Here is a 288358-nt window from a genome sequence, read left to right as displayed (position 1 = left end):
TGTTTAAGAAATAGAGCTTAAAGGAAAATCATTCTGGTTTCCTCTCCGACAAGGGAAGCATTGCATTGGACACCTCTATGGTGCCTGTCTGTCATCCCCAGTGACACCATCTCAGCATCTTACCCAAGTGTGTGCACTCTTACCCACCCGGTAAGGACCCCCTGGGAAGGCCTCTGCTTCCCTGGGCATCTTTGCTACAAAGAGGTTTGGGTTTCAGGACAGATGTCTCCCTTCCCCAGCCATGCATACGCCTCGCACTCTCAGTAAAGGCTGTGAGCTCTACCTGTGGACGCTCCTCACATCGTGGGTTCCACACACCTGCCGGCTGCCTGCTGAGCTCCACTCCAGGATCCATGGTTTATTAAAGAGCTGAGACTCTGGAGATGAAAGCTGTGGGGGAGGCAGGACAGCGTTTGGGTTGAGAAGTCCATGTCTTGGCTCTTCCCTATCTTGTCAGAGTTGGTGGGGGGATGCCTGGGCACCCCAGATTTAATCCTTAGGGATAATGGCAGAAAACAGAGTCATGTACATCATTCTTTTAAGAACTTTTAAAGGTCTCTTGGAAAAGTGCCTTTCGAGTTGCCTCTGTCACCATTTGATGTCAAGACCTCCATGTGGACATGGGTGGAGGAGCGTTTGCTTCCTACACATTTCCCATTTCTCCCTGTGTTTAGAGGGCTGTTTCACTGCTTTCCAAAGCACAAGTTGGCAAGAGCTGGAAGAACAAGCTGACACGACTCAGCTGCCATATCGAACAGCTCATCACCTGCAGGGACAGCAGAGTGGGCACTGTGCTGCCGTCCATCATTCCAAATGCAGGGAAGTGAATTCAGCCCTCAGGTGGCCTGTGCCCCAAGAAGTCTGTCTTCTCCCTTTTATACGCAGCACAGGTTTGGCACCTGCATTTCTTCCCACCACAGGAACTACAGGTAACCAATGCTCTCTGCCATGTTTCTCATGGTTATTTAACTGTTGAATCAAAAATGGGCAGGAGGTTCCACACCAGATGGCCATGAGGTATAGGTCCCTGCCTCCTGCACCTGCTGGTGCATGTGGTGCTTATATTCTAGAACCTGGAGGGCACTTCCTGCCATTTCCTCTGCCTCTTCTGTCCTGAATCCAGTACTCTCTGTCCTTCTTCCACTTCCACAAACTAACCCAGTTCTCTGTTGTCAGTTCAGGGTCCTGGTGACCAGGGACACTGGGACATTGTCTTAGTTTTGCTATAACAAATACCTTGACTGGGTTCAGTTTTGGAGGCTGCAGTCCAAGATTTGGGTGGCTTCATCCATTTGGTTTTTGGTGAGGGCATCACAATGGTCAGAGTGAGAGATCAGGAGGCAACAGAGCAGGGGCAGGGGTGTGACTTGCTTTTTCTTTTTAAAACAAACGGCTCTATCAGGAACCAACAAGGGTGTCAGGAGAGCTACACTGATCTCTCCAGAGGGCAGAGCTCCCGTGACAGTTATCTCCCAGTAGGCTCCACCTCTTGAAGGTTGTACCACTCAACACCACTGCCCTAGAGACCAAGCTTGCCACACAGAGGCCTTTGGGGGACCCACTCAAGCCATATTCAAGCTATACCATGTATGAGGGGCAGGGCCTTGGGACCCAGTTACAGGGTCAAGTTCCAGTTTGGATGTTGACAATCTATGAATACTTGAACCTTCCTGAAATTCAGTATCTTTGTCTATAAAATGGGCTAATAATACCAGCCTCCAACACGGACAGGTGTTCATTGAAGGAGTCATTCAGAAGGTGCCTGGCCTACGGAACGCACTTGTGGCATTTGTGAAAATGTGCCACCCATGATTGATGATGACCCTGTCCACGGGTCTGTGGGTCACTGGTGGACTTGCTTGGACATCACACCGGCCTCAGCTGCTCCCAGGCCATGACTGAACATGACAGAGGAACAGAGACAGCCCATTCTGGGGGCACGAGGCATTCCTACGACAGACAGCTTTGGCTCGGAGACTGTCCCTGGCCTTGGCTGGAACTTTCTCAGAACCCTGCTGTCGTGCGAGCCTCTGCCCATCCAGGGTTCTCCTCTTCTTCCCTCCTCCACAGGGTCAGGCCTGCACCGTGGTCTGATGGGTCTCCCCCCTCCCCTGGCTCCTTCAAGAGTGTGTCCCCCAAGAAACTTCTGAAGTGTCTGATCCCATCACACTGTTTCTGGAACACCCAAACTACAGGGCACAGGGCACGTTTCTGTTCCCCCTCCTTTTCGTTAAGTATATTGTTCTCAGGCCATTTTAAAGCATCGCATGTAGAAGTCTTTGAAGGGCATGATAATATACGTTATCTATTTATCTGTAATTTTTTCCAACTTGGTGAAAATTCCTAAAAGTATGAATCCTGGGATTCCATCAAGCATCAGAGTTTTGGGGGAGCTGCCTCTGCTGCAGATAGAGGCCTAGGGTCTGCCCCTGTTGAACAGGGCGAGGCATTCCAGAATGTCTTCCCCAGTGTGGAGATTAGAGCAGTGTGTGGCCATCTCTATAACTGCTGTGCTGCCCAAAGCCAGTGTCTTTCTCCACAGGGAGGGGCAGGAGGGCAGGAGGACCTTCACAGGACCTGCGAACTTCTATGTGCAGGAATAGATGTGCCTCTTGGTCTCTTTTGGGGCAGTACTTGTTCCGATTTTTGTTAAATATTTATTTTTAGTTGTAGATGGATACAATATCTTTAATTTTTTACTTATTTTTATGTGGTGCTGAGGATCAAACCCAGAACCTTGCACATGCGAGGTGAGCGCTCTAACGCTGAGCCATAACCCCAGCCCCCAGTTCTATCTGATTTTTAAAGAAATCTTAGCTTCCTAGTGCCTATAGTGGTGAGAGACCCTCTAATATTTACTCCTTTGGCTACAAATCACCCTGGGTCCAGGAAAGTTCAGAGTCCTAAGACCATACAAATATGGAGCAATAGAACATGGAGAGGGATTAGAGATCGTTACATTGATTGATATCATCTGATAGGAGAAGAATGAGGCCTCGAGTACATTAGGAGGGAACTCACTCTTGACCTCCTTTCTTCCATCCCCCCATCCATCCATCCTCCACTGGTCCATTCATCCTCTCATCCATCTTAAAGTCTATCCATGCATCCCCCACCCACCCACATACCAGAGGTAGGTCCTGAGAACATAAAAACAGATAAGATGTGGTCTCTTCCTGTGGAGGATCTCTAAGTCCAGCACTCCCTGGATTTGATTCCTTTAAAGGGTCCAGTTCAACCTCGTCCCTGGAATATCCCAACAGGCCCGTCTTGCAGAGGTGCCTTCAGATTGCACCAGCAATGCTCTGGCTGTGGCCTGCGGGAATGAAGAGTAGGCTCGGCAGCGTGTGGCTGTCCCTTGCTTCCCACGGGAGGGCACCTGGGCCTCAGAGGGCTGGTGCTCTTGGGCTTGGCAGGATCTTCCAGCAGATAGCATCCACTTAAACTCCTGCTTCTCTCTGCTTTCCTCCCTTTTCACACCCCCCACATTGTCCTGGTAACCCAACTCTTGCCATCCTGTTCCCTTCAAGTACATGAGCTTTGGGGCCATCCCGAGATGGATTTCTTCTGTGGTCCTGCTTTTCCTGTTGCCTTTCATGTCAGAGATGCTTTCTCTCTCCAAGTGGACTCATGACCTTCTGTTAACACAGCTTGGATAGACTCTTGGAAAGACTCTGACCTCTGGTGTAGGTGGCTCGGCAGAGGGGGAAAGATGGCAGGCACCGAGCCATTACCAAATCTGCGCTGTTTACCTCCTGGCCAGGACCCAGGATGTTCATTCAAAGAAGCAATTTTTCAATAGGCCTCTGATGCCCCTGTCAGGTCTAAAGAAGGGCAAGAGACAAAGCCAACAGGGAAGAATCTGAAAGTCCTCATGAGTTAGTAGGTACATTTTCAGCCCCCTTATCGTGACGGTGCAGAGACAGGGGTGCAGAGTCACAGGTCATCAGGCTACCAACTAAACAATTCTGGACCAACCATAAAAATCTCCAAATGTAAGGGCCTTTACCTGCTTAGTGGAGATTAGTAAAATATCTGTGGTGCCTTGCGATGGGCCTGTACCCAGGAAGACAACGCCGCAGAGATGCTTGCTAACTCGCACTCTCTGGGTACCACTAGTAAAGGGAACATTTAGCTCAACTGAGCATGTTCCCGTGTCACCACCAGCACCACCCTCTCATACACCAGGAATACTCAGAACAGCCGGCACAATGATTATGATGATCTTTGAGGAAAGACTTGCGGTTAAAAGCAGGGGCTCTTCATCCTTCAGAAGACTCTCTGCACAAACACCCCCACACAACTGAACACACCTCTGTCTCCAACAGTGCTCCAAGGACCTGGTTACGAAGCTCCGTCTTAGAGGACAGCAAGGGAGCAGCCCATGGAGGTGTTGCCAGAGGACCTGTGTGGAATTTGGCTTCTGAGTCAAGCTGGTCTCCCTAGGTCTGCCTGCATCCAAGAAATAGGGCCAAGACGTATGAAGATGTTGGGGTCACCTCTGACTTGTGTCACTAGAAGTTCCTGTCTATGACTGAAAGGTGAAAATGGCATGGGGCCTGTAAGCTGTGGTAGCACCATATTTTGCTTGTTTGCCCTTTCCTTCCTTCCTTCCTTCCTTCCTTCCTTCCTTCCTTCCTTCCTTCCTTCCTTCCTTCCTTTCTCTCTCTCTCTCTCTCTCTCTCTCTCTCGGAATGGAGAAGAGAGATCGAGGAGAGACGCTTCACTGACTGCACTCCAGCCCTAGTTGTGCATGTGAGAACAATGATTTGGGAAAACATGGCTCGTGGCTTGGGTGGATCCTCTTCAGCCTCGATTCTCTTTCTTCTTCACTCTCGATGTAGGCAGCCTCCTGGGTTCCCAGCTGTGAGGCACCTGGCTCTTTCCCCAGAATCTATGAATCTGAATGGGCATCCCTATGCCTCAGTTCATGGAGAGAGGGTGAGGGTCGCAGACTGCAACTTTGGATCACAGAAGAGGAGCGTGCAGCCAGCTGTTCCTCCTGGTATCTCTCCCTGTCCTCTGCCATTCTCTCAGGGCCAGATGGTCTGGGAGAGGATGTGTGGGATGCATCCCCCTTTCCCTGTCTGGTAAGTGCCCTCCCCTGTCTGGGGCTCATTGTCTTTCAGGGAGGAGCCAATGCTGTTCCCTGCATACTATTTATCGTGTGTTCTTAGGACCATTCTGAGCATTCCAAGTATCTTAGTCTGTTTTCTATTGCTATAATAGAATAACCAAGACTGGGTACTTTATAAAGAAAAGAGGTTTATTTAACTCACAGATCTGGAAACTGGAAGTCCAAGATCTGGTGCTGCATCTGCTAGGCTTCTGGTGAGAACTCTGTCTCTCTGTGCACGGTGGGGAAAATAAAGGGCAAGCATTTGCAAAGAGAAGAAAGACTGAACTTGCATTATAGGAATCCATTCTCAGCAGAGAAGCACTGATCCTTGCATGAGGGTTCTGCCCTGTGACCCAAACACCTCTTACCAGGCACCACCTGCCAACCCTGTCCCATTGGGGAATCAAGCCTCAATGTGAGTTTTGGTGGGGAGAAACCACATTTAAACACACCACATTTCCTGCAGCTGAGAGCTTGGCCCCAGGATGAGCAGATGCTGACATGACGCCCATGCTAGACCACCCACCAGTGCTGCTCACCCTCCAAATGATGAGATGTGCGACCACCAGACATCTGAAACAGGCCTGTGCCAAGCAGGACCCTGGCTTTTCCCAATATTCTTGTGCTAGAAGCCCCTCTCCAGCAGTGGGCATGTCCCCGCCTGCGCCCATAGACCACAGGGGATGGCACTAACTTGGGGGTGCACTGGGAGTCAGGCAGAGCAGCAGGCTGTGGTCCCGAGCCAGGCTGAGAGTCCTGACTCACACTCTCCAGAGCCCAGAGATGAACTCAGCTTCCCTCTCCCCAAACAGGTTTCCCATCAGCCCCTGCGCTGGCCCTCCAAAGAGACGGTGGCTGCTGCTGGCCATCATGAAGACACGGTGCTGCAGGATCTTGGAAAGTCACTGCTTCCCCTGGAGTTTCAGTTTCCTGATTTGCAAAGTGACATTTCTATTAATACTGTCCTCGCAGGATCGTTACAAGGACTGCCGTAAGGCCCTCTCCGTGAAAGTGACTAAGGGCTTTACCCACTCGTTATTTTTAGGACCATGGACACTGGCCAGGGCGGCTCCAGAGGAAGGGTGGATTTCAGGGCCCAGTGAGGCCGGGGTCCCCGCTCTCAGGACGGAGGTGGCCAGCACTTCCCTGTGGATGCTTCCTAGAGGATAATCTCTCGCCCACTCTCCCCATGTCTGGGCCTGGGCAAAGCCCTGGGGACAGACACTTGTGGGCATTTGTGTGCACCAAGCATGGTTTTAAACAAGTTCCACATGCTTCTCATCTGACCTTCTTACCACTGTGGGAGGTGGTAGGAGGCAAATGCTTGTCTTATGGAGGAAGAAACCAGAGGAGAACTTTCCCAGGAATGCAGCTAGCAGATGTTCAGGTGCACTCTGAATCCAGCTCTCGAGCTGTCAGTCCACATCTGTGGGCTGCAGGGCCTGGCTCACAGGCTGGTGCCCAGATAGAGCACTGGGGCTGAGTCCACTCGGATTGTCACTCTGCCTCCCGCTGCAACCCTGAGGCTTCCTGGAGGGACAAAGTAACGACTCCCACTCCCTCCCCATCAGCCCCTGGCAGCCTGCACACACCAGCACAGGGATCTTCCCCAAGGGTTCATGGCCCAAACTTGGGAGGACCAGGCAACCCTGAGATAGATAAGCCACCGGTAGAATTAGTTTGTAAGGACTTCAGTGACGAATTATCACAGACTCAACATAACAACCTTATATTCCTGTGTTCTGGAGGCCCAGCCTGAGGTCAAGGTGTCAGCCGGGTTTGTTCTTAGGACTGCTGTGAGGGAGAACCTTCCAGGGCTCTCACTGCAGTGGGAGAAGCCAAGGGAAGTGGAGAGCAGAGGCGGAGACAGGGGAATCCTAGGCAGGCATTCTGCTCTTCACTGTTTCTCCACCACCTCCTCCGGGTGGATGCCGATGGCCTGTCCCGGACTTTGTAAAGAGGAAGCCTGGAAATCGGCCCAAAGGTTCATGGCTGGGGAGCAGCAAAGAGGAGATTCGAGCTCAGGTCCCCACGTCGCTCTGTCCATCACACGGACTCTTCTGGTTTCCTCCCTTGAGTCTGATAGGGGTGAGCTCTGTGCTGCAGGCTCAGAATCCACCCTGAGCCCCAGATGCCCGGGAGGTGGGGCCCTGGAAACCTCTCCACCCTTGCCTGCTCGGCACCAGCACACTCCAGTCGTGTGGGCTGGGGGTGGCCCTCCTGGTCCACCCTCTGGGGCCGTTGGCTCTGCCTGCACTGATCTTCTAAGGCCCCGCCATGTGTCCCATCCTCCCTGTGAACCCTGAGCCAAGTCTGAAGAGCAGCCCCCGCGTGGGGCCACAGGCAAGGTACCCCACTCCCCACGTCATCGGCAATGGAGCCTCCTGTGCCTCGTGCCCAGGGGTGGTCCTTGGAAATAAGTCCCCCTCCAGGGCAGCATGCTGGCTTCAGTCGGACAGGGTCAGTGTCTGAGGGGGACGTGGAACCCCCCTGGATCTGGGCCATCGGTGGTTCCAGATCCTAATTCTTCCCACCCTGGGACTGCGGCTGGAGGGGCACCTGGGGAGCCAGGTGAGGCGCCCCCTGCTCCGGGGCTGGTCTTCTTCTACTCCTGCCTTGGGGCAACGGTGTCTCCTTTCCTCTTGGATCTGGCCTCAAGGGGGGGCCTCTTCTTTCAGGGGTGGGAAGCAGATAGGTTCCCATCCTCCAGGCTAGAGAGCCCTCTGTGCACTAAAGCTTTTCTCAGAAGCACTCTAGTCCTGGCCTTGCCGTCATGCCTGGGTGTGATTGGGGTGACACGGGGGTGCTCCTGGGGATCCCTGCAGGCCACACCACAAGCTGGCCGGCTGAGGGGAATTTGCAGCTCTTTGGCTCCTGACGGGCCCCTTCCCATGCTCTGTTTATGGTTCTTAATTGTTCTGAGGAACTTAGTGTCAGCCGCAGCTGTGTTTGTCCAAGTTTCTCTTCTCCCGTAGCCAAATCTAATCTCTTTTTCTGGGCCTTATCTCCTTTCAAGAAAACTAAAAATTAGCAAGCACAGGTCAGCACTCTCCCCCAAAGACACTATTTAAAAGCTTCCTGGATTCCTCTGCTTTCTCTCTCTCTAGCATGGTAAAGTGGGGTCCTGCTTCCCTTCCATTTGTTAAGCAGCCTCCGTGAGCCCTGGCTCTCAGGCTGACCGTTCCCATGGACTGTCCTTGCAAACGTCCAGTGAGAAACATTTGAATGATTCCCATTTTACAGATTGTCTCTTACAGGCACAGAGACGAGGCGTCACATAGGTAGTGAATTTTAGAAATGGGAATTGAACCCAGGAGCGATACCGAGGACAGCCAGCGTCCCACACAGTGGCTCGTTACCTGGGACGCCTGTGGACATACGAATGCAGGTAAGAAGGTAGGCAGAGGGATGACGTGGAGGTGGACAGATGATTGCTCGATAAGTATAACAGGAAGATTGTTCCAGTCAGCTTTTGCACCCCTGTGATCCAAATGCCTAACAAGATCAACTGGTCAGGAGAGCAGGGAGAATTTATTTGGGGCTCATGGTTTCAGAGGTCTCCGTCCACCAATGGCTGACTCCATTGCTCTGGGTCCAAGATTAGGCAGCATGTCATGTGGGAAGGGCTCAGAGAGGAAGGCTGCTCAGCTCATGGCAGGGTCAGGAAGGAGAGAGAGACAGACAGACAGACACTGGCTGACTGTGGACTACAGGGAAGGTGCACCTTCCAGGTCACACCCAGTGGCCCACCCCCTTCAGCCGTGCCCCACCTGCCGACAGTTACCACCCAGTCAGTCCATTCAAACTAGGATGGACTGATGAGGTTACAGCCCTCACAATCCAATCATTTCACCTCTGAACATCCCTGCATTAACACAGGAGCTTGGGATGACCTCATATCCAAATCATAACATAGATGAAAGATTAATAGTTTTTTGGTTTTTTTTTTTTTTGGTACCAGGGATTGAACTCAGAGGCATTCGATCACTGAGCCATGTTCCCCAGCCCTATTTTTTGTTTTATTAAACACAGGGTCTCACTGAGTTGTTTAGGGCCTCGCTTTTGCTGAGGCTGGCTTTGAACTCATGATCTTCCTGCCTCTGCCTCCTGAGCTGCTGGGATTACAGGTGTGTGCCACTACACCTAGCTGATTGATATATTTTTTGATAGATGATATAGATAGATATGAGAAAGGTGATAGATATATGATACATGATACCGATGATTGGCTGCTGATTAGATAGAGATAGATAATCTCAGTGTGTAAGAGGCTGATAACTCCAATAGGAGACAAGCATTATTTGTTCTTATTCCATGTGTTTTTCTAAGTCATTCTTTTAAAATTTCACCCAATATGGAATGGTCTTATGGTGGCTATTTTCTAGGGGAGGAAATAAATGATCAGAAAAATAAATTTTTTCATGTAAGCAAGTCCAGACATAGGTGACACCACTGAGACCCACCCCTAAGTCATGCTGCCTGTTGACTGGTCCACGAGAGTCCCTTGTGTTGGGGGCTAGTGTGGAATGTGGCAGCACAGGCCTCTCCCTTGGAGATGAACATGAGGCAGGGTGACAGGAGCAGATTGCCAGATGCTACCTGAAGTCTCTGGGACACTGGTCCTCGGAAATAAGTCCCCATTCCAGGGCAGCATGCTGGCTTCAGCCAGACCGGGTCAGTGTGTGAGGGGGACGTGGAACCTGGGCCATCGGTGGTGGTTCCAGATCCTTATTCTTCCCACCCTGGGACTGCAGCTGGTGGCAGGTGAGGTGAGTAGCCCCCTGGTCTGGGAGGCGGGTCTCCTAGCCCCTCCTGGTGACAACAGTTTCTCCCTTGCTGGTATCACCTCAATCTGGCCTCGGGAGGGGCATCTTCTTTCTCTTGGTATGACATGCCCCCTGGGCACAGCCCGTGCTCCTTCATCAAACCCAAGTCCTCCTACACAGTGCCTTGCCCTTTGAGCCCTTCCTGGCTGATCTGTGCAAGGTGCCTTCTTTCCCGCCCCTCAGCGACAGTGTCCTCTGCAGAGCTGGACCAGGGGGAATGTTCCGTGGGCTGAACCAACACCTCCTGGAGGCAGTCCCGGGCGCTGTGTCCTGCCTGTGGCGTAGACACGACCGCTGTGCAGAGTGTGGGACACACTGCCTCACCTCTGGTTCTCCCTGCAGCACCCTGGCAGAGAACCTGAGGACTTTCAGCAGGACCACGCCCTGCTGCCCAGGGACAGCCAGGGCCACTTCTTAGCAGCTGTGCGCCCCCACCACCATCTCCAAAGGATATTTCCAATCATCGTGGCTCTCATCATGCCAGATCTATTGAATGCAAAAGGGAAGAGACAGACACCTAGGCTCAAACCTGCCCTGCTACTTACAGCAGAAGCATCGGCAAGTCACCTGGCCTCATCCTGCCTCGGTTTCCTCAGTAGTAAAATGAGGACGGTAACAGCAATTAAGCCATCAAGCCATTGTGCAGTTAATGAGTTTCTATTTAAAAGGTGCTTGGGCAGCGCCTGGGTTGGTTGTGTCAACGTCCCCCAGGGTGGAGGGGACCCATCTGTGCTGCCTTGTGACAACGTCCCTGCCATGGCAGTTGCTGCTGCTCAGTCAGGTTTGTCTTGGCTTGATTTGTTTCCACTTTCAATTGAAAATTAAATTTGGATAGACTTCAGCCGGACTTGGTCTGCTCTCTGGACCTTGGCCAGTGAGCTCTGAGTAACTGCAGACAGGGTGGGGTCGCCGGGATTTGGTTATTGGATTTTTTTCCCCCTGTGGTTTTGGACAGCCTCCCCCATGACGGGCAGCTGCAAGGTCTTAAGACTGGACTTTCCGGGAGAGCGCTCAGGTCACTCTGGGTGTCAGCTGGAAAAAGCTGCTCTTGGAGCAAGGTCATTGTCCCGTAGCAGAAGCTGCCTTCTTTTGACCAGGAGCCCCTCATCTGATCCATGTCTGGGCCGAACCCAGCTCCAAGGGCTCTTGTTCCACTCTCCGGGCAACTGTTGTCGCTGCTCCCCTGTGTTAGGCTTGACCATCAGCTTTGGATCAACCTGTTTCCCTAACCACAGCGCATTCCCCAGCCACTGGCTCACCCACCTGGGCTCTGGGGGTCAGAGGTGGGAGCTCCAACCAGCCATGTCCCTACTTCGATCCACATTTCCCAACGACCACCAACTGTCTCTTCTGCAGGCTCAGGTGAAGTTAGCTGGGCTGGTGCACCCCATTCTTGGTGCCCAGGGTGGAGAGTTCCTTTCAAATACGTCCTTGGGAGCCACAGCAGATGCCATCTCAGCCTGTTCTCCATGACTCCAGGCTTGGCCAGGTTGAAATTTCTGTAAATCTAAAAATCAAAGAAGAGAGTCCGTATATCTTGGGGCGTACACTCTGTGTGTGTGTGTGTATATGTGTGTGTGTTTCCTTTTATTTATTTATTTTAAAAAATCGTGTCTAGGGCAAGAAGTCCCTGGACATGCCACCCTACAGCAATAAATCATGATGACATGGAGGCCAGACAGCCTTCAAAGCAGAGGCCAGACTGCTCACAGATGAATCTAACTAACTGACCCTTTAGTGGACCGAGATGCCGGCAGCCCCCTGAGGTGACTGGGTTATGACCAGTGGTGCTTACTCTCAGTCTTTGCAGTGATTTAGGAATGACACCCTTTACGGAGTGCTTTCTGAGGCTTTGTACCATGCTGGGACATTGGTGTCAGATGCAAAAGGAGTCAATAACGGCAAAAAGTTGCCAGACAATTTATCCCATTGGCACCGAGCCTAGAATTATAATCAGATCGTGACTTCCTCAAAGCCTCCTTGCTTTGGAGTTTTCAAATCAAAAATAAATATCGAGGGCAATTACCTTCCTTTGGCCTTCGGAGGTATGAAGGGGAGTTTTCATCCATTAATTCAGGAGCCTCTCATTTCATTCGGAAGGTATTAGCCCATGGAACTTGTTAACTCAGTACCAACACAGGCCGTCTAGGTTCTGACTGAGAAGAGAGAGGCGTTATTATGCTCTGGGTTAATATTTTCCCCTCTTTAAGAAGCCCTGGGCATGCCAGACACTCCTTCTCAGACAAAACGGCTGTTTTCTTCCCTTTACTGGACGCATTGTTGATGCCGGTCCATCCTCTTGCTGTACTCAGCACACCCTCCAGGGGGCAGCAAATCCCAAGCCCTGCGCGGTGTCTGGGACTCCAGGGCCCCTTGCCCAGCAGGTCTGGAACTGGGTCTCTGTCTGGGAGGGAGTGATTTGGGGCCACTGGCTGCTTTCCCCAGGCTTGCAACGAAAGCGCATCTCTTGGAGGAAAAGAGTCTCATTTTCCAAGAGCTGTGAACACGACCAGACCTATTAGTTACTTAATTACAGTGTTGTGTGAGTGGAAAGCTCTCGGGCTTCCAGTCTGGAAAGCTCTGTATCTGGGCCCTTGGGTGAGCATGTTCTCAAGTTCAGGTTCACTCTGGTGACCTTCTTCCGTAAGCACACCCCTACACACATACACACACGGCCACCCCGTGAGCCAAGGGAATGTCTCCTAGGTGGATCCTCTTGGCAAACAACTCCTGATCTCAAGCCCTATGGACCTGGAGTCCTGGCAGTTGGCTCTGTCACTCTCTCCCATGGAACTCTCACAAGGTCCCACCGTGGCGTGGCACTGCCCTGCTGGAGAATGCAGAGGGTGCTGGTTTCTTCAAGGCTTTTTGCTTGAGGGAGCCAAGCTAGCCAGCTGCCCTGGTGGCTCTGTGGTTGAGGTTTTGGTCACATGACTGAGCAGGACCTCCAAGCACCAGGGTGATTCTGCCTGAGGTGGGGCAGGATCTATGGCTGATCTTTACTATCCTTGAGAATGAGGGTGAGGAGACCTGGGGATGGGGACGAGGGAGTTACCTGCACAAACCTCAAAGACACAGGTAATAATGGAAACACATAGACACAGATGGATGCTTTAGTTTACAAAGAACGTCCACATCCTGCATGAGCTCACTTCAGCCTCCAAAAGAGCCTGTGAAGGACAGAGTGTGGGGAAGGAGTGGGTAGGAAAGACATAAACAGGAAGAGGAGGAGGAGAGGGGCTGGGAATGAGGAACAGGAGGGGCACGAGGCCCTCCTGGAAACCCAGCTGCTTTAACTTTCAGCTCCATCTTGATAGGACTGGGAGGCTGAGGGGGTTAAATAAGCAAAGCCCTAAAGCCCAAGGCCCGCAAAAGGGGTCTCACCTAAGATCTGAACCTTCCTTTCATTTGAATTAAAATTTAACCCCTGTAGGTGGAGGTGCTGTACATGCTGTGCTGCTGAGTGAGATCATGCTTGGAGACTCCCGTGCATCTAGACCAGAGAGCCAAAAGAATCAGTGAAGAAACTGAAAATCCTAGACTCATTGTGAAAGGCTTTGAGGGAAAAGGTGATAGATATATGATACATGATAAATAAATGGTGGATGATTGGCAGCTGATTAGATAGGGAGAGAGAGAATGCAAGACCGGGATCTACAGCTGGGATGTTTTCCTGGCCCACACCTGGGGCTCGTGTTCCGCCACAGTGGCCCTGGCCTTGTTGGTAGCCATGGCCTAACAGGACTCTGATGAGCCTTGAGAGCTGCACAACTCCCTCAGCTGGTCATTAGGACCTCAAGGGTAAGGCCTCACTTACCCCACTTGGAAGTCCCCAGACACCCAGTGCCGGGCTCTGCCTAAGGTTGTCTTTCACCGACACTTGCTGAGAGAACAACGTGCAGGGGAAGTGCTTTGGTTTGGACCTGGGATGTCCCCCAGCCCCATGTGTCCAGAGGTGGGGCTTTTGGTGAGGATTGGATCATGAGGGCTCTGACCTCATTAGTGGATTCATCCGTGGGTAGGTAGGTCAAGGAACCTGGTTGGAAGAAGTAGGTAACTGAGGGTGCACCCTGAAGGGGTTTATCTTCACCCTGACCCTTTCCCCTCTCTAACCCCCATTCCCATCTCTGCTTCCTGGGGCCACCCCGAGCCCATCAGCTTTCTTCCGCCATGCCCTTCCGCCATGATGTTCTGCTTATCTCAGGCCTAAAGCAATGGAGACGGCCGACCGTGGACTGAAGTCTCTGCAATCATGACCCGAAACAGACCTTTCTCTTTGAAGTTGTTCGTATCAGGTATTTCAGCCACAGTAACGACTAACACAGGAAGTAGGAGGAGGAGGGAAGAAAGTCCAAATTCATCAAAAAGGTCCGGAAGCTGTGAGGTTCTTTTGGTTGCCAACCACAGAAATGGATTCTGGTGTAATGAGAAATGGGAAGTGTAATGAGAACCTGGAGGAGCTCAGAAGTGACACTGGAGAGCTAAGCTGCCTCTTTGGTGCCTACCTGGCCTCAGTTCCCACTGTCCAATCTCAAACTTTGTGAGCCTTGACTTTGGTTAGCTCAGTGGGGTGTGGCGAGAGGAGTAGAGTGCGTGCGTAGCTGATTGCTGTTGGAGAGATTGTGGGGAACCACTGTCCTCTTCACATTGTCTACCTCTTGAGGCACATTTCCCACATTACCCTGCCCAACCAAACCATCACCACCCTTCCAGGAGGCCACTGATATTTTCACATTGAATGCTGAATTCAGCAGGAAAGAGCTCTGCTTTTTGGAATTTTCTTCATTTTAATATTTTTCCTGCAAGAATAATATATTTTCCTTTAAGGACTAGCAGATATTCTATTTAGAGAAAATGTATAATATTCAGAAAAACACCAAGAACAAAATTAAAATCACCTGTGTGCTTTGGGTATGGTTTAAGTGTATTCCCAGAAAGCTCATGGGCAAGAAGCTTGGTTCCCAGTATGGCAAGGTTGACAGGTGATGGGACCACGGGTGGCCTCCAATGGATGGTAAGTTAGACTACAGGTGGGGACATTGACCCTGGAAGGATTTAATGTAGTTCTCACAGGAAATCAGTTAGTTCCCTTGAGGGAAAAAAAAAAAAAAACTGTTATAGTCAGTGGCAGGCCTGGTCCTTGAATCTCTCTGGCTTCCTGTTGTTCAGTGGAATCATGATGAGCACACAAACCTCCTTCAGACAGGAGTCTGAATGATCACCACATTATGATGCTATCTATCATGAGGACGTCACCAAAGGCTGACAGATGGGGCACCCCAATCTTGGACTTGCAGCCTCCAAAACCCATGAGTTAAACAAATCTCTTTTCTTTATACATTCTTTATACATTGCTTAGCTTCACCTATTTCATTATAGCAACCGAAAACGGACAAAGACATCACCCACATGGTGATGTTTGGTTGATGTCCCTCAATTTTCATCACTTTCTATATGGATATACTTATAAAAACATCTACAAAATATGGTTGTAATAACACATTTTTGGTGCCCTTTCTCCTCATTTTCTGTGTTTCCTATTCTGTTAAATATTTGCTTCTATCATTTTTAATGGGTACCTTATACATTTGGTCTTACAATGTGGCCAAATTTATTTAATGAGTACTCCATTGTTGGACACATAGGTGCTTCAAATGTTTTTTTTTTTTGCTGTTGTAAGTGATAAACACCATTGAAAAAGTACCTTTGTGCATCTGTTGGATTGTTTTCTTAGGATCAATTTCTACAAGTGAAAATGCTGGGTTAAACACAGGCATGTTTAAGGATTTTTTAAAAATATATTTTTTGTAGTTGCAGATGAACAACATGCCTTTATTTTATTTTTATGTGGTGCTGAGGATCAAATCCAGTGCCTCATGAGTGCAAGGCAAGCACTCTGCCACTGAGCTACAGCCCCAGCCCTGTGTTTAAGGATTTTAGATAAGAGGGATCAAATGTTCTTCTGAAATAGTGTACTCAGTGTCCTCCCATCTGTGCCAAATAAGCTAGGAAGTTCAGTAGTGTATATTAACAAACTATCTTCCTATATTTATGGAAAAATTGCATTTCATTGCTATTGCAAATTTTAAGGAATTTTTAAAACTTAACTTTTTTGTTGAAGTGTAACCTATAAAATGAGCTCATCCTTTTAAGTATACAACTTGATGAGTTTTTGAGTATAAAGATGTCTACACCAACCAGGTCAAAATATACATTCCCATCTCTCCAGAAGGTTCTCTGGGCCCTTCCCAGCTGATTCCCCACCAAAGGCAACTACGATTCTACCCTTTCCCACCTTGGAGCAGCTTGGCCCGTTCTTGACTTTCATACAGATGGGAACGGGCATATCTGCTCTTTTGTTCTGGCTTCTTTCACTGAACACGCTGTGTAGACATTCACCCATGCTGGTGTGTGCCTGTGGTTTTCTTGTTCTCTTTCCCATGCATCTTCCTTTGTATGAATAAACCACATTTTATCCATTCTTCTGTGGAAGGATATTTGATTTTTTCCAGTTTGGCGTCATCATGAAAGTTCTTGTAATGCCTTTTGGTGGACACGAGCACTCCTATGCATGGTGCCCAGGAGTCTAAGTGTTGGGTCACATAGTATATTTAGCGTTGGCGGATACTTCCAAATATCTTTCTAAGTGGTTGTATCAATTTACGCTCCTAGCAGATGAGCTTGAGCATTCTAGTTTCTTCATATCCTTGCCAACACAGTATTTTTAGTCCTTTAACTTCAGATACTCTGGGGTTATTTTGCTTGCATCTTAAAAAATTATAGGTGAAGTTGGTAATTTGGGTTCCGTGTATATTAGCCATTTGGATTTTTTTCTGTTTTGAAGAACTTGCTCAAGAGAGACCCTCTCCATTATCCTTCCTTTGTACTGTGGTGATTATATTTCTTTATTGATTTTAAGAGTTATTGGCATATTATTATAATTCTTGGTTATATATATTTCTATACATATGTTTTTCTTTAGATAAAACAATGTTGACCACCAACAAATATCGAAGCTTGCCTATTCCACCAAGGATTTCATAAATAACCCCAGCAGTCCTTATATGTTACAGAAGAAATGACGAATAGACGCCAAGGCTTGTCTAATCATTGGGGTGGGATTCACACCATGGTGTTTGGGCACCAGAGCTAAACTTTCAGCCACTGCCGTCTATCATCTAGTGACTGTTGGGCCAGAGCCCTCATTTTCAAGGATTCTGGTGTGAATTGTGGAGTCTTCTTCTGCAATTATCCTTGGAATGATAATTTCATTCAATTATGCGGTTGACTTCTGTCTGAAGGAGGTTTGTGCGCTCATCATGATTCAGTGAGAGGACGGAGGATTACCAAGACTTCTGATGTCATGGACAATGAGGAGTAGAGACCCCCTTGGTGGCCGTCTCCCAGTCCTCCGCTGGATCTGTGACCCTGCTCCACCCAGCCTAGAGCTGTGTCCCCCTGCTGGCAGCCTCAGAACCTTCTGGACTGTTCTGTCTCCTGCCCATGTCTGGGGTCTGGGGGAGCTTCTCCAGGTCATCCCTGTAAGGGCTGAGCTAAGCTGGCCTCGGAGACAAGGCTTCAGCTAACCCTTTCATACTGTCTTCCTGTCATGCTGAAAATCTCTGTATTCTCACTTTCGAGACGTGATCCTGGAACCAATAGTAATAGCTAATGCTTCTCTGTTCCTTCCAAACATGTCACTCATAACACATCCAAGTGGCCATTGAACCTTTTGAACCACATTAGGATGAGAGTTTCACTGGGCCTCCCAGTTTACAGATCCGGACACCAAGGCACAGAGAGCAAGGTCCCATAGCAGGCGGGCGGGCTCTGGACTGTTCCAGTCACCGTACCAGGCTACCTCTCTATGAGGAGAGAAGAAGAAGACAGCCTCGGCCACTGTGACCACACAGCTGTGGCTAAGGTCCAAAGTGATCAGAGTTTTCTGGGGCTTTGTGTCCTTCCATCTTTCTTCCTTTCCTCCCTTGGTCTCTCTGTCTTTCCTTCCATCCTTTCTACCCTTTTTGTGGACGAGAGGGGAGGAGGTGCTGTGAACAGGTGGACCCTTTTTTCCTTTCCAGTGCTCACACTTTCCGTGGAATAAATCGGGATTCTCATTGGGGAGAGTTTGCTGGGGCTTCAGGAACAAATGGCTGCAAATTGGTTATCTTCAAAGAGCGAAAATGTATGGGCTCACCATCCTGGAGGCCAGAAATCCAAAATCAAGGCGTTGGCAGGGCTGGGCTCTTCCAAGGGCTCTGATGGACAGTCTGTTCCATGCCTCTCCCAGCCTGTGCTGGCAGCTGGAGACCTTTGATGTTCCTTGGTTTAGGGATGTGTCACCCTAATCTCTGTCGTCTTTTCACCCCACCTCTCTCTGGTCTCAAATCTCCCTCTCCTTTCTCTTGTAAGAATGATAGTCCTTGGGTTTAGAGGCTCCGCCATCCAGTATGATTCCATCCCATAATCCTTAACTTAATCACATCTGCAAGATCCTGTGTCCAAATAGGGTCACATTTATAGGTCAGAGAAACACAGAACAATGGGGATTTGGGGAATATCATTTTTTTTTTTTTTGGTAAAATGCACACATGCATTGCTTTACAGAAGGTTCTTTAAGTAAATTTGCAGAAACCCCACCTAGACCTCACTTTCATATCCTCATAGTCACAAAGTATGTTGTTTCCCTAAATGGAAGCCTATCAACACAAGGAAGTGCTGGTTTCCATCACACCATACACAGCATGTTACATGTGTGCACTGGCACACGTGTGTACTCACACCCATATGCACACCCCCCTGCCTTCAGATTGCAGGGTTGGCACTTGTGACTGGGCGTGGGGCTTGTTCCAGGCTGGGGAATCTCTTTGGAGGGGAGAAGCCTAGCCTCTGATTTTACAGACCCCTTTGTGGCTGACCTTCCTTTCTGTGGGGCTGGTGGCCACTCATCCTGTCCCCACTGTCACCATCTGGATCTGAGGCTTCCATTTCCCTCAACTGCCCTAATGCTCTCTCCCCCAGGCCACTCCCTGCCAGACCCTCTTCTCTGAACCAATCCCCTACATCACTTCTAGGCTCATCTTAAAGTCTCCACATCAACGTGTCTTTCCTCAAAAACTCACCGTAAAGAAGCACCGTCTATGATGTGACCCACCATATACACAAGTAGAGGCAAACATGTATTTGCAGGTGTCTGAACACATGTGTGCACATGTTCATGTGGATGTATACTCACACATGCGTCCACACGCTCAGACAACACAAGTAAGATTCGGGGAATAATGTTTACTCTGCCTACGTGACCTGCCTTCTGATCCCGTCCATTCCATTCCATTTTCTTTGATTCCACTTCATTGAAGTCAGTGCTGGAGATTCCTGACCACCTTCGTCTCATGAGCTTTCCTGGAGGCCAGAAGAATATATGCCAATGAGGAGTAGATGTGCTCAGCTTTGGCTCAGAGGGAGGCTGACATCCTCAGCCTGGGTCTCAGTGTTCTTGACACCTCCTGCCCCATCCTTTCCATCTGCTGCTTGCCTCCACCATCCATCCGGGTTTCTTTCAGATGGTACTGCCCAACTCTGTGGTTCCTGGGGCCCAGGACCCTGTGTGCTCTTCTCCATCTCGCCCTGCTGGGCCTTGGGGGCCAGTCCACCCTGTGCCTCCTCCGGAAGCATCTCTGAGGCCCACCTTCCTTGTTCCAGCTCCGCATACCTAGAACAAAGATCAGGGTGGGCTCTGCCTTCATAATGCCTTATTGAGGAATCACTCACAGGCCTAGAATTGTTTCCCAGTTCAAGTCACCAGGGGAATGCCTGACCTGGAGAAGGGCATTCTCTGAAGGACACTTAGCACTTGAAAAAGTTATTTGTGGCCCCCCAAGCCCAACCCCTGCTGCTCTGCGGCCCGCGTCCTTGCGCTTCCAACGGTGTGAGAATGAGTGTGTATCTGTAGCAAGTTGGAGCCAGAAACCACTTCTGCTGAGGTCGATAAAGCTGAGCTTGAGAAGGTATTTTGAATTTTGTGCTTTAAATACATATGGTGGAGTTTTGTGAACTTGCCGAACACTCTGCCCTCTATTCAGAATATTATTTTTTATCAGAAAATATATCACATTACACACAAGTTTGAAATTAATGACCCACCATCCACTTTGAGGACCTGCCTGTCTCTTGGTTGACCATCTTCTGTGCTGCCCGTCTCATCAGCTCTCTGCCTGGATGGTCCTACCTCCCACCGTGTTGGTGTCCCTGTTTGCTACAGGGCGTGGCATGGCGCCCTGTGTGAGGTGAGGGCTCCATGTCCTGTGTTGGGGACACCTTGCCCTTCCGTCTGCCAGGGACCAGCACCCTCAGCCCTGTCTTCATCTTGGCTTTTTCCGGGGGGGGGTCCCTGTCTGTTGTTTGGAAAATCTTAAAGGATACTTGTCAGGAAAGAAAGGAGAGCCAAGAGAAGTGAAGGATTAAAGTCAGAGATGAAGGGAGAAAGACGAGGAAGAGCCACAGGGAGAGAAGGTAAGGGCAGGGGAGGAAGTGAGTGCAGGAACAATGAGAAGAGGAGAAAGTGGAAAAGAAAAGGAAATCAAAGAAAAGGGGAGAAAACTGTTTCTATCTGTCTCACCAGAAGCTGTTTCCCATCAGAGAAGAGCCGTCAAGCCAGACTGGTAAGGAAGATTCAGGATCCCAGCCCAGAGAGAGGACGGGCATCCCAGGCAGGAGACTGCAGTGGTTCAGGGTGTGGACCGTCACAGGGGTCACCAGGGGTCACCAGGGCTGGGGGCCAACGCTGGGCACTGTCCTGAGCTGATCAGCCCTGCGAGAGCCTAGGAAGTGGCGGATGTAAGAACTTTCTAGTCATTTATCCATATATACTGCCTCCCAAATCCATAAAAACCCCAATCTCTCCCCTTTCTTACAGGAAGGGCCTCCAGAAGTGTAAGTCTTTGGCTCAGAGAAGACTGAGGCTTGAGGTTTTTATAGCCTGAGTATATGTTAGCATCATCCGAAGCTTCTAGAAATCTTGTTGGCCAGATCACAGCTCGGATCAGGTAAACAGGAATCCTTGGGGGTTCCTCCAGGTTACTCTTGTATGCGGCCAAGGTCAAGGGCTGCTGCCTTTGTGGTCCATAGGGAACAGACCCCTGGACCTGGGGAAAATGAGTGGTGTGGGGGGATCTGAAGCCTACATGACCAAGGAATACAGCTTTGGGCCTTGTGTGGTGTCGCAGGCACTGATTAAGGCTGTTACAATGTTTGGGATAAATCAAGATGTCTTGGGGAATATTTCTGGCAACGGCCTTGCCCCTATCAACACTGGTAAGCAGGACAGTCTCATCCCTCTGCTCCCCACAAGCTGGTGGACACCCTCATACTCTGCTGCACCCAGCGGGGTGAAGTCCTCAAGCCAAGTTGACCACTGCCAAGTGGCTCGACCTCCCCACACCTGCATCGGCTTCATGTCCCCCTGGGTTACAGGGTCACACTTGTCTGGCTCCTGTAGTTATTGGGAGAAAAGACGATGAGAGTCCTTTGCCAGAGAATAGGGCTCTGTGTGCCCTGAGGTCTGCTGGATGAACCAATGTGTGTGTGGAATCTGCTGAGGGTCGCTGTCCCCACCACGCCGTCCTCTGCCCAGCAGCGGGAAGGGGAAATGACCGAGTCCAGGGGCTGTTCTTCCTTTTAACGTAATTGTTGCAAGAAGCCCAGCTGAAAGAGTCTACTCTGCTTGTATAAATAAGCAGGAACTCATAGCCATGAGCCAAGTGGAAAGTTTTCTGAGTAAAAATTTGTAGGGTCAGGGAATTTTTAAAGAACTATAATTTCTCGAAAATTGCTGAGAGTAAATTTCAAGCGTCTCACCACAAAAAATGATGGGTTAAGTGGGGTGATGGGTATGTTAATTAGCTTGGTTTAATCATTCCGCATTGTACACATATATCGAACTATCTTGTGTACCTCATAAATCTATGCAGTCAGGATTGGTCAACTAAAAATAATGTTCATTAAAAAGAATTATAATTTCTCACATACCAGCCACTGATTGGTCACAACAATATAGTCATTAATTTGGAGTCTACTCATTTGGAATTTATATTTGTCTCATAGTAATTTATTTGTTCAACTAATTCTTTTTTAAAAAATAGTGTTTGAAATGATCCTAAGATGGAAAAAGTACTGTGCCCAAAATTTGGAAGCCTGGAGTCAAATCCCAGATTCACAAACAACCACTACGTGAAGCTGAAAGAAGCCACAGCCTCTGCCCTTCTCTTACGTAAAAGTGGAGTATTGGTCTCCAATTTGTTAAGAACAGGAAGGGCACAGAGGGCGCTGTGAACCAGGCAATGCCTCCTGGTGAGCCCGGAGTCTGTGCAGCCTCTCGTTGTTCATTTGTAGCTTTTAAACCCAAGAGACTTGAGATTCTTCCCTGTGGCTTCGATTCTGGGCTTAGCAATTGTTTATGAATGTTTATCACTAGATTGTATAAAATAGGGAATTTTTAGGCTTCACCTTTCCTCATCACTTAGACACCTAGAGCTATAGAAAAGCCCAAGGGCTGTGTTTTAAAAATATGTCTAGTCATCAAAATCACCAAGAGGGAACACACACACACACACACAGAGAGGTATATGTATGTGTATATATCAGTATGTACACACTTACACATGTGTATACACATATAACTTTATGAGCACACAATATATGAACATACATTTGTAGGTGGTCTATATACATTTATGTAAATACATATATAATATTTGTGTATAGGTATGTATAGATACATAACATGCACATGTATACAAATTTATAGACATATATGAGCATGTGATAAATACAATATACAGGAACACCATGTGTATACATAGTATGTATGTGTGCATGCATATGCACATTCACATGTACAGTGATATATACCTTGCATACTATGCATGTGAATGGGTGAGCTGTGCATACCTCCTGATTCAGTAGGTTCTGGGTCTGCTTTTAAAGCTCCACATGTGATTCTGATTATCAGCATTTTTGAAGATGAACCTCCCTTGCCTTTCACTCATGAAGAAACAGACGCCCAGAGACCGGTGGCTGCCTGAGGTCATGCAGTTGGTCAGAGGAGAAGTTGAAAATGAAGCCCAGCTCTGCCGATTGCAGCTCAGGGCAGATTATAATAAACCATCCCATCCTGTGGGTACCAGCCCACGTACAACTGAATTCTAAAGGTCTGTCTTATGGGTTTTTAGCTAGTCCAGCTAGTTTCCTCTGCCACTGTCCCATGTCCCTTCTTGAGGCGTCAGGTAGAGCAATTGCTGCTGCAGAAGACCTTGAATCCTACTCAGGTGGCTGTGGGGCCCTGGGGCACCTCCCCCGCACCCTCCGGTGCCTGGCTCCAGGGCCTGCTCTAGCTTCCCGAAGGTGGGTACATGCACCATCCTAGGAGGGGTCTTTCTCCCTGATTGTGAGCTTTCTGAGGAAGCTCCACGTTGACACTCTGAGTGCACTGGGAAGGCAAGGGAGGGTTCAGCAGAGAAATAACAATCAAATATTCCCTTTCCCAACATCTGTCTGTGGCTGCTGGTGGAGGATGAAGGCAGGGAGATCTCAGGGGGCTGTTTCATAGCCTGGCAATCTCCTGCCTCAGTATCCACGGTTAATGGCAAAGGTCTACAGATTGTGGCCCATGGGCCAAATGTGGCCTGTGGCTGGCATTTGCATAGCCCAGGATGTGAGAAGGGTGAGCCTCTCCATTGATCTGAAGATGGAGAACACTAGCTCTGAAATGCAATGTTACCTTTCCCTGAAACAAGAATTCCATTCTTATTGATAACCTGCATTTATAAAAGTACACAATCACTCACATAATGATTATATTTTAATTTTCATCAATAGGAATGCAAGCAAATATGCCTTTTCTTTTGTTATAGAAGTAACTGCATAGTATCCTGAATTCTGTTTCTTGACCTACAACTCCTAAAATATTTACTATATATAGATAGGTCTTTAGAGAAAAATGTTTTGACCCTATGGTGTTGGCACCTAGGTGAAGAAAGGATGAGCACGGCATGTTTTGGAGGCAAAGCCAATAGGACCCTAATGTTTAATGGTGGCAGATCATAACTGTGAAGCAGACGGTGGGTGTGACATGGAGCAACCTGGTCCCTAAGATCCTTGATGACACTGTGAGGGGTCGGTGATACAACAGCCTCCAATGCTACCATCAAGACCCAAAAGAGGTTCTTCTCGGGTGCCTCTCTGGGTCCCAGTCTCCTATGTGCCAGCAGCCTGTTGACCAGGGCACACAGTGCCCCATATGGATGATCTGGTCACTTCTCCCTACAGTTGACGGACAGCTCTACTCATTGATCAATTATTGTCAGATTTCCAGCCCCCTCCCCACTCCCACATGACCAGCAGGCTGGCTCATGGCTGGCATCAAAAGTGAACGGCTTAAAAATTTAATCAGGTTCTGGTAACAGGTAAGGACTGGTCTCCAGCTCGGGGAAAAACACAACAAATATTTTGGACTAAGCCATGTGTGCCCTGTCTTGCTGGAGCTTGCAGGCCTTTCGGAGGCTCCCAGACGGCTCTTAATTAATTGCTGGAGCCAAGTGGGGCAATCTTGGGAACGCTGTTTCTTTTTCTAATCTGATCCAGCTGTGCACAGGGGCGGGTGAGGAGCTGGACTTGGATTTGGGGAATGGACAGGCAGGCAGGCCAGGGCATGGGAGGAGCACTGTGGCTAAGGCCTGATGGTGGGGACAATACTTGGGCCGGTCAACATGTTGCTAAAGCCATTTGTCAGATCCCTCCTTCTAGGCAGAGAAAAACATTTCCCTGGCTGGGAAAGAAGAACCCTGGAATCAAATACTAGTTCTGCCACTAACTAGCCCTGCCCGAGACCTCGGACCAATTAAAACCCTTTGAATATCACTGTCCCATTGATAAAATGGACACAATAATACTACCTGGAAGATTGTTGTGGGAATCAGATGAGATGAAGACAATGCTGTGTAACATGGACTCTGGTCCTATCCAGAAGGCCACTGGCCAGTTGGGCATGTGGGTAGCTGGAGGGTTGATCCTAGGGCAGAGCCAGGATCAGAAGCAGGAGGTCTCTTGCTTATTCAACCACAGGTCTGAGTGGGTGCAAGCAGACCCCTCCAGAAACTCAGACCCCTCCTGGCAACCAACCACAGCCACATCTTTCTCCTTCTCCTCTCTCTCCTATGTCACCTTTCAATCTCAGGTGCACAGTGTTGTATTAATCACAATCTCCGGATCATGCCATGCTATCATTATGGTGCCCTTTTATTTATTAGTTATTTCTAATAACTATTAAAGCAATTATTTTATGAGCTGTCTTGTCAAAGATGGACAAAGGCAGGCATTGTAGTGCCAAGGACAGACTTTGATCGATGATAACTACTACAATAGTGAAAAGATGCCGGTGAGAACCATGAGAACCTGGGTTTGTGTAAAGGTGACTGCGCGTTTAAGAAAGAAGGAGAGAGTTGGGCGTGGAACAAGGGGGGCTTCCGTAGAATCTGGAAAATGAAAAGATGCAAAGGGTTAGTCAGAAATTTCAGTAGAAATGCAATTAGGCCAGCTGCATCTGCTTGCTGGCAATTACTGAAATCAGGCTTCGATCCTCCCACAGAGACTGGGAGACAGGGCCCTATCTTCAGGTGTTGGCTGGAACAGACAATAAATTTTTTTGGCAGCCTTGAGCTTCCTCGGGCAGGCATTTTGAGGGGAGCAGGGTCATCCTAGGGAAGTGGCCTTGAGCTGCTAGAAACTATGTTAGTGTTTGTTTAAGGCTCTGTAGTCCAAGGCTGAGGGCTACTGGAGAAGAGGTGTCGAGGGGCCTGGCTGAAGTTTGGTCAGGGAGTCAGGTCCCTCCGAGGCCTCCATCATCAGCCCGTCTGTTGGTTTCTTGTCCTGACTGTGAGGCCAACAGACAGGTGCTGGTGCTCTCTGAGCCTCCTGAGGCCTGTCTCAGGCTGTCCCCTCTCACCTACTACTTTCTTAATTTAGCTGCTTTGTGGGTGGGGTATGGGAACTGGGGGAGCAAATCTGTGTGGCTTCCTGGGCTTGGGTGGGAGGGGGGAACAGGCATTGGTGTGCTGTCAAACACCCCAAACTGGCTCTGATGGGGAGAGCTGAGGTGTGCAGGGAGCCCCGAGTCTGTGGTCAAGCTCACACCATTTCAGAAACTCCCACCACTGTCAATTTAGCGGCCAATGGCCAGTATGAGTGGATTCCAAGCTCTCCACTGGAAGGAAGCCCTCCTCAAGCTCCCACAACCTTCTTCCCTTCAGTTTTGACCCCCTAGGTTGGGTAGACCTTGCCCAGTCTCTGAGGGAGGGTTAACTTGCTACAGTGTGTGTTCTTTCCTACCCAATCTGCTTGATCTGGGCTTGGTAGTCTTTGGGAGTTACCTTCAAATATGTGCCCCTTACCAATTGAAAATCTTGACCTTGGACTTGGTCCATTTTGCATGGCTATAGAAAATTGGTCTCACAGTTCTGGTGGTTGGAAAGTGCAGGCAGCATGGTGCCAGCATCTGGTGAGGTCACCGCCTGCATTGCCCACGTGGCTGAGAAGAGGAAAAAGAAAGGAAGGGCCTTTCTCTTCCCATGCAGAAGGGCCAAGCACATGGGGTAACACTAGCTCTCATGAACTACACGAATCCCTTCCGAGGGCAGGGCTCCCATGGCCTAACCACCTCCCACTAGACCCTTCTTCAAGGTTCTGCCACTTTGACATCACCACCCCAGGGACCAAACCTCCAGCACATGAAGGTCTGCAGAGTATACCACATCTAGCTATAGGGGTCCTGATGCAAGACCTGGAAGCTCACCTTGGAACCCAAGAGCTCTGAGCTTGACCCTGACCCGTATAGTCTACACCTACCGCCCCCATTAGTTAGTGTTCATCATCATCATCATAGGACAAGGGAAGAGAACTGTGGGAAGAATAGGGCAGTGTGGGGAGAGAGTGCCTCCATCAGATAGGCAATTTTAATCTTCTGAAACCTCGGTGTTTTCCTGGATGGCATATCATTGATACACAATAAAGATTTGTGTAGTTAATACCTATATAAAAACGTAATTTTGCTATTCTAAGGAGCAATATTCATGAAATTTACCATTGGCATAAGATATAGAAAGAATAAAGCAAATATGAGGTGTCCCCCAAAAGCTCATATGTGAGGCAGTGCAAGAGAGCTTAGATGTGAAATGATTAGGAGAGTTTTAACCCAATCAGTGAATTAATCCTCTGCTAGGGATTAACTGAGTGGTAAGTGTAGGCAGGTAGAGGGTGGCTGGAGGAGGTGGGTCCCTGGGGTGTGCCTTGGGGGTTTATTTATTGTCCTTGTTGAACTCAGTGTCTTTCTGCTTCCTAGTGTGGTATCTTGAGCTTCTTCCCTCCGTCACACTCTTTGCCATGATGTTCAGCCTCACCTCAAGCCCTGAGCAATGGAGCCAGCCTTCTACAGACTGAGATCTCTGAAGCCGTGAGCCCTCAAATAAACTCTCCTCCTCTAAAATTGTTCTTGTCAGTTCTTTTAGTCACAGCAGTGAAAAAGCTAACTAAAACAGTTATAAAAGACAAGTAGCCAAATTATGGTCCAGACAATGAGGTTTTTTTTAAGATTTTTTTTTAATATTTATTTTTAGTTCTTGGCAGACACAACATCTTTTTTTGTATGTGGTGCTGAGGGTCGAACCCAGGCCGCATGCATACCAGGCGAGCGCGCTACCACGTGAGCCACATCCCCAGCCCAGACAATGAGTTTTGATTGCTGTCTTTCAGGACGGAGGTGTACCATGATCACAGACTGCTTTTTAGAGAAGATGGGATTTGTTCTGAGCCAGGAAGGTGCTGCTTCCAATAACAACTAACTGGAAACACGTAATCCAGCCTTGAAACCATGTCTCACAGAACCCCGGAGGAATGTTTCCTACCTGGTTCAGAGATGTATATATAGCGTCACCAGGAAGTAGACCTAAGCCTTTAGCTCCCCCAAGTGATCTAAGGCTTGAATTTGAGAACAGACATGCTGAATTCATCAATGAGTAGTGACATGGGCCTTGTGCCATGTGTGAGGACAGGCCACTGCTTGCTGAGAGCTACCGGTCTGATCTGGGAGACCCTGACATATTCAACCAACAGATGCATGAACAACCCTGGGGAATGCAGTCTGCCCTCTACCCATCTCAGCATGGACCAGAGTCTTAGGGAGGGAAAATATGGGAAGAGATCATTATGCAAAGCCTTCCAGGATGCACCCCATCAGTATCCCAAGTCTACACAGCCAGAACTCAACCCACCACCTTCCTCCTCCCGGATGCTCTCTGCCATATGTGTTCCGTATGGAGGCCTGATGGCACTATCTTCCTGCTTGTTGCAAGCTGGAGAACTTAGCAGTTGCCTTCTGCATGGTGTGCAGTAAGTATGAATCCACATCCTGTCTCCCTTATTGTTCTACTCACTCATTAATCCATTCAATAAATGAGAGCTTACTCTTTTCCCAGGGGGACAGGATAGTCTATGAACCAAGAACATGGGGTCTGGAGAAAGATTACTTGGGTTGGAAACCTGCTGTCACTTGTTAGCTGTGTGACCATGAAGAAGCTGCTTATCATCTCAAAGGCTCAGGTGCTATGTTTTTAATCTGAGAATAATAATATACGTCTCATATTGTAAACATTAAATGAGATAATCAATGTAGAGTGCTTCACAAAGGGCCAGGCCCTATGTTAGCACTTAGGTTTGCTATTCATTATTATGATTGTTAGTAGCCACTGTTGGTGTTATCGCTACTATAATTTGGCAGGACGATCGCTAAATGTAATCCTGCCTCTGCAACAGTGTTTTGTTGCTTTTTTCTGGGGGTGTATGTATCCTTTACCAAAAGGAAGTGGATCCCTTTAATAAAATCATCCACACAAGAAGCCGGCAGGTAGATTTGAACTTGTAGATCTGCACGTAGAGGCAGCTATCTGAATCCTTCCCAGTGCAAAGAATGGAACCTCAATTCCTTACTTCAAGTGACTTTGTGATCCTGGGCCAACCCAATCAGTGGTTGCATTGATTCCAGTGCTTTTGTGCCTCAGCAGGTGCCCCCAGCCTCATCCAACAGCTAGGTGTAAAAATATGAGGCCAGGTGCCTTTTGGAAATATTCACCTCTTGCCAAAGGGACAGGATGCAGGCTAGCTTGTGCCTGTGTAGTGACTATGAACAAGCCAGGTCACCTGCAGATGCCTCTTCACTAGGCAAGCTCAGGTGTCCCTCTGGGCCTTATTCCTTGATTATCTGAAGGGCTCTTGGGTTGACCTCCATGGGGCAGATGTCTCACCCCATCAATGAGGTTTGTGGTGGAGGGATAGAAGCAACACAACCAAGCGCCAGTTGTTCCCAGGCATTATGCTAAGCATTTATATATGTCATCTACTCTCTTCCTCATAATAACCCCACGAGAGGAACATCATTAGTCCCATTTGTAGACTAGGAAAGTGCTATTTAGTGCAATGAAGTACTATATTCCAGTTTATACTTAATTGATGGCAACATCTGGACTCCCCTCCCCAATTTTATCTTACTGCAAAGTCTGTGTTCCCTCTCTCATTCTGCACTGGATCAACTGGTGTTAAAGAGCAATGGAGAGAAATGGAATCTCTAGTGCTGTTAGTCAAATTTTGACACTCTGACAAAATACCTGAGAAAGTCAACTTAAAGGAGGAGATAACTTTGGCTCACGGTTTCAGTTCATGGTTGGTTGGCTCTATTGTTTTGGGCCTGTGGTGAGGCTGAGCATCATGGTAGAAGGATGTAGTGCAACAAAGAGCTCATCATCTCACGGCACCTGGTGAAACGGGAGTTTTGAGATAAAGCTCTATTCACTGCTTCTGCAGACATGTGGGGTTTGCACAAGCTGCAGGCCTCTACAGCCAAGAAGAATTGCAGCCCTTATTGGCAGACTGTGCCCTCCAGAGTTGCAACAGACCCCACCAGCTCAGCTTCAGTTTCTTCTTTCGGGGTTCTTATCTTGTGAGTTCAAATAATGAAATCCACAGACCAAGATGAGTGACAGTAGAATTTATTGAAGAACAGGAGGAGAACCCTGACAGTGCAAGAGGGGACTGCTGGAGTGTGCTAGTCTAGGGGTTTACATAGCACTTGGTTCACTGAGGTCCTCTGATGTGGAGTGTGCTTCTGCAGTGGGCATCTCCACCGTGTGCAGTCTGCGCAGCTGCCTGGGGGTGACAGGTCAGAGCTCCTTGGCTCACCTAGGTGATGGCTCACTACACCTCAGGCCTGCTGCACCTATGTGGTGGGTTCCAACCCACTTGGGCTGCTGCCCCAGCACTCCAGAGCTCTGCTGCCCCTTCTGGGCAGGAACCAGTAGGCCCGCTGCATGGCTTGGCAGCAAGGGAGCTATGTAACTGAGAAGGGGGCAGGGAGGGAGAGAGGAAGGAAAGGGCCAGGAACAAGATATAGACCCCAAAGTCATGCTTGCTGGGGCCCACTTCCTTCAAATAGGTCTCATCTTCTGTACTTTCCACCACCTCCCAATAGTCCATTTAAATTATGATTCCATCAATGGATTAATCCATTGTTGAGGTTAGAGCCCTCATGATTCACCAGTTCTCCAAAGCTCCACCTCTGGACATTGCTGTATTGGAGACCAAGCCTAAAACATATTCCAGATCCTAACCATAACAATAACTCACATCCATCAATTTCACAAGGTGATTTAAAAAGCTTTAGTAAATTGTAATCTAAGGCAAACAGAGAATCAATGGTTCCATAATCCTGGATTGTTTTATTAGTTGACTTGATATTTTGATAGTAACCAACTATCAGGCAATGAGTCACTAACTTTTTAGAATATCAGTTTTCTCACATGTGCAAAGTGGACAATATTAATAGCTACCTGCACACTCCCCGACTACTTCTGATGACTGAAGTTAAGCACCAGGAAGCTCATGCATAATTTGAACTATGAAAGGATGTTCAATTTTGATCTGGTGTATGTTATAGTTTGGCTATAAAGTATCCCTCCAAAAGCTCGTGTGTTAGTTAATGCAGGAATGTTCAGAGCTGGAATTATTAGATTATGACAGCTGGAATCTAATTGGTGGATTCAGGCATTTGATGGATGAACAATTTGAATGCTTTGCTGGGTGGTAACTGGAGGCAGGTGGAGTGTGGCTAGAGGAAGTAGGTCACTACTTCCTGGGCCACCCCCACCATGAGCTGAGCACCTCTCCTCTACCACGCCCTTCTGCCACAGTGTTCTGCCTCATGGCTGGCCCAGAGTGATGGGACTGGCTCACTATGGAATGCATCTCTGAAACAGTAAGCCCAAATAAACTTTTCCTTCTCTAAGTTGTTCTTCTCAGGTATTTTGGTCCCAGTGATTTAAAAAACAAAACAAAACAAAAACACCTGACTAACACAGTATAATTTGGACTATTAGATCTAGGATATCTAAATATCAGCTTTTTTAGTTCCAATGTTCAAATTCATTTTATTTGTTTTTTGCATTGAAGTATACAGAGGTATACAAAAATACACACATCATAACTGTTGATTTAGCCTGAAAAATTATTATAAAATGAACACACTCTTGTATCACTTTGACCTGTGTCAGAGATAGGACATCATCAGTACCTGTTAAGGATTTTCTAGAGAATCAGAACCAATGGAATGTATATGTAACTATAAAAAGGGCCTATGTAATGAGAGGCTGGTACCCCACAGTGACTGTGTACAGTCTAAGAAGCCGGATACCAGTAACAGCTCAATCCCAGAAACTGGAGCCTCAAAACAAGAGGGACCAACAATGTGGCCCAAGTCCAAGTCCAAGGTCTGGAAGCTCTCTGGAGAGTTCATGTTGCTGGCATTGAGTTCATGTTCTCAGGCTGAGAAGTGGGGTCTGGGCTACATGCAGTGGTAGCAGCAGAAAGCACACCTGCTCAAGAGGGGTCAAGATGGCCCACAGGCGGGCTTCCGCTTTCTTCTGTTTTCTGTTCTGTGTGGACTTCCAGCCTATTGAAGGGTGCAGGTCTTGTCCCCTCAGTTCCCTGATCAGATGCCAGTCATCTCTGGAAACACCCTAACAGACACACTCAGAAGTGTGCGCTACGATTTTCTAGGTGTCTCTCAATCCAGTCAAGTTGACAGTCAAGAATGAACATCACAGAACCCAGAGGCCTTTCTTATGACCTCTTCCAATCACTGCCTGCTTGTTCCTTTCTAACCCTGACCCCCACCTCTATGACCACGGGTCTGTTTTGCCATTATTGAACTTTGTTTAGATGGAATCAGACAATACATATTCTTTCGTATTTAGCTTCTTAAATGCAAAAGATAACATTTGCATTTTTAAAAGGATAATATTGTGAGCTAGATCTTTCGGCTAAAACAGTTGTATTATCATTATTATTATTATTATTATTATTATTATTATTATTATTATTTTGGTACCAGGAATTGAACTCTGGGACACTCAACCACTGAACCACATCCCCAGCCCTACTTTTGTATTTTATTTAGACACAGGGTCTCACTGAGTTGCTTATTGCCTCACTTTGCTGAGGCTGGCTTTGAACTTGCGATCCTCCTGTCTCAGCCTCCTGAGTCGCTGGGATGACAGGCATGCGCCACTATACCCAGCTTTTTATTAATTTTTATTATGATACAGTATCCTGTCGTACAAATAACACCACATCTTATCCAAAGCTATTACATTGATTGTTGAGTGGAAAACCAATTTGAATTCTTTTTTTTTTTTCCCTTGAGTCAGTTTTATTTCAATAATGACTCTATTCTCATATCAATAAACCTACCAATAATAATTCTTCTTCTTACGGAAGAATCAGCTTTTAGATAATAAAAACATAAAATATGCCTACATAATTTTTGTCCATTTTACATTATTTAAATTTTTAAATTATTTCATATTAAATGCCATCCACTAATATGTTTTTTAAATGTTCTAAGTAATGGGTCAAAAACTAGCAAATAGTTCTTTTTTTTTTTTTTTGTAAACTGACTTATTCTTTTATTTTTTTTTAATTTTTTATTGTTGGCTGTTCAAAACATTACATAGTTCTTGATATATCATATTTCACACTTTGATTCAAGTGGGTTATGAGCTCCCATTTTTACCCCATATACAGATTGCAGAATTACATCAGTTACACATCCATTGATTTACATATTGCCATACTAGTGTCTGTTGTGTTCTGCTGCCTTTCCTATCCTCTACTATCCCCCCTCCCCTCCCCTCCCCTCCCCTCTTCTCTCTCTGCCCCCTCTACTGACATTCATTTGTCCCCCTTGTATTATTTTTCCCTTTCCCCTCACTTCCTCTTGTATGTACTTTTGTATAACTCTGAGGGACCTTCCATTTCCATGCAATTTCCCTTCTCTCTCCCTTTCCCTCCCACCTCTCATCCCTGTTTAATGTTAATCTTCTTCTCATGCTCTTCAATCCTACTCTGTTCTTAGTTACTCTCCTTATATCAAAGAAGACATTTGGCATTTGTTTTTTAGGGATTGGCTAGCTTCACTTAGCATAATCTGCTCTAGTGCCATCCATTTCCCTGTAAATTCTATGATTTTGTCATTTTTTAATGCAGAGTAATACTCCATTAACAAATCCAGCTTTACCTGATATACAATCCTTTTTATATTGCAAAATTCAATTTGACAATATTTGTTTAAAGTTTTTGCTTATGTGATTGTATGGGAGAAATTTGTAGTTTTTCTTTTTTGTGATGTTTCACATTTCTTTTGGGTATCAATGCTATGATTACATCATAAAATGAAGCAGAAAATATTTTTCTTCTATATGCTTAAGCAGGCTGTCAAATTGATGTTAATTCCTTGAATGATCTGAAGAATTCAATAGGATATGTGGGATCAAAATTTTCTTTGTGCAAGGGTTTTAAATCATGGAGCCAATTATTTTAATGATACAAGAAGCAACTTAGAGTTTCTATTTCTTCTTCTGTCAGTTTTGGTAGGTTATGTTTTTGTATTAGTTTATTCATTTCATATAAATATCTCATTAAATGGCATAAAGTTGCTTATAAAACATTTTATCGATTTAAGGTCTATAAGGTTTCATCATAGTGGTGTTTTTTTCTTGATCAATTTTTTCCTGAGGTTTATGAATTTGAAAAATTTTGTGAAGAACAAATTTTGGATAATTAAAATTATGTTCATTGCATATTTACTTTCCATTTCATTCTCTTCTTACCAGTATTATTTCCTTTTATTTATTTTCTTTGGGTTATAAGCCCCCCCCCCCCTCCACAACACCACGTTAACTACATTCTGCAGTTTTGATGTGTTTTTCAAATTACATTTATAAATATATAACATAATTATTTTATTTTTCTTTATATTCTATCCATCTATTATGTATCTAAATTTTATTATATTTGTTTATAGCCAATATATATTTCTATAAAAAATTTTCTCAGACTATCAGTTTTTTACAAGTGTATTGCCTAATTTCCAAACATTTTGAAGTTTTATAATTATCTTTAAGTTATTGATTTCCAGCTTAATACCACTAAGATTAGAAAAAAGACTTGGTTTGATTTCAATCCTATGAAATATGTTGAGACTTGTTTTGTAAATCCACAAATGGTCAATTTGTGATAATTGTTCCATGACACTTCAAAAGGATGTGCATTCTACAGTTGCTGGATGCAGTGATCTATCAGGGCCAAGTAGGTAGAGCTTATTATTTATATGTTTCAAATATTTCATGTCCTTACTATGATTGTGAATCTGCTATTTATTTTTCCTTATTTTCTACCAAATTGGTTTTCTATATTTTATACTTGTTATTAATGACAGGCATATCAGCTTAGAATTATTATATTTTCTTGGTACATTAGCCCTTTTATTAAAAAAATGTCATGCTCAGAAAATGTCCCTCTTTATCTAGTAATGCTTCTTGCCTTCAAGAATGCTTTAATATTAATATGTCTATGTACAATTTCTTTTGGTTAGTGTTTGCATAGTGGAATCTATTTCCATTATTCTTTTATTTGAAATCTTCCTGTATACTCATATTTAAAGTATGTTTCTTATGAGCAGAATATTTTTATCCAGTGTCTTAGTCTTTGTATTTTAATTGGAGTATTTAGTCTTTATATTTAATTACACTAATATAGTATTTTTGGGGTTGGGGGGGTGCCAGGGATTGAACTCAGGGGCACTCAACCACTAAGCCATATCCTCAGCCCTATTTTGTATTTTATTTAGAGACATGGAAGTCTACTATTTTGTCTATTTGCTATTGGTACTAACTTCCATGAGTTTTTTCTCTCATTTTATCATAGTACTAAATTATGTTTATAGATTCTTTTATACTTTATTTTTTAAGAGGTGGAGCTTAATTCCCCCTTTCTTGAGTGTGGTCTGGACTTAGTGACTTGCTTCTGTCAAATAAAATAAAGCAGAAATGTCAGCAAGTGATTTTCAAAGACCAGTTCATAAAAGCCATGAGTCTGCCATATCTTGTGGACACCCAAGCAACCCTATGGAGAGACATACACAGTGAGACTGATGCCTTCCGCCAAAAGCCTTATGAGTGACTCATCTTGAAAGTAGGTACTTCATCCCAATCTGGTCTCCATTTGATTGCATCCATGGCTGGTATGTTGATGGCAGTCGTATGAAATATTCTTAATTAGAGCCACTTAGGTAAGCTGCTTCTAAATTCCCAGTCCCAGAGATGGGGAAGCATTAAATGTCTTATTTCAAGCTGCTAAGTTTTGGGGTAACATTACAAATCAATAAATAAGTAATACACATTCATGGCCTTATTGGGGAATTATTTCCTCTTATTCCTTTATTGTGTTAAATATTGGTTTTAAATTTTCTTCTTTTTTTTAGTAGTTACTCTAGATGTGTAATCTAGATATGTATCTTTGATATTAAAATTTAATTAAACTAGTATTTTAATCACTCATGGACAATGCATAGTTTGCTTTAATGTCATTTACTTCTTCCTGCAGTTAGAATTATTTTATAATATATTTTAATTCTCTCTAAATATTTTAAACCTCACACAAGATTTTTTTGTGTTTCCTAACCAAGTGTTTTACTATTTCTCTTGATCTTTTTTGCTTCCTGCTTTGTATGTTTCCACATGGAATAATTTTCCTTCTACCTAAAGAACTCTTTCTATAATCATTTTGATTTGAATTTCTACTTGTGACAAATGATGTTTTTGTATGGATAAAACCATCTTTATTCTGATTTCTCTTAAAAAATATTTTTTTTTCACTGAGTTAAGAGTGTAATTAATATAAAGACTAAATACTCCAATTAAATAACAAAGACTAAGACACTGGATAAAAAGTTAAGTGTTTTCAGTTATTTTCTTTTTGAAGATACAACTCCGCTATTTTGTAGCTTCTACTTCATCTGTTTAGAAAACATTTTTCAGCCTATGGCTTCTCCATTGAAGGTAATCTATTTTTCCTATTCTTTGGCTGATTTTGAGAGTTTTTTCCCTTCGTTTTCATTTTCAACACAGTTTTACTATCTCATATTAGGTGTAGTATTCTTAGTATTTATCCTGATTGATGTTTTTAGCATTTCTTAATTTTGTTCTCTTCCATTAGTTTTGGTAATTCCTTGGTTCTTATCTCTTAGAATATTTTATTCCTATTTTCTCTTTCTTCTCCTGAAATTTTTGTTATTATATATAGTACCTCTTTCACCACGAACCTTACTTACATCATTACATATCTTATATCATTTCTATATATATATACCATTTAAAAAATTGTTTCAGTCTATTTCTTTCTGACTTATTTTCCAGTTCACGAATTCTCCTTTTAGCTCTCTCTCATTTACTCAAATGCACTTATTAAGTTCTTAATTTCAGTTTAAGTATTTTTTAGGTGCAGAATGTTCCACTTTTCTCTTTTTGTGGGTTCAAGTTTTCTGGTAAATCTCAAGATAGCCATCTAAATTCCTAGATTTGTTAATCACATATATTTTGAAGTCTATGTCTGATAACTCCTGTGAGACTGTTCCTTTTAACTATGATTTAATTGGATTTCTCTTCTTTGTTATGTCTCCTGTTGTGCTGTGTAATTTTCAAGTGAATGCCAAGAATTTTGTATTAAAAAAATTATTAAAATAATTTAAGGCTCTGAATGTTTTGTAAGGCAACAGGATTTAGAATAATTTATACCACAATCCATGAAATATTGAGGTCATTTCTGGTTTTATGAGGCTGTACACCCAAGAATATCTGCTTGCGCATCTTGAGTTCTTTACCAATACTTCTCTTCCTTAAAGAGTCCTTAATTTCCAATTTTTCCCTTTATCTGTTAAGATTAACAAAAATTTCTTAGCTTCTTAGTATCTTTGAGAAACAGAAAATGCCTCAAAAACAAAAAAAGAAATCAAGGATATATGTTAGACTTATTTCAGCTCTCCCAACTTTCCCACTCCCTTCTCTTCCCAGGATATTTAATGTACACACACACACACACACACACACACACACTCACACACGGTTTTAAAAAGTGTTCTTGGTATGTATGTTTATCCTTAACACTATTCCATCATTGCTGGGGGTGGAAATCCTTCAAAAATCCGGTTTTACATACCACATGCACAACTCTACCCAACTTGAGGATAGGCTGCTTGATATACTTCTGATAGCCAGGTCTGTGAAAACCTTTATCATGCGATTTAAATAAATGCACTTGTTGAACTAAACATTTCTGACAATTTGAACTAAATGTTTCTGAGAACTGATTCTTTATTATCCCATTGTACTCTTATTGTCCTGCAGGCCCCTCAATTCATGTGAGAAATATATAAGCGATCCCAAATTTCAGATTTGAACTCAATGGCAAATTTAAAGATGTTATCCAAAAACCAGCAGGTAGGGATGTGTATGTAGGGATCATGGCCATTAAGTTGCTTATCAGTGCAACGTATTTCCCATGCTGTACCTAACTAGAGCCATTCTTTATACTTTAAGTTCTGGCAGCACCCAGAAATAGTGTTCTGTGAGCTCTTTCCTGTGCCCTGACTTTGGATGTTTTCTTTTGTCAATGAGAGCAACCAATTTTGAATCAGAGTTATGTGGCATCTTTGGAATAACAAATATTCTGGCTCAGACTTGTACTTTTAAAATTCAGCTCCATTAAAAGGGAGGTTCTAAGCCTTTTAATGTGTTGGAAACTGGGTTGAATCCTCCATTAAAGGCAATGCTTTACACAGACTGTAGGACTCAGTACGAAGACAGAGATGAGGAGAGACTAATAGGCCATTCTGAAAGAACTACCCGTTAAATGGTAAGTACAGTATGTTTTAAAGTGACAAACCCAAGAGCTGAAAATGACTCTTTGATCTTTAAAAGGCCCATAAACAGGGGCACTGTACTTGCAGACCTATATTTATGTATTCAAGAATTGGGAGGAAATCCAAGCAGAGTCTCAGGATTGCCGGAGTTTGCAGTTTAGACAAAAAGAGGCCAGGGAGGAGGGCAATTACATGAACCTTTTACAGCATGAAGCAAGCGTTCTTTTCTCCTTGTTAACCAATGAACTAGAATCTTGGAAAGGGCTTGTTTCTTTATGTGGGTCTTGAACCAATCATTACACAGATGTAAGATATTTGTGAAGAAAGAGACAATTGAAACCAAAAGAAAGAATGTTTTGTTTCTGAATTAGATTTGTGGTTGATGCCATCCTCTTTTACTTTGATGAAGGGCCTCGAACTATCTCCTACCCTTCAGTGCCACCCACATGCACATATCCCTCTTCTTTGGTATTGAAATCATTAGCCACATCTGGAGAGCTAATCTATGGCCAGCATACCGTGGAACAACCAGAGAGGGCTCATAAATAGCTTCAGGGACACTGTGAGTGCTTTGAGGGTGGCTGCTGTTAAGAGACATTCAAAGAAAGTCAAATAACTATATGACTTATATAGTACATGGGTGTTTCTCTTCTTACCCAAATGGCCCAGCCCTTAAGAAGAAATAAACTCTACTTTGCACATTAGAACCATAGTCACTGGAATGACTATGCAGCCATTTACTCTTTTACCTGGTTCCCATGGTGATCATACATATGTACTGGTTATGTGACAGGTTGGCTTATGAGATGCCAAGGAAACTGTGAACAGAGGAAACTCAGTTCACTCAAAATTGAATTTTGATCCCATTAACACTCTACCTGAGTCAAGTCCTCTGAATTATGATAAAATAAATATAAAGAGGCCCAAGGAAGTCCTTTACCCCTTTCCACCACATGAGGATACAGTGTGAAGTCGGCCACCCGCAGCCTGGAATAGGGCCCTCACCAGAACCTGACCTTGCTGACATCCTGACCACCCAGCCCCCAGAAGTGTGAGAAACAAGTGTATGTTGTATATAAGGCCCTCAGTCTATAGTATTTTGTTACAGTAGCACAAGTGGTCTAAAATAACACCCAAACATTTATTTCTATTCACATATGTATGTATGTATGTATGTATACATGTATGTATTTTTGATACTGAGGATTGGACCCAGGGATGCTTTACCACTGAGCTACATCCGCAGTCTTTTTTATTTTTAAGATAGGGTCTTGCTAAGTTGCTTAGGGTCTTGCTAAATTGCTGAGGCTCACTTCTAACTTGTGATCCTCCTGCTTCAGTCTCCTGAGGTTCTGGGAGACTGAAGAAGTGCATCATCATGCTGGGCAACACCCACATTTAAAAAAAAATCATTATCCAAAAAACACAGCAAATTCGATGACTGCCTGTCGAAGATTTTTTAAAAAGTAAAAAATGCCTACAGACATACTGAGTAGTTAAAAGCACAAGACGGCAGATGAGTTGGGGACAAGGGAGAGAATGTAAAAAGCTTTAAACTTGGGTATCATTTTAAGGGAACCTGGTTACTAGGCAAATGGATCCCAGACAGAGTGGGTTCAAGCACAGCAAGGTGGGCACATTTGGGTTTTCACAGCTCTCAGGGAGGAGGTGAGGGAGGGCTTGCAGTGGAGACGTGTCATGGCAGATTGTGGGGCTACCTTTCCATCTCCTCCCAATTCCCCATTGCTCTACCATCCTGCAAGGCCCTTAGGAAACTGGAAGGCATTGGAAAGCAAGAGGAAAAAGAGCACCTTTTTTCCTGGCCAAAACTCCTGTCAGAGATGCTCGTGGACACCGTTGGGTGTGTCAGTACCGGGTTGTTCTGTAGTGACAGACATTGGGCCAGGCTCCTTCTAACGCCACCCTCCCTCTGTGGGGTGTGGTGTTCTTGTTTTAACCACTCCCACCTCATTTCAGGGCACTGGACTGAGGAAGAGAGGAAAGACTAGGTGAAGTAGGCACACCAATTCTCTTTTAAGGAGGTTTCTGGAAGCTCCCACACCCCACCTCTATTTAGATAACATTGGCCAGAAATTCGTCATTGGGAACACCAAGCAGCAAGGGGGTCGGGAGGGGTGGTCTTTCTTCCATGAAGTCATGTGCCCAAGGAAAGCTATTCCTATGAAAAACAGATTGGGATAAATAATGAGCCATTTTTGTCTAACGTTCATTGTTAGAAGGAAGGTCCAGGTGTTTTGGCTACACAGATCCTGCTGTCTTGCAGGGTTTAACCTAAAGGCCATTCTAATTGACAATCAAAATCAAGGCACACTCAGTGAAATTCTGCCTCCATTTTTGAGAAGCAGCTCTTGTAGAGTGAAGGTGAAGCCACCCCTCAGGCTACCACTGTGCATGAGCAGGAGGGACAAAGGAAGAGAAAATGCCTCACCTGTCAACACGGACAATGAGGAGAACCTAGAGAGGAGAGTTCAAGAGGAACCCTGACCTTGCAAAGGGTCAGCTCTCCATCACCAACTCCTTGTCAGAAGATGGAATACTACTTTCTGACTAAACCTACATGTTTAATCCTACAGTGCTCTCAAACAGCATTCCTACTAGGGGTGGACCAACTTTTTTCAGCTACCATAATTTCCACATGGGTGGATTCTCCTTAGTTGGATCTGGAAGAAATATCAAAGAGTATTTAGTCAGCCTCTCCTTCTCCTGCCTCAACATCAGCCTGGGGTCCCTAGGCAAACTCATCCCTCCCCAGATTTCCCTCTCTGGAAATGGCCAATGCATTCTTCAGGTTGCTTGGACCAAAGACCTTTCTCACACACCATGTACAATCCATCAGCAAACCCTCTTGACCCAAAATTCAAAATTGACTCAGAATCAACCACGTCTTACCTCCTCTACTACCATTACGTCTCACCTGGAGTGCTCAGTGGTGAGGGTGAATGGGAACTGGAATCCAGCCCTGCTCCACTTACGGAGCTGGGTGCTTTTCCAGGGGCTGCATCAACCTGGAAGAAGGGGCACCTTTATCAGTTTTACCAAGACGCCCCATAGACTAGCAACTTCCCAGTAAGTTAGCCCATGGCATTCCTCTGCTGAAAACCCTCTTTCTCAGCAGAAAAGTCAAATGCCACAATGGTGTCTCTATGACCTGGCCATACTACTGCTGTGATTGAGTCTCCTTCCACCCTGACCACACTAGTCTCCAAGCAAGATCCTACCTTGGGTCCTTTGCACTTGCTCTTTTCTCTGCCTAAAAGGACTCACCTCCACACCACACAAGATATGAGGTATGGGATCCAGAGACACATCCAGAGTGGATCTCTGGATCCCATAACTCATATCTTGTGTGGTGCATTTACCTCCCTTCCATAACCATTTACACTTCTGTTGTAGGTTGAATCATGTCTCCCAATATTTATGTTCAAGTCATAACTCCTGGTACCTGTGAATATGACCTTATTTGGAAATAGTCTTTGCAGAGAATCAAGTTAAGATAAGGTCACACTGGGTAGGCTAATCCAATGACTGGTGTCATAAACATAGGGGAGAATGTAGGAGGAGGAGTTTGGAGTGATGCATCAATCAAGACAAGTGTCTCAGTACATTTGTGCAAGCATCTGAGACGGAGTAATTTATAAATAACAGAAAACTTGTTTTTCCACAATTATAGGGGATGGGAGTCCAAAATCAAGGTTCTGGCAGGTTTGGAGTCTGGTGAGAGCTCTCTGTTTCCAAGATGGTGACTTATTGCTGAGCCCTTTAGAAGGAAGAGATGCTGTGTCTGCAGGTGGAAGAAGATACAAGGGGTTAAAGAGGACCTGGCTAGTTCCTCCTAGTTCCATTCTTGAGGGCTCAATCCTTATGACTTAATTACTTCCTCAAAGCCCCACCTTTTAATACTATCACATTGTATTAAATACTATGAATTTCTACTTATTAATTTTGGAGAATACATTCAGATCATAGTAGCAAGGAGCACAAAGGGTTACAGAAGTCAGCAAGGATTTGAAAGCCTGGAACTAATTCTTTCTCAGAGTCTCCAAAACAATCAACTAACTGACACCTTGATTTTAGGCTCTGGCTTTCGTACCTGTGAGAAAACAAATGTCTGCTGTTTGAGGCCATCTAGATTGTTGTTCTTTGGTGTAGCAGTCCCCATGCACCATGTCCTCTATTACTTATCACTTTGTTTCTCTGTCTGCTCATCAGGTGGGAAAGGATTTTGTCTGTGTTGTTCACTGCCATGTCACCCAAGGCTGGCATGGTGCTTGGGCAGAGTAGACACCACAAATACTTCCTGGAAAAAGGAAGGAAAGTTTATTCAGCTGGGCCTGGTGTGTGGGACTCTCGGCACTGACTGTAGTCATTTTCTGCTGCATCCTCTGCCTCTCCCATCTACAGTGGGGGGCTGACCCATCGGTGGCAGAGGAATGGCACTTGCATGGCACAGGTGCACCTCACTGAGATGTCTGAACCTGGTATCTTTCTAGGCTGCTGATGGGTCAGTGCCTAGGGATCCTAACAAGTCCCTTCCACCAGAGATGTGCTTCTTTCCTCTGGAATCAGAACTTAGGGAGAGTGAGAATTGTTGTAGGCCATGGTCTAGGTCTTTATCACTTTGGAATTACCAATCATGGTCAGAAAGCCAGCACTCAACACATAGTTGTGGCCTGAATTAATAAATAAGAACAGCTTTCAGTTTCAGAGCGCTCATAAGGTAGCAAGCAATGTTCAAAGAACCTAATGTGCTTCCATGCATACCAACTTCACAACAAGCCTATTTTACAGATTTGCAAAATGAGACTCAAAGATCGTTTTTATAATTCACTCTCAGAACCCTAGGGAACCTGTGGTAGGGCTACAGTCTGGTAGGACTCCTCCTCTTTCTGATTTGCACAGGACAGTAAGACTTCATTATGAAGACTGACAATGGAGACTCAGAGGGAGTCCTCAGTGGCTGGTCAACTGCATTTGTATTAGATGAAAAAATTATGAACAATTCTGGAACAATTCTCCTTTTTCTTTCCAATGCATTGTATAGGGTTCCCCCTCCCACCGCCTTAGGAAATGTATTCTAAGAATTATACTTTGCTAGTTAACATGTTATTTCATTTGCATTCACTCAGAGAAAGGTGCTAGGTGAGGAAGGCAAGCCAAACAGGATTAAACTCCCATGAATCACCAGGTGGATAACGTACCTTGGATGCTCGAGGGGGGAGTGTTGAGATCATGTCTCTTCCTATAGGACTTGTCCTTGGGAAATGAACGTGGTGACAAACACAAAACTTGAATACTTGTATCAGCTCTGTGGCTCATGGTTGACCCCTTCTATGCAGGGGGACAATGCAAAGGCAGGAAAGAGAGCCACGAAAGGAAGCAGTTGACTACCCCTGCAAACCTGAGCTTCGGGCAGTTGCTGCTATCTTTGGGATCTTTGGCTTATAGAAGCCGCACCTAGATCTCTGCCTTCATCTGCACATGGTATTCTCCCTGGGTGCATGATTTTGAGTAAAAATTCCTCTTTTTTTTTTTTTATAAGAATATTGGTCATATTGGATTAGGGATCTACCCTAATCCATTATGATCTCAACTAATTATATCTGTAACAACCTTATTCCCATTTTAGCACATTCTGAGGTACTAGGTGTTAGAACTTCAAAATTATGACTTTTGTGGGCACACGACATAACCCACTACAGTAACTTTGCCACTTTCTCCCTTTTGGCCCATGATGACCTTATGTGGGAACACTTCCGAGTGTCTACTGTTGAGGGCACAGTGCTGTCTTGGGTTGTGGTTACGAGATAGTAGCCTGTGGCTGGGAGACAAGGATGGGCCATGGCTTAGAGCAAAATCTGTGGGCTTTTACAGGGATCTGAGCCCAGAATTTTATTCAATGCCATTTTAATCCAATGCATTCAATGACTCATATGACCTTGGCCTTCCCAGCCTTGTGCTCCAAGCAGCTGACCTCCTGGTGTGTGTGGGTATGTGCTCACATGTGTACATTGAGTGCATGTGTGTGTGCACATAGTGTTGGAGACAGAAATAGCTCTAAGAATGGTCCCTTTATTACCCTCCTGATACAATTATTCTTACCTTTTTGGATCTGGTGTTTCTTAATTTGCATATTTTCACTTTTTTGCTTGGTGAGGGTACTGGGGATTGACCCCAGGGGTACTTTACCACTAAGCCACATCCCCAGCCCTGTTTTTTTTTTTTTTTTTTTTTTAAGGCAGAGTCCCACTAAGTTGCTGAGGGCTGTGCTAAGTTGTTGAGGCTGGCTTTGAACTTGCAACCTTCCTGCTTTAGCCTCCTGAGAGCCACTGGGATTACAGGTGTGCGCCACAACATCCGGCCTGCATTTCTTCCTCTTGACATGACCGTCCTGTCTTTTGAAAATAAATGCCAATTATTCATCGAAGTCTTCCTTGATGTTTCCAGGCTGTTTCATTAGTACCTTTTTGGATTTTTTCATGCAATGCTACAACTCTACATGCTGTACTTTAATGGTGTGTTTGTCTGAGGTCTAATTTGTGGGTCTTATGCAGAATGAGCATGCAGGACTCCTTACTTTAAACATTATTAATGATTTCAAGATGGCTGCAGAATAACAATAAACCAAGTGGGGCTCTCCTAAAAGCACTGGCTGTGAAGTTGGCCTCTCTGCCCACCTGGCTCATGGATTATGAGCGTCCTTAGTACCAGTAACTCAGCAATGTTGGATAAACAAATGAATCAGGGGATAGGATTGTGGCTCAGTGGTAGAGTGCTTGCCTAGCTTGTGTGAGGCACTGGGTTCGATTCTCAGCATCACATATAAACAAATAAATAAATAAATAAAGATCCATCAATAACTAATAAAAATATTTAAAAAATTAAAAAATAAATGAATCAATCAATGAACGAATATAAGGGTAAACTTAAAAATTATGAAAGGCAGTCCTCTTTATGCCTGCAACTTTAACGCCTGCAGAACCCCTCCCAATCACTGAGGTGAGAGAAAAAAAACGGCTGTGTGCAGTTATTTTTAAGAACAGATAATTTTACTTTGTATTCGTGTAAGTCTTCTCATCTTCAAAACACTTGCAAAACATTAATTAATCCTTACAACAGCATCAGTGAAATTGAAACTAGAAGGAGAATTTGAGGCATCCAAAGTTTAATTACCAATGTTAAAATTTGGCACACAACTAACACTCCTCCCACTGGGGCAGCCAACACATTCCATACCATCTCCCTCCTGCTGAAGAGCTGAACTCTATGCTACCAGTCAGGAAGGCTGCAAGCTACCGTGAGAAACCCCAAGGGCTGGGGAGAGGGAATTATGCACCTGAGACAGAGTTGCCTTTATTGGCTTCTGAGTTTCCTTAAGAATCTGGGATCTGTAGTCACAGACACAGGGTGGGCTCATTTTGAACAAAGATGTGGAGACTTCTATGAAGTCATAAGACAAGGCTTAGCCAATTATCCTAAACAGAAAGAAAAAATAAATGTGATATATACTTCATATATATATAAAGTAAAGTGAAGAAAAGCTTGGCTTTGTACAAAGACAGCCAGCCTAGTGGGCCCACAATGAAGGCAACATGGGACTTCTAGAACCACAAGCATTTTGAACTTTTCGACTCTGTAGGCTGGAGGGATGGGACTGGGCTCCTGCTCTCAGTAGAGGGAGAAGCCTGTCCCACCTAGGGTCTGTACTATTGTTCTCCTACCTCCTGAAAGGAGATGAGCTTAACTTCCCATTTCTTAAGAGTGGACCATATGCACAGTGACTTTCAGAAAGGACAGAATGAAGGAGGCTGTTAAGCATAAATTTGCAGAGAAGACTGACAGACACTACCTCAGGCAGGTGATCAAGGTCAACATCACCGTGCAAATGTTATTTTCTTCTTCAGGCATAGATTTCTCCTCTGGAGTACTTTGAGTCTTCAAAAGGTACAATATTTCTCTGACCTTAAAGTTCAGTTTAAAAAACTGCTACTGACAGTGGAAACCAACATTCCCTGACTAGTTTCTGTTTTCTTCTCCCAGTGCAGGGCTACATTGTATAGAATCTGATCCTCCCACCCATTTCCTACCTCTGCTCCTTGGCCGTGGAGTCCTAGGTCACTTGCTTTGGTTCCTGATAATTTTGGGGGTCACCTTGTGGACCATTTAAGACCACTTGCAAGTCCATGAGACGGCAGTGACAGAGCAGAAGAAGCTCTAGGCAGAAGTTCTTGGGAGGAAGGTGACTTGTGTCACACCAAGTCTTGAGACTGCAACACTTTGTGCAGGGGTGGTGGTGAGGGAAGAATTTCTTAAAAAAAAAAAAAAAAAAAATCCCAACTACTACCCGGACCTGACTTGTGTATTTATAGAAATGAAGGCAGATGTGTGTGACTGGTCTCAGGTTGGACACACACCTTTTATTCTAAAAATGCATTAAAACATACTTTCGAGCTCCTTCATGCCCAAAGAATCAAGCCCAGGTGTCTAGGCCTTCTCTGGGTCATCATGCCTCAGAAGCCAGGGCATGCTGGAAGGACTGAAGGGTGAGGGCTTAGACTTGGGCTTGAGGTCATTTGTGGAAAATATTTTCATAGTGAGTTGTAATGGGCTTCACTTGACATTCTAGGCATCCATCTCAGAGAAAGACAAAACCAATTTAATAAGGTGTGCGTACTTGTCAAATTGTTTATTTGCCATTCACACTAGTTATAATATTGGATTTACAGAGGAAACTGTGGTACAAAGAAAGTAAGGCTCCAATGGCTCCTGGCAGCAGCAGTCCAGCTGCCCTGCACAGGCTGGGCATGACAGGCCCTCCCAGAAGAGGGGCAGCTGCCCACCCTGACTGTACAGTGGACTGTGCACATGGAGTACCTGCTCTCCCGTGCTACTTAGAAACAGCTTGCAGAGGGGCTTCTGGGGTATTCTTTTGTATCTTATCTGATTGAAAACCTGAGCTTGACAGTTCCCCTTCAGGAAGTGTTCAGAATGTCAGTACCAGGGAGAAAGAAGCCCATGCACCAGTTTTCAGGGTGCCTGTGACCAGATCTAATAATTGATGCACAGTCACTAGGTAGGGGCTGAAGTAGAACTACATTCTCCATTGTTTTTCCAATAGATGTATTATACTGTCATTTCAATTTGGAAGTTTATTTTTCCATTAATTTTTATACATCCAGAATAACACAAATAACCAACAGTTCTTTTTGTTTTTGCACATTCATTTCCCCTAGAACAAAAAGTGAACTTTAAAAAAAAATCGGAACCATGCTATTAGCTGTTTACAAAAGTGAATAAGAAGTAGCTTGTTTTTAAGTCTAAAATAAACAAAATAGAAAGAAGCATTTTTCCTAGTATTTAGCAAACATAAGAAAAAGTCCTTAGAAACACACAAAAAAATTGAAAAAAGTTATTACAGGCATTAACAATATTTTATAAAGAAGCTTAAAATCTATTTACATACATAAATACAATTAACTTTGTTGAACCCTTCTGGAAGGGGGAAAGAAAAAACAAGCCAAATGATCAGCATCATCAATACTGACCTGGCTTAAGGGAGGGAAGAAATTCCCAACAAACCAACCAACCAACAAACAAAAAACCTCAAACAAATGTATACTCTAGGGTAAACCAAAAGGTATTTTGTTCAGATGTTTAAAAAAAAGTTTCTGTCTGAGATTATTGTCAAACCAATCTTTTTTCATGTATAAAAGACCCCAAACATGTCATTCCCCTAAAAAAGAAGAAGAAAAAACAAACAAAAACAAAACAAAAAACCGTCAAAACCAGGACGGAATGTCCCAAGGAAACAGGAATCTGCAATCCTAAATTGCAGGACATTTGAGTGAAACCATTCATTTCCTTTCTAATCAGAGAATTTCTGTTTATCTGCCCAGAAACCTTAGGCAGCAGAAAGGCTCTGTACTCCCTGATTGTAATTTGCCGAGGAAGTTTTCTCTTGCTGCATTTGGACAGCAAGCAGATCCAAAATGGTTGGCAATGTCTCTGTTCTGTTGGAAGAAACCCATGAGCAGGAGAAAGGCTGACTCACCCTGTTCTTTATGCAAAGGGAGAAGAACTGGACCTCCTGTGTTCTGGACATTTGGTATGGGGTGGGTGTGGGCTACTTCCCCAGAGAATGGGAGGATGAAGGAGGAAGAAGGTGGGGCTTGGAGGGGAGAGGAAAAGGGACACATTGAGGGGCAGAGGAAAAGAAGTACAATGTCAGATAGTAAGAAAAGCAGAAAGAACTGAAGTCTGTGTCCATATAGGAATCATATGTAAGGACATGAATAAGCAGTAGAAACAGTGTGTTCAGTCTTTCTTCTCCTGGACCAATGTTCCCAGATACATACAGTAATTACATGGTTGGCTTAAGGGTCTTGCTAATATCTTAATTTACCTGAAGGTAATGAATGCAATTCCTCAGGGTCAAAAATTTGTTTGGATGAGACCTATCTCCAAAAGAACTAATGTGGTGTTTTTTGTGTTTTTTTTTTCCTGAAATGATTAAATACTATATATGCTGGTAAGGGTCTGTGAAGCTCTGAATGGCCAAATAAATGAGTCTACAACAAAGTGATAAATCCTCTCCATACATGGCTTTGAGAGTAAAGGTTCCATGAGAGATTATCTGATTCCCCTCTTAGGGGGTAATAGGCTGGTTTTGAGTTGGAATATCTTCAGGTATCAGAATTAAAGTGAAAAATATAATTTTTTTCCTTCATCTTTCCCCAACATTTTCTTAGGTCATGTATGGAAACATGGGCTAAAAAGAACATTTAAATTCTACTTGGGGGAAATAGGCTAATGGTCCTTTTCAGAAATTAGTTTTTAATTTTTCTAACATTGGTGATAATTAAGCTGCAAAAAAAGTGTGATATGGAATAATTTACTGAAACTTAATTGTGGCGGGAGTATTATCTAAAATGAAAATGAATATTTCTGAGTTTCTCCAAGACCTGCTATAGCTCTTCTAGATAAGAACAACCTGACATCACAAGCTGCTTTACTCTTTAACTCTTACCAAAGTGCTACTGCATCTGTGTAAAACAAATAATCAATATATATATATATAACTCAACAAGTTGTTTTAAATAAGTCCAGCTGTTTTGCTGCCTGCAGCCAAAGATCTAATTTGAATGCTTAAATTTATAAAATAAAAATCAAACACTGTTCTGAAGTCCTGCTTTCAAACACTCTTCAGAGTTGACCTGAAATTGTTTCAACTAATTAAGAGGTACATTAAATAACACCAGATCATTTTGAGCACACATGTCAAAACAGCAGTTCGTATTTATGAGTTGTACAACAACTGCATTCTGACCAAGTCCTCCAATAAAAATAGTGCTATAAAATTTACAGTGACATTGTATACATTTGAATTGTAGCCATGGGCAGCAGTGACATGAACTTTCCTGTCATGCTGGTGCACAGATAGAAGTGCACACACCCCATAGGGCAGGGTCTCAGCCTGGTGGAAGCAACACAAAACTTGGTGAGTGAGCAACCAGAGATGGGGGTCCTGCACAGGTGGTATGAGGCTCTCCCACATGATTCCACTGAGGCAGGCAGAGGGAAATTGACTTCTTCAGGCCTGGTTTTGGGCCCACCCTCTGAAAATTTAGCTGGAGACCTGTGGTCCTAAAAGAACCCAGTCCTATCTCTTCTGCTCCCATCTTTGGGGGATAGCCATAGTCCTATTCTGCTTCAATGAATGGGTACTATATTAAAGAGAAATATTTTCTTGTTATCCCAGAATTGAGCAGTTAAGGAAATGATAAATTCAATCATTTATGTGTTTCCAAAGTAATACTGCTCCTTCACACAGCTTAGTTTGGATGTGTTGTTACAAAACATGACTGAAATTCTCAGAAGGCCATGGAGTGAGTATACCCCTAGGCAGAAAAAAAATCCTCTTCATAGGTGGAATCATTAGCACCTATGGGGCCAGATTTAACCTGTTTGAAGAGGGAGCCAGATATGAGACCCTGTATTGAGCCTAGAAGAAAAATCCCATACTTCTGATCTTTGGAGTGACCCTCAGTGTCTAAAATCCTATTTAAAACATTGCTGCATTAGCTACCAACTTGTTTGATTAACATGAAAGGGAGTTTAATGTAAACAATATTTCTAGATAACCAAGCAATCACATTACCCATCCTTTTTTTCCAGCCTTCTTCAATGTAATACATTTAACTTTGGCTACTATAAAAAAAATGTAGTACTTGATATCTTTCTTCTTAATATAAGTACACTTAAATAGTTTAAAAAAAGTATCAACACATAAGTCAATGTCTGAACATCAAGATACATAAATATCTAGGGATTCCTTGTGGGAATACAGTAGTTAAAAAATGACCCAAAGCTGTAGCTGTCTCTCAAAACAAACAAACAAAATCTACCCAAAAGTCCAAAAGAAAAGTTAAATAAAACTTACAGAAAAGGGAATCATATTTCTTTCAATTGTCAAAGCAAGAAAGAAGCAAGCTCAAATTTATATATATGTTTGTAAAAATAAAAACCACCCAAATGCAAATTTGCATTTTGCAATTTATAAGGTGCGGAAAAGAAAAATTAGAAATAAGAATTGAGAGGCCAAACAGGGTGAATTGCGTCCTCCCTGCCCCCCGGGAACCAAAATTCCACACTCTTTGGAATAAACAACTTGGTTAAAAAGTTAAGTCAAGGGTATAAAATCTTTCTTTTATTCACAGCATTGCTAAATCAGAAGCATTCACAGTTTCCCTCCGGGAACTTCCTGTTTGCCTCGCCACGTGCCCACGTGGCAGCGAGCGGACGCGTGGCTCGGAGGCCGAGCAGGCCTGTCACCCTCAGTAGGGCCGCCACACTGCCTCCTCCAGGCGCGCGGCCGGGGCCATGTTGGTGGGCGAGTTGCTGTGGCTGCCCTCGGCCTCCACCACGTCGCTCTGGTTCGGGAGGCTGGGGTTGAGCAGCGCGGAGCCCGTGGAGGCGTTGGTGCAGGGCGGCAGGATGCGCGGTGGCGAGCGCTCGCCGCCCACCATGGAGAACTGGTAGGAGCCGGCCGAGGTGCCGTAGTACAGGTGGTAGGACGGCGAGCTGGCCTGGAACGGGCCGCCTTGCGCCTGCGACGAGCCGGGGTAGGGCGGCGGCAGGTACGTGTGGTAGCGGGTGGCCGAGCCCATGGCCGACATGCCGATGCCGATGCCCGACGTGACAGGCGTCGGGGAGTAGGTGAAGGCGCCTGGGTAGTGCATGCGAGGGTCTGAGATGGAGGGAAGCGCGGGGAACTGGCGCGGGTCACCGAAAGCCGTCAAGTCGGGCGCCGCTGCAGGGGCGGAGGAGAAAAATGCCATGAGTGTGGTGTTGAGGCCACGCCCCTTCCGCCAGACTGCTCCTGCCCAGGAAATGGGCGACCACCCAGAATGCCTTGTCCCAGGAAGTGAGGGGACTGCCCAGAATGCTGCGGTCCAGGAAGGTGCGGGTTTTGTCCAGAATGCTAATCACCCAGGGAGGTGGGTATGAAAACTAATAGTGAGACAGACAGTAATATAGGCCACTAGGTAATATGGCATATGTTATAGGGATGATATTGTAAAATAAATATTTGTATTACATAGACACATAGATGTACTACAGTGTAATATGTACCATTTAGATAGAAGAGTGATTTGATCCTAAGGGGGCAAACTGCAGCCTGTCAGCCAAATGTGACGGGGCCAAAGCTTAAGATTTTTTTTTTTTTTAAACATTCTGGGAGTTATGAATTCTTCTTCTTCTTCTTCTTTTTAATGGTAGGGAATAAAAAGTCCAAAGAAGAATAGTATTTTCTGATGTGAAAATTATAAGGAATTAAAAATCCATTGTCCACTCATAAAGTAGAACATAGCCTCACTCTCTCATATATATTGCCTATGGCTGCTTTTGAGCTACCACTTTTGAGCAAAGTTGAGTGATTGTGACAGCAACTGTAGGCCCCATAAATCCTTAAATATTTATTCTCTGGTTCTTTACTAAAAAAAAAAAATCTACTCTCTATATATGTTAATCGATATTAATGCCAATTAATATATTGATAATATGAATGTTAATGTATCAACATTAATATAACAATATACAATGACATAACACTATATATAATGTAACAGATACACTTGATATATTACTAGTAATTGAATATAACAGTATTAATATATACTGCTACATTATACATAATACTTAGGTTGAATCATAGAAAACTCTGCCATTTTTGAAAGCCTGTTCTGAAATTGCTAAAATTTCTCATTATCCACATAATGCATGCCATAGTAATGACTAAAGAGAATGTTGGTAAATACCATTAGCACTTCTCTCTCACGACCTCTGTCTTCAGACTGGTTCCAAATTTGTAGAAACAATACAGCCTTGATTTCACTTGATATTCTCTAATATGTGCTCCATAGCTTGTTGAACCAAATCACTGAATGTAGAACCTTGATTTATCTATTCTATTTTTGCACATGTTGAAATTTTACAAGGAATGGCAAATCTTTGTTTATAAAATTCATTTCATAAGATTGTGAATTTTCTGTCTCACAAATTCTTTGGCTGTGGTTGTTCACTGTATCCCTCTGCATTTTTCTAACCCATAGGTTGCCATTGGGAATTTCAAGAGGTTATGAGTACTAGGAAGAGTTTCCTATGTCCTGCAGATCAGAGTTTATCAGAAGTAGCACTATTAATTTTTTCAGTTAGACTATTGGTAGGGGGGGTTGGGGAGCGTCTTGTGCACTATAGGATGTTTGGCAGCATCTGTGGCCTTTTCCTGCTAGATGCCAGGAGTGCCCCCCTCTCCATTTTGACAACCCATTGCAAAAGTTATCTGAGAGCTGGGGTGAGGGTCCCAGTCAACCCTGTCTGAGAACCTTTGCACATACAGGATGCACCCTGGGGTAGTTTTTATTCCTCAGAATTATTCATTAAATGAGCAGACCAGGACTATAGTCATTACATCAGCAAATCCAAAGACAGCAAGAAAAGAGCAGAAGCAAGAATTAAATGTTCACAATTTTAAGTTATCAAATCAACATATAAAATAATTCTAAGCTCAGATGGCATGCAGCCTGTGTCCTTTTGAGTTCAGACTGATAGAGATCCTTGATGGAGCCAAAAGCTTGCTCTGAAAGGAAAGCTACCTGAGCGGATTAATCTGTTTTTGGAAGGCATCGGCTGTTGATCAACTTCCTCATATTTCAAGTCTATTATTCCAGCAGGGAGAGCTAGTGTTCTCTCTCTCCCTTTCTCTCTCCTCCCATTCTGACCCAGTCCCCCAATAATCTTTTATTGCACTAACACATTTTTAAAAAACGAACTCCTGTGTACATTTAGGGTGAATGTGATGAGGGGATCTACTCCTCATCAGAAAGGTAATTAAAGTTTATAGGAACAGCCAAAGTCTACAGCAAATCCCTCCACTAATGAGGAAACCAGGAGTCTGACTTTCAAACAAACACTCCTGTTAATCTTTTCAAAGCGAGTCAGACATGTGGGCAGGGAAAACGTTGTAAACTGACAGTAGTTCTGGGGCTGCCCTTCCTTGGCCACTCTCTAGCTCATTCTCAAGCCAGGCCACACCTCATTCCACAGGGTTCATCCCTGCCTGCTTGCGGGGCCATCTGTGAGCAAGCCCTGTGTCACTTGTTTTTGCTTACACAGAGAGCTGTGACACATTTGAGAGTTAACAGGAAGCTTGACTCCATTTTTCCAGTTAGATTTATATAGTCTAGGGAGAAGCCGAGGTAGGAGGAAAAGCATTAGGCAAATACAATCAATTTGTTGTCATCTGATGCAATGCTCTGGACACAAATAAATGACTCTGCCCATTATTCCTCTTGCTTCATCTGCCCTGAGACAAAAAGGTGAATCTACTGGAAAAATGAATGAAAGGTCACCCTGTTTCATAGCAGTGTCTGGATATGCTCTGCCAGTCTGTTCCAACTACTACATGGTAATGTGGTGATGGTACCAAGTTACTGGAATCCTGAGTGAGTCCCTGATTTGTCATGGCTGTAAGTACTGGAATGATGTTACAGTCTCAGCTGTTGGAAAAATAATTCTTTCACTGTGGGCAGAATATCTGAAAGATCCTGAAACACTGCCTGCGATGATTCTTCTATCTATACAGTAGCAATGTCATTTCCCAAAAGACCATCCATTTGGTCAAATTATCATTTTTACACACATTTTGATAATAAAACAACTTAAGTCCTCTAGATATGTTCAAGCTCAAGTGTTCTGTTCAAATGCTTGTTTTCATTTTTGTGTCTGTTCTAACAGCCCTTATTACGACCCATCAGTCATGAACAAGTCACCTACTGGGTCATAGCTTATCTGTCCTTTTGGCAGGCCTGGTGCCCCCTTATTCAGTAGCAGTATGGGCAGAGATGGTCATAGGGAGTTTTTTAAGAATAGGAAATCTGGAATTAGGAGATTCAGGTATTTTAGTTGGAAATGTTTCCCCATCCATCGGGCTAAATATTTGCCATGACAGATCAAGTCTCTACTCTGCAGCTTGACACGGATGAAAGCAGCCCCACTCCAGGGCCCCTCCCACTGCCCCCAAAGGATTAAACAACCTGAGCAGATAATGGCTGCCTTAAAAGGATCTTTTGCATGACTCAGATTAATGCATGCTGTCTGTCGCCCAGGTTGGCAGCTAAACATTAATTTTTTTTTTTTAAAAAAGAAGAAAAGAAAAGTAAACCTCCAGATGACAACTCTTTTCAGACAAGGTGTGGAGTCTGTCTGCAAAGGACAGGGAGAGAGACAGACAGTGTCCATGTCCCCAGTGCAGAAGGAAGCCCAGGTGGGGCTGGGGGCTGGGAGAGGGGCAACACACAAAGCTGTCAGGTGAGATTAAAAGGTAAAGCAGCCACAGAGCAGTGTCAAGTTCTCAAAGCTGTCGGTCTGGGCAGCCACTTTCTTTTATGTACCCCAGCCCCCTCCTGCCCCCAGGTTTATGACAACACTTTTTAGTTCTGTGCTCCAGGCTTGATTTCTCAGAGGGAGTTCTGCCAAGTTGAAGAGTGTCTCCCATGCTGTTCTCTGCCACTGGTGAAAGCTTGCCTGGAATTCTCCAGTCCTCCCTCCAGGACGGCAGAGCATCATTCCGGAGTGCTGGAATGGGATGTGGTTTTTATCCATGTCCTAATCCCATGCCACAAAGCATCTGTCCTTACTCCTCGGGTGATGGAATCCGTGTTATTTAGAAGCATAGTATGATTATAGATTTGGGAATACGCATGGTATATATTCTTTTTTAAAAAGCCACCCTTACTTCTGAACACTGGGCAGCTGGAGGAGCTGACCTTGAGGATTCTTGGACTATAGGTACAGATCTTGGGTGGTAATCAAGTCAGAAGATTCATATAATAAATTCTAAGGGACAGACCAGCAGCAAGGATATTTCTAAGGGAAGCAGTGATTGTTTCAGATGTAGACTATAATCAGTGGGCACAGCAGTTCTGCTGAGAAGAACCAGTAAAAGCTGACAGGGGCCTTTGGAATCAAGTTCTGTTCCCAAGAGATAGGTTTTTAGAAAAAAGCTGAACAGATGGCACTCAACTCCTTCGACCAGCAGTGAAAATATTGGCATTAATGGCCCAAAAGAATGTGAAAACAATACCTAGGTTGGCTTTCCTGCTTTACTGTAGCATCAAGGAACATCTGAAGGCAGTGGTTCTCAGATGGGGGCAGTTTTGCTGCCCTGTGGACATTTGGCAATGTTTGGAGACATTTTTGAGTGTCACGCTTAGGGGAGGTTCCCTAACATTTCATTCTAGGTGCCACTGGCACCTAGAATCCAAGGGTGCTGCTAAATATTCTACAGCACATAGCACCCAGCACCCCTCCCCTGCCCCAACAAAGAATTATTTGACCCAAATGTCAATAGTGCTGTTATTGAGTAGCTCTGAGAAGATATTTATATGAAGCACTAAGAAGCAGTTAAGGCATCTGGTGAGATTTCAAGTAATCACACTTGTTTGGAAAACAGAAGTTCACAACATTCAAAATGGCAGACGTGACTCCTTTGCTTGACCCTGTAATCTGCTATAATCTGATCCCAAGAGCTAAAAAGCAAAACCCATCACCCTCCCCTGGTTCCAACACACATGCGAGTGTGTTTGCAGGCCTCATAATGCTTAAGTTCTCTGAAATATTTCCACAGTTTGGTCCAGCTCCAATTTCAAAGCCCCAAATAGTAAGTTTCTTCTTTTGCTTTCAACAAAGGAATTTTTCTCTGTAACTCTGATTTCCCTGCCCACAAGCAAAGGTGGGTGCCAAGCCTAAAGGGCTTGTAAGTTAAATGACTAATATTTAATGAGCTCATATTAACAACAGTTATGCTAACCATGACACCTGAGCTTTTCACTGTGCCCCTTTAACCTTGGTCTGAATAGCTCTTACTCGAGAATACCTCATTTGGGGTACATTTGCTTCCTATCCTGCATGTGCCCCATCGTGTCATTCATGGGACCTATGAAAACTCACCACCACCAGATAGACCAGTTCCATCAGCCCACAATCCAGTTGGAATAATGAGTTCTGAAAGATGGCCACTTTAGCTTTACAGGTTAACCCTTTAGCTACCATTCTTTCCCGACAAACATGAACAACCCCCAGTGCCCAAGGAATCAAATTCTCCAAGCCACTTCTGTCTCCATATTCATAGTCTCTGTCTTTCAGTATCAAGAAAAATCACTGCATACTTGTCAGGTATGGTGGCACCCATCTGTAATCCCAGCAGCTCGGGAGGCTGAGGCAGGAGGATGGCAAGTTCAAAGCCAGCCTCAGCAACTTAGCAAGTCCCAACACAACTTAGTGAGAACCTTGTCTCAATCAATCAATTGAGGGTGTGGTTCAATCCCTGGTCCAAAAAAAAAAAGAAAGAATCTATGCATGGGCAAGGGATTTAGAGCAGAGATAGGCAACTCTGTCATTATGTCATGTTTTAGTCAATTAATAATGGTCTGCCAACCCCCTTTATGCCACCTCCTCTAGCCTCCCAAACCTTCCACCACAGCTGTGCTGTAAATATTTTCAGAAGACTTACTTGAGAGTCGACTGGAAAGTTCTGCAGAGAGGCTTGTCATGCCACTGGCACGTCCAGGTGATATAGGCGTTGCTGGGTGTACAGAAGGAGAGGCGATCGACCCCAGGTATTGGTAGGACTGATCGTAGGACCATGGTGGGGACGGCTGGATCTGCCTTGTATCTGTAGGGAATCAGGGAGGCAGGTTAGAGTTGTGTGGGGTGGGATTTAAAAATAAAATTACTTTATAAGAAACGAGCAACCTTTGTTTAAATATATTATAATTCATGCAGTTTGTTCACCAGTGTTCAGTATGCCTACTTGACTCCAAGAATCTGCCCATTATATGCTTTTTCCCTTAGAAGATGCTGAGGTACAGATACTGAAATATATTTGATTTTTGTCAGACAACTCTTCCTTCCAAAGGTTTTATTTAATCACACTAATAATGACAAGGGAGTCGATTATGCTTTTGAGTGTTCTGTTCAAACTGTTGGAGTACTGGACCTACAATACCTGCTGACTTCAGGTATGGGCCACTCGGTGGCCCTTTCAAGCTTCACCAATAATTAGTTACCATTATTGGAAACATTTTACATTAAACTCAGGTGATCACCTGTCTATCGGTATTCAGTAAGCAAAAGGGATGTGGAGTTTGGCAACTTTTTGTACCTTTGACAAAAATATTCCATGGGCTTGTGTTTTCCATGTAGGTGGATAATCTTCCAAGAACGACAGAGAAGATCTGGCTGAGGAACTGGCAGTGGCTCTAATGACCTGTTCACAAACCCAGCAGTGGCATTGGCTCTGTCAACCCAGGCAGCCTTCTGCTTTTCCAGACTTGAAGTTTGCAACATTTGAAGGGCAGATTTTTTTAGTAAGTATTTTATAGATTGCCATTATAATAAGAGACTTGAGACAGAGAAGGGACAATAGTCTGACTTCAAAAGATTTAGACAAAATGGATTTTGTCAGTTTCACTGTAGCACACAGAAGACTCTTAGTTTTCCAAAGCATCACATTGTTTGCAGAAGAAAAGGTGAGGGGGTGGGGCCTCTGTGCTTAGGCAAAATATGCAAGGAAATTTAAGTCAGATGCTGTTCCCTACTACAGGACAATTTTACATTTCTTTAGGGTTAAACATTTATTTTCTCTTTGTGTCCCATCTTTATTGTGGACAAAAATAACAGAAACTACATGACTCCCAAAGGTCTCTCCATAGTTAAAGCCTCATGACCTTGGGAGTTGCAATCCAGGAAGATCAGGCTTCTTTAGGAAAACACCAGGTTTAAGTTTTGTGAACCCTGTGTTATAACGAAATGAGTTATTCCTGCTCGTTATGAAATATGTGGGTCTGCTCCTCCAGAGACTGCATTTCCAGCAAAGTTTATCTCTTTTTATGTTTATCTCTTTGAAGTTGCCACAGTGGACAACAGAATCAGACATTTGGAGACCCAAGTCTTCCTCCCCACTCTTTCCCTGATAGCCTTCCTCCCTCCCTCGTACTGATCCATTTCTCTCTTTTTTCCCCCCTCAAAAACATCTTAAGTTTTAAGTTTCAAAAACCTGGTAGTTTCTGGGCAAATATTTTTTAACTTGGAATCTTTCAAATCTAATAGTAAAGAGAGGTCTTCATTTTCCCCCAAAATTTGAGAGAACTTGAAGAGATGGAAGGAGTAAGAGAGCTGGTCCATATTAAACTCAGTGGAAAATAAATGTTGAACTGCAGTTGAAGCTCCTATTAATCTCATAGCTGGCAGTTTCTGTAGTTGAAGGCAAACAGATATAGTAGACTATTCAATATTTTCATGTTACTTGATGTATTTTGCTCCAAGTGGGAAAAAAAATCACATACTCAGATGTTTTCTATAAGATGCATTATGTTCTAGATACACACATTTACTAAGTGAATATATAGTACTCAAATATTCTGATCACTTAAAAAGCAAACAAAAGAGGTTTTATAATTGTCATAAAGCCCTCTGGGGTGTGAATTGCGGTATCGTAATTCACGCCTTGTTGTGTAGACAGCCTAGTACCCCAAACCCATGTCTAAAACCACACTAAGCATAAAGCATTATGCCATGATTCATGCTCTGTCATGTTTTACTGTAGTGAAAAAGTTGTGCTAGGCTTTTCTAAACTCATAATTAAACCATGCAAACGTTGCATAATATTTCACAGCCTTTTAAAAATATGCTTTGGTAAAATGATCTTTATGATTAAAGTCCAAGTTCTGTGATTTCTTTTTTTAAACACAGGGTTACAGATTCAATATAATCTTACTTTACACCATAACTTGGCTTTCCAGGTTTCACAGTAGGGGACAACACACAAAACCTGAAGCCACCCTCCCATCTGCTTCCATTCCTGTGATCACTGTGAATTGTGTGCTTGGGTTCATTGCCAGTGGTGGGCCAGAAGGTGGTGATGGTGAGCCTTTCCTTGCAGTTTTGGATGTTTTCTTCTTCTACAAGTGTTCTTAATGAAAAAGAACAAAATGGGTGTGACAATAAGGAGCTTCCTGCATATAATTTACCAAAGTTACCATCTTTGCTCCGATGGGGCCCACATGAACAGGCAAGCATAGAAATGGCGGTGTCGTGGGCTGCCTGGAGCACTGGACTGACAGGCAGAAGTGGGCTTTGGGCCTGTCTGTGTGGTGAGCAATTAGGTGATCTTGGATTACTCATTTATGCTTTCTTATTCTTATCTCCCAAAGGATGTGATCTCTAAATCCCTTCTGATAGTAACAGAGCAGGATTCTTAAATACTGGGTATTTCTGGGCTTAACTTGTATGCAACTTGGGCTTGTTTGTTAAACAAAGCCAGGAAGAATCAGGTGGGGAATATGGGTTAAGGAATGGTCCTTGTAATCATAACTATATATATTTGGGGAAGAGAAAATAGGGAGGGATAAGATGGAAGTTATCTAGAAAAGGCCATATGTTGAGGAAGAGAAGCACCAACAGTCATTCTCCAAAGCACAGGGCTACTTGTTCTTCAAGGGTTTCCTCCAAAAAGTCAATTCATCAAAAATCACACAAGTTCATTAAACATATACTATGTGGCAGGCATATGCTAATTTAGCTGACAATAGTGGTAAAACTAATATAGTTCTTGCCCTACCACAACTTATGTCAGTGAAGATCTGAGGACTCTGTGGTGTTTGGAAACTTTTCTGTTGCATTAGTCATCATATTGAGAGTTGCTTCATCCATCCATCCATAGGTTTGGAAAGTTTTTCACTTGCTCATTCATTCATATTTCCACAAACATTTTTGCTTTACTAGGGCCACTGTGTTGGAGACTCACTAATGAATGGGTTGTAGTCCTTGCCTCTAGGATTTACGACCATTGGGGGAATCTAAGGGCTGTATCAAGGCTAACTGCTCTAAGTTAATTGTCTAATTTGGACTTGCAAACAGCTATTCCCAAGGTAGAGGTAAGAAGTCCAATGGTATTTGTTAGGTGCTTATGTTCTGCTTGTGAGTGGAAAAGTCAAGGGAAAGTACAGAACTTAACTCTCAGATTCAGTCTGAATTCTGCCTTCACCATAAACCGTATGACTTTAAGCAAGTCATATTTTTTTTCTGCTCCATAGTTTTCTGACTTCAAATGTTGACAGTGAGGAATAAGTAAGATAAGCCATACATAAATCAAGTACCACAGTTTCTGACCATAGTTAATGCTCAATAAGTCTGAGTAATTATTATGATTATATTACTGAAAAGAAAAAGAAGCCTATACCAAGAGACATCTGATGTTTATTGGTAAGGCAACACACACATGCTGCAGGATGAGGCTCAGGTGACATTGCTTTATTCTGTGCTAAGGAGCTGGGCTCAGGAGATGAAATGGTGAAGGAATAAGGAAACTAGAAATTTGGCATGAGAGTGGAGATGGCAAGAATTCAGTATTTTAAACTCATGTTTTCATTTTTTAAAATGTACTGGATTTGATTTGAAAATTTTAAGTTGAAGTCTTTCTGCACTGAGGTGTTTCAAGAATAGATAATGTTTTGATGCAGATTACATTTTATAATGGGACTGCTTTTATTTATTTTTTATACAGTGATATTAAAATGTCTCGAGTCAATAATGACCCTATCAAATAATTAATGTCAAAATGTCCTGCTTCTCCAGTTTGAGCTCCAAATGTGAAGAGTCAGGATTGTCCTTCTTGTCTGTACAACAGAAAAAAGCTGAACAAACTGAATACCCATGACTTCTCTGGGATCTACTAGGGAAGTGGAGTTGCAGGGCAGGCTGCACCTCAAATCTTGAGAGGCAGGAAAATACAGAGAATCCCAGTGAGGGCTGCTTACCAAGAGCAGAAGCTGCTGGACATGTAAACTGATGGGGACAATTGTGACAAAACTGCCGGAAGCTGAAAATAGGGGAAGAAACTCCTGGGAGCTGTAGTCTTATCTGGGAATGGCATTTTTTGTTTTTTTGTTTTCCACTCATGAACTCTGCTATGTTCTCATGGAATCAATATAATAGTGGGCTACAGCTTAAGGAGCTTCAAGGCAGAGGCTATTTAAGGAGGAGGTTGTAGGGAAGCCCAATGATGATAAGGGAGACAAAAGCAAGGACAGTGGAGAGATTTGAATCCTTTGGCAGCTATAGCAGCAGTAAACATTAAAAACAGCTCAATTCCTGCCTAAACAAACATCAGAACTCACTCTAAAGGCCTCTTTGCTGAAGTTCCTACTGCCTGATAATTCATGTTCAACTTTCAAAAAAATTTCAAGAGAAAACACACAAAAAAGTCTGAGAACCAGACTCAGATATGACACAAATTTTAGAATTTCCAGCAGGAAAATCAGCTATAATTAATAAGATGTTAAGGCTCTAATGGAAAAAGAAGATAACATACCAGAACAGATGGGCAGGAGATGGAAATTCTAAGAAAGACTCAAAAAGAGATGTTGGAAATGAAAAACACTAACAGAAACGAGGTACACCTTTTAGGGCTCATCAGTATCAGGGCTTGATTGAGGAAAGAATCAGTCAACTTGAAGATGTGTGATAGAAACTTCCCAGACTAAAAGATAAGGAGAAAAATGGAAGGGAAAATCCAGAACATGGAAGAACTGTGGGGTAATGTTAAAAGGCATGACATGTACACCTGGAATGCCAGAAGGAGAAAAAAGAGAAAACACAGTAGGAGAAATATTTTTAAGTATTAATGGCTGAGAAATTTCCAAAATTAACGAAAGATCCAGGAAGCTCAGAAAACTCCAAACAAGTCAAACACCAAACCTACAACAATGCAGAAAGCAGAGAAGAGAGAATCTTTAAAGAAGCCGGGGCAGGGCAGGGGAATGACACTCGCCTAGGGAGGAACAAGGGTAAGAACTGCGCAGATTTCCCCCCAGAAACCATGCAAAGAGAGAGCCGAGTAAAATAACATGTTGAAAGATAAAGGCCACCAACCTAGAGTGCTGTGCCCAGCAAAATCATCTTTCTAATGTGAAAAAAATAAAGACATCCTCTGACACACAAAAATTGAAGTCATTCATTGCTGCAAGACACAAGAAATGTTAAAAGAAGTACCAAAAACTAGGCCAAAAAACTTAGATCTGCATGAAGAAAGGAAGAGCATCAGAGAAGGAATAAAATTAAGGTGAAATAAAATCTTATTTTTCTTATTGTTGTTTAGTTGAAAGATGACCCTGTTTAAAGTGACAACAGTTACACTACATTGGCAGTTGGAGCATGGGGATAAATGAATGAAAGTAATGCCAGACACGAAAGATGTGATAGAGTATGATTCGATGGTGAGCTTAGATTAATCATTCATGTGTTTTTCAAACTCTAGGGCAACCACTAAGGACGTTTTTTTAAAAAAAGTATATTTCATGATCACAGAGGAGATAAAATAGAATCATATAAATGTTTTTAAAACCAGAGAAGATAGAAAAGAGAGGGAAAGAAGAACCAGGTACAACAAATTTAAAAGTTATAAATATGGCAGGTATTTATTCAATTATGATAGTAACTAGTTTAAGTACGAATAGTCTAAACACCAGTTTAAAGACAGATTGTCAGACTGGGTTAAAAGTAAGAACCAACTATTCGTTGCCTCTAAGGGACTCACTTTAAATGTGGACTTGGGTAGGTTAAAAGTAAAGGGAAGGATAAAGATACACCATGCTAACACTAATCAAAAGAAATCCAGTGCAGCTATGTTAGTCATACACAAAACTGGCTGAAGGAGAAAAAGGGATGTTTTTAGTGATAAAGAAAATTACATGATGATAACGGGGTGACCTCTCTAAGAAGAAATATTCCTTAACATGTGGGCCAAGAAACCTGAGGCAAAAACTGGTAGGACTAGAGGAGAACTACAAATTGTTATAGTCAGAGGAGTCAGCACCCCTTTGAGTCTTTGATACATCAAGCGGGCAGAAAATGAGGACACTGTTGACCTGAAGAGCACTACCAACCAACTTGATCATCATGGACTGCTCAACAAGCAGCAGCAGAATATAATTTTAAGCTCACGTGTAAAATTAACCAAGACAGAGGCCCCCAAACACACCTTAAACTTAAAAGTACTGCAGTGTTACAAGGTATTTTCTTAGGCCACATGAATTTAAACTAAAAACAAACAAACAAAAAACCAGCTGGAAAATCCCCCCAGTTTTGGAGATTAAACAACATACTTCTACATTACACAAAGCCAAATAAGAAGTCTTAGGAGAAATTAAAAAGTGTTTTGAACTAAATAAAAATAAACATTACAGTTTGTGGAATGCAGCAAAAGCAATGCTTGGAGGGAAATTTGTAGCACTGAATGTACATATTAAAAAAGAAAGCTCCAGAATCAGTAATCAAAGCTTCCACTTTAAAAAAACTAAAGAAAAAAAAAAGAGCAATATAAACCTAAAGCAAGTAGAAGAAAAGTATTAAGAGAAAAATTAGTGAAAACAAATGTTTATTCTTTTAAAAGTTTAAAATGTCATGCCTCGTTCTGATGTTCTCCTCTGACCACAGAAGAGGACAGATAAGAGACATCTATCTATTGGTCTGACCACCTACTTCCAGGGTCTTTTCGATACCCACCCCCCAAGCTTGAGTTTCCAATAGAACCCGGTGAGCTGTGACACCTTCCCTCTGCCCGGGTGGGAAGTCGATGGGGCTCTGTTGCTCAGGTGATGAAGTTAAAAGAGCCCTTTGCCTGGCTGAATGGAAGTATCTCTAAGAGGCCAGCTCTTTCAGTCACCTCTCAGAGCCATTTATAAATAAATAGTAGTTTTGCATGCGATGGGGCTTGATCATCTATTTCTAAAAAACCAAAACTGCTTAGTGGACACGTAAGCCCTTGTGGCCACTCTGGTTTTTTCCTTAGAGGATTTTTCCCCCTCTTGCAGTTTGGAAGAAGGCAGGGAAGTTCCCAGGGTGCCCTCCAAGTGCACCTCAGTCATGGGTAGCTGGTGTAATGCCCTCTTGGATGCCTCAGAACACACAACAGGATGTGACTCAGGACTCAGAGATGTGAGTCAGTTTCCAGGGTGATGTGTCAGGGCGAGCCCCGGTGGAGGCTTGCATCTCCTCATCTGGGACCCTTGGGAAGAAAGATCTGGGCTCCCCTACAAGCAAAAGTTGCCCCCAGAGGCTTTGCAGCTACCAGCAGAATTGTGATAGCTTTCAGGCCCAGGGGCTGGGTAATTCTCTGCGATAAAAGGGGCTTTTTCCTGAAAGGTCTACTGTCTTTGAGAGGCAGCATTTCCTCTGGCTTCTGTGCAAGGAGTAAAACTGCAACACAGCACAAGAACTAACAGTAGTGTCATCTCCAGGTTCCCCCAGGTAGCAGACACTGGATTAGCACCTTGTCACTGTATCAGTGCAGACCCGTGATAACATGAGTCAGTTCCCATCAGCTCTGGATCCTGGAAAAAAGGGAGGTTGTGAAAGAGCTCTGGGGTTTGCCAACCGTTTGTCTCTGGCTGGCTGCAGACATCTTGGTTAGTCATGTGTAGCTCAGATGCATTCATTGTTCCAGCGATTACTTTGAAGGGAAGCATCCAGACCAAGCCGGGACAGAGACCTGCCCGGGTATGCAGTGTTTCAAAGGCCTTCAGGGTTTGGAGGGATCCCTCCTCTCTGCCAAGCAGCGGGCCTGGGAGGTGGCAGGCTGCCTGGGAGAGAGAGGAAGGGAACTGTGTGGCTGTGTGGGCACCACGCACTGCTTCCGGGACCTACATTCCTCACTGGGCCTGGAGAGGCTTCGTGGCTTTGTGGTCAGGGCCCTGTGAATCTGGAACGTTTGTTCCTAACATCAGGGCCACTCCCAACTCTGGTGGCTCACCCCGGAGTCCTTTTCCTCTCAAACCTCTGTTTCCTCATCTTTAAAAATGGGGGTAACCAGACTCACCTGCCTCACAGGTGTGAGAGTTAATTAATGTTTGTGGTGCAGCTTTGAGATCCACAGATGAAAGGCTCTCTATAAATGCAAAGTGCTATTCCTCATTAGAGTTGCCAGACAGTTCCCAGGGGAAACAGTTCAACCCTCACCACGAGGCCGCTCCCTCAGCCAGATCAGTCTGAGACGTGTCTGGAAAAGGGCTCTGTATTTAGGCAGAGTCCTCTCTGAGGAAGGGTTCAGGGATAAGTCACTGGCTTCAGGAAGAGACGGGTGTTTTTATAACTCGTCTCATTCTCTTTTGGCATTGTTTCCCTGAGGCAGAGGGAGAATGACCTTCGGTGCACTCGCTGGAGGGACCATGGCTCTGAGTACATGGAAGGCAGCTTCTGGTCTCCTCTGTGTCCTCACCTGCAGACAGATTATTTCCCTGTACTTTGTTAACTAAGTGTCCCTTGCAGACCTCTCATCCATAAGGATTTTCTGTACCCGCTTTCTGCTCCTGGGCCCTCCAAGTATACTTTCTAGACCTGAAGGAACCCTACAGGATACATTTCTGTGACACCGGAATAATATGTGGTGTATCTGAATTTTTCTATGAGGACCCTATACTTTCCTCTACTCTTCCAAATTCCGAAATATGGAGGGTAAAAATGGCTTTTCCCTCCATCCATAGGTCCTTCTTAAGAACTTTTGCCTTCTTTTTTCCTTCTTTGAAATGGATGAGCCAGAAATATTGTGTGAAGGGCTGGGAAGTCCCGGCAGCCTCTGGCCCTCAGAATAGATTGAGGACCCCTGTTCACAGAAGACAAGTTACTGATGCCTAAAGTGGATGCGACAAGCAAGAGAGGCATGACATCTCCCAGGACTGCCTGTGACTAAAGAAACATGCTGTTCTGAAGGGACATTGCACATACGAGGGTGGCACATACCGTAGAGGGGTGAAGGCTTTGCTCGGATGGTCTAGGATGGGAGATGTCAGAACCAACCTGCAGTTCAGGATGGTGTGGAAGGCCGCATATTCTGGCCAGTCCTTGCTGTGTTCTGATGAGGAGATTCCTGGCGTCCCCAGAGGGGCACCTGCAATCTCTCCTAAATAGATGGAGAAAGTGCTGTCCCTTGGGCAGACCATATTAAGCAATGCAACCAAGATTTTGTCCAGGATTTTGTAATGCTTTGGGTTTGCAGCAGACATGAAAAGAAGAGTTGTTGTCTTTGAAACTGCAGAGGCTAAGCCCCCCACCCCCTGAGTTGTCAATGTTGGAGAACATGATGCTCTTGAGCCCAGCTCACAGTGAGATCTGGGTCCCTGCAGGTATCTGTCATGCCATTTGGCAGCTTGGCTTCCACTGGGGGTCACCCCTCCATCTCTGCAGGCCCAGGTATCTGTGCTGAGTGTTGCCTCTGAGCCAAGAGCACCTTTGGTGGGGGAGACAGAGGGACACCCTGCCCACCAACTCAGCCATGGTGACCTCTGTGTGCCTCCCCTAGCAGCACTTTAACTTTGGTGCTTTTGTGATTTTGTCAAATGTCAGGGGTTTTTGAAAAATTCTAGAGTCACATGAAGGCCATAAAGCTTTCCTAAAGACTCTGTCATCTTCTGCTCCTGTGACCCAGGTCTTAATGCATCCATATTGGATTTTATACCAGAGACTCTGGTTTTAAGCAGCAAACTCTGAAGCACGACATCGTAATAAAATCAGAAGAAAAACCCATTTCATGGCGAAAGGGAAGAGAATGCTGGACAATACCAGCAAGAGAGAGGGCGAGGGAACAAGCTACTCCAGCTGTGCTTTGGTTTATGTGGACCCCAGACACTTCCAGGATTTGGGAGCCTCATCTCTGAGCTTCCCCTCCATGGCCAAAGAACTTGAGCAAGGATACAGCAAACTGCTTTGCAGGCTGAGAGATCAGAGTGGAGACCCAGTTTGACCTCTCACTGTGTGCTGAGGCAAGTGGCTCATTCTTTGTGGACTCAGTTTCCCCACCTATAAAGAAGGGTGATTGCATCAGCCCTATCGAGAAGGTGATGCAATCACCTTCATCAAAAGCCTCATCATTGTCAGTGCAGTTCCTTGTCCCTGGGAGGCAGGACACAGTCCTTTCTCCCTTGGCTAACAATGTCTGAAGAGCACGGCTCAGCCCACTGTCCAGCAGACTCCCTGTCCATGCCAGACGATTCTTCATGTGACAGAGGGGAGACGGGCTCCATCTCCTGGTGTCACCAGGAATGAGGCTTTCTTAGCCAGCCAGAGTTCCAAGGGGCAAAGCATGATTGCCCAGCTGATGAGTCTGCTGCGCTGCAGGGTAGCGCCTACACTGCTAGAACTTAATGGAAGCCCTTCCTCTTGCGGAGCAAAAGCGGCCACTTTGTAGAAGGTGACCACATCACAGACACATGGCAGGGTCGCACAGTCTCTGCCAGGAGAGGAATCTGAGAGTTGAGTCGTCAGTCAAGGATTCATTGTTCTTTGTCTTTTGAGGTGTGACTCACATCCAGTGGCAACCGATCTTTCTTTAAGAGCTTCCATTCCACACTCCCAACTCAGAAGAATTCTGACAAAGGAAAATAGAGTAACCCCAGCTCAAGCTGAAGCGCCTAGTCCCTTTGATAAATGCTTGTGGGTGAAACCAACTCATCATCTGCTTCCATGTTCTTTTCCTGTTCTGTGCATGCGACACAACTGTATGACTACTATTCTTGTCACACTTGTCTCCTCCTTGTTTTACTCTTGCACACATCAGACCCGAGCTTCTAGAATAATTTTCTTGCTGTAAGAGCCAGGAGGCCAGAACCTTGGGGAGTTGCCCCGTGGGGGTGTCTAGCTCTGTATTCTGTACGTTCTGTAGCTCCGCCAGGCTCCTGCACACAAATCTCTCCCCCTTTTAGAGAAGTCTCAGAAATGACCCATCTAGTGTCTGCCTGAAGAGAGGAGAGAGCACTGTGTGACTGCTGGCCATGCCGTTGCCTCCAATCTTTAGAAAACCTGGGGGAAACACTTTGGATGTTTGGAGAAAAGATTCTGTTTGTCTCTTTTAAAAAAATGACACTGCCATTCCAGTTGTCCTTTTTTATCTCTCCTTCTTCTGTACTAAAAATAATGAAAACCCAGGAAGTACATTCTCTTCACGTAAGAAGGGGCCTGGTCCCCAACTGGAGACTATGCCATTCATATATCTGCTATCTGCTCTGTTGGTGACCTCAGAGAGAGAGCAGGATGTGCAACCCTGAGCTCAGCATCCACCTTTATTTCTAAGACATGATGCCCTGTGGCCCCACCAATTCCAGCTATTTTCTTTCTATAGACAAATCTTTGAAGGAATAGTGTCTATTACGTTTCTTAAACACAAGGCTTCTCCATATGCAAAAGTCCCCTAAGAAAGAGCTCCTCTACGTGTCTCTTTATTTTTCTAAAAATTGCTGATCACTCAGATATTTGCCATCAAGAACAGAGTGAGGAAAAGGGGCCAAACTATTCTCTCATCTGGTTGCTCATTTCTGTGCAGGTTTTGAATTCTTGAGAATAATTGGACTTCTTAGGCTCTCAAGCTCAGGGGAATCACCGTCAAATCCTTCTGCAGTACTAAGCAACTCCTTCTTCGAAGTTCTGCCGCTGCGATCCTGTCCCCTACCTTCATTGTGCTCTACACCAGGGGCATTTGTTCACTCAAGTTTGCAGCCATTTTGCACACCCCAAAGCACTGACCTTGATGTGAACTAATTGGGATTGCAATAGATTAACAACACAGGTTCCAAGGTGGAGTTTGCAGCATAAAGGAGACCTTTGAAGATAAGAGCCATTCGTGCTTTCATAAGCTCATCCCTGATGCTCTGAACAAAGGACATAAACTAATAAAGTCAGATTCATCTGGGGGCAATCTACACTCGCAGAGGAATATCACCCCATACTGATTCAGAAAGGCAAACGGAAATCTGCTGAAATTCTTTTAAACTCCAACACAGATCTCAATTTAAAAAATGACATACACACACAGGAAAACTTCTGGTAATAAGCAGACCTCTGATGATCTAAAGATCCACAGCTTCATTTATTGACTTAGAGAAAGTAAATGGCATTTCAAATACAACCTTCATACTTTAATAGATGAGGTCACCCTGAGAAAGATGATACCGCCCGGCAGTGGGAAACTTCTCTCTAGAGAGCTGCTTTGATTTACAAGGTCAAGGAAGTCTTTCTCATAGAAGCCATAGGTTTTTAGTGACATGGACTAAAATGGAAGGATTTAAAAAGAAATTAAACATAGAGATGGAGATAGCCAACAATTACAAGGCTGTTGGTCAACAAAAGGGATGACCTATGGAGAACCGAGATGCGAGGGACCTAAAGAAGTCAAAATTGATTTATAGACACCCAAACAACTCACATTCGTTTTAGGTATTGAGATCCTGTGTGTGTTGACTAAATCGTTGTGAATTTCCCAGATGGGTCTAAATCAGCAGCTGTCACATGGGTGATTTCTCCTCCAGGGGATTCTCAGCTGTATCTGGAGACATTTTTACTTGTCTCAGAGTCTGGGGAGTGCTAGTGGCATTCAGCAGGTGGAGGGAGGCTGCTCGACATCCTGTAGTGCACAGGATGGGCCCAACAAGAGTGAGTAATCTAGTCCTGATCCTGCCTCAGTGTGTCACATGTCCAATGACAAAAAGCCAGAAGATGTGACTTACAGAGATGTTCCTCAGACAGACAGAATGCAGCATTATGCCCTGGGGGGGAATACACATGGGCCTGAGGAGCGTGGGGAGGTGAGTTGTGTTACATGAGAACCTTCTGGAGCTCCTGTGGGAATGCAGTCTCCAACCACCCAGGGACAACTGCATCCCCACACCAAGATTTGGGACAACTGCTTTCTCTCAGTCTTATTACTGGCACACAGACTTGGAGCTGGCATGTCAAGCCCTGAGTGAGCCGCAGGTGTAAATGACCAACAAGATCACTCCTGAGCTGACCGTCAGCTTTGCCACCTGGAAGGGGACAGGCCAGCACTTGCCTCCCCTGAGCTTCCCGGGCATGAGTCACATGTAACTAGATAATGATGCAAATCGCTGTCAACATTTCTGAGGTTTTATTCCAGCATCTCATGGAATGATAGAGCAGAAATCAGCCTCAGAGACTTTCCATGCCAACCTCATTTCAGAGAAAGCTGAAGTGCAAAGGGAAGGGCTCCCTCTACCCTCATGGCAGGTCAGTGACGAGGCAGGGACAGAGCTTTCCATTCTTTGTAGAAAAGATGTTAGAAACCATTCCTGCCTCCCATCCAGGACTATACACTGGCAAACATAAAAATAAAAACAGGAAAGACTGACTTAAACCTCAAACAAACAAACAGATGGGAGCAGCTGCCCAGCATGCTGCCGTCACAGGTGCTGGGGACGGTACTTTCGCCTGCTTAGTGGTCGGTGGGATTCTGAGCTTTGTGGGGCTGACTCAGAATTCCCTCTCCCCTTTATTTCTCCTCTGCACCCTGAAACCAAGTCCCTACAACCCCAGACAACCCCAGATGGCAAATAAGAGTTGGTGTCTGCCACTGTGAGTTCATGAATAACCCAAAGTCAAACTTAGGGAGAGAAGGGACCCTTTACCCACTCTGTGCTTTGGGGCTGGGGGCGGGCGGGGAGGCAGGCTTCCAGAGGCAAGGGCACTGCAACAGGATCACACTGTCACCCTGCTTGTGCTTTTTCCTCTAATGGCCTAAAACTGCCAAGTGGCTGCAAGTACTGATTTTAAACCCTTTTATGGAAAGTGCCATACCCTTTTCTGCTCACATCACTTAAAATAATGAGTTAGCTGCACTTGTATTAGTCTGTCTTTCAAGTGGATTAAATTCATGGGCTCGCTCCCCTCCAGTCTCGCAAGCCTTGGCCTGGCTGTCTGAACCTCCAGATTAGACTGATGAGCACATGCCAGACAGCAATGAAACGCAATTACCTAGGCAAACTTTTGAAGGATTTGAGCCCTGGGGCGCAGGCTGTTTATGAAAGACTAAAAGCACCGTTTGTACTGAGCAGGACCAGTTGCCCTGGCCGTTTGGAGTTCTGGATCCCGCCTGCCACTGGACTCCAGGCAGGATTTCTAGGGGCTGATAACATCAGACTTCTGTCCGCACCTCAGCACCTCAGGGTCTTTGCTCTGTTTTTCAACAAGAAAATACAAGTACCAACAAAAGCCTATTATAACATCTCTCTTTGTATTCACTGACTCTCTCTGTCATTGGTTTCTTTTATTTTAGTTTTGTATTGTGTACCACCCCCAAAAAATGCAGCCAGAAATCATCCTCTAGCTGATTGTCTCTGAGCTGCTTTGGAAATGAACAACCTTTCCAAAAAACAGGAACTTCCTGTCTTCTTAAAAAAAAAAAAAAATTAACAAACCAGTTTTAAAAGCACATCCAAAGTATTCTCCCCATGATTTGAACAAAAGAGACTTCTGAGGACTGGAGGGAAGAGGAGGAGCTAAAGGAACCAGAAAGGGAAGACTCACAGGGGAGTGACAAGGTCCCCTGCAGGTCCCCATGTTTACTATTAATTTATTTTTTTCAGACAGGGAACAAACACACATGTGTTGGGGTGGTTCTTTGCCCACCCATCAGATGTGGTCATATGAATGAAGAAGGACGTGGCGGTGGGAGGAGGTGGGGAAGGTTCACTGGCTGCTTGGACTGGTGTGAAGCAGGGGTGAAGCTATCAGGTTGTGAGGGTGGGCCCTGCAGCCCCCAGGCCAGGCAATGGGTCAGTCTGTGATGGGGCTTCCCCTGCGGGGAAGAAGGTGGGAAGGAGAGCAAGAGAGGAGCACACTTGGAAGCATGGGTCTGCAGAGTGCTGGGAATGGACCGGTGGTCTCAGAGGAGGAGGCAGCACAAGAATGCCTGGACATCAGGAAGCAGGAAGCAGGCTGGGGCACTGGAGGTAGCAGTGAGGTGCGGGGCTGGGATACCGAGGAAGCTGTGAATAAATAAGAGTCTTACTTTGGGGTCTAGATCTCCAATTAAGTGTGTAAACAGGTATTTGCAAGATTGCCTGGGGGAGGCTGAGCTGTCTGAGGAGGAAGGAAGACACAAGGAAAGTGGGTGAGAGCAGAGCATTTGGCCTGGGGCAGGGGATGGCAGAGGGAAGGGTGTTGCTGCTTAGTTAACAGAGGCTGTGGGAAGTCACTGGGTCAGGACATCTAGAGGCACAGAGACTTGCCATTTTCCTCCGAGTCGCAGAAGCAAGGGAAAGGGCCCCGAAAGGGCCTGCCTTCAAGTTGGTGCTTTGGGAGAAAGGGAATCAATGAGGGGACAAAATTTTGAAATTGGGCTTAAAACCTACAAATAGTTTTGAACTGCTGTCCTGAGACCAGGGAAAAATCCTTCCCCAAAGACTTCTGCCGGCCCCACCTGGAGATCTGAGCTAGCACCCTGGAGGTCCAGGGCAGTAGGAGAGAGACTTCCAGCCCACCTGGGGCTCTCCTGACTTACTGACCTCAGAGCCCTGATGGCTCTGGGGACGAGAGAGATGTGCTGCCTCCACACCAGTGGGTTGGCTTGGACTATCTTGCAGCACAAAGGGAAATACCACCCATGATAGCTCGGGAAGCAGCCCTCAAACGCATGACCTCTCTGGTGACAGCAGAGGGCCACGGATGGGAAGATGTCAAAGTGAGAGGGACTGCCAAGTGGGTCCTGGAACTGGGAGAGGAGCCAGTCTGTACCACCATGGGGACAGAGATGTCATGAAGGACACAGGGCAGATGAGGTACATTGAAGAATGGCAGTGTTTTGGGGGTGGGGCTGGAGGTGATGACAGGGTACAATACTAGCATGGATTAAAGCTTGTGGACAGGATCAGCAGCTCACAACCACCTCAGTGCCCCAGGCTCCTCCCTGCTCAACGGCTCCTCATTGCAGAGTATGGATGGGTGGAGGAATGGAGAAGCTCACAGCCCAGAACATGGCAGGGAGGCGTGGCTAGAGGAACTCCATAGGTAGCATCTCTGACTTCTCGATCAGGCCCTCCCTGGCCATCAGGTGGCTTGAAAAGGCAACATCTGCTTGCTTCCTATGCTATGTCTCTCTAAAGGTGACAAGCTCAAACTCAGTGGTCCCAACTAGGAGCGCAGGGCAAGGGAGGCTGTGTGACAAGGTCCTTGGACTCCCTGCAGGTCAAAGTGTGAGGCCACAGGGTCTTCACACATATTGTCACTCAGTGCCACAAAGAGGGGACTCACACCAGGTCAGAGGGCAGCCTGAAGTCCCCAGAATTCCCATGTCTCATGGCTGTTCACACTGTATCACTTTGCTGTTTCTGAAAAGCTGTCCTTTTGTCCCTCTGGGGATGTTGGCTAATATCCATATTGAGACAGAAGGTGGGTGAGTTTAGTGAGTTATGCTGTGAGGGGCAGACTGGCCAAAGTTCATCTCTAATGGCTCCTGGGTCTCCCATGAAGTGACAGCATGCACATTTTCTTTGTTGTGTCTCCCAGGCTGAAGTTCAGAGTCTGATGTGGTCAGTGCATAAATAATTTTCACAAATAATAAATTGTTTGTGGGTAAGAAGGATGGGCCGCCTGTTTCTTGTTGGAAGAAAAGCAGAATAGAGTGACCACGGGCACCTCAGTGCTCAATGGGGAGGTCAGTGCCTCCCTGACTGTGAAGGGCTCTGGGAGTCTATGGAGCAACTCCCGCCCCTGGGGCCATTGAAGCTATGTGGGGTGAACCCCTGTGCTCCTGTGCAGGCTCCCCACTGAGGGTCTCACTGCCAAAGGCAGGTTCATAACTTTGGAAAACTCTTTTCTTGACCTTATCCTATGAGCCACCACACTGTGTGGTTCTATGAAAAATGAGTCATTTCAGAGTAGCTTTGGTTGAATAAGGATCGTTCAAAGGCACTGGCCTTAGGGGTGCCAACCTGGAAGGATTCCTGCCCAGGAGCTGCCTGTTGGGGTCTCAGAAGGGCAGGGTTTGCACGGGGTCTGCAGACACAAGTGCTGGTGGCTAGCTCTGTTCTCTGTGGATCACGTGGGACAGAAGGCTGAACTGGGACGGAACCATTTGCTATTTCATTGGTGAAAAATATTGAGCTGGGGAAAAAGTTCCCCTCTGCTTTCTGCTCCAGTCACTGCAACGTTAGCAAAGGAAGAGGAAAAGAAGAAGATAAAACGTTGCAGGACACGCTGGTCAGAGGCGAAAGGCTCAAGGTTCAGTGCTGGCAGGGCTGGGGTCTGCACCTGGCTTCTCCACTGTGCTGCTCAACCCCCACAGTGACTGGGAATTTATTCTACAACAGGCCTCGAGTTCCTTGTTTTGAAGAAGGAAATTCTCCTTCATAAGAGGACTACTGTTGGTATTGTTTGTTTGTTTTTTAATTTCCAAAAATAAGGAAAAGTTTATAAAACCTGGGGAGGCACTGTAGAGGGGGCAGGGGACCCCAGCATTTCCAAGCCTCCTCCTGGCCTCTCCCAGTCCCCCTGCTCCAAGGTGCCCCTCCTCCTGATTCTGAATGTGAAAATAAGCAGGCTGAGCCGCCTCAACTGGAGATGTGTCTAACAAGGCTCTCATTGTCTCAGACAGGTGTGAGATTGGACTTGATTCGGGGCCAACACCTCCAGTACCAGAGCCAGCTCTGTGAGCTAAAAACATGCACCAACCCTCCAGTAATACCACTGCAGCCAGCCAGAGACTCAACAATTTAAGGCTTAGCACACACAACATAAATCAGAGAAGGATGGACCAGCCGACCGGCAGCTTCTTGGGCAGGTGCCTGCAGACTGTCTGCAGATCAGACTCTGCCTGTTTGGGTTATTTGAGCCTTTTTTTTTTTTTTTTTTTTTTTTGGTAATATAAAGATGAGAAACTGGGTGGAGCAGTGTGCAGAGGCTCACTGGGGTTTGCCCTATCTTGTTCCAACAGCCCCTCTTTTGCCTAAGTGCTGTTTTGAAGGGACTGCTCAGGACGGTTCACATTGCTACCTCCAAACACCAGGAACGTGTTCAAGCTGGGGAGGATGGGAGACGACAGCTGAGCACTAGAATAAGCACGCTGTCCATGTGACATGATGCATGTCCTTTAACCTTTCTGGGTTCCCATTGCTCATCTATTTAGGGAGGGGGCTGACCATCCCATGATGGTTGAGCTTTCTATGATTCATTCATCTCCAATGGTCACAAGTTCAAAGTCACCATAAGAACTGCCCAAATCAGGAGAAATTGCTGTTGAGAGAAAAGTCTCAATACCCAGACTGCTGTGCTTCTGAGGGGGATCCGTCTCTGAGCAAGAAAAGCCCATTTCCCAGCATCACCCGTCACCACTCTCCTCTTGTCTTCGTTAGAAACCTGTGGTTTTTCAGACCACTGAGGCAAGCCCAGGGCCTGAGGCCCCTGAGAGTGTGGGCGTGACACGTCAGGAACCACGAGCCATGGGACGTGAAGTGGAGAGGACAGGTCCCTTTGGCTAATGAGCACCAGTCCTCCAGTCCGTTTAGGAGGCAGGATGACAGAGCCACTGGGTCTCCATGAAGGAAAGGAATCCAGAAGCCACTCCATCAATGCAGGGACCTCTCCAGCACCTCCTAGAGAAGGGCATTTGGTCGCTGATAATTCCTGTGACATTGCAGGGTGGCTCTGGCCCTGCTATTCACGACCCTGACCCTGAATTCGCGGACAAGAACATGGCTGTCACAGAGAGCCTTTATCTGGCCTTAGCTTTCTCACTCTGTGCTGTGAACTCTTTCGTGAGTAAATGGCATGAAGCTGGCATGATGTCCTGAACTGGGACAAGGGGACTGTCACTCAGGCACCAACCTTCTACCCCTCCCAGCCTCGCCTGCCAGAGCCGCCTGGCATTCCCACAGCTGTGCTCCCGGGCTCTGCTCACACTCACACACCTGTTTGCTGTCCTTCTTCTGGCCCGACAGCCCAAGCCACAGCCACACGCAGGCTTAAAGGGCCCGGCTTGTGGGCGGAATCAGCGGAGGGAGGTATTTACTTAAAATCACACAGGAAGGTGAAACTTGGTTCAAAGAATCCTTTTGTAGATGGTTCATTAAAAATGCCAAAGAGGCTGGCCGTTCACACTCTTGAATGTGTCCGATTCATGCAAGTCACGGAATGAGTGAGGGTTCATCTCAGACCGCTGCCCACGTGGGCCCCGTGGCAGGAAGTAACCTGTCAACTCCATGACAGCTGTTGCTCTCCCCTCATGCCAGGGAGCAGGGCTGAGAAGGACGGAGGGTGGCTTTGAGAAGAAGAGTCTGTCCCTGCTTGTTTTAAAAATCCCTAATCCATGGGCTGGGGTTGTGGCTCAGTGGGAGAGCGCTTGCTTAGCATGTGTGAAGCACTGGGTTCAATTCTCAGCACCACATAAAAATAAATAAATAAAGGTATTGTGTCCATTTACAACTAAAAAAATAATAATAATCCCCAATCCCACAAGCATTAAATTCAACATTTAAAAAAATGGAGATGGCTGGGCATGGAGGTACATGCCTGTAATCCCAGAGATTTGGGAGGCTGAGGCAGGAGGATTGCTAGTTGAAAGTCAGGCTCAGCCACTTAGTGAGGCCCTAAGCAACTTAGCAAAAGCCTGTGTCAAAAAAAAAAAAAAATCAAAGGGCTGGGGATGTGGCTCAGTGGTTAAGAGCCCCTGATTCAATTCCAAGTACCAAAAATAAATAAAATGGAAAGACAAAAGTGTAGGGTACCTAATCCAACCAGAGGGACCTATCATCTCATTGAGGAAAAGTATATTTCTAGAAAAAGGCAGAGTGAGGCTGAGCATGGTTAGATGTCCACATGAAAGATCCATGCTGCAAACAGACTTAAACTGCCACTGGGAAGTGTGCACGGGCCAGGAGCCGGAAGGCTGGAATTTCAGGAACACCATCACCAGGCGTTCACCAAAACTCTCCAGGTCTCTTGGGTAAAATAAAGAGCTTTGAGCAAAGAAGGCAAAGTTCCCTTTCACCTTCGCAGTTTAAATTCCCATTTGGTCCTGTGGAACCATGGTTATAGGTCCCTCCTGCCCCCTGTGAGTTTTCCCACAGAAACAAAATTCAACTGAAAACACCACTAAAACCAGTACTCCCCTTATTCCCCAGGGCTGCAGTCACTGCTGGGGAACAGGGAGACTTGAATGGCGATTGCCACAGAGTAGCCGAGGAACATAAGACTGGACAGAGGCACGGCACCCTGGTGACCCACCAGCACCACCAGTGACGACAGTGAGCAACGAGAGCTCAACAGAATAACACGACTCTGTTCTTCAAGTGTACAGTCTCCACGAATACCTAACAGAAGGATATCTCAATCTATCAGGTGACGCTTCCCACCCGCGAGGCCTCGAGTACTCTGCGCCTGTTGACCACTTAACCCTCACAGCTGTCTCGTGAGTTAGGTACTATTAGTAACCATGCCCAGGGTACAGGTGGGAACACAGGCACAGAGGACGTCAGTGCTTCTTGCCAGGTCACACAACCAGGATGTGGACAACGTGGGACTTGATTCCAAAACCCATATCCATTATTCTCCACACATATTCAAGGGTTAGTATTATGGATCCATGTTCAGTTTTCCTTATAAAGTGGGAGGTCCCAAGTGTAATTCTAGTCCCTTCTGATGATAAGACGAAAAGAATAGCTCTATCCTGGTTGGTGGGATGGATGGACAGACAATTGGCATTCTGCCTTGACATCTCCAGGCTGCTGCGTCCTCCTTGGATGGCCAGGGAGAAAGTTCAAAAATGAGAGAAATTCCTTACAGACCCACTCATATATCCTCCCTCCCCCCAAGGCGTGAAAGAATCAAATGAGGAAATCGGGAAGAGATTCTGGAATAGGAATAACAAGATTTCCTTTCCCTTCCACCTGAATTGGCCATCCGTAATTTTACACAAATTCAATTTTAAAGTCATGCTTTGTAATTTGTGGAAAATTACATTAAATTAAACAGATCCATGTCTGGGCAATGACTTCTCTTATTTAGCCAACATATGGTGGCTCAGAGCCTCTTGAAGCTTGATCCACAGGAAAAATATTAACCCTACCCCCAAAGTAGCCTTTACTCAGAGGCAGAAGAGTGAGAGGCTCTGGGGCATCCCCTCTGGTTTCCCTGTGAGTGTTAAGGGAGGTCCATTAATTCTCAGGTACTGCAAAATCTAGAATCCCAGATCATTAGAGTTTCAGGCTACCTGGTGCATCACTTACATGAGCAACAAGGGCCTGGCACTTGGTGGTCAAGGAAACAATGCCGGACATGTACAGAGAAGGGAGCACAGGCAAACCTTCTCCCCACCATAACATGCCCCTGTGGGTGGCTGGACGGACTCCACAATCCATTCTATTGATGTGAGCTATTATTGTTTTATTATTGCCCTTGGTCCTTGTTATAATGTTGCTGCCTCAACTGCTCCAATAACAACCCAGATGCAGACACAATCACAAACATGTTACAGTTTCAAAAGGTGGAGGGGGGGATGTGTGGGTCTCCCCTCCAAGCACTTCTGCATTCATCCTTAGGATACCAGCCTTGTTGGGCAACCAACAGAAGTGCATCCTAAAACTGAGGTAATTATGGTTGTTCCACATAGCAAGCAATTTACAACAAAGTACAGATGAAGATTAACAGACCTTGAGACAAGAGATCTAAATAAACCACTTAGCGGGCAGAAAGGCCAAGTCAAGCCCTTGAGCTTGTGCTGACTTTTACAGATATTTTAATAACTTTATCATTATATAATTTGCCATCTGATATGTTCAGAGAGATGCACTAATGGAGTGAGAGTGGCCACAACAGTGCGGTCATCCCCTGAGACTTCATAAAACAACCACGTTCGTTCCCCTCGTATAACTGGCAACGCCAAGAAATGCATCCCTAGTCACATTATGTCTTCCTCCCTTTTTATCTCAAGATGTTCCTTTAAAACTACAGAAGCAGCCCTTCTAATGAGGGATCTGCACATTGGATGTGCTCTGGGTCTTGGGTCTGGCCTTGGAATGACTCAGGTTGAACACTTACAGATGCAGGGTAAAGAGGACTCCTTCCTAAGCAGAAACCAGTGGCTTCCAGAGCTAGGGGAACTTTGGGTGAGGTGCTGACACTCGAGGTGGAACTGACCCACAGACCTTCCCTGATGACCCTCTGCTCCTATGATACCAGTGGAGTCACTCCCAAACCCCAGAGCTGAAAGACCCAAGTGCATCCTCGTTGTACTCCCAGAAGAACCTGGCTGGTCACTACAGTGGCCCAAGCCTTGTTAAACAGAACTGATTATATTGATTTATGGAGCCTCAATTCAGTGACCCAATTCAGACTGCATGGAAGAACCAAGATGGTGGGGTGACACAGGCACCATTCCAGTTCCTACGGTGTTTCCAAGCTCAGGTCTCATGCCACCCAGGAGCTGTAGGTGACATGAGATGCAGATTCCTTCTGTCCAGTCCATGCTGATTCCCTCTGGGAGGAAATGCAGGGAGTTTCATCTCTAAGAAGAGGAACTGCAGTTCCATGGGGGCGGGGAGTTAAGTGGGATGATAAGCTCTGGAGATCAGAATTGGAAGATGACTTTCCAAATCCTGCAACTCTATTTGGAAAGTTCTAAACCCTAAACATGACATGAAGGTGGTATGAAATAATGATAATGATGGTGCCTGGAACTGTGGCAGTTCAGCCTCCATCTGGAGAAGGCTCTCCTGTCCCTGGCTCATCTAGGCACTTAATGACATGGCCCATGCTTTCTCTTGAAAATGCTTATATATTTTTAAACAGAAAATGTTTTTTTCATGCTACTCAGGAGAGCTGGGATGGGCTAAAACTAAACCTCAAGACTTTTCATAAACAGAAATCAACTGGGTACGAAGTGGTACACTCCTTATTTTCTCCCCCGTCAATTCTCAGGAGTGCACAGAGAGGCAACACACACACACCACTGACCAACGTTTGTTTTGGGGGTGAGCTCTATACATCTTTTAAAATTACTATTTTGTCTTATTTACTGTGGATGGTAACTGAATCTCTAACATCGAAATGTATAATGTTCTGCCAGAAAGAGATTATAGAAGAAAAGTCTATGGAAAGAAACTAGGTTTGTCAGGGAAGATTTTATTTGCAGGCCTTTTGCAATCCTGTATCTTCAATCTCCATAACAACTGGCTGTTCAACTGCACAGGAGGCAGATGTTTCATAATGAAAAGAAAAAAGAAAAAAGTAGGGCTGAGGCTTTGAAAGGGAAATGTGAATATATGGTTCACATAGGCACAGAAGCCACTGTTGGTGTGGAGGCAGGGAAACCCTTTGCCTCACTCCATGTCCCCTGAAAGTCAGGCTGGGGCGCTCTGAGGGAAATAAGGAAAGACAGAAGCAGTTGTAGTCCCCCAGCACAATTTAAATCCTAAATGCTGGATTTGAAAGAGTCTGAAAATGACAAATAATAATGCAAACGAGTAAAACCAACTCAGTTTGCAGAACTAGGTCTGTCAGAGCCATTTTTCATAGCTGACAGACTGTTTGTTCTTCTTTTGGCACAAACTTTTGCTAAACTTCGATATGACTTCATGGCTACCATCAAAATTTCTTTGATAAATATCCCAGTTTGAAAGACTGTCGTCAGGTGATTTGTAAATTTGGGATAATGAGATATACAAAGTAAACCACTATTCCTTTGAAACAGATGTCTGGCAATGATGCTTTGCAATAAAGCCATTTGTTAAAAAGGCAGCTTGTTTCAAAACAACAGTGTTATGTCCAGCTTTGTCCAGGAGGTCATATTCTTGAGCCCATCCCAGCTGGCTGGCTTTGGTCTTCCTGTCCTTCTCTGGTCCTCTGCTTATTGATATTTATACTGCCATGGCTTTGGGGGACTAGAGTGAGAGGCACCCAGGTTGCCTGTCTTCCTGTCTTGCATTACTTCCGAGATCAGGGAAAATCTCCCTTTCTCTACCACTATTGGGGTCTGTGTTTCCATTTGTATAGGTGTTCCAGAAAATACTGAGAAATCTTACCTTATCTAGGAAAAAAGAGAAAAGAAATCCCATGTTCTCCTGGCTGGGAAATGAAGGTGCACAGCACTAACCCCCAAATGGTGGACGGAGATGCTAGTAGTGGTAGGACGTGAACCGGGTGTGTAGGCACAAGTCCTCGTGTTCCCATTCACCTGTCCTCCTATCTGTTATGGGGGATGGACATGCACAAGCTATATGTGGACAAACCTGAATGCCACTGGCCAATGACCTGATGACCTTGGTATGTGAGTTGAATGGTGCCCCGTAAAAAGAGGTGCATGTTCTGACCTTCAGAACTGTGAATGGGATCTTATTTGGAAAAAGTTTTTTTTAAATATTTTTTTAGTTGTTGATGGACCTTTATTTTATTTGCTTATTTCTATGTGGTCCTGGGAACTGAACCCAGTGCCTCACCTATATGAGGCAAGCGCTCTACCGCTGAGCTACAAGTCCAGCCCCTGGATATAATTACATAAAAGACCTTGAGGCCACCAAGGACTGGGTGGGCGGGGCCTAAATCCAATGACATGTGTCCTTATAAGAAACAGAGGAATAGATGAGATAGAGGAGAATGCCGAATAAAGAGGGAAGAAGAGACTGGAGGGACACAGTCATAAACCAAGGGATTCTGGAGCCACCAAAGCCGGAGAAGAGGCAGGAAGATCCTCCCCTACAGCCTGCAGAGGGAGCTTCATCCTGCCAACACCTTGATGGTGGACTTCTGGCTCCAATTGTGAGAGAACATATTCCTATGGTTTTAGCCCCGAAATTGTGGCACTTCATCATAGCAGTATCAGAAAACCAAAAAGCTTGGTATTGTTTGTCAATGCCAATTGTGACGTGGCCCTTCCTGAGTGTTAACTCTGGGCTGGCTCTAACATCCACTGCCTTATGGTTCACTGTCACTATACCAACTGCAAGGATAGCTATATAATTCCCACGTGTCAGATGGGAAACTGAGGCTTTAAGGGGTTAAGTATCTTGCCAAAAGTCCTGTAGCACATGTTGTGGAGGCCAGATTGGGAAGACCAGTTTAGGGGGATTGCCTCTTGGATCTTCCTTCTTAGCCTATGCTCTGCTATCTTCTAACCATATTGTTAGCATCAATATCATATAAGTGCACCGACTTATAGCTTTGTTAAAACAAAGCTTCTTCCCCCCAAAATCTTTTAATGCACTGTGTGCACCGGCCTCTAGGTTCACAAGCATCAAGGAAACTTTTGGAACCTATGCAGCCAATAAGAATAATTTATCATTAAGATCAAGTCCTAAAGTGAAATCTTTTCCCCTTCTAATTAGAAAAGATGCCCACAAGGTACCAACATGCTCCTGAGAAAGTGGCTTGACCATTCTGAATGATACCCATGGAAACATTTGGTCTGCAAAGGAAGCCTGCTAAAATGTGGGTTTTGATTCCTAGGGTGCTGGGAAGTCACAGATTGGCAAGCCCCTGTGAAAGGCTGGCTTATTAACTACTTAGCTATAAGTACCTAGCTGTAAATATGTCGCAGCACTGGAATGTCTGTTCGGAGACTGCTGGGTTGGTCCCTGTGCCTATCTATAATGGCAGAAGGTAGCACATCAGAGAAGGCACAAAAGGTCTGGCCACTCTAAGCTTCATGAAGCAACCCCAAGGAGTGACTAGCCAGCAAGGATGTCAGCCACCTGGCACAGGTGGGTCAGGACGCAGGGCCAGCCGGCTCCTTCTCCTCCACTCCTCTCTCCAGTTGTCCATGGCCACAGTGCAGTTCCTTACTTTTACCTTCCCACACTTTCCTTAAACTTCTGGTTTGTGTTGCACCCGCCAAGAATATAGAATAGGAACCGCGTTCCAGTGCCTGCCTTGAGGAGCTTCTCATTCCACTAACCTGCCTGCTGGTGAGGGGGCAGGGGGTGGCTGCCCCTCACGCCCAAAGGGGTTCTTTGTTCAGTACTCATCCCTCTAGGTTTCCCTTCCTCTCTCCTTCCCTCTCTTCCTTTCCTTTTTCATTTTTTCTCTCTCTTTCCTCCCTCCCTCCTGCTGGCCTCCTGCAGCCCCCTTCCTCCCTTCCTCTTGTTTATGGGAACACCATACTCAGGCTGGCTTTTCAGGTACGATTCTGGTGCTATGATCTTTAGGTTCTCAAACACTACATCTAGGTAAGAGGGGTTTTTCTTTTTTTTCTTTTTTTAATGAAATCTTGCATTTTCACGTTACAACAGGTCTTACAAGTTGGTTTCTAGCACTGAATTTTACTGTATGATCATGAAATGATCATTATAGATTTCCATATGAGAGTCTCTGGTTGCATCTAATTTGATTGTAGTATATAATTCCAAGGTAAACAAAGTCCCCCTCACTTTGTTTTCAAACTTCTAGAATTGCTAGAAAAGAAAAAAAGGGGGGGATGGGAAGGAGGGAAGGAGAGGGGGGTGGGTAATGCTCTGCAGCTGGTGTGTCCTCCATGTCTGGAAGGGGGTCTTCATGTCATTTTCTGGAGCTTTCTGGGCAAGAAGCCCCCAGGCCCCTTATCTCCTCCTCTGGCATTGTTCCCTGGAGGCAGGGGTTACCTCTGCTCCCTACAGGAGGGTGGAAAAGTCTGCCCACACGGAGAGAATCAGACTGACACGAGGAACCCAGCACAACTGAGGAGCAAGGCCGATTCAGTACCTCAAAGAATTTCACACACGGTGGCAAGAGAAGACAATCTACTTAAAGTAACATTAACTTTGGGGGAAGATAAACATCAATACTAAAAACCAGGAGATGATCTGTGAAGACAGAGCCCTCTTGGCCATATGGAACTCTCCAGTGGAGGTACCCACTCTCCTCAGGCTGATCAGATGTTTCCTGGTTTGGTTCCATTGGACCCTACAAGAAAGGCTCACCCCTAGGAAGGCAGTTGCCCCATCAAAGGAAACACAGAGTAGCTGGGGAGCCCTCTTCCTGCCCACGCATCCCCATTCATGCATGCTCAGAGATTCATTATTCTGAGTTGTCTTTTCTCCCCATCTTATAAACAAATGTATACAGCTGGGCACGGTAGCACACACCTGTAATGCCAGCAGGTGGGGAGGCTGAGACGAGGATTGAAAGTTCAAAGTCAGGCTCAGCAACTTAGCAAGACCCTGTCTCAAAATTAAAAAAAAAATAAAAGAACTGATAATGTGCCTCAGTGATTAAGCACCCTTGGGTTCAATCCCCAACCCCTAATTTTTTTTTTTAAAAAAAGTACAAATGTACCAAAAGGGGACAGTTTAGAAAGGCACCAATCAGAGAGCCCAGAGTCATCATTAAGATCAACACTGAGTCATAACAGAATGCATTCAGTCAGGACAGCTCCGTGAGCGGCTAGCCAACACCTCTCCCATGTCTCTCCTTTTCAACACTGGTCAGACCTGTCTGCCCTTGATCCAAGAGTACAACTTGGGAGCGACTTCCAGCCCACCTGCGCTAGCTTCATGAACTGCCAGGAAGGTCTGTGTTTGAGTCCAGTCCAAGCCAGGGAGCTTGGAGACAGTGGGCACGTTCGGCTTCTCTATTAACCGTGTGAGACGGCCGTGAGCATAGAACATGGGAGACAAAAGGTCTGACCCGTGCCACGTCACAAGTAGGCCAAGGAAAGCCAGCAAGATGCTCAGAGTAACCAGTGGGCGCAGTGACAGCAACACCGGCCTCTTAGTTCAGCTGAGTTTGACAATTTTCTACAGCAGCTAATGTCCCTGTATCCTCATCTCCCCAGGAAGGAGGAAGCTACACCACCTTCAATGCGGTTCCCCAGATTTGGTCAATCAGAGTTAAATTCTTAAAATTACTCACTTGGGTTGCCCCAAGCCATCTCCAACTGGGAGGTGAGACCAAACAGCTCTCTAGAATCTAACCCTGTCCCCTGGGTTAAAAGGAATATGTGAATTCTGAATCACAACCATGGAAGTTCATGCTCGCATCTCGACTTGCATAACCATGAAGCCATGCAAAAGGCTTTCTCTTCAATTTTAAGACCTGGCAAAATAGGAAGTTGAAATTAACCTCAGCCCTTTTATAGTTAAAACCTCAACAAATAAATAGTGGTTTGGTGGCATGGTAACCTGCCCCCCTCTCCATCTGCACCCTGCTTCTGATCATTCCAGATGTCTATTTTGAGTGATTCTGAAGCCCATCTGATTCTAGATAAATAGAGGTGCTATTCTGTATCAGTGACTTCCTGCTGACAGAGGGGCTGGCTTAAGCCTCCCCCCCAGCCTCTCTATGAACCTTGGTGATCCCCAAGTCCCCAGGTACAGACATGGCTCTCTGTAAAGCTGAAAAACATTCACACAGCACCACAGAAGGGCTGCCCTGCCCACTTCTGGGATATTTTTCTTAAAACTACTGCTGCCATTTCAAAGAGTGATTTCTTAAAGTATCGTCTTAATATGGACACTCTAGGCTAATCCTGGAAATCAGCCTTTTTCTCTTGTTGAGAACAAAGTGAAAAAAGACTGGTGAAAGAGACTTGCATATCATCCCTGTTAATTTTTTTTTTTTTTTTTTTTGGTACTGGGGATTGAATCCAGGGCCTTGTGCATGCAAGGCAAGCACTCTACCAACCGACTTATTCTCCCAGCCCATCCCTGCTAACTTCTAATTTCCAGAAAAAAAGCTTAAGGGGCTACTCAGAATGCAACTGCATAACAGCATTTTCTTACAGGAAATATGGGGGGGGAAGGAAGCGGGAGACAGAGGAGGGGAGGAGAGAGAGATTGAGAGAGTGTAAGGGAGAAAGAGAGAGGAAAAGTAGTTTTAAAGAAAATATCTTGCTCACTCATTTCTAAGATGCTGTTCCTTCCATTTTACAAGTGAAGTATTTATTGCATATCAGATTCATATTTTGGAGAGAAAGAACACCAGCAATATAGTTAACACATTCTTTAGAGTAGCAACCAAGCCCCTAGGGTACTCTAAAAGCAAGTTATGATTGCTTAGATGTTGCAGAAGTAAAAAGTTTTTAAAAGGAACAAAAGGGGTGATACTTGGCGCTAAGCACACAGTACTCCAAAGAGCTACAGGATGCCTATGGAAGGCCAGGCCTCTGGCCCAGAGCCCAAGAGCGGCCGCCTGCAGAGGACAAAGAACCCAACCTGCCAACTTCCCATCCCCCTCTTTTTTCCTTTTTTCTTGGCAAAGAGTCATATCTGATGAAAAGAGAAATCAGATTACATTTGCTCCTCACCAAAACTGTCCAAAATAAAGCAGACCCAAGGTGAAATTTTCAATTTGCCCCACTATGGTTGAATTCTCTTAAAAATGCTTAATATTTTTCATTCAGAAGTCTGTCCTACAGTCAGCAAATCCCTTTATCAACATGGTAGTTCAAATGGTCACAGAAACGAAGAACGTTTAACACAGTTTTAACCCTTTGATCTTACACACAAATTGAAAGATGACTTACATTAATTTAAATGATCCTAAACAAGATAAAATAATCTCCTGGATATTTTCAAGATAAAAAAATCTTCAATTTTTCATTGAAATAAAACTTGCCCCAAGTCCATCACTCTAACATATATACCAGCTGCTCTCATTTGCCACACATTCATGCACTGTGGAATCTTTTAAAATCAGTGTGCATATTTTGAATAACTATATATGATTATTAAGCATAAGGAGACTAATGATTTCATGGGACTGCTTCCTAAATACACTTACAATGAGATCGCAGATGAGAAAGAGCCTCCAGACCTCAAGCTTTAGGTTTCTATTTGTATACAAAAGGGCTACCTACAGATAGGTCACTCAGTACCATGTGCACAGTTCATCTTATGGGGAGATTTCTTTGGGAACTTTCCACTCAAATAAAAGCACCTCCCTCCGGAGCCTCACTGTGAGAATGAATGGCCTGGGCTTTCCATAATGCTCAGTAGAAGATGTGGGCACGCCTTGCAAGAGCCCTGCGTGTGTTAGCCCTAAAAGAAAGCAGTTGGCCTAATAAAGACATGCTGCCTGCGCCCCTCACAACACAACCCACATGCAGAAAATGCCTGGGGAAGCTAACGTCTCCAAGGAACTGCTGTGTACCCTGCTGGCTACCTGCCCTTCTCCAGATGTGTTGTTTATCTTTTCCTTTGAGTTGAACAAAGCTGCTTCTTTGAGAAGGGAATCTTACTGTGACCATATTAAATACAGCTGTGTCTGCATGGCACAGAGAAAATGACTGCATTTCAGATATTTGAAATGGTACCATGGAGCAAGCTATCATTGACATCAGTGGTTCTCCGATGTAAGCACTGTGTTCTCTAATTTGGCACAGTGGGTTTTATGCAATTATTGCATTTTATAGTAGTTTTGCGATTGCTCACTGGCCCCTTGGGGTGGGGGGACTTGTGTTCTTTATTGCTTTGCAAATATTATGCTTGATATAATGGCACCCATACATTTCTACTACTTCTTAATATTTTTAAAAATAACATATATTAGATACAAACCCATAAATACTTTACATGCATCAAGAACTTGAAATATCCCCACCTCACCTTGCTAGACATGCATGTGTATGTGGGTGGTTGTGTGTGATGTATCTTCAAGCCTAAAGAGTAGGTAAGAAAATAGCACAACCAAAGCTCTTTAAAAAATTCCAGATTGCATATATGTGTACACACTCAGACACACTCACACACACACAGAGTTGGTCCTCTGTATCTGTCAGTTCTGTATCTAAGGATTCAATCAACCACAGATTTTAAATATTTTCTTAAAAACTGCATCTACACTGAACATGTAGAGAGTTTTTTCTTGTCATAATCCCCCCAAAATACTATTACAACTAGTTATTTAGCATTTACATTAGCTACTACAAGTAGTCTAGAGGTAGCTTAAAGTATATGGGAAAATATGTGTAGGTGATATGCAAATATTAAGCCACTTTATATAAGGGACTTGAACACCCATGGATTTCGGCATCTGCATTGGGTCCTGGACCCTATCGCCCATAGATACTGAGAGACACTGTGTGCCCATGTGTGTGTATCTCCTTATCTCCTCTGCAGCCTAAGCAGCACGGCTTCTCAATCTGCACATCCCGCGGCAATGCAGACCTGACTCAGTGGGCGGAGTGGCCAGGGACTGCATTTCTAACCAGCTCCCAGGTGCTGCTGCTGGCTCAAGGGGCTCCCTTTAAGCATCCAGAACAAGCCACCCTGGTCTGGGTGGGTGGGGGAGACGCGCCCCACCTGGTACTTACCCTGCATCTGGCTCTGAGGCTGAGGGTTAAAGGCAGTGGAGTGGTTCAAGGAGGCCCGAGGGTTGGGCGTGGGGGCTGGGTGGTGCGGGCTGACCCTCATGGCCGTGCGCCGCAGCTGCTCCAGTTCACTGAGCCGCTCGGAAAAGGACAAGCTCCCAGGCTTGGTCTGATCATCTAGTTTCTGACGATGTCCTATTGTGGGGAGCGGGTGGGAGACAGAGAGGGAGATGGGGAAGGAGGGAGGGAAGAGATAAGAAAATGTATCGTGGAATTTCTAAAACGGGGGCTTTTCTCGTCTTTCCCCTCCCTCTTCCCTCACCCCCAACGTGGACTTGCTGGACATCTGCCCAGTGGGAATTTGGCTGCTTGTGGGAATTTGGGGCCACTGTCCCTATTGCAGACCAGGACCTCTTTCATCATACTGGCCACTAGTGCTCCTTCAGTCTGGGCCTGGTCCTCACCCCCCCCCACCCCCCACTCAGCTCCTACCTCAGCTGGGCAGGATGAACGCAGGAGGACACAGGAAGTGGCCATGGCAGTGGCAGTCGGGCAGGAAGCTGGGTTACCTGTTGGCACTCTGCCATGGCTGTGGGCTAACTGTGGTGGCCAGGAAAGGTGCCCTCCCGCGGCACCAGGTTGCCCCTCCCTACTGCAAACCCAAGTACCCTCAGGCCTAAGCAGCAGCCGAGCTGGCCCTGGAGGCCCCCAGCATGCCCCTTCCAACAGGAAACGGGGTGTGGCCACGAACCACTGCCCTGGAGGTCAGATTTCCTGTCATAGGTGCGCCTCCAGGGGCCATCCCTCGGCCCCCCCTCCCTCTCCAGGCAGGCGCCTCGGGGTTATTCTTTCTTCCCCGAAGCCCACTCCCTGGGTTCACTCCTATGAGGGGGTCGACAGGAAGGTGTGACCTGGTCCTCGTCCAGTACTCCTGCCAGCCCAGGACCTCTGGAGCGCAGAGCGAGCAGCCAGCGAACTTGGGGAGCTTCCCCAGGCTGGTTCAGGGATCTAAAGTGGGAGGGTGGGCCTTCGGTGTCTCTGTGGACAGTCGGTGTCACTGTCACCAGGAACAGCCAGCAGAGGGGCTCACATGGGGTGTACCAGGAGGACTGGGCCTCCAGTTTTCTCTCTTAAATTCCCAACAAAATGTCATTAAAGGAGAGATGGCAGAGCTGAGGTTCCCATGTAGGGATGCGGCCCCACTGGGCCTTGGCAATTCATTCCTCTTTCAAAGAAGATGCCCTCTGACCCCCTCCTCACCCTTGAGGTTTGTTTGGATAAAGAGTCCTTGATCGATTTCACAAAAAAATCCCAGCATCAAAACAGCCAGCTTGCTGCCCCCAGAAAGCGCTCCTTCCATACCCTGTCCTAACCCTAAAGTAGAAAGAGAATCCTTGACTGCACGCCCCCCAGCCCCGGGTAGGGGTGCCACCTGGAGCAGCACATTTTCTCCTAGTTCCCCATCACTACAATATAAAATTAAATTGTATAACTCATGTTATGGTTCCCAATCTCCGCGGCCTGCCGGTTCTTCCTGCTTCGGGGCCCCTTGGCACGGTTGACACTGTCTCAAATTCCGCACCAGAAAAAAGGCCCACTATATTGCAGTGATTTTATCATTAACAAGACCTGTTTGGCTCCAAAAGGAGGAAAAATACTTAAGCATAATATTTGTGTAGTTCAAATGCAACGCTCCCTCTTTTCATGTGTCACCCAGGCAAATCTGGACTCTGATTCAGTGCTCCAGCCCACAACACTCGAGTCAAACGCAAACACCCTGAGTCACGCAGGCTCGGCCGGCTCACATGTGAGAGGCCTCTTACAGGCTGAGTATTTTAAGCACCAGGTCTGTGGACAAAAGGGGCCAGGTCCCGGAGCAACCGCCATCATCCCTTTCCCTCAGAAGTACAAAAACGTCCTTTTCTAGAACATTCTATTTCCATCACGGTGTAATTCAGTGTCCCTGAATGGAGTCCTCCTGGTTCCTTCCTCCTCTTAGGACTGACCCTCACTTCCTGATCACACTGAAAAATCTGAAGGTTTCCTTGCGGAAAAACCCACAATTCCAACTCAAAAACCTTTAAAAGCATAATTTAGCCCTTTAAATGCCTCCTGAAGTTTGATGCCTGGTATTAGGAGTCAAGGAAAGAAAATGGCAGGAAGCATGATTCTGGAGTGTTCTACGGCCTCAGAAAGAATGCTGGTTGGCAAGGGCTTCCAGCAGGCTCTGTCTACATTTCAACCTCACATGCCTTGGGCACCCAGTGGCATTTTTGAAGAACACTGTGTGAAGGACAGTGGGTGACCCAGGGAATGATGAGTACAGGACAGTCCCGAACGCACGGCTTCGAGTGCGGTGGCCTCTTCGGCCAACCTTTGAAGAAACCTATCAGTGTGTCTGCCTTAGCAAACCTGGGGACAGGTGCCACCGAGAAACTAAACAGGAATAAGTCATTTCAAGTGGCCACTGTGGCCCGACGCTACAGGAGGTTGGGATTTTTATTAGTCCCCTCTTATTACCCTACGCTCTAAAAAATGTTTTAACATGTGAACCATTTCTGTACCAGCTGACACCTGCCAAAACTGTAGTCATTTGCAGAGATTAACTGATGGCCGCCTGCTTTAGCAGGAATGTTCAGGCATAGCTCTCAGAGAAAACAATTCTGCACTCTAAGCTATTCCCTAAGCCCTGAGAGTCTTGGGGCTGAGTTTAATGCCAGAGGATTGGGGAAGAGTTCATTCCACACTCTCCCCACGTGTGTTCTGGGAGCAGGGAGGAGCAGTGCTGCCTCTGGGGGGAACTTGACCCCCAAGCTCACAATAGCATTAGAGAGAGGCAGCTGAGGGCACAGGGAAAAGTACACATCATTATGTCCAAGGTGTGGTCCAGATGCGCTCAGGAGCTAGAGCCCAGGAACACCTAATTCTTCTTTTCTGAAACCCCCAGGCATTGTGTGCCAAATAAGCAATATTTTGCATGAAATATAGGAGCTTCCGATATAAACTTTCAGACTGGGGAAAATGGATGCTTTATGTCTTCAGTTTCCTGTACTTGTGTGCTATTAAAACGTCAATTTGCCCCCTGAATTTTAAATAGAGGAGTATGGAAAATGTCCACTATGAAATTCACTTTTCTGCTTCCTTAGTGAGGGCGGGACTTTGGAGGGCAACAGGGAATTCAACACAGGACCAACCCCCTGGGAGAATTACGATACAGCCCTAAACATATGCACGTTGGCAACCTGGCTTTTGGAGCGTGTTGAAAGTCAGGCTGCTGACTTGAAACCGTGGCTACCCCAAGACTTCACGCTGGGACATCTCACTAACTCTTAAACAGAGTTGAAAAGTACCCTGAATTATTTCATTATCATTTTTACATTTGTGAAAAAAAGTATTGATTGGAATTTCATTATATATGCAGAGTCACAAAAAGAATGAAAAAGTATAATAAAAATGAGTGAACGCCATTTGCTAAATTTTACTTCATTACAAACACATTCCTGTAGTTTCCTGGGATGGCTGCTCATGAGGGTATCGCTAAATGTTATAATATTTTATGACAGATAATGAGACCAGCTTTCATTTTTCTCGTAGACTGAGAAGGCATGCGTGTCTCATTGATAACTGAAGTGGATTTTTCAACACACCATTGTGATCTGTGGTGGTAAGTGAAATGTAGTAGATTATCTTCTATCAGAAAAAAACAATATGGCTAAATTGCTAACTTTTCTTGGCAAAAGTTAGGCAAAAGTGTATAAGGCATTTTCCAGGAATCAATAAACTTGTTTGTCCATGTTTCTGACGTGGGCTTACTACTTTTCTTGACAGCAGAAAAACTAGGAAGGTGTGTACACAAATCACCAGCATGATGAGCAGTTGGGAAAAATCTATGTGAAATGATAACACTAAAGAGATCTCTGTGTGCTCACGAGTGTGTGTACAAAGTTGCAGGTCTCCTGAAAGAACAGATGGACTTCATACTCTTCATTTTAAAAGGACACTTACATTTCAATAGATGTTTGCCGATGAACCTGACTCTAGATTTAAAAACATGGAATTTTTCCTTTATCACTGCAGTTATATGACTGGGGAGAAGAAACTGATCCATGTAGAGACAGCTCACCTTGCCTGTGCAACAGTTTAAACTCTAGGCTTCAGGGCCATTGGGGTTTTCAAGTGACAGTACTGAATCTGAATGTAATCCCTCACTCTTGCAAGTGAGATGTTACCCTGCCTGACAGCAAACCCAGCCTTCTTCCAGCTTGTGTAATTTGGGAAACTTTGTCCAATACTATATATCATTTACATATTACACATACAATATATAATGCAACAAAACGCATGTAGTGATATATAATATGTTTATTACAATATCCTATATATTACATATCCTATTATATATTACATATGTATGTTTATTACCCAATGTTCTATAAATGTAGACAGCCTCACTTCTCATATAGTGAAGCTAACAGAACAGCACAATGTGGTTGTATGGCAAAACAGGAAAAAGGCCAAGAAATCTATCACATTTTTATACGCGGGAAACAAAGTTCAGAGAGGTTATGCCATTTAATCCACCTCACACAGCCAGTTAGAGGAAGAGCACAGGCCTAAAAGACATGTCGCTCAATACCCTCAACATACACACTCACACTTGATGCTCCTAGAAACAGAAGTTTCTGTGGATCCAAAGTGAATCGAGATGAGCAGCACACAATGCTACTTAGATCTAGATGGCAGGGGTCTGGGCCCTTCAACTTCTGCCCTCCCCATCTGTATGATCTCACTTGCCAGCTTGGTTTGCAGGTATAATTAGGAGAGCCAGAGCTGGGGTTCACGGTGGCAGTGTGTCAGCATGCTTGAAGCAGGCGCTGCAATACCTGGAGATGCCAGCTTGGCAGGTCTGGAGTATTCGGGGGCCTGAGAATCAGCATTTCTAGTAAGATCCCAGGTGCTGCTGCTGCTGCTGCTGCCAAGCAGGGCACCTAGAAGCATGAGCTAGAGGGAGGGGCGGCTCCAACTGCGAGAGCTTCCCCAGTGCCTGTCTCTGACCTGCTTCTAATTGGCTGTGTGCTGGGAAATAAAAGGCCAATAGCATTCATCTCTCAGGATCCTCAGGGGAATGGTCCCAGGACCCTGGTGGCTACCAAAATCCACAGACACTCAAGTCTCTTATTAAATGGCCACATATTTGCACATATGTACGCATCCTCCTGTGTACTTTAAGCTATCTCTGGACTATTTATAAAACCGAATATAATGTCAATGTCATATAAATAGTTGTTACATTGATTAGGGAATAATGACAACAAAAAGCCTTTACCTGTTCAGTACAGGTGCAATATTTGTTAATATTTTCAATTTGTGGTTGGTTGTTGAATCAGCAGATGCCGAAGCCACAAACACAGAGGGTTGGCTGTAGACCTCCACTGTGTTTAGACTAAGTGTCCCTGGGCACTGAGTGATGGCCTCATTTGGTGATAACTATTTGGTAAGGCTTTCCAATTTATTTTTTTTTAATTTTGATGTATGCACAGCAGCTTAAAGGGCCCATACTCTTCCCTTCTGGGTGGATGGTATGTAACTAACTGTCCTCTCCCAGTATAACTAGACAGATTCTTCTAGAGCCCAGATCTGACAATCAGGTGATCTGTAAGGTGAGCCTAGGTTCTCGAATAGGAAGTTACCTCTGCCTCACCATCTGAGGGAGAACTTTAGGGAACGGCAGCAAGAGGTCACATGGAAACTTATACCATTCTAGAAATGTGGCATTAAGACCTGGAGCACTCTGAGGATCAGGATGTCAACACAGGTGCCATAATCCTTCTCCCATCCGGAGAAAAGACACGGCCCCAGGAGACATCACTGCCAGTCTGGCACACACGCCCTCTGCTCTGAGTCTGCATTTCCTCCAAACTTTGCTGTGGACGAGAGGAGTCTCCTCGTCACGAAGACTCCTTATCTGGAAGCCTGGAATTAAAGGACTAAGATGGATTACTCCAAGGGGCTCTAAAAGCATCCATAGCAATTACTTCTGCTGTGATTATCTACTCAACCGGTTCTCACTGAAGGCTCCAAGCACCCTCTTTCTTGAACAACTTAAGGTGACCTTGCCTATGACTTTCCAAAGCTCCTTTTTGTCTCTTGCAGGTAGATACCTGGCCTTTGGGGGCCAGTCCCCAGCATGGCTGTTGAGATGGTTCTCAGGGCTCCATCTCAGTCCCCACCAGGTGCTCCTATCTGGATTCCACTGGCAGGCCCTACCTTTCTGAGTGCTGGTGACTGGCAGCTTGGCACAGGGTGACCTAGGGACTTGTCCTCCCTCCCGAGCTGCTCTATCAGTGGCTTCTTGTACAGTGGCTGTTAGTGACGAGGAAACCCGTCTTCTTGGGTCCACTGCTCCCTCCCCTCAAGCCTCCATAGAGCCTTTCCTGCCTCCCTACTGAGCAGGACATGGTGTTCTCCTTTGCCTCTGCCCCCCCTGCCCCTTTGTGGCCCCAGAGCTGAGTCCAGAGGGAAGGAGGTGGTAAACTCAACCTAAAGGAACTTGCCAGGGGCTGCAGCTGGGAAGAAAGAAAGCCACTCAGCTGAATCACACCCCAGCTCCCTCTTCCCTGCTCCTCGTAGGGTTAGAAAATAATGATGCTCTGGGGTCCCGAGGCCCTCACCTCCCATCAGTGGCGGGAGAACGTAAGTCCCCCTTCAGCTGCACTTTCTGTGCAGGGCTCCTGTCCTCCTTTCTCAGACTCGTCCTACCTTCCAGAGGTGGCTAAGTCACACCAAGTCAGTGGGGAGAAGTCTGCCAGGATGCCACCTCTTCTTAGGTACCAAACATTTTCTGCTTACTTGAGGGGCCCAGAGACACACGTCTTACTCCAGGAGAATCAGCACAGGGGATGGCGGTGCCTCTGTCTGCCAGGAGCTTTTGCCCCTTGCTGGGGGCATCATAAGTAAGTGCACAGAGTCCACCTGTGCATGGTGCCCCCTGTTCCTGGGCCCAGACACTCTTCCTTCAGATGCCTGTGGCCTTGTGCCCCTCCTTCAGGCACTTTCCTAAAGGCCATCTTTTCAAGGGACCCCTGGACACCCTAAGTGGCCATGTCCCCCCATCCAGCCCTTTGGCTTTGGCTCTCTCTGAGTGCTTAGTGTCACTCATGGTGCTTGTGCCCCCCCAGACCACAAGAGACCAAAAGACAGGGATAGAGACATTCCTAGTGCCAAAGAAAACTTGGCACATAGTAGGCTCACTAAATGCTGACTGACGGCCTAACACAACAAATGGGTGCTCAGATCCTTCATGACTGGTATAGCCAATTGTCTCCACTGACACATTACACATAGCACACTACTCCATCACGTACACACACATACACAATCACATGCTTATATCACACACATACAAACCACACACATACACACACACCATACACATATGCGAATACACGATAAACACACATGCACATACAGGGCCCATACACACACATACACACATGATGTGTATACATGGACTCCTCCCACACACACACCATCTACTTCTATCACACACATAATAAAATACGTATCGCACACATGCACACATTACACACATCTAAATATCACATCCAGATACATGCACACAGAAATACACATACACACAGCATATGCACGTACACAACATATACTTATTTTACACACACACAAAGCACCCCACGATCGCCTCCATGACATGGGCTGATACAAAAGCTCAAGTGAAGTGCAACAGGACAGACGGAGGAGCCACCGTAAACGGGAGGCAGAGGCAGCCAAGTCCAAAGAAAGATGAAGAACCAGCGGCTTCAGGGGAAAGGTCGCACAGGGCCGGATCCCGCCTACCTCTCTGGGTCCCGCCTCCAAGACTCAGGGAAGAAAACAGAACCCACACTTAGCTCTTGACTTCAAGGCTCAGAGTGACAGGCTGTGGCGTCTGCCGCCACTCATAGGACTCTGGAGGCCTGGGCCTACAGAAGCAGAATCAGCCTCTGCAGGCTCCCCTGCCCTTGGTCACCGCCTCCTTCTGTCTGTCTGGGACTAAGGAGGGAAGAGCAGCTTAGGGTGGAGCACTGCTCCACCACAGGTAGCCCTCTGTAGGTTGGAGAGGCAAGTTCCCCACAGCCCCAACCACAGGTTCATCAGCCCTCCCTCAAGACATTGTCTCAAGGACCCCTGCCACGTGTCATCAAAAAGTAACCCGAGTGGGGGCTGCCAGTGAGCTTGCTGTTTATCAGATAGCCCCCATCCTAGGGAGATGAAGGGGGACAGCCCCAGAGGGCAGTCTGAGATGCAGGGCAGGGGAGGGCTTAGCGGGTGAGCAGGGACTCCTGCAAGGTGCCTGGAGTTCCCGCCAGCTGTGGAGTTCAGGCCTTCAGCAGGCCAAGCCAAGCCCCAGTGGACAGGAGGCCTTGGGAGGAAACAAGCCCCCAGGCCTGCCAACTCCCCGTGCGTCAGAGTGTTTCCTGGCCGCCATTCTCTACCCAGACCTTCTCCCCTCCTGCAGGGTCTTGTCCCCCTCCTGTGTGAATAGCAGGGTGCTGAGCAGGTTTGGAAAGGACCTTTCAGGGCTGAGCAGTGCCCCAGTAAGTGTGGCCGAATGAATGAAGGAGTGAATGGAGGACGGCCCTTCTGTGGCCTAGGCTTGTGGCCTAGGTTGCTCCAGGACGTGCTGGGTGCAGGGTGCACTCTCTGTGCTTATAAAAAGGGGCCAGGAAAGTCCCTCCTATTCCTCAGAGCTCTGCCCACGCGGCCCCAGGGCCTTTCCCAGCAGCAGGGGAGGGCACCTGATTCTCCCTCTCCCTCCTGTCATAAATGCCAACTGAAGTTCTAGACTGGCCGAAAGAAGAGCCTGGCCGAGGGCCTTGCAGGGACGGCCGACAGGCCCTGGCTGGCACCGGGGCCTGACTAGCCAGAAAGCCAGAGTTACGAGTTGTTTTTATAGACTATTAGCCCTGCCTCCCACGTCCAGAGGAAGGGCTTTCAGGCTGTTTGGGGGATGACAGTTCCACTCAGGCCTCAGGCAGCCTTTTTTCCACGGCTGTCTGCGGAGGCCTGGGGGAGGGCGACAGAAAAGGCCACGGGAATCTCAGCTACCACTCCCCTGACAGGCCAGTGGCTACATGCCTGGACTCCACAGCAGGGTGAGGAGAACGGTCCCACCGTCTGCCAGTGATGCTGGGAGGGAAAGTTCTGTCTTCCAAGACACAAGTGCCCCTATTCTCCCTGGTAACCACATCTGAGTCACTTATGGAACTGAAGGGGGAGAAGACCTGGTGACTTCCCTAGCAAAACTCAGCGATTGATTCTCCCTTCAAATCCTTTTCACATCTGAAAGCTGCAGACCTTGCCCCTGGCCCATTGTTACCCTGGGACTCGGCCCAAGGAGGCTGGCCTTGGGGGACCAGACTCCCCACGCCCTCTGCTACCTCAGCAGTAGGGAACCCTTTGCCTTTTGACAAATGTTTTGAACTTTCCTGTCAGCTCCCTGCACAGTCACTCTTCTGTGTGACCACGCTGGTGTGTCAACACAGAATCAGCTCTGGAGAGCTCTATAAAGGGCCGCAGACCTCACTGTCTTTTCCCAGCCTGAGGGGGCCCCGCCCCACTCTCTTCCATCTCTTCCCCACCCCCAATTTTTTATTTTCATTTTTTTTAAAAGCCACTTCTGCTTCCTTCATTTTTTTTGCAGCTGCAGCGAGAGATATAGTAAAGCTACTGTATAGGATTTTGAAAGGAGGGCCGCTGAGAGCTTTCCAAGCTCCATACAAGCCGGTTATTCTCTGGCTTGTTTTCTTTGGCTTCGGGTTAGCAGCACAGAATGAGTCAAACAGTATTAACTTTCAATAGGGAAGTGGTGTGGTCAACCAGAGCTGTTTGCGGCTAGATTGTGAAGATAGGTAGGGCAGGTAATGAAGAACAGCCCATAATACTGCTCAGAGAAGGAGGGAGGCAGCCTCGTCAGAAACACTCAAACAATTAAGTCAACAGAACTCACACCATCTTTTCAGTTGGCTGAGGAATTCACACTACGGTCTGTGGCTGGGACAATTGAACACTTTGTAGGTTTAAGGATGTCTTTTTTTTTTCTTTTTTCCTTTTAATGTTGCCAAAGTCATGGGAAATCTAGTTAGGAAGATTTCCCCTACGTTGGCATGTCACTCTTCCTGGACCTTTGTTCATCTCTTCCTCAGCTTGGGGTGTACACTGATGGACTCTCCCTCCCTCCCAACACCTGCCCCAGCCCCAGTCATCATCTCACTCTCCCAATGTGGTGCTCTGATCACAGTGGGTCACAGCTCTCCTTCTGGAAGGTAGAAGATGATGCTTTGAAGGCAATTGCTCTCACAGACATCAAAACATACTTTTAGGAAATGAAAAGAACCTTGAAAATCGCTAAATCCCTCTTCCTCTCCTGCAGATGAGGAAACGGAGTTTCTGCGAGGAGATGGGACCCGCTGAGCTTCCTGGAGGAGGCGGGGCCAGAATCCAGGACTGGGCTCTCTTGGGCAGCTCCCTTGCCAGGGCTCAGGATTCCTTTTAGAGCTCAACTCCAAGAACAACCCAACCCTTAAGACTCAAATTTCTGTAGTTCCCAGTTCATTCTCCCTGCACGAGGTACCTATTTATTTTGAGACTGGCTGAGTTACCCAAGGAATAGAATGGGTCTCTCTGATCCTATGGGTGACTAGCATGTCAGCAAATGAACAGGACAGCAATCTGGCCCGTGGAGCTTTGGAAGAGTCTCACCTCCAAGCAGTTGCAGTTTTTAAAACTGGCACCAAGTCTCAGGGGTGTAGCATTTCACCACCCTGAAAGCTAACCCAGATATCTCCAGAAAGCACCATGTATAAAGAGCCATGGGGGAACTCAAGGGTTAAGGCCCAAGGAGCCAGCAAGTTGCCATGTGGTCTACCCCATTTCCCTTCTGTTCCCAAGTGGCTGTTCCACTCTATTTGAGTGTTTCATAGAAAGTACATGGAATAATAGAGTTGTAAAAAATCATATTTGGTCTTGTCAAAGAACATACATTCAGATAAAACTCAACTCTCAATTGTTGGTCAAGGTTTCTTCCTCCGTTTCTCACATTTTTAAAGAGTATATAGATGTAGGCAGGCCAAGGAAATTAAAAGATATTCTAATGAAAAAAGGTAAAATTTCTGAAAACTATGGATTCATAGTGATGGGCGATCTATATTTCCCTATTTTTTCTCTATAATTTTCTTCTCATCAGTCCTGAAAGATACAAGATGATATCTATCTTCGAGAAACTAATAATTATCATATTTAAGATCCCTAAAATTTCTGTGTAAAACATGCAGAATGGTAATAGTAGCTTTGTATTACTATTTTCTAGTACATTGCTATTACCTAGCTGAAAGATTATTTAAACCACACTTTGACATAATCTATCTCAATTTCTGCAAAACAATCTATGCAGTGGGCAGAGTTCATATCATTGTTTTATCTTATAGACACACACACACATACACACACACACACACACACACACACACGCACACACACACTCCAGAAGCTTAATTGAGGGATAACAGGAATCAGTTAGATGCTAGGACCTTGGCAGCAACATGGGTGCTTACTGTTCAGTTAAGAAATGCAGTTGGGCCAGGTGATGCATGCCTATAATCCAAATGACCCGGGAGGCTGACCTGGGCAACTTAGTGAGACCCTGTCTCAATTAAAATATAAAGAACTGAGGGTATGGCTCAGTCGTAGAGCATCCCTGGGTTCAATCCCCCATACAGGGGGGAAAAAAAAGGAGCTACAATTTGATTAAACTTTTCATGTTTGGAAAAAGATCATGTCTCCTTCTCTGAAGCAGAACAATAGGTTACCCCAGTTGTGCTTCAATAACAAGGAATGAATTTGTTAAAGTAGGTCCAGTTTTCAGTATTTGGAGTTTCCAATAGGTAGAGTGAAAGGAAAGAGAGAGGGGGGGAGAGAGAGGAGAGAGAGAGAGAGAGAGAGAAAACCCTTATTATACTATGTCCCAAGGGCCCAATTTGTGGGGATTCTTTTTCTCTTTTAAATAACTTGGCAATGGCAAAACTTTGACCCCTACTTGGGCAGGATTCCACTGGATTCCCTGGTAAGGGCTGTGGGACCAGGGAAAAGGAGCTGCCTATGTCCCTGGCATGTGCTTGAATGATGACAATTAATATTTAAGGGGCACGTCTGTGCCTAGCACATGTCCTTATAGGTATTACTTCATCTTCATTCAATCTGCACGAGAATCCCCAGATAGGAATCCCATCTTCCTGGGTTCACATTTGCAGAGCTGACTTGGGGAGGTCGGTCTGGTTATGATGGAGAGGTGGTCCTCAGCTGCTGCAGGTCCAGGTGGCCCCTCAGTTTCTTAGTTAGTCCTCACATTCCCTCAGGGCAGATATCAGGAAGCCCATTCTACAGATGAAGAAACTGAGATGTGCAGCCCGTAAGCAGCAGGGATCAGACCTGAGAGCTAGGTTGTCAGGTTCTGATCTCCTCTCTCTGAAGCTCCATGGGGTTCCCCTCTGAGGTGCTGAGCTAGGCCTGCAAGTCAGGTCAGGCAAGAGTGAAAGATGTTGCTCCTTAGTTCTTAAAAAGGAGTGAATTAGAAATACCATAAAACCACTCAAAGGTAAGAGAAAATAAGATGCCAGGAACAAATCCAAAAAGGGCCATAAATTTATACAGTACTTAAGAACTGACTGACTTCAAATGTTTACTTTTTATCTCAAATGACCAGAAGATGACTTATAAGCCATGGTGAACAAAAACAAAAGCAAAAATCAGGAAAGCACATAAAATATCCAATGTTTGCCAGTTCAGTATAGGAAAGTACGCGGAAAGATTTCAATAACAGCAAGAGCTTTAGTCAATACTTGCTTTAATGGAACCTGAGTGTACGTAAGTCATGGAAGCACCAAATTAATGCATTGCCATTAACTGGCTTTATAGGGGTCTAGGGAGTTGCAGATTAATTCCACTGTGTTGCTTTAAAAAAGGCAAACAGAAAAGAATAATGCTTCGGGTACTGAAGTCCTTTCCCTTCTTTTTTTCCCCTCTCCCCCCACCCCTTCTATCTTGGCTTTTACCTTTGGAAGTAAATCTGGAATATTTGCTATAGACTGGAGTGAACATTCCCAGTGATGCCGCATAGCTGATGTGTAGAACTTGATCAAAATCATACTATGAAAAAGGCATTTCCTGTCCCACTAGATGTGTGTTGCCGTGTGACTGACAAGCCAGCTTAGCACACACGAGCAGGTGACACCTGATGATTCCCTTCCCTGATGCAACATTTCAAACTTTCACAGCCAAAAGCAAACCTCCTGAAAGAATGGTTTTTGTTTGTTTGGTACTATTTATTTGAACCCAGGGGCACTTAACCACTGGTTTACAACCCCAGCCCTTTTTGAGACAGGGTCTCACTAAGTTGCTTTTGGGCCTCTCTAAGCTGCTGAGACTGGCTTTAAACTTGAAATCCTCCTGCCCTCAGCCTCCCAAGTCACTGGGATTATAGGTGTGCACCACTGAGTCCCGCCAAAGAATTTTTTTTATAGGAAACACATAGAAAGAACAGGGGAACTCAAAAATTGCAAATTAGCTCAGATGAACTTAAACACAGATAAGGATGTAGGTTCACCTTATTTAAGTAAAGCTTCTGGAGTGTGTGTGTGTGTGTGTGTGTGTGTGCGCGTGCACACGCGCATGGACAGTAATGGTAGAGCTCTAAAGAGACCCAGTGGATCAACTCCTTACTAAGGTCTTTCATAGCTAGCTGGCTTATAAGAAAAAAGACAAGCCTTGGGGAAAACTTTAAAATATTTTCAAAATGGAAAATGCAAAGTGTCTAGGGGATGAACCAAATTCAAAAATCCATCCAAAAGCAGAGAAGCAGACACATATGCTATGAAGCTGTGACTGCCAATCACAATCCATCAGCAAGCTGTGGGTCCACCCACCTCTACACAGTAAAGGAGCCTGCCCACCCCTGGAGGGATGGGACCCAGAGGTCACAGGCAGCAGACACAGCTGCTGTGCATGAAAGGAAGGGGCTGCAGCATGTGCATTGCTTTAGGAACCCAAAGGGTGGCTAACCGTGTTTCTATGCCTGCACAGCTTAGCCGTGTGTGGCTGGAGGTCTCAGGCACGGTGGGAAGACGCGCTGCACTGGCCTAGCACAGTTGCCCCTCCGTGTCTGTGAGTGCGGCATCTGTGGATTCAACCAATTTGGATTGAAAATATTTGGGGGGCGGGGAATCACATCTGTATTGAACATGTGCAGACTTTTTTTCCTTCTCATTATTCCCTAAGCAATACAGCATCACATCTATTTAGATAGCACTGACATTGTTAAGGCGCTATAATAATCTGGATATAAATGGAGCAGACCAGGAGAGTGTAAGAAGGTTCTTACACTTTACACTCTAGTATGTGTTATATGCACATACTAGGCCATTTATATAAGGAACTCCAGCATCCTCGGATTTCGGCATCTGGATGGGTTCTGGAATCCATCCTGAGGTCACCAGGGGAGGACCTCCCTAAGAACCCTGCCTTTGCATGCAGCAGTGAGGAAGGAAGGCTTCTCCAGCAGGATCATATGCATATGGAAAAGGATTCACATGTTTGATTTCAAATACCCACTTTTGATGCTACTCAGACATGATTTTTCCCCTGAATTCTTCACAAAGTGCCACATCTGGGGGCAAGTCTATTTTACCCATTAGGGACTTAGAAATAGTACCCAGAGAGTTTCAAGGGCCCATATATACACAAGAAAAGAAATCTTACTGGGTCTAAATACAAAACAAAAAATAAAACAAAAAAAAATAAGATTTATAAATGTTTAATTAAATGTTAAAAAATACAACATTGTAGCAACTTCACACATTTTTAAATCTAGGATTCATAGATCTTTTTTTGTTTAGAGTTTTCTCATTTCCAAAAGGATTCTAAGACTAAACATAAACAACAGCTGACCTCTTCTGAACACTTATGGTGTGCCAGATAGGGCTGTAGGCAGCCCACAGAGGCTGTGGCCTTGAGCTTCTCAGCCTCAAGACATTATGGCCACTGTCACTGTTGTACAAAGGCTCGGTTGGACCAGATCTCACCCGGAGCTGGCCCCCCAGAGTCAGCAAGTGAGAACACGGGAATCTCAACCCCTGGTCATAATCCCTTGTTGGTGGAGAAATCAGGGCCACAGGAAATTAAATGAATGACTCTTGCCAGAAAATTTCAAAAACAAATCACAAAGCCCTTTCAAAAATGTACAGCAAAAAGTGATACCTGAGGTACGGTGTGGGTGTGTTGGGGTTTGCCTGATGTGACGCAGGTTGACACTGCTCAGGGAAGAGGGCTTAGAGGCTGTGCCCTGAAAGGGGCCCAGTTTGTGGGAATCCATGACTATTTTGTTGACAATATTTTGTTACCCCTTTTGAGAACTAATTTAGAGATTATCTCGTCCCATTGCCTGGTTTGACCAAAGAGGAAAAAGAGGACTAAAGTACTTAAGATAATTGCCTAAGTTCACACCCACAGGTCTGGTGGCGCCATGTGAAAACCCAGGTCCCCGGGGTTCAGCATCCAGAAATATTTTTAAGCATTTTAAGATTAAGGAACGGAAGCCTAAACGTAGACAGGATTTTTTTTTTCTTTTTCTTTTAACACATCATAATAAATTCTAACATGGACTGCAATGTTAGTTTAGATCTCAACTTCCCTGGTCTGCCATTCAAAGTATGATATAGTTTTACCATGATCAGGTGGAAAGAATGGAAAGTGGTATCACAGGAATGGTTCACGTTTCATTTCACATCTTCTTTCTCCTCTCTCTGCCTGCACTATAGACTGAGAGGGCACCTAGAGCATTTCTTTGGGTTCTTCCTGGGACCTGGAAGGAATTGTTTTTCTTCCTTCTCATAATAATAAGAAGGAAGATGTCACCTAAAATAATCTTGGTGGCTTCTGTATAAGATGAGTGGTCCCCAAACTACTGGGGGCAGAAACAGATTCCCTTCAGGGTCTTCTCACAGGTCCATTTGCCCCTGGGGTCCTTTCAGACCTCCACAGGAATCAAACTCTTTTTTGGTCCAATTTGATACCACCAAAAGAATGAACAGGAAGAGATCCTAAAATTCATGGGAAACACTTAGGCATGATTATTATTAATGTCTTGAAAACTGCTTTTGCTGAGCCTTCAGGTAGCTGGGGAGCTAGCACAGTAGAAACTGAAGTACCAGGGCAAGGCCCCCAGAAACCTTTCAGAGTGGGTGGAGGGAGGGGAGCAGGCCCAGCTGGTTCCTCCTCAGGGACCCTCCGTCCTTCTCCTACTTCATATTTAGGAGACAGGGATGAAGAAGTATTTCCTTTTTCCTTGGTGGATCAAGATCTCATCTAGAAAGAACTGATGTCCAAATCTGATTGAAGAAGGAGTGAGCAGACCCCCGTTCACACCCAGGAGACTCCCGGTGAGCGGTGCAGGTGTGAATCCTGAGATGGCAGGATGAACCCGCCGGACACTTTGATAACCAGCTGGAAGCAGAGAGCGGACAGGCTCTCTGTGCTGGCAGGACGGCGTGCACACGCGTGCCTTCCACCAAGCCCTGCGCTAAAGGGAGAAGGCGGCCCTGCTGGTCATGTGCCTTGCCTTCTTCTTTCCAGGGTGCCCACCGCAGGGTCCATGCTATGTGCTGCTCTGGGTTAGGTCCCCACTAATGCGCGTCCCCAAGCAGAGCTAGGTGACATGCAGCATCAACCAGCACATGTGACCACGGTGGCAGCGTCTGTGTGTTAGGGGCTCCTCTGGGGTGCATGTCACTCCAGCCCCACCTGGAAGAAGACACCAATTCCTTCCTCACAAAGTAAAAACTGCAAAGTGGCAGGGTTCTATATCCGTGAAGAAAACCGTATGTGAACCAGACCTGTATTGGCAGGTCTAATAAAAAACACAGGAATTACCACACAGTGAAGCTCAAGAAATAATCCGCACAGTCCTTCAGGACGATCAAGGGCATCTGTGGATTCCAGAGTCTGCACTTCTCAGTTTCGTTTCTGGCTTATTAGTTGGACCTCAGCAAGGTCCTCAATTTCTTTCTGTTTTAATTTCCTTGTCTATTCTTCCAAAGATTCCACACATCGATATGCATGGAGTACTCTGAACAGTGTTGGGCAAATAATTAACACTGTCTAATATTAGCTGTTATTGTAACTGATTTTATTTTTGAGAGAAAATAATATTTGGAAGAAGTACTGTATGTTACCCAATCACGAGAACAGTCCATAAACACACTCGCCCCACAGTTTTCTGCCTGTCTCTAGTGTTTTAAGTCCATAGCCACTTCACAACACACTCGGCATCTCTAAAGATCCTACTTCACGGGCAGGTAGATGCAGAACGACACAGATAATAGGTTTGCCATTTCCTTTTCAAGTCAGAGATTATGTGCACGATATCATCTCAGTAAAGTACTTAAAAACGTCACTGGACAGCACGGGGCTAAGCCCTTGGGTTGACCTATTTTAATGAAAACTCTCTATAACAAAAGATTAATCAGCAAGATGGACACTCTGGAAAGTTCTCCAAAGTTTTAAGGAATGGCTCCGCCTTGCTATCTGTTCGCGTGACTCTCAAGAGCTCCCACAGAGCGCAGTCCCTGTGAAGGTCTCCTTTACCCCAGGGTGTAGGTAGCCCCAGAAATGGCCAGTGCTTGCTTCAGTGACCTCTTGAGAGTTTCAATAATGTTTCTCAGTGTTCCAGATGTAACAGATATCTGACCAGACAGGTGACAGCTGCCCAGACCACACCAGGGTGGCCCCCTGCGGACCCCTCGGTGCCCCAACCATTCGCTCTCCTTAACCTCCCCCCAGCGGAATATCTCCTCCATCTCAGGGAACCACACCATGCGTTCAGATTATTTGTGAAATACCTGCAGAGAATGTCCTCTGGCATCTCATCGTGAACACAGAGTCACTAACTGCAGATACGGCAGGGAAAGCTGAAGCTTTTCCACTGGATCCCAGAAATAGGAAGACTACAGAAAATTACTCTTCTATATCCTCTTCCTGAAAAACCCTTTTGCTGTATCTTTTGTGCTTAACTTATCTGTCCATACATTAATGAGCCCCCAAGAGTCCCACCCACCCACGGGAAACTCCTCTTATAAGAAACTGTTAGCTGATGGTGCTTTTTCTCCATAATAAATTCAGTTTTTCAATAATTACTAATTTCTATATTGCTCTGAGATGTGGGGGGAAAAATCCCATGGAATGCGTTGAAAACATGTTTTGGACTTATTCAGTGGCAGACCAGTTACTGTAAAAAAACAAGTCACCACGTGAAATGGAAACCACTTCCAATTTTCTTTGGAATACACCTTGTACTACAGCGTCACCACCGAAAACCATGCGAGGGGAGGGACGCATCTAGTCACCCAGCAGTGTGTCCAACAGATTGACTGCGCGCCCTTCTCTATGCTTTGTCCTTGACTCAGTTACCTGGATGGCAGGTGAGCAAGGGGAGCCTTCCCTTGGGACTTTTGCACAAACCCTGCAAACTGAAGGCTCTGAGGCTACCTTTCTAGACAACCTCAGGTCCAGGACCAATTGAAAATTCATATTAGCCACTTGCTCAGTTCAAAGGTGAGGATGCCAGGATCAGGGGCGTTCCTAAGAGATGATATGTGAACCAGATGCAGTGGCACATGCCTGTATCCCATTGGCCCGGGAGGCTGAAGCAAGAGGGATCGTGAGTTCAAAGCCAGCCTCAGCAAAAGCTAGGTGCTAAGCAACTCAGTGAGACCCTGTATCTAAATAAAATACAAAATAGGGCTGGGGATGTGGCTCAGTGGTTGGGGTGCTCCGAATTCAATCCCTAGTACCACCATCCCCCCTGCAAAAAAAAAAAAAAAGAGAGAGAGAAAGATGATGTCTGAGACTGTCCTGGGGATGGGGAATGAACCCGAGGACTGATGGCTAAGAGTCCAAGGTTAGTGTCAGGGCTCCTGTTCTAATTCTGACTCAGCACCATTTCTTTTAGGCTGAGGCTGATCACAGCATTTCTCTGGGGCTGCATGCCCTTAGCTTTGAGTGTTTATCTTGGTGGCTCCCTAACATCCCTTCTAGCTCCCAGAGTCTGTGATTTCGAGGAACAAGAGAACTTTGCAACACTATTCAACCTGGTGCATGATGGCAAGGCTGTTCTGCTAGAATGGCACAGAATTCACACTCATCATCCTGGAGGAGATGGAGTGGTCTTAGTAATCCAGAGACCTGACACCAACTCAGGCTCCAAGGCTCACGCAGGGTCCTCCCTGCCCATTACATTCAAAGCCACTGTGAGTGGAACTCCATCCAAGAAGCAGCCCCCTCCCTGAATCAAGATGTTCAACCAGGAAGCACAAGAGGCTCATGAGAACCAGCAGACAGCCAGCCGGCTCTGGCTCTACAGGGCACAGAGAAAAGTCAGTGTCTCCCAAGTTGCCCTGGGAGTCTGTTTGCATTTGGCTTTTTTAATAGAACTCTCATGTGAAATTTGAACCTGTCTACCTGGGGCTTAAACATCTCTTTATATCTTACTTATCCTTATTTCCACCCATTTAATTTTTCTCTAGACCCCAAATTCCATTTGGCAGGAAAGACTGTGCACAAATTGGTGCCTCTCTGGAGCAGATCTCTTCTGCCTGTTCAAACGGCCCTTCTCCTACACTGTCCTTAAGTTATAAAACAGCAGGGGCTGTGTAAACTGTAATGCAGGCGGCCCGTTACAATACGGAGATGTATTTTTCCCTTCTGACTGCCAATTCTTAAAAGTCGGAGCAGCCACTCTCTGTTTGCTGAAGTTGAACGACTTCATCAGGTCTTTGCAGGAAATGTAACAGGAAATGCTGGCAGTGGGGTAAAACCAGCCTTTTTATGCATGAGAGAGTAACAGGCGTAGAGGGCACATCAGGGGTTCCCGGTGCGAGTGCCTAGACCAGGCCAGCATCACCGGTTCCCAGCCCCTGAATGGCCTTCCTGAGTCTGCTCACCGCAGTTTCCTCCAGCCCCACTCCTTGCCCGCTGCAGGCCTGCTTCCTCTGTGGTCCTCTGTGGACAGCCTGGCCCTTTGGTGTTGTCACATGTAATGCAGGGTCCCTATTGGTCTTCAGCTAGCCACTCCTACTCTGGAAACCCGGGACGTGCCACAGTGGTTCCTGGGTTGTGTGACAACTATATGGTCCCCCAACTTTGGTCTGCTGTTTACATACACAGTAGAATCAGGGGTGTTGTCAGCCCTAGGGTTCCCCGAGTCTGGGCAAGGCCAGGCAGACTCTATGGGCTTCAAGAGAAAGGCCAAGAGACCCTCCAGGGAAAACAGAGGTCAGAAGTGGAGGGGAGGGGACCTGTGCTGGAGCCGGGGGGCCGTCCCTGGGGGCTGGGCTCTCTGCAGGCTCCACCACTCAGGACAGGGGAAGGAGGGGGTAGGCAGGGGAATGGTCTAACGGGGCATGGGGTGTGGCCAGGACTGCAGGGAAGGCCACCACACTGCGGTGGTCCCCCCAGGGGGCTGTGAAGGGCTAGAGCAGAGAAGCCCCTCTGGGGTCCCTTGTATTTCCCAAGCCCTTTCTCTGCACCAGGCACATCATTTCATGTGCTCTGACAAAGGCACGCTCACTCTCCTCCCCATTTTGCAGATGAGGAAACAGGTTCAGAGAGGCTCTGAGACCTGGCTAAGGCAGAAGCACTTCACCCCGGAGCCCAGACTCTCAACCATTCTGCCCACCCCCCGGCCTCCTGCATCGCAGCCTCTGGGGACAGGAGGCAGTCCCACTTCTCAATATCCCCAACTCTGAGAAGAGGGTATTAATGTCACGCCAGGGACCTGGTATGGCTTGGGACGTGCAGGGGCTGAGCCAGGGCTCCAGTCGGCCCACAGACACAGACCCATGGCCTAGTCTTAGGTCCTGGGGCAGGGTGTGGCTCGGGAAGAGAGTGTTACTCTGTGTTTACTCAAAGATAGTCATTAAGTCACTGTGAAGAAATCTTTTCTGCAGACTAAACAACCCCACTCCTTTTTTAAAAGCTTTCCTCACAGGAGCTATTTTTTGGTACCATCTTCTATATTTACTGGTTTCCCCCAGGCACTCCTCTACCCTCCTATTCTCTATTTTAAACAATCCTGTAGTGGGATTTTCATCTATGCCAGAAAAAAGAAGAGGCTCATTTTCAGAGTTTTCATCTTTGGCTTTAACAAATTAATGAAAACTGGCATGGATGGTGGTCAGTCCCTTTGGTCCACTTTGACCCTCAGGTCTTTTTTTTTTTTTTTTGGTCTACCCTGTACCTGACCAATCTTCTATTCATTGTTTGTTTCTTATAATACTGAACTTCACTTACTGTTGAGGAACTTGTCCTTAGTCTCATTCAGCTCTAAAATGGTTCCAACGTGCACTTGAGTCAGCTAAATTTCCTTTTGACCTCTAAAAGCATGATTCAAAAACAGCCCAGTGCCCAGAGACAACATCAGAAGTGAATGTGTTGACCATGAAATTCCTTCTCTCTGCAGGGCCCTGACATCTCCCTGGGTGGGGGGGAGACTGAAGCCACAGACTGTGAGACACAGTGGGTTCCTGAATGTACCAGGCCAGAGAGTGTACCGACCCCAAGGGGGCCCACTTACTTCGGGGTTCTCGGGGTCCATCCACTGTGATTTTGATGGCTCTGTGGTAGGTGGCTACTTGCGGTGGGTTTGTGAACACGGTGATGGTCAGAGTGAAGCTCTTCCCTGTTGGGACACAAAACAGAATGAAAAGAATGAGGGGGTGGCCCGAATACGTCTGTGGGGTAACTGATGATTCATTAATGCTCTCTAGCTCTCGAGGGGAGAGGCGGGCACTTCAGGCCAGGCTGGGGTCCCCAGGCGGGTCTGCTTTGCTGTGTCTGGGATGCACACCTCTGGCATCGGTCCAGGTGCAGCTACAGGACTTTCCGTTGCTCACCAGCCAGCAAACAGGCTCCAGGGTGAGGCTCCAGGGATCACAGGGTCGGACTGGCAGCTCTCCGTCCCTGTCCCTCATCTCCACCCATCGCCCGCCCCAATTATTTATAAAATCAGGGCGAAGAGGAACAGAAGGAACTGCATCTTTCCCTCTTTTTGCACATCTCAGGATTAGAAAAGACAGAATTTCTAAATCTGAGGATATGCTCAGTTAGAATTACTCGGTCTTTTTAGATACTAATTGCTGGTTGGCTTTAGATATTATTTGTAAATACCCAAAGTTATCAGGGACACTCATGGGATTGTCTAGAATGAAATTCATGGCCAGCAAATGAGCTTAAGGATACGTAACCGACAGACCAAGGAGCAGTAAGCACTAGCTTAGATACACAGGTGGACAGCCTTGCACACGCTTTACCTGCGCTTAGGAAAGGTGAGCGCACCTTCACTGCCTGTGTTTAAACACAGTTCTTCCCGGACAAGTGACGTGGGGGATGGATTCTGGGTGTGAACTCTGCTGGACCTATGGCAAGTCCTCAGGCCTACACAGCTTTGGGCCTCAGTGTGCTTGCCTGGAAGGTGGGTACACAAAACTTCTACCTTCTAGGGTTCCAGGGAGGACGAAGGAGCTCATGTCAGCCAAACCATGAAAACAGAGACCGTTACAGGCATTCAGAGGTGTGTGTGTGTGTTTTGTGTGTCTTCTCTGTTGCTCAGAGTCTAACATTTGAACCCATATCTAAGTGCAGTTCTTTAATTAGCACAATTTCTCTTAATCGTGCAGCAGAAACAGGACCCAAAATAAATGAAAGGAAAACAAGCCATGCCCATCCCCCAAGTCATGCATCATTTTAAAACTCAGCTCATCTTCCTCCCTGACGTTAGGAAGTGGGGATATTTCCAGTTGTCACGCTTGTTTCCATAGAAGGGGAGGCCACGGAAAACTGCTCCAGGGCCACCGCGAGCCAGGGACCCCTCAGGAGGCGCCTCCACCTAACGTTCCCCAAGGACATGGATCCACCTCCTGACCCCGCACGTGAGGTGGGAGGATGGCGCCTGTTTTGCCTCAAAAGACCCTGTGGACCACCGCAAGGTGGCCAGGAGACGCTGTCCCCCCCGGCCCCAGCTGCTTCTCCTTTGGGAGAGTCCTGTCGAGCTTTAGAGCCTTGCCACCATCAGACAGATGTGACGGGTGACACTCCAGATGGTGTCCTGCCCTGGCATCCAGCAGCTCTGGAGGAACAGAGGGCAGAGGTTCTGGTGGGCCGGCCAGGAGGCGCAGGATGGCGGTGGCACGGAGGCCCCTCGCTCGGTCGCTGCTGGCTGAGAAGACATCAGGGGGCAGCAGCGGCACCCCGCGACCCCCTACTGGGGAAGACGCTTCCTCCAGGCCCCATGGTCAGTCTGTCCCTCCTCATCAAGAACCCATGAAGGTCACAACTATATCATCAAGATGCACTCTCAGAGCCAGCTTCTAGAATCTTCCCCATTGTAGGGCCCGAGGGGTCTCTGTCACCCTGCCACATGCCCAGCCACTCAGGAGTGGCTGCTTGAGACCCCCTGCCTTTGGAGACCGCTGGCACTGGCTGCCAGCGCTCCAGGTGGCCTCCCCTGCGGAGGGCAGTGTGCTCTGCGGTGTTTCGACAGCTTATAAGCCCTCTCCCCTTCCTTTACCCAGGGCCTGGCTCCTCGAGGACAGGGACCACGCACGCTGTGTACCCGGCAGGCGCCACTCCAAGAGAACTGGGAAAGGGGGCTGTGGGAGGGGCTGCCAGGGAGAGGGATGGGGCACCAGCAATGGCAGTGACACTTCCCAGTCCTGAGAAGGCCTCGGGTGCTGGAGGGAGACGGGGCAGTCGGCTCCCCCCGGGAGGCCGGGCGCCTGCCCAGCCCATCCCAGCTCCCCAGATCTCAGCTCCCCGACCTGCTGAGCCAGGAGGCTGGGGGGGCGCCATGTGACATGCAGATGTCACCCTCTCCAGTCGCCACCCAGAGGCCCCAGACACCGCGACTGCTTCCTCTGTCACCGATGGCGCTGGCACTTCACAGGCTTCCTAAAAACGCCGAGTCCATTCCCCAGGGCTGCCATGATGAGCTGCCACAAACGGGTGGCTTAAAACCACCTGTGCGTATGGCCCACAGCTCTGGGGGCCCGTGGAAAGCCACGGCGTGGGCAGGGCCGCGCACCCCTCCAAGGCGCTGGGGGACCTTCCTGCCTCCTCCTGGCTGCTGGTGGCTGCCAGCGCTGCTCGGCAATCCCTGCTCCCCTTCACGTGGCTGTGGCCCATCTCCCTCTCCTGGTCAGGACGGCAATCATGGACTTGGGGCCTGACCCGGCCAGCACACCTCACCTGAACTGGATGACGCCTGTGAAGTCACTGTTTCTAAATGAGACTATTTTGAGATTGCAGGCAGATGTGAATTTTTAGGGACGCTGTTCAACACAGCAGCAACTGTCCTAAGGGTTCGTTTTGCCCTCTGCACAGTCTTGCTCCTACCCTGGTCCTCCCATGGCTGTCCTATCCACGATTTCCTAAATGACATCAAAGAACGTGCTCATCACATTGGCATTTTTAGGTCTGGGTAGAGCTTACGACTTTTCAACACTCGCCCATAAAGCATTTTATTTGGTATTCAACAATAACCTCGTGAAATAAACAAGATAGACTTTACTACCTTTAATTAACAGATAGCCAAGCTAAGACTCAGAGAAGTTAGGTAATTTTCTCAAATTCACACAGCTCCTACATAGAGCAGAGTCCCCAAGATTTACTCTCACTGTTCTTTGTGTTATTGTTGCCGTTGTCATAAATCTCCAATTGCAAACCAGGACAAGGAATCCAAACTCATGGTACTCTACCGCTGTTCCAAAAATGGAGGATTGTTCCTGTGACTAATGTACATAAACTGTCCTGTGAACCTGGAAGACTGTGAACCTGGGTTAGGGTTGAAAAGCAGGTTCTCTGGGGCTGCATTTGGGCTTCCAGCTGCTGAGCCCTTCTGAGGAGCCCTGGGTAGCCGCGGACCAGCCTCCCGAGGAGGGACATTCAACCAAAGTGGGGGTCTGCCAAATCACTGCTCGTCATCCTAAGTCTCACATTCTGTGCCGCCATCCTAAGTGCAGTCACAGGGAGTCCGCCCAGCAAGGCTGCCGCGTGGATCCTCTCTGCGAGGGGTCTGGTCCACCCAGCAGGTGACCTGTAGTCCTCGGCACCACGGCCTCTGTCTGCAGCTGAGTAGGTACGAGGACATCTGCTCATTATCTTGCAGACGGGGTGACTGTCTTCTCACAGGCGACTGGTGTTTCTCTGGGGTGAAAGCCCTGCCTTCCTCTTCCTGTGTCTTCCTGGGGCCAGACCCGGCATGCCCTTGACAATGGGCTCCAGGTAGCCACTGGGCATGGCTGCCCGAAGCCCGCGCTCCGCCCACCGGCCCCCGGCTGCCGAGATGCAGCCCTTCTTGGCCAGCACCTGCAGAAGTGGGCGCTGCCCCCCCGGAGCACACCTGTCATTAGCCAAATTCCCTCATTAAAGCGACCTGCGGGCCTGGTATTTCAAGTGCGTGGGTGTGGGCAGCGAGAGACTCTCAAGTGTTTTTCTCAGCAAGTTGCAGCCAGAATAGCAAGAAGTCTAAGGGCGGCAGAGGCCAGGCTGGCTGCAAAACAACACCCCGATCGCTGGGCAGGGTGGGGGGCTGAGGGCCAGGCTGCCCCAGGGAGAGCCCACGTCCTTACTCACAACCTAGCAGGGCCCCGGTCCCCAGCTCCCAGGCCTCGAGACCAGCCAGAGGCTTTGGCTCCAGGGCTGCCCCACGGATGCTGCTGAAAGGGGGAGCCCATGGCTGGAGGGGCAAGCTATGGGAGCCGCAGCGCGGGCACCAAGGAACGGGACACACGGAGACCCTCCTTCTGCTCACAGACGCCTGGCCAAAGCAGCAGCAGCCCTTCTGGCTAGGCGTGCGCCAGGAGGACAATAAGAAGCAGCAGGACTGAATAAGAAGGTGCAAAGTAGCGGCAGGGGAGGGTTGTCCTGACTTAAGTGTGGAAGCCGAGAGAGACAATCCCTTGCTTATCCAACCCATGGAGGTAGGAACACAGGGTGACAGCTAATAGTGCAGACTCTCAAGTTGAACCACCTTTGTTCAGAAATGCCACTTGCTAGCTGTGTGGCCTCGGGCCAGTCACCTCACCTCTCTGGGGCCTCAGCTTTGTCTTCTGTAAGAGGGAAGACAACGGTCTTTCCATCTCAGCCTCGTTATGCAGGTAAAATGAACACGGATGTGAAAGCAGGGCACCGAGCAAGCTCTCAGAAAACATCAGGAAAATTATTAAAGACATAGCAAATGTTATTTCACAATCCTGGAGCTGGGGGAGCTGGCATGGCGAAGAGCTGGATGAACGGCCGTGCACATCGGATGTGTGCCTGTGTGTCCAGCAGGTGACGGAGCTGCTACCAGGCCCAAGTTCAACTCGAACTTCAAGTTCAAGTTCACTTCTGCCTCACCAGCTGGCAGCCTTCATAAGGTGCAACTGTGACTGGCTGGTCCGCTACATAAACAAGCCCGGCCACGGCAACAAGTGTTGTCTCCCTCGACGCCAGTGTGTCCATCCAAATGGCAGGGCAAAATACTAACTGCTTTATTTAGTTGGGAAGAAGGTCACGGGGTGAGCCTTCCTGGACACTTGCTGCCCAGCCGTGCTGTCCAAGGCAGGGCTGCAGGAGGCCCCGGGTCTAGGCTGAATGGTGGAGTCAGTGGCCGACTGTGCACTGAGAGGGCAGGGCTGGACCCCCCAGGTCTGCATGCACCCCGCTTCTCACCATGTCTGGGAAGTGGTCAAACCTCAGAACTGCTGCAAATATGCACTCTGCTCCCCAAAACGTCAAGGTGAGGAGGAAATCAAGGCAAAAACTCCAGGGGTCACTGCAGTGGCCAGTCCCGAGGAGGGGGCAACGTGGATACCTCTGCTGCTGCACAGGCACGCGCACGCACACACCACGCAGGACCCTCCACACCACAGTAGGGGCCAGGCTGCGACTGTCACTCTCCCTGGAGTGAGTCATCTTCTCCCTCCAAGGGCAGTGCTGGGGGCATCTGAAACTAGCCCTGTGTCCCGGAAAGGAAGGCCTCAGGCAAAGGCTCAGTCTTCCCTGAGAGTAGGACCTCACCCTTCAAGAAGCACAATATTAACATTTTTCACACACTTGTGTATCTCTGTAGGAAACCGCTTGTGCCCACAAACTGAAAGCACCCAAGAGAGTGGGAGAGGAGAAATGAAGGGAAAAAATACAGACTTTTTTTTTGTTTGTTTTGGTGGGGGGTACCAGGGATTGAACCCAGCCACAGCCACAGTCCTTTTTGCATTGTATTTAGAGACAGGGTCTCACTGAGCTGCTCAGAGCCTGGCTAAGCTTCTGTGGCTGGCTTTGAACTCAATATCCACAGAGAGCCAGGGAGGACTCAAAGTCAGCTCTTCGCAAATGTGGGAAATCCCCAAAGATCCTGAAAGGGTGCAGGGGGATTTCTCCTTAGACTAAAGATTACTCCAGGTCTAATTTTGATCACAATTAAGTATTAAAATCAATGCACCATTAGATTCCAGTGGCAATCTGCATTTTGGAGTATTTCACAACGCACTTTCAATTATTTCTTACTTTTCCATAGGAACAGCCTGACAAAATTCATGCAACCACGCCTCTGCCATTTCCTACCTCACACTATTTCTGAAAGTAAAACTACATAACTGATTTATTTGAGAATTTGTGAACAGGAAACAAATCCTTCACTTGTACAAATCTCCTGGTTTCTCAAAATTGAGCTGAATCAGCTGTCAGTGTATCTCCACTCATGTGCAAAGTGCCCCACGTGTGCAGATGCCCTTATCCATGTCACCTGAGTCCAGACAGGCAGAATGTGGACCACAGGCCCAGGATTGGCATAGGAACAAAGCCCAAGAGCCAGGGGCTTAAAATAGAGAACACGGTTTTCGTAGGAGCAGCCTCTGTATGGAAAGAGGAATTATTTGGAAAATAGCTATTTTATTTAGAGAAAACCAAACCGTGAGAAGCATTTTCTCTCAAGAAGTTGCAGGGAGATGAGACATTTGAGGACAGGGGTCACATCTGATTCATCCCTGTATCTTCTCTTCAGGAGTTGTTAAAAAATCCGAAAAGTGAATCAAGGAATCACTCCGTCAACTTGGACACCTGGCTCTTCTTGGTGTCTAACTCCACTTGGAGAGAACTGCTTTCCTTTTGGAGGCGGGAAGAGCTCAGACTTAAAACAGGAATGGACGGGAAGCCTGTTCCTTCACAGGAACACAGTGGGTCCTTTGGTCCATATCAGAGGGTTCTGTATCCAAGGGGTCAGCCAACCGCAGAACGAAATATTCAGGAACAAGATACTGCCTCTGTACTGAGACTGGATGGACTTTTTCTTGTCATTGCCTCATAAAGGTTACAGTGTAACAGCGATTACATAGCTCTCACATTGCATCAGGCATGTCATTAGCTATGACTTAAAATACATGGGAGAGCTGGGTGCAGTGTCAGAGATCTAATCCTAGTGACTCAGGAGGCCAAGGTAGGAGGATTGCAAGTTTGAGGCAGGCCTCAGAAACTTAGCAAGACCCTGTCTCAAAATACAAATTAAAAAATGACTGGGGATGCAGGTTAGCATTAAAGTATCCCCAGGTTTGATGCCCAGTACCACACAACCATACACACAGAATAATGATAAAAAGAAAAAGTCTATTAGACAAAAGGATTTATGTAGGTTACATGCAAACACTAAGGACCGGAACATCCATAGAATCTGGCATCTGCAGGGGTGGACTCTGCCCCTCACCACCATGAGGGCTGAACAAATCACCTCCCACCCTAAAAAGGACCCTGGTGCTCTCCTGCACTTTGTGCTTTTCTTCCTCCATGCTTCACATTCCCTTCCCATCTTCCTGATTCTGTTGGTCCCAGAGTGACTCAGCGGAGTCGCCCACCTAGCGGGCCATGAATGCACAGTTCTCTGTAGGCCAAGGCACCCAGGAGAGCCGCTGCTTGGCACACCCTCTACCCCAGGCTCCGCTCATCCACCACGGTGTACTCCAGCCAGAGGCCACACAGGGCAGAGTGACCTCCCGGGTTGGCTGATGCCCCAGCCTATGTGTGCCCAGAGCCCAGAGCCTTGAGCACACAGTGCATGCCATCTGGAGCCACAACAGGGGTGCCCGAGGCTGGGCAGCTGGGCCTTCAGATCCTGAGAGCCTGGACAGCCAGGTAGACCGGATGCTATAGGGCAGGAGAGAAGTTCAAGGCCAGACTGAGGTGCCAGCTGACGTCTGGGTACACCTACCTTTACCCAATGGGTGTTTGAAACTGAACTTACACGTGTCTGAGGCTGCCTGATTGGAAACCAGTTCTCCACTTCTGGATTGTCTGGAGTCCCTAGAACTCCCCAAGTGTCCCTTCTTTCTCCAAACCTGATCCACATGTCTGCTATGTTTACATCTGGTGATGGCACTTGTCTGTTGGTGCTCTCCTTGTCATTAGGGTCAGATCAATTCCTAGTGTGGACTCAAGGCCTTTAAGGGCATCCCTGCCCCAGCCCTCTCCCAGGCCTCTTGAACTGGCCACCAGCATGTGCCTTGGCTCCTCTAAGACCTGGTGTTCCCACTCCACGCTAAGTTCTCTGCTGGATGCCTCCACCTCAGAAGCATTGTTGTCACCTGCAGGTCTCAGCAAAGATGACAATCTGTCTGGGGAGACTGAGTGCCCCTTTGCCAGGTTATGCATCAATGTTCATTTGCTCCCATCACACCTGCTCTCTGCCCTCCTGCTATCCTCTACAAACAGTGATGGCCTGCTTGTCCTGCTCCTCACTAGTCCCCAAAGGCTCGGCCCAACTTTGTATCTCCAGTGCTAACCCAGTGCCTGACACACAGTAGACACACAGTAGACGCATGAGGACAATATGATGAAGGCAGGCAGGCAGGCAGGAAATGCCCTCCATTGATGAGCCAGGGGACAAGGCAGGGGAACAGTTACAATGAAACAGAAATAGACACTATGTTTCAACAACAATAGTCAGTGCCCAGCAAATGTTTGTAGGAATTATTATGCGTGCATTTATTTGTGACTGTAAGAAATTCTTGCTGTATCTCGGCACTGTCATTTCAGGTCTATAATAAGATAAAGGAATGCAAGTCCCTTGCTGTGAAGGAAGGACTGGATTGTGGAAATCTCTGCCATTCCTAACTTTCTGATTCAGTAAGACACGTGCTGCCTCCAGCCAGCTGTCTTCTCTCCTCCCTCGGTGACTGTCACTGTAGAAGGAAACAATGTCACAGAAAGGAAAGCCGTGGCTCTTCTTCCTGCCATGTTACCTACATGCAGCACTTTAACCCTTCTAACGACCTTGTGGGGCCTGGATTAAAGACACGTCACACCTATGTACAGAAGGGGAGACTGAGGCCCTGAGGGAGTCCCGCAGGACGCCCTATTTTCATAGGATGTCACACTACCTTCCTAAGATCTGCAGAGCTGTCGCAAATGGACGTGTGTTTCTATGGGGTTATTATGAATCAGAGGAATATTAAATGGACACAGTGGTCCCGGTGTAATCTAGAGCCCAGGGATTTGGCGAGCACGCAAGATAACCGTTCAGAAAGACACCTCTCCCATTAGCAGCCTGGTCAATCAGTTCTTGGGTTTACATTTGGCCACAAGAGACAAACACTCACGGACATTCGCGTGCAATTTAGGAAAATGCTGAGATACGATCTTCAGAATGGCTTCCGGTGGAAGAGTCAGCGTGGCCCGGAGTATGGTCCAGGGCAAGCTGCGGTGACACCACCATAAAACTCCCCTCCACTTGGGTGGAGGCAGCAATTATGGCTCAGGAAGAATGTGATGCTGCTGGGTGCCAGCCTGTGCGGCCCAGCGACGGGACAAAGGGATTATTCTGCTTCATTGTTAAAATGCAGTGTTTATTGTTAAAATACGATCGGGAATTAAAAGGGGCATTATGAATCATAAATATTTGCATGCCATTAATGTTTGAACAAAAGAGCTGGAAGGGCTAAGTGGGGAGGACTTCTTTTCCCATGAAAAACAGCGCCTCAAATTACAGCGCATATTTAATTTCATCTCTGCCATCGCTAATCTGAAATCTCAGGGCCTGTTGCATAATAACCCTTTCGGGGCCTCAGAACTCCACGGGGCTGAGGAATAGGGATAAGTGTCAATTCTGCCTTCTGGAAAACTCATCCACTTTGACCAACAAAGAGCAGGCCCCTGGGTGATACTGTTGCTTGCTGTGAACTCACGGTTGTCACTGTCTACTCCAGAGTTGGTGTCACTGCAGAGATCTTACCAAGCAAAGAAACGAGCCCCGGCCCATGCTTTACTGGGGGTAATCCGTCCTCACTGCCCTCCTGGCTCCCGTGGAGCAAGGCAGAATCGGGCTTGGACTGGTCAAGCTACTTGTTCATGGTGACGTATTTTTAAGTCAGGAATTCTCAACTAAGGGCAATCAATCGTCCCTGCTCCTCAGGGGACATCTGGCAATCCTGCAGACATTTCTGGTTGTCACAACTGGGAAGGAGGTGCACTGGTTACTGGATCAAGGGCAGGAAGGCGACCAACATTCAACAGCTCAGGGAACAGCCCTGCACAGCACAGAGCCACCAGGCTGAAATGTCAGCAGTGGCTCAGGTGAATCTGCTTCCTCTTGGTGAAGTATCCAGTGAAGCCCACGTAGGACCGCTTGGCTCTACTGCCTGGGGCAAAACAGTCCCGGAAGTCATCCGTGTGCAGATATTTCCTGAGTGTCCCCACAGTCTGCGAGGCACGGACCTCATGGCTGAGGATGCCACTCGGAGCTTCCTCTGGGTATGAGCTGGGTCTCTTGCTTGTGGACGATTCTTGTCGGTCCCCCTCCGGATGCTTTCCAGATACATCTTGGCTTCTGTTCCACCGTGCGGGGGTCCAGGTGACTCCTGGAGTAGGCCCCTCCCACCACAGCTGTTCTGAGACCTCCCCCAGCGACCTTCACTTCCAGGCACTGTCCTGTGGGCTCCGGGCAGTCCCCAGCTCCATCACCAAGGGAACGCCCACCTGGACTAACTCTTACCATCACTAAAGACTTGACACACAACTGAGCTCTCTGCCAAACCTGGGAGCTCGGAGGAAGTGAGAAGTAGAGCATCCCAGGGGAGCTAAAGCAAGCAAGTGAAGAGAAAAACAACGGAACAGTCGCCGCCACTTAGTCCAGAAATGCAGCCTGCCCCAGAAGAACACCTGGAGGAGTCTCCTTAGACTTGGAGATTTCAAACCATCTCTCCCTGAATCTCAGTACAAAAACAGGGGACAGCTAACTAACTCATGGGGGGACGTGGGGGACACTCCAGAAGCACCCAGCCGTGCTTCTGCTTGTGGAAGCCACAAACCCAGCGCAGGGGCAGCAAACCTGGCTATGCTCAGAGACAGGCCAGAGAGCTGGGCCTTAGTCTCCTCTCCTCTCCATTTTTATTTCATGTGCACACACAGCCCTTTTGGAGTCTAGGGCTCTGTGGATGACAATTACCATGGCCTTACTGTTAGCACTTTTTAATTCTAGTAAACTGTGCCCATCACATTAATTGATGTTCGTGAATCAGTGGATCTGTGGCCCCTAGAATGAAATGCTCAGGGAGAGCACTGGATTTGCGCCATGTGACCTCCATGAGGGAGTGGCCGCAGTCAGGAGACTCCCTGGAAGAGCTGTCCCTGATGTGTGGACCACCCCACTAGCAGCCTGTCTCTCCTCTGGCTACCACACAGCCCTGATGCCAGGTGAGTCTGACAGACAAGCAGCGACAGCACAATTCTATGCACTTTAAACACTGGGATGTTTTCTTTTTTAAAATCTTAAATTCAGTGATTCTCTCTCATTTCATTTTTTTATTATGTGTAATTTTTTTTTCTTTTTTTCAGTACCAGCGATTGAACCCAGGAGCTTTTAACCACTAAGCCACATCCCTATCCCCTTTTTATGTTTTATTTAGAGACAGGGTCTCGATAAGGATCTTGCTTAAGGCCTCACTAAGTTGCTGAGGCTGGCTGTGAACTTGCAATCCTCCTGCCTCAGCCTCCTGAGCTGCTAGGATTACAGGCTTGCGCCACTGCACCCGGCTGCGTGTCAATTTTTAAGTTAAGTTTTTCATAAACTTGGTGGGAGACAGACATGGTGGGGGGAGGGGCAAGGGAGATATGACAACTTATGAATACTGCGGTGCTAGGTCGGGGCTTTGTAATTGGTCTCCTCAGTTTCAGCATGACTGACATTTTGGATTAGGACTTTGTTGGAGGAAGCTGTCCTGCACAGAGTAGGATATTTAGCAGGTCCCTGGCCTCTACCACTAGAAGCCAGAAGCAGTCCTCAAAAATCATGTGTGATAATCTAAAATGTCCACAGTTATTACCAAATGTCCTCTAGGGGTCAAAGACCGGAAGTTGATAGCCACTGAACAACAGGAGTATTCTTAAAATTGATAAGCAGAGCCATAGATAAGATAATAAGCGTGACCTCCCCACAGTTTCAAATGGAAGGACAAAAGCAAAACATTTATCATAGGTTCTGGAGACACTAGTTAAAGAGGCAGAGGAAGCCTTATTGATGACATAAGTTGACAGCGTCTTGTTAATGACAGATAGATAGGTGGACAGGTAGATAACTAATAGCACACAATGGTTTCAGATAGGAAGAAGGAACACAGCCATGAAGTCCTGCAACCAATGGCCTGGGCCACCGGGAGTGTTTCCACCTCCAACACCCCTCCTTCATCATCTACCAGCACGTCCGTGGCTGACGGCACTAGAGCCAGCCACGTTGCTGAGCATCACACACCTTTGTTGAGGGCCGGCCAGGCCCCCTCACTGGCCAGACGCCTCCCTGGGTCAGGTGGTGGGAGGTGGTGAGACTGGGCAGCGTGGGCTGCCCGTGCTCCATGATGATGGTCTTAAATCTCATGGTAAAAGCAGGCAGTAACCTAAGTTGTGAAATAAACAGGAAAATTACTTCCATCTTCTTAGGGAAAAATACAGTTTAAGTGGTTCCTGAATAAATGCTTCCTCACTGAAGAGCCTCTTAGGAAGTGACTGGGATTCCCTCACAAGTTATGGGTCCCCAACTCCGTGATGGCCTCATTGGAGAAAATTCGATAATTGAATCTCAAATGAAATTCCTGGATGGGATATTGCTGCCCAGCGTAGGCTAAAAGAGGTCTGGCAATGCTGGATTCCCAAATCAGAGCAGCACTAAATGAGCGCCATTCTAACTCCATTCCTGACACAGACAAAAATGCATCTCTGTTGTCTGTAGAACTCACGTTGGAACTACGCACTGAGGGAAGGCACCACTGAAATCCACGAATGCAGGCTGCTAAATACAACCACCACGTGTGGGGTTCATCGGGCCTGCACCTTATGGGGAGCAGACAACACTGGCACCTTTGAACAAATTCATAGACAGCTCATTAAATCCACTTGACTCACTTATTAATTTCTGTTAATTCTTTAGTCTGGGAAGTGTCATCAGCATGGATTTAGTCCTCAAAGACATCTTGGTCCAAGAAATCCCTCAATGGAAGTATGTATGGTCACACACACACACACACACACACACACACACACACACACGTAACTGGCTAAGAGTCCAACAGAGTCTTCAAAAGTGGGCAACCACTGCAGATTGATAGCACAGTCGGCCCTCTGAATCCACAGGTTCTGTATCCATACATTGAACCAACCATAGATCTTATCTATACAGACTTTTTCTTGTCATTATTCCTAAACAGTATAGTATGACAACTATTTACAGGGCATTGACATTGAATTAGGTATGGGCAGCAGTCTAGAGACAGCTCAAACTGGACGGGAGGATGTGACTAATGCAAATACTACATCACTGATAGAAGGGATCCAAGCATCTGCAGCTTTGGGTATCCAAGGCAGGGGGTGCCCTGGAGCCCGTTCCCCATGGATACGGAGGGGCGACTGTACACGTTCCTCATAAACATCCCTTGCTGATCTAAACTTGTTTTATAATCATCAGCAGAGAGAGAACAGTCATCAGACATTACACCATCTCTCTGTTTCAACAAGTAATTTTTCTTTAAAACTGGAAAAAAATTCCAGAAATACAGAATATGTTCTTCTATAACCAGCCTTCTCCACCCTCCCTCACCCCTCTCCAACCAGCACAAAAAGAAAATACAAAACTGATTTATTAGAACCAGAGGCGCGTTGCAGCCGCTGGCTGGACCAGTGTTTATGTCTCTAATGCTTGCTGCCGAAACAGGAAGCTCTAAAAATCACTCAACCATTACTTCTCTCCGAGGCACTTTCTGATTGATAGTCTTCTGTCTTGACCAAAGAGAACTGGCTCCACCAAGCTGGCTGGTGAGGAAGGGGTCGAGGGCAGGCGGAGAGAACAGCTTCTGCCCATCAAGTGAAAAATATGTTCGTACAAATAACCTCAATTAAGAAAAGCTGTCCAACACCATGGGCAATGGCTGGCACTTCATAAAATCAGCAAGAGGACCATGAAGGGATAAATTGTGACACTGTTTGTTCAGGCACAAGTTTTCAAGTAAGTTTTGCTCTGGTCCTTGCTACAGCAAGGCTTTAAGCAGGGCAGAGAACAACTTGCTTGAAGAAAGTGCTGTTCCTCTTTTATTGGCGAGTGTAAAAGAGAGTGAGAAACCTGATCTCTGGAGATGAATTCGACATCAGATCACAGATGCAAGCTCGTGACCTGCCATGGAAAGGCGGTATTTGCCAGGGCTGGCTGGGGCTTGCTATATCAGAAGCATGTCTTTTTTCATCCTTATTTGCTCACAGTTAAATCTCAAGAAAGCAAATTTCAATCTATATGCTATTTAAAAGTGTAGATCAATAACAATAGAGAAAAAGCGGGTGGGGGATGAGAGACTGGGTTTTAACATAACTGGTGTCTTCTTGTATTTTCTCTAGGAGATCTGATTGCCATCCTGTATCTAGAACGTTATCCGTGGAATGTCTCTGGGGTTGGCAGATGGATTTTTTTCCCTTTCCCTGTTATATGAAATCTGTAATGTAGTAGAGAATGACTTGGATTCTATGATATTATTGTGAGTCATTCAGACCATCTTTCAGTAAAAACCACTACATAAGGACTTGTCTCTCATTTAGAATATGGGTACAGTTCGCCAGTTCCCAGTTATACCTTCTCTTCCTCATCTCCACAGTCTGCCACTCATCTGAATGACAACGTGTCCATTCTGTGCTCGGAATGATGTAAAAGAACCTTAACAATGTAAATTCCTTAAGTAACCAACCTCACATAAATATGAAACAGCCCAGAGTTTGACAAGAGAAATATTACAACTGGGAAGATATCCACAGTGAGAGCGAAATGAAGGAATTTCACCTTATAAAAGTGTCAAGAAAGGATCCTACATTGAAAGTGGACAAGGTTAAGGTTGCCAGGGAAACCATCACAAACACCAAGAAATGAAACCTCATCCTGACAGGCCACAGAACACTCAGCATCCCAGGACTGGGCCTGGGATTCCCAAGGTGGCCCTGCAGCAAGGGGCTGGTGCATACAAGAGGGAACAGGCTGCGGTGTCCATGACAGGATGGGCCCCCTCCCCTTTACAAGTGATTACATTCACCCACACCTGGTGGCCATCCAAAGGCTTGGAAGGGCAGCCTGGATGGGATTTATCTCTAATCCTGCTAACCAAGTCCTGGCTATAACAAAAGAAGGCCACAAGCAAAACAGCTCAGAGGCAAGGAAATGCCCACCTCATTTACTCACGTATTTTTTCATTTTCCAGATATCTACTTGATGAAACCTTGTGCTAGACTGAGGCACTGTGGTCGATGTGAAGTTCTAAATTCACAGATTCCTGGCCTGGCACCCATGGATCCCCAGAAGCTTTACAAACAAACTCCAGAAGCTCTGGAAACTTAAAATTGTGCAGGAAATTTCGTACACAAGGGCATATTTTTCCTCCTGGGGAAAAGTCTTCCAAAGGATTTTCAAAATTACGTATGACATTTTCAAAATTGTATTCTGAGAAAAAAGAGAAGGAAATCTGCAAGGGATTCTCTTTCCCTGTTTATGATGTGGCTGATGATATGGTTTGGTAGATTTCTTGTTTGGTTCTGAAATGAAATAACTACAGCTGTATTCACGGATGGATCGATTTCTCTCTAGCTGATTAAATACGTCAACAGGGACAAAGCACTCACAGATGTCATTGCTAAAATTTCTTAGATGTCTCCACCTGAAGCCGTGACACACTTATAACTCTGAACATATCGGGAGCATGTGCATTAACTGCAGGTAAAAACTTATGCAAACTGCTGTGTTCAATAATCTCACTAAAGAGAATCGCTTTTGACCCTGAATTTGGGATTTTCTGGAGATGACTGATAGTCCCAGGCCATGTGGTTAAAATGTGCATTGTTCTGAACAACCAACTGTATCCTCTCCTAATCTCTAACTCCTAGAGCCCCCTACTCCCTCCTCCGGGAACAGCTATCTCTTCTTCCTTGGCTATTTATCTTTTCTTCCTTTGTAAAGGTGGTCAATTCACATGGTGATACTGAATCAAAGGGAGAAACTTTCCAAGGCTGAGATATAGCCTGAATTAGATTTAAGCTGCCAGGGAGAAAAAGGAGGAAATGGAAGAAAACGAAGAAGGTTCGGGCTTCTGAGGCCTTCACCCATATTTTTAGGGGCCAGTGCAGTTAGCAGGGCTGTGGAAGCCGGACAGGCAGGTTTTCCCAGTTACAGGCTGAACCCGAGGTTAGGAGCTGTGATTCTGGACTCCAGCCAGCGCCCGGACAGATCAGTTTTGTACAACAGAAAAATTGGTAATCTCTGGCAATTTCTCTGAGGTTTACGATCCCCACAGTCGGGCAACTAGGAAAATAAAGGGAACATCTTTTTCTACCTTTCATCCTGCACTAGGCACCTGGTCCCTTTGGGAATCCATCAGATGAGTGGCTTTGGATAGAATTAAAAATTGGTACTGAAATGAGTAGATGAGCAATGGACCTTCTGGGCCACCATGGGTTGCATCAAGACCAAGGGCTTATTTTCAAAAGCAGAAAATGAAACAATAGATAGTCTTAAGATCATTTAATTAGAAAAAAAGCAACAATGAGACTTTTAAAGGATAAGATTCAGTAAGGAAGATTAAGACTAATTGTCAAAATTAGTGAGAATCATCTGCTCTCCTCCTAATGAGAAGCAAATTGCAAAGAAAAAAATAAATAAATAAAAAAAAGCAAAAAGAAGAGGAGGGGGAGGAGGGGGGGAAGAAGAAGAAAGCCTGGCAGGCTCTGATGTTGACACTTACACTAGAAAGAACAAAATCAAATTACACTTTACAACTATGGAGTAAAATTGTGAGACCAAGTCAAATTGGGCTTCTTGATAACTCATTTGTATTATGCATTGATAACCCCTTTGTCCCCCCAAAATCACTTAAGACCAATATTACACACGCTAGACATAATCAGGTCAAATGTTCAATTAGTGTTCCTGTATTTTTGATTACTTATTATCATTCATGGGAAGGAGAGTCTGTGCAAAACACATATTGCCATTTATGGCATTGAGTTAAGTTTTTCATTCCAGGGTATGAGAAGACAGCCCAGCCTCGGCTGCAGCTATGTCACTCTGGGGGGTTTATGCAAACTCAAGGGCACACTGGCACAAATCAGGCAGCCGAGCGCAAACAATCCACGCCTTGGGGAAACAGTTCACTGTTACCCAAGTCAACGCAAGCACCTATTAGTCACCCACTCAAAACAGAAATGGCCAACAAGGGATAAGAAATCAGCCCTCACTACCAGAAAAATAAGCACGCTGCTTTCAAAACTCCTTCTCTACAATCACCGATTTACTGCACGTTGCCAGAAAGCCACTATTGAACTCCTTATGGGAAAATGTCACTGGCATGGGTCATTAAGTAGCTTTGAAAACTTTTAGAATCAAAATCTGACACACAGCCCCACACAGATGCATATTATGAAAATAATCCTTTCTCTGGAAAAGCAACCAAATGATACTATACTCAGCTATCAATTTTGGAAAGTAGACATCCACAATAACTGGACTAAGACTGTTAGCCAGGCAGGTGGACCCGGCTTTTATTGGCTTCTCACCCATTCTGCTAGCGACTCATCCGGGGCCTTCAAGATGATTTCTAAACACACATCTCTGAATCATAATGCAAATTCCATTTGCTGAAAGGCAGGGACTTTTAATATAACAAGTGAACCCATTTAATGACTTGTGCTTTTATATCTTATAGCATCACTCGTACTTTCAATAAGTGGATATGATTTTCTCTGCATTATCCTATTATTAACATAGTTACTACTGTGAGCATATATTTTCAATCATGTTCTAAGTTTTTCATTTTCTCCAGCTATGATTCTATTATGAAAATGATCCGGACAGCAAGGGTAGCAAAAAACAAACAAACAACAACAACAAAAAAAAAACAGTCCCAAAATCCAATACTTGTCTGCCCCTTTCCCCTGTTCCACTAATCCAACTCTTTAAGAATGCAGATTTTCTAATATTTTTGAGTGCCTTTATAAAGAATAATGACTACTCCTGCAGCTGATCTTTTCATTTTTTCTTTTTTCCAATACAAGGACTATTGTTACTAGGTATTTATCGTGTCTCTTTTATTAAACTTGAAAAAACTTTTATTCCTAAGATTATTCAGTAGTATATTACAGAAATAAGATTTTCAAAACGAATTATCCTGCCTCTTTCAATTAAACTTTTGGTGCTTGTTCCCGTGTATAAAATGTGGCTTAGGTTTTTACAATGCAGAGAAAAGACAATACTTGAAAATAATTGGAAACTTGAGATGATTACAATGAGCCAAGATTCCTCTTCCTGCTTTAATACTTTGATACAGTGTTAAAGAGAAAGAAAAGCAAAATTACCCATATAGCTGAACTAATGCAACAATTTCTTTGGATTTTCTGGTTTCTAATGTCATTAGTACCTAAAATGTTAAGTGGGCCAATTCCTCTCCCCAAATCTTACAAGGCATTCAAAACAAATGTAACAGGAAGGGCATATTGCCCTCAGTAATACTGACATGATTTCTTCCTATTTTACCCTAAAGAGGTAAGCCCGCCTCAAACTATGCTTCCATGGCCTTTCACTAAGAATCCCTTGAAACTATTCAAAGAGGTCACTAGAAATCCTGCCAATTGTCACAGATTGCACATGAATCATAAATTCAAGGCTTACATTACTTGATTACCAAAGAACCCCCACCATATAATCTGTTTCCATTTGGTAAATTTTATATTTTCACATTTTAGTAAAGTTTAGTAAAACTTTGAGGGGTTTTGTTGAAATTCACAATTTGTTTTGCATGTTCCATATCAGTCTTAAACCAATTTAGCAACAGAAAACAGTAACATAAAGTTAGATTCTGTTTAAAACATTGAATTTTAAATAAATATTTTCAAAAAACTTCGACATAACAATATAATAAAGACCATCACAATAACTGCTGGAAGTTTTGAAATCTAAATTGGTCACCACATAATATTTTGTGTTGCAAATTCAATTTTGACAGATACATACCTCTTCCACTCCGACCGACAAACCTGAGGTCATTGAATCTTGCCACTTGGTTCTTCATGGCCGCGGTTGCATTTCTAAGCTCAGCCGAGTAGTTTTCATCATTGCCAGCCATTACCGTGACCAGGGTGCCATCTGGAACATCCCCTAGAGCCACCACCTAGACACCAGTCAAGGGACAAACACAGGCATCAGGAATGTCATACATACACTTATATATCATCTGTGAAGCAATTGTTCTAAAATAAAATGTGTGTTAAATGATACCTTCTAGTTTGCAGAGGAACATAATCATAACTTAAGCAACACAAGGAAACAGTTAATAATGGGAAGATTTATTCTAATTGCATTATGTATAAGTAAATATAATTTTTTCCCTGCTGAAACTCTTACTAAATTCACCTCATGAAGGTACCTAAGGTCATATTGCCCAGCTGGAATGACTAACAATGGCAAGGACTTTGAAAAGCTATGCCATCTCATGAATACAATTATCCTCTTAATTCCACATATCTGAGAAACAGAATGTCTGTGTTTGTGAGTTTAGAACCTAACTCATCTTCTATGTGCTCAGACCTCCACTGATGGGCCTAACTGAGCCTGGACTTCAAGTACTTAAACTTTTTTTTACTAAAACTAAATTCAACCTTTGCTAATGATTCTTGAATGACGTAAACTGTCCCTTTGCATTTCATCTTTGGTCCCTCTACTGGGTTTGATTATATCAAAATTTCACTAGCAGTGAATCCTGTCAGGCAAGGGGAGTGGGGAAATCAGATAGGTAACCTTTGATTATTACTAGTTACAAAACTGGCAGACCTCAGAGAAAAGGTCCTCCCACTTTGGCAATTCTCAAATCCAGGGTGAAACTGGTTTGCATTTTTATATCTGTGAGTCCCAAAGATGTGTTAATTAAGTCCTGATAGATGACTGAGGTTTTATCCAAACTGAGCTCATCTTAACCACGAATTCCTTTTATGTAATGAAAAATATGGTTTATTATCAGGACTACTGAAAAAAACCAATAGATAAGTATTTTGAAACTCAGGGAATGAAACAGGAGTAACTCAAGGTAAACTGCTCTGAAGAGCACGGCCTGAAGATGTTTTATGCCATAGTATCCATTTCTTGGCCATTGTGTGACCCTGCTAGAAACAGTTTTCTTGGTCTAGACATTAATTATTGGCTTTATTTCTATTGTTTCAAAAATTTTTCAATGTGATCATAGAATTTCAAATCCAAATGCCCCAAGTTGGACTTGTTCCTATCATTTCTGATCTTCTCGGTGAAGATCAGTAATCTTTCTCAATCAGGAATGACATTTGTGTTATTCATTCCAATGGTATAATTGTTTTCTGGTGGTTTTCCAACTGCTAACAATCAAGGATTCCTTAGTCTACTGTTAAAATTCTTCCCCCTGTTTTTCATCTCCCAATTTCTACCTCATAATTGTTACATCATTTTTTGGTGGGAATTTCAAGTCCTCTCTCTGTATCTGAATAAGGCTGCCAGAGTTTCCTTTGTCTGACACCAAAGTCACATTTCTCAGCATTCCCATCCTCATTGTGAGCTTAGTCATGGCCCCTTCACTGTGTCCTTCAGATGACCATGTTCTGTTTTTATTCACAGTGGCTACTTCAGCGCCTAGGTTCTAAGGAGCGTAGCAGAAAATGAGCCCGTTACTCTGAGAGGCAAAAAGCACTGGATCCTAAGACCTCACCAGGATAACCTACTCCCAAGGCACTAGGTAAGTATCTTCCTCATCTATTTCACCCAATTTACACTGTCAAACAAGATCTGGGCCTCTTATCTTTGTTTTTAATCCTTTCATTTCAATTGTTAGACATGTTTTCCATCAAGGAGATTTTAAAACACTGGTATTTATTCTCCAAGCAATCTCTAATTAGGTATTTAGTTCCCATTATAAGTGTGTTTGTTGCCATTTAATTAAGAACCCTAATACGACAATTTTCTTTTGTTTCAAAAGACATTATTGAGATAAATCTCCTTGATCAATGAATTATTTTTACCTTTTCTTCCACTCCTACAAAATATGCTTGCTTTATTCTGTTCTTTTTAGTTTCTTATTTTTTTTCCTCTTTTTTCCCCTATTTTCACTTCCCTCTGTGAACTTAGCTCACAGTGTTGAAATGCTCTCCTTCCACACTGATTTTGACTTCCTCATCCTCACCTCCCTGTGGTGACCCAGGCTTTTCTATTTTGATTCAACATGCAGTAAGTGTGCAGGGTATTGGTCCACGACATGGCTTTCAAACTGAATAATTCATGGTCGGGCCCAAATCGGTAAAGAGATTAAGATGAATAAATCTTGTTTTATAACCACCCAAATGCATTCTGAATCTCTCTGCTGTTTCTCTGGTCCTCTACCTGTGCTTCTCATCTGTTCAATTAGAGAGCTGGCACACTCAGGAGGCGGTCACCAAGTAGAAACAATACAATATGAAATTATCATGGTAGCTAGATAAGAAAAGGTTGTGATGTTGGAGTACAAGAATAAAAAAAAAATAGAAATGCAACTTTCACCACTCCCATTTTCTAAAATGTAGTGGGAATCCAAGATTTTGGGGTGCTCAGAAATCATTTACTTGGCCTTTTCCTGATCTCTGCCGGATTGGCAGGGGGAGTTGTTTTCTAGGGTAATGTCATTAATAATGTATCTCATCCAATGAACAAGCATACTCAGGCTAGTTTAAAAATTTTTAAATGTAAAAGTAATATGTCAGCTAATTTGATCCAGTTTTTTTTGTCACTGATAGGCAATGTGAAGAGAATGAAGAAATATCTCATTTCAAACAGAAAAAAAGAAGCAACTGGAATGAAAAGCTATAAACAATAGGTAAGGGAACACAAACATTGACATTTTAACACAGACCAAACAGACAAGAAGGGACTTGCTGGCCAAAGACATCTCATATTTTGTTTTACTTCTCTGTTTCTAAAGTATCAGGAAGTTGGGCAAAATATCAACTCTCCTCTGCACTGTATGGACCTCCCAACACTGCTCTTTACGACTCAGTTCAAACTGTCATTTTCAACCAATTCTAATGAGGTTGAAATTACAGTTACAATTCATTTACTTCAAATCCCTTAATCTTCCAGTGTTTCAAAGAAGGCTATGGAGTGGAACACAGAATTCAGCCGAGATGACATTTAATGCATAGCTAGGGACGGTGATCTTGGAGCCAAAAACATTCCTTTTTTCCTTTTTTACAGAAAGCCTATCACCATCAGCATCCAAGGTCTCCAAACTTCCCTGTTGAAGGCATGTTTATGTCTTTGGACTTTGGTGTACCAGGGACTAAACAAACTGTAATATTATAGCATTGCAAAATCTATCCTAAGCCATCCAAACAGCTCTGTAGGCTGCTTCTGTAAATACTGGGCAACACGTAGCAAATTTAAGATTTTCTTAGTGGTAAAAATATGTACCTCATCTGTGCAAAAATAAAGGTCTGCTATGGGAGGAAGGGGGTGGAGAACAGGTTGGGAGGCCAGGACACATAATTAGGACAATTTTAAAGAAAATTAACAATTTCAAATCTCTCATGAGTTCTCAAGATTAAGGCAGAGGATTTACACATAGAATTTCAGAAGACTCCTAAAGAGGCACTTAAATGCTCTTTTCATCGATATTATCCAACTTTATAATTGTTTCACATTTTCTCTTCTATATCATAGGGAAAATATTAAAATCTCTAAGGATTAGCTTTCTAAAGAGATTGAGGTTCACTTAAATGAAATTTTAAAGGAATACTTTTTTGAGAAACAGCTTAGGAGGTGTTTGGTGGGTAGGTATGTACAGGGTGCAGCCGGGACCCACAGTAAATCAAGCCAGGATGCAGGCGGGGTTGAAGTTTCGCCTGCTTTTATTCTTACTCTTTAGGTTTACTCCTGCACTGAAAATTCTGTCTACTCTTTCAATTATGTAGTGAGCAAGTCTCCTTGAAGAAGGAGCCTCTCTTTTCGGGACTTGGTGACAGATATTAATCAAGTGGTCTTTCTTTGCTATCCTTTTCTTTCTCCCAAATGTTCTTGAGAGACCCACTGGGACTTTTTGAAGGAGCTATACACCTTGACCCTACAGTAGCCTACAGGCACAGTAAAGAAAATTAAGACTTTTTTTTTCTTACAGTGAATTGTCTAAAGTCATTTTTAAAAGGAAATTTATATATAGTTATTGCAATTTCTGCTAGAAGGAATTTTATGGCTCATAAAAGCAACTTGTATGACTTGTCATTCTTTTCGAAGAAGACTTTCATGTGGTGGCTGAAGATTTTGCATTGGCCTAACTCCTTTTTATTAAGCATTCAGTGTCTTGCTATATTGGGGTGTGGGCTCAGAGGCAGCACAGAGTTCAGAAGAGACCCTGATTTCTTTCCAAGGGAAGCCACAAATCCCTTCGTGGGCTGGTGTGTCAGGGGACCAGCCTTAAATGGCCCCTTCAGTTGATTATCAGCCTGTCTTCTCTCTGCTCTTGCCTGACAGTGACCCCAGGACCCAGCCCTGTCACCCTCAGACAGTGAGCTAAGAGATCTGCCAGCACATGTAAGGGGATTAGAATGATTTGAAATTGAAATGCCCCCCAACCCAAATCTAAATAATCAGAGGAAGGGAAGGAAGAGTCCGCTGGCTTCTCCCCTTATTCTCATTCCTTTCCCCACCCTACAAAAAAAAAGCTTTCAAAAAACCGAGTAGAAAAGGAGGCAACTGCAAATTGTGTTATTTTTTAAAAAAATCACAATCTAACTTTGGAAAGTGTGTAAACTTTAAAAATGAAGAACCCCAACTTTTTTTTTTCTAAGTGAACACTATTCATTGTAATTAGATCAAAATCTGTCTAAGATCTGGACCTATAAAAAGCTTATATTACATTAATCTTCCCCTTATAAGGAACAATTATTTTAAAAATACATATAATATTTTATGAGTAGCCAATCTTTACTGGTTGAATCACCTGCCTTATTTAGCTCTTTAAATGAACAGGAAATGACCACACTGATTGTACTAAAAAGCTGCACTTTTTAAAACCCACCAAAGACAGAATCCCCACCGCAGAAATTAAATTCCTCCTGCTCGCTGCCAGGGTAGTAGGGTGGTTGTTTAAAAACGCCTGAGGTTGTTTATATATCCTAGTTGAAGGCCAAGGTTTTTAAAGGCAGCTCAAAGCTAGGGCAAGATCAGGGGTGAAAAGTGAACCCAGACCTTTCGAGCTGCTCTGCTGAAGTTGCCAGGTCTACCCTGTGCCCTCCACTAACAGAAAAACTGTCGGATTGGACCTCCAGGCTCTCAAAAGACACCTTTTGCTGCCTGGGGCTTAATCTAGGTGAGCAATGATAACGTCTGGAGGGTTCCAGGAAAAGAAACAGGATTTGCTACTTGCCGCTTTGGGCAGGAGTAGACTAGAGGCTCGAAAAACTCTTCGGAAAACTTTTGCAAACTTAGCTGTGCCTGCTGTGGACTTTGTACATGCTAATTCCTATAGGGCGGTTTTTAAAAGGAGGGGAAAATCCCTGACAGTTTTCCTGGGTGGTTTGTTTTTACAACCGGAAAGTATAAAAGTATCTCTATTTTATTTCCTGATGCCTTCATCTGAGACAGACAAAATGTTTTGAGTGTTAAGCCAGAGGTGGGGAGAGTCGTATGAAAGCATAAGGGCTTGTCCCTTGCTAGGTTATAACTTTTCCTACTTTGTATCAAAGGTAAGGCCCTTGCTAGGGAGGTCCCGGCTGGCCCTCAGTGAATTTCCTAAGGGCATCCTGATTTTTCAGCTCTCCCTGGATGCCGCTCTGGCGGGTTGAGGCGGGTCCCTTCCAAGGGTCGCCACGGCAACGCAGCATCCCGCATCCCCAGCGCAGATAAAAGGACCAGGGGCAGCGGTGGGTAGCGCCGTCTGCTTTCTAGAACTCGGCCCCGCCTGCCTGGTCGCTGCCTCCCGGGTCGCCCCGGGCATCAGCCGACCTGTACTGGTCCTCCCGTCACCCACTCCAGGCTAAGTACCTTGAAAGCGATGGGCAGGGTCTTGTTGCAGCGCCAGTGCGTGGGCAGCACAGAACAGAGGAAGTTGGGGCTGTCGGTGCGCACCAGCTCGCCCGGGTGGTCGGCTAGCACCTCCACCATGCTGCGGTCGCCGCTCCTCAGCTTGCCGGCCAGGGCGGCGCCGGCGTCGGGGGCGCCCAGCGGCAGCGCCTCGCTCATCTTGCCCGGGCTCAGCGCGGTGGAAGGCGGCGTGAAGCGGCGGCTCGTGCTGGCATCTACGGGGATACGCATCACAACAAGCCGATTGAGTAAGGACCCTGCAAACAGCTCCTACCGGACGGCGACAAGGGCGCGGATCTTCAGCAAGCAGCTCCCGAGAGACCAACATACAAGTTCAGAGGCCTTTATTACTGCGGGAGGGCTAGGGAGGAGGGGAGACGAAGTTACCAACAGTTCAGGATGGGGAAAGTTCTAGTTACGCCGACCGACCGGCCTCAGACCCAGGCAGGACTCCTAGCAACCGGCCGCTTAATGCATTAAAAAGTGGGCAACCAGAATCCAAAGTCAAATTGCAAAGGGAGCCTATCTTCTTCTGAGTCTTGCTTTGAGAGTTTAAGTTCAATCTTTGGCTATTAAAAATGTTTCCGGAGGCAAAATTCCCGCACTCTCTAAAATATTTATGCGGAGAGCAAAACGACCAGCAAATACATGGTTTGAAAGTTCCAGTAGTTAATCGCCTGTCAGTATTTTTTTTTTTTTTTTTTTTTTTTTGGCAGGTGAGTTTTGTCTAAAGTCCCATCAGAACACAAAATACAGGAGTGTCTTCCATACAGGGTGCCCCCTTTATCATGAAAAACTGGCTTCAGTCCTCAAAAGCAAGAGCTGTGACTTCCAAAAGTTGTGCTAATGTATGTGAACTTATATATAAATATATACATATGCTACTTCATAAAATATTTACAGTACAATCTGTAGAGAATTTAAACACAACAGAAATCCATTAAAGTCCGCTGCAGATTTTTTTTTTTTTTAAGTAGCCTTGAAAATCAGCTTCAGTAGTTGGAAGAGGGCTGGGCTAGAATTACTTGTCATGTTCTCTCAATAAATTCTGGCAAAATACTCAGTGCGGAAAATTCAGCTTTTCAAAAAATTCTAGCTAAACTTTAAAAAAAAAAAAAAAAAAAGTCCAAGTCGATGATACTCAGGGTACAGCTCTCCAGATCTGAGAACTTGGGTTTGGGGATGTTGGTTAAGTTTGTGGCTGATCCTGTGGTTTGGTGGGAGTTGAGCTGCAGCCGAATCACACACATGCAGACACGCACCCTTCAGAAGCCAGCCACTGTCTACATCGGCTCGGTGAGTCAGCCCAGACTTGGGCAGTAGCGAGATGATCTTCCTCCAATGTCGCCCCAGCGCCGGCGGGTTAGTTCCTCCGACGCACAAATACCCAGGAGCACCGCGTAACCGCAGCAGGTGGAGCGGGCCTTGAGACGAGGCTCTGCGGCGCAGATCGAAACAGAGCAGTCGGCTATAGTTACACACGCGCGCACACACTCCCACGCACACTGCCAAGCACACGCAACTTCACGGTTAGCCGGGAACCGCAGCGCACTTTCTCCCGCAGTTGTCAAAAGAAACAATCGGGGAAAAGTTCACAGCCAGGAAAGAAGTATAAACATCCAGCCAAGAAGCCAGTTCATTGAAAAGTAAGAAAGAAGGAGGGGAAAAAGAAAAATTAAAAAGGTCCAACGCAGGTCAAGGAAAAGCAGCAAAGGTTGACTTTCTTGTGGCGTCCCCAGGAGCCCGGGTTAGAGATGCCTGCCGGCGCAGGGCCGGGCAGCGTGGTGCCCTGGCTGGGTCCGGCCGCGGGGCGCCCGTCCCGCCCGCGCCCGCTGGCTCTATGAATGAGAGTGCCTGGAAATGAACGTGCTTTTACTGTAAGCCCGGCCCGAGGAATTCCATTCCCTCAGCTCGTTTGCATAGGGGCGGCCGGCGGCCAATCACAGGCCTTTCCGGTATCAGCCAGGGCGCGGCTCACTGCCGCCTGCTCCTGGAATTGGCCCGCGCGCCCCCGCCGCGGCGCGCTACTGTACGCAGGCTCGGCGGGGAGTTCGTGGCGGCTGCCGAGGCCACCCCCGCGCTCCCCGCACCCACGCGAGGCGACGCGTACACACGCACACCCTCGCTGGGGGTCCCTCCCGGGTGCTGACCCCAGCACTGCAGCAACGCGCTTGGTTGCAGTGCGGTTCGCCGGGTTTTGCAGCGCGCAGCGGTGCCACAGGCGGCCACAGTCCGGAGACCCAGAAGGAGAAATAAGGACCCAGCCCGTGAGCTGCGCCAGGAGAGGCCTAGGCACCAGCTACAGGGAGGCGCCTGGCGTGCCTGGGAAACACAGCTGCCGCCGCGAGGCTCCGGGGCCGGTCCCAGCTCTGGGAAGCCGCCCACGGCCAAAGCTCCGCTTCCCGGGCAGGGGTGGGAGTCGGCCGCAAGGGGGCCGGAGGGCCCGGGACCCCCAAGGCCTGGTTGTCAGCTACAGCGAAAGACGCTGATCCGTTTATTAAGACCTGACGATGCTCCACCACCCGACTGCTGTGTGTTCAGCGTTTTCCTTTATTAGTGTTTTCGGCCGCGTCCGGCTCGGCTCCTAGCGCGCCTCACTCTGGCTGAGTGCTAGCGGCCAGCAGAGGAGTCGGGTCGTAAGAGACCCCAAAGAACCCGAGGCCGGAAAGAAAGTTGAAAGCCTCCGCTCGCTGGCTCCCGGAGCCTCGGCTCCCCCAGGGCCGGGAGAAAGCCTGCCGCGGGGCCCAGCGGCTGTCCGCTCGCAGCAGGGGCCGCCCCAGAACCACCCTTCTGCTCCCCGGAAACGGCCCCCGCTCCTCCCCGCCCCGCGCTCCCGCGGCGGGGTGTTGAACCCACCCGGCTCTGCGCGCGGCAGGGAACTTCCCCCTAGGCCCGTCCCCGCGGCGCCGCGGGCATTTTCGCGGAGCTTAAAGGACCCGCCCCTGGTCCGGCGCGCTGCCCACTCCCGCGCCCCGCCCCGCATCTGGCGAGGCTGCTCCCTTCCTTCCCCGACCCCCAATTCCTTCGGGGACCCTTCATCCTCCGAGGGCTCTCAACCGCGCCATCGAGCTCCTCACCCCTCCCCATGACAAGGCCGAGTCCCTCAACAACAGGAACTCCCCCGCTCCGGGGGTCCCTCACTCGTCCCCGCGGGTCACCTCCCTCCCCTCGCGGACATGCGGCTAGGGTGCTGGGTGCTGCCTCTGGGGCCTGACGGAGGAGGAGGCCGCGTCGGGCGCCGAGGTGTTTCCCGGGCGCCCGGGCCGCTTCCCTAGCCCCAGGCCTGGAGAGGACGGCTAGCTGCGCTGGGCGCCAGGGAGGCCTTCGCGAGGCGCGGCGGGTCTCTGGCTCGGGGCGGACGCCAGGGGGCAGCAGCGGCCCTCGCTCGACGCCCGGAGCTCGGGGCAGCAGCGCAGTGCACCCAGAGCGCCCCGACGGCGGGAGCTCTGCGGTTCTGCCTCGCGGCCTTCGGGTCGCCCTCGTAAGAACTTGGGTTTAGGGAGAAACGGCCGCCGGAGACAACTTGAGCGGCCGCGTCTCGCCTCAGCGGCCCTAGGCAAGCGGCTCAGCTGACCTGGCTGGGAACCCGCGGGGCCGGGGTCCCTGCTGCCCAGACTCTGCTGAGTCCTGTGTTTTCCCGAAGGCCCTCCGCCTGGTCACCTCTGTCGGCTCACCCGGGACCCTAGATGCTCCAGGTGACTCGGGTGCCTGGGTAGAGTCGCACTCTCCAGTCCCGGGCCTCGCCTACCCCAGCTTTCTGCATTTCTCCCCAACGTGGGCCATCCCCTAACTTTTTTGCGCCTGAAAAACAGGGACACTGCCAGCACCGAACTACATTTTCTTTGTTTAATTGGGTCTGGGGTCTCGGGAAGAAAAATGCTCTGCGTTCTTCTTTCTAAATGATTTTTTGAAGAAACCTTATTTCAGTTGTTAAAGCCCGAATGTCCATTCTCTGACACTCCGCCTCGGCTGCGTGAGGCCACACACTCGCTTTGCTGCCGCCTCCCGCTGCCGCTCTCCTGCCTGGGGCCATCCTTTCGTGGTGACCCGGCGCAGACACTGCCAGCTCTAGAGGCGAGTTCGGGGCTAGTGGAACCTGTTCTCCTGGGCTCGGCTCAAATGCGCTCCCCAAGAGCCGCCCGAGGGCTCTGGGGGCCACCGACAAGTGCATCCCCAGGGAACCCGAGGGACAGGGATGAGCAAGATTGTGGCAGAGACAAAAGTGGGCTGCGATTCCACGTAAGGAGCTGATTCAGGAGTAATCTGCCTCTCAGAGGTCAAAGGAGGCTCCTCTGGACTTGGCCCTTTGCCTAAAACCCTAAACCTCGCGAGGGACTGCGGGTGGGGACCCTGGCTGGGTGTCCGCGGGGAAAGCCAAGTTCCCTTTCACAAGGAAAGTAAGTTACAGCACCTAGTTTAACTTTCTAGGGCAGTTCCCTGGGTGCTGCTCAACTGAGTTTCAACCCATAAACCCTAAGTTCCGAGCCAGAGGAAGATAATAGCAACGAAAGCTTCTAGATCGGGCCGCCTGACTTGTGGGCTTCCTCCGACCTGTGCGGCTGGTGAATGCGCTGCGCGGTGCACACTTGAAAAAAACTAGAAACAAACAAAAAAACACCGCCCCTTCCTTATAGAGGAACTAAAATGAATGACAAGCGGGGCAGCTTGGGGCTCCACTAATGGGTACCTGGGATCCTTTAGTCGAAGGGCTTTTTACCGAGTTTAAAAAGTACTGTAACACCGAGTAGAAAATGAGGAATTCCTTTCCACCGAGAGCGCTCATTTCAACGACAATATAGAATTTCCTTTCCTTTGTATCTCCAAGAGAGAAAGGAAACATTACCAAGCTCAATCCCAGTGCTACCCAGAATAATACAAAAATTTACTAATATAAATGAAAAAAATGAGACGCAGTGATGTATTGGGAGGATGCTATATGAAATTCTTCTGAATTTGTTGCAGGGGGGATATTTGAACATGTCCAAACAGGAATGAAATGTAAGTTTCCACAGTGAATTAAGAAGTAGTTGATTATCTGGAAGACGACGATTTCACTGGAGAACAATAACAGTTCATTGACATTTTCTTTCCACGACTTTAGGTGGTCTCAGAAAACATCTGAATGTTTTTGTATTTTTGCTTTTTCGAAACCTTTTCCAAGATAAAATGAGTTTAAAAGTGGGATTGGAATCTCAACAATTCTCTTAAAATCATTGTGATATTTCCAAGATTAGATTTCTAAAAAAATGTACTATTTCTGAAAGAATTGTTTCTATTCCTATTTTTATTCTTTTCTTCTTCTTCTTCTTCTTTAAATTAGAGAATGTATCCTGTATTGGTTCTGGACCAAATTGCTGCAGTTGGAAATAATGTCATAGGGATAAGGAACTATTCTGACAAATAGTAACATATATGTCCACAAAACCTGCTTTTCTCACTGTTCAGTTTTGAATATTGAAATTCAATCAAGCTTTTTTTCCCCCAGAAGTGACTTTGAGGTTATTTCACTTTTGAAATTTAATTACTGGGGGGATGAGATTTCTTTTTCTTACACTGTATCCTTCCCCTGTGTGAAGAAGTCCCTGGAATGCTGTGGTTAATGTGTGATTATCTCACTTTAACTTCATAAATCACTTGTGTACCTCACAAGTAGCAAACTGAGAATATTTTAAATTAATCTTTTGTAAATTTAGGGGTGCTTAGTAAACATTTTACCCTTATAAAATTTTGCATTACCACAGCTATAACAGAAGTAATAAACTGGGTTATAGGAGATAGAAGCTAAGCTTTATTTTTTAGAGAGTCGTATAGTCATTTAATAACAGCAGAATGTACAAGTGGTAAATGCCATAGAACTGAAGGTAGCATTTAAGGTTTTATTGAAATATTTTATATGGTATGACATCTGCAATACAGAGAAATGCTTTTAAGTATAATGGAATCAGCAAAAAAAGCTTTAATTATTTGTTAAAATTATATAATGTTTCATATATAAACATAAAATCATGTATATGCATAGGTGAATATGCCTTTTTATAAAAAATATCATTTAAAATTTAACATACCGTGAACATCTCTAGAAGGATTCATTCCATGTACGCATTCTGAAATAATAGAAAGTAGGAAAATAAAAATAGTCATATGAATATACTTGCAACCAACTGACAGTTAATGAAATTTAATTTAAATATAATAACAGCACGTTTAAAAACAATTTCTACTGAATTATTTTTTGTTGTTGTTAGTTCATGGCTTCTCATACTTTCTAGTACTGGAGGTTTTTCACACCATTGTCCAAATATATCCAGCATATTTGGCACAAAACTAAAAACAGCATATCAACAAATAAAAAATAAACTGTCATAGGCACATGATTTTATGTGTCATTCATCCCATTGCCTGCTAATACTGAATGTGTGTTTTAGACCTTTTCCCTTTAAGCTCTTTATATGATTTAATAATAAAGATAAAAAAATACACCAGGAAGGTATAGAAATGAATCAGAATTCAAGGTGAAATTAAAACCAAATTCTAACTGAATGTAAGAACACTTTAAAATCTGTAACCAAGCAGAGGCTAAATAAAAAAAAAAATAGCATCCTTTAAAGCAATGAAAATAAACAATTTAGAATCTGTCTTCTAAAAGGAGTAAGCTGGTAGATAGATATTATAATCATTTACTTCCAATGACAAGATGTTTTAGAAATAGTCTCCCTTTCTTGTTTTCCTTCTCTTTCTTTATCTAGAAAGGAAGTTTGTTTACATTGAAACTACTCTTGAAATAACAGGTGATATCAATTATTATTGTAAATAATTGTCATACGATAATTTCCAAATAGAAAGAATACAACAGTTACTAATATGGCATTATGTAAAAATGTGGATGTGTAACCGATGTGATTCTGCAATCTGTATTTGGGGTAAAAATGGGAGTTCATAACCCACTTGAATCTAATGTATGAAATATGATATGTCAAGAGCTTTGTAATGTTTTGAACAACCAATTAAAAAAAAAAAAAGAAAGTACTTACTACATGCTGCTGCATAGACGGCTCTAGGGAAGTACCTGAAACTAAGTCATATAAAGCTATTCTCTTTCCCTTGAATACTTACAGGTAATATTGTAATTAAAAATTACCCTATCAGCCTTGGGTATTGATAATAATCAGCACCCAACACATATTAAGAAAATGCTACTTTTTAAAGCCTTAGGATTAGAGCATTTCAAATACTGCAGACCTAAAGCTTTGAACCCCACTCTACAATATTAGTATAATATGACTTTTAAAAACATTAAAAATAAGGAGGTAATTATTTCAGATTTCCAGACGCTGTTTAAATAGGGAGGAGAACAAGATGTGCAGCTCCTTAGTTGTATATTTTTGCCAAAGTAAAAAGAGCAAATAAAATAATTAGAGCTTCTGAAGGACTGCTCTATAATGAAAGATTAAAGGACTTAAATATGTATAGTCTCAAAAGAGCTTCCTTAACACAAAAATTTTAAAAAGATCATGGTTTACAAGTACATAAAATGACTCCATAAAGATTTTCTTAAAGAACAGGGCAGGGACAGAATCATTTGCACTAATTATGAATGACAAGGTAAGAAATAACCAGTGTACCCCAAAGCAGGTAAACTCAGTTTTAACAGCACAGAGGTACATGGGGGATTTCAGACAGCAGGATTTATGCTGGAGACCCAGCAGAACCAGGCACCCTGGAAGTTCTCTGGAGAGACCCCGAGAAGCCTCTCCATGTCTAAGGCTGAGAAGCTGCAGGAGAGTGGAAAACAAGGTTCATACACACACCTGCTATTTGGACAGAAAAGCCAAGATTTTTGTTCTTTAACCTTAAAGGCAAAAGCAAGAGGCTTTTGAAAGGTATGCATGTTACCTCTTAAACACTTTTTCGCCTTGAGAACTCAGCAGGCACGGGGTGCAGGTGAGGTAGAATATGTGGGGATTTGAAAGGATTTGCCCACAGAGATGTGAAAAGCGCTAACTTAAACCTGAATTGCAGGAGAGGAGAGGTTTGTGGGTCCGTGACAGTGGAGGTGGAATCTGGCAGGCTCATCCTCTTGCCATTACCACTGAAAGTGATCACATGCCTCGCCCAGTTGAATCCTTGCAAAACCATTTCCCTCTCATTTTACAGATCAGGAACCTCCCCTTGAGAATTCAGGAAAGTTGCCCAAGGTCACTTCATTCTTGACCTCTACACACACACACACACACACACACACACACTCCCATCACACACTCATGCACTTATGGGTTCGCATGAATGATGAGCTATGTTTCTTTTGACCACAACTGTGTATTTTTATGGGTATCCCTTGCAGAGTTGGGAAAAATTAACTCTGATCTCATCTTTCATTTTTATCCTATGGTGTGTTATGCATGGTCTTTATCAGAAAGTATTTCTGAAATTTTTACCATGCAAATATCAAATATTTAGGAGTCACATCCTGACATAATTTCGGGTCATCTAGAGGGCTTGGGGAGCAGGTCAAGGGTCATTTGACTGAGATGATTTAAAATGCATAATAAATATAAAATGGCTTTCTAGTCTTTTCTGACCTCCATTCATCCCAGCAGGCAACTTTGAGCCTTTTCCAGAATATGAAGCATTTGATTTTCCTCCTTGAGCATTTCTCCAGTGGTTCTTATGTGCCAGGCAGGGTGCTAGGCTCACTGGTGACAAAGTGTAAAGAGATGGCAGCAAAGAGGTGCCATAGCTGCTAACAGACTCATGTGCAGGGCACAGGGAGCCGGTGGGAAGAGACACAGGAAGAAGAGGGCCCAGTACCACCTGACAGGCTCAGCAGAGACTTTTTTTTTTTTTTTTTTTTAGTAGAGGTGGTGCCTGATTTGACCTTTGCAGGTTGGGTAGATTTGTAGGTGGTGTAGAGGGATGGAGGAAGAGTTTGGGGAGGGGACGGTAGGATGGGAGAAGGCTCTCCAGGGCAGAAGGAGCATCTTAAGCCCGTCAGCTCCAGTGCAGTTGGAGCGAATGCTTGAGATCAGGCTAGGGAGGGCAGAGGGTGGCGGCTCACAGAGAATCTGAACATATAGATAATGGGCAGCTTACCCAGCCTGAGGAAATGTGAACTTCAGCATGAGGGCCATGATTCTAGAGATGCCATGCACACAGCAAATTAATGAGTACACCTTTCAGAAAATAAGCCTGTCAAAGGTGGCTTCATGAACTGGAGCAGGCAGAAATGAGAATCAAGGGAGCTGTGTAGGGATCTTGAGGATCTGAGTTAAGGCAGAAGCAGAGGAGGGACAGGAAGGCTGAAGGTGGAAGAGGCAAAGTTCACCCACTTCCTGGCCACTAGCCGCAGCAGAGAAGGACAAATGAGGGTGGGCCTGGAGGTCAACATCAGGATTCATCTTTAGCGGAACTAGAGGTGCTGCTGGTGGCAAAAGCAGTCAGAAACCCATGGAGCGGTCTCATGTGGAAATATCGAGCGGATCATCCTCAGAATTTCTGGGACAACTTTATATTCCACAAAGAACATGTCCAGGGAGAAGAGAGCATGAAGGGGCTCTGGGGTCCTTCCAAAGATGAGCACAGGAAGAGGGATGGACCAAGGAGACTGAGCTGGGAAGGGAAGAGGAGAGAATGGGCCCTAGAACCTAAAGAGATGGGAGTCTGCAGAGGAAAGCCATGTCCCAAAGACCAGAGAAAGGTTCTGAAGAAGAGGACTGAAAAGATCCTGTTGGGTCTGTGTGTCTGTGTGTTGGCAGCGTGACCACAGCTGGGCCAGAGAGAGGCAGAGGAGCAGAGCAGCCAACTGTGGAGCACAGAGACAGCCGTGGGGAGAGCCAGTGGGGTGCAGGGAGGGGGGAGAGGGGCTGGTGGAAGAGAAGAAACCCAGCTGAGTGCAGAAGGCGGGAAAGAACAGGATCAGCGGTGCGGGTGGGAGAGTTTTACTGAACAAAGAGCAAGGTCATCAGCCCCCACCTCAACCGGGTCTTCCTGTGGTTCCCCCATTGCACTAGCTTCACCCCATTTCCAGACTGGAATCCATGGATTTATCTTTGACTTCATCCAATCTGTTGCCAACTAGTTTTCTTTGCTTGATTAATTTGTCCCCCTATTGCCATCATTTTGGTTCCGATTTTCTGACCTCTTGCCTGATTTCTTATGAAGATCTCTTTCAAAGGGTTCCCACTCATCTCACATGGGACTTCCGGAGTCACCTGCCACACCCCGGCTCTGCCAGCCTTGCCACCCAAATCCAGTGCAGCTCAGAGCATCCTGCAGGGGGAAGGCCCCCTCCCCTCCTTGTCCTGGAAGAGGATGTCAGGGCTCTCAGCTCTGCCTCCCTCTCAGAGACCAGCCACAAGCTTCACCGGGGCTTCTGCATCTTCTGAATCACTCTTGAACTATACTTTGGGTTTTAGGCCTTGCATTATATTGGGATGTGGGCTTGGTCAGAGGCAATGACAGAGTTTTTTTTTGTTTTTTTTCAGAACAACATTATTTAGTGTAAAACTCTGGGCCCCTTTCCACACTCTTATTCATCCTCTATCATAAAAGATTGAATTGCTTGGTTAGTAACTTTGAAAACAGAAAAAAAAAATTTGAAGAAGAATCCTACCAAATGGAACCTCTGAGATTCCTACCCTAATCCCTGTGAGTATGATGATGAGCTATTATGCTCTGGCTATGGTCCTTGGAAAAGAGGGCTATTTCCTATGTAAGCATAGGTTTTGAGTCAAGCTACAGGGAGATCAGCCCAGGAAGCCTAGCCTCATCCAGGGAGACTGTTGATAATGGAGAGCATTTCTGATTGGGTCAGAGGTGACGTCTATTCCCGGAAGGGGCAGTCAGTATAGGAAAACAGTCCTTCGATGCTGAGGGTGAGCCCCTGGCAGCTAGCCAGCAAGGAAACACGGGCACCGTCCAATAGCTCTGAGGAACTGCACATGCCAATCCCCACTTGCATATGGGTTTTCCCCTAAAGCCTTGAGATAAGAACTCCACTTGGCTGATCCCTTCTAACCTACAGAGCTGTGAGTTCAAAAATAGGTATTGTTTGAACCTTTAAATTTTATAACTTGCAATTGCATAACAGTAGAAAACTAACACACTGAGCATACTCTTCCTCCTTCCTGTTGTTTTGGGTGACACTACCTGTGTATCAGTGAGTGAGTCTGCATATTTCTGAGGCTCAATGGTAGGAAGTCTCATGCCTAAAGCTCTAGAATGTCTATAAGTGAAAAAGTTGATATTTTGATCATGTCCATGTGTGTATTCCTTTGTCCATCTCACACTTGATTAGGAGCAGGGGAACCTTTCATCTGGTGCCTCCAAAGTCCATTTATACAGTTGTCTTATTCTCTTCTGATCCACTCTCACCTATACATAAACATGACCACTGGATTTTCAATGCCTCATCCATGAGGCTGTGTCCGACTTATCTTTAGATTTGCTGGCACCAATGCATAAATTGAAGCCCCCATATCAGAGGCCCTGGGGGTCTCAGTCACTATAAATTCTGACTTAGCAGGTCTGAGGAGGGGGCTGAGATTCCTGCAGTTCCCCAAAGCTCCCAGCTCTACATCTATGACGGCTGGTCCAAGACACTCCCAGCTTGGCAAGTCCTCAGCACGCAGCTTGGTCTCCAGCAAAAGTCACGCCTAGCACAGACTTTTAGGCAGGAAGTTTTAAAAGTTTTTCATAGATAGCAACGTAGATTGACAGTGAAGTCATCTTGGATTGGACTTTTTAAGCTAATTGTAAATGGGTAATATTTGTATCCCCCTCAAGATTCACGTTAAAGCCCTAATTCCCAATGTGATGACATCAAGAAAGGCACCTGAGAGAAGCACGGAGGTTAACATGAGGTGGGGAAGTTGGGTCCTTGTGGTGGGACCAGCGCCCTTATTAGGAGAGAGATCCCTCTCTCAATCTCTCCAGGACATGCGAGGACAGAGCAAGAAGATAGTCATCAGCAAGCCAGGAAGAAGGCACTCTCTTCAGGGCCCAATGGTGCTGGCACCCTGATCTCTGACTTCCCAGCCTCCAGAAGTGTCAGAAGTGAAGGCTTGTTATTTAGGTCACCCAGTCTATGGTGTTCTGTTATAGCAGCGTGAGCTAAGCCAACTATGACAATGGAAGTTGTCTCTTAGTGTTTTTCTGTCAGGCCTTCCCCTGAACGCTCTCCACACATTACCCCACTTCACCCTCCAGCAAGGAGGTCTACAGACACAAAGGAGGAAACAAAGATTCAGTAACTGGACATTTTGAACCCAAACTCCATTTACAGTTTGCCACGAGAGTGCCTAAGTTGTAACCAGCACTCTAAACCACCTTGCAAGGTGGTTCATAGTCTAATATTTTGTCTTTAAACCAGGTGGGCATTGTTTCTTATCCTAGAACAGCACCATCTGATAGAAATATAATATATGTATCTAACTTAAAATTTCCCAGAAGCCACACTTTCTTACCTTTTTTAAGTAAGAAGAAATGGATGAAATTCATTTTAATTATGTTTTATTCAGCCTAGTCTATTCAAAACAGTGTCACTGGAACATATCATCAAGGTAAAAATTATTGGTGAAATATTTTACATCTTTTTTTATTACATCTTCCAAACCCTGTGTGTTCTTCATATTTACAGTGCATCTCAATTGGGTTAGCCAGAGTGCAGGGCTCAGCAGTCACTTGCAGTTAGAGGCTATCATATTGGTCAGTGCAACTCTGCAGGGATACTCAATGCACAATTCCGCCTGAAGAACAATTCTGCTACTGTTCTGCTAGACCCCTGTTTCTAACCTGCTACCAGTGAAGACCATTAAAACGTGCACCTTCCTTGGCTCATATCGAGCTATCCTGAAATGAAGTTCAGAATTTTTACTATAGCATCACTTGGTTGACTCAAAGGCAGAAACACACACACACATACACACACACACACACACTCACACACTCACACACACACACTCACACACACCACACACACACACATACATGGCAGCGACTGGATTGCCCAGGCTACTAACCAGTCTCAACACCCCAGTGCACTCCACAGCCCCTGGTGAGCCACAGCTCTTCTTTCCCTTTGGCACTTGGTAACCATGGATGGATGACTCAGCCTGTAAACTACTACCCTGGTTTCTTTGAACTCTCAAAAAAATTATCAAAAGCGTCTCTTGTCCCTTTCTTTTCCTACAACACTAGTATTCTATGAAATCCATCCAATGGTTTCTTAAATATCAGCAATACAGCCTAGAAATAAAGGTTCTGTTTTCATAGGTCACAATTTAAAAGTTGCTGAGCAGCTAAAGAAACTCATTCTCAAATAGGAATCCCTACAAACAGATTTCCTTTGAAAATATGGCATGTAGATTTTTCCAAGAGCCACTCAACACGCCAATGTGTTAGCAATCCATCAGTTAAACTTCAGCAATAGTTCAGTGCAATGAGGCAACTTGTACTCACATCCTCCTGTCCTCAGAAGACAAAGCCAAGGTCTGTCATAGAAACCCCAGGCCTCATCTCCCGGAGGGGCTGGCTGCTGGGAGCCCCCAGGGGCCCGCTGTGTCTTTTGAGCTGCATACTTGTTGCCATCCTTTAGTCCTTCCAGTGGACTGTGAAGTCAAGGGCCGATGCATGGACCCTAGAAACAGTGTGGACCCTTCTCCTCATTCTCTCCTGCACCATTAGCCATGGAAGGTGGGTTTGAAGCCTATACTGAGAACTCAGTTTCTGCCTGAAACTGTCTCCTCTTTGAATGCTACCCTCCTCTAAGCATTATGGGGAAATACCCATGTGTTAGGGGGCCTCTCAAAAATCACCTGGACTTGAGGAACAGGGAGGTAAGTTTAGGGACTTGACCATGACTCTGATTCTCTACTTGAGCACTCTGAGGCCAGTAAGGCATGCTGCTGGATGATGAAAGCAGGGCCTATAAAACAACTAATGCTATTACAGCCTGCTTTATTTTAGGCATTTTAGTTAGTATATTTAAAGCCATTTTAACCACAATGAATTTGAAACAAAACCAATATTTATTTCTAGGTTTCCTAAGAAACCAATGAATGAATGTATGAATAAATAAACAGGGTCATCTTATTTTTCCTATGACCATCTCACAAAAAAAAAAAAATTCTCCTCCCAAAATTAAATAGTTTATTTTGTAATTTACCTTTTCTCTTTCATTTGGGTATTTATGAAATAGGAAGGTATGTTTTTTTTCCCCTTAAATAACATTTATGTTTAAAAATAACTGAGTCATTTTAAATGGCTCTTGAACTATTAGCCATAGAGAGGAGGATTGGGATTAACACAGAACCAACTCAATATAATACATTTTAATGACTATCATTTTCCAGCGTTTCTCTCCTTTCATATAACATTTTCCATTCTTTTCAAGCAGGCCCAAGGAAATGTGATTTCAAACACAAATAAGTAACAAACAAATAACTTAGCTTTTATATCTTCTGGAGAATAGTAAAACTGCATTATTGTGGTGTTCTGTAGCTTACATATGGATTAAGTATAGAACAAAACATACAGGTATATGTTACCTGTAATAATTTATTATTACAACCATTAGAAATTTAAAAATCAGCTTTTTCACTAATTCTTCTTTCTCTGTTAGCCCAATTAGTAAAGTTTCACTATTATATTACAGAATAATAGCTTTAAAATAATAGGGAGGTACAACACAGTCTACTTTCTTTAAAATAAACAGTTTTGAAATTATTCATTATTAGTAGTACTATTAGTACTTCAGATTGGCACTTTATATTGAGATAAATATTTTTCTATATGTGATTTCATATAAGACTGCCCCACACATACAGCAGAATTCCTTAGAAAAGGAATTTAAAAAATTAAGATAAATCTTTGGAGCTAAATTGCCTATTTTGCATACAAGAATTCTACTCAAGAATCAGGAGTAAGAAGTGTAGCTAAACTGTGAGATATCTATATTGCTCAGTTAAATAATATATTATAAATGTCTGCCTTAGAATATTCCACAAGCACTCAGGCAAGAAAGCAAATACTTTCATATTAATCCTGCTATTTTCCAATTTGGAAAGTCAACTTTGAGCTAAAGTTGCCCTTGCCCTGTTTTCTTGCAGGATCATGGAATTATCATGATCCATAAAAGCTTTAAAATGTCATGTTGCTGTATAAAATTAAAAAATTTAAAAAACTGAAAAAAACCTAGCAGCAGCAGAACTAATAATTCTAGTCTCTATATAGTTACCTTTTGAAAATTTCATAAAAATTGTCAACAATAGACATGAGAATGGTTACATATTTTCAGATTATACTAATAGTATTATATGATTGATGTTCAAGAAATAATCCCATTTTATGAATAATGCCCCATACAATGAAATGGAACAGTTAACATTTTTGGACACTTTTAACAAAACAGTATTGTCTATTTCTCAAGTAGACAATGGTTAAGTCAGATTTAAACTTTTCAAAATAAGATTTCCTTAAGAATATTCTGCCATTTAAATCTATCGCCTATGTTAAGGAAATGTTAAGGAAAATGTTAAGGAAATTTTGCTACCTTTTTGAATGAGTAACTGGTGTTAATTTTCTAGGGTCTACCTTTTCCTGAAAAAGAAGAAGAGTGAAAAGAATTGTTTTTCAAATTAAAGAAAGATTTCTGAAAATAGATATTTTCTGATACCTATTTTTCAACTTATACTTCCATGCATAATGAAAGTTTTACACAGACATCACCCACAAATTTTAAACATAATGCAGTACAAAATAATATTTGAGGAATGTTATTATATGTTTTTGCAGAGTAGGTAGGTTTTTAAAAATAGCAATAGCAAAGGGACAGATGTTTGACCACACATGACCACAAATGAGCCCCAAAATGAATTCTCGCTCATTTCTACGAGAACCACTGACCAAGGAGTGTGCTCATACTTTGTGGCTATACCACTCTCCCATTTTTTCCTGCTTCAGTAATTACCTAAACAATTCAAATGCACACGAAGATTCCCATTTTGAGGGGAATTTCAAATGTATTATGGGTTAATATCGTACTCATAAGATTCTAAGAAGGATCTGAAGTAAATATTTCTATAAATGGGAATTTTTAAGAATATTTTTAAAGCATTCATGTTAAACAGTTCTGTAATTGTCAAGTTTTCAGTTTAGGGAGGAGCATGCCCTGTTTGAGAGAAACATATTCTAGGTCAAGTCTTTCCATAGGAGAAATTGTATGGTTTCTCAAAGAGGAATCACTCTCTTTAAGCCAAGAACTCTCTTTTATACCGAAGCCACCACATGATGGAGAGGACTTCTAAGGAGAGAGGAAAAGGTCTGCAGTTGCTCTGCAAATACCACACCCAGGCCATTGGAGCCACGCAGTCAGAAGGGCCAGCTCCCAGCCTAGCAGGATGACAGGACGGGCAGTGGGTACCTACAAAGTGGGTGGTGGGCTCACTCTCTGAGGCCTGCGCAGACCCCTTCTCCTAATTCACTCTCTGCCCCGGGCATCATTATTTAACACAGACAAACGGAACAGTGACACGAAGTGAAAGGCAGGATGGACATTCTCTTCCCCTCACTACCCCAGCTCACCAGAGAATTCATTTCTTTTCTTTTTGCCTCAGGCATATATAGGCTAGCAATTTTCATTTCGTTACTGAAATGATTTCCCTCCTACACTGCCCAATTACAGTGGAAGTGGATTAAGACTTCAGTTAACCCCTTTGTTTCCAGGAAGAAGAAGGAACAACGCCACAGGTGGGTTTTGTTTTTACTTTTATGTTTTTTTTTTTTCCCCCTCCTAATCAGGATAAACCTATAGATTCATCATATTCTCCCCAAAAGACATTCCTGTAGTGAAAACATGATCCTGCCTTAAGGTAAGTAGCAAAATAAAAGCCTCTTTATTCAGACTTTTATTTTTATGCTGATCATCTTTATATTTAAAAGTGCTCTTGAATTTTTATGCATAGAAGTAGGAAATTCAAATATAAACAAGAAAGTTATAATAACACAAGAAACACACCACTTCCCAGGTTATAGAGAATGAATATGGAAAACATGGAAAATTTCCTTGGTTTTATTTAGCTTGAAATATCTGAATCTTTAAAAATAAAAAAATAATAAAAAAAGCAGTGTGGAGAGATGTCTAGAAAATGCAGGGTCACCTCAAGTCTGCAGCTTATTAAGTAGTCCCCCCCACAACCCCAAGAACCTAAAAATAAAAACTCCTATAGTAAAAACATCCTCTCTTTATTGATCTTTAAGATTTTGGAATGTTGAAGTCCAAAGTCCATATCCCTTAAATAACTCCTCAGTAGCAACCAGTGAAGGCAGAGCTTGTCTCTGTTGGAGGTCTGTTTATTTGCAATGAACAAAAGGGAAGGGGATTTGGTCTCCCTGAAAAAAGCTAAATCCCCCTCTGAGGTAAATTCTTGAATCTTCAAAAGTAACTATGGTTCTTTTCAATTTTTTTTTTTTTTTTAAGAAATCTTACGTAAGTGTACACAGGATGGGCTTAACAGGTGGAGGACATAATTTACATCTCAGGAAGAGCCTGGGTAGCAGAGCAGCAGGTCATGGATGCACTGGATCTTGGTTATGCTGGAATTTGATAGATTTCGGGGTTCATGAAGCAACTGGATCATTTGACATTTGGGAATTCATCAGGGGTCCCTAGTTTATGAAAATAGGAAGCTATGGAATCTCAAAATTGGAAGACTATGGGCTGATAGTGTTTTGATGACTGAGCACATTTTAGTGGACAAATAATAAAGGTCACTCACATTTTCTGAGCTACTCTGAGCTCCAGGCAATGTGGCAAGGCCTTCCCTTCCATTATCCCATTTAGTCCTCCTGCTAAATTCATTAAGTGAGGACCTATTAACGTCCTCAAGACCAAGTTGGAGAGAACCTGAAAGTAATCCTTTGACCCCGATACAAAGAGCAGATTATCTTCGAATTGTGTACATTTTTAAAAATGTTTTTCATATAAAAAAAAGCAGATGATCTTCGAATTGTGTACATTTAAAAAAATGTTTTTCATATAACTCTTTCAAGAAGTTTTATAACAAGGACTTTAGAGGATGACTTTTGCTTCTGGAGGCAGCCCCTCTGGGGGTGAAGGGGCTTTGCCAACAGGCCAGCTCTTGCAGGTATGGTGCAAAGAAAGAAGGAACACAGAACTCAGATAGAGGGATAAATATTTCAATGACTTTTCCAGAATGGTACTTAAGGAGCAGAGCCCAACTCAATTTGGGTTTGAGCCCATGGCCTTATGGTTTAAATATAAAATGCATTAAAGCTCTTTATTTAGAGAGCCATATGCCAGTTTTAGGGAACAGCCCTGATTCTCCCTCTGACTTTAGTGGGAGGACAATGCAGGTAGGTGTCTCAACGCTGTCATTAGTATTCATTATTTATTAGGACTTGATGGCGTACTCAAAGTCAGCCAGGAGGGTCATGTGCCTCTTTGGTGCAAAGCTTGACTCTAAGGACAGAGCTTCCGAGTGTGCAGCCCCAAGAGGCCCTGGACAGGGTGAGAAAACCAACGCAGCACACAATCCCTGCAGGTCAAGGTCTCCACAGTCCATCACTTGGGTCAATTTAGAAAAAAACAGAAGGAGGCTGTCATGTGACGTTTCTGGAGAGTCACTTCTAAAGCACAGCTTGTGACGTATTTGTTGGCGATTAATTAACACTAATAACAAAAGAGAAGGAGAAGAAGAAACAGAACCACCAAATAACTGCAAGATAGTTTCACACATGGTAAGGAGAAGTACGGCTTCCTCAGGCTGCCTGTTGACTGATGGCAATTTGAACGATGGCAATTTACTTCTGACTGTTGCTTATTTTTCAAAAAAGTTTGCAAGACTCTTGCCTACCATGTCCTTTTTTTCTTAGTACTCATTTTGTCCCGAGTCACATGGCTTGGTGGGCTAACTCTCTGTGGCTCCAGAGGCCTCCTGACCTTCCTCGGCCTCAGTTTCCTCCTTTGCCAGTCTAAAACCGTGGAATTCTTAAGAAGACCAAATTAAATCATAGCTGCTGAAACACGTTTAGGAGCAGAGCCCGATTCAATGGTCATCCAAGGGAAAGCACTATTATGAAATAAATCAGAGCAGAGCTGTTTTGAAGGCCACCCTTCTACAGAAGAGCATCAAATCATTTTGTTCAAGAGGTAATAAAGAGTCCCAGCGAACACTCCACGCAACTATTCATTTTGTAGAGGGAGAAGGAGGCTCTGAGAGATGATTTGGCTTTTCCAATCTCATTTCCAAACAGTAACTAATCTGGGGTCCCTGGAGTGTAAATTATTGTTTTCTCATTGTTGGTACTGGGGATTGAACTCAGGGACACTTAACTAGTGAGCCCCATCCCCAGCCCTATTTTCTAGTTTATTTAGAGCAGGGTCTCAGTGAGTTGCTTAGAGCGTCACCATTGCTGAGGCTGGCTTTGAACTCATGATCCTCCTGCCTCAGCCTCCTGAGCCATAGGGAGTACAAGTATGTACCACTGTATCCAACTACCTGGAGTATAAATTCTTGTCTCTCTCTACAGCTTGCCTCTCCCCTAAAAGCCATTTCACTGTTTTTTTTTTCTTTTTTTAAAAAAGAAGGATCATGTGAAAAAAAATTATAGGAATTTTACAACTCCTGAAATGCTAAGTTGATTTCTTCCCTCTCAAAGTGATTTCTTGGTTGCTGTCACATATACTCAATCCCAATCCCAAAAAGAAATCATAAGAAATAAGTACTACATCTCCAAGAAGAGAGACGGATGAAAAATTCTTTGAAATTCTCAAGATTCAATGAAAATAAAATATGAAGAATAAATATTATTAATCTCCTACCCCAAATGTCAATTGAACATTTATTTTAAATAGCATTGGAAAGGAAGAGGGAATAATATTTCTTTTCCTTCTTTCATGATCTAAACTGAAAATAAGGGGAGAACAACAACAACAACAACAAAATCACCCCAAATATCCTCTTTGGCTCTCCAGGGGAAAAGTGGTATAAAATATAGACATGAATGATACAGCAAGGTCGTTGCTCAATTTTATGTTGAAACACAGTTTTAACTGTCACTGAGGGCCAAGATGGCAAATATTGCATCAATTCCTCTGCAAGGTGTTTCCTGGACTTTGCAGAGAGGGGATCGGGGGCGGTGCAATCTATTCTTGTGAAGGGCAGATAAAGTTTTCTGCCCTGCCATTATCTCTTAGTGCTGAAGCTGTAGATAACACAGTTTCACACACCCCTGCCCAAGTCCTGCTTTCCCAATTTGTAAGTCTTTATTGCTAAATTCTTGTGTGTGTGTGTGTGTGTGTGTGTGTTTATCAGACACATTTTATCATCCTTCTCCAAATGTCCTTTGTCAAAGTCAGCCTTTGAACTTCTTTTGCTTATGCATTGAATGGGACCAATGATTCAGGATATGTAAAAGGCTTATCTTATAATTCTAAAGAAAGAGGAACAGAACCATTGATCTTTCTGCTAGAATAGATCTTGGGGCTGGTGTGTGTGTGTGTGTGTGTGTGTGTGTGTGTGTGTGCACGTGCTAAGGGATAAGATGTATAATCTTTTTTTAATATTTAATTTTTAGTTGTAGGTGGACACAATACCTTTATTTTATTTTTATGTGGTGCTGAGGATTAAACCTAGTGCCTCCCGCATGCTAGGCAAGTGCTCTACCTCTGAGTCACAATCCCAGCCCAAGATGTATCATCTTATTATTTATCTTTAGGGTACAATGTAATAAGTTACATTATAAAGATGTTTCATGCCTTTTGTTTTTTGCATCAATTAAACCTCAATCCTGGGGCAGTGAAAACATGCTGAGGTCCAACTTGTTTTGGATTATACTAAAGGCTCCTTTGCCCCCTGGAGCTGGGTTCAGGGTCTGACCCTGGGACTCTCAGTGTGCACTGCACCGGGCTGACTCCATGGCCAGGGCTTCATAGGACTCTTGATCTTATTTGACTGAGTGGACTCTGAAACTGAGCATCAGTCTTTGCACAAAGAATCAACACTTGTTTATATTGCTTACATCTTAATGAGGAAAACAGAATCCATTTGGAGCACAGATAGGTTTATAACTTCTTTCTCTCTCTTTTCCTCTCCTTCTCCCCCTCTTCCTGCTTCTCCCTTTTTAAAGTTTTTCACCATTACCTGTCAGGTTGTAAACCAGTTGCCCACAGTGTTTCATGAATATCCACAGGCCAGGGTGGCCCCTGAGACAAGCCAGTGGATTCAGTTTTACACAAATCAAGACTTGCACAAACTGCTCTGGGATCAGCTTCCCCAAGCCAGCTCTACAGCACGTGCACAGCTGATCTTTCCCTGCCCCACGGCTCCGACTCCTCAGTCTCCCAGAGAGACCCAAGTCTGCATCTGTGGGTCTGAGTCACACCGTGTGGCTCCCTGGAGTCTGGCAAGCCAGGCAAGGGCCATCACTTCCCCACCTTCCCCCCACTGGCTGGAGTGCTCAAGACTCTCCCAGGCCCTATTTTTCTCATTTTGGTAATTTCCAGATGGAATCTTCAGTGATGGAGATAATTTTCAGAACTTTTTTTTTTTTTTCTGGCAGAGAATTCATTTAGGTTTCTGGGAACTAAGAACAAATGAACTGTCCTTCTGAAGTCAAGAACTGCATAATAAAAGCCAACTGCAGAGGCAAAAGCCGCTCCTTACTTTGTCCTCTCCCTCGATAACCCTGGACAAAGTACAGGAGTGCGAGAAAATCAATCTCACCCTGCCCCACTGAAACCCTGCGATTGTTCTGAGTGTGCCCACAGAGCCCTCTATGGACTGGACAGTGTCCAGACGCTGCCCTCTGAGTGGCTGTCCTGGTCCTCACCCCATCTAGAGTGAGCATGGTGTGGAGCTCCCAGGGCTCATGCTGGGACTTGATTTAAATAATGCATCATTTTTCAAAACAAGACCTGGGAAGAGGGCCCAGAAAGCCTTCATTGGCGTTTACTGGGGACAAAAGGAGGTATCAGATTAGGGGAAAGAGTTGCTTCTTGATTTCGTCTCATGAAGTTGTGGTATAGGACCCAGGAGAGGGACAGTCAGTCTCAATAAACGCTCGTTGGATAAACCTCGTGGCCGTCACATCAACATATACTTAAGGGAATGATGCAAGGTGACATCAACAGGAGCAACCTCCAGTGTCTATTTTGGGAGGATCCTGGTTCTAGATGCCTCACACCCAGCAGCCTTGGGAGGGGGGAATCTGATGTCCAGGAGGCATAGAGAAGGGAGATCTGCCAAGGTTGTGTGTCAGACTGTCAAGGTTATGTGCCTTCACAGGGGAATGGCCTGTGGTCTGCTCAGTGTTGGAGTCTGTCTGGGGGAATAGGAGCCGTCCCTCCAGCCAGCATCCCCACTCCTGGTGGTTGGCATCTCCTCCCTGTGCCACCGCATCCTCCTGGTCATTCTCCCCACTCCTTCCCTTACCCCACCACAGCCAACCAGTCAGGGAGAGAAATTGGAACGTGGTTTCCTTCATCCAGACTCTCCAAGTGCTTTCCAGGGTATTTGGGGTTCCAGGCCCTCGGTGTACTGGCCCAGCTAGGACCCTGGCCTGGGAGTCCCTGTCCTCCTCAGCTGGCTCTACCGTGGCACCTGTTCTGTCCCCCAGACATACCAAGCTCCTCCTGCCTCGGGAACTTTTCACTTCTTTCCTTCTACCTGGACTGCCTCCCACCCCCAGGTTTCTCATGGCTGCTCAGCACCATCTTCCAAAGCAGCCCCACTTCTTATCCCTGCACCCCTGGGGTCACCATGGCTTTCATCTTACTTAATTTACTGATTTGTTGTCTAACTCCATCCTCCAAGGGACAGGTGGGAAGGATGGAGTGAGGGAGAGTTTGTCCTGCTCACTGCTGGAGAGCACCTGGTACCAAGAAAAGTACTCGGAACTGAGTCAATAGTCAATAAATGCTCTTTTAGAAATGAATGAATGAATCGCTGGCGATGCCCTCTAGCTGCCACCTCCTGCAGCCTCCTGGCACCCTGAGGCGGCCCAGATCTCAGACTGAGGGAAAAACCACTTCCAGGTGTTGAGTGGCTGGGAAAACCATCTCCCTCTGCCTCGGCTCCTTGCTCCTCTGTCACTGGGTGACACGGGAGCCCCAGGCCACCTCCTTTCTCCTTCTTCTCTGTTTCGCAGTTCTCTTGGTGTCTGGAGGGCTTGGAGGTTGATGTGGTCAGAACCCCCTGTGACCACATCTGAGTTTCGGTCACAGCAACAACCACAACTGGCCAGCAGCACTGGAGCCTCTTCCTAACACACTGCTGCAGATGCTTTGGTTATGCAAATGTATGGCTTTTCTCTTTCAGATGGTAAACATCTCTGGCCAAATCAAAACCAGAGACACCCCGCGGGAAGACTCATCTGTATACTCTTGGTTTTATTGCCCCAGCCTGCTCCCCGCTTTTTACAAGGGCAGACCACTTTGGGATACAAGAAAAGTGGAAAGGGATCTCTTTGCATTTGGAAATCCCATGTCTGATGCGTATCTGAAACTCCAGGTCAGCGTTAGAATTGTTTCCAGGTATGTGGGACATGGAGAGAGGAGTAGTGAGTGGATCTGAGCTAAAGGGTCCAAGTCAATGCAAAGCAGTGGACAGGGTGGGGGTGGGGTGGGGGGAGCTCCTGGCTTCCCACTCGGTGCTTCACTTGGTCTGTCTAGCCCAGGACCAGGCCTAGAGCTGAGAAGGAGGGTGCAGTCCCTGGCAGGGACTTTTCTTTAAGATGAGCATGGGAAACAGACACCCCAGGGCTCTGGTGCAGGGTGTCTATCCACAAAATGCAGCCAGGAGCCCATTTTCTGCAGAGAGAGGAACTATGGTTGGAAAACCAGGACAGGAGCCTCCTCCACCCCTTTGGGGACAGCGTGTAGCAGCACCCACAGACTCCTGCTTCTGCCAGGCTCCATGCTTTTTAAGTCTCGTCACCTCGCTTTGCTGTTTTCTCTTTCAGCCTTCTACCATTTTGAATTGGGATTCAGGAGGGCAGAGTCCTGATGGACATTTTGCACTGCCCTGTGTCACGGGGTCCAGTCTGGGGCAGGCAGGGGGACCCTTTACATTGTATTGTTTAATAATTCACATGGCAGCATTGTAGGGGTACTCTCAACTGCTTCTTAAAAGTAATTAATTGATTTTCTGACATATCAGTTAACAATATTACCCTGACACAAAGTTGAGTTTAGGCTCTCGATTGGACTAGAGGCTGCCTGGATTAAATTCAGCCTGAGTTTAGCTTAGGAGATTCTAAAAATATGCCTCTATAAAAGGAAAGGCTTTTTACATGGAGTGTTGTCTAAAAATCTAAACCATATGTCCTTCCTGGGGCTGTCAATGGACTAAAATATAGGCCTGAGTGTGTGAAGCTGCTCAGACTTGAGCATGTGGGAGACGTGAAATCACCTGCTGGTACTCAGTGAGTCTCACACTCTGGAGGGAAAGTCGCCCAGGCTGTGCAGAGGGAAACGGGGGAACTCCATCCAAAGGTGGCTTACTAGGGGCTCTTGGAATAAAGCAATGGCACTCTGTCCCTGATGCTGATCATCTCCTGGCAGGCAGGCCGACTTTTTGCATAGCTGACTTTGCAAGATCCATTCATGGCTGCCCTGTGATGCAGGTCTTGTGCATAGGGAGGATTCTTGTCAACAACACAGACGTTATTAATGGGCACATTAAGACACAGATTGGTTAAGTGGCTTGCCCTAGGTCATGTCATGAGGCAGTGGGATGTTGGGCACAGGCACTTCTGACATCTCGGCTTGTATAGGGACTCATGTGACGAACTTCTACGTTGAGGAAGTCCATGTGTATTTAAACACCTAATGAATCCGTGGACATTGGGGGTGTAGCATTTCTTCCTCATTCCTGATGCTTCTAGACACAGGGAGGGGAAGGGACTGCAGGAACATGGCTCTGCTCTTTTCCCTTCTCTGGGTTGGGAGGTGAACCTAGAAGGGGGAGTGGCAGCTCAGGGATGCAGCCTCCTCCTCCAGCCTTCTTCTTGGGCTGGCCCTGCAGGAAGCACACCCTGTGGCCTGTCTGCAGGGCCCAGCACTGGCACAGCCCTGCCTGAGACAGGCGAGTGAGTTCAGCAGTAGAAGCCATTGTCCTGTGCTGTGAAGCCCCATTGGGCAACCTTGGAAAAGCAAGGATTTTGACTTGCCTATGTCTTGCTTCTTTCTATCTACGTGTTCATTGATTTGGATCTCAGGAAACCTGCCATTTATCTTCAGCATCCACAAAGAGATCTGAGCTGAGGGCCAGACGATGGCAGAGCCAGCCCGTTTGAGTCCAATATACACAGAGCTGAGGTCTTGCTTCCCAGCTGGGTTGCTTGCACTAGGCTGGTCATTCATTCTGCTTCTTGAATGACAGAATGGGGATGATAATTCTTAACTCATAACACTGTTATGGTGATTAAACGAGATACTCCGTGGGACAAGTTTACCCCAGCAGGTTCTCAGTCAGTGAGACCTGAACTATTTTCTATTGCGAAGTACCAGAAGATGTAGGAAAAGTGCTTAAAAACCTCACTACATTTCCATATTGTGCTATTGTACTTTTTAATATTTCGAGAGCATCTTAAGTTCTGAGAGAGACTTTCCTGGAAGGATTAATGACTATGTGAAGGGAAGGGAGAGTATCCTTTAAGACAAAAAGTTCAGGGAACATCTCACAGGGAAAGCCCAGCTCATCTCTGATCAGTTCCTGCTAAGGATGGTGCTTGACAATCCTCACTTAACTGTGGGACGCTTCTTTCTTCCTTGCTTAGCCTAACCCGTGTGGGCATAAAGATTCACATTTCTGGTATCTGCTTTGGTTACATAGATGTTTTATGTGGTGAGCCTCATGAGAGAGAAAGGAATTTTAAAATCATGTGAAGAAGTGTTATATGCAAATAAAAATGTTCTCATTGATATTCATATGACTCTATGGATCAGGTTTATTATTGTGTTTGTTGCTTCTTGGCAATGTGGAAGGTGTTGTCAGACTACAGAAATAAGTGCAAGAGATCAATAATGTTTGGGTGACTCACTTCAGAATTATCTCCAAATATTAACACTCGCAAATTCCTTTTTTTCTAGGTCAGTGTTTTTGCTTGTCTGTCTTTTTTCTGAGACAGAGAACAAAAGTTAACGTAAAAGTCTGAGTAGAAGTATCCTGGGGGTCTGAGGTGTGTAATATCAACAAGGCCTTCACATTTCTTATCTTTAGAAGTGCAAAAGCTTTTACCCCGAAATATAGGTTGTTTTCTGTTTAAAAGTATGGTAACAGGAGCTCCAAGGCAGATTCAATAATGCATATTCTGGAAGTTATTTAGGTTAAGAATAGAAGAGTTGTTTTTGTTGTTGGGGGAGTGGGGAGAGACATGAATTATTTACCACGGCTCTAGAGACGGAAGAGAGCTTTAAGATTTTGCTGAAGTCACTGATTGATTTTCTGACACAACAAGTGAGATGAAACTCAAGCGGCCCATCGGCATTGCATGTCAGACACACGATCTCCTGGTAAATGCAGAGCTGCGTTTCAGTTGCTGGGGGTTTGTGTTTCGGTGTGGGGTGGGGGGAAGCTGATCTCTGTTGCCTTATAATTAATACACCACATACAGTTCTCGAAGAGAACAACATATGAATGCTATGCTCAGTTCATGTGGCAAAGCCTTTCCCATGCGAAAAGTCCTGTCCTAGGCAATTTGGGGAAGTGAAATTTGATGCAGGTATGGCCCCCAACCCTTACCAAATGCATAGTCTAAAAGACGGATCCTCAAATACCAATAGTCCAGGCTAGAATGCCATGAAGGGGGTCATGGAGACAACCACTGGAGCTACGGGAGCTCCCTGGGAGCTCAGGAAAGGGGGGAATGGGCTCCATCTGGGGAAGCTTTGAGGAGATGTGGAGAGGGCGGAGTCTGGAAGGAGCGTGAGTTTTGAGATCCTCTACTGGGCCAAGGAATTTGAGGTTAGCAGCATGACAAGAGGAAAGTCAAGGAAGTAGGAAAACACAGGGAATGTCCCAGAGTGGCACACAGGGGAGGTGGCTGCATCACACAGCAGCATGGGGAAGAGGCTCAGGCAGGACACAGGGTAGATAGGGAGGCCGACCCTGGGGCAGGGCAGCATTTAGTGAGCTGCCAGGACCCGAATTAGTTCTTTATATGTGTTATTTATTGATTGCTCACAACACTCAATAGATACCATGCATGTTCTATTTTCATAAATAAATAGAAGATTTATAGAGAGCCAGTAATACCCAAGGCCACTCAACCTGTAAATGGCAGAGTCAAGATTTAGGTTCAGCAGCATTGGTACAGTGAATCCATGCTGTTTCTGGTATAATAGAAGTCCTACAACTAAGTCTATAACCCAGGGGTTTAGAGACTTATTTCCCAAGGGCAGGTGAGCATCATACAAGGAGTTTGAGTGACAGAAAAACCTAAGCAGTTATACTTCTTAGAAAGCCTCAGGAATGAGTGGGCAGAGGTTGGAAGCCCCTCAACCAGTGAGGAGATATGGTAGACATCTTGGTGAGGGGCTGTGGTAGCCAAGGAAACAGAAGGTGGATGGAGAAGACAGGTTGGAGAACACTTAGAACTTTGGAACTGGACATAAGGGTTCAGATGACAATGTCCAGGTGTTGAGCCTGGGTGATGGGGAGATTGAAAAATACCAACATTATGGATCATCAGGCGGCTCTAAGTTGAACTTAGAGAACTAAATTGTACGTTAGCATTCCGGATCCTCATTCTGAATGCACGAGTATTCGATTATTAGCCGATTATTAGCCAGTAAGAGAGATGCTGGACAGAGTGGTAGTAAATCAAATTAGGTCCACTCCTGCTGGGGTGAGAGATTTAATGAAACAACAGCATCCCTTGATGTTGGTCTTGCTCTTGGCAGAAATATCTCAAAGAAGAGAGATGGGAAAGTGAGCAGACAAATAGAGAAAATGAGAGAGAGCCTGCAACGTTTAGCCCTCATACAAGCGCTAAAGTGCATGTGAAGCTTGGCGGTACAAAAGGCAAGCCAATTATCATCACGGGAACTTGGAATCAATTTGTAAGATGGCTCAACTGGACCCCAGATGCATAAACAAAAGAATAAAAGATGGTTATAAAGTCCTTGGCTTTTACCCAAGTAATGATGCTATCTATGTTAAGGTCAGGTTGATCTGAAAAATCACTATGCAGTAGTCTGAGCTCTTCCCTTGGTGGTGCTCATGAGATGGGAGATGCCTGAGACGACACTTCTCACCTTGAAAAGCTCTAGGGGAGGCTTCTCAACAGATGTTCATGACAACTGTCCTCTGGCCTGGGAGTTAAAAGAATCAGGTGATCAGCCGCATTGCCAGGTTAGCACTGGCACTTAGTGAAGTAGCCATCTGCAGTTGCAAGTGGTACATGGAGGGAATATGTTTATGAGTTTATTTTGAAGATTTGCTTATCTTATATATTGTGCTCTCATTGATGTCCTTGACTTTTATTTCTTGGGACAGGATAGCTTTATGATCATGAAGACTGTACTATAAATCTTTCACAAACTTCGTAAATTATATGAAATAAGACGTGAGATATAAACAGGAAATTACAATATAGTTTTACTTTGAGATAGACCATAATGCTTAGTATATGCCAGACACTATCATTATATATCAATTCATTTTAAACTAACTCATTGATTCCTTTCACATCGATGCTATGAAGTAGATATTATTGTATGCATATTTTGCCGATGAGGAAACTGAGGCAAATAGCAGTCAAATAAACTTAACCAACCTCCAAGGAGAGGTGGGATTTGAATCTGAAAAGTTTGGTTCCTGAATGCGCTTCTTAACTAGTCTTCTAACCTGCTTCCCTGGCACTGAAACTTCATCCTTAGCATGGATTTGCAAGCACAGTCTTTGAGAAGGGCTAAGAATGGAGACACAGGACTTCTGGGAGAAGAGACTTCCGACCCAGTGACCAATAGGAACCAATTTAACTAAATTCAGTGAAGACTTCATTTTATATGTGAACCCTGTTATTGGAAAAGGGGCCCATTCGGTTCTTTGGGCTTCTTGACCTTCTGCACTATTTGCCAAGTTTCCATGGAAGCTCTGGCTGGAGGATCTCACAGGCACACTGGCCATCCTTGCTGCAGTGAGCGGGGTAAGCCTCTGTCCCTCCTTAGCGGCGGCTTTCTCTCCACCACACATCTGGCTCGCACTCTTCTGGGGGTGGTGGGGTGTGTGTGGGAGAGATTTACCAAATTAGCATAGAGATAAAAATACTTTCTTCTTTGATTGAGCAGTCTTCTTATAGAACAGAGACAAAATTAGATCCAGGAAGTGGCAGGTACTTTGGTAACTGATGCTTGATCACTGAGCATTATTAGATTCAGGTTTTTGCCCCAAAGAAACAAAAGAACATTAGAAAAGACTATTTTAGATGGATCAAATTGTGAGGGGCACATGCACATTCTGTATTAGTGTTCCATTTTGGAGGCATGCTGGAGAAGTGGATATAAGCATGCTCTCAGTGGAGAAATCAGAAGGAGCTCAAGGTCCATGTTTGATGTGTGAACATAGCAAAGTAGCACAGTGATCTTTGTCCAAGAAAGGATCTCTTGGTCTTTAAACAGCTGGCCTCCTTCCTTCTTTGATCAGCTTTGGAGATTCTCAGGTACTTTCTTCCAAGCAACTAAATACATTTTAAGGATCACTCCCACCCACATAGAGGGATTTTTAATATTTTTATTTTTTAGTGTTTTCCTATTCCACAACCAAAGCCTTTGACCCTGCATTTTCTTTCAACTGATAGTAATTATGGCCAAGTCATAACAGGAGGAGGATTGTCCTGTTTCTGGAAATGAGAAAAAGCAAGTACGAGAACAACTGAGGTAGCTGGTATGAACTACAGTGGAGTGTCTAGCCAGAAGCTCACCCAGAAGTCTGCCAATTTCGACCAAATTGAACAGTCAGTATAAACCCTATGAGCAACACCCACCTCTGCTCCTCACAGTTCAGCGGGAGGCACTACATTCAGGGAACACACCTGAGAACGTCTTTTGGGGTGACTCTCTGGAGACGGTCTTAACACACCTGAGATTCTCAGGACCTTTTCCACTTCTCACCTGAAACCTAGAGTTGAACATGAGGCCAGCGCTGTTCCTCTGAGATGGCGATGGAACAGAGAGATCACACTCACGTCCCCATGGGCAAGTCACAAGGGCACTTAGAAGGCCCTTTTTTAGGAATACCAGGAGTTATTTAAATATCATTTCCCCCCTCTTTCTACATTGATGGCGGTAAAATGTGCTCAACATAACATTTGCCATTTCAACCAGCTTTAAGTGGACAGTTCTGTGGGATTAAGTACAGCCTTGCACAAACATTGCCATCATCTCCAGAACCTTTTCATGTCCCCGGGTTGAAACTTTGTAGCCACTAAACAACAGCTCCCCATCCCGCCAGCCCTGGGGGTCACCATCACCTTCTGTCTCCATCAGGTGACTGTTTAGAAAACTCACGGCAGTGGAATCAGTGCATTCGTCTTTCTGTGGCTGGCTTATTTCACTAAGCTTAATGTCCGCAGGCTTCCTCCACGTGGTAGGTGTGGCAGAATTTCCCTCCTTTTCAAGGCTGACTGACATCCCATTGGAGGAGTGGGCTACATTCTGCCTGTCCATTCACCTGCCGATGGTTGCTAGTGTTACTCCCACCTCGTGGCTCTTGTCATTAGTGGTGTTATGAACGTGGGTGTACAAATACAAATGTTCCTATTCACTCTGTTGACATAAATAGATTTTAAAAAATATGCAGAGTCCCATATGACCAAGCAAGCCCTTTAGAAGATCTGTGGCAGCATTAATTAAGATGAAGATCTTAATTAATTTATAGAGGTAGAAATTTTTTATTGGAACATAGCTAGTGTTTGACAGGGCAGTGATATGGAGCAATGTAGGCCCCAAATGGCCAATGGTCATTATCAATGTCCTGTGTATGTGGCAGACCCTAAAGGTCAACTTCCTCTCTTTAGCCTGATACAGTGGGGTTGATGAATCCTCTTAAGGGACAGCTCAGCACGGCCGTTAAGACAGGTGGCAATGTAGTTCAATGTGACCAGAAATAAAGACAAGACTCCAACACACGGGGGCTGCTCATTCCCTTTCATCTTGTGCAACAGCAAAGATGAAATATCTATATTTAAGTTATGTTCCTTAAGAGGGGGGCTGTCACTGTCCGTTAGCTTTGTGGTTTTCTTTCCAGCTCAAATCGGCCTTGTGAGGAAATTGAATAGCAATGAGCCAGGCCCTGCTTACTTGATGACAGTTAAGTACATTTTTAATCATGACGTCATGAAAACCAGTGGCACATTTCTAAAGAGTCAGAGCTTGATCTCAAACAAAACTCTAATTTTAGTTGTTTCTAAAAACATCCGCACACACAAACCCCAAAACCCACAACCTACTTATCAACTTTGTAAAACCAAGATGTCCCATGGGAATTCACTCAAGTGCAAAACTAAACTTGTGGTGACCCCCAAACCTACTGCCCGCCCTTCTTCCTCAGTTTCATGAGTGGCAACTCTGTCACCCATCACTCATGAGCGAAACCTCAAGCCTCTCTTTCCCACCATTGCAACCTCCTTCCCATCCACTGGTTCATGCCGTTGACCCTCTCTACACTGCCAGGGTCTCTGGAGCTTATTTGTAGGTTCCCTTGCATATGGCCTTGACCCCCAACTTCCATCTTCCATGTTCATGCTGAACCAAGTCTTTCATATTCAAACCTGAACTTATATCTCTGCCTAAAATCTGCTGATAGTCCTAGGTGCCAGAGGTCCTGCACATTGGGACCTCTGTACACACGCCTATGTACCACATGTTTGTGCCCCAACCCAAAGTCACATGTCAAAGTCAACCACCAATGTAATGATACTAGGAGGTGTGGCCTTCCAGAGGTAATTAGGTCCTGGGGGTGGAGCGCTGTGAATGGGAGTAGTGCCCGTACAGTGACATGCGCCAGAGCTTGCTTGGTCCCTGTGTGAAGATACAGTGGCCAGGTGGCCATATGCCAAATAGGAAGGAGGACCTCACTGGAACTGAATCTGCTGGCACCTCATCCTTTTAGAGTAAATTTTTTCTTCTGTAAATGTCTATAGCATTGATAGTTTAGGTCATGTGTGTGAAAACTTAATTATAGAGATCTCTATTCTCTAAGAAGATCATACAAATCTATTTTTTGCATCCCTAATGCTATACATTAAATTGTGGCCCTCCCCAGATGTGTTGAAGTTCTAACTCCCAATATTTGTGACTGTGACCTTATTTGGAAATAAAATCTTCCCAGTTATAAATCAAGTTAAGATGAGGTTATTAGTGTGAGCCCTAATCCAAAATGATTGGTATCCTTATAGGAAGAGCAAAGCGCCACAGGACAAGACCACGGTGGTATCAGAGGCAGTGACTGAAGTGGTGCAGCCACAAGCCAAGGCATGCCGGGGGCTGTGGGCCACCGTGGGCAGTTGGGAAGGGGCAAGGAAGGATTCTTCTCCGTCATAGATTTCAGAGGGCGTATGATTTTGTACTTCAAGCCTCTAGAACTAGGAGACACTAAATTCTTTTTTTTTTTTAAGCTATCTATCCAGGAAATGAATATATCCAATTATTGTCAACTGTGTGCTTTTCAGAGGTAGCCAATGAATAGAGGACCCTGGATTCATTACAGCACAGCTCAGGAAGTTGTTCAAGAAATATTTACCAATTGATTATCTGATAGGTGCATGGAGTGGGGGTGGGGGTTGTGGAGGAGGGGTCAGAGCCATCTGCCCTCCGGAGCTGCTAGGCTTCGTGTGTTCCTCCTCGGCCCTGGAAAATCTGTGCTTCTCTGTTATTTAACTTCTGGTCTCCATGGTCATTAAAAGCAAAAACGAGGGCTGAACATAGGCACAATTGTTAACAGAAGTTATCTGTAGAGGTGATGTTTTGAGTCATTTCGATCAACTTTTTGCTTTAGTTGGAAAGGAACACATATTTCTTTCGTAATGAAAGGAATTTTTTTTTTTAAAGGCAAATGTCTTATGTGCCTAATATGAAAAGACAGCGCATATTTGTTGTTGATTGATTAAATCTGTCAGCGTCTTGATCCGCAGCAAACACAAACTGGGTTTTTCTAAAGCTCTTTGGGGCCTCTCATAAAGCAGGCTTTTTAGCCAATGTTTTGAATATATCAGGTTAAGGTATGCGAAATAGTCTCTCCAAGTGGGATTTAATATAATGCAATAAGAACTGAAGATTTAATAGAGGATTTCGTTTCTAAGCAAGGGAAGAATCAGGTAGTTGTTTATCATTCTTGGTAAGGGGCCATTAGCACTTACATCGTCCAGACGGGTAAAGACAGATGTTCCCTGCAGACATCAGCACCTTGCAAAGAAAATCAAAACTACTCAACAGAGAAATATGAAGGTGGTAGGTGACGCAGATACGTCTGGAAGGGTGGCTGGGAGCTAGCCGCGGTTTCTCACACTGCACTGCTTTTCCCCTGAGGCCCTGAATCTTTCCCTTCGGCTAAAGCGCTGTAGAAAGGGCAGCCGCTGGAAAGAGTCGTTTAGTGGGAAAAGAGGTGTGAATTCAAGCATTTCAGAGAACTTGACTTCTCCTTTATCAGAGCAGGGAGAAAACTCATGAAGAAGGTGAGCCAATTAAAGAAATAGGGTTTTCAGGTTGCTGATACAGGGAAACTGAGGGTCCTGCAAGGCACCATTAAAGAATTTACAGATGACGAGTGGGACTTCAGCCTGTTTTTTCTGGGCCACATCCCCATAACAGAACACACAGAATGTGAAGCCACAGGTGTGGTTTATTTGGGCACAAGCGTAGGACACTCTGCTGTTCGGTTTGTTAATCAGACTTCCCATTTGGTGACTCTGCCCTATGATGTAACTTGTTTTCCAGACATTAGGCTTTGTCTTGGGTAGAAGGTGATGGGCCAGAGCCCTGGGCCAAAGATGGCATCTCCTCTGTGTTTTGGGAAGATGCAGATGGTGTGTGTGTGTGTGGGGGGGGGCAACTCATTTCTCCTGTCTCCTTTGACAACAGGGACATGCTCGTCTGTTCAGATCTTAAATCTTTCCTTGAATTTGCTGTTTACTTTTGACATTGATGTTAGTTTACCAAGCACAAGGCTATTTTACGGCACAATAAGGTGCTGTTAGAACAGATTAAATACCATGCCTGTCACAGAGTAGATCCTTGTTCTCATGTTCTCAGAAAACATGAGAACAGCTTGCTTTGGGGACAAAAAAATCAAACCGTATATTGCACTGATGATATTTCAGACGTTCAAATCCATGTGGAGCTAATAGATGGACTAGCTTGCTGAGTCTGGAGGAGTTCTTTCTAGAGCAGTTGTTCTAAAAAAGATTACATGTTATGATTTCCTGGAGAGCTCTTTAAAAGCATGATGTCCAGGCTACTGTCCCTATCAGAGAAAATAACACTTTCTGGGATGGCAATAGCCATCAGTCTGATGTGGCAATTTAGAATTAAATTAATATAATTTAAAGTTTCTTTTTTAGTCACAATAGCCAACTTTCAAGCACTCACCGGCCACCTGGCTAGTGGCTACCATGTTGAACCATAGAGAGTTGAGAAACATCCATTATTGAAGAATTTCTGTGACTTCACTTAGAGGCTAACATTCGAGATTTATATCTACGACACTAATATGAATGAATACTGAATGGCCACACTGCCAAAAAGATTTAAAATAAAAGAATCTTGCCATAGTTTTTTTTTTCTTTTTCTTTTTAATTTTGACCTATATCTCTGAAAGGGTCAACTTACAACTGGAAGGCTAATTAAAATCATTTAAGATTTTCTGGCCAAAGTTATATCCCTCTTGGCTGAAAGAACCCGCCGTATAGGTTGAAACAGTAATGTGCTTTCTTGAGACACACAGGGCTGTGATTGGTGCTCACAGTTGTCCCATAGAGGTGACTTTGATCACCTTGCCACAGAAGAAAAAGGGACAGGCCCCACAGAATGCACTGGTCAGTTCTGGGGCCAGAAAGGCCCCTGGAGTCCTGCAGGACTCTCTGGATTTCTTTGGGACTTTGTGAGCAAACCCCTTTTAGAGCTCCCCACTCTCTGCCCTGAATCCTTAAATCTATAGGAAGCATCTAGGCATGTCCCTTTTATCCCGACTCTGTAGATCAGCCTAAAACAACCTGTCACTGAAAAACAGAAAGTGAGAAGATTTCCTCCTACTTTAGTAATCAGATTATCAAACTCAGTCTCTCTTTGGAAAAATCACATCTATAAGGCAGAGCTCTCAGCAAGTTGTCTAACTCAATCATGGGATATTTAGGAGTTTGATTATAAAGGTACCTTTTGGCTAAACAACACCACCATTGGCAGACAGACGGGTGCTAGTTTTGAGGAAACAACTTGAAGATTCAATAGATACTTCATCTGAGAAAAACAAGTGACATGAACAAAAACATTGGTTCTTTAAGAGATGAAACTAACCTCTCAGGAAGATCCCAGTTCAGTAGTCTTTATCCAAACCACTTCTGTTGCCATTTTACCAAACACACACACACACACACACACACATACACACACACACACACTCCTTACAGTGAATTCTCCAGAGCCCTAGAGATGCCACCTTGGTATTCTATGAATTGTTTTCATCCTGGAACATTCTAAACTTAAGTATTCATATAGCACCTTTTCAATATTAATCATTGAATCAGATATAAAATAAGCATAAGACACAATTTCTTGTTCTTTAGGTATGAATGATATATATATATATATTCAGGGTAAATGATCAGATAGATAGATAGATACATAGAGCCTCTATTCAATTTCATTTAGAGATGAAATATTAAGATTTGAGAAAAGAAAAAAAAATACCAAGTGAACCAATTCAGAGGTAGCTGTTCAATTCCAAGGTCATAGCCACTTCTTCCTTGTTTTGTGGAAGATGGCAGTTCCCATACCTAGCCCTTCCCCAAAGTTTCATGGTTAAATCTGCAAGTCATGTTCAATGCCCAAGAACTCACCAAGCAGTCTCTGGTAGTGAGCAGTACTGGCTAGATTTGGCAAGAGAAACCCATCTCTGTCATCTACTTGACATTTGGGCTGGAATCAGATGGGTTTTGTTTACTGTAAGGATTATCAAATTTATCTCCAAGTTGTTCTTTGTCATTCTTGGAGCCCAGCATCCTGATGAATGTGTAAGTGGAAATTTGAAGTGGTTTGTGGTAATCATCTTTACACACTTATGCCTAGAGGTGACTCACTCTTAAAATTCCTTCAATAATATTATTATTTTTCTAACTGTCTGGAAGGTCATGTCTGTGTTTGCTAAGGATTGTTTACATTTGAAAACAAGTTAATCATGTCTTTTATTAAGCAGTTAACAGCAGTAATCTGGTAGGTCGTTCAAACCCAGGTTCTTTCTTTCTGACAAGATGACTACAGGAGAGTGGCCAAATAGGTTTATCTGGAATCCCACCTCTGATTGATTGGTACTGGCTGATTCTGAGACCATACTTGAGCACAGCAGGAAGAATGCTGCGATCAATTAGTGATGTCTGCAGTAGGCAAGAGGGGAAGATGTGGCTGAATGCATAATAGATAGTTCCAGTCTCCAGAGTATAAGTTAAGCACGTAGAGGGGACAGTGGACCATAAGTAGCATAGGATGAAAGACACCTTGAGAAATTTGAACTTCATTCCTTAGGCAGTGGAGAGTCACGGAGAGCCTTGAGCATGACCACAGTATGATCAGATCTGAATTCTCAGGAAACCAACTTCACTGTTTAAGGTGAGCTGAAGTGGGAGAGGGTAACCAGTGAACTTGGAGCCTAAGTAAGGGCAGGTGCAGGAGGGATTAAGGGGATTAATTTATAGAGTTTTCTTCTTTTTTCTGGTTCCTAAGTGGAACAGTAGCACACCATTTTTTTCCCCTAATGTTTCAGGACACTAACACTGAACAGACATTATAAAAATGTTTATTGATATAGAAGTAAAAGTGTGAATGGATGACAGTGGAGAGGAGGAGATGATTTGAGAGGAAAAGGGCACATTTTATTTTAGATATCCTGAGTTTGGGGCATTGGCAGAGCCTCAGTAGAGAGATCTGCTGATCAGATAGCTCCCTGGTCCTCTGCAGACCTTCTGTTATACCACTGCTGGGTTGTAGATCTTTCCTTCTAAACAACTACTTCCTACATTCTTCCTTTCCAGACAGCTCATTTAAGAGGCTCCTTTACACAACAGGTCAGGGTCTCTTCCTATCTAAAACAATGACCATTTCCAGAGGACTTCGTCAAGTGGTACTACTTGTACCGCAATGTGTCATTCAACTTTCATGGCTCCCTGTTGTCACATAATTATCCCCATTCTACAGAGCCGGAAACTGAAGCTGACACTCAGATGGTTTCCAACTCAAGTAAGGAAGCTAGGACTCAATCCCAAGTCTCCCTCCCTCCAAACTTGATTCTTGTCTCATTTTCCCAATCTCATTACTGATTGATAAATTGTGGAACATGCTCATCCTATGCCGGCCTTTTGCCCTAGTTGATTGTGTGTAGAGAACCCTTTATCACTCTCTGAATGTTATGTGCTTCTTTCCCACTGTGTCAGTCACCTTTCCATGACTATAACAAATACCTGAGATAATAACTGATGAAGCAAAAAGGTATATTGTGGCTCCTACTTTTGGAAGTTTCAGTCTGGATTGGTTGACCCCATTGCTTTTAGGCCTTTGTTGAAGTGGGAGTGTGTGGTGAAGAAAGCCTATTCACCTCATGGCCAGGTAAGCAAGAGAGAGAGAGAGAAGAAGAGACTGGGGTCCCACAGTCCTTTTTAAGGCATATCCTTAATGACCTAAAACCTCCCACTAGGTTCAACTCCTTTAAGGTTCTCACCACTTCCAATAGTGCCACACTGCAGACCAAGAGTTTACGTGGACCATTCCAGATCTAAACTGTAGCACCCGCCTTACCAACTTCTCTCATCCCTGCTCTGACCAATTAGCCACGCTTTCCTACTCACCCTCCCTGTCCCTGTTCCTGTCCTCATTGCATCTGTGTTCTCTTCTAGGTTTCCCCCTCTCTTTCTCCTCTGAGTACAGACTCACACGTGTGCATAATGATCCCTTGCTCTTGGAGTGGTGCTAAAATGACTTATCAAGAAAACGTGGGACAGATACGGGTATAATGTTGTCCGTGTGCAGATGAAGCTGGTGGCTTCAACCAGAGATCGCGAATACTGACACGGTGTTGCTATTTTGAAAAGCAGTTGGGGACACCTTGGTGGTGGAGGTGTTCAGAGGAAAACGGCTTCCCCCCACTTTCTGTGTCCACCCACCTTCTACGGAGCTGCCATCTCATGCGTACTGTGAGGTGGATGCTCTGTCAGTAGGGACTCGTGTTTCCAAACATCTCCATTACTAGGACAAATGACATCCAGAGCCCTGATGCTTGGATGCTATTTACATTTCTCATTGACTCCAAGTTTCTAATGTTTCAGGACACGAACGCTGAACCTGACATCTGACATTTTATGAGTGGTGGGATGCTATCAATCCTTCACCAAGTTTTGATGGGCTTTTATTTTATGATTTCTGGCATGTGGGAGCCATTAAGATTTATTACTAGAAAAAGGAACAAAGACGGTTGTCACTGTGTCCAAGGTATACTGAGTTAAAAATAGATAAGTTTCAAGACCTGTGTTCTTTTTTGAATAAAAGGTTCCTAGATCTTGCCTTTGTCTTCTGTCTGGCTGGGCATGCAGTACACTATACTGGATTACCTGGCGGATCAACAAGTCCCTGCACCAGCATGGAAACTCTTGGCTCAGTGCCATAGAGCTTGTCTTGTTTTGGGGTCTGGGTAGTCTTGGCAATGGGACAATAGCCACTGTCATAAATGTACAGCTGCTGGTATTGTCATTACAGACTAACAAACCTAAAGGGTGATGCTAACAAGAGGCATCGGCCACACCTGTGTGTTACCTGGAGGAAGGGATATGTGGATGCTGATGCTGGGTTTCCCCAGTGGCTACTTGGAGGTGCTGGGTGAAAACTCATATAAGAGCAGGATTGATATCCCGTTGGGTGAGTTTTTGACCCACGAGAGACAGTAAATGGGAGGACCCAGAAGAGAAGTTGTTCACTTTTGTTCTAAGACATGGCAGACGTGTGCAGGTGTGTGAATGTGGGCATGTCCTGAGATGCTAAGTGCTCAGCTGGGTTTCTTGTAGGCCACGGCTAGCTCAGTCATGCAGCATCTTAAATGGCTCTCTCTTCCATTGGGCCTATTTTTTATTTCCTTTCACTACTTTCTTGGGCTTGTGCACCCTTGTCACCCTACTCCATAAGGTTTTCACATATAGTATTTCAGCACAAGATCTGCTCTCTACCCATCTTAGGATAAGACACTGTTTTGTCCTTTCTACTAGATGGCGAGTTCCCGTAGGGTGGAGATCACATCATATCATGTTTCTCTTGATAGAACCTAGATATTTAACCCATATTTGCTGAATGGACATGGCTGGCTGACCAGCCTGAGGGACCTTAGCCAAGGGAACCTGACTCAAACCCAACTCACTTGGGTTTGACTTGTATATTCACCTCACGCCCAACCTGTCACCCAAACACTGGTCCAGCCCGCTGTGTCTTGCAGATATTGGAAACATGGCCTTGGATGTGGGTACACAGACCAGCTCACATGATGGAGCTTCAGGTGGAAGGAAAACTACGAGAGAGAAGTGGAAACCAAAGGTGTGGCGCCATCTTGGTGGGCTGTGGTCCCTCAAGTCAGGCAGTGACAGGGAAAGCTGTGATGGGCTCATGGAATCAAAGCTCTGATAGGCTTTGACTCTTCTGGAAGAAGGCCGTGTGGTGTGAACCAGGGAGGGGATGAAAGCAGGGTGGGAGTTGGGCAGAGAGTGGGCAGGTGGTTCGGGGGTGCAGGGCTCACCGGTTGAAGACCTTCAGGAAACAACAGGCATATCCCTCCGTTTTCCCCCTTTCCCTTTTATTAGGGCTTTTCTTTCTCCCCTGCTGTCTTTCTGTTCCATCTTCTTCATTCTGTCTTCATTCTACATTTGTTGGTTCAAAATATGATCTCTTTACACTTAATAAATTCTTAACCCAATGACATTTTTTAAAAGAGTGAAATTAATAAAAGAGGATTAGAGAGGAAACCAAAGTAGGCGCCTATAATGAAAGTAACGTGTTGCCCACATGGTAACTGATCTTACTGGATGAGGACTAGGAAAAGTACCCAGGCGTGGCTCCTGCAGCCATGGGCTCTCCTTCCGTGGCTGGGACTTTCTGCTGCACAGCAGGAGATCTGGGGATTCCTAACTGGGCTGGAGTGGACCAGAACTGGGTTTAAATGCTGCTGCAGGTGTTCCAGTGTCACAGGAGTTGAACACTTGGTTTCTTTATTGTTATACAGGTAACACCTTCATATATGTGCTGTGGAAGTTCAGGGAAGATAAATGAAGTAAAGGCTGAATATGATTCACCGGCATGCTAGGTTCAGGTATTTTAATGTTTGTGCAATAATTGATTGATATGAGTGATCATGCTAATTGAACCAGGCCTCAATAAACAAGGTGGGCTGATGCATCTTTGTTGTGGAGAGTTTTACTCTATATTATGGGAAGCTGAATATACACCCTTGACCTCTACTTACTGGAGATCACCAGCGACCCCTACTCATGGTGTCCCATCCAAAAATGTCTCTAGACATTGTCAAATGTCCCCTGTGGGGCAAAATCTCTCCAAGGTGAAAATCCCAGGGATAGAGCATGCCCAGTAGAGCCATGGTCTCCCTCCTTTATATATTAATGTTTTGAATAAAACTCAAAAAGCAAACACAATAGATGCCTCCAAAAACAGAAGAGTGGGCTGGTGTGGTTGGTATACACAGTGCCTTTGCCAGTGTTTATACAGAGCACATGACTATGCTTTGCTTCGGCCAGTGACACAGTCGAGAGTTTACTTTCGATCCATACTAAGAAGGGAATCACACAGGGGGCGACGAGAAGCCGGGAGCCTGCCCTCCCAGCGGCCCCCTTCCGGATCACGAAGCACATGTGAGCAGCGAGTGTGAATTGATTTACGACTCCAACGATATTTGTCCACATACATCAAATAAAATTTGAGACTTCGAGACACAAGCCACATGCTCACCCCCCGCCCCTCATACTTGTGTGTGACAACCATTTAGAATTCAGCCTTTTTTTTTTTTTAACAATAGCTTGCTGTCATTTCCAGAAAATGTTTTAAATTAGTATAAAACTTGGCTAAATTTAGCTTTTATAGAAGAAAGAATAAAACATAATTAACTGTTTAAAGAAGAAAACAGAAACCACATGAAGGAATGAGACTTTCTGGCGAGAAATCTAACAGTAGTGCTTGGTAGCTAACCCACCTCCTGTGGAGCAGATGTTCACGAATTTAAATGGGAACAGGACGGGCATCCTGGTGGAAGTTTCTGTGATAAAAAGCTGCTAACCGTTCGGAGATACAAGTCGGGCACAGGTGTGGTATTTTGTCTCTCTTATTGTGCAGAGATGGAACTGTATGCTCACTGGTGTGGACCTGCCATCCCAGTGTGGTCAGTGTGGTCAAAGAAGGCTTTGGAAGTTCCTGGCCAGCAGGCCCTGTGAGTCCACAGTGTCTGCTAATAATTGCCAGGCAAGTGCAAAGCAAACTCTGCAGCATTAGCCTCTGTTTTGTGCAAAACATATTACATCTACTGTAATTTCTCTGTAAATACTTGCCAGTTGAAAAGAGCTATTTTTTTTCTCTCCCTATGCAGACTACTATTTATGGTACTGTAGTGGGAAAGGGGCAAATTTGATTTAAAAACTGAAAATGATTCTCTGTTTGGTTTTTAAAAAATATTCCAAAAATTCTGCACAGAACAGAAAAGAGACAAAGGATCCTATTGTACCACTGACCTAGGTGTGCCATGTCTCCGAAGGAGCCTGCCCTGGAGCGTGTGAGATTATGCACACACGGGTCCAATCTTCACCACCTAATAAAGACTCATTGAATCAAAGGCCAGGTTATCATTTATTCTGCAGGACTGACTAATGCAACATTCTTTCTTTAATGCAGTCTTTTCTTAAGACTCAAACAATTATAGCTATTATTATTGTTGTTGTTACTGTAATATTTTAAAAACACAGATGGACCTGGTAATGTGCCATTGTGACATTGTGGCTGTTGGCCAAGAGAAGTACAATAATGTATTGTTGAGCTGGAGCTCCTCTGTGATTCACAGGCTCTGGGATAATCCAATAACTTAATCCACTCTCTTTTTTATTCTTTCTTTCTTTTTTTTCCATACTGGGGTTTGAACCAAGGGGCGCTTTTCACTGAGCTATATCCCCAGAATTTTTTATTTTTAATTTTGAAACAGGGTCTCACTAAGTTGCTTAGGGTCTCACAAGTTGTCCACGCTGGCCTTGAACTTGTGATCCTCCTGCCTCAGTCTCCAGAGCTGCTGGGCTAACCAGTGTGCATCAGTCTTGCTCCGTTTCAACATTTCATCTTCTTTGCAAGGCTCAAACTAATAATAAATGAGATAACCAGCAAGCACCTTGAGAGATTACCTCATATTTGGTCACTTTTTATTTGAGATCTCCCTAAATATTCAAAGAATGGCTTTCTTCAGTTGAAAAAAAAAATCTGAAAAATTGAATCAGAAAACTTTAGATGCTCAGTGTGGGTGTTTGTGTTCATTTTTTTGTGTGTCATAACTGATTCCATCAGGTGATAAAATTTCCTAGTGAATAAAAAGAAGAAATATTTCTGTTCCCTGGGTGCAGGAAAAGAAAACCTCCACCCTGACTCAGTTACCTTACTTTCCACCTGTCTTTTCTGAAATTTTCGACAGAAGGTGCCAGATGAGGTCAAGTCTCCATTTAAAAAAATTTGGATTCTCTTTGACTTGTGGATTTAATAGTAATCCAAGAGGTCCCTGTGTCCCTAAGAAATAAGAAGGGAAGCTTACTGCCTTTTCTTTTACCTGCTCTCCCCGCAAATGCCAAATTTATCACATGAGCTGTCAAGGGCTTTTATTGTAAAGGCAGCCTGCATTTCTCATGTGCACGTGCTATGTGCTATGTGACTTAGTACCATGTATGGCTTCCAAAGTTTGCATTTTGGTTAACAGGACCAATTAATAAGTTATATACTCTGCACAGTGAATATTCCCAGTGATGCCGCAGAGAGTTTGACATATGCAGTGCCTCTGTGAATTGTCCGTGAGTTCTTTTGAAGCAGGCTCAGGTCTGATTTCCAAGAGAACCGAAGTTGGTGTGTTTATCTTCTTTCACTGAGGAGTCAACTCGATCAAAACAAAAAGTTACCAAACTCTCTCTCAGAACTTAACATTTATCTAAACTACCCCAGCTTTAGAGTTCTCTTAGTTCTCATTAGAATGAAGAATTAGAATAAATTGTTCTTCTTTTTAAAAATATTTATTTTTCAGTTGTAGTTGGACACAATACGTTTATTTTATTTATTTGTTTTTACATGGTGCTGAGGATTGAATCCAGGGCCTCACGCACGTGAGGCAAGAGCTCTACCGCTGAGCCACAACCCCAGCCCTGAATGAGTTCTTCCTTTAAGATGAAATTTCCTTAGTCTGATATTTTGCACACAGACCAATGAGGCAAACTAGATTCCCTAGGTCCTCTCAGTTTCCTTTCTGCTCTTCTTCTGTTCTCGGAAATTAATGCTTTCCTATACCTGGTTGTCTTTCTGACCTGCCAGAAGCCACATCTGTCCAAGTGCAGACACACACTGTCTAAGAATAAGGATGAAAAACTGGCCCCTCATTAAAAAAAAATAATTTAAGAAACATGTTTTGGTATGCAGCTGTGCTCACCAGATACAGTTTCTTATTCTATAGCTACTTCTGTAGACAGTAGCAGCAAATAGAAAACAAATAGTATTTTCAAAGACTAAGTGGCTACATTCATTGGACTGCCAATTGTTGAAAGAGTCGGTTTGCTTCTATGCTGTTCTTCAAAGTTCTTATCTACTGCTAAAATTCACTTTGGGTTCCTTCTATTGGAGAATAACATAAGGACCATGTGTGGGGTGTAGCGCAAAGATCCTCTCGGCAGAAAACATGGGGGGAGAGAATATGTCTGCCATCCAAAGTGCTCCAGCCAGGTCAGAATGAGAGGAGAAACAGAAGGCCCCTAGTCTCAGTCTTGAGCATCTTAAACAAGCACCCGTGGGGCCTTGGGGTTCAGCCTTCATGAAACTTTGGAACAAAGCATTAGGAGCCCCCCCTTCCTAATAACCAGGGCTAACTGGAGGCTGCCTAACACTTTCTCCGTGGGTGGGTGGGTGGGTGGCCTAAGCACATCAGCAAAAGCAATAGTCCGGGGAGCAGAGCTGCATTTGCTAATGGGAATATTAGACTCCAATCAGCTCCTGTGTGAGTGGTCCAGAAAACTCTGGAACATTTCAAATTCTAGGATCTTTGCATCACTTTACTTCCAGGCTTTATTTTATTTATTTATTTTTAAAGTTTTCTTCCTCCCAGACAAGACCTTTCAGGTTAGCCCAACAATTGTGCAACATATAACCAAGTATGCCTCTCCCCTTCTTATTTTGTTTTGTTTTTAATTTAAAGAGAAATCAACAGGCACCACCCATATAATGATCTGCAATAAGGAGACTAAAGCAATTCAAACTTGTTAACTTTTCAGTGTAAAAAAAAATAAATAAACAGCATTAGCTTCTTCTGGTATTCAGACAATTCCATCTGCTTTTGCTTTGTATGTCCAATGGGTGGTTGAGTTGGGAAATAAAGCCACAATGTGGCTATTGGGAATCTTGTGGAAAGGCAGCTGCCAAAGGGCTGGTGAAACCTTAATGATTTATGAGGCAGATTAATAATGGCAGCTTCCACGTAAGCCCCAGCCCAGAATTCTTGGACCATAAGTAAAGGGTTGCATGTGGTCTACCAGGTGGTAAGTATTCATTAGAGCCTTAGTGTCCTGGTTAAATGCGTTTTATATTAGTCATCAAAATCGAGAATTTCTCAAGTCAAGTTCTAAACACACAGAAAACAACAGAGAACACACTGCAGGAATATTTCCTCTCATGATTTTTAAAATCAGTTCTTTGATAGTGCAAAGCCCATGTTCCTATGGGTGAGGACAAGGGACCACGTGTATGCGTATTCGTACTGTCACCTGGAGCAAAGAAGAGTTTGCATCCAATGGATTTCTAAGTGCTAAATCAGAGCTGAGGGAAGGCTTGAAGTCACCACACTTAGTCCCCCCTCCCCCCAGGTACAAGAGTGTGTGAGCTTTTCAGAAGTCCACCATTAAGTAGTTTCACTTCACCTTGAACTATTCTGCTCCCCAGAGAAGTACAGTGATGCTTTACCTAGAACTTTCATAAGGGAGTGTAGGAACTTTCTGGTGCTTTAAAGGGTGATAATTGGTAGGTATGTCTTCCACTGGGCTTGGAAACCTTTAATTTGTTTTTCTGGCCTTTCCAAAACATATTTGCCCTCTTCAACTTGAAATTAAATAAATTCGAGCCTTGGTTGCCTCCTTGAGGGGAGCGACTACCCAGCAATGACTCTTTATCAGCCTAGGGAACTGAAAATGTCTGATCCTGACACTGCCATAGAAGGATTGCTGCTACGACTGCACTCGGGGGGTCTGGGATAGTCCTCCTCTGGGTCTGTGCATTCTAAGGGTCTGGCAGAGAGTCACTCTCTGTAGCCTCAATTGTCTGATCAATGTATGAACAGCTAAAGTATCTTCTGGACAAGCCTTAACCCAGAATTGTGACAATTGCTGCGCTCACCCTGGTGTCCAAGAGTCAGTCAGCCTTCCTTCAGTCTTGTCTGTGTCTTGGAAAGGGGATGGGGGGAGGGTGGTTGTCCCCAGGCAAGAATGGTAAAGGCTCAAGGATAGAACTTTTATGTCCCTGGGAGAGTCAGACCTGCTCACAAGACAGTGGTCTAAATCAACATGGTGTGAGAGAAACATCTGTGGGTTGGGAATTGAGGCCTAGCTTTTCCTCCTGGTTCTGTAACTGATGAGGAGTGAGACCTGGGCCAGTTTGCTCCTTGGTACTATCTCCACATCTTCCCAGATGAAGCCTATATAATGATATCCATGAACTGCAACTCTGGGTCGTCTATCACTAGCCTTCTATTCTCCTTCTGCAGTTCTACAATGCATTTTTGTAGAAAGGGAAATAAGTGAAGATGAGCACAATAGGCACTTTTCAATGGGCATGTCCAGGATGACTGTGCAGATGCCTCTGGCAGGAGTTGGGGGAGCTCGTGATTCCCGGCTGGTGCCCACTGTACTCGAAGGCAGTGTATGAGGTCTGCGGATTCCATCTCCCATCTTCAGCCTTTCTGTTCCTGCAACAGCCCCTGGATCTCCTCCCAGGTAAAATCCACTTGCTGTTCTGTCGGAAGAGCCATCGACTCTCACATATGGCTTTAGCACCCTGCCCAGTTCCAGCCACCCCACGCTCAGCGTCTGATTCCATCACAGTCTGAATAAGAGACCGACCCAAGAGCAACGTGTTTGGCTTTGTGATTGCTAACGTCACCTACAGCTAGCCTTTCCAAGTCCTCACCTTCTCTTTTATGACATATTCAGACTATTGCTAAAGAGCTCTCTTAAATGTCAGTCCCTAGACACTGCAGAAAACGTGCCTCTACCCACTGTGATCTTCTCTAAGGTCACATTACTAAAGCCAGATAACTGGAAGATGAATGTATGGAATCTAATTTCTTAATGGTATGGAAAGCTAAAAATAGCTTTATTGTTTGATGTTCAGCTATAGATGATTTCTCTTTCTTCCCCACTTTTTTTTCAGGTTTGGAGGATTACTTAATGAGAGACATATACAACATGTTAAAGCTTGAAGCTTCCTTCATCTCAGTAATGCAGAAAACTCCTTAAACTGTTGATTTTCTTTTCGAAGGCCCTTGGAACCATGCAAAATATGATCTGATTCCTCAAGGAAAACAAAGAAGGAAAAGTACCTTTGAATTTATGAGTCTCCCTCATCACCCCCATCCAATCCAGGATTCAATTAGTGAGATTCAAATGCCAGAGATGTTATAGTAATGGGATGTTTGGAAATTATTCCCAGAGGCCCCTGCCTGGACTGGGTTGGACCTTGGTGCTCACAGGGACAGAGCATGGGAGTAGGCCAGGTGATACACCACAGGTAATTTGTATTGCACCTTACCAAGATTTATAACACTGAACTTGGCCATACTCTGACGTGCTCAAGTCAAAATTACATCTTGGTTTACCTGTCCATGATAACTGTCTCTGGTGAGCGTCTACATGTGATTGCACAAATACTTTCACATAATTGGCCCTCCGTGAGGTTTCCTGGTCACTTGACACTCTCCAGATGCCCGAGGAGCACCAGCCTTTCTTCCCTACACTCCAAGTTCAGGTACAAGTGTCCATTATAGCTCTAAGAGCGAGACTTGATTGTGCTTAATTGATATTTCCATTAGTCTGATGAACACAAATGGCATTAAATGCCAGGATTGGACATGGATTGAGAACAAGAGGTCCTTCGCAGCCCCCTGGGAAGGTGAGCAGGGATTTTGAAGGCAGAGTGGTGAGGACAATTAGCAGGACTAATGGGCTCTTTCCAGGAGTGAGATGACTCCAGATGTCCGTCGGGTGGGCGACTCTGTGTCTATGTGGGTAGCGGATCTCACGGGTCTCCGTTCAGCACAACTCTGTGCTGCGGACATGAAGCTGCAAGATGGTGAGCGGCCCGAAGCCTCGGATCAGGCTGAAGGAAAGCTTCCTCCTCCTGGCCCACCAAGTCTCCCTGCCAGGTGTGGAGCCGGGAGCTCTGTCCAGCTGCCGGGACGCCTCCCTGCCTCAGGCTCACTGCCACAAGAGCGCCATGTCAGCCTTTAACACGGGTCCCTTCTGCCCCTATCGGCACACCACGCACCTCCAAATAATTGGGATAGACGCAAAGCCTAAGTGGGGATGGTCCACAGGGGACAATCAATCATGTCATCAGGATCCCTTTCAGAAGAAAAGAATCACAAATGTCTTAGAGAAAATAAGCTAATTTCACTCTGACTTGGTTTAATGACCGTGTTTTTTTACACTGTGTGGAAAAATACAAAGAACTGCTCAGGAACTAAAAACAGAAACGGACTTATTTTGAGGACGGTCCCTCACCGACTTTACCCAATGTGATAAGCCCCATCCAGCCCCTAGCAAGTGCCACACTGTGGACCCAAGGCCCAGTAACCAAAGCCAGGATTCCTACAACTTAAATATGTAGGAATGCCATCTTTTGGGTGAAGGAATTCACATGAATTTCCAGTTTTCCACCAAAGAAGGATAAAAGGACCAACTCATCAAAAGCCATTTTATTTAATACAAAAGGGAGAAGTTATTACAGAGCATTAAGGTGACTGTGGTCTTCGTTCAATGATTAGACTAGCAATCTCCTACATGTTATCTATCTATCTATCTATCTATCTATCTATCTATCTATCTATCTATTTTTGGTCCTGGGGATTGAACCCAGGGGGGCTTAACCACTGAGCCACATCCCCAGCCCTTTTTTATATTTTGTTTTGAGACAGGGCCTCACTGAATTGATTAGGGCCTCTCTAAGTTGCTGAGGCTGGCTTCGAACTCATGATCCTCTTGCCTCCCCCTCCCAAACTTCTGGGATTATAGGAGTGCTCCATTATGCTTGGTCTCTTACATATTATTTTATGTTGACATTTTCTTGAAGATGCTCAGGGATTTATAAGATTGTAAGGGATTTATAAGATTTTGGGCTTGCTCTGATGCACTCAAGTAAAAATTACATTATCAATTTACCTGTCCATTGACAATTGGGTCTTATAAAACTTGGGGAGGAGAAGACATGGAAGCCTCTCCAACCCATTGCACACAAGCTTAGTTGAACTACATAGGTTCACTTTATAGTCACTCCACCTGGGGCAGTGTTGGTGGCAGCTACGGGAGGATTTTCCTAAATAGAGAATATACTTATGTAATACATAAGGACATAATACAATTTCTCTTTCATCCAAATCCTTTTTTTTTCTTTCTGTTTTAGTAATGTAGGAAGAAAGAAAAGAAGATTTAGGAAATTATTTCATGTACTTTAGTACAGACTCCAACAGTTTCCTTATTGAGTTTCTTATCTTAATGAACAAAAAAAGGTCCCGAATTACGTAGGAATCAGAATAAAGTTATGTGGATTCAGATCATGTGATAATTCTTTTGTTTGGCCATTCTTCAGAGTATTAGACAAGGAGTGTATTCTTCATTGGTTAACATCTGTGTGCACAAGCGTGCCAGCGCATGAAATATGTGGTTGAACATTGTATTGCTTTAGGTATGTGGCCTGATACGAGTGTGTCTAACTTGAACATTATTTGGCAAACTTGGCTCTCACAGTTCAAATGCAATCTGGGGAGGGAGGAGAGGGTCTGTCATCTCTACTTAGGTCTGATGGCAAATGCTGCAGGGTGAAAGGGAGAATTGGAGAAAGTTGGGTCTGTACTGATGTGGCTGCAGAATACAATAGAATTGTTAAGGGAAAGTTAAAAGAAAGGGAATTGTTTTGTTTTCAGTAATTTCAGTGATGAGTATCTGCAAATCAACTTGTAAGTCTAATATATTCTTTGGCTAATGTCCACCCATCAGTCAATAATCAACTACTGTAAATTTCCAATTGTGTAAGTAAAAAAATTGCATCACATACAATGAACCTCCCATCATCCTAGCTTAGCAACACGACTGGGAGCCAAGGCTCGCGGACGCTGCCCGGATTCATGGGAGAGGATTGTACCGCATGTCACTAGCCCAGGAAAAGACTGAAGCTCAAAATTCACACCATGTTGAGTCAAAGCTATCATTAAGTTCATTAAACTATGCTATCATTAAACATGCAACATGTTTATGTTGCATCCAAGTTTCTTCTTTGGTTTCCCGAGTTACTTTCCAAATTATCTTTCTGACATCTAAGATTCCCTTGAGTCCAGTTAAATGAATCATTTCATGGAGACCAGGCATGCTATTCTAGCTGTCATCAAGACATGCCATCTCTCAGAGGCACTTGATGACCATCTTCTATGGGCCAGTCACGCAGTGGTGGATCTTCATCTATCATCACAGATGTCAACTATAATATGTACACGCCTAAAGTTTCAGGTGGACTGTGACATCACGTTACATGAAATACAGACAAAGGCATCCTGAACTTTGGCTTTTCAAGCATAAGACAATTCTGCCATCTCCCAGAGGCATGGAGACCCTCGTCGCTGTGCTCTTGCTCCTGGGTGTACAAGCCACCTTCCATGACCTTGACACCTCCCCTTTTTGAGAGTGCTTTTTCTTACCCACATCTCAGCCACACACCCCACAAGAGTGCCCCCGCCTCCCACCTCAGTCTCACTGTCCTCTCACCCTCCCGCCCAGGCCTGTTCTCTACTCCCACTGCTCTCCTGAAATTGCTTTCTGAAATGTCACCCAGGTCAGCCGTTGCTGATTCACTTCTTCCCTTCCAGACTTCTCCGCAACGCCCTTGACAACACCCTCCCCAAAATGCTCTCTGCCCTCAGTGGCACCCGGGCATGACAGCAGCCTGAGGCTCCTCCACCTCTGATGGTCCCTTCCTTCTCTTTGCTTTTACCCCCTGCACAATGGAATCCTGACTGGTTTCCCTCTCCTCGGTGTGACCCTTTCCTGCAGAGCTGTGCATGTCTTGGGCTTTCTTACCTTCCATGACCGCCAGCACTCCTCCTCCAGACCTGGCTTCCCGTGAACTCAGCCCACGGTCTCCGTGTGTTAGTTGGACACCTCCTCTCTTGATTAGTCTTAGAATTCAACACGTCCATCAAACTCATTGACTCCCTCTCCCTGGGCACCTTCTCTTCCTGGGTTCCGATTTGGGACAGGGCACCCTGATCTCCCTCTCAGTTGGTCATCCAATACTGGCAGTTCTGTCCTTACCATCTCAGTGACTGTGCCACCTTTTGCCTTGTCCTGCCACCTTCTCCCTCATTAATTTCCTCTAGGATGGGGTCTTCCTAACGCTAGTCTCCCTACTCTCTGGTTTTGTCTCACAAGTTCTCAGGCTAATCTCTGCAGAGAAAGATAGCACTGTGACACTTTGCTCTTCCCAAACACCTTATTGTATTCTGATCCCCAAATTCGCATTTTAGCCTTTTCTTCTGCTCTTCCTTGAACATGTCACAATGGTTCTTCACACCCCGTGGCTGTGGTGGTAGCTTCGATTCACAGGTCACATTTCCCTCTCTGTCCCCCTTCTTTTGTGTGTCCTTCCAGCTGTGTGGAAGATTCTCCTGCACTCGACTCTGTCCTTGTCATCCTCTGAGTCCCAAGTTCTGGTGCCATGCTCTCCACAAAGCCTTTCCCCTTTTTGTGGCTGTTTGGGAAGTTACAGTAAGGCCCTGCGCATCCCTACAGTTTGGCCTGATTGATAACCACAGATAGAAAAGATTGGAGGCATCTCCTCCATATGGCCACACACCATGGACAACTCAGGAGGAAGTGGCTGCTGCAGGCACAGCCCTGCTTGCCAAGCCTCCTGGGCCAGGCTTGGCCGAGGCACAGGCCTGGAGTGGTGGTCACAGGCGAGTCTGAGCTGTGACATCTCTGCTGTCTCCAGCCTTGACTGCTCACCCCCAAAGGACTGGTCAGCCCCACAGGACTCCACAGGTGGGCATCACATGTCATCTGACTTCAGAGGAAGGGCCAGTTCTTCTACCTTCCAAAGCATCCACCTGCCTCCCTCAGCCCCAGCCTTCTCAGGGTCTTTCACCAGCTACTTCTCAACTCTGCCAAGCCAGTTTATTCTTTAAAGACAAAGCACCTCAAAGGCCACCTCCTTTTGATTTAATGCGTGGTCATTAATGCTCTCTTCCTCTCCTGACCAAACTGGCGCTATATCTGGGCCTCAGTTGGCTCAATGACTGTGCTACCTGGTGTGATGAGGTAACATGGATTCTAAGTCTTCTGAGCCTAGAATCTGAACTTCATTCCTCATGATCATATCCAACAAGGAGCTCAGCATGTGAGACCTTTGCTTAGGGACCATTGCATATGGCAGCCCTCGGCACGTGAGCCCTTAGCTCCTAGCTTGAGGTTTAATAAGTGTTGGTCAAATAAATCTTGAAGGATGACATTTTGGATTCCTTTGGCCACCATCACTCTCAGATGTGTCGGTGAACTATACACGTATCCCAGGTGAACACGAAACTATTCGCCAAACTGCTGCTCGAATTTATGACTTTCTATAGGGCTTCTAGGTAGAGCGACTTTTAGAATGAAGACACCCACTCACCCTCTATCACACAAATGACATAAATGACGGAACAATCTCAAACATTATTTATGTAAATACAAATCGCTGCACTAAAACTTCATTTATTTTCTGAAAGTGAAATCACCATGACAAAGCAGCTTGCGTCTTTTTCATTTCTCTTTGGTCAGACTTTTTTTTTCCTTCCTGGTGTGCTCACGAAGGTGTCCCATGTGTAACGGGGACCACAGCGATTTTTCTGGTAGTCTGAACACTTTTCACAGAAGCCCTATCTATTGTGGTAAATGATACAAAGGACTTTTGTTTGTTTGTTTGTTTCCTGCACACAGCCTGCGTTTTCCTTCCTGTGCCCCCTCGGAGGCCTGTGCACAGTCTGAGGGGACTTCACAGTTGTGCTATCCGTAGACTCACTCTCAGGTTCCAACCTTCCTAGAAGTGTCCCCTGAGATCTCCACTGTGGTCTAGAGGTCCTTGGCTACGTTCGGAAAGTCACTGTCACGCTGTGAGGAAGCAGTGGTGAACCTCTGAGCTCTGCTTATGAGGACACCTCACCTCCGTGGCTCACACCACAGCCCGAGACCCCAACCTCGATTGTCTCTCCCTCGGTGATTTTTCCAGTGTGTTGCTTCCTGATCTCCCTCTCAGCGGCCTTGTCCCCACCTAGACGTCAGTTACACACAAATCCTTCCATTCTGAAGTGAAGGGTGGTAGTTCAGCTCTAGATTTAAAGTGGTCATATTATATATATATATATATATATATATATATATATATATATATATATATATATATATATATTTTTTTTTTTTTTTTTTTTCAAAATTCAATTTTTCATCTAAATTACAAGAGGGTTAAAAGCAGAACAACAAAAGCAACAAAAAGAAGGTCTTTTCCAGTGGGGTGTGGTGGCTCGTGCCTGTTATCCCAGTGGCTCTGGAGGCTGATTTTGAGTTCGAAGCCAGCCTCAGCAACTTAGTGCAGCCCTAAACAAGTCAGCGAGACCCTGTCTCTCAGTAAAATATTTAAAAAGGCTGGGGATGTGGCTCAGTGCGTAAGCACCCCTGGGTTCAATCCCCAGTACAAAAAAAAAAAAAGTCCTCTTCCACAATAGTCACAGGAGCTGCCAATGTGGACTGAACTTGACCTCCCGGCCAGCCCAGTGGCCTTCCTTAGGGACGGAGGCCTGCAGCTCATCTGTCTACTCTGCATCCTCCTACTTTCAGTTTCTAGCTACAAAAGGAGTTTCAAAGGGCTCCCATCTGGATAGGCCCTGGCTCCGAGAGGAGAATTTCTCACAAGACTCCAACGCGCTCTGCTTACATTACTCCAGGCCTGGGCCTGAAGGGCCAGGGCCCAGAGCTCAGACATCTGTTTGGGGCCGTAAGGACCTGGAACAGGGATGAGGTGGCATCCTGGCTGTGGTGATCAGCACTTCCCTGATTTGGGTTTGGCTGGTTGAGGAGGTCAGGGTTCCCCAGGCCACTGGAATGACAGAGTGGCCCAGTCCTGGCCTGTCCCATTAGTGCTGAAAGCAGGGAATTACATTTTCTGGCCTGGAGATGCTCCCTTGTTTATGTTACTTCTGCCTTGGCCCCAGACAACTCAACTGGGCTTGTTTGTCTGTAGAATTGCAAGAAAGTGATGAACAGTGGTTTGCGATGTTTTAATGAAGTCTGACCTAAAAATAGGGGAATGAACTAAATGACATACCAGAGTCCTTTGTGTTCGACCACCTATGTCTGTGCAGCAATCACTAGCCCACTTTTGGGGTTCACCGGGGGAGCTTAACCACTGTCGGGGTTTTCAATTGGTAATCTCTCTCTTACTGAGTAGATGTTTTCCAGCTGCTGCGCTGGAAAGTGAATTTCTGTAAAGCAAATTGTTTATCATGTTTTTTTGTTTTGTTTTGGTTTTTAAAAAGCAAAATTTCCACCGTAAAAGCAGAGATGTAAACTTCAGTGTTGGAAAAGCTCTCTGACCTGGCTGGGTTCAATGCTGTGGCCAGGGAACGGTTGAGGGGGCACTCTGAGAAGGTGGACCACCACCTGGAGGAGGAAAGAGGACTTCCTTGGCGCAGAAACCTCTCTCTCCAGGTATGCCTGGCCATGAAGACAGCCCAACCCCAGAGACCCGCGGTGGGCACCTCACCCTCACCAGTGAGGTAAGGCCAGTAAGGCTCGTCCTGACTTTTACCCTGGTACAGCCCTGGCAGAGTGCGAAGTGGGCATCTCAACCTACCCTTCATCTTTTTTTGGCCAACCAAATCATATCCCCTAGGGGTACAGGTAGAAAAATGCACCAGGCATTCTTCCAGGAGTCTATGGCTCCTCCAGGTAAACCAATCTGGGTGTCCCCCTGAACTGACCAGCACAGAGTAGGTGACAGCGGTGTCGGCATCTTGTCCTCAGAACTACAGAATCACAGTTGCTCTGACAACCCAGGGTCATGGAATTTGATAATGCTAAGAAGCCTTAGAAATCTTTTAGCAAACCAAAATGGAATTAAACAATTGCCACAGTACCTTATAAATGCCAAGAGCTAAACAAACATGATCATCATCTGTCTGAGCCTCTCGGTTTACCAAGGAGGCGGTCTGTCTCAAGTGAAATGATCGCCAAGGGCTCAGAGGTAAGTTGTTCCAAGGGATGTTTAATTATCTTGAACAATATTTTATTTTTAACTAATATTTTATTTTTCAAATTCCGTGATAACAGGGCTTATGAAAGAAGCTGCCTTGAGGATAAATTGGAAAGCAATTTTGTTCTGCATATCTAAGGTATGATTAATAAGACCAGTCAATGAGCAAGAAGCTTCCAACCCTTATAAGGACAGTTTAAGTAGTAATTAATTATGCCTATAATTACGTGATTATTTAGGTTGCCTGTCATAGGATATTTGTGGTAGGCAGAGTACTGGTGAGTGGCCCCCAAGATTCCCCACCCTAATCCTCATGCATGTCTGACTCCCAGCATCATTCAGAGGAAGCATCAGTACCCTGTGGAATCCCAGAGAATATAATGAGACTTCTGTTGATAAATCCCTTATTGACATCAGTGAATGATTACAGTGCTGCCAGCGGCTCTGCTCCCTAATAGCTCATCATGAAGTTTTTTACAGAAGACATTAGCATCTGTCAACAGCCTCTGGAAACCAAGTGACAAGGTATTTACCTTTGACAGTGTTACCAAATGTTAGGATCTCCTGGCAGGCGGGAATTTAGCCATTCATTTACCAAAGGGACCATGCACCCCGAGTGGCTCAGATTTGTTGAAGCCACACTACAATGAGTTCTAAAAGTCAGCAAGAGGAAGATGACAGCAGTCCCAATGAAGTGTCCCTTATCACTGAAGTTTGAGGCCCTGCTTGGAATTTCTTTTGTCTTTCTAATAAACTGAAATTCTTTTGAATAGCATTTTTTTTTTTTTGTACAGAGATTGAACATCTCCATCCCATTTTATTTTTTTGTTTTGAGACAGGGTATCACTAAATTGCTGAGGGCCTCACTAAGTTGTTGAGGGTGGCCTTGAACTTGCTATCCTCCTGCTTTAGCTCCCTGAGCCGCTGGGATTACAGGTGTGCACCTTGAATAGGAGGATTAAAAAAAAAAAAAAAGAAGTGCTTGGAATTGGTGTGTCTTTATGCTGAGTGCCTGAGATTTCAATCTGGGTCACTGGTACACAGTCATGTCTGGAAGACCACAGAGTCAATACCTGCCGCCTCAAGGAATGAATTCATCTTAAGCTTGCAACTGCTTTATGACTCCCACAATTCTCTTGTTGTATCATCTTATTGAATCACTTTGTCCTCATTGCTTTGGAAAGTAAAAAAAAAAAAAATAATGTTCTCCTTTTACAGAAAAAAGAAACTGAGGTTTGGAAGTTTAATATGTCCAAGGAGCCATTTCTGATCACAGGTAGACTGTTTACTGACCACGCTGGGACTGGCGTTAGGCTGGTCTTTCACACACATTTCACATATGTAGGCCCTCCACAGTCCTTCCTCATTAATTACTTCCTCACACCACAAGGTTAGGTTTTTTTTTTTTTTTTTTTATCTTCAGTTTTAGTTCACAGGCTCAGTGAGGTTACATAATTTGGACTGAGTTGCATAGTTTGTGACTGACCCAGCTGGCTTTAAACTGGACATCTGTCTACTGAAGAGAGCAAGGACCACCTTCTATAATTGGTCTGTCCTTCCAACTGAGCTACAAAGTGAGGACTATTGCCACTTTTAAGTCTGAAATTCAGAAAACACCAGCGTAAGTCATGGTTAAGTGGACAGCTCAATTAAAGAGACAGCTTTGGGTGTTTTTTTTCTTTTCCTTTGTAAAGTACATTTTGTAGCGTTTTTATGCACTCCGAATGAATTAAATTCAATCCAGCAAGCTTTGATGAGAGTCTGTTTTGTGCAAATTCTGTGTGATACCCAGTGTCCATTTCCCCTTTTTCTTTAGAAATAGAGTTACAATGTCATTGGGGACCACAGTGTACTTAGGGAAAAAGATGCCATTTCTCATCTTTTTGTGTAGCTGGGCAGCCATGAGAATACATTTTGGATGGGATTTTTTAAAGGGCTCCTTGAAGGGCCATTTTGACTTTCCTCCTCCCTCTGGCTAGAATGTAGACATGACATCTGTTGCTTCCTGGGTTATGAGGCATCCTTGTGAATGGTAGCCCAGGGGTAAGCAATGAAAGATATACGGAGCCTAGATCCCTAATGGCATGATAAGACCATCAGATCAGGCTACTTACATCTGGATTGCCACATGAAAGGAATAAAATCTTACCTTGTTTAAGCCATTACATTAATTTTATTTATTTTTCCTGATATCTGAATGTAATTTCTAGCAGACAGAGTGCAGAAAAACTAAACAAAATACACTTATTGGTCTCTATGAAAGACAAATCCACAACTCATTAGAGTATGGTCTGGGTGTGATTTATCTAATGGAAAGGTAAATTCAGTGTGGGGGCATTCCAAAAAAAAAGAAATTAGTTCTTTCTGGCTAAGAGAAGGGTGTCAGGAAAGCTGTATTATTCCTTGAATGGAAGAAAATAAGAAGTGAAGGAGAAAACTCAGTAAGGAGAAGCTGGTGGCCAAGAGGTGGAGGGTAGGTAACTTGAGTTTGATGCAACCAATGGTGTTGTTATTTCTGAGATGATCTCCTTGGAGCTATCAGCAAAGCATGGACCATCAGTCAGGGCTGGACCTCGCTCTATGGACCCAAATCTAAATCACACAGCAAGTTGGAGTGTGTCATTTGGGATATTACGATACACTGAAGTTCCCTTTTTAAGCACATAATCTATTAAGCGGTTATATTATAAGCAACAGAAAAAATGGGTCTCCTTTCTCCACTGGGCTGTAGTTGAGTGGAAATGGCTTTCATAAGATTCAGGTTTCAGGCCTTTCTTTGACTAAGGTGGGAGGGGAGGGAGAAGACAAGTGCCATTTACTTATGATCCAGCTCTTCCAGGTTGGGCCCATCTGACCGCCTGGCCTCTCTCCCTACTGTGTGACATGGATCTTGTATTCCAGATGGTGTAAGGTAGAAGCAGCAGGGGACCCTGAGTCACTGCAAGGGGACTGTCCTTACGGAGACATTTCCTTTGTGAGTGAGGTAAACTAGGCTTGGCTGTATGAAGACGCTGGACTTGGGAATTATCATAATGGCAGCTATCACTCTGATTCTGACATTACTCTTTGGCAAAGAAAATCAGTGCCACTCTCTGGTAAAATGAGTGAGTGTTGGTGGAGCTCTGGCCGGGGGCATGGGATCTGGAGTTGACACATCCAGACTTCAGTTTGATTTCTGGGTTTGGTGAGTTTCCTAGCCTCTTCTACCCTAGATTTGTATCTATAAAATGAGACTCATGGTTGTTCCTCGTCCCTAGTTGGAGTTTTCAAAGTGTGGCCGTGCGGACCACCTGCATCAGAAACATTTTCAGTTCTGCTCCATTCTATTAATGGCCAATCACTGCTGCCCACGCAGAATCTACTGAACCCCCAGATTGTGGGGTGGGTGAGGGGCTTGCATGTCCATGTTTTCAACAGGCTCCCCAGGTGATTCTCATGCCCACTAAAGTTTGGAAAGACCACTGTGAGAAGTTGGGAGGTCACTATGCAATACTGTGAACCAAGTGCCTACCACCATATCTGGCCCGTGGTACATGCTTGATAAATGGGAGTGATTATTTTTTATCACTTACAGAACACATCAGTGCTGGTTGTAACTCACTCAGGAAAGTTGAGCAAGTCCATAAAAGGTGAGAAGGGAGATGGCCTCCCTTTCTTTAGGATCTAACTCTGACCTCAAGGGATGGTGGGAGGGCAGGCGTACTGAACGTAACCCGATTTGACTTAAATGGAAGGTTGAGGCAAATGGCTGTGATGTCTTGTGTATTCAACAACAAAATAACCTGAAAGCAGGCAAGAGAGAAGGTCACTCTCCTACTGGCAAAATCCCCTAAGACTCCCAGGCTTTGCGAAGGTGAATTTTTATGCATTGATGGAAATGCGCTAATGAGCATATAAAAATGTGGTTGGCTGGTGACCACTGTGCCTGAAGCTCTGCTGAAAAATTATTGACAGCTATATTGCTTATTCCTGTAGTGGTTAGGAAATGAAATGCCTTTCTCTAATCAAGTAATTGCATTAAGGAGCTACTGGGAACATTTGGTTGCTTTTCCGGAATAGGCAAGAAGTCAACTGTGCTCCAACCAGGTTAACTGTCAAGAGGAGTTTGGCTCAAATTTCTTTTAGTTCAACTAACATATTTTTTTTTTCTTCTTACATATGCAAGCAAACATGTAAAAATAAAGTTGAGTAATAGTCAAAACAAAACAGCACATTTATAATAAATCCTGCCTGCTTCCTAAATGAAATTCAGCAAAATATGTATTTTAGGGGGTGGAGGTGGGAATGGGGGGTATGGGTTTGGACACAGGGTCAAGTCCTAAAACGAGCAGCAAAGGCTAGGACCAGCAGGATATCCCAAGATTCAGCGGGCAGCTCCATGCCCAGCTCAACACTGTTTCTCTTTCCTCTGTGGGGACAGTCCCCGTGCATTTTGCTATAACCCACAGAGAGAGAAAGAGTTTCAAGTTACGTTGGTTTTCATTGGTGGGAATTTCCTAAAAATACAGGGTCAATTCTTGTCTGAAAGATTAACTGGAGGACATTTTGAGCTCCCAGAACAAGAACTTAAGCAGAGAGGAAAGTGATTGGTCTGTGCTGACACTGTCCCAGTGAAATCTCCAGCCCCTGGGGTCTCCCGAGGGTCCCTTTTCTCTCTGTACAGTCATGAAGATACAGGCACAGAGTGAAAACAGGGGTGGGGTGGGGGCAGGGTACTGGTCATCTGCTTTCACACTGTTGACTTCTTGGCTAGTCCTTTGGTCATCCAACTGTACACAGTGTCCTTTTCATGTCGTGCCTAGGTACAACTAGGTGAGGATGGGTGCCAGGATGGGTGACCACCTCCCTCATGGGCCGTGGTTCCCAGGCCCTGGACCCTGAGCCGAGTGGACTCGAGTGGCTAGAACTTTTGACCACTGTCCCATGATCCGTCTCTTCCTCTCATTTCCTCCCGCCCACACAGTAATATGCAGGGTATATCACTACATCCTCTACCTCAATCCAAATGACTTCCATCTGTGAGGTGAACTTGCTCTTTCTCGTGGCCTTGAACTTGCTCCCCAGCCTTGCTGTGAAGAATGAGCTTAACAATAGACTAACGATTTCCCTGTGGCAGGACCACGGGTTCCAGAGCGCAGCTTGTGCTTCTGGATGGCCACTGTGCTGTTCTTGCTTAAAGGGCAGTGCTTCACAACAGGAGCCCATGTGATGCCGGGGAAAGGTGACACAAGAAGGAAGCCAGCCTTCAAGCCTCTGAGCTGGGTGACACAATGCTGGCCTTGACCTGAAGGCCAGGCTTCCATCCCTCCCAACAGCCAGGTGCCAGGCCGGGAGGGAGACGCTGACTTGGCCAATCTGGGTGTTATGAGTGTTTGCTAGTATTCGCTGGCTGCTTTGAAGATGAAAAGCATTATGGGGCACTAAGTACAATAATTATCAATTATAAAGCCTCACGCAACTCCCTGGAAAATTAAGGATAAATGGGCGGGAAATAGAAGTGTTTGTGACTGGAAGCCAGGAGCCAAGATGGCCTTGGACCAGCCAGGAGCTCTTTGGAAAGTCAGTGCTACCTTGAGCTGATGTAGCAGTTGTAGGGGAGGCTGGAAAGGAGATTCCCTTAGAAACCTGTCTTCTTAAGCACCCGGGCCTTCTGGGCAGGGGTCTCTGTGCACGCTTCCTCTCCAAGAGCAACCGGGCCAGAGCATGGCGTCTTTGGGTGCCATGAATGGAATACTCTGTTTGGAGCATAAGCTTTTTCCTCATCTTTTCTGTATTACCTGAGGGTGGCAGGGTGATAAACCCAGGACCTTTTGGCCACTTGATACTCACACATGCAGACCCCTGTGATGCTGATATTTGAACCCCACAGTCGTGACACTATTGCTTGGATCCTGGAGTGAGGCACACCTTCTCTGGCTCACAAACTGACGCTTTTTTGCCTTAGAAATCCAACCTTCCCTGAGTCATCGGAGTCATTAAGCTGGTGTTACAACTGGCTATGAGCACCTGTGCTGTGGGCAGTTGACCCTATAGCCTCGTGGGAGGTGTCGGGCAGGGTCCGTGCCAGTGTTTGACCCTTTTGCCTATCATGGCACCATTGGGAATTTGTCCAGTGTTGGTTTCTCAGCACAAGCCTCTTAACAAATCCATCTTGGCAAAGGGTGTTGGTAAAATAAAAGTTCTTCCTAATGCATTTTTTTTTTTTAAATAGAGAATTAGGGGCATCTATGGGAATTACAATGCATGTTCTCATATTAGATAAGTGATTTTTAATGGGCTGATGTGTGACCACAACACAAGACAGTGGACATGGTGCCTCTTATTGGGGGGATGTCCAACACTGATGCCAAGTCTGAGATGGGCAGCAACCAGCCATGTGGTTGTGGACAGGGCCCTTCACCTTCTCAGGCTCAGTGTTGGCATCTGTAGAATGGAGTCCAACTAGAAACATAAGTTTAAACACCTTTCTACTACTAAGACACAATGTCTTTTGAGCTAACTCTAAAATGTTTTTGTCAGGTACAAGAAAAAGAGAGTATTATGGCCTACGTGGGAGAAACTGCTAGCTGCATGATCCTGGCAGATTATTTAACCTGCCTGTACCAAAGCGTCTCAGTGGAGATGACCCTGGCACTGCCATGCAGGGTTCTGAGGATGACATACATTGATATTGGTAAAGCTCACACATAGTACCCAGCACATAACCAATTCCATGTGGAGGTTTATTAATAACAATGAATAAACTACAAATCCCTTCGGCAGCTAGAGAAAGAGACAAAGAGCGTGAAAGGACCTTTGCCAGCCACAAATCTATTAAAAGCGAAACCCACAGAGATTAAAAAGACCTTCTCAATGTCCTAAAGAGGACAGGTGTTTACAAAAGGTTAGGAAGGCGTTCAGTACCCAGGGTTGGAAGGACAGAGAGAGTTGATTTTGCCAGGATCTTGGCGGCCCGAAGGAAAAAGCTCGGCCTAGGTCAGGAGGCAGAAGCAGAGAAGTATGGAGAACCGGAGAGGTGACCCGGTCAGGGCTGGAGGGGACGGGCTCCTTGGTCAGAGCCCATTGATCCTAGGCAAGGGCAGCAGTGGGTGGAGATGGAACAGCCATGCAGCAGCAACAGGGACAGGCTTCCCGGGGTTACCTGGAGCCTCGGTGCCCTGAACAGGAGTGGGGGTAGGTGGGCACATGGCCGGGGTGACAGGCGAGGTTAAGAGGAGAGGGATCAGTGGGAAGTCTGGCACGTGAAGTCACCAGATGCAAAGAGGTCGGCAAATATGAGAGTATGGAGAAAAACAGACAAGAAAATGAAGCCCCGGCCGACTTCAAAGAACAGGCCACAAGTAGGGGTCCAGCTACAGAGCAGTGTCTGTCACCACAGAGGAGCTAGGGGCCAAACCTGGGCATCCCAGGAGCAGAGCTGCTCTGAGTGTGGCAGAGGTAAAGCCACGTGTGCCCCCAAGTGTTTCCTTTCTTTCTGTGCCCAGGACTAGAGACGTGTCCAGGGCCCAATAACAGAGGCTGGCTTGGGACCAAGTCTGGCCAGTGGAATAGGAACAGAGATGGGGGCATCATCATTCCTGCCTGGTTCCAGGACTCCCCTGAATAATCCTCCATTGGTTTTCTCTCCTCAACTGTTTGCAGAGCAGCGTGGCAGCCTTGGAAGGAGTCAGGGCCACAGTGGAAGGGACCTGGGTCAAAGATCCGACCAGGAACATCTGTATTGGACTTCATGGTGATAGAGCACTCAGGTTTGTGGGTTTCTTTGGTATATAAGCTAGTGTTACTGAGGTCACTCAACTGAGGCTTTCAAAGATAAAGTCATCTAAGGTTAAGGTCAAAGACATCCTAAGACCTGCCTGGTCTTGAGAAGCAATGGAGGGCCCCGGCTACTACCTGGAAAGTCGCTGAATTTTATAGGAGTGTTGGTTTTTGGTGAACCGTGCCTAATTTTTACTCCAGGACTGGACAACTAAGAATAAAAAATACTCTTGGTCCCTTTAAAAGAATAGAAATCTTATGAAAGCCCAAATTAGTGACCAGATTTGGACAAAACCTACCCCATTTTTAGAAACAAGGATATTCATACATTTTCTTAGGACAGGGATCAATTGTGACTTTTGAAGAAAAGTCTGAGTTAACAATCCACAATAGACTTTGAAATGGAACCATCCTGATCCACTGAACTTCAGGGCCTGGTAACTCTGCTTAACAACTGTATTAGTAGGACAGAGGTCAGTGACCTCAACCCAAGCAGTGGCAGCTTCTCAGAATGACATCTGACCCTAAGCTAGCCTGTAATTCCAGTTCCTATAGTCACCAAGGATTTTAGTCACGATGCACAGGCAATGTCCTTTCCCAAATCAAACTTCCATGAGAGGGGAGAGGACCAGAGGTACAGGGGGTGAAGATGTGCTCGCTTTCTTCCCAGTGAGCTGATTCTGAGCCAGGGGGCCTCCGTCTGTGTCCTTCAGCATTGCAAAGTTCTCATCCATTTTAATGGAAGTTCTATTTATGTGTCTCTTAAATTTATAGATTTTTTTAATGTTTGAGAAGTTCATTGCACTTTTCGCTTCCACCAAATATTTTAAAACACTGAGAAAGAGGAGGCTGTGTTTTGCCAAAAGTAAGAGACCAAGTGCCCTTTGCAACTTAAGTCTGCTTGGAACTCAAAACAGGATGTTGAGTTTGACCAAAAGAAATCGTCTTTCTCTGCTTTTAATTCTCCTCTTAACTCTTCCCTTTGGAAGGGATTTGAGAGATGCTATCACCAGGCAGAGAGATTTACAAATCACTGGGCAGTTTCCCCCTGCATTCCTGCCAATTTTGACATCTGTCCACCATTGATGATTGTTGTTATCAATACGTTTCCTTCTTTACCACTCCATCCTGGATTTTTGAGGCTAGACTTGGGTTCAAAATGTTAAGTGAAAGGATCTTGGGCATGTGGTCCAAATCCAGGTTTACGTACTGGAAATTCCCCCTCCCCAGTCACAGACATGCCATCTTCCCCATGACCATTTTGCAAAGAGTGATGGAGAGAGGGCGAATGTGCTTTCCTCCCCCAAAGACCTACTGCCAGCACCTCCCTGCCTCGCAGTTGTCACTCTCCTGAGTGTAGGGATAGAATTTGGATACAAGTTCTTGAACTTTGCCAGTCCAAATACGTGCCTGCCTTACTGCCCCTTAAGAGACCCTACAGCAAACCCAGGAAAGAAATGCCACTGTCATACTCAACAGCAGCGCTTGGTTCTCTGCACTGTGTAAAAGCTCCCAGGCAGTCCCATGAGCATCGAGGCGGGGGACCCCAGCTGCAGAGCTATGTCTACGGGTTGGCCCTGGTCCTCTTAAGTGTGGGGCCTTGACTTTATGGTATTCCTGTCTCCGCAGCATAGAAGGATCGCCCAGCAGTGCTGAAGGCACCCACTCCTTGCTTTCCAAAGACCAGAACTGGCTTCCCTGGGCTCAGAGCCACTGCTTGGTGTTTATGGCCAAGTGGGACAGAGGTGCTAAGGCCACATGGATGATGATGTCCCCATCTTCCCAGTCTCCAGGGCAGGACACAGTGGCCTTTCAAAGCTTAAAGGAGGCTTATAAAAGACCAGAGGAGCTGCAGAAGGAGGCTGAGGAAGCCCAGGATGGAGTGAGGTCTCACCCCAGCTTGGCTGCCAACTGGTCCACTGTTGGTCCTTCCCTGGGCCTCCGTGTCCAGGGACTCAAAGTGACCTGCTGTGCTCAGATGGTCTCTCAGATCCTCTGCACTGCCCCCAAACATCCTTCCATTTCCAAAGTGCCAGGGGAGGAGTGGAGGAATAAGCCTGAGATGAGGGGAGTTTGACAACCAGGATGGCTTTTGACACCCACCCCACTATACACTGTTCAAGCCTTGGACCCCTCCCAGGGAGCATGACATCAGGACGGAGTTGAGGGCCGACAGATATGGGTTTTGACAGGATCAGTGGGCCATGATTTAGCACAGCTGCTCTGTTGGATGACGGGACAGGAGGCTCTGACCACACATTTGAAGTGGACAGATCCCTTGAGAAGAGATTTGGAGGGACTCACAGGTCCGACTGTCAGACACAAGGAACACTGAACCTGGTCCCCTGAGCAGGGCTCCCAATCTCTGCTTTCTTTAATTTCAAATTAGTAAAACGCATTGACATAGATGGATGGCTGGGGCTGCCAGCCATCCAGCCATCGTTCATTCTCTCCAGAACCTGTCCTTGTCTCGCAGAGCTGGCCAGAGAGGGGAAGCCCACTGAAACCAGAGTCAGGCACAGTTGGAGACACACCCCTCAACTCGGTGACCAGACCTGCGATTCCAGCAAGAGCATGTTCATGGCAGAGATGGATACATTAGTACTAACCTAGGATTATGAACTCCCTCTCCAGCCAAGTGCATGTCCCTCAGAGCAAGTATTGAAGACACAAAAGTCCAGGCAAGTGGAGGTGGGCTATCAGTGCCCCGGGAAGCTGGCCACAGCAGGTGGGCTCTCGAGGGCCAGGAGTGAGGAAAAGCAGCGAGGGCAAGAAGAGCAAATTTGGTTTCTGATTCAGCATTTGCCACAAACCAGCTTTGTCACTGGGTGGACTAGGTCCCCCTCTGGGCCCTGACTTTCTCTCTATGTATTGAGTGCAAAATGTCTGAGCTCTCATCTGGCTGGCTCCGAGGCCATGGCAGCTGGCCAGCGCAGCTCCCCACCAGCAGTGTCCTCAGCACGCACAGACAGACACGCTCACACTCATGGGGAGCACATGTGTGCTTGTGCATACACATGCACATACACTCACACAGGCAGCCTTCCCGCTCACTCTCACCACATCCACCCATGCACACAGGTGCAGATGCAATGCACACACACACACACACACACAGGCAACTTCACATTTCCATGTGCACGAAACACATACAGGCTCCACTCACTTGTTTACACAGGCTCTCACGTGCATGCTCCCAGGCCCTCATCCAAGCACACTCCCACTCATGCACACACACACACAGGCTAACACGTGTGCATACACAGCCCCATACACACACACGTGCACGTATACACTCTCTCATGCACACACAGACATAAATGCACTCAGATCTCAAGTCCAATATGCCACACTTCATTTCCAAATTTTCAGAAAACCGTAACAGACCAGTCAGGAAACGAAAATAAAAATCATCTGGAGTGTTTTTATAGGATCCTGATGATCTCGCAGCCTCTGCTTAGACCCTTTTTCCACTGCATAGGGCCAGATACTTCATTTTTATGTAGGCACCTCTTCTAGGGAAGGAAAGCATTAAGAGAAAGAGCTAAGGGAATGACATTTACAACAAGAAAAAGCAAGAAGTAGAAAAGAAGCCCTTTTACTCCCATCCATGACAAAAATAAATTAAAAAGTATAAAAGGATGTTTAGCGTGTTCTTTCAGAATATTTGTATAAAGAACTGCGCGTCCTTGTTTACTTTCTGTGGAGCCCCATTTCCTCCCTAGAATTCCTGGTGCTCATACTCACCAGTTATGGGGCTCTTTAGATGAAAATCAGAGATACAGAGAGCGCACGCACGGGCAGGCAATCCCGCCAGGCGGGCTCCCAGTCAGGAGCACTCTGGATCCAGCATCTGTCTCCCTGTTCCTCTCTGCTGTCTGTTCCCAGATGAGGACAGCACTGCTGGGAGTCCTGCCTGGCAACAGCTGTGTGGCCCATGGTCTTAGTGCCCACCCCCAAGCCTGCACACCAGGACAGGGACTGTAGGGGCCAGCCACTCTCGGCTGGTCCACTGCGTAGCTGTCCCGGCAGTGCCACTGACTGTCCTCAGCAGAAAGACAAATCTTGGCAAAGTGTGCTCCCTTCTTACTTGATTTCTTCCACACACGGCACACGTTCGAAATACCCTGTTATATAGTTTCGGAAATGATAGAGTGATTAATGAGCCAGAGATCACCCAGAAAAGTGGAAGAGAGGGAACTTGGTCTTACATCACCTACGTCCAAATGTTGTTCCTCTGCCGTTGTATCGTGAATACTAAAGAACAGTAAAACACGCTAATCATTTCAAAATGTCTGGCACCATCTCAAGTTTTATGGTATCAGTTTCTCTAATCGTCACAATGCTGTGAGGTGGACACTTTTGTTAGTAGGTGTGGAAACTGAGCCCCCAAAGGTTAAGCCACTTGCGTGAAGTTTTTATAGGCTCACAAAAGGGAGAAGGGACACGTTGGTCCAACTACTCCAAGCCCCAGAGGAAGGCTTGGGCTCCCTCCCCTCCCAGCAGACTTCAAAATACAACGTCACTTGAGCCTCAGCCTATCATGGACACCATGGAGGGCTTCACCCCACCGATCGGTGACAACTTACTTTCTCCCCAAGAAGCTGATAATTAATCTGTTCGTGAGTTTGCGGCCAATGGAAATGAATGCTATCGGTCCTTCTATTTATTTTTGCTTTTCCTGCTAAAGTAGCTATCATGGTTGTATCTGCCATTTAAGAATTGTAGCAAGGTTGCTCCTAAATTAATTTCCATCCAGGAGTTTTTGATTTTCACTTTTGATGGGGATGGAGACTGCCAACATGAAACAGAAATTCCTGTAAATCCTCTTCCTCACTAAAATGTGACCAATAAGGCAGAGAAGCAGGACAGGAGCTGAGAGTAAAGGCACATTAAGAAGGTTCTTCAGACATGTTTCCCGTGTCTTTAATAATTGAAAAACAATCTTAGGGGACGTCATAAAAACAAATTAATAAACACATTTTAAAAAATAGTGTTTTGTTTTCCCACTAAGCTTTGCGGGGGCTGAAGGCATATGGTGAGCCGTTAGTGCCACACATACGGAAACATTAGTGAAACAGCTGAGCTCTGCCCCCCGTCCCCCTGAGCACAGGACCCTGTGTTGGGAGCATGCACCAGGCCCCCAAGTGTCACTTCTGATGTTCAGTTGAAAAGGTGTGCTTTACTGTTTTGGAGACCAAAGGATCCTCCAGCCCCATGGTGAGAAGTGACAGAGCACACTGAAAACAAAGACAAGGCACAATGTAATATAACAGAAGGGTGACCAACTGGTACTAGTTCTGGGGTCCTTGGAGACCCCCCGGCAGGGTCCTAAGGACTGGATTGAGGCCTGTGTGGGAGGCCTGACAAGCCACATGGTGCTCCACCAGGACAACAGCCCTGGTTCCCAGCACTGAAGGCTGCAGTTTGCTGTGTCACGTAGTCACCTACTTCCGAGAAACGTCTTTTCCATGTCAGATGAAAACCAGCTTTGAGGCCTCTCGCGTGCAGGTGCTGAGGCTGAGCTGACTGGAGAGACGGTGAGTGCCTTCCTGCCCCCATTCCCTCGTGGCCCAGCGCCTTGCAGTCTGGGAAAAACCCCCATGGACGTTTCTGGGTTGCTGCGGCTTCTTCCCCAGTGCTACCTGCTGCATCCAGCTTTCTGCAACCTTCCCAAGGGTCAGAATGTCCTCAGGAGGCAGGTGGCAGAGTTGCTTAGCTCTAGGGTGGAGTCCTGATTGTCTCTCTGAGACAGAGTAAGTGAGTTGGTCTACACCCTCTGCGGGGATCTGGTGCAGCCTGTTCCTTTGGCCTGGGGATCCCTCCAAAGCAACGCTTCCCTCTGCAGCCTCCTCAGACCTGCAGGGTGGTGTGGGATGACCTGAAGGGAGGATGGGAAAGTCCAGAGGCTGAGGCCTTGGTCACAGGATCCTTTGGCATGGCCTCTGAAGAGCCAAGTGAGGGGCAGGGCCCTCCCAAAGCTGGGCTTGAGGAGCCATTCGTGAGCAGCCCGACATGGAAGGAAGGGGGCTCTGCTACCCCTCACCAGATCCTCAGGTGGCCTCCTGGTTGTGTGTCAGTTCAAGACTAAGACTGTCTAAGTCCAACTGATAATGTTGGCAGAGGAATGCAGATGAGGAGAGCCACAGCGTGTCCCGCTCTCAGCCTCCCCCTCCCCCAGGCCTAGGAGCTTCTGGAACATTCCAACATTGCTGTAGGGTGTCCACGCAGCATCTACCACAGTAAGCGCATGACCTGACCCCGGCAAAACCTTAAAGTGACTCACCGGAGGGGAGCAAGTGGGCTTTGTGATTTGAAAACGTGAGCTGACAGAGTTTTCTCATTACTTAGCAAGGCTGAATTCACGTGTTTTAGGAAGCCATATTTGGGTTGATATCCAGCTCAGACAATTCAGTGACCACACAGGCGATCCTGCAATCGTTCTTGGGGTGGTGAAATCAAGAACGAAAAGTTCTCTCTCCCCATTTAGAAACCCACTGAGCCGGGAGGCCCAAGGCAGACTTTTTATATTACAGGCTCCTTCTGTGTGAAGAGGAAGTTCAGTTTTCATTTATCTCTGGCGCCCTTTGAAGTACAAGCCTCTGTCTGCTTAATGGCCCAAACCAGAAAGACCAGGATGAATTCCTCTTACATTAAACAAATCCAAGTCTGAAAAGGCTGTAATATTTCTAAACAAGTGAACCCGCTTCGATCCTGGCATTTCCTCGCTCAAGATGGTGCCTCGGAACTGTCGCTCATGCTGCAAAAAATATGCTGCACTTCACAGCACGGAGCTGTCGGAGGTGACAGAGGAGACCCCTGACAGCTCTTCCTGCCCGAACCCAAGTCTTCTTCTAATTCATTCTACTCACAGGGCAGTCTGTCTCCTGCAGGGGCTGAGAAAAAATAGAGGTAGAAAGAGAAGAGGGGGCAAGAAAGAAAGAAAAGATGAAACATGGAGAAACAGCAAAGGAAATGAAAAGAACTTAGCTGCTCAGTTCCTTCTCCTGCCTGACCCAATTATCAGATTTTGCATTTAAGTTTAAGACAGAAGATCAAACAGCAAGAGGCACTTTGTACTTCTGCCAGGAGACCATATGATATCTCTCAGTGACTCTCCTGCATGCCAGGAATACGGAACCATGCCTCTCAGCCCGCCTGCATATGGTGCAATGCATAAAAAAACAGCAACATTCATAAGTGACTGCACTCATGGATCCTGTCCAGGATTTATGGCACTTTATCAGTTAAAGAAGAAAGGCCATGGCACAATCTAATTTTAACTTTCCACAAATAAGTCAAAAGTGGAATGAGAACTGAAAGAAGGACCAAGGCTTGTGTCACGCTTACTTTGCAAAATTGATCATCTCGAGGGTCGTTTTTTTATGTGGTACAGAGCTTTTGACAAGGTATGGATCATGTCTGCTCCGGGTATTTTGACGTTTCTGGCAGTGGTCATATGCATTCTCCATAAATGGGAAAGGCTGGATGGCAAACCTTCCCTGCTTCCTGCCCAGGCTTACAGCTTGACTCCTGGGAGAATGACTTGAAGAACACATTTATGTTCAGATAGTTTATGGGGGCCACGGTGTTTCATGGGGTTTCGTGCCTCTGAAGAAGGCTTTGTGCAGCTAGATGAAATAGACAGACGCCTTGCAAGAGTCACTTCCCAGAATCGAGAGAGCGTTGTGAAATCTTGACTTCTACTTCAAGGCTGGGAGTTTGTGAGTGGTGGGTGGAAGGATCTACCCTTTGTGGTGACAAGTTTTGGAAACACCCTGGATGGCTCCCTCACTATGAGTGGCAGCAGAATTCAGTTGGACACAGCAGAACTCATTTATCCAAATGGAATCAGCTCAGATTCTTTTGAGATTTTTCAAATTCAGCCCCCCCCCCTTTTTTTGCGAGAAGACAGATATGACAGAAGATGGAAATGGCTGTTTTGTTCTGTTACTGGATGGCTGGGCATTTTGAGATTGACCTTGAAGGTCTCCCCCCCATGGCCCCTGCACAGACCCCACTTCCCTTCACCCTGGAGGAGACTCACTTCCTCCTTTGCACCTTCGCTGTGCTCCTAAGTTGGCCAGAGGCTCTGCTGTGTTTCACTGTTGCAATTAACTTCTGCTCCTTGTTCTTTGCGTCTGTGAACTCATCTGTCCTCACAGTAACCCCAGGAAGAAGGTGCCCTACTGTGTCCATTTGACAGACCACTATGGACCACAGAACACGGACGAGAATCCCGACTGCATGAAGAACGACGGGGAACAGTTGGCCAACCTGGGCGGAGAGTATGCACCAGTTCTTTGCGTTACTCTTGCAACTTTCCTGTGTGTTCAAATTATTTCATAATGAAAGGGGGAGAGAATCTCAAAGGTTAGACACTATCAGTGTGTGAACGATGGGTTTTACATATAACAGCTCATTTTATCATCGCTCTCTTATCAGTTATGCACGTATCATATATTTATCCCAACTGAGGAAACTCGAATCGGGGAGATTGAAGAAGACATTCAAAAAGGCTGTGCTTGTACATCCCAGCTGTGCTTAGCTGCAGTTGGAATTGGCTTATTAATGTGGTGTTAAGCTCTCAAAAGCTGAGAAGAAATACAATGTCGGGTCAGTTCTTTTTACCAAAGAGAACTTGATGAGATAGTAGCTGCCAATCAAGACTCTGACCTCAAGAGATACAGTATAAATCTTAAAGTTTCTTAGCTCTCTTTAAATTAATTTACAGATAATAGATTAAAAAAGTGGAGGAATCCAGGGAAAGGCTAAGCATTTGGAACTTTGTTAATTTTAACCCTTCCTTGTAATCATTAGCATTTAAACAATAATTTTTTTTTACTTTGTCTTAAAAACATAACATGATCTTGATCTCTTTTATCACCTCCTGGGTACATCAAAATTTTTTGTTATATATCAGTGTGTCTGTCGTTTATCCAACCATCCATCCATCCATCCCTCCATCCATGGACCAAGGTTTCCATCCATCCTTCCATCACCCGCCATGTATGATGTATGTACTATGAACAGGTCATGTCCAAGTGAAGGCATATATCTTGCCTTCAGTGAGTTGGAGGCAGAGACGCATGTGTAACTAACTAGACCAGGGGAAGAGTGCAGGTCAACCAAAGGGCAGTAGATAGGGAGGTAAATGCCAGAAGTTCGAGGAGGAGAACTGGTCCTGCTGTGGGGCCTGTGATTGCAGCAATCAAACCTCAAGCACCACATATTTCACAGAACAAGCACAACAGCATGTTGTGTGGTTCACCAGCTCTTTATGAGGGATTTCTGTGGCTGTCCAGATGGAGCAGTGCACTGCATCGATGTCTCCCCTGGAAGTACCATCTCCGGGAGGATCTTCATGACCCTTGTCACCAACACAGGTCGTAACTGATCACTTAGAGACCATCATGTTTCCTAAATCCAGGGTAATTTCTCCTAAATACATTAATAGGCCAACATTTAACTTTATGTGGCATTTTTATTTCCCACTATCTAGATCTTTCCAGAATGTGTTTATTGATATGGCACCTGGACAAATTCATTTTCACTAGGGAAACTGAGAATTTCACTGCCTGTTGCTCTGATTTCCAGAGGAGTTATAAAATATTGAACTGGTGAGTCCAACCTGACCCCTGGGGACCTGGAATTAAAACATTTCATTTAGGAAAATGTCCATTGGGTTTCTGCCTTCATATCAATATTCTATAGCAAAACATCTTCCAATTCCATAGTAATTAAATAAACAGACATTTTTACTGGGCCCTGTGCCAAAGGCCTTTGGAAGTGAAAATTGATTCTATCTGCTGGCTTCGTTTGTCCACTGGCTTATTCTTTACATAAAGATATCTGTACTATATACGTTGCCCTAAAACGCAAACAAATGGAAATCACCAACCCATCTTCCTAAGAATAGTGGTTAAATGCAATTTCTGTTTCCTGCTTGGCCAAATGAGTCATATATTACTATCACTCGGGCCGTTTGCTATTTGATAGAATTCTATCATAAAGTAACACACCACCCCAATTGATCTTTTGTGAAAACTAGATGTTTATATGTTAGGTTTATTTACTGTAGACTATATGCTATAATGGAGAAGTGAGACATGACTTTCCACTTAAAGGGAAAAGTGGTTTGGGATTTTGTATTGATCAACTCTGTGGAATGACAAGAACTCCCTTCCAGCCGGTGGTGTGCACACACCACGGCTTCAGGCCCTGTTTCCCAGGCCTCTCCTCGAGGATCTTCCTACATTTTCCAGTTGCATAGACAGACTCATGGGCCCCAGACCCTGAAGTGAACTTTGACCCTCTTCCCCCTCAACGTCTTGGGTGGGGGGAGGAGGCGAGGTCATATTGTCACACCACTTTTACATTAGTGATTCCTAAATCCAAGATCCTCAGCCCACAACTCCTTCCCTGGAATTCCAGACTTCAATTTCTGGAAGACATCGAGATCTCTACTTGTATATTTGATGGGATCTTCAAAACCAGTATATTTCAAATTAAGCCCATCACATGAATGGATTCTGAGGCTCACTGGATGGCAACCTGTTAAAAGGTTTTTCCCTCCTAGATCTTAGGTCTGTCTCCTGGATTTTCTAGATTTCAGCCCTGCATTTAGGAGGCAGACGCAATCTTTCATTCATCCTCCTCAACTCTCTAAAAGATATTCTCAACCGGGCACCTGTGACATCATAGTGTAATGGTTGGCATATTTGATTTGTTATTATATGGAGGACAGACTTCTGGGTATGGAGGTGGACAAGGGAAGTCCAATCCCTGCAGCTTCCTGGCTTCCTGACCTGGGCTCACATAACTCACATAACTTTACATAAAGTTATCTGTACTATGCATTGCCCTAAAAAGCAAACAAAGGAAAATAACCAAAAGCCCTAGGATCCAGGGTAGTCCTATGTGGGGAATTTTTGGGTGTGAGTTTTATAACATCTCACAGATCAAAACTATTTTTTAACAAGCCTCTTATTTTCTCTTAGAGTTAGTATTCTACTTTGTACCCATTAATGTAATCTATTTTTCCCCCACAGAACCAATCCATTCTTCTGTGTGTTCATTGCGATAATCCTCCAATACTTCCTCTTGTAGGTCCCAAGTACTAGTTTAATTTACTAAGAGAACAGTGGTGGCCTCCCAACATGTCACTGGAGGCTCTTCACATTAGACCCTGTTCCCCAGGGCCATCACCACCTGAGCAAAGCATGTTAACCCTTTCTACTACTGCCAGTCACGAGTGAGTCACACCACATCTGCTACTAACATGCAGACTGACATCCACCCCAGTTGCCATGGCTATTAAAGTGTTCCCCAGGAGGGGACCCTGGAACTGGCTCTCACCCCTCCTGTGAGTGAGCTCTTAGGGTCCTTTTGCCTTATTATCTCAGTAGTTCTGATGAGTTAGCATCGTGGCTTGGATCATCTTAACCTTTGCAGTACAACTCTATCTTCTTATGCATACAAAGTTCTAGACAGTTCCTCTGTCCTTTTTTGATTCATTGCTTTTCAATTTTATTTTTTAAGTCAAGAGCAAAGAATTGAACTAATTGATGTTTTTTTTCTTTTTGAGGAGCTTGACGCTGTTCAGCCATCTTAATCATTTCACTAGTGAGACAGCTCAACCCTGGGCCTTCTGAGGGAGAACAAGGAGTGACCTCCCCCAACGCCCCCACCAGGCTGGCTGACCCTGGAGAGTGCTGAGTAGGGACAGTCCGTGTTAGTTAAAGATGTGCCGGAGCTCCACCAAGGAACTCTCCTGAAACTAGGGCACATTGTACAGAAACCCCATTTTCAAACTGAAACCATGAACAAAAAAAGGTGGTTCAGTGTGGTTTTTACTCAAAACCAGGTGAAGCTTTGTGGTTCAGCCAAGTTTTGACTTGAAGATAGAAAGAGCTTGCTGTGTTTAGCTGGATCTTATTTTAACTTTCATGTTCCATTTGGTTTTGTTTCCCAAACCTGAAATCTGGGGTTCATATGATGGGCATGAGATGAGGGAGCAGCATGAAATCTGGTGCAGATGAAGACAACCTCAGCTTCGCAAGGGCCACTCCCCCTCCCCCCGGGGTTCTCTCTGCTCCTTCTTTCTCCTGACACTCCTTCCAGAAAGGATCTGGCCCACACTTGGGCTTTTTAAAAAAGAGTAGAACTATTAATACCATACAAAAATAGCAAAGGCTGTTTTGCTCTTGTTTATTCTAACAGATCCATTACTGAACCAGCTTTTGCAAAGCAGCCATTACAACTTTTGAGGAAAAAAATTTTAAGCAACAGACTGCATTTTACATATGCATGTAATATTTATATTCTTTAAGTATCTATTGTGTGCCATATATTCGGACTTACTAAATTCTTACAATATATCACAATATTTTACAAAAAAGGGAAATTAGACTCAGAGAAATTGGATAATAGGCCCATATACTTAAGAGAAGGCAATCAAGTGATAGATTGAGTATCCCTTATCTGAAATGACTGGGACCAGAAATTTTAGATTTTATTTTATATATTTTTTTATTTTTAGAATATTTGCACATACATATGAGATTGATTAGGACCGGACCCCAAATCTAAACAGGAAATTCATTTCGGCTTTATATACACTTATTCATATAGCCTGAAGGTGATTTGATACAATATTTGTAGTGCACCTACATTTTGAATTCACCTAGAACATAAGGTCAGGTGTGTAATTACCTGTTTGTGGCATCATGTGGGTGATCAAAAATGTTGGATTTTATAGTATTTTGGATTTTTCAAGTTAAGGATGCTCAATCTATACTGGGTAGAACCATCTAGTAAGTGGTAGAGGAAAGTGTGCCTCTCTCCCCAGGGACTTTCTCTAGCTCTTTCCATCATACCATGGTGCCTAGAAATCAGGCCAAATTTCTATTTTCCAGTGGTTTTCAACTTGGCAAAGAAGCCAAAATACATACCTAAAACCATAGTCCATGGAGAAAGTGCTCAATGTCTTATGAGTTGCTGGGATGGTAGGCTGTGTAAGGCCAGGGGAGAGGGAAGGTCACTCACAGCAGATAAACGAGAGGCTTATTGGTTAGAGTGTCACATTTATCAAGGAGAGCCGAAAGAAAGGAGAGGCTGGGCCTAAACTGTGGAGGGTCTTGGTTTTGTGGCCAGTGAATTGAATTCTACCCAGGGAAAAACCAATCAGGATTGACAAAATCAGAAAAAAAATTGCAGGCTAAAACCTGGGATTTAACTTTGAAAGTCATTCATGTCTCACTGAAAATTTGAGAGACGCTTTTAAAAATGCAGTAATTGGCTCACTTTTCAAGAAAAATCACAGGGAAAAAAATGAATCATTTTTACACTGCGCTCAACAATGAGATGTACTTGTAATTATAGATTAATATGAAGCTTTGCTTTAATTTCTGAAGTATTTATTAGCACATATCTTGCATCTGTCAACTGCCTACTTTCTCCAATCAAAAAATTTCCCAAAATATATGGGCTTTTTTTTTTTTTCATAATCATCACTTCCTAGGAGAAAAATGAAATCAAATTTAAATTCTCCCCAATGAGAAAAATGGGATGCTAAGGAAGAAGCTCTCAGGTAGGATTGGACCTTGGAATACCACAGAAGGTATGATGTCTGAGATCATCTCCCCACTGATAAGTAACTTTCATCCCCTTGGATGTGACATGGCCTCCACTGGAAATGGGAGGCAAGGTCCCAGGCTTGCTTCGGCATGCTATTTTAGTGAACATAATGAACGCTCTAGAATATGATAAAGGTTGTATTTCAGAAAGGTGGACAATTGCTGAGATGCCCCCCTGAAAGACAAAGGTCAAGCAGAACTTAGAAGGATAATCTTGTTGGAGTGTCATGGTCTATCACCTGTTGGTATTTATGCTTTTCTTTGGCTACTAGTTATTTCTGGAAGATAATTTTTATTTATTTATTTTTTACCAAGCAGCCTGGTAAGGTTATGGCAACAAAAGAGTCAAGAAAAATCATATATGAATTCTTCAAAACCCCAAACATGAAGGAGGCCAACAATACAATAGACTGCTGAGGTCTAGAGCTCACACTGACTCCCAGACTGCCTCCTTACACTGCCTCCTCACAATTATCCTTCACGTGATAATTGTGAAAATGTTCATTTCAACCAACTCTGTGGACATTTCTTGGAGAAACCTTGATTAACTTATGAATTTGATAACCTAAAACAGTGTTTGAGCATGTAGTGTTCTCTTTTGACTGTTGTTGCTTTACTGTGGCTACTGTATAAAGTCCTATTTCTTTTCAATCAAGATCATCCCTTTTATCTTTAAAAAAGAAAGTGAAAAATTGAAAAAGTTGGGACCTTGTGCTCCCTACTGTTCCCCAAAGGCCAACTGTTCATCATCTTCCAAAACGAATATTTTGAACCCACATCATAACATTTGGCAAGAGTGTGGTTATTTTCAAAGATCTTCCAGTTGGAGAACACTTATTTATTTTTTTTTTTCAGAAGCTACCAAAAGTCATCTCTGGAGGATTATCTGGGTTCATTGAGCTTGGGCTATGGACTTCAGAACTGAGTTGGTTGCAATTTTATAAAATTTGACTTTGGATAAATCATTCCAAGAAATCATCATCTCAGCCAAAAGTCTAACTTGATGGCTTATCATCTCTAACCTATGACCACCTACTGTATACAGAGAGAAAGACAAAGATTCAACCTGAAAGCATCTTTAAGCTGTCCTGAAATTGCTGACCACACAAGAGTGGGCTTCTGTGGGCTCTGATCTGAATCAGGTTACACCTAACTTTACACCAACTCTAGAAGTTGCTCCTGGCAGGGTTCTGGGACCTGAAAGCACTAGAGTGACTTGTCCATAACCCTGTAGGGGGATGTCTTCAGAGAGAACTGAATGCTGTCTCTGTCTTTGACCCAGTCTCCTGCTCATGTGGCCCAGAGCTATGTGAGGGATGGGACTGCTTCCCCATGGGCTTCCTATTCCCTCACGGGTCCATGAGGCAATGTGGCAAGCGTCCAAGGTCCAAGGTCTTCGCCGAATAAGGGATGCTTTGCGTCAATGAGCAAGAGGCCCCTTCAGACATTCTTGCACACTGACTGACCGTCCGATGACGAGTGTGAGGGGCTCCTTCTGGTGAGTTTTCCACAGAGCTCACAAGTAGGTGGTCCTTGTGCAGTAAATGAATGGGAAGGTGCTTTCAGAAATGAAAAGGAAATGAGCCATTCTTCCCTTTCAACTAACCTCAAAAAAAAAAAAAAAGAAAAAAAAAGACAGAAAGCCTGGGTTTGATGTGTTATTATTCGTACTTTCCCAGGAGGGGGAAAAAAAGGCCTTCAAACTTACAGATTCTATTTTTACAAGAATAACAAGATGTCACTGGGAGAACATTATTTTATTGGGGAAAAAAAAATTTATTTGTCTGCCGCTGCTTCACATATTTCACAATTGTGTGTTTCCTGGTTAAAAAGCACTAACTTTTTCAACATTTGTTGCTCATTTTGTGAGCCAGATCAGGGCAAGGAAATTCCATTATTTATGAACAGCTGTAGAGGGTAATTAAGGGACAGTCTGATGTTTCTGCCAGTTGCTGATAAACTGTGGGCTGTCTGCTTGAAGCTCGTTTTTCTGACTTGGGGGTATGTTTTCCAAAGCCACCTGGATGCAAAAAGAGTTTTTAAGTGGCCCAAGGGTCTCCCTTGCTGGAGTTCTCAGACAAAGGAAACACTATCCTGGGTCTATCCTGGGCCAGGTAAGCTCCTGGTGTCTTTTAGGAGACAGACCATTGTCCCTTGAGCTGGGGAGGGGGGAAATTCCATGCTCCCTGTCAGCTCTGGGCTCTGGATGCTCCATCTGCACATGGCTGGTTGGCAACGGCCGAGCCTCAGGAATATTGCACATATGCCCACACCAAAGTCTTGGAATTTCACAGCACATAGAGTGAGAGGAAGGTTCTAGAGCCCCTGATCTGAGATACCCTCTGAGTTTTATATGTTGTAAACCCCGTTGGTCTTTCCTGTAAGTCACCGTCTCTACTGCCAAGGTTTTTTTTTTTTAATCTTTTTTTTTCCATTGGTTGATAACTCAGAGATCAATGCCAGTTACTCTCTACAATTACAACCAACAATATTTATTAAGAAAAGTTTTTCTTTGTTGATTTGTCAGAGAATTGTGTAGGTACGTACGTGGGTTAGGGGGACTTACGGTTTCCTTCAGCAGATGTTGACAAATGTTAATATAAAACCCTCCAGACTGATACCTAGTCTTTCTAGAAGTGTCCATACTGGCCATTTCATGGCTGCTTCCCTTTTTAACCTGTGATATATCTATTGCTCAATATTTTGATTATCTTCCCCAAAGTCATATGCACTCACGGGTCACTTAACAACAGGGACACATTCTAAGAAATATGTTGTTAGGCAATTTTATCATTGGGGAAACATCATACAGTGTAGTCACAAAAATTAAGACAGCTACAATGTCACTAAATGATATCATCTTACGGGACCACTGTCAAATGTGGTGGCCATTGCTGAATTGAACGTCCTTCTGTGTCATATAACTGTACATCTATCATCTGGATAAGCCTATCCCACAGGTGGATAAGTCAATTCCACATCTCCTTTTAAGTGCATTTGATAGTACCCTGATGATCTTTCTAGTGACATAAAAAGAGCAGCTTTGAGTTGTGCATGGTGGTGCAGGCCTGCAATCCCAGCAGATATAGAGGCTGAGGCAGGAGGATCATGAGTTCAAAGCCAGCCTCAGCAACTTAGTGAGGTCCTAAAGCAATTCAGTGAGACCAGGTCTCTGAATAAAATATAAAAAAGGACTGGGAATGTGGCTTACTGGCTAAGTACCACTGGGCTCAACCCTGGTTCCAAAAAATAAAAATAAAAAATAAATCAGCTTTGTGAGTTGGGCTTCATTGACAAGCTTTTGGTTGCCTTGGTATAAAAGCAACACAATACACTGCAAAGGGCAGGACCAAGAGGCGGAGATGCTGGCTCTGCAAAGCACAGGGCCTTGTGTGAGCTCAGGAGGCTCCAGAACCAGATTGCCTGGTCCCAGCACCATTCCACCCTGTTCATTCATGGCCCCGGGCTGCTGGCTGTAGACGGGATCATAACACCCATCCTGCAGGTCGCCGGAATGATCAAACGAGTCAATACACATGAAGCACTTAGAAGTGTGCCTGGCTGAGAGGAAGTGCTTTGCCATGCAAGGATCTGCTGTGATTACTTGGATCTTGGCTTTGTCCCAGGGGAGCAGGTTGGTGAACCCCTCTGGGTCTTGATCTTTTCATATGGAACATTAGGACTGAGTTCTCTGAAACCTTCACCTGAATTTCTTTCTTTCTAAGCAAGGCAACTTGCAATCGCCTAGGGAAGGTCACACAAAGGAAAGGACTAATTTATCCACCAAAACAGGCCAATGGGCACAGCCGGGCAGTGCAGTCTGCCTCATCCTGAGCCACGCACAGAGATGGGGGAAGGGAGATTCCGCCTGTGACGATATGGGGGCGGGGCACGTGGTCTCCAATGATGAAGGTCACATTTAAATGGCCCTTAAATGAAACAACTGCTTCCCAAACCTGACATCCTATTGGAACCCATGCTTTTTTTTTCAACATCCATCTTCATTTATTCCTGACTCATAGAGGGGACACCAAAGGAGGAGACCTGAGTTAAAAGTCATTTGTGTGAATTTTTGTCAGCTGTTTTCTCTTGTAAAGCCACATCCACCATCCTGAGAGAAACGGTTTTCCCCGTCGCTGATGGAAAGTTCAGTCTCCTCATGAGGAGGATTTCCCTTCCAGAAATCCAAAACGAGGAAAGCATCAGACAATGGAATTTTGTGCCAGGGAGTAGTTTTTTTTCCAAAGATTCAAATGGAATAATTTGTTTTTTCATGGTTTATAGGTAGTAGATAAAACTTACATGGAAAAACGGATGAGAAGAAATGGAAAATAAGACACAGGCCCTGGAATTGTATGCTGAAAAAGCAATTTGTTTTCCTTTGGCTGTGCCCAGAAATAACTTGAGGTCAACAAGTGAGTATTTCTACTGGAAGAATCATCTACAATTAGGTCCCCAACTTAGAGAAGAAGTGGGCGGAAAGTTCAACACCAGCTCTATCATTATAAAGGCACTTGATCAGCAGAACTGTCAGTGATGGACTGTTGACTTAAGATGATTAAGAGGATAAGATATCAAAGCAGAAGATGAGGAGTTTGTGGAAGCCCCCCTCCTAAGATCAACAGCAGCCGAGGGTCCAAACATGGGAAAGTGGTTCTAATAACATCCCTGGGGACTTCGTTTGAACTCCGTGCCTTCCACACAATCTGATGTGAGAAACACGGGTGATTCTGCTCGGGGTCTCTGATCTGGCCACGGAAACATGGGCCATGCATTGAGTTCTGGTGGTGACCAAATGACAACTCTGTGATTGTCAAGGATGACCGAGACATGGCAATACTCTTCTGACGTCCTGCTGGGAAATTGGATGTGAAAACCGAAAACGGTATGCTCAAGCTTCTCCTTAAACAATAAACACAAATGACCAAGCCTGGGGCCAGTGGACAGATGGGCTGGCCCAGCTCACCCAAGAATGGATGTATTTTTTTTTCTTTGAAGTTTATTTAAGGTTTAAAAAAAGAGACTTGTTCATTGGATACCTATTATCACATTATTTATGGGTTTATTAATGACATTTTATAAATATCAGATCCATATGAACCATGAGATGCAGAAAGTATTATTCCTGCTTTGTTAATAACTGACTTTTCACAGTAGTTTTTCTTGATAATTAATTTGCTCCATTTGGTTTGCTCATTGCAGAGTCTGAACTACCCATTGATGATCTATTTTTTTTTTCTTTCAAATCTTTCTTCCCCGTAATGACATGGCTTTAAGTTTCACAATCTTGCTTCTATTTCGTTAGCAACAAAAGGGGTCTGGGTCCTGGTTTTGGGTATCTGAGGCTCACTCAGTGCCAAGAGTTCCCTAGCAAACCTTCCGTCTCCACAGCGGGCGGAGGCTTGCACAGAAGCCCAGAGAAGAAGGGTCTAAGAACATCTGGCAAACACGCAGCTGTAAAGCCAGGCAGGAGCAGGCAGCGCCAGGTACTACGGCATGTATCAGTGCCCAGCGGTGCCAACGGGCCATCTGCAGGTGCGCTGCCTCAGGCCACCGCTGTCATCTCCATCATCACACACGGATGTGAGCACTTTTCTCCTGCAATCGCCACCACCACGAATCGCCACACCCTTTCTTACCAAGGATCTAAAGAGTCTCCTTGGCCACCGACGAGGTGTTTAGAACTCTCCCAGGAACTCTTTGAAGTCCCACTTACCCACAGAGCTGCCATCTCTACAGCCTGCTCAATAAAATGAAGAAGGTTTACTGTTGATGGAAGGGTGGGGTCAGTCCAAAGTTGATATGAAGTCGGAAGGGGTGTGTGTGTGTGTGTGTGTGTGTGTGTATGAGAGAAAGAGAGAGAGAGAGAGAGAGAGAGAAGAGAGAGAGAGATCAGGTTGGAAAAGCTACCATCCACTAGACTCTTAGTGTCAATGTTCTCTTTATGGTGAAGAAAACACAGCTTCATTAATACTTATGACATTATAATCTCCACCTTTAACATAGGAAATGAACTTAGAGAAATTAAGTGATTGCCATGATCTCACAACCAATAGGTGGAAGAACTGAGGTTTAGGCAAGTTGGCCTAACCTGGTGGTCCAGACACTAAGCTGCCTCCCGAGTGACTCTTCAGGAACATTCCAGGCACCCAGTTCTGGTCCTCGGCGGCTCTTTCCCCCACCCACAGATGTCTGGTAGGTCACAAAGGGAGAAGGCACTGAAGGTCAGGGCAAGTGCATAAGGTAGACTTTTTGAAGGATGCCCCAAATCACACGGCAGGCGTCCATCTTGCTTTTCAGTGTGACTTGTAGGAAGGTAGAGAATTGGGAGTGCTGGTGGTCACGTGACTCATAGGAAACGCGAAGCTAAACTAAACTCCGAATGAGTCATTCTTTCCAGAAACAATGGCCCTTATTTCTCCAAAACTCTTAATAGACTTTTACAAATAGGGTTATAAAAAAAAGCTACTTAAGTTTAATATTACTGCTACTTCCACTCATTATTGCCAAAATAACTTTATTATCACCAATAATAGCTTTCCATTTTTGATAAGCTGTTATCAACTTGTCAGATTCATGTTATCAAACATCAAATAACATGCCTGGATGTCAAATAAATGCTAATTACACTTAATGGCAATGATCCGCGATCTTTGCACTGTCTTGTCTCACACAATGTCTCTTCTATCCTTGGCCCATGACAAATTTGGTTCTTGGAAAGCTGGACTGAGACTTAGAAACTAAAGAGGTGGAAAAGATGGAACTTGGCCAGTGACTGGGAGTGGGTTGAAGGATGGGGACATCAAGACCCACTCTCAAGTCCTAGCCCCACTAACCAAGGGCCAGTGGTGCCATTGGTAGAGGTAGGGAAGCAGAAAGTCTGAGAAGATGTTGATGAATTCAACTGGGGACCCACTTGCTTCAAGTTCCTCAGGGGACACCCCAGTGGATGTGCTTAAGACTTGATTGACAGCAAGTCCAGAGCTTCAAGGCAGCTGGCCTGGCTGGGTCCAGTTCCAGTTCTGGGCCTGCAGTGTCAAGGGAGGAGTGGGAGGGTCTCCAAGGGTGAAGGTGGACCAGCCAGAGTCTAGGACTCAGATGGAGTAAGATGGAATGAACAGTGGCCAGGAGAGGACGGGCTAGTAGGAGTGATGAGACCTACAGGGAACAGCCAGTGTGAAGGAGAAGGGTCAAGGGGTGGGAGACATTTTTTCAAAGAATTCAGTGATCTAGAATTTAGTCCCTTGTGTATCATCACATTGGTCACCAAAGTGGCTCAATCTTGGTATTTCATTGTGTACGAGTCCTTCATGAGGGCTAGAGAGAATCACAAAGAAGCCTAGAATGATACAGCCTGCCCTGGACCTCGACCATGGAGGAACCATTGCTGTGGCTGCCCGTCTTTGGTGCATGTGGAGGAAAGAGTTCGAGACTCACTACTTCAGAGGAAGTGGTGGCAAAAGGAATCTATGCAGATGGTGTCTGGCAGGCATAGCAGAGCCGTAAAAGAAGGAATGTTTAAGATGAGAGAAACGCCCACCTGGTGGAGGGAAACCAACAGAGGAGAGAAGTGCAGGGGAGGAGGAGAGGGAATGAGGAGCGGATGCAGGAGCTCTAGAGGGAGCAGCAGGTGACCTGTCACGCCTTTGGGAGGCAGTTGGGCAAATGCAATATTCATTAGAGAGAGGAAACGAGGTGCTGCTAGATCCTGTCCTGGGAAGGAGGGAAGTTCATAGCTGCTGCTCTTCCCAGGAGCACAGGACTGAGGGGATCTTCCCAGAGGTCGGGGTGCCAGGGCTGGGGGTCAGGGTGGGCAGCCCAGGGCTGGGTTTGGCATACCTCTGAAGATAGAGCCTGGCAGAAGGCTGGGCAGGGGCCAGTCAGCTACCGAGTGCACAGGTTAGAATGAAAAGAAAATCGTGTCCAAAGTGGCCTTGTGATGCCAACAAGTTTTAGGAGCATTTGCCTAGAAGGGAGGAAGGAAGTGGAGGGGGGTTTCCACAAGGGAGGCCACTTGTGGTGGTCATCGAGAGTGAATGAGTGACGAAGGTGACAAGTTCAGAACTCTTCTGAAAGAAGCAAGGGATTCCGTGTGACTGTTTAATGGGGCGGTCCGAGCATAGCGTCTTGCAGTGGGTTGATGGAGCTGCTGGAGGAACTTCCCTAGAATGACGGGACTCATGGCAGAACCAAGGTGATCAAAGGACACCGCCTGGCACGGGAGCAGACGTGGCCAGAGGCAACGTCACCATGAACATGGAAGGTAGACAGGAAGGAGTCGAAGCCTTGAATGAAGGAACATTGCAGAGTGCGAGATCTTGGAGACGACACCATTTTTGCTCAGAAAGTGCTGAGCCCACAGTGAGCACTGAAATAGTCTAAGACCAAGGACACCTTCCTCCTGCACTGACCCTCGTCCCAACGTTGGGGAGGTGTCCTTAGTGAGCCATGTCTACCCAGAGCCTCAGAGTGTGACATCTTTTGCAAAGAAGGTCTTTAGAGATGTGATTAGTTAAGAGGAGGTCAGACTGGATTAGGGTGGGTTCTCCATTCAGGGACCCACGTCAAAGTAAGAAGAACACAGAGGTTCAGGGGCAGACCCACGTGAAGACGAGGCAGAGACAGGAGTCCCACAGCCACAACCCAAGGGACATCAAGGACTGCTGGGAGCCACCAGAGCGGGAATAAGCAAGGGAAGACTGTCCCCCCCCCCACCCCGAGGGACCATGGCCCTGCTGACACCTTGCCTTTAGACATCTGGATTCTAGAACTGCAAGGAACACATTTCTGTTGTCTGAAGCCACCCAGCTTGTGGCAATTGGTGTGGCAGCCCTAGGTGGCTCACAGGGTCCCTGAGCCCTGCCTCTGAGCTTTTCTCTGTCCCCCTGGAAAGCTCCCCCTGGGGTCACACGGCCCTGGTGCACGGGTCATGATTGGAAGGCTCCGGAGCCCCACCGCAAGGCTTCGGGCCCAGGTCAGGGCCTTTCTCCGCCTGCCAGTCCTCCCAGCATTCTGACTTAACATCTTTGTTCCTTTGAACTTGAGGCGGTGGCTCTGGCTGGAGGCTGGAGCAGGAACATTGTTTTGACTAAACTCCCCACTGTGTGGTTTCCAGGTCAGACAGTCAGCCTTTGTTCTGTGAGTCACCGCCCAGAGATCCAATTAAGTCCTGCCTCCTCCGCCTGGAGGCCAGGGCTCGGTGACTTAGGGAGACCTGGAGCATTTAGCTGGTGACTGAGGAAAGCCAGACGTGCCAGGGGAACCGAGTGCTGACACAGGCAGTGAGCTCAGAGATTAGGGGCCCAGGACGGTGGGTGGTGACAAATGAAGTCCCCTGATCGCAGCTTCCAGGCTCAGGAGCAGCTGTTGATGCCTGACACACTAATTTAGGCCCCAGGAGAGAAAGTGAGGGGCCTTGGCTAGTTCTTCGAGGAGGCCCGAGGTCAGGGGGAGATGAGACACGCCTTAGCACCTCTGTCCCTTTCACACGGGATGAGAAAGAGTCACCAATGGGAGTCTGGCGGGATCTTTGTGGCGGGGAGGATTCCTTTGAAGTCTGACATCACTAAGAAAATTCTCATAAAACCGAGAAGTGGGGGAAGAGACAGAACGTCTCATCCTGGCAGGGAGCACCCCAGAGACCTGGGACGTGAGACCCGAGTCACCCAGAAGAAGGGGTCCCACCCCCCTAAAAAATGAAAAAATTAAACAGACAAGATTTCCAGAAGGTCCTGGAGAGTGCGCCTTTGTGGACCGGTTTCTCCCTCGGGGAGGAGTCCCCTGTCCTGAGGGCACAGGTGGCCCCAGAGTCACAGGGGTGCTCCGGCCTCAGCTGGGCTTCTGAGACGGGGGTGATTTCTGCTGGTCCCCTCTGTCCTTGCAGGATGTGTGGGGCCCAGAGGGGCCATGTTTTGTGACTTCCCACTGCGCATCTCTAAACGTGGTCCTATACACACTCCCCCAACTGAAGGGCGCCCTGACTTCCCTGCCACTGCCACCACATCAGGTACCTGCCACGCTGCCACCCGCAGCCTGGGTCTGTGCTTTGCTCTGTTCTGTGACATCATCCAGTACTTTCAAAAAAATGTGCCCGGGGCGCGCAGCGGCTCCTTCTCTTCCTTCCGAGGGAGGGTCTGTCCTGGAGTCCTGCCCAGAGGCTGCCCCTGAGGCGTGGCCGTCCCTGGGAACAGGAGCTTGGCATTTTCTCTGTTCCTGGCTGGCTGGCCCCTCCCTACTTACCCCCCACTCCCGACTGTAGAGCCGAGCAGCATCGACCTACTAAGATTATTTCTTTTGAATGGACTTCTCGACACCCCAGCCCTGGCCCAGGTACAGCGCCTGGAGTGACAGTTGTCTGAGGTTGCTGGCTGGATGAGTGAACAGCTGGTGGAACAGCTGACCATGGGCAGGACACCTTCAGGCTCTTGGGAAGGGGAATGGAGGGTGTGGCTTTGCAGGCTCGGGAGCCCCCGATCCTCAGAGGACTGAAATGATGCCAATAGTTGGGGGTTTAGAGAGAGCAGGGAGGTGGGGAACATTGCCTTTGGGATATCCTCTTAGTTCATACTAAGGTGTGAGTGACTGATAGTTTTACACTATCCTGCAATGGAAGGGGACTCCCTGGTTCTCACCTCCCACCTCTGTGCTGTGGGGGACGGCGTTTTTCTTGCTGGTTATTTAACCTCTTTCTGCTTTAGACTTCTCTTGGAGGCTCCTCAGAGAGTGGACAATGAAATGAAATGACACACATAGAGTATCCAGCTCAGAGGTAGAAGCACCATAAATGTGAGCTATCCTCACAATTACTCGGGTCGCCGCTGCCCTGTGCTTCTATGAATCTGATTCATTTCCCTGCGCAGGGACTGACCTGAGCACTGAGGTTCTATCCTTCTTCTCTTCAGAGCTGCTTCCCACCCAATGGGCTGTTCTTCATGTCTCCTTGTCAGTTTCTCTCTTAGTCCACTTTTTATTACTATCATAAAGTACCTAAGATAGGTTACTTTATAAAGAAAAAAGCTTATGTGGAGTTCATGGTTCTGGAATTTTAGGGGTCATGTCATGTGATAATCTTGTTTTTTTTTTCTTTTTTTCCACATTTTTTATTGGTGCATCACAGTTGTGCATAATGATGGGATTAGTTGTTGCATGTTGGTGTATGTGCACAATAGAACAACATAATTTGGCCAATATCACTCCCCAGCCCTTCCTCCGGGTGATGATCTTTTCTCTGCCACCCCACTGGCAGCACAGAGCATCCCGTGACAAGTGGCAGGAAGTGTGCTGTGTGTGCGTGTGTGCGTGCGTGTGGTCATGTGCGTGCATGTGTGCGTGTATATGTGTGCTGTGTATGTGTGTGCTGTGTATGTGTGTGCTGTGTGTGCAAGTGTGTGTGTGCGTGTGCGTGTGCATGCATGTGTGTGTCTCTGCAGGGTCTCTGTCTCCATCAAGCTCAGGTCTCAGTCGTGAAGACACCACCCTGACGACCTTACCTAATCCTAGCCACCTCCCAAGTGACCTTGGTAGTGACATTGTTGGGTGGAGTGGCTACCCTACCTGACAGTGGGGATGAAGTGTGACCCATAACAGGTGGGAGAGCTCTCACCAACCCAACCTACACAGCAGTGTCCTTCAGAGGAGGATCAGATGAGCCCGTGTGGCTGTTAGGGTGGGCTCTGAATCTGTGACTAGTGTCCCTCCAAGAAGAGACAGGGCAGGATGTAATGCTGGGGTGCAGCCTGAAGTGACGGAGTCAGAAGCCAAGGAGGCTGAGGGCCACTGGCAGCCACTAGCCGGCAGACAGAGGCAGGAGGAGCCTCCCCCAGAGACTGCAGATGGCGCACGCCCTGCTCACACCTGAGTTTGATTTCCAGCCTCCAGAACTATAAGACTCAGTCTCTGTGGTGTCGTGTTCAGCCCCTCAGTTGGTGGCAGCGTGATTTTGCAGCATGGGTGGGTAACGCACAGCCTCTGCTGAGCCAAGGGGGCTTCTCTAGAGCCTGCAGAGGTCCTGCTCTTCCCAGGAGCCCAGAGAGGCCAGGGGGGCTCCCTGGACACTCCACCCACTGACAGGAGCATCCTGTTCTGTCACACACTGCACAGGAGGCCCCGGGGCTTCTTCTATGAGATGGCATTTTGGGAGGGTCACAGTATTGGAGCACAAACCAAGGGCCAGGGCACATTCCCAGCAGCTGGACTTTGGGAAGGTGGACACCTGGAGCCTCGATTTCCATTTATGAAAAACTGTGCCCATAAGTGACTGGGAGCAGGAGTGATCTTGGTGCCGGGATGGAGCAGGCAGCAAGATGGCCTGGTCTCGGTCTCAGGTAAGGAACCCTCAAGAGGAGGCAGGCAACAGTCTCTCCACAACAATCTCTCCAAGCATGAAGGTTCCACGGAGTCATGACAGATGTGGAGAGGAAGCCACAGAAGATGGCATTAAACCTGCTAAAGACCCAACACGCCGAGGGCCGATTCCTTTGGCGGGCAGGGTCACCTGTCACACAGACATCCTGGCGATGCGGCAGCACCTGGCAAGCTCAGCCCCCCCTGGTTCTCGGACTGGCCCTTGGGCTGGCCCAGCTGGGGTCAGAGGGCAGCCGGCTGGTGGCCAGTGGCCTTTCCAAGTGCAGTTTTTCCATCTTGGGGCCAGCCGCAAAGAGGATGACTGGACAGGCAGACAGCCCAGGCCTCCGCAGGGAGGAGCAGAGACTCCTTCCAGGCCGTGCCTCAGGCTGAGCTGGCAGCGAGGCCCACGGTTCCCCGAAAGGGCCAGGGCCCTCTCTGCCAGGAAGAGCAGACGGGGCCACAGGAAGCGCACTGAGAGGTGCCGGGCTCGCAGGCCTGGGTCAGGCAGGTGCCTTCACCCCTGCACGTGCGTCTAGGTGACGGCTTGGGGAAGGACGATGTAGCCCAGAAAAACTTCCAGGAGGAACAAAGGGCAAACTTTCCAATCTAATGCAGATGTCTCGGTGATCACCATGGGTCATTTGAAATGCAAGCAGAGCGACTTAGCAATAGGAGAGGATAGCGCAAAACCACAGTCAGGTGTGGGATGGGGTAATAGAAACCATCGTCTTAAAAGATCAGCTTTGGAGAGACGGGCAATTCTAACTAAACAAAACTGAACCGGGAGTTCCTCGTCCCTCCCAGGCTCTCCTCTGGTGTTACCTTGTCAGACAGAACGCATTAGGAGGAGGGGGGCGGCGGTGGGGAATGTCAAGCTGTTTGCTCATCCTAGACACACACACTCGCACGTCCACATGCGCGCACACACACACACACACACACACACACACACGTGGATTGTCCCAGGAATGTAGGGGAGGCTTGGTATAAATGCAGTGGGCTGATGCTTCCTTCCCACAACACTCTTTGAGAAGAGTGTTGCTAATTTTTCCTAAAAGTTGAGTTTCATACCCTTTGAAATCAGGCAAGGGCTGATTTTGGTGAAAATTATGTTCCCTCCAAGGTGGCAGCCTGCTAGATTGTCTCAAAGAGCCAACAGCCACAGAAATAAGGGTATCTCTCATTCGGGAATGGAGGAGAAAATAAAGGTTGAGGCTTTGGGCTTAGAGCAAATTTTGACAATCAGTGGGTCATTTAATGGTACCAGAACATTCCGGCAGAAGGACAATTTTCTTGACCACAATCATTATATTTTTTCCTTAAAAAATTAAAAATAATCTTGGAAGAAATTTGATAAGCTGGAAATAGGATAAAATATTCACTGAAGATGTTACCTCTGCAATTCCAATGATGGATCGTCTTTTTCCATTGAAGGGGACACCGCGGAAGCTTTTGCATTTTAAGCTCACGTACATACTCGCAGACTTTTAAACCAATAATTCATTTAGTCAATAAGATGCCAGTTGCCCTAAGAAAATAGGCATTAACTTCCAGCCTAAATATTGACTGGGCACTTCTGTTCTCGTACACTCTCAGGGTCCGCAGCCAATTTCTGGGGCGGTGATCTTGGTTTCCTGACTGGAACTGTGACTTGTAGCTCCGGGCAAGCCGGCAAACCGGGCGGCGGGAGGTCCAGGGGAGCATGAGTCAGCTCAGCTCTGGCACCCTGGCGTTGGGGCTTGAGAGGAAACTTGACGAGTAGCCGAAGTCAACAATAGGCTCCAAGGAGCCGCGCTGTGCAGTGCTGGCAATGTCGGGCAGGGTTGGGAGGGGACCGGGCAGGGCAGGGGCAGGAGGGCCCTCCAGGGCCAGCATGTCCATGGACCGGCACACAGCACTCCACCCTTCCCAGCAGACTACCCACCATCCCCAGCTGCCCGCCCAGGGCAGAATTTAATGACCTGGGAACTAGTTTCTCATTGGTTTTGGTAAATTAAAAATGCTAGTGTGAGTCAGACACTAATATCATCTTCTATTTTTAAGGAACAGTATCACAGCTCTGAGATTTGGCCTCACTGGAGTAGTGATTGCTACCTGGGGAGCTACTGAAGTGAGATTTAAATGCTGTACTTTACTATTGTCCTCTATGGCCGCGGGGTTCATAGCAAAGGCCATCGGGAACACAAGGTCTCTCGGAGCCTCTCTGTCCCTTCTCTGCCTCTGTATACACACGGGGGTGCATGTGTGCGTGCCTGGGTGTGTTTTGAGACACTTGTGCTCTTGCATGTTAGAACACCCACACGCAGGTAGACTTGTTTGTCAGAATCATCGGAGGCTCCCAGGCTGCTTTCTGATGCCTGAGGAACATTGACCTGGCTATTCTGCAGCCCGGCCGAGGGTGAGGGCAGCGCTGGGATGTCAGGCTGGGGAGCACCGTGGTGCATTGCCGTGGACGCTCCGCCTTGTCACCCTGCCGTCTCTGAGCTCTCCAGGTTGGGTCCACTCCAGCAGGGGTGAGTCACTTTGCACCCTTCAGCCCAGCTGAACAGCTTAGACGTGACAAGGCTGCTGAAGGGGGGTTGAGGATGGGATTCAGCTGAGGGAAACGTGAAAACACCCGATGATCCGGGCAGAAGAGGCAATCAGAAAGGGAGGCTCTCCACGTGGGGTTGGGGGCAGAGGCCGGGCGGGGGAACTGCATCTCTGGAGAAGGGAAACTTATCGATGTGCATTAATGTACAAGCACTAGTATTTCATGCATCCCAATTTTCTATCAAAGACCGTCTAGCAGTAAAGGATTTTTAAGTGATACTTCTAAAGAAAAGCAAGATGGTTACACCCCACTTTTTTTGCAAAAAAAAAAAAAAATGTTTGCTATACAATCTGTGCCGGTCATGCAGTCAAATACAGAGAGCAGCAGATTCGCCTCTACCACGCCGCCGTTCCGAGTGTCTGACCCTTAGCAGCTCTTTCTCAAGTCAGACCACGAGCTCGCTGGGGGCCACGGGAAGGCGAAAACTGAGGGCAGAATCTTTGGCTTCAAAGCAGAGTTCCTGGAACAGTTTTGACACTTCCAAAGCAACAGCTCGCTCAAACAGGAACAGCAGACTCGTCCCTCTCCCTCTGTCCACCTCTGCTTTCCCTCACAACAGTGAAACCATCATTGGGGAAAAAAGTAGGTTTCACAGAGATCCTTGGTTCAGAAAGTGTCGCTGTGGATGATCTGGAAGCTGGGGCGTTTCTGCAGCCCTCCTCTCCCCGGCTTATTCTTTACACTGTGAGACCAGGAAGTTAAAAATAAAATGCCCCATGCCTAACAACCCACCTCCCCAACTGGGAAAAAATAAACCCAAAGGGTTTAAATCTTGAGCAATAGGACATAGATACCACCACAATATTTTGCAAAATTCAGAAACATTGCCACATTTTCCACAGGATTAACTTTTGAGACAAAAAAGTAATTTGAACTTGTGATTTCTTAAAAAAAAAAAAATTCCCTTCTCCGAGCTGAAGAACTTTACTAACTGTTGTTCCCACAATGAGAAACACATTCCCACGGCCGTCCGGCCAGCCACTTGCTGTCATTACACCACAGGCTAAAATTGCATTCATCTATAATGAGTTAAAATATGAATGAAACTTTAAAGTGAACTGGGAACATAAAGTCATGGTTTAAACATCCCATCCCTCCCCCCCCCCCCAAAGCAAGAGAATGCTGGCTGGCAGTTGACATAAAGATCATTTCCAAGGATGAATCCCAAACCCAACAGCTCATATTTAATTTCAAACTGGATGCTTCAATTTCACAATTAAAAAAACAAACGTAGGCATGTCCCTATTGCAGTGACATAGGAACATAATGGCTTTGAGCATGCCCCTTCCTGCCACGTATCTGGCCTGGAGTCTACAGAGCCGGCCCACATCAAAGGAAGCAGGGGAGATGGTGTGCGGAACCCCAGATAGCTGCAGGAAGGGGAACCGTCCTTTGCGAGAGCAATTGCTAAAATTAGATGGCGAGGTAGCCTCAGCCCTGGAGGGGATCTTGCTGACCATCTGCTCCTATAGGTGATGGGGCCCCTACTTACTCCCAGACCTTCAAAGAGAAGGGCTTATCCCACAGGCAGGAATGCTGAACAGGGCCCACGAGCCTTTCTGTCTGGGGATTCTTCCTGCATCTCTCTGGAATTCTTCTTGCTGATATGCAAACCCCTTTTCTTTTCACTGTGGTCCTCCATGCAGGGGGAGGTGGCAGGCGCCACGCTGGCCCTGTAGACTTTCTAAAATGGTTTTCATAATCCGAGACCATCACTGCTTCTTTTGGCCTCCTCTGTACATCTGCGTTGTGTGCGGGAACTGTGTCTGCACAATAGGGTGGAAGGTCAAGGTCAGCTTGGGCTGTGCTGGTCACCGGGATGCTCTGGAGCAGCTCCCCTGCCCTCTCTCCCCTCCGACCATGTTGCCCTGGGACAGTGTCCAAACGTCTACCCCTCAGGGATGTAAGCTTTGGGGTAACGTTTCTCTGTTAAATTTTGAGGTCATCAGGGAAAGGTCAAGCCCGAATATTAGTATCTTTGCTGCCCCGATTTCCTCTTGAGGAAACATTCAGGGAAGCGAGAAGGATTGAGAGGGGAGATGAAGAGAGTGAGAAAAGGGATCAGGGAAAGGGATCTGCACGGGGCCACAGAGATCAACCCTGTTTCCCTGAGAACATTCTTGTGGCTTCCTCCAAGGACCACACGATGTCCAGAGGCCACTGCATGACTCTCAGAGATAACAGGGGCAGTTCCTGGCAACACTGGCTCCCCCTCCCCTGACATCCTCCGCCTCCTTCCTCCCCCTCTGGGGAGCTCTCTCTGGCTTTGGGCACCATGAGCCTCCACTCTGCAGACCAAGGAAGGAGCCAGAAGGCCATCGTTCATCTCATCTTGCCAACGTCTTTATATATATATTAGTTGTAGATGGACATAATATCTTTATTTATTTTTATGTGGTGCTGAGGATCGAACCCAGGGCCTTACATCGTGCCAGGCAAGCGCTCTACCACTGAGCTACAGCCCCAGCCCACCAACTTCTTTTTTAAGACCCAAACAAACCACAGACCCTCTTACCCCACTGCACGTCCACCCATGAGGTTCAATCATTCCTTTTGAAGGAGGTGGCTTTGAGCGCTCTGTCCCACACATGGGAGGTCTCACAGACCTGAGCCAGGTGGGCCCGCAGTGGCGAGCGGGTTGTTGGGGAACTGCTCAGCTGCTGTGGGTGAGCCGGGCACAGACAGCTGGGCAGAGTGGCCCTTTATCTCATGCCAGCTGGACCCAGAGTCGGGGTTTGGAGGCTGGAGCGATCTGGCTGCTCTTGGCAGAGGTTCCCCAGACGACCCTGGTGGCTGTGGCTCCAGGCCTGGCCCAGAGTAACACATTGTTAGCACATGTTAACAGGGTGCTTTGGCTCCAAAGATCACAAAATGCATTCCAGTTCGTGTCTGTTCCCAAAGTGTTACTATCCGTGTTTTATAGGCAACAAAACCGAGATACGGCGAGGTCACGGAGCCCCACATCTGAGTCTGAGTGAGTTAGGGGCTGACCTGGGGGCCTGCGCTTCGGGAGTCTCAGGCTGCTGCTCACCAGCTTTCTCCTGACCTTTTCAAAATCTTTCCAGAATGGTCTCTCTGGCTGGCAGATCTCAGGGTCTGGTGGGAGTTAAAAGGAACACGTGTGATCCGAAATGCCTGGAAAAGGGAGCGGTATTGGGCGCAGTCTGGTGTTCAACATGTGGGGACAGATGAAAGGAGTCGGCTGCTGCAGTCGTGGGTTCTGTGACCACACGTGGCCAGGCCTCCGCCCCATAGGAAGCACATGAAAACTGAAAATAAGTCCAAGAGCTGGCTCCCCCGTCCCCTCCCATCAAGCAGTCTTCCTCGTTGGAGAAATGTGACCATCACGGTCCCCCAAACTGGCTGAGGAACTCACCACGGCGGAGAGTATTCAGCAGGGAGAAGCTTCTGGACTACAGCTAAGTGGAGTTTTCCTAATGTGTTCAGCAGACCCTCTCCAGAGCTCAACCAGATGAACCTTCACCTAAGACACTGGAGCCAGACTTATAATAATTGCTTTTATGCAAATGAGCCTTTACTTGTAACCCAAATGAAGGCAAGTGATTCCAGAGTTAGAATCATCAACAGAAGGCTCTGAAACACCTCAAGACGCAGGCTGAAAGTGAATCCAAGGCGTCCTTGACTCACGGTGGGGCCACGATAATTCCCCAAAGGGAGCTAGAGTCCACCGATTTCTTTTTTTTTTTTAACTTATAGGGAAGATGGCATGATTTTCATCAGGAAGGTAGGAAGGTCTAACAACCAACCAGCAAATACTTCCTACGGACCCTGTGCAGGCAGGGCTGTGGACAGGCACAGGGATGCGCACTTCATGCATGATCCTAGGGTGGACAGGGTCATGCTTTGTTCCCTGGTATAAAAACTAGAAACTTCACTCAGCTTTTGGAAATTCTTGGTCATCTCTTAACTGTCTCACATTCATTGATTTTAAGTGGCCTCCTAACTTGACTTCTGTTCTGGGAGAGATGGGGATGGGGTCACCTGTGGTGACAGAGGTGCACGCACAGAGACCACCCTGTGGTGACAGAGGTGCACGCACAGGGACCACCAGGCTGGCCCTGAGCCACTTCTTCCAGTGCTAGTCTAAGCAGCAAGAGGGGCAGAAAGTGCAAGGCAGGCCCCCTGCTGTCCCCAGCCTGCCCCCTGCTCTCCTCCTTACCCTAAAGAACGTGGGTTCCTCCTCGTCCTCTGTCCACTCTCTCACAAATCATGCTGCCTGACCTCCAAAGCAGCCTTTCTCCCTCGACCAAGAATACCTCCAACAGTTTCCTATTTGGGCTTTTATTTAAAAGTGTTTTTTTAAAAATAGCTTTCTTGAGATAAAATTTGCATATTCTACGATTCACTTCTGTAAAATATACACTTTGATTTTTTTACCTTTTACAAAGTTTTTGTTGTGATAAAATGTGTATAAAATAAAATTTCCATTTTAACATTTTAAGTATACTCTTTGTAGCACTCGTTACATTCGTGTTATGAATCACCAGTATCTATTGCCAAAATGTTTTCATCACCCAGACACTCAATAATTAGGAATTTGTTCAACATGATAAAGTTCACATATAAAAAACCTATACTTAAAATCATACTCAGTGGTGGACTACTGAAAGAGGTCCCCCCTGGGTCAAGAATAACAAAGGAGGCCCACTTTTGCCTCTTTTACTTAACAGAATACTGGAAGTTCTAGCCAGAGCGGTTAGTCAAGAAAAAGAAATAAAAGGCATTCAAAGTGGAAGGCAAAATGTAAAATTATCTTGGTGCACAGAGGCCATGATATTATATGTAGGAAACCCTTAAAGAATCCTCTAAAAACCCCTATTAGATATAATAAATGAATTCAGTAAAGTTTCAGTGTGTGAAATGACTACATGAAAACCAGATGTATTTCTATACACTGGTCATGAACAGTCCAAAAAGGAAATTAAAAATCAATTCCATTTATAATTGCATCGAAAGAGCAAAACAGAGAAGGAGTTAACTAAGAAGGCAAATTCTTGAACACCGAAACTACAAAACATTGCTCAAAGAAAATAAAGGTCTTAGCAAATGGAAAGACAGCGCCTGTTCATGAACCGGAAGGCTTCATGTTGGTAGGATGTTAACACCATCCAGAGCAGCCCAGGGGTCCGTGGCTGTCCCTATCAAAATCCTAATGGCATTTTCACAAAAATAATAAGACCCTTCCCCAAGGGCCACCTGTCATTTGCACCTGTTATTTCTCCCACCTGTCTGGCACTCTCTTGGCCAGGTCTCTATCTACGTGGATCCCTGTCCCACCTCCTCCAGGTGAGCATGCCACCTCCTCAGTCACATGACCCCATCACGCTCTCGGTGTGGCCCCATTCACCCTTGCACCTCCAGGAACACCTGTTCATCTTTTCTCCATTCCTTGTACTATCACTTTTCACGCTGTCTTTTTTAGTCATTTATTTTTAACTTCCTCCCTTACATATACAGGTCACAAGGGGAGGGACTTTACGTTTGCTTACTGCTGTATTTCCAGCGACTAGCTCAGGCCAGGCACATGGCCATCCCCTAAGACAGAGATTTACTGAATGCAAGCAGGAGTGGGGGACAACTATTCAAGTCATTTTTGTAATAAAACAGGAGACTACTCATGGAATTTTCCCCTCATACTTTCCTTAACAGAGTCGAGCTTTATGGCGAAACATATTGGTTGCAAGAACAACACGACTTCATTACCCATCCAAAGAAGTGGTGAGTTCATATGTTTCCTCCTGTTTGAAAAGCGGGTCCACTTGGGCTCTTTACACATCATCAGCTCTCCTGCCAATGTGCTGTTCCCTGAATCACAATGCATCTGAAATCACTTCCCAGTCTGAAAAAGTCATCAAGGTATCTTAATCCCTCTTCATCTCCAATGGCAGAGGCCCCTGTGGGAATGGAGACGCAGTTATGACTCAGTGTGGGGCTCCAGTACTTGGCTTTGGCAGGGTGGGAGCAAGTCCCCATGGCCAGGGAGGAACCGTCATCTGGCAGGGGAGAGTGGGTGCACTGTGAACCTGTGAGGGGACAGCCCGCCATGGGAGACCCCGCGAGGGGGTGTGTGAGCGCACGCAGTCTCCTCTGCTGCTGACCGTGTGCGCCTGCACAGGCCCGACGCCTGATTTTCACTTTAATGGTGATGAGTGAACAAAGCAGGAGGAGATCTGTCTGTTGAAGGAGGTGACTCACCCACGTCTCATTTGCTGTCCGTCTTGGGAACATTCTGCTGAGATTCATCACTGATCTCATGCAGCCATGAAATCTCCAGAAGAACATCACCAAGCCACAGGCTGGTGGCCAGGTCACCATGTCATGGAGGCACCTCTGCTGGGCTCATTTCCTGCATTTCCTGTCTCAGGGGGTGTCATAGGAAGAGAAGACTGCTACCTCCCAGAGACCAGAACTCAGCTTTTCCCACCCAGCTGAGTGCCTGAAGTGGGTGCTGGAGCCCAAGCCATGGACTGCATCTTAAAAATACTCATGAAGCTTCACTTTGGCTCTTCCTAAGGTGGGACTGGGACATGGTTCCAGGTTTGATTTCTGTGCCTCAGTGTTCTGCCTTCCCCACTGCAGCAAACGCCTCTCAGCCTAAGGTCACCTGTGGGTGTCCACAGAGAAGTCATGGTGGCTATTTCATTGATCTGTACAGAGTTTTCTAGAAATCATGTTCTTCTTTTTTTGATATCAGAGTCTCTTCACCACTGAGCCATATCCCCAGCCCCATTTTATAGTTTATGTATTTAGAGGCAGGATCTTGCTGAGTTGCTTAGGGCCTTGCTAAGTTGCTGAGGCTGGCTTTGAACTCGCAATCCTCCTGCCTCAGCCTCTTGCCTCAGCTGGGATTATAGGCATGCGCCACCATGCCCGGATTAGAAATCATGTTCTTTTTTAGGACTGGATATCTTCCCTGAATCAATGTGCTCACCCCATTTGACAGTGTGTTGGTGAAACAGGAAAGAGAGAGATGGATGGATGGATGGACAGATGGATAGACAGACAGGCAGGAAAGTAGATAGCCTCCACTTAATTCTACCCCTACTACACACACTGGAATTCTGTATCCCAAAAACACCATTAGAATCCTGTGTGACAGATTTTATGTCCCAAGAAACAGCCCCTTCTGTCCTCTAAAGTACCACGTCACTTTGAATGCCAGATTGAGTCAAACCGGAGTCAGATTCCACCAAGGCTCCACATTTAACCCACAATTTCATTCATCTATTCTGAGAAACTCAACATCATATATTCTCCATCAATGTTTAAGCCTAGTGACGTCAGTTTTCCAAACATGCCACACCACCTGGAAGGCAGTCTCCCCAGCCCCAACCTGTCCCTGGCACCTGACGGTCATGCTGCACAGCAGGGTAAATATCCAGCTGCCGTGGCTTCCTTCCTATAGCTGGGCCCTGGTGGGAGGGCCCCGGGAACGCCATCAGCACTGGCTGGTGGGCATTTGCCTCTGTGGATGCTGCCCCTGAGGAAGAACAGGACATCTGGTGACAGCTGGAGCCCTGCCCATCACGTACCTTTCATGCCAATACTGGGACATGGGGTGGCCTTGTCATGGGATTCCCTGACTGCACTTGAGGCCTGCCACATGACCTTCACCTGCTTAAAGCTACTTTCTTTCAATTGGAGCGTGGTGGCCAGCACACCAGGCCTCTAAGAGGAGCTACATGACAACTTCACACCTGAGCATTGTCTCCGAGAGAAGGACTCTGTGGGAGGATAGGAAAACGCACGCCCTGGAGATCTGAGGTTGGAACAGCGAATGTCCCGTTCAAAGGAAGAATCTGCTTTGCTTCCCTGGAAGCCTCAAGCAGGCAACTGAGCTCAACGTTCTTTTCAGGAAGCATAATGAGAAGGATGCTCCATCTGGTTCACAAAATCAAACCACATCACTCTGTCTGTCTTTCAAGCCTTTCAAAGCACCCTTCCTCTGGCAGACTTGGAGGAGAACTCCATGTGGTTCAAAGGTTAAGAGCCTGGGAGTTACTCTCCGCCAGATGTGGACCTGGGTTCTGGTTCTCTGGGCGACCCTGGGCAAGTTAGAAAACCTCTCTGAACCTCATGAGGATAACAAGAATGCCATTCTCTTGGTTGTTACGTATGAAGCTCTAGGCACAGGCCGGAACCCAGCAGGGCTCAGTACAGGGTGGGTGACATTATGATTATTACTACATCTTTTCCTGGAGTCGTGGACAAGAGCATGGAGAAGTGGTATCAGCAAATCCTTTGATCCGGGGGCTCAGCCTGGTGCTTAGAGGAGTTGAAGCAGGGTTTGAGTCATTGCGTGTACCCAGCCTTCTCCACCAGGCTGAGAGATGTGGAAACACAGGAGAGGGGAGCAGCGGCTGCCAAGAGGGAGCCCAGGGCAGGACACTACCTTCCTGCTTGGACCATGACAGTCCTGTTCACTGCTGCTGCTACTGGGACACCCTGCCAGTCTGACTATGCGCCGATCTCAGGGACTCACTAGAAAGGGCGGAAATGACTGTGTTAACCACTTTGGTATGGAATGCTTGAGGAAGTGGTATGGGCACAGCATTTGGCGGTACGGGGTTAAGTTAGTACTAGCAGAACTGACCTACCAGGTTACCTGTTTGATGACGGCTGCCCAGGAAGTCAGTGCGTGGGCTTGTGCTACCTTCTGTTGGACAGAGGTAACGATCAGACCCTGTGGACAGTGGACGACTCTGTGCTGGGTGGGCGCCACGGGAAATGCCCCTCGCCCATGGGACTGCTGGATGCCCTGGGCTGACGGGATCTCCACTCTGATCCCTTCCGGCCCAGACTTCTCTCTGGGCTGCCCACTCCCCCGCATCCTGGGGACCAGGGACCCTCATTCAACACATGCACACACAGGTCAGCACCTCCCACATCCCGTCTCCTATTGCTCTTCCATCAAGGCTCCTCACCCCGAGTGACAGCCACCAGCTTCCAGCCCCCTCGACACTGGTCTCGGCTTCTTTCCTCCAGGAGAGTTCCTGCCAGGCCCCTGTGTCACTTGTCTTTCAAGCCTCTTCTTGCTGTCCTGCTGCCCGGGTCAGGCCCTGTTATTCTTTACATTTATTGTTTCAGCATCTTCCAAACCTCTTATTTCTTTCTGCACCACCCCAACACCAGTGGAGTGTCCTCTCTCAAGCAATGTCTCCGAGCCTCCGTTATGTCCAGCCCTGCACCCTGGCATTCGAAGACTTTAGGGCTCAGGTCCACTTTTAGGTTGCAGCTCGACACCCCGTACTTTTGAGGGCCTCTCCCACCCCACCCCACCACCCCCAAGCCAGGCTATTTTCTGTGGACACACGCCGTGTTCTTTTTGTTTGTTTTGTTTAACCTTTGAGTCTTCGGGTCTGTGGTGCTCCTTGGCGCTACGTCACCCTGCCCGCCTCATCTACTTTGGAGAGTTCTAACTCAAGGGTACAGTTAAAACCCACGTTCTCCACACCTTTCCCAGGAGAGATGCTTAGTACTTGGCACCTATTCATCTCTTGACCCTCCTTCCTTCATAACAGCTAGCACCAATTTCAATAATCCCTTGGAAGGTGCTCAGTAAGTGACAGTGAGTGTGTCAATGACTGGTGTCAGTGACCTGATGGTCATTGACCAGGCGTGTCTGAACCGAGGGCTGGGAGAATTCCCGGAGGACCAAGGAGGAGGGTCTAGAACCTGGTAACATAGAAGCAGAAATGGGGACTTTAGGCTGTGCACATCTGTATAGGCAGACTTCCCAAGGACGTCACATGGACTGCTGGTTGAATGTGCGCCACAAGAATATTCAACGTCAAGAAGATCAAACTTCACTGCAGAGGAGAGAGGTGGACTTGGCTCTTCTCACCATGCTGACTATGGAATGATCATGGAGACGGAGAACAAGGAATGCTTCGGAAGGAGGTGGAATGACATGTGTATTAGGGTGTCAAACAAGGCCTTATCTGAAAAGAGCTGCAGATAATAGGGAGAGAGAGAGAGAGAGAGAGAGAGAGAGAGAGAGAGAGAGAGAGAGGCCCCGGCTGTAATGGAGAATCTGCAGCCTGGCTTTCGCGACGGCTGGTCGTGTGTGTGTTGAATTACAGGCAATTATCGGTGGGCTCCCTGTTGGCCCTGAAGAATTCAGAACCGCGCGTCAAAGGGAAACCTGACCCAGCAGGAGGGAATCCTGCTGCATCTTTTCACCCTGTGCCAACTCTGCTGAGCTGGAACCTTCCCACGGTGCATTTGATTCTCGAAATCTCACAAATAGTTGTTGGTGAAAGTTTATGTGAGGATAAAATTCTCTGCCAGGTCACATGGCTTTTTAGGGGTCCCCATTGGGATTGTGAAACAGCTCCGTGACTTTGAAGGTTGAAATCAACCCAGCTGAAGGTCTCTGCTGACTAGTGCTCTGTCCGTAAGGGAAGAAGTGACATTTTTGCAAGGACCAACTGTGTAAGCTTCACTAAGAGGACCCGGGGTGCTGCAGGATCAGAGGGTTTGGTTTGACTCCTCAAAGAACAATCCTAGTGTGGCCCAAGCAATCTTAGTGTTAGTTCCACATCATTACACTCCCGGGGCGTGAGCATTGCAGACACTTGAGCCTGCGTCACTGGGAAAGAGACCCCAGGATGGTCCAATCACCTCTTGGAGCCAGGCCTGCTAGACAGCAATGTCCCGATGGGTCCCCATTGTTGTTCCTGTTCATGCCTGTCCCCAGCCTTTGCCTATAACAGAGACACACTCTGCTTCTGATGTAGAAGAAATGAATGCTATTGGGTGGAGAAAATGGAAGCCAAATGTCGGAAGGATGACCCTCTAGGTTCTTATTTCCCAGGTCAGATTAAAATTTTGACACTAAGGAAACACAGTGTGGGCCAAACAGCTTGGCATTCCTGCATTAAGTGCAAAAACGTGCAACTGTGCACACACAGCCCCCAACCTCAAAACCCTACCGGTTCACGCTCAGGCTGTTCCACAGACCACACCCTGGAGAAAACATTCCCTGAAGTCCGTCCTGAGTGTTCTTGAAGGGAGGCTGCTGACAGAGAGGTCTCCATGACAACTGTCCAGAAACCGAGCCCTGAACTCTGTGGCTGGCGAACACCGTATGTTGGTGATCGGTGGGATTCTGTTTCCTCTCTGGCTCTGAGGCACACGAAGGCCATGCTGCATATTCTGTCTCAAGGTGGGTTCTCCCCGCTACATTTTCAACCAACAGTGAATCATGACTATTCCACAGAGTTCAGAGGCATTAAAACAAAGACCTCAGGATCCTAGATATGGGGTCGTGACAATCACAGCTGGAATCGAGTGTCACCAAGCTCCTTTCCATGAGCTCTTCTACCTCCACACTTACATAAGCAGAGGTCCAGGCACCCACAGTTGTCACTATTCATGTCACGTAGGGTGGGCCCTTTGCCAGCGATGGGAATGTTTCTACCTGACTATATTTTGGATTTCTTTCTATCCTAGCTTCTGGAACACTACTTGGTGGAGAACTGCGGTTAACAAATTTGCCAAGTGAATGAGCAGGGGACCTAAAAGTCACATCACCCCAAGTAGAGAACTCTCTCTCTCCCTCCCTCCCGAGACCTATGTCAGAAGACATCTCAGGACATCCAGTAGTCTAGGAATGGCAGACACATTTCATCTCCTTGGCTCTTGACGGAATCCTAATCCTAATCCAGAACAATGGACCCTGGCCACTTTCCTACAGAGATCCTTCTCCATCCCCTGCTCACAGGCAACAAGACAGCCACTTCTGATTTTCTGAGAGCTGTCACTTGGGGTAGACTCAGGTGTCCCACCTTGGGCTAGGGACTGCCCGTCACTGCCAATGAGAGCTAATACATTGGGGTCAGGTGCAGCCCTCCGTGGGCTCAAACAGGAAAGAAGAACCTCAAACAACTTGGCTTTGGCCAAGGGAAGCAGAGGAAGGTGAGAGACATCTGTATTAACCGAGGGTGGGAAGCAGGAGATTCCAGCACCCGGAGAGCCAGGGCCTGTGGGAAAGTGCGCCGTGACCCTCCCGCACAGTCTATCCCGCAGGTATCCGCGTTTCCACAGCGAGTGGAGGGAGAAGAGCATTTATAGCCAGGAAACAGAAAAGAATCCCTGCTAATGACCATCTTGTCTTAAAGCCTGGTAGGACCCGGGCACCCTCCTCCCCTGCCAGCTCCCTTCTCTGGGCTTTTATGTGGGCAGAGCTGTTGTAATTTCTCTGTTCAAATAAAGTCTGTAGAAAGCCACAAAAAGAGATCTGGACCCTAGAGCTTAACGGATTCTGGAAAGCAGCTGGTTTGTAACGTGAGTCACCCCGGCCCTAGCTTTCTCTTTTGTGTGTTTTTCTCTGACCTAAAGAATGGGTGATTGGGTGTCTCCTGGCAGGTGCCGCAGGATTAAGGAGGTGGCTGGCCAGAAACAAACTTTGAATTAGGGTGTTTTCAAAAACTAGTTTACTGAAGTAAATATGATCTTTAGCTTAATCCCCCATATCTAACGTGAGGTTCAAATTTAACCGTGAGGTTGAAGAATCGGGCGGCATGTGCATCTATTATTTGTGCCTCTGGGCCCCGCTTCCGGAGTTACCTTTTAGTTGTTAAGGACGCTGTCTCCAGTACATTCCTGTTTATCATGGACAGTGATCTGAGAGCTCTACTAACCATATTATTTTTCCTTTTTTTGCAATGACAAGAGAAAACAAAGTGGAATATTAATAAACTTACCGCAGGGAATTTTTACTATTCTAAAAGTCATTTTTAAGGGTTGGCACAAGGTCTGCAGGGGGTTCACGGCGGTCTCACACTCCTACAATTCCGGGCCATGATAAATGATCAGATTTTCATTATGATGATTCTCCGGTACTTGGAAAGATGCTTCAGAGTTGTGAATCATGGAGGAAAGATTGACTTGAATGGTCTATTTTAGTGGTATCAACTCTATCAATATACCTAGTACTCAAATTAGCAAGAATTGGTGTCCCGCGTGCTTTATGTCTCACTGGATTTAGATGCAGGGTGAGATCTAGGTGCGTAGGTCATTGCCACTCCTACACTTGTTACCAAACAGAAAGCGCCAGGAGGAGGGTTTTGAAGGAAATGATATACACTCGCTGGAACAGATGGACGAAGAAGGGGCAGATACAGTGGCCTTTTGCATGTGGAAACTCTATAAATAACTCCAAATTTTGGATCTAAAGATCTAACTTCAAACTCCAGCTCCTCCTCACAGAAGCTGAGCACGACCTTGGACAATCACTTAACCTTGGAGAGATTTGTCTACTTGTCTCTCCACTGAGATGAATAGGAACACCTGCTCTCTCACAGGACGGTAAGGAGGAGGGAGGCAACTGTGGCCCAGCCCTTTGGCTACTCACAGGAGAATACACACCAGGTGTCCATGAGGGTTCTTAGTGCAAGCTGGACAATAAACATCTTAGGCTTTGTGGGCGAGGTCTCCATCAAAACTACTCAGCTCCATAAGGTGAGAAGGCAGGGAAAGCAGCCAGAGCTGATTGATAAGTGAATGGGCACGGGCACGGGGGTGTTCCAATCAAACATCGCTTACCCCTCAGGCAGCGGGCCAGACAGGGCCCATGGACTGTCCGTCATTTGCTGACCCCTGATGGAAATGATAGCCCTGGCCACGTCCACACAGACGCTCACAGACCCCCAATCAAAACTCAAAATCTTGCAGCCTCTGAAACAGCATTTCCATCGCTAATAACTTATCCCGTGGAATCTCAGAAATGCACCCAAACATTATGTTCAGAGATGTGCATTGCACCATTAATTAGCACGGTGAAACAGCAGAAACAACCTAGGTTGTCATACTTTAAGGCTGTTATGGAATTCCATAGAAGTCCACATAATATTTTAGAACAGCGGGAGAAAAATGCTCATAATATCTCTAAGCAACAAGGGAATAGTTGCAAAGAATACTTGATGTCTGAGGCCACATAGCATGCACTTCAACACCAAGGAAAACTGAACTGCTAGGTGGATGAAGTGGATTTCTTTAATTCTGACTTTTCCAGTATTTTTGCAGTAAGAAAAGAGTAAGCACTATTCAAAAAAAAAAAAAGCAACATCTTGATTGGCCCAAATTGCCTGATCTTGAACTACATTGTTTCTGAGGATGTGGACACTTGTATCTAGATACGTATTCATGTGGAATGACACGCGTCATCACCCTGAGTCTTCGGTCTCCTGCAGCTGCTGAGTTCACGGTGATACATCCTGCTGGGTGATGCACCTGTGCAGGTGAAGGACTTTGAGGTGCAGACACCTGATTAGGAGTCAGATGACCTTCCTTCTTATCCTGAGTGGGCACTTACATCCCTGTGGCCCTGGGCACATTTCCTAACTCACTATAGGCAGGAGCTGATCTTCCTTAGTCAGTTTACCTCTGAAGCCTTCTGGGGAAGGTGAGCTATGGCAGGTATGTCAGGGCTTTGTCCTCGTCACTAGTACTGAAATCTGCACGCTCTGAAACGCGAAGGCTGAAGGCTGTATAAAGTGCTCACAAATAACCTGCTCAATATTTGCTTTTGACAAGAGTGAGTGGTTTTCGCCAATTGGAGACCCCTTGGCTGGCACTGCCAGGGCATCCTTAGGGCTCTGCTTTCTCACTATGCACGGGCAATCCCTCCCGTGGAGGGAGGAAGCCGGTTTGCTCTTCACTGCTGCAGGGCCAGCTCACCGTGGCTTATTTTTGTATCTCCCCTTGGGGACACAGGGATGCTCTGATCAGAGCGGGCACCCTCACCCTCCATCCTCATGGCTACCCTCAAGGTCTGGGTGACATGCAACCCACCAGCCTACAGTCCTGGCAGGGACTGAGGAGACGAGGAAGAGAGCGTCTCAGCTCTGGCCAAGTTCAGAGGCGAGGAGAGGAAGAGCTGGAGGAGCAGAGACAGCTCTGCAGAGTGGCCGAGGGCAGAGATTCCGAGCCCAACTGCCTGGGTTTCTTCACCGGCTTTGCCATTTCAGTTGTGAGACCCTGGCAAGGTCCTAAATCCCTCTGCATGTCCGTTTCCTGGCCTGTGTGACCCCCTTAACTAACCGGAGTGCTGCTGTGAGGGCTAAACTGGCTAGCAGACGGGAAGCGCTCGGGCTGCACCAGGTGAGCCCTGCGCTGGTGTTCCTGCTGCTGCTGCTGCAGGGAAGGGTGGTGTTGCTGTTGGGCTCTCTCCCCTGGAGAGGGTGCTGACCAGGGGAAGGACGTCATGGGTGCACAGGTGGACAGGCAGGTGGGAGGGCGTGCGGGGGGCTGTCCAGCCAGCAGATGGGAGGGGCCAAGCACAGCAGAAAGAGGCATCGCAGCCTTGAGGTCAAGAGCAATGAGCTCAGAACCCATGACGTTGGGGTCCTGCAACTGCCTGAGTGGGAGGTTCCACCAACCTCCTTCTGGGTTGAGATGGTGAAGGGCAGTGGTAGTGTGGGCCCCAGTGTAGACACTCACAGGAGGGAACGATCAGGGAGGGCAAGAGGATGACTACGGCTGCCACAGGAAGGTCTGGATTGGGCAGAAGAAAGCAGGACAGAGGAGAGGGACGCAGAGACTGAGCAAAGGTGGGTCCTGCTGTGGAAGAGTAGTCTCCAGGAGGGGAGATTGGGAGGTGCAGAGGACCACTAAGACCCCAATCCCAGTATTCCCTGAAGAGGGCCTGGGGCTGAGGTCTGCAGGCAGGACCACAGACCCAGCCTCCCATGAGCTGGCCCTGGCTACATAACACAAGTCACTAAAGGACAGGGCACATGGAAAACAATGACCAAATCCTCCAGCGGGTACCTGCCTGTCCCCTGGCTTCTGTGTGAGGTGAACAACGATCTCAGAAACCAAAATCGAAACCAAACCCCAGCCTGACCTGCCCTTGACCTTGAGAGTGGCCCTTTGTTCCACCGAGCAGTGTCCAAGCTTGGTCGGGGCCTCATTTTCCTCCTGTCCCTGCAGGTCCCTCTGCATGGGTCGTAGCCACTTGGCAGATGGTCTTGGACACTGGCACATGGAGTGGGATGTCCCCCTTGGCGGTTAGGGTGGGGGCTCCTCTATCCTGTGGACGTCGCTGCTACTCAGACCCTTTGAGAAACTCCCCTCTGGTCCCCTTTCAGAGGCAGCTTCCTGTCACAGGGGATGGACCACACACAAACAGTCATTCTCATATCTGGTCTCATTCACTTTCAATCCAGTCTCAGATCCCAATGAATTGTCATACCATCCAAAAGTCAATCCACACTCCAAGGAAGATTTTCTCCCCCACTTCTTTGAGGATGTTCATTGGAGTAGACATTTATTTTCAAATAAGAAGATCACAAGTCAAACACCCTTAGATATTCTCTGCCCAACAAATGCCATGAGATGTTAATAGGCTTGAGAAACAGAGTTAACCAGGAATATCGTATCACTGCGGGACTCCTCAGAGCCTTTAATATTTGAAGGAACCCTGTGACTCTCCCAAGGGGGGACTTTCTGGGCAGTAGGAACACATTCACCCATGTTCTGGGGTTCATGCTGTGAAAAAGGCCATTGGGTGAAGTTAGTTAGTTGGGAACCAAGGTCAAACTCAAAAGTCACAGTGAGGTGGGCTTCTCTTGGCCACGGAGAGTCCATCACTGGAAGAAATCATGTTTCTCAAGGGAAGTTGTTGACGGAGAAAAGGCCCTGTGCATGCACAGGTTCGCCACACCTGCCCATGGATGTGGGCCACAGCAATCTCTTGGTTGGCCATGGGGAAGACTGTAGAACCTTCTGGAATGAGCCTTCCTTGGAAGGTCTGGAAAGTCTGTCCCAAGTGGGCCTCAGGACAGGAGGCCAGCCTGGAGAGCAAGAAGAGCTGGGAGAGAGGACGGAGGAGGGGGAGGAAGTGGACAGCACGTGTTTTCCAGTTTGCCTGTGTTGGCGACGGGAGTGGCTGCTCCTTCCCCCTTCCACCCAGGTGCCCTTACCTCAGGGCCTGACCTCAGTTACCACGGGTCCCACAGGCAGCCTCCTTTCCACGGAAGCTGGAGTCTGGCTCCAGGTGGCTGCAGGAGAGACGCTGGTTCCAGGAGGGCTGCTGGGCTCTGCGGCCACACCCCAGGCACAGGAGGGGGGCCTGGAAGGACCCCTGGATTGGGCTACAGACAGAGAGCAGTGGGAAGAGAGGGGACCACAGCCCAGGCTGTGTTCTTGGGATCCAAGAAAACTGCTCACCACGGTCCCCCCACACGTGCTGACAGCCCGGTCTGTTTGCAGAGCACGGGGTAAAGCAGCGTCTGAGCGCAGCTCCCTCACTACATGGCTCTTGAGCTGGCTCCACCTGCTCACGTCTCTGAATCTCAGCTCTGTCACCTGCACAGCAGGGACAACACGGGCCCCACAGAGCCTTGTGAATGGGAAATGATGCAGGTGGAAGGCCCCTCCAGGGCAGGTCTTGGAATGCCCTGGGTGCATAATGAATGCTCCTTCGCTTCCTCCTCCCTGTGTGACCTCTACGTACACCTGGTAGGCTGGTGACTTTTGCCCTGTCATGAGTTTCCTGGCACTTGTCATGAGCATCCATGTCTCATGTTCGCGCCTGGGCCCCCACCACGCAGGGACCCAGACAGCTCTGAGGGTGCAGCCCTGATCCTTGCACACCTATGGCCTAGGGCCCAGGGTGTCATGTAGGAGCTTTATTTCTGGGGTCAGAGTGCAGAGGCATGAAGGGACCAAGACAGAAGGCCCTGAGCCCTCCTTGTGCGCCCCAGGCACCTGCCTGTCAGGCTCTGTTGGTCGGGCCCACGTGGGGCTCTGTGTTAATCATCTGGGGAGCCTGTGGCATCAGGATCCTGGAGCTTTAAACACGGGCATGTTCTGTGGTTGTGTGGGTCTGGGCACCAGGACTGGGGCAGGGTGGGAGGCAAGAGCTGGCACAGTGGGTGATGACAGGGACGAGGTCAGGAGGGGAGGGGCTGGGAAGAGTGGACGGCAGCCTCCCTAGGAACTGGAGCCGGGCTGGCTAGCCTGGGTTCACAAGGGGACGGGAGCCTTCCTTTCCCAGGCTCGGCCCTCCTCTGCCGGCTCAGGGTGGGCAATGCCTGTTTCCCGGAGTTTGAGGTTGGAGACGTCCATCTGCCAGGCCTCGGGGAGCTCGGACACTTCCTATTTAAATAATTCTCAGAACCTGGCTGGTTTGATGGGAGAGAAGAAAATAAAGCTTATGTAGCAGAGAGTTCGAGCCAACCAAAGGAGCTGATGAGAGGGGAAGACTCGGGGGCCACCAGCTTGCAGACGGTCGAAAAGTCACTCTTTGGTGAGGGACCAGGCTCACTGTCATCCGTGTCTGAACAACTGGAAAATATCTGAGAATTTGCCAACACCAGTTGTGAGAAGGTGTAAGAATTCTGAATTGGAAATGAGAATGCCTGAGGTCTCGTTCTGGGGCGTCCTGTGTGACTTTGAACAAGACACTTCACCTCTCTGGGCCCAAAGGGGACAAGCTATAGAGTGAGCAGGGTAATGAGGGAGTTGTTGGGGTTCATCCTGCTGTGAATTGCTCTGGGTCTGTGTTTCGGGTGACTAAGGCAGGGGGGAGTCTGTGGTGTCCGTCTTTCTCACAGTGATGAGCTCTCAAGTTTGCTTTTATGATAACTGTCTTTCCAGAAGGGATCGATCTTCGAGGCATTCACACGGGGCACCAACAGCCCCTCCAGAGAGAGAACTAAAGCCTGCAGCTAAAGAGCAGAAGTTTCCACTCGACTCGGAAGGGCTGGCAGCTGTGGGGCAGCAAGTGTGTCTCCAGACTCTGAAGTCACACCTGGAAACCAGCTTTACCGTCACATAAGACCAGGACATGGCACCCATGCCTGGAGTTGACACAGCCTGGCAACAGGGGCAGACTCAGCCTCTGCCCTCTACCCTCAGCCAGAGGCTGCCAAGGAGGCTGGAGGCAGTCGAGGCTCAGACACGAAGCAGGCTTTTGGACAGTCACTAAACCAGAGACTGCCATGGATACTAGAGTCTATTGCTATCAGGTGAATGGTGTCCCCCAAGTTTATATGCTGAAGTCACAAACCCCCGTATTTCAGAACGTGACCTTATTTGGAGATGGAATTTGCACTCTGCCCACGAACAGACCCGTGGGTACACTGGCCGGTGAATGGATGATCCCTTTGTGTGAAATGACTCTTCTTCCTCTGGTGGTCACATCTCCTGCAGGGTCCCTGGATTTGACAGCCCCCTGCCTCCATCTCCCCAGCTGGAAACAGCTGTGCCGTGCCCAACCTGGCCAAGCCCACTCTGTAGGCACCCCGTCCCGAGGTTTGGGGTACACTTGTTCCCCATGACTGGCAAAGTGAAACTGAACCCTGGAGCCGGAAGGTCAGGCTCAGGCCTGGACCCTGGCCACCAAATCACACTCCGGTTTCCCTTCTGTAAAAGGGGCAAAGGGTTCCTACCAGGTCAGGGCTGTTTGAGGAGTTCATGGCTGTTCACAGCAAAGTGCCCCGGGACAGCATTTATGAACTGACTGACTGACCGACCCACCAGAGGGTCTTCACTTTTCAGCCTGGCTTTTCCTCTGCAGGAATACTTTGTTCGCGTGCTCTTGTGGAATAAGCATTAAGGATGGAAACTGCAAGCCAGCGGCTTCAGAGACTCACTGTGGGCGTCTTGGGTGCCCGCGTGTGCCGTGACCACGCAGGCAACATAGAAATTCATCGAGTGCTATCATCCGGGTCATGAATGTTCCCCCAAATCAAGCAAAGGCTTGGTCTCCAGAGAGGCTCTGTTGGGGGGCTCTTTAACAGGTGAGCCCAGTGGGAGGTCTTGAAGGAGACTGTGGGACCCTGGCCCCTGCCCACTCTCTGCTGCTTCCTGGCTATAAGGTGAGTGGTTTTGCTCCACCACATGTTCCTACCATGATGTGTGCCTTGTCACAGGCCTAAAGCATCAGGGACCACTGAGCATGGCTTGACACCTCCAAAACGGAGCCCCAAACCATTTCTCTTTATTATCTGATTTCCTCAGGTTGTTTGTTATGGTGATGAAACACCACTAACACTCAAGGCCCAGCATGGCTGCCTTCCTCACAGGCTCTGGAGCAACTGAGAGATAAACCCCAGAAGCCAACAGAAACGTCCAGTGTCAACATTTGGGCACAGAGATGGATGGAGAGCACGGCTCAGATCTGAGGCCAGGGAGAGCCCCTGGGGTTTCTTCCACTTTCTACCTGAGTTCATTCCGTGGAAAGGCCTGTCGTTCCCCACCCTCCCTCCAACCAGCCGCAGGGGCCTGGGCCTGCCTCCCCCAGCTGGGCCCTGCAGCAGGCAGAGTTGGGGTGGGGGCAGGAACCTGGAAGGCAGGCCTCCTGGGGCCTCACGCAGGGGGACCGGGCAGGGGAGAAGTCACCCACCTGTTCAGCTGGCCCAGAGCTCCTCCCCCGGGTGGAGGGGCCTCCCTGCCAAGGAGACAGCCCAGAGCCACTTCTTCAGTGCTTTCTAGAAGGTTCCCATGTAAAGATCCCAGGTGGCAAGAGCATCCCGGGCACACACGCCAGCGAGGACCCCATGCCTTTCTGCTGTGGAACTGCCAACCTAGTCACCGGAGCAGTTTTCTGGGGCTAGAGTCCACACCAGGCTGGACCCGGGTAGCTGGAGGGGCCTGGGGAGAGCAGGCAGCCCTGAAGGAGCTCTTGGCGCTGCCGGGCTCCCTCGCAGCGCCGGGGAGAGGGGCGTCTTGTGTTTGTGGAGGCTGAAGAGACCTGAGGAGGCGCCTCTGGCCTTGCTCTTGATGGAGCGCGCTGGTCCCGCAGCCCAGCTGCCCAGGAGAGCTGACCTGCACTTCATGTCAGGGGAGGGATGGGGACAGAGCCTGCTGCTGTGACCTAACCCCAGGGTGCTGGTGGGACAGCTTGGCCACCAGGTTCCCAGGACAGAAAGCCTGACCTTACGGCACTGGGCAGATTTCAGCAATTCCACTGATCACTGCAGCTCTGACCCCAGCAGTGCCCGCCATTTAAAGAGAAGAGATGCAGGTGACCCAAAGCCCAGGCAATTGTCAACGGTCATCAAATGACCAGGCAGTGAGGACTCGGAGCATCTGTCACTTTCGTTTAAGTCCCTAGTATGATTTCCTTTTGCATCATGTGCGTGTTTGACTACCAGCTGGCAAAATTCCTGAAAGTTGACAGTCCGCTCTCGTGAGATCTGCAGGCCCCAGCGGCTGGGAGCCTGGGTCTCGCTGCAGGAGGAGGAAACGGGCCTTAGCCCACAGAGGTTTCCCTTCTGTGACTCCCTCCCCTCCAGGTGGGACAGTGGATCAGCTGGGCTGCAGCTGCAGGCAGAGGGCGGGGTGGGCTGCCCTGGCCATGTCCCTCCCACACAGAGGCCCCTGGCAGGAGATCAGAGGGCTCCAGGTGACTTAGGGGCCAGCCTTGCACTCTGTCCCACAGCTGGTCAGCCCTGCCCATGGAGCCCAGGGCCCAGCTTTCCCTCCTGGCTGCTCCCCAGCTGCAGATGCTTCTGGATACAAAGGGACCTGGAGCTCGAGTGTAGGAAAAGTGGGGGGACCGGTCAGCATTGTTTGGTTCCAGGGGTGGCTGCTGGGGAGGGTACACAAAGAGGATGGACGGAAGAGAGAGCAAGACCAGCCTCTGTGGGCACCAGGAGGCTCAGGGTGTGCAGGCTGCTACTTTTACCAAAATATAAAGTTGAACATAATTTATCACATATGATGTCAAGTTGCTGCATATTTTATTTACACAGTTTACACCCTAAGTTAATATAGTTTATCTATTTATAATAGTATGCTACATGTATACCATTTATAAATATATGAACTATATTAAATAAATATAAATGAACAAGTTTAGCCTGACACTTGGCCACCCAGCAGAAGATGACATTTCTCAGCCTCCCTTACAGCTAAGTGTCTCCATGTTTGTTTAGGTTAGGGTCAATGGGTTGTAAGTGGCATTGTGTGCTAAGTTTGAGATCCTATTCTTAAAGGGAAACAGTAGGTGTTCCTCTTCCACATTCTCCCTTTCTGCTGGCTGAAATAGGGATGTGTTGTTGGGAGATGGAGCAGCCATTTTTGAGCCATGAGACAGGAGCCAGGTGTTACAGAAGGGAGCCCATCAATGTAGAAGAGGCCTGGTTCCTTGTGATTGTGAGGTGCCATGCCAACTTCCTGAGATGTCTATAGGAGAAACACACTTCTATCTTGTGTGTGAGCCCAATAATTTGTAATCTCTTACAGCAGCCTAGCCCATACCCAGTACAATCCAATGTACTTTCCTGCCTGCTATTCAAAATCAGAGCATGTCTGTGGTAAAAGTGGATCTATGAGCATTCTCCAAAAGATGTCACAGAATTTTAATTAACTTTCTGCATCTCATTCCTTTAACTTCTCAAATAGTGAATTTCAGTTTATAATTAAGTTTCTGCCCTAAAAGTACTACTTTGTAGTGTTCCTGCTTTCCTGTGATTTTGCTTTCTGGGATTCCACTTAACTAAGGTCAACTGAGTCTGAAAATATATGGAAAATTCCTGAAATAAAAAATTCATAAGCTTTAAACTGCAAACCATTCTGAGAAGCCTGGTAATATCTCATGCCATCCTACTCGGTCCCTGGAATGTGAATCAATCCTTTGTCCAGAGTATCCACACGGTATACACTACCCACCCATTAGTTGCTTAGTAGCCCCCTCGGTTTGCGGATCCACAATTGTGGTATTACAGTGCTTGTGTACAAGTGATCCTTACTTTCCTTAATAATGGCCCCAAAGCACAGGCAGTAGTGGTGTTGGCAATTCAAATAAGCCAAAGAGAAACCAGAAAGTGCTTCCTTTAACTGAGGTGAAAATTCTTTACTTAATAAGGAAAGAAAAAAACGCAGTCCTTATAGTAAGACTGAATCTATTTGTGAAGTTGTGAAGAAAGGGGGAAAAAATCATGCTATTTAACTGTCACACCTCAAATTGAAAAAGTTACAGCCCTGCAAGGGTTAATTAAGGTGCAGAAGGCAATGAGTTACAGAGTTCAGTGCTCTCCTTGGTTTCAGGCACCCCCTGGGGGGTCTTGGATGCAGGACCACCTTACAAAATCCACACAGCACCAGGCTGCAGGGTTGTTTTTCCCGTGTGATCAGTTGTAGTGACTTTCTAAGCACACAGGTGCACAGCTCTAGGTGGGTGATGTGGCCTCTTAATCTTAGCACCTTGCAGCTCCACACTCTTCTCTGGTGATGCTGGACTTCTCAGTGTCCAGCTGGAATTCACAGCTCGGAGCATATTCTACAGAAGAGCCACAGTGTCTGGGAGATAGTGATGGATTGCATCTTTAGAAACAACCAGAAACCACTGAAGACCCAGACAAGAAACGAAGAGGCTAATGAAGCCTGGCGGTCCTTGTCTTGGTCAAAAGTGAGGTGCAACTGGAGAGTTATAAGGATGTTTTACCTGGTTAACCAACAAACTGACTCCCAACATCATTTCCAAGGAGCAGATCCAAAGAGGTTGAAAGTCATAATGACACTGTTGCAAGGGGTGCCCTGCTGCACGCCCCCCAGGACTACTTGGAAGACTACAGTTACAGATGCAAAAGTTCTGAAATATATCTTTACAGTCAGTTTAGTATTTTCTACTCACAACTTAGGCACCTTTCAATTCATTTGTTAATGATGGCTTGGAAATGAGAAAGTCCATTTAGGGCTTTTCTATGAAGACGGAAGAGTGAAGACCGGGACTCCCCAGGTATCAGCTTCTAAGCTCTCCCCGTGCTCCCCACCCCCACCCCCACCCCCACCCCACAGCGGCACCATCGCAGACTCCCTCCGGGCTCTCCATGCCCCCAGTAGATTGGACACCTTACTCTTCTGGCCCAGGCCAGCCCTGGCTCATCCCCCCTCCTTCTCCGAGAATGAATCATCCTCTGGCCTGAGATTTTACTCCTTTCCATCCACATAATGTTGAACTCATACATCTACAGTGCAGACCTGACCTGCTGAAATACACAGATCTTTTTTGAATATTTGGGCCAATATAATAGAACCTGGAAGATTCATGAAGGTGTGCGCACTGTCTTTACCCTTGGGTTTTGGACAAAGGGGAACAACAGAAGCAAATATGAAACTCTAGTGGGATAGCTAGAAGGACTGCCGCGGCCCTGTGATGATGGGGACTCCTTCCCGCGGTGGCACAGCGGTGGGTTCCTGCAAGACTCTCCATCAACCTCCACAGGAGCCTTTCCTGTGACACAAAAATCCCTCTTTATGGTGTTTGTTCTTTTCAATGCTCAGAGAAGTGCCGTCTTCCTCATCTGAGAGCACTGAGTTTTTCAGCCTGGGAGAAACTATTTTCAGGTTAATTCTCAATTACACCCTTTGCCTCGCAGGGTCAAGTTGTTCGGTTTCCAGCGAATTTGTGGTCTCACCTGTGGTTACCCGCTGACTTCTCATCTCCTCGCTTATCTGATAACAGGCAAACGGGGAAAGAGTTCTTAATACCCCTCAAAAGGGAAGACTGGCAATGAGTTATTCACGGCAGGTCAGTCAACCTACTCCAAGAAGGGGGGAAACCTGGATATGGGAGTTGGGGGTCCCTTTTCCTCCAGAGTTTGGCAACTGAGGCCTCGTGTGCACTTCTGGTCTCTGTGCGCACGATGTGTGCGTTTCTTTATAAAACCAGCCCCAAGCCCCACATAACGGAGTGCAGAACCAGCCACCTCTGCACCCCCTAAACCGTCATTTTCGTGACAGCTCGTAAATTTCGGCTCATTCCGGGGTCCACGCGCTGCCAGCATCCGCCCAGGGAAGTCATCGGTCGGTCCATCTCTCCTAGCCGGGGGCATCCTTTAGAAAAAACAATGGGCCAAGTAACTGAAAGAGCGACGCGCACTGCAACAGCCAGAAACGGTGGCGGGGACGCGAGCGGCGGGGACAGGAAAGGAGGCGGTGGCGCGGGCCGGGCGCGCTGCGCGCTGCAGCGGCGGAACTTCTGCAAAAGCTGCCGCCCGCCCTTATCAGCGGCGCGCAGGCCTGCGGTTTTCTCGCTCTCGCAACCCTGCTTTAACTGCCGCTTTATTTTTCGACAAACAGGATGCCTCCCTCGGAGGCTGTCAGCATCCCGGGCTCTCGGAGAGAACAGGGGTAGGGCGGCCCCACCCCAGGGCCAGCAAGATGCTTCCCAGAGAAGTGAGAAGCCTGCAGGTGCAGCCCGGAGCCCGGAGGGGCGCGGCCAGCCTGCGCAGCCCCGCGGGGACGACCCGCTGCCCGCCTCTGCAGGCAGAGCCCCCAGGACAGGATGGGCTCCCGAAACTCCAAGGCGCCTGCAGATCCCTTGGGCGCTCCAGGCAGAGGCCCCGCTCAGTTCCCAGGCCAGGCTGATGCGCACTCTCTGGGAGAGCCGCCTGGGAGGAAAGGCTCATGGGGGGGCACAGGTGTAGGGGGTGGGGGTGGGGCGCCTTGATTCCCCGGACTCTGGTTCAACGCGAGCCACCTTGCTAATGGAAAAGGCGATTCCTTCGTGTTCCAGAAGCAAGGGAAATTTGAACCGTGGAGGGGTTTAAAAATCCCCGGCGGGTACACCTCCGAGATTCAGGTGCCTGGATCGGGGTTCTGAGCCGCGAGATGGTGGGGGAGGGGTAGCATGTGACAAAAGAAATAAAAACACGCCCCCAAAACACCCACCCACCCCCGCCCCCCTGTCAGGCTCTAGGCATTTTGCCTTTGGAGCCGCCGCAGGTCCACAGTTTGCAGAAGCTGGATCGTTCGACGACGTAATGGCACAGAATTTGGAGCCCATAGTTAATCTCCAGCCTGCTCTAGGATCCTGTGGCACGCACTTCAAAATGTGCGTTTTCTACTCACCTCTAATCACTAAGAAATCTGGCTGGAAGCCCACCCCTTGTATGCAAAATCACAGGGAGGCCTCACTGTCGAGACCGCCTGGGTCCTGCCAGAGGCAGTGCCCTCAGGTACAGAACCAGGTTCTGTTGAATTTTGCTCAGGCCTGAAGTTGCATGAAGATTCTAGTTAGACTTCTTCAAAATCAGTCAAAGACTTCCTGTTACAGAATTGAATGTGGAAGACCCCCGGGGAGGCAGGGTTGATAAATGCAAATTCTTGCTCTCCGCCCTGACTCATGGTTTCCCAGGGCAGGTGTTAAGGGACACTGCACAGTGGTCTACAGGTTCGGGTCCAGCCCTTGGATTGGGTATTCAGTTCTACCCTTCCCTGTGGGCTGCTGCGGCTGCTCCACTGCCCTCGAGCATCCCTCCAGCCTCTCATCCGCATCCTCCCTGGCCCTGGTATAAGATGACTCCCATCTTCCTCTTTGAACCCTTCTCAGTTCACAGCTTCTCCTATAACAATCGGTGACTTTCCTGGACTGTGGCTGCTTTGGGACAAGTGACATGCTGCTGAGCGCACTCCCTGTTCCCTACGGCCCCTGAGCTTGGGTTTTTCTCCCCCAACTAACTGGTGAGTTCCTTGAAGGTTGTTCATGCAGCTCAATCTCATGTATTTTGGGCCATTAAAATATACGCTGTCATGGCCACTGGGACCCTTCAGTAGCAAATGGCTCACGGAGGTTAGCAGACACACACAAGCTGGGAAGAAAAATGGGAGTTCCATGAGAATCGGATCCCATGGGTACAAAAGACACAGAGGGCGTGGGGAAAGGGAGCATCTGTCTGCTGTGTGAACTGGGGAGGGGGCTCCTTTTAAGTTCTGCTTGAAACCTAGATCACCAAGTCTGTGAACCAAATGGTGGGTGTCTATTCTTCACCCTCACCCTCCCAAGCCAGGTCTGTGGTGGCTTCTCTTCACGGACAGCTCTTCCTCTTCAGGTCTGGCTGGCTTCCTCCTCGCTTTCTGTCTGGTTGGTGGTCAGCTCAAAAGCTCACCTCCAAGCTAGAGGAACTCTCAGTGTATTACACGCAGCCGGGCAGATGCAAAGATCCGGAGTGTATTAATAAGCTTGCTTTGATCTGAGCTCAGTATCATTTGCTGTGCAGCCTCAGTTCTCATTCTTGGCCACACTGAGTTTCAAGATTTTTGTTCCCTGGGCTCTGAGCTTCTAGGTCATCTTGGACAATGTCATTGTCACAGCATGGGCTGCTCAGGCATCCAGTGGTTCAGGGACATATGCACAGAGACCACCCCAGGGAGACTGGCGCACATTGGGTGCTCCTAACCGACTTTCCAGGGAAAGTAATGTGTTCCTACTGATAGGACGAGGTTGGACCCCTGCACCTCGTCACTGTTCACATCTCGGGCCTGGAGGGTCTTTGCCGTGGGGCTGTCCTGTGCGGTGCACTGTGGCTGGTAGCGTCTTTGGCCTCCGCCTATTAGTTGCTAGTACAGCCTCCCTAGCTCAGCCACATCAACCTTTAAGCATCTCTAGAAATGGACAAATCTCGCCACTCCACTCCTTCCCCCAGTTACACAGCCCTGGTGTAAAATGTTCTAGGTTGACATTTGTGGAGAAGAAAAGTAATTAGAACAAATACTCTGGCAAGATAAATATGATATCAATAAACGAAAAAACACACAGAACAAGTAGGCCCGCTAGAGAAGGAACGAGGGAGAACACAAACATTGCAACAGATAGAAGGGATTAAATCAACTACGACTGGATTAAAACCGTAAAACCCCAAACTGTAAAACTTCTAGAAGAAAATCTAGGGGGAAAGCTTGATATTGGTCTCAGTAAAGATTTTTGGATATGATCCTGGAAATACAAAAGAACAAAAGTGAAAATAGACACATAGGATGACATCAAACTGAAATCTTCTGCAAAGCAAAGTAAGCAATCAACAGAATGAAGAGGCAGCATGCAGAATGGAAGAAAATATTTGGAAATTATATATCTAAAAAATACAAGGAGCTCAGACAACTCAATAGTAAGAAAACAAGTAGCCTGAGTAAATCACAAGCAAAGACCTGGAAGAACATTTCTCAAAGACCCACAAATGGATGTAAGTATAAAAAAAGGGTCAGCATCAGTGATCACCAGAGAAATGCAAACTGAACCCAAGAGATGACTTCACACCTGTTAAGAGACATGTTACCAAAAAGCCCAGAGAGAACAAGAGCTGGCAGTGACATTAGACAAAAGGGAACTCTTGCACACTGTTGGTGAACATAAGTTAGTAGATACATTTGAAAAATGGTAGGGGAGTTCCTCATAACACTAAAAATAGAATCACCATATAACCTAGTAATCATATATATATGTATCCCCAAAAGAAATGAAATGAAATCACTATATTGAAGAGATGTGTGCACTCCCCATTGATTACAGCATTATTCATAAGAGCCAAGATAAGGAGTCAGCCTACGTGTGCATCAACAGATTGCTGAATAAAGCAAATGTGGCGTATCAATACAATGGAATACTATACAATCCAGAAAAATAAATCCTTTCATTTGCAAAAAATAAATCCTTTCATTTGCAAAAAATAAATCCTTTCATAGATGAACCGGGAGAACATTATATTAAATAAAATAAGCCAAACATACACAAATATTCCATGCTCTCAAATGTGGAATCTAAGAAGCGGTCAGTCTAAAAATGTTGGTATACCATAAATATATACAATTTTATTCACCAATAAAATATTTTAAATAAGGCATTTATTTGGGTGGAGGGCCCACTAAAGAACATTCCTGAATGGAACAAAGAGAGTCAGCACTGACAGAATCTTAGCTGTGTATGTGGGCAGAGGTGGGAGCTTCTGGATGACAGATGGACGGGCCTGGTAGAGTGACAGGTACCCAGGGGCTTTGAGGAATGACCAGATACCACAACTGTTTGGCCATCACAGGATGGAAGAGGAAGAGGCAGATTCAGCACCACTTGTCCAACACCTCACTGAAGGGAATTTTCCCCTAAATTGAGAGATACAGGAAAAGGGTGCTGGGCACAGTGGGTTGATGTCCAGAGGGACAGACCACACAACCACGCAGCATCCTATTGTCTTTGATCCATTCTTAGAGCAGCCAGTGTGGAATGGACCAGATCTCACTATCATGTGATCAGGCTCTCGGGCCATGGACATCTACTTTCCTCATAGGGGCTCGATTTACAGCACAAACCCATCGGAGCAGAAAGAGGTCCCTGGACTGTGGTGTTTCTCTCCTGCTTCTTACAGACGTGCCCCGCCTCCCTGAGGGACACCCACAGGACTTTTGGCCTGGCAGCCGTGGACAGAAGTTGAACCCGTCTCATGCCTTCTTCTCCTCCCTGTTCCAACACCTCTGCACAGAGCTGCTCAGTGCTCACAGGAGGGGAGGGTGGAACCCAGTCTGCATGGAGGTCCCAGCCGGTGGCTTCCTACTGTCCTGTGGTGTGCTGACGGCGGGGTCATCATTCATCCCCCATCATCCACCCACTCACCCATCCACCCATCCATTTTTTTTTTTTTTTTACCCTTCCAACGTTTGTCGGGTGCTCGCACCCTGCCAGGTTCTGTGACTAAAGACATAAGTGAGACGTGGGACTCTCTCAGGTGCTCAGTCTCTGGGAGCCCGCCTCCTGTTTGGGGGGGGTGCCTCAGTTGATGTATGCACTGAATAAACTTGAGCCTGACGGAGAGCGTGGCCCTTGGCCCGAGCTCCCAATGGACGCCCCAGAACATTTGCTCCTCTAGTGTCACTCTGGCAGTCCAGCTGCATGAGGGAGCGAAGGCAAATGGAGTGTGTGTGTGTGCCAGGTCTGTGACGGGGACAGGGTGGCCGGGGGCACACTCTGGGCTCTCCCAACACCTTGTGCAGACACAGGTCTCAGCTTTCAGAACGTGCTCAGTGCCTTTGCTGGACTGAGCAGCAGCCCTGTCACGCGGCTTCAGGGACTCTGCTACCAGGAACTGTGGAGGGAACGCAAGACATTCAGAGGAGCACGGAGCAGCGACCCCCCAGAGGGGACTCGAACATACAGTGTAGAAAAGTGAAATCCAATGTGCTCTGGGGTTTCTGGACCTTTTGACTAAGTCTACCTACCATCTGTAGATCCTTGCAGTCTATCACTGCCTGCTACTCTCAGTTACTTCTCTCTGATGTTCAAAAAAAATCCTTGTGGGAGATGATCTCCACGAGGAAAAGAGAAGGAAAAGGAGGTTCACAAAGTTAGGCACCACAGGATCAGAACTATGGCCCTGTGCACTTCAAACCCAGTTTAAAAAGAGTCCAGGTCTCCTCGGTCACTGAGTCCCCATCCTGTCCCCATGACGTCAGTCATTAAAGATGGAGGTGTCCCATTTTAAGTTTATTCCAAAGAGCCGGAGTTCCCTTGGTCACTCTCTAGAAGTCCACGTCTTGACCACGTGCACAGCTTGGTGGCCGAGCGCCCCTGTCGCTCAGGACAGGGTGCAGCTCATAGTGAACACTTTCCATCCTCACCTCCTGCAGGGTGGTCACTTTCTTCTGAATCGTAATGGAGCAGCATGGGACCTCACGTTCCTCCCTTTGCCCTGGGAAAACGGGTAAAACTCGAGGTAGCCGTCCTGGCTTCCTCTGGAAGGTCCTCCCCCGGGTCACTTCTTGACTGGCTGTTTGGGTCACGGTCACCTTCCCCCTCTGCCCTTAGCTACGGGAGATGAGTTGGCCGCCCTGATTCCGTGCCTTGCTCACTGGCCACCGGTTTGATGGACCAGGGTGGGCTGGAGCAGGGGTTAGGTTAGGCTGCAGGATGCCCCTGTGTTGAGGAGGCTCCAAACCCCACACGCCATTTCCTCTGCTTGGTCGATCAGTAAATGGGAAGTCACGACAGCGTATTGGCTCTGAAGGCTTTTCGGGGGGCTCTTTGGTTCTCCCACTCCAGATTGTATCCCTCGGGGCTCACTGGGTGACGCTGGGAGAATCAAAACTTGCTGGGGACAGGGGGTTTGCTAATGGCATCTGGTGGGTGGGACAGGGAAGCTGCTTAACAGCCTGCCACGCACAGGACAGACCCCCCCCCCCACAAAGGACAACCTGATCCAAACAGCTACAGCTGGAGACCCTCCAGGGTCAACCGAGGGCCAGCTCAGCCTGCCTGACGCTGTTGGCCTCGAGCGTGACCGCCCACTGTCCCGGCCACTGCTGTCTCCTGCAGGGTGGGCTGTGGGCGAGGAAGGTCCCCGCACAGAGGCACGTGCGGCCAGAGAGGAGGCTCTGCTCAGCCCGGGGCTCTTTCTGTCACACCGAGCCTCGTGCCAAATGTCAGTGATGTGCTGTGGGGGTAAAATGTCACAGGCTGCAAAAATGCATTAGTGACCCTCTGCAGTCCCTGGAAGGGCAGACGCGGGGCTCACTGTTAGACTCGGGTTTTGTGTTGCGTGAAAAACATAAAATGGGAACATGGAGGGACACGGTTTGTAATTGAAAAGTAAACCGGAGTGGAGAGGAAAAGCCCAGGGTGACAGTGTCTGTGAACTAGATAGCGTGGCCGTCCCAGCTTCCTGTGCATTTCTAATTCAGGGCTTATAAAGATCCTAGGAGGTCACCACTGTCACCATCACACTGTACAGAGGAGGAAAGGCCGGGACAGAGAGGGGTGGGCATCTGCCCCAGGTGGCTCAGCAGGGCCAGGCAGGAGCGGCCTCTGGGTGCCAGACGCTGGGACCCCACAGGCTGCACCTGAAGCCCTGTCCCTGGCCGCGGGTCGCAGAGAGGCCCCACCAGAGCCCTGAGAGTCGCCTCCCCCGACAAGCCGTGTGGCTTTTGTAACTCTCTGTGTCCATTTTCCTTTTTGGTTTTATCCAGTGGCAGCGAATCTGCACCTGTATCCTAGGCGTCATGTCCTGGGGGTGCTGGGGATGGAACCCAGCGCCTCGTTGGTGAACGCGCATCCCGCCCGGACCTCAGCCCTCCTGCTCCCACCAGGCTCTTGTTTTGTTGTTCTTTTTAGATGTGCAGGACAGTGGAGAGCATTGTGACACTCATACACACGGGGAGTAGGACATTCTGATTAGGGTCCAGTCTCTTGGTTGGACGTGATATGGAGCGACACTGGTCACATTTATAGGAGCATAGGAAGTGATGTCCATTCACTCTACTGTCTTTCCTATCCCCATCTCCTTCCCTTCCTTTCATTCCTCTTGACTAATCCAACGAACTTCTACTCCCCGCTGCCTTACTGTGTGTTAGCATCCACATATCAGAGAGAACATTCAGCCTTTGGTTTGTTGGGATTGGCTTATTTCACTTAGCATGATAGTCTCCAGCTCCATCCATTTACCTGCAAATGCCATCATTTCATTCTTCTTTGTGGCTGAGTAATATTCATTGTGTATATTTACCACATTTTTTTAATCAGTTCATCTATTGAAGGGCACCTAGGTTGGTTCCATAGCTTAGCTATTGTGAATTGAGCTGCTATGAACACTGGTGTGGCTCTGTCACCATAGTATGCTGATTTTAAGTCCTTTGGGTATATACTAAGGAACACGATAACTGGGTCAAATGGTGGTTCCATTCCAAGTTTTCTGAGGAATCTCCATACTGCTTTCCAGAGTGGTTGCATCAATTTGCAATCCCACCAGCAACGACTGAATGAACTTTTCCCCCACACCCTTGTCAGATTATTGTACTTGTATTCTTGGTAATTGCCATTATTTAATCAAGAATGTGAAGAGAGAGGCTATATAATGGGAGAAAGTCTTTGCCACGTGCACCCCAGATAGAGCAGGAATCTCCAAGATATTCAAAGAACTAAAAGACTTGACACCAAAAAAACAAATAACTCAATCAATAAAATGGGCAAAAGATCTGAACAGGCACTTCACAGAAGAAGACATCCACCAGGCTAACAAATACATGAAAAGATGCTCAACATCCCTAACCATTAGAGAAATGCAAATTAAAACTACCCTGAGATCCTCTCGATCCAGCCAGAATGGCGATTCTCACAAGGCTTTTAATTGAGAAAGACGAAGGGAGCAGTGACTGGGGACAGGGGAGCACCTGGTGACTGCTACTTGTTCTCATGATTTGTGTCACCATGTGCCTGGATTACGGTGTGACTTTCCCCCTCCAACCCCAATGGCCCAGCGCTGCTGGAAGGACAGGCTGGGGCTGCCTGGCCTCCGTCTCCCTCCCCTGGGGTGTGGGTCCGGCTTCCCAGAGAGCCAGCCGAGAGGAGGTGGCTGAGGTGACTCCGCTGTCCCTGTTGGTCCTCAGCTGGTGTGGTGGAGGTGAGACCTGCCACTCAAGACCGGGGGACACCTGGGCCACAGAGGATGCTGCTGTGGGCTGTCAGTGGGACCTGGGGACTGAGATCCAAGAAAGGACCTAAGTCTTGACCCAAGGGGACAGTGGAGGCCACTACCCGGAGGGAGCAGAGAAGAGGGGAGGAGAGAGGCTCGGCTGGCCGGGTCCTGGTGGTACGCGCAGCACTAACTAGGCAGGAAGAAGCTCCCGAGGGCGCTTCCTAAGTCACAAAGTTGTCCCAAATACAGTCTCGAGTTTACTTCCTGGGAGTTCAATTCGCTGCGGATCCTACACCCTGCAGGAGAAAAGCAGCTCCTCTGACCTTTCCAAGGAGCTTCATTGTTTTACTTTATTATTATTATTTTTTATTGCAGAGCATAATTAGCTTGAGCACATTTTAATTTGCTCCTATTAAGCTGTTTGCATAGCGACAATTAGAGGCTGGCGCGGCTCCTGCATTTGTACGGACTTTCCGCGGCTGCCCAGGAGCTGGCTCTGGGAAGGGGGGCGTTAATTATTGCACTACCTACCCACCTGCAGCGTGTCCCGAGGAAGAAGGGAAGGAACTTTCTCGGTGACTCTATGGTAACTGGCTACAGAACAGTCCGATGGGAAATGCCTTTTCTACAGATACAGGTTGAAAAGGGAAAAAAAAATGAAACCTCAAACCCACTACGTGAAAGAAGGATCTGCAATGATGCAGGAGACTGGTGGCGTGCACTTTTGAAATGACAAATGTTTCTGGAGAAAGAGAGACTGATGGTGAAGTCCACCAGTAAGGCCACCTAGCACCAGAGCAGGGAGGGCCCAGTCTACAGGAGGGACTGGGCCACTTCTTGCTGTCTCAGCTACCTCAGCTGCTTCTGGGTAGAATTTCCAACCACAGCAAGGACTGGATGCACAGTGTTGCGTGGGAGCCTCACGGCCAACCCTGGCCAAGGTCAAGGTCAGAGTCAAGGTCATGAAGGTGCTGGCTCAGATGGGAGGCCCCTGGCTACTGGCTGGATCATTGTGTGTGTTCCTCTGGGTCCCTGGGCCTGGACTAGGGTGGGACAAGAGATGCACCGGGACACAGAATTTAAGGGGGCGTTTTCTCTTAAGGTGGTGCAAGTACAGGGTGGACCCTGATCCTGGGAGCTTCTTGTGGGAAGTGCCTGGCATATGGGACCTAGTCTCCCTCCTGATTGACACCGAGGAGGCTGACAACAGAAACAACGGACTAGTTGGGATGGAGACTGGGCCACGGTTTCTCCCCCAGCATCTTGAGGCAGGCAGGAGGCAGCTGTGGTGTGGAGGCCACGGGGATGAACCTAGCAGGCAGGGGAGGCCTGGACACTAAGGTGGAGACCCAAAGCCCCCGAATGCAACCAGAGCCACAAATGCAGCCCAAGACAGTGAAGGGTGCCCTGGCCTGCAGCCACCCACAGTGCCCACCATGACCCCGGGCCTTGGCCTGCCCCTCACTCGGCACGGCCCCGTCTTCTGTGGGTCAGACGGATCCTTTTCACTCCCACCTGCTGCTCTACGGCAGACAGCGGCTCTGCTGCACAAATGCCTCTGTTTGGACCTGGCCCCTTCATTTCCCAGCAGCCTGCCCTCAGGAAGGTTCTCTCTCTTCTGTAAGCCCCGTCCCTCCATCAGGAGGTGTCCATCATGAGAGTCCTGCTTACAGGGCTGGGCAAGGGTTTCATCTGCAAGAAAAGGCTTGGCATAGGCAGGTGCCTGGCATGTAGTATGTGCTCAATAAACACCAGCTGCTACTGTGACCAGTTCTGGTAAGTGTGGGTCGACCCCCTGCCCAGGAGCCCTGGGACCATGCTGCACTGGTGCGTGATGAGGGAAGCAGACCCCATGGTCTTCCTCACAGGTGGCTCATTGGAAGAGCACACAAATGCCCTTGGTGGCATTTTTCCATGTTGCCTTTTACTTTTTGAGTTTCTCTGTGTGTCCAGAGTTTCATACATGTCACCTCACATCCTCAAAGTGGAGGTCATTACCGCTTCTTTACCAGCGGGGAAGCTGGGGCTCCGTGAGGCTGAGTCAGTAGTTCAAGTTCACATCAGACAGACGAGACAGAAGCCACCTGATTCCAAAGCCCCCCACTCCGCCTCTCTGCTGCTCAGGCCTGTCCCCCTCCCAGTCTCCCCCAGAGACAACTTGTGGGAGAGAACACCGTTCCCTGAACTTGACAAAACCACGCTAGGTACACCTAAGAATATACGACAGTGAATTCCACTTTACGCACAGCTACAAAACACTAAATAAAAATTAAATAAGTACAAAGACCCGTCGAACAGAGGAAGGGGAACAGGGAGAGGGAGGAGGGGAGGGAAAGAGGAGGCACTGGGGCCGATACGGAGCAAATTAAATCCCATGCATCCATGATTATGTCAGAATAAACCCTTTTATTAGGAATAACTATAGTGCACTAATAAAAGCACTTAGAAGAAGATCTGGCGACCACAGAGGCTGGTGAAAAAGCAGAGAAACTGTGTCCCTCCTGCACTGGTGGTGTGAACGTCTGCGGGCAGAGTCACTGGAGGCAGCTCAGTATTTTCTTAAAAAAACCAAACAGGCAACTACTGTATGACCCTGCTACCGCACCGCCTGGCACTGATCCCAGGGAACGAGAATTTATGTTCACACAAAAATTTATATGTGAATAATTTTAGCGGCTTTCTTTATTAATAGACCCAAACTGGAAACAGCCTAGATGTTCTTCCACAGGTGATTTGGTTAAACAAACTGTGGTACATTCACACCATAGAGGAAAAAGGGAAACAGAAAGATGCTTTTATTGCTAACATCACACATTTCCAAAATCTTGGTTTCCTCTGAAGCTTGTGAATCTGACAATTAAAAATACATGTCATTGTAAAAAACAAAAAAGAAAGAAAGAAAAAAAGAAAACAGGAAGCACAACTCCTTGCAGATCCTTCTGGATTGTTGCCTCTGGGGGAAGAGAGAGGCTGAGTCCTTTGGAACAGAGACACAGTATTTGTAGGCCTCTGGGGATTTTCTGATTCAAATTGGGTGACCATGGAGGGCTGAGCAGAATCACAAGTTCTGTTTGAAGCTTATAAATCTCTTTCTAATTTCCATCTGAGGATGTGTTTTATAATGCAGACGCTGTAATCACACCAGTGCAGCACGCAGGCCTGAAATTGGTAAGGAACTAACTGCCCGGGTCGTGGAGCATGCTCACCAGCTTCTCCTCATCCGTGGCACAATCAGAGCCGGAGGAGGCTGGGGGAGGCTGCAGGAGGCCCACGTTCAGCAATTCCTGCTGCCTGGACAGAGCTCTGCCTGAGGCAGTGCGTCCTGGGGTGAAGTTCCAGGAGATTCCCCAAAGCATGCACATTTTGAATGATGCCCCCCACCCCGTGTTGGGGGAGGCACTTTGTTTTTCCAGAGAGAGGCCACTTCTGAGTGTATGAGCTTCTCATCAGCAGTGCTGTGAGGACACTGATTCTTGCACTCAAGTTTGGGCAGCAGTGACTTCCTCTCACTTTCCAGAAGCCCTCCCTGTCTGGCTGGGGCCTGGCAGTTGGTGGAACACATCCCTTCTGCATGGACATGCCCATTTGCATTCTGCTCATTTGGATTTCACCATGGACGCTCACCCACACCAACCCAGTGAACCATGACTTGGCCCCGGGGGTGGGCTGTGGTGGTGAAGGGGCTGCTGGGTTTGTGGGAGAAACGTACAAAGGGCTCCAGCAAAGTGGAGGGCCTTTGGGAACAACTGCCTTCCTCATGCAGCCTAAGGAAGGTGCTCAGGACTTAAGGCTCCTCACACGCCGCCCACTTCACAGTCTCACTTTGTCTGCAGGGGTATGGGGTCCAGGGAGGCAGAGGAAACCAAGAGGATTTTGGTGTCTGCTAATTATTTGGACTCCCAGATGGAATCAGCCCCATTGGTCCAGTAGCTGCAAAATTCTGTGGGCAGAAGCTAAGGAGACCTGGTTTTTGGTTCTGACTCAGGCATGGACCGACTGTGGGACCTTGGACAAGTGAATCTTTCTGAGACCCTAAGGTCAGAGTGTTTTAAAATTACTCCATTCAAATATTTCTCTTTCTTTCTAAAAGTTTTGGAAAAAAAAAACAAAACCAGTTACATATAATAGCTGTATATCTACAGCTATATAATTTCAGATCCTCACCAAAACTATATAAAACTACTGTACACAACACTATACACAAAACATAAAACTTACAAAGCACCATCATATGGGGAAAATGCTCACATGTGTCACAGTTCATTGTGTTTTAAACAGATTCATCTACCTCTGTCACACAATTATGTCTTTGTGTCTTTGTTTTGAATATTACCCAGGAAAAGCATATGGGAAGGTAAAGTTTTTTCTTTCTTTTTTCAAATGCAGTAATGATGTGGGGTGATTGACAGTTGAACAAAATTTCCTTTGTTGGCATGTCTGAGTTTTTATGCGGTCCCACACCCTTCACAGTCCTAATATTTGTTAAAGGTTGCTAACATTTCTTTCCTCTGGGACTTTGAGGGCAATCACTCTTTTGATCTCCATAAGCAGCAGATCCAACAACAATAAAAGAGCAGCCTGAATTCCTGTTCCTACCTGCGATGTCTACACAATTTCATTTTCACTATTCCTGCCACACTAGGAAGAGGGCTGAGCTAAGAGCCAACCTCTGAAGACGTAACCACCTTGTCCCTCCTTGGGGTTCCTCTGGACCCTTGCATGTGGCCTCAGATCTGATAAATTATACACTTTCAAAGCGGGTTAGCGTCAAGCTCACTATGAGTGTTAGGGAACCCCACAGGCGCGGCCTGCAGGTGGTGTGTGATGGGGGCTTCGTGTGTGGGGTTCAGAGTGCAACAGAAGCGGTGTAAGAAAGTGCCGCATGCTGAGGTGGTGTTGAAAGTGCTCCCAGGGAAGACAACGTGTGGACCAAGGCATTTCAGCTAAACTGTGTTCTTCTCTGCACCTTCTGAGGCTATAGGAATAAAAAACATTGAAGGCTCCTCGCCGTACACAATTTGCATAGGAAAAGGAAGTGAGCAAGGAGACAGCTTCTTTGATGTCATCTTTTGCCTCCCCTGGTACAACTTACCCTGATGGAATGTGGTCTGTGTGACATGTGCTGGGTTCAGTGTCCTTTCATTTGCTCTCTTGAAGACACCCCTATCTGGCAATTCGACTAACTGCAATATTTTCTAGACCTTCCTTCAGGGTCTACAAATAATGAAGCACCCAGTCTGCAAAATCTTGTCCATTTCAGCAGCATGTGAGTGCCACCAAGACCTCTGAGGAGAGGAGACCGAGGCTGCTCTGTGGCATTGCCCCCAGGCTATAATCGATGGATTGCTCGAATTCGGTCAATGCGTTCTCCATCTAAGACCAGAAGAGATTCTTTTGAGGAATCGGTGTTCACAGGGAACACCCAAAGACCAGGAGCACAAGCTGGACGGTGGACAAACCAGGGAAAGCAGAAACTCGGCAGAATGTGAGAAGTGCCTATTTCTCTCTCCCAGCGGATGTGGCTTCCAGACGTGGTATGTGGAGCCTGGACTTAGAATCAATTTAACACGGGCTTCACATGCACACAAAGAGGCGTCAGTCTTGAAATCAGCAGAGCGCTGAGCAATCCCGACTACGAAACTGAGATTTCTATTTTTGGTGACTCCCCAAATGCTTCCTTTGGAGCCCCTCTAATGTCTGTTTAAAAAGAAGTCCATCTAAAAATAGACAGTGAGGAGCATGAAGCCAAGGGGTAGCTCTGCGTACAAGACCCACAATCCTCTGAGTGAACACCGATCTCACAAAATGGAAGGTCTGTGTTATTTCCAATCGCAAGGAAAAAGCCTGAATAAGGACTTTCTTTCCTTTTTCTCAGGTTTTGCAAAGGAAGCATTGACTCAGGGAGACAGATTTGCATCCACACTCAGGAAGTAGACAGTAGTTACAAGGCAAAAGTAATGTGTGTCTTGCAGCAATACGAAGCAGAGATCAGCATGAAATCTCCTAGATAGACAGCAGTTATCTGCCTTTCGGATTTCTATGAAAGATAAGAACACATTTAGGTAAACCTAAGGTGGATCATTTGAAGGAAAGTTTCACTCAAGAAATTCCGTAGAGGGTTGGCAGTGTAGCTCAGTGGGAGAGCACTTGCCTAGCATGTGTGAGGCTCTGGCTGCAGTTCCCAGCATGCGCGCGCGCGCACACACACACGTATCTGCAAAGAGATTAGGGTTTTGGGTGATGGAGTTTTGAGAATTTAAAAAGAATGCGAAAGAGAGAGAGAGAAAAAAAGGAATCATTGCCATCTATTCGAGCCAGGTGTGGCAGCTCTGATGAGCTCCGTTCTGGGAGAAATGGGGCTGTGTTCCTTTTGCTCACGATGGTCTCACGATGGTGAGCAAGTATGATTCTGGGCTTTGGCATTGAAAATTGATCTGACCTTGTCTCCCATTAAGCCTGCTCTCTGCCCTGCCCCACCCCATTTCCTATTGTTTTGCTTGCAATTAGCCAAGAATAAATACCAACCCCCCCACATCCATCTGCCATTCCAGGGACTCAGGAAGAAGTGAGTGTTTGCGCGCACGCTTTGTAACTACTGTCTACTTCCCGAGTGTGGATGCAAATCTCTCTCCCTGTGTCAATGCTTCCTTTACAAAACATGACACCCTGGGTGTCCTGGGAGGGTGGAGGACCTTCCAGGAACCTCTGTGGAGACCAAAGTCCATTATATAACACGGCAGAGTGTTGGCTATAACCTGTGCGCGTCTTCCCCACATTTAACGCACCCTGGATTACTTGTCATGCCTAACACCAGGTAAGTGCCATGGACACAGGCTTATTATACTGTGTTGTTTAGGGACTAATGAAAAGGGAAAGTGGGTCCATGTTCAGGGCAGACACAGTGTCCTTCCCTGAATACCTTCCACCCGCAGTTTGTTGAATCTGTGGATGAGGAAGCCCTGGATACTCGGGGCTGGCTCTATTTCCAGCACACCCCTGGCACGGACAACAAACCCTACAAGACGTCATGGGAAGGAACAGCCTGCACAACAAGGGTCTTTGGTGCCGGGTACCGTGGATGCTAAACAGCCTCACTCAGTTCCAGTCCCATCCTCCTACCTCTCAGCTCTTCTCTACTCTATGGGCAGAAAGTGACAATTCCACTGTCCTAGGCCATTTCCAGCCAGAGGCTTGTGACAACAGTTCTTGCCTACATGATATGGAGGCTTCCTTTCCCGAATGAAAAGACCAGGCCCCACAAGGAGAAGAGCTAGAGGTCTCCCCGCTCCTTCCCTCCTGGACAGATCTTGTGAGGGACCATCTTGCCCTGGTTCAAATGGTGGAACCAAAAGCAGAGGCATCCTGCATTCCTCTGTAGCAGCTCTGGGTTGCTGGCCGATGACCATCTCTCTACACACAGACCAGCGCCACCTGCCAGACCACTGTGGCCAGCTTCTCCTTTATGTGTAGGTGAACACAGTTCTCACAGATAAACCCAAGCAAGAGCTTCACTCTCTTTCTGTTGTTGTAATAAAGTGCATCATTTGCTGAGGTTTCAAATACAGGACTCACTGATTTCCCCATCTTAGTTCCTCCAGTATCATTCAATGTGATCAGGAGGAGAGAGACGAAGGAGAAAGGTAGGGGAGAGAGAAAGGTCCAGGAAGCCAAGAGAGGATGAGAGTATGTCTGTCCAACAGAGTGGAGCCTGGGCCACATCTGGGTGTGTGTGAGCTCATCTTGCCAGAGGTCAAGGGGACCTGAGGTTTTGAACCCTGTGATCACGAGCCTCCCCCATCTTCTTACAGCACTCCTGACAAGGTCTCAGAGGAAATGCTCCCTTTCCACCACTCAAGGACACCACAGTTATGTTTCTCTGCAGGAGGTTGGGGAAGAGGTCCAGAAAACACATAACCTTGGTTTGAATTGATATTATTACATGTAGCCAAAAAAAAAAAAAAAAAAAAAAAGAAGAAGAAAGGAAAAGAAAAAGAAAGGGATTGGTGGCACCAGGGAAAGTGTTTGCAGATTTTAGTGTCTATTTGGGCACCAGAACTGCTTCTGCAGATTTCTCTAAAGAATAAAATTTTGGGGAAAAAAATAGTGAATGTTGGAATCTGACTTCCATGTGCAAAAGGGCAGGATAAGTTTTCCTAACCAAAAAAAAAAGAAGAAGAAGAAGAAGAAGACATAAAAATTGCTTCGTGGTGTTAAACTAAAAAGATTGGTGATGTGTTTTATGATTAAGGTAGTCACAAAGATTTTGAACAGGAACTTGGTGACTCTGAGGCAAGCTGGCTGAGAACACTATTAGCCCCTTTTGCAGAACTCAAACGAGACAAAGACATTTATTGACTCATCTAGGTCACTGGGAAGTTACCTGAGAAACTGAAAATGTGCATGAGTTTCCTGTGTGGGCCTCCCCACCCGCCCCAACCAGACCCAAAGCCAAAGCTGCTTTGTCTCTGAGCTTTGACAAAGGGCACGAAGACAAATGTCGCCGAGAAGGGAGGAAATGGACAGCTTCAGAGCCCTGGAGAAACTGCACGTGGCTCAACAGGCAAATGGTTGTTTCCTTCAGCAGAACCTTCCAGAAAACAAAGCTACCCAGAACTCCCAGCCAGGGCAACCACCTCTACTGTCCCTGTGTGTTCAGACCCAAGACTGTGTTGCAAGGTGTCCCGATTAGCCTCTGTCTTTAAAAGCTCGCCCTGCGAAGTGGAATTCCACAAAGGGCTCTTGCTCTTTTTCTGGCCTCTTTATGGCCACTGACAAAGGATCATCAGACCATCAGATGGGCCCGTGAGCTCACGGCCTCCCATGCCCCATATGGGGTCCTATAGTTCTACCTGGGCCAAGGCTGGACCCCCAGCCTCGACTACCCTTTCCCTGCTCTACCCTCCCCATCTTCTCTGCCAAGTCCTGCGGGGAGCGTTTTCTCCTAGAGCAGACAGAAGTTGACCAAGTAATTGCCATTTTAGGGAACTGAGTAGCTTCAATAAGTAGCCATCGTTAACTCCTAACTGTGACTGGGCCACCCACTTGCCACAGGTTATTCAATGGAGTCTGCAGTGCTGCTTTTTGTTGATAGGCATTGCAACTGTCCTCAATTTGCAGATGAGGAAACTGAGGCTCAATAGAGAAGCTCTGTATGCTATTTGACCAAAGCCAGGAGAGACAAGAAGGAATAGGCCCCACGGTGTCCCCAAACATGCCCCACTTTCAGACTCCCTGTCTGTGCCCTTCTAATAGGGACTGCTCTTAAACACCCAGCCAGGCCCCACCTCTCTATGAAGGCCTGTGTGTGTGCACGGGCTATAAGTCCTCCTCTGTCCCAGCACGAGGCCGGCCTTGCTGCCCCTGTAAGGGACTACATCACTTTTAAGCACACCTTCCACACCTATGTCCATAAGACAGAAAAATCTCCCTGCTGCAGGTTTTTGCCCTTTTAAAATGTAAGCATCTCACTTAACAAGACCCTGTCTCAAAATAAAAACAAAATGGGCTGGAGATATGGCTCAGTGGTTGAGGACCCCTGGGTCTAATGCTCTGCTACCAAAACAAGACAAAACTGAAGCATCTCAAAATTGCCATTTTGTTGTTCTCAAAATTTTCTCAGTGTGCAAATAAATTAAATAGCAAATGGTACAAATGTGATATTTAGATAGTATTTTTTTTTTCACATTTAAAAAAATAGTTTCAAAATGCCTGGGCAGTTTTAGATCTGAAACTCTATCTCAGGAGACCTGATTCTTCAACAGCCTGGAGAGCAGCCAGGATCCTTGTACCACAGAGTCCTACAGGTCAGGAGCGTGGGACTTCCTGAGACACACCATTAGGGACTATAGTGCATCCCAGTCCCCCTACCCGGCATTCACAGGTTGAAATCCCAATCCCCAGTCCCTCAGAAGGTGACTATTTGGACCTTTAGATAGACTGAGATATTGGTGTAGGCCTGAATCCAATGTTCCTGATATCCCTTTAGGAGGAGATCAGGACAAAGACATACCCAGGAACAGCCATTCGTGGACAGGGAGGAGACCTCAGGAAAAACCAACCCTGCCGACACCTTCACCTCAGATGTCTGGCCTCCAGAACTATGAGGAACACATTTCTGTCATTCACACCACTGAGTCTGTGGTATTTTGATCTGGCAGCCTGAACTGACCAACACAGATTTCACACGGTGGCCGATGCCATGGCCGGTTTAATCCATGGCTTTTTAAAGTCTTCAGTTGGGCTAGAAGAAGTGTTTGGATAGATATACACTTTTTAAAACAGTGGCAAACTGGTGCCCATGAAGCAGCGGGTTGCACACGCTAGATCTCATATTCTACAGTCCCCTTTGAAAGGCCCCAGAAGACTGGAGTCACCCAGAAGCAAGCGACAAGTAGTGTTGCTGAGATTTCTACCTGTGGTTCTAGGAACTCAGAGGCACCTCGGCATTCAGACTTTGCATAGACCACTAAGCCACTTCTAAGAACCAGGGTACCTGAGGCATCTTGCAAAAATATGTATGTGCTGGGGCTTTTCCTCTCCACACCTACCGCAGCCCTTTGGGCCAATACATCACCCCTTTCTAGGGGATCAGAGTTGGGGTTCTGCAAGAATTTTATGTTACAAACCACACGTGACCATTCCAGGGAATCTCAATAGCATCTTATCTTCTTTCCTAAGCAAACCAAGTGAGGACCTGGTGTGGTGTGATAGAGAAGAGCTGCACTCTCTGTGGTAGACCACACTCATTTCGCGTGCCAGTGTCTCAGACGCTGGCCTGACTCTCACGAGGAAGGGAACAATGGTTTGCTGGGTCCCACATCTCTCTTTCCCCCCATTTCCACATGGGTATCTGGCTAAAAATGAGTTACGAGTTTCCTCCTGTGAGAATTGCGGGGACTGATAAAGGACCATCCCAGGAAGAAAACAAGACGCTGGGCCGGCTCTCAGTTGCCGCTGGGAGGGAACACAGGCTATAAATTACAGGAGGAGAAGTGACCGCACGGGGCACTGCCAGTGGCCAGGCTGTGGGAACAGGGAGAACTGTGGGGGAGAACAATTCACTAGAGGGGAGAGGGTTACTTCTAGCATCTGAGGCTAAGGTGGTGTCTAAATGCTACCAAAAGAAAGAAAGAAAGAGAGAGAGAGAGAGAGAGAGAGAGAGAGAGAGAGAGAGAGAGAGAGAGAGAAAGTGAAATTTGCCACCTCTCTGCCTCGGTGAGTGGTGTGGACAGTGAATCTGGACAACTAACACCCTTGTATTGATGGATCATTGAGATGAAATTAACCAGGAAGCAGCCACAATTTCACTGGACCCCCAGAAACTAAATCTCCATATTATATTATCAGGTTAGAGATTCCAACCCCAGGTTCTTTTAGCCAGGGGGAAGGACAAAGACCTTCACAGATGAGCCCTGCGCTGCGGGGGGTGGCCCCTTGAAAGCTGGCTGGCCCTTGTTCCTCAAGTGGGGTGGTTGGGATGGCTCTCCAGGGGCACAGCAGTCCTGAGGCTCCGCTGGGACTCGGCTCCTCCTATTTCCTGGTGTCTGCAAAGGTCACCATGTCCCCTAATTATCTTTGCTGTTGGGACAGTAAGAACAGCTCTAAGAGCCAGCACTACAGGCTGACCGCCAACCTTACCGCCCAAGGGAATGTTCAAAAATTTCCTGAATCTGCTTTCCTGAGTTGATAAAATAGGAAACAATAAATGTTTGGAGGGGGTACTGAAAGCGGAGTAAACGCAGGAAGATCTCTTTTCTGTTATTCTACAAATATTGCTTCCTTTGCCTGTTAGCAGCCCAGAGGAAATGCAGCGAGGGGGCAGATCGCAGCTTTGCACCAGGGCCCGGTGTCTGCTGTGCCCGCAGCACGACTCTGCAAGGCGTGTGACTCACTCGAGTCCGCATGATTCAACTTCACTACATTTCCTCAGCTGCCAGGAAAGGAGCACTTGAAAACCTTTTAATTTGAAGGTTGGAATCAGTTAATGACTTGCTTTCCTCCCTTCTCCCTCTATCCTCCCCATCACCCCACTGCGCGCACACTCACAGGAACACGCGGATGCGCACGCGCACATGCACAGCTCTGCCAAGTTTTTAAATTTCAGGGACCCGGAAGCACAGAAGCTCTGTGGCATTCACAATGGCATTTGTGGTGACACAGTGGCTGGCAAACCCTCTGCATTCCCCTGCACACTTGACTGTATGAATAAATAATGAGTCACAGATACTGTTTGGGTGTGCTTGAGAGTTTGTAGCCAGAAAATTAATTATTCCCCCATCCCATCCCACTCCACCTGGGCTCTGCCAAACCATCAAGCCACACTGAACATCGGTCAAAGTGTGTGCCTTGACACACTGTGACGCCTTCGTGACATTTTTACGGCATTATTTTTGTCTAAGCATAGCCTTCTTTTACCACTAAAGATACACAGTACACACATATACACACACAGCCACTCATGGCTCAACCCCAGCTTTGCATACTTTAAGATACTGGGTGCAAAAAATGCAGACAGGTTTTGCACACTAACTGAGCCTCTTTGTAAGCATGCAGTCTAACGATTTTAGCTGCGAGAATGCTTGACTTAGGAGACGTCCTCATTGCTCTTTTTGACAGAAACCTCATAGGCGACAACTTGCCTTCTTCCTCTCTTGAAAGACACTGGTTGCCTCTTTGCAATGAGGCTACAAGGGAAAACACAGCATAACCCCAATCTGATGGTTTAACCTAAGCACATCAGCCCGGAGGTCCCTGGGCTCTGCTTTTGGGGACAGCAGAGCTGCCACAATGGCCGTGGTTGAAGGCGATGTATCCATCAGCCTCCTCCAGCCCACACTGGCTCCAGCCCTCCCAGCCGGCTCAGTACACGTGCCTGCTGAGCCCCGGGGCAGGCTGCAGCCTGGGCCACACAGCAAGCTGAGTTAAGCATAACTCAGACAGACTCATTCCACCCCACATGGGAACCGCCACCAAAAGCCAGGGAGCTTCGTCAAGCCTCCTAATCTCTAGGACTTTAAGCAAGAACATCACAACTTCCCCGCACTTGACAGCTCTCACACACTGACCGAACACTTCAACAGCTTAACTAAGCATTTCTTCAAACATTTCTGAAGAGCTGCCTTCTGGTGAATAAGTAATCCAATAGCCTGGTAATCACACGCCTCGGTCTGAATTCCTCCCACCCCACCGACAGAGAACTGCCGGCTCCGAGGTGCATCTGCACCGAGGTCCAACAGGCTGCCATTTCCTTACACGCAGAGCTGAGCAAAAGTAGATATTAAAAGACCAGCGGGTACTCACCTCTCATGAAGCACTGTGGGTACGAAGGAAATGACTCAAATATGCTGTCTGAAGCCATCGCTTCCTTCTGAAAATGTACCCTCTTCTGAAGGCAGGGGATTCAATGATTTACCTTAAGAGCGAAAACCAAGAAAGGTCACTGTTTCAACCTCACCTCTGCCCATGGCTCCTTGCATCTCTTTTTCCTCCCCCTCCACACCACTGGGACTCCCCAAGCCCTATGAAAAATGTACCTTCGCGAAAACAAATATTCAAATTGTTAAAGATTAAGAAGGGGGAAAAAAAAGCGCCGCTTTGGCTGTGGGTTGAGGATGCTCACCACTCTGCGAAACCCTGTGGTTTGCATTCAGTGTGATTCGTCCTGCCTGCTGACCACTATGCCGGGCTCAGACTTCTGACACTGCCAGCCTACCCAACTTGTGGTTCTGTGGTTGTTTATGAGGCCCAGAGAAGTTTTCACACAACCCAAATTACAAATTTAACTGTTCCCCTTTCCACAGCTCATGTTAATTGGTTCTTGCCAATCATGTGACTTAAGTGATGTCAATTTTTTTTTTTTTTAACTTTCTGAGCAATGTCCCTCCTTCTCTCCACCTGCCCTCCCCCAGGCTGGGTAAGAAAATAGTCGAGTGCAGTTTGCAAGAGAGGGAATGTAAAAAAGTGACTCAGTCTCTTATTATATCTCCATGCTCTTTGCTGATTTAGTATAGCTCGGCTCCTGTTGTTCTTATTTGTGGTTTTTGGAACAACTGATTATTTTGATAAAGATTTCATTGCTGCTTATTCAATAGTAATTCAATGCTGGCATCAAGCTGCTGCTTAGACAGGATGTGGCTGCCATCATCTGAAATGCTGGGCATTAGCTCCGGGAGAGAGTTCAGTCCTTGGTAAAGACTATAATGGCATAAGTGAAACTATAAAAGGGAAAAATAAATAAAAGGAAATGTTTTGGTGAGAGTCTGACCCCCTAAAAGGGGCTAGCAACTTACTGCTACTTTAAAGCCTGAAAAAAGAAAGCATTTTAATTTTGAAATGAAAAGATGATTTTAATAAAACCCAAATTATGTGGTTTGGGGCTGGGGCTGTAGCTCAGTGGTAGAGTGCTTGCCTAGCATGCATGAGTCCCTGGGTTCAATCCTGAACACCACAGAACAACAACAACAACAACATGTTGTGGTTTTACTCCTGCATTTCTTCAAGTGAAGAGATAAAATCATAGCAGCTCTTAGCAGCCACATCTACACCCACACTCACACACCAAGTAGGAAGCTACAGGAAAACAAAGAAAGAATGTCTGCATTCTGGGATGAAACAGTGGCTCTTCTGTAACTGTCTGTTTCCCCCCCCCCCCCCAATCGAGGTCTGACTACGGCAGACCTTGCTCATTGTTCAAGTTCAGCTCAGATCAATAGGCTAATTCGCACCTGCAGGTTCCACTCCACTTTGAGCCCCTTGAGACTGCCCCTCCTCATGGGGCTGCCCAGGGAACATCACACAGTTCATCTTCTGCCTTAGGAAGCCAGGCTTGTTTGGAGGAGCTAAAAAATAGGACAATCCTGGTGGGAGTGACCCATTCAGCTCACATATATTTATGTGCTTTTTCTACCCCTTGGTTTTACCTGCTGACAAACAAAGCACATTCTCTTTGTAGTTCCAGGAGGAAGAACTACTTTCCTTTCATAATTAATTTCTTCCTTTCAGTCTGATCTACATACACCCTCGACTCTGCATAAGTCAAGTCTTGACACACACTTGATAGAAACAGTGAGATGAGACGAATCCAGCTTGGCTTCCCAGGAACCACCAGCAAAGGTGTTTTGAAAACTCCGAACCCCCAAATAATCCCTCGGCTCATCTTGGTGCAGGTTGTTCTGCGCACAGAGACCTACTGCGATGTCACCTTCGATGGCACAGTTCTTTCAAAAGGAGCAGACATAAGTTTTACTTACTCCTGTTTTGACCCAAGCAGGAATTGAAACTCTAGAGACTGCTTTCTCTCAGACTGCTGAGAAGTCAGCTCGACAATGTCACACTTTGCTCACATTTAATAGAGTGTAATGCTTGAATTTCTGTTAGGAAGCTCATTGATATCTGAACGCAGTGCTTCTGAAAGCAAGTCCGCGGTTGACAAGATCCACTCATGTTCCTGTGCTGTTAGAGTCCCTAAAATGTCAAGTCTGAGTCAAGGCCCCACTGGGTTCTGTTCTCCCTTCTCCACTGAGGGTGGGGGGCTTCTGGGAGCTGAGGCCCCGTGACTATAGCTGCCATCCCAAAGTCGACTCGGACTTAATTATGATGGAGAAATTCAAGTGGTGATGCACGCCGAGTAATCTGGAGACTATTTCATTTTAGAAAATCCCTGGATGATTTCAGCCTAGGATTCTAGATGCCTGAGCAGAGGGTTTGGATATGTTGGCTTCTCTCTGTGGCCTAGTTATAGGCTACGTGTCTTTCTCGGTGGGGCCTTCAGAGGACAGATCAGAATTTGCAGAAGGCCGTGAGGCTGGGGCTGGCCAAGGGCTCGCTGCACACATGTGTCTCTGGCTGAGTTTCCGGCAGGCAGCAGGGGGCAGAGCACAAAGGCCTCACCAGGCCGGGCCCTGCACTGCCTTCCCTGGGCTCCGTGGCCACCGCAGCCGCAGCTACCTTCACAGCCTGTGAGGCAACTGTGGGGCTTTCCTGGGCCTTGTCCAGGTCCTGACAGGGAGACTCAGCCGGCTGCTGGTGAACTTGGCCTTCCTGCTTCTTTAGGAGCCTGAGCCGCAAATACTCGTCTGTCATCAATGAACAGCCTGGAGAAATACTTCATCACATCTTCACCAGGACTGTTTAGGATTCTTTAAGTCTATGCACGGACCCAACCCTCTAAGTCTATGCACGGACCCTTCCTGCGAGTGACTCAGATGGTGTCCTGAGCTGCTGGCTTGAGAATTGTCCCTGAGTGGCTACAGTGAACTGTGGCTTTGCCAAGTAATTGGATGGCAGTTTTCATCCTTGCTCAGGTTAGCTACAGCTTCTAAATGCCACCCTTGGGGGTGGGGTGAGGAATATGCTCAGGTGTCTTTTTTAATGGCCCTATAAAAATACCAGCAAAGGTTGAAAGATGCATAGTTGCATAACCCTATAATTAATGCACAGAGCTGTGTGGGCAATCCAATCCAATTAAAATACTCTCTGGTCTGCATTTTTATCGCCATTACTACATGCTGTCTCTGAGCTCCACAAGTTGATGATAAAACCTTCTCTGGCCAGGAAATGGAGGTAAATAGGATGAATTTTATTATTTTCTAAATCTGTGTTTTCCAACAGAGGCGCTAACTTGGAAGGTTCCATGATAGGCAAACCATGAGCTCAGAGATGATTCTGAAATTGAGGCATAGAAAGACATTGAAGCTTCATGGACTGAGCATATACCTTGCTCTTGGCTAATCCAAGGGTTTGAGGTAACTGGACAGCCCAAAGTGTCCACCTGTTACAGATTTCTCCTTAGACACTTGGGATGGGTGTCCAGGTGAGGCAGGTCTCCCTTCTGCCCAGGTCTTTCCCTCCTCCAGGTATAATTCAAATTTAAGCCACTAGAAGAACTCACCTGACAGCCAAGCAAGATCTTCACATGTATTTTTTTTTTCCTGTAGATGAAAAACTATCGTTCTTTGGGAAAATTGAATATAAAAAGGAAAACATTGAATTAACCCATCAAATCAACGTGGTCTATTGAAATGAAACACTGTTTACTGAGAATTGTTTCAAGTGGATGTGTTTAAGCCTCTTTGCACTGTACCTGAGGACTGTGAGCTGGCAGCAGTGTCACCATCTGGCACTTGCTAGTTATCAGGATCCTGGGCTCCATCCCAGGCCTCTTGAATCAGAGCCTGCATTTGTGCAAGATCTACAGGGGACCCCTGTGCCCATCAAAGTGGGGGATACTCGCTCTGAGGGAAGCAAGCATTGCGCGTGCTGGAATTTAGTAAGGAAAGAAAGAGCAAGGTGCTAATTGTTGACATTCTTGAAGATCTCCTCTTTCCCCAAGTTTTCTGAAGCATTTGACTTTAAAAGCATCCGACTTGGCATGACTTTTTAAGTCCTGGATGTTTCTAGACAGCAGAAACCCACAGGAGGTATGGCCCATGTTCCTCCACAGTGAGCGTTCTGGGGTCGTCACTTGGACCACTCATCTCATGCTATGTTAAGGTCAACTTTTCAGTTCAGGGTCTGACACTATGTGGGGGGCACCCCTGTGTGCTGTGTTGCTGGTGGCCAGGAGCTAGACTCAGGGGGCTTTTCCTGCAGGGACACCGGACTCTCAGTTTCCACCTACTTTGCAGTTTGGAAACACGTGGATTCGTCCTGTGAGTTCTTCCAGACACACACCCCATGTCTGGGAGGCAGGCAGCATTGCAGGTGGTCTTGGGGTCCCATGGAGCTCTTCTCCTCCCCAGGGGGTTCCTGCCCCTGTTCTCCAGTGACCAGTGTGCACATGTCATGCCCTGACCTTGCTCCAAAAGAAGCGCTTGCCACTTGTAGCAGCCAGACCTTCCAAGGTCCAGAGGCTCCCAGGAGTTGGCTCCTTCTCTTAGATGCATCTGGATCGTTTCAGGTTTGCTGTGGGCCAGAAAGCTTGTTTGGAATAGTTTCTTCTTACAGACTTTTGGCCCTTCTGTTTCTGGTGCCATTTGAAACCAGGAGGGTAAAACTGGGAAACTTAAACAAACCCTCTTTGAATGCTAGAAAGGCTCCGGCATTCGAGGTTTGGTCAAGTGATGGAAAACATTCTGAGTTTGTACTGAACTTTCCAACCAGTTTCTCCAACCTTGAGGCTAATTTTAGTAGGGTACCCACATGGGGGAAAGCAAAGGGAAATGAGGAAAGGGCTCTGGGTTGGAGAAGCCAGAACTCACATTGGTTGGATAATGTAACACTCAGTACTTCAGTTTAGGTGGCAAATAATGGTTCATGTCCCAAGTATGATCAGAGCACTTGGCCTTAGGAACTTTGGACTTTTATTTTAATTGCTACTTCTTTTCCTGGTGGCAGGCAAATTAACCAACTTCCACATGACTATTTAGAAACCAAAGCATAATAGTACCTTTGTCACTTGGGTGCTGTGCGGATCAGTGAGTGTTTGGACTATGCAAAGTGGTTTTGAATGGACTAAGAAAGAGGTCTGTGGTTGTCATTTTAATATGGAAACATCTAACATGTGAATTTTAATACTTGCACTTGCCAGGTAACATGAAGACATGGTGTCAGGTTCCCACATTAGAGGTCCCGGTAAGAATGAGGTGAAAATAGTTGATGCTACAAAAATCCTGTGTTCATGACTTCAGTTTTGAATTCAGTGTTATTTTGAAATAATATCATATGGTCCTACAGATGCAGGCTGAAATTCTTTCAGAACCTCAAAATGTCAAAATTAAAAAGAAGTCAATTTTACAGAGAAACAAAAATATTGGCACTTAAAATCGTGCGCAGTGGATTTTAATTTCCGCCTCTTTGAATTCCATCTTCTTGTTGCCAGTTCAGCAACTGGCTGGATTTCTGGGTGGAAAGCAGGAAGGAAGATCTGGTGCATGTTTCAGTTCTGATTTCATCTCCTTCTCAAATTTTTACTTCAGTTGAAGCAGAGAGAAGACACTGAAATGTCACCTGTAGTACAGGGATTGTACCACAGCTACCAGGACACGATCACAGCATCTGGGGCAGGTTTTTGTCAACGATTAGTCACCTGATGTCATCACTGGGACCCAGATTTGAAGATTTGAAGAGTACAAGTCTCTGTGTGTGTGTGTAAAACACATATATGTGTATAAAATAGTGGTAAAAACACTTAATATGAGATCTACTCTCCTAACAAATTATTATTATTATTGTTATTGTTATTATTATGATTATTATTATTATTATGAAGAGCAAGCCCAGAGCCTGATGCATGCTAGGCAAATGCCTCCCCACAGAGATACACTCCCAGCCCCAACACCTTTTTAAATGTACAATATAACCTGTTAGCCATAGGCATGATATTGTACTTATTCATCTTGTGTAATTGAAACTTTATGCCTGTTGGTTAGCAATTTCCCATTTCCCCCTTATCACTGCCTCCCAGAAACCGCCATTCTACTTTCTGATTTCAAGACTCTTGACTATTTTGGAGACCTCCTGTAAGGCTACCATGCAGTATTTGTCTTTCTGTGACTGACTTAGTCACCTGGCATGACATCCTCCAGGAGGGCCCCTGTGGCCACCTATGGCAGGGTTTCTTTCTTCTTAAGGCTGAGTAATATTCTGTTGTATCCATGCACCCCATTTTCTTTATCCATTTATTTTTTTGCTAATGGACATTTAGGTGGTTTTCATATCTTGGCTACTGTGAATAAGGCTGCAATAAACATAGGAGTGTCAACGTCCTCTGGGGTCTCAGTTTTAATTCGTCTGGATAAACATTCAGGACTGGGATTGATGGGTCACACAGTAGCTCTATTTTTAAGTTTTTGAGGAAACTCCATACTGTTTTCCATAGCAGCTGCATGACTTCCTACCAACAAATACACACATACATACACACATATATATATGCAAACCAAAGAGACTGTTTCCCACATAGGACTTGGATCTGAGATAACCTTCCTTCCAGAATAAGGGGATTTGGAGGGCTGGCAAACATAAGACTGAAAGGTTATTTGGAACAAAATGGGAGGCATTCATCTTGTTTTCATCATCAGAGGGCAGTGGTCTTTGCTGTAGGACACATTGAGTTTCAATGGCCTTTGATTATTATGGAGTTATCACCCTTAGGTTGCTTTTTTTTCTTCTTTCACATTTTACCATACTCATGTCATAATTCTCAGAGTCTATACTGAGATTGGAGATTCAAAGACGTTTTATCTTGCCCATTAGGACCACATGATGTGGACTGGGCCTCTAGACCTTATTCTAACTCAGAACTGACACCAGGGGGTTTCAGAGATCAAGCTAGCAAATATTGAACATCACTGGGGATTCTAAAACATTCTGAGCTACTTGAGGATTTGATTTCTTATCTCTGTTTTAGTCAGCTTTTTTTCACACTGTGACTAAAGGATTTGACCAGAACAAGTATAGAGGAGAAAAAGTTTATCCAGGGGCTCAGGGTTTCAGAGGTCTTAGTCCATAGAAGGCTGGCTCCACCCCTCAAGGCTCGAGGTGAGGCTTAACATCACGGCAGCAGAGTGTGGCAGAGGGAAGCGGCTCACATCATGATGATCAGGAAGCAGAGAGAGACTCCACTCTCCAGATACAAATATATACCCCAAAGCCATACCCTAATTCCCACCTCCTCCAGCCACACCTAACACTTCAGTTATGGCTCAGTTAATCCCTATCAGGGGATTAAGTCACTGATTGGGTTAAGACCCTCACAACCCAATCATTTCTCCTCTGAACCTTCTTGCATTGTCTCACACTTGAGCTTTTGAGGGACACCTCACATCCAAACCATAATAGTCTCCATTAGTATTATCCAAGGAAACAAGTTTAACAATGTGCACTTTCAAATTTTGCAAGCAATCTTTAAGCTTTCTCTATGGGGCTTTTATTATTAAGTACATAATTCCATCTATATTCTTCTGGCTAGTCATAAATACCACTTCTTGCTCCTCTTTAAATCACTATGTTTCCATGATGGATAGGCTTTTTACTTTTACCCTTCAATTTTGGCTATGGCCATAGCCATGTGTGTATGTATTTAGCTTTATCTTCACTACAAAAGCCAGCCCTTAAAGCCCTGTTCCTCCATCCCCCATCTGTGTGAGTTTACATGGGGTCACCCCACTTGCTGCTCTTCTGCTTCCCAGATGCAACATGCCCCACAGATACTCCATGTCATAGCAACAGTGCTTGCCTTTAACTCTTGTATCATTCACATATATTAACTTGCCTTAATCAAATGTAGAATCATTCCTCTTCCCCTTAATCCCTACAGTATTTGCCTCTTCTGATCTTTTCCTTTACCAAGTATCAGGAATACCCCAATTTCCCTGCAAACTTGGTTATTTCTCTAAGCATTTATCAGTGGTTACTTGGTTACTTCACTGAGAATTTATTTCCTAACCCTGTGTGATGCAGATCTGGTCATGCTCAGAAGGTCCACAGTCATATGAGACATTCATGGAAGAACTAAATTAAAAAAAAAAAAAAAATGCTCAGGCCTGGGTCAGCCCAGGGCTGGTGCTGGTGCTAGGGGTGGGCGAGTGGGATCCTGGGGTGCAAAACTAAAGAAGCATGGTCTGTCAGTGTCATCAAGTCTTGCATGGCCCTAAGAGTGAGCACCTCCTTCAAGTTTGCACCTTAGGTACTTTATTTGCCTCACCCTGATCTTGACCTTGGATTTGGCTCACAAAACTAAGCAGAGACCATGGGGTCGGCAAAAGGTGGTACCTGAATCAGGAAGCGGGGTTGTGGCTTAAAAACCTACAGCCACAAAATAGTATAGTCCTGAGCTGGACCTTGCAAGATCTGCATGGTTCATCTTACTTGTGCCAGGTGTGCGCACCTTTGAGAGCAGAAAGGACAGGGAGAGCCATGGAGATAGGACAGAGCTCTGAGGTAGAAGGCTTATTTCTCTAAGCCCACCTGCTTGGGGGATGGTGAGCACCACAGCCTGGCAGATAAAGAGGCGTTTATGAAGGAGATAGCGAAGGACCCAGCTGGCCATGTCAAACTTAGTCCAAGGAAAGGAGGCTTTCAAGGCCAAGCTGAGGAGTTTGCTTTTATTCTGTTCACAGCGGGGAACCATGGAAAATGTTGGACCATAAAGATGATGGTACAATGGTGGAGCTTCTGGAAAATCGATCTATGGTTATTCTATTAACGGACTGACTCTCGAACATGGGGAAGGATGGATGGATGGTGAGGCTTTATTTGGACGAGAGCCAGGGAGTCAGGCTGTAATCTGTCCACTATGGAGTAACAAGCCCTTAACTAAGGATACGAGTAGTGGACATGAAAGGCAATGGAACTAGGACCACATGAATGTCCGTAGGCTTTCGCATCTCTTTGTGATAACGTCCTTTGTGCCATAACTGTACTCCTCTCCCACTGACCCTGACCTTGTCCAAAGACTTGCTTTGGCCAGTGAGATAGTCACAAACCTGATGCAAGCAGAGGCTTGGAATGGGAAAACAGTGTGCATTAGAATACGGCTAGGTAGGTGTCCTGGAAGGGGAGAGCCGTGGAAGAGAGTCAGTCATCCCAGCCCGGCCCTGGTAGGTAGCTCCACTGAGAACCAGCTGACCATCAGACACTCAGTGAGCTTCACCCCACCTAGAAAAATGAACCAAACACAGCCATGACCTACAGAACTGGCTGCCTTCCCACAGATCCACGAGTAACAGTACATGGTTATTCTTTTAAGCTGCAGATTTTGGGGGTGGCTTGCAGCATTGCATTATTGGGGTGGTAGGAAGAGACACAGACGCAGAGAGCATTAGTGCAGAGCTGCCACCAAGGCAGTGAGCAGGAAGCTAGTTTGCAAAGGTGCTGCAGTCCGGCTGCAGCAAAATAACCGGGGGGTGACGAACAACTTGTGTACGTTGATACAGCAGGAGTGGGAGCCGTTTATTGCAGGACAGGAGCAGTATTTATACATTCCACACAGCTTATCTAATTAGCATAAACTAGATACATCAGTCAACCAATAAGGAATCTCCACACTTAATGGCTCGCTTTTGTTACTTCTCAAACCACTCCCTCTGGCATTTTGCCAGGCACCATCCAGACTTGTTTAGGAACTCTTAACATTCCCCTGGCAAAATGCCAGGTGTTATTTTGACTTGTTTACAGACTCTAACACAAAGGGAAAGAGTCCACATGGGAACACAGGTAGGAGGGATGGGGGGAGGCAGGAGCCAAGGAAGGCAGCAAGAAGAGGAGGGTAAAGAAGAAGGGGGCCCAGCACCCATCCAGGGAGGAAGAGGCTTCAGGGGATGGGAAAGAAACAAGGAGAGGTGCTGAGGATAGACAGGAAGAGCCAAGACTCTGGAGAGGTTGACCAGCTTAGCAAGAGCCACTGGAGAGCTGTTCCTTTGTGACACCTCGTCAGACTAAACATCAGAGTGACATCCAGTTTTTCTGGTATGCGGACAAGCAGTTCTCTGCTTGAATGGGAAGTTAATATGAAGTTAATTGTTACATTTGGACGCTTGTCCACGCGTATTTAAGTGGGTGATATGGCTTTCCTCTTTCAATTCAATTAAAAAAATATTTATAAGACATCTACTTCATATAACACGGAGAAATTACAACTAAAGAAAGAAAGATTTTGGCCCAGCGGCTCTGGAGGCTGAGACAAGAGGATTGGAAGTTCAAAGCCAGCCTCAGCAATGGCGAGGCGCTAAGCAACTCAGTGAGACCCTGTCCCTAACTACACTAAAAAATATAGCTGGGGATGTGGTTCAATGGTTGAGTGCCCCTGAGTTCAGTCCCCAGTACCAAAAAAAACAAAAAAAATACAGAAAGAAAGAAAGATTTTGATGCTTTCCTAAAACAATTTTTAGGGCATGTTGGAGATAGACTGATAAAGGGAAAAGAAAGTGGCCCTTTGAAGAGACAAATCGTCACTTTCCACAGAACTGCAGGCAGTGAGTCTTAGCAGGATGCTCTAGTTTACCTGTGCTATTAAGATATGATAGATATTTTGGTGGCACTCACCTGTAATCCCAGCGGCTCAGGGGACTGAGGCAGGAGGATCACAAGTTTAAGACCAGCCTCTGGAACTTAGTGAGGCCCTAAGCAACTTAGTGAGGCCTGTCTCAAAATAAAAAAAAAATTAAAAAAGGGCTGGGTGTGTGTCTCCCTGGTAAAGCACCTCTAGGTTCAATCCCCAGTACCAAAAAAAAAAAAAAAAATGGATATTAGGAAAAAAATAGAGGTGTGAGACATTCCAAAAATTTCTGAAAGAAGAGGCATTTAGATATTTGATCCTCAGTAAAGATATGAAAAAGGTAAGAGTTGTGATTGGAGAGCCTTCAGGGACAGTGCTTTGGTGTGGCGTGGCTGAGGCAGAGGGAGGAATCCTTCTTACACGTGGAATCTAGTAAGAGGGGCTTAGGTGGGACATAAGAGCATTTGTCCTGAAGTCTGGGGCCTGATTCAGTCCCCGCCCTCTAAGAGGGAAAATGACTTCTTATAGGATAGGAACCACTTGTACCCTCCTCCAAGAATCCTTAGATATGGGATTCCCAGTAGGATCTGACATTATTTTAAATAACAAACTTTTCCCAAGAACATGGACTTCCCAGGCAAGGAGATTTGGGCCCAAAGAGGTTACAATGCAGACCACAGGGATCAGGAGCTGTGAGGGATAGAGGCCTAGAGAGGACCCAGATGGCACCCACAAGGGCTCCAGGTGGGAGGCAGCCCCTTCAGGTGTCTTGGAGGCCAGAGCAAGCCTCGCCATCAGCCAAGCCCCTCCCTCTCCCTGTGTCCTCTCCAGCATGGCGGGATGCGGAGCCTTGGTTAGCAGTGCGGTGGGACCCAGAACTCCAGGCTCTAGGAAGGAAGGAGCTTGACCACGCATCCTCCACTAGCCTGCCCAGCGCCTCCAAAGGCCGTGATGGGTGTCCGTCAAGTTTGCAGTTTTGATTCTTTGAGACTCCGTGATTTGGAGTGACTCTAGGATCTGTCTTTTCAGAAAAAGGATGGCAACACTGAGCTTGTTTACAAGGACAGGGGAAGACACAAACCAAGAGGCTTTTCAATAGGTGAATACGACCCAAAGGGCCCATGGAATCAATGTGAATGGACACATAGATAGACATATGGACATGGAACAAAATAGTGCTCCACTCTAACAGGGAGGACATTTCTACACGTGGTACAACCTGGACTGGAAACATTATGCTCAATGGAAGGAGGCAGACAGCGGGATGGTACCGCAGGGTCACGCTCACATGAGTATTCAGCAGGGGCAAAGTCACAGAGTGGAACAGAGGTTACCAGGGGCTCAGAGGAGGGTTGGGGGAGGGCAAGCCATTGATTAATGGGTACAGGGCTTCAGATTGGAAGGAGGAAAAGTTCTGGAGACGGACAGGGGTGATGATTGCACACCGTGAGTGTAATTAATGCCACTTATGAAATTATAAAATAACAATTATATTGTGCATATTTTACCACAATAAAAAAATCAAGGGCTTTTGTCATTAATGCCAACAAATTCTTTGTGTCCAAAATCACCATTTAAAACCATGGTGTGACTCTTTTTTTTTTTCTTGTGGTACCCAGGATGAACCCAGGGGTGCTTAAACACTAGCCACATCTTCAGTCCTTTTTTTATATTTTAAGACAGGTTCTCAGTAGTTTGCTTAGGGCCTCTATAAGTTGCTGAGGCTGGCCTTGAACTTGGGACTCTCCTGCCTCAAGCTCTTGAGTTGTTGGGATTACAGATGTGCCCAGCTGCATCTCTCTTTGTTTTTTATTTTTTATTTTTTTTAAAAATCTTTTTAGTTGTAGATGGACACAATATCTTTATTTTATTTATTTATTTTTATGTGGTGCTGAGGATCGGTGTGACAGCCTCACGCATGCGAGGTGAGCACTCTACCACGGAGCCACAATCCCAGCCCTCTGTTTGTTTTTTAAATAATGGTTCACAGTGTTCCTGGGGGGAGCCGACCTCCTTATTAGAGTCAATCCCCACCCCAGCTCTTGTCTTTAGGTGACTGGTTTTCGTATCCTGTTTGCATCCTGAGATCCTCAAGAAAATTCGTTTGACTCAGTGTGTGTCCCAGTTAAATATAGTACTTGCTACCTAATAGGCATTTATTAAACATTACCTTTATGATATTGGAAATGAAATGGGAAGATTGCCCAGAAAAGTGATTTTCCAGAAAGTTTCTGCCTTTGGCTGTGCCTTACATGACGATCCGCACCTTAGACGAACTTGGAAAAGAACGCAGCATGGTAGCTTACTTAGTTGAGGAAAAATACAATTTAAGGTTGTTTTTTAATGCCCCCCAACATAAATTAGTCTGTAGTAGTGTTGACTTAAAAACTACAGAAACCCACACACACGATCCAGGGTATTGAGTCCACCTTAGACGCTGCCTCATTTGGGAGGAGTAAGCCTCAACATACTTATTTCCTCTCAGTGTTCTCTGTTCTTGTAGGTAGTCCACCAAGAAAAGGGCAGGTCTGGAGGCCATAACTGATTTCATGATGAGACAAGTGACTTTCTCTGCAGCACCGTCATATGTGGAGATGATCTCGCTTGCTCCCTGAGCGCTGCATCTGCTGTCACTCCTGCTTATTCCCACACGAAACCTCTTTTCCTCGAACTTACTCGGGTGCTCGACAACAGCCCTCCAGGCTTCCGTCACCCATGTGGACCGTCCACCATGGAATCCCGTGGTGAGTTGTTTTATCCTTCCTGGAGTGGCGCACCTCCCAGTGCGCCCATTATAGAGACGGCAGTGGAAATTCAAGATGAGAGAGGCGTTAGGACTCCGGGTTGACAGCTACGTCCCTGTCCTGTGCTCACTTTTAAGGTAGTTTTCCATCTTTGTTTACATCACAGATCTGGTCCGGGGAGCTTTACCTTATTGTCTTTCTGGGGTGTAGAATGAAAACATCTGGACCCCTCAGGTGACACCACTGTACACCAAGCCGGCAAGTTCATGGAGTCACTTATTTTTGGCCCTTCTCTTATGTTGAACTTCAAGTTTATCTCCTACCAAGCATGTATCTGTGATGTCATGAGGGCAGAGTGGCCACATTTAGCAAAATAAAACGAACCAAAAACCAAAAAGGCAGGCATTGTTAGCTTTGAATTTCAGAGAGAGAATACATTTTTAGCATGTCCCAAACATTGCATGGGACATCCGTGTAGTAAAGGATTCTTTGTTGTTTATCGGGAATTAAAATTTAGCTGGAAACATTTAATTTCAGACACTTAATTTAACTGAATTCACTTTATGTGGCAACCCCTGTCGGTGGCCAAGATGTGAGGAATGTGTGCATCTGCGTCTCCCCTAGGAAGCAGGAAACTTTGGGGGTTCACTTAAATAGACAGGAGGAGGTAACTGAGCACGCCTTTGAACTTCAATCACTGCGGGCTGGTGAGGATTTTTTTCTTCCTCTTTCTTTCCAACCTTTCAGGGCCTGCGAGGAGAGTTCGACACAGGCTCACCTTGCTGGTGGTTTGTCCATCAGCAAGACACAATGGCGAGAGGGATCATTTACCTTGTTTTTTCTCCACGCTGGACTCACCTGCTTTCGGGTCCAGAAGGACTTGCTGTGGTATCGTTCTTCTCCGCCCCTTCTCCAAAGGAGAGCCCAGGCGTGCTAATTGCTGGGTGGCAGCTACACCAGACGCAAGTGGATGACATCTGGGTGCTGGGCACGCTCTGCAAGAAGCGTTTTGGGTTTCCATTGTAGTCAGCACCGTAATCCTGGCCCTCCGTCTGCACTAACTGCTGTTTTAGGTCTCCAGCAATCGGCGGGCGCTGAAAACATAAACACCTCCCTGCGCTTGCCCTTATCATTTTCTTTTTATGTTGGCTTAGGAAATGCACCTGAGAGACCCAGCGCTCACAATGAACCCAGCAATTACCGACCACCAAGGGCAGGCAGCTAATGTTGGAACAACAGCACACCCGAGGATGGGCGGCCACGGGCCTCCGCCTTCCCTTGGGGTCCAGGGCCCCAGACCTGCATCTGGGATGCCCGCCCACCTCTGCCCAGAGACAGGTCCCGGCAGTGCTGCCCAAGACAAGGAGGAACTTAGGGAAAGTTTCTACTGATTTGTTTGGAGTAAACAGCTGGTTCCGGTTATGTGTGGTGCTGGAAGGCTATTTAATAAAGAGACAGAGGCAGGACATTACTGGCTTGTTTGCCATCCGTGACTCATTGAATCGCTGAATTGTTAAAAGGAAAATTGGATCTTTTTTGATGTTCCCAG

General features: G+C 46.3%; 1 protein-coding gene across 7 annotated transcripts; it reads right to left on the bottom strand.

The window, feature by feature from the left end:
* Nucleotides 1–46985: 46985 nt before the first annotated feature.
* On the bottom strand, nt 46986–273883 carry Runx1 (RUNX family transcription factor 1). Of its 7 annotated transcripts, none has more exons than XM_027929366.2 (9): nt 273749–273883; nt 273430–273541; nt 141684–141722; nt 135580–135833; nt 129565–129721; nt 110599–110703; nt 88926–89117; nt 57387–57548; nt 46986–51623 (listed from the first exon to the last, which is right to left on the bottom strand). In XM_027929366.2, exons 2-9 carry the CDS (start codon nt 273485–273487, stop codon nt 51148–51150), a joined length of 1443 nt encoding a protein of 480 aa, XP_027785167.1. In that variant the 5' UTR covers nt 273488–273541; nt 273749–273883; the 3' UTR covers nt 46986–51147. The 7 variants fall into 7 exon arrangements, with proteins under 7 accessions (XP_027785167.1, XP_071471169.1, XP_027785171.1 ...); XM_071615068.1 differs by lacking the exon at nt 273749–273883 and adding an exon at nt 273663–273748; XM_027929370.2 differs by lacking the exon at nt 88926–89117.
* Nucleotides 273884–288358: the final 14475 nt, after the last annotated feature.

The sequence above is a fragment of the Marmota flaviventris genome, chromosome 8, assembly GCF_047511675.1.
Source record: "Marmota flaviventris isolate mMarFla1 chromosome 8, mMarFla1.hap1, whole genome shotgun sequence".
Lineage (NCBI taxonomy): Eukaryota > Metazoa > Chordata > Mammalia > Rodentia > Sciuridae > Marmota > Marmota flaviventris.
This window is presented reverse-complemented; position numbering and strand designations above follow the sequence as displayed.

What these genes read in the sequence shown, in the direction of transcription:
- Runx1 (XM_027929366.2), bottom strand. Translation starts at nt 273,487, where the DNA reads ATGGCTTCAGACAGCATATTTGAGTCATTTCCTTCGTACCCACAGTGC. An exon ending in TCCTTCTAGAGATGTTCACG is followed by an intron (nt 135,834 to 141,683) that starts GTATGTTAAATT and finishes GTATCCCCGTAG; the next exon opens with ATGCCAGCACGAGCCGCCGC. An exon ending in TGGACCCCGAGAACCCCGAA is followed by an intron (nt 89,118 to 110,598) that starts GTAAGTGGGCCC and finishes TCCCCACAATAG; the next exon opens with GACATCGTCAGAAACTAGAT.